A 287,214-nucleotide genomic window follows, 5' to 3' on the forward strand; every position below is an offset into this window, starting at 1 on the left:
CCTGTACCTGATCTGTATCCTCCTGGCAGATGTGAGGAGCAGATGAGGTGTAGACATGGCTGTGGCTCCCGGGGTGTCCTGTACCTGATCTGTATCCTCCTGGCAGATGTGAGGAGCCGGATGAGGTGTAGACATGGCTGTGGCTCCCGGGGTGTCCTGTACCTGATCTGTATCCTCCTGGCAGATGTGAGGAGCCGGATGAGGTGTAGACATGGCTGTGGCTCCCGGGGCTGTCCTGTACCTGATCTGTATCCTCCTGGCAGATGTGAGGAGCAGGATGAGGTGTAGACATGGCTGTGGCTTCCGGGGGTCTGTCCCCTGTACCTGATCTGTATCCTCCTGGCAGATGTGTGGAGCGGATGAGGTGTAGACATGGCTGTGGCTCCCGGGGTGTCCTGTACCTGATCTGTATCCTCCTGGCAGATGTGAGGAGCAGGATGAGGTGTAGACATGGCTGTGGCTCCCGGGCTGTCCTGTACCTGATCTGTATCCTCCTGGCAGATGTGAGGAGCCGGATGAGGTGTAGACATGGCTGTGGCTCCCGGGGTGTCCTGTACCTGATCTGTATCCTCCTGGCAGATGTGAGGAGCAGGATGAGGTGTAGACATGGCTGTGGCTTCCCGGGGTGTCCTGTACCTGATCTGTATCCTCCTGGCAGATGTGAGGAGCCGGATGAGGTGTAGACATGGCTGTGGCTCCCGGGGTGTCCTGTACCTGATCTGTATCCTCCTGGCAGATGTGAGGAGCAGGATGAGGTGTAGACATGGCTGTGGCTCCCGGGGTGTCCTGTACCTGATCTGTATCCTCCTGGCAGATGTGAGGAGCCGGATGAGGTGTAGACATGGCTGTGGCTCCCGGGGTGTCCTGTACCTGATCTGTATCCTCCTGGCAGATGTGAGGAGCCGGATGAGGTGTAGACATGGCTGTGGCTCCCGGGGTGTCCTGTACCTGATCTGTATCCTCCTGGCAGATGTGAGGAGCCGGATGAGGTGTAGACATGGCTGTGGCTCCCGGGGTGTCCTGTACCTGATCTGTATCCTCCTGGCAGATGTGAGGAGCCGGATGAGGTGTAGACATGGCTGTGGCTCCCGGGGTGTCCTGTACCTGATCTGTATCCTCCTGGCAGATGTGAGGAGCCGGATGAGGTGTAGACATGGCTGTGGCTCCCGGGGCTGTCCTGTACCTGATCTGTATCCTCCTGGCAGATGTGAGGAGCAGGATGAGGTGTAGACATGGCTGTGGCTCCCGGGGTGTCCTGTACCTGATCTGTATCCTCCTGGCAGATGTGAGGAGCCGGATGAGGTGTAGACATGGCTGTGGCTCCCGGGGTGTCCTGTACCTGATCTGTATCCTCCTGGCAGATGTGAGGAGCAGGATGAGGTGTAGACATGGCTGTGGCTCCCGGGGTGTCCTGTACCTGATCTGTATCCTCCTGGCAGATGTGAGGAGCCGGATGAGGTGTAGACATGGCTGTGGCTCCCGGGGTGTCCTGTACCTGATCTGTATCCTCCTGGCAGATGTGAGGAGCCAGGATGAGGTGTAGACATGGCTGTGGCTCCCGGGGTGTCCTGTACCTGATCTGTATCCTCCTGGCAGATGTGAGGAGCAGGATGAGGTGTAGACATGGCTGTGGCTCCCGGGGTGTCCTGTACCTGATCTGTATCCTCCTGGCAGATGTGAGGAGCCGGATGAGGTGTAGACATGGCTGTGGCTCCCGGGGTGTCCTGTACCCTGATCTGTATCCTCCTGGCAGATGTGAGGAGCCGGATGAGGTGTAGACATGGCTGTGGCTCCCGGGGTGTCCTGTACCTGATCTGTATCCTCCTGGCAGATGTGAGGAGCCGGATGAGGTGTAGACATGGCTGTGGCTCCCGGGGTGTCCTGTACCTGATCTGTATCCTCCTGGCAGATGTGAGGAGCCGGATGAGGTGTAGACATGGCTGTGGCTCCCGGGGTGTCCTGTACCTGATCTGTATCCTCCTGGCAGATGTGAGGAGCAGGATGAGGTGTAGACATGGCTGTGGCTCCCGGGGTGTCCTGTACCTGATCTGTATCCTCCTGGCAGATGTGAGGAGCCGGATGAGGTGTAGACATGGCTGTGGCTCCCGGGGTGTCCTGTACCTGATCTGTATCCTCCTGGCAGATGTGAGGAGCCGGATGAGGTGTAGACATGGCTGTGGCTCCCGGGGTGTCCTGTACCTGATCTGTATCCTCCTGGCAGATGTGAGGAGCAGGATGAGGTGTAGACATGGCTGTGGCTCCCGGGGTGTCCTGTACCTGATCTGTATCCTCCTGGCAGATGTGAGGAGCCGGATGAGGTGTAGACATGGCTGTGGCTCCCGGGGTGTCCTGTACCTGATCTGTATCCTCCTGGCAGATGTGAGGAGCCGGATGAGGTGTAGACATGGCTGTGGCTCCCGGGGTGTCCTGTACCTGATCTGTATCCTCCTGGCAGATGTGAGGAGCAGGATGAGGTGTAGACATGGCTGTGGCTCCCGGGGTGTCCTGTACCTGATCTGTATCCTCCTGGCAGATGTGAGGAGCAGGATGAGGTGTAGACATGGCTGTGGCTCCCGGGGTGTCCTGTACCTGATCTGTATCCTCCTGGCAGATGTGAGGAGCAGGATGAGGTGTAGACATGGCTGTGGCTCCCGGGGTGTCCTGTACCTGATCTGTATCCTCCTGGCAGATGTGTGGAGCAGGATGAGGTGTAGACATGGCTGTGGCTCCCGGGGTGTCCTGTACCTGATCTGTATCCTCCTGGCAGATGTGAGGAGCCGGATGAGGTGTAGACATGGCTGTGGCTCCCGGGGTGTCCTGTACCTGATCTGTATCCTCCTGGCAGATGTGTGGAGCAGGATGAGGTGTAGACATGGCTGTGGCTCCCGGGGTGTCCTGTACCTGATCTGTATCCTCCTGGCAGATGTGAGGAGCAGGATGAGGTGTAGACATGGCTGTGGCTCCCGGGGTGTCCTGTACCTGATCTGTATCCTCCTGGCAGATGTGAGGAGCCGGATGAGGTGTAGACATGGCTGTGGCTCCCGGGGTGTCCTGTACCTGATCTGTATCCTCCTGGCAGATGTGTGGAGCAGGATGAGGTGTAGACATGGCTGTGGCTCCCGGGCTGTCCTGTACCTGATCTGTATCCTCCTGGCAGATGTGAGGAGCAGGATGAGGTGTAGACATGGCTGTGGCTCCCGGGGTGTCCTGTACCTGATCTGTATCCTCCTGGCAGATGTGAGGAGCCGGATGAGGTGTAGACATGGCTGTGGCTCCCGGGGGTGTCCTGTACCTGATCTGTATCCTCCTGGCAGATGTGAGGAGCAGGATGAGGTGTAGACATGGCTGTGGCTCCCGGATGTCCTGTACACTGATCTGTATCCTCCTGGCAGATGTGAGGAGCCGGATGAGGTGTAGACATGGCTGTGGCTCCCGGGGTGTCCTGTACCTGATCTGTATCCTCCTGGCAGATGTGAGGAGCCGGATGAGGTGTAGACATGGCTGTGGCTCCCGGGGTGTCCTGTACCTGATCTGTATCCTCCTGGCAGATGTGAGGAGCCGGATGAGGTGTAGACATGGCTGTGGCTCCCGGGGTGTCCTGTACCTGATCTGTATCCTCCTGGCAGATGTGAGGAGCAGGATGAGGTGTAGACATGGCTGTGGCTCCCGGGGTGTCCTGTACCTGATCTGTATCCTCCTGGCAGATGTGAGGAGCCGGATGAGGTGTAGACATGGCTGTGGCTCCCGGGTGTCCTGTACCTGATCTGTATCCTCCTGGCAGATGTGAGGAGCAGGATGAGGTGTAGACATGGCTGTGGCTCCCGGGGTGTCCTGTACCTGATCTGTATCCTCCTGGCAGATGTGAGGAGCAGGATGAGGTGTAGACATGGCTGTGGCTCCCGGGGCTGTCCTGTACCTGATCTGTATCCTCCTGGCAGATGTGAGGAGCCGGATGAGGTGTAGACATGGCTGTGGCTCCCGGGGTGTCCTGTACCTGATCTGTATCCTCCTGGCAGATGTGAGGAGCCGGATGAGGTGTAGACATGGCTGTGGCTCCCGGGGTGTCCTGTACCTGATCTGTATCCTCCTGGCAGATGTGAGGAGCCGGATGAGGTGTAGACATGGCTGTGGCTCCCGGGGCTGTCCTGTACCTGATCTGTATCCTCCTGGCAGATGTGAGGAGCAGGATGAGGTGTAGACATGGCTGTGGCTCCCGGGGTGTCCTGTACCTGATCTGTATCCTCCTGGCAGATGTGAGGAGCCGGATGAGGTGTAGACATGGCTGTGGCTCCCGGGGTGTCCTGTACCTGATCTGTATCCTCCTGGCAGATGTGTGGAGCAGGATGAGGTGTAGACATGGCTGTGGCTCCCGGGGCTGTCCTGTACCTGATCTGTATCCTCCTGGCAGATGTGAGGAGCCGGATGAGGTGTAGACATGGCTGTGGTTCCCGGGGCTGTCCTGTACCTGATCTGTATCCTCCTGGCAGATGTGAGGAGCAGGATGAGGTGTAGACATGGCTGTGGCTCCCGGGGTGTCCTGTACCTGATCTGTATCCTCCTGGCAGATGTGAGGAGCCGGATGAGGTGTAGACATGGCTGTGGCTCCCGGGGTGTCCTGTACCTGATCTGTATCCTCCTGGCAGATGTGAGGAGCCGGATGAGGTGTAGACATGGCTGTGGCTCCCGGGGCTGTCCTGTACCTGATCTGTATCCTCCTGGCAGATGTGAGGAGCAGGATGAGGTGTAGACATGGCTGTGGCTCCCGGGGTGTCCTGTACCTGATCTGTATCCTCCTGGCAGATGTGAGGAGCAGGATGAGGTGTAGACATGGCTGTGGCTCCCGGGGTGTCCTGTACCTGGTGGCTGCCGACTGATCTGTATCCTCCTGGCAGATGTGAGGAGCCGGATGAGGTGTAGACATGGCTGTGGCTCCCGGGGTGTCCTGTACCTGATCTGTATCCTCCTGGCAGATGTGAGGAGCAGGATGAGGTGTAGACATGGCTGTGGCTCCCGGGGTGTCCTGTACCTGATCTGTATCCTCCTGGCAGATGTGAGGAGCAGGATGAGGTGTAGACATGGCTGTGGCTCCCGGGGTGTCCTGTACCTGATCTGTATCCTCCTGGCAGATGTGAGGAGCCGGATGAGGTGTAGACATGGCTGTGGCTCCCGGGGTGTCCTGTACCTGATCTGTATCCTCCTGGCAGATGTGAGGAGCAGGATGAGGTGTAGACATGGCTGTGGCTCCCGGGGCTGTCCTGTACCTGATCTGTATCCTCCTGGCAGATGTGAGGAGCCGGATGAGGTGTAGACATGGCTGTGGCTCCCGGGGTGTCCTGTACCTGATCTGTATCCTCCTGGCAGATGTGAGGAGCCGGATGAGGTGTAGACATGGCTGTGGCTCCCGGGGTGTCCTGTACCTGATCTGTATCCTCCTGGCAGATGTGAGGAGCAGGATGAGGTGTAGACATGGCTGTGGCTCCCGGGGTGTCCTGTACCTGATCTGTATCCTCCTGGCAGATGTGAGGAGCCGGATGAGGTGTAGACATGGCTGTGGCTCCCGGGGTGTCCTGTACCTGATCTGTATCCTCCTGGCAGATGTGAGGAGCCGGATGAGGTGTAGACATGGCTGTGGCTCCCGGGGTGTCCTGTACCTGATCTGTATCCTCCTGGCAGATGTGAGGAGCCGGATGAGGTGTAGACATGGCTGTGGCTCCCGGGGTGTCCTGTACCTGATCTGTATCCTCCTGGCAGATGTGAGGAGCAGGATGAGGTGTAGACATGGCTGTGGCTCCCGGGGTGTCCTGTACCTGATCTGTATCCTCCTGGCAGATGTGAGGAGCAGGATGAGGTGTAGACATGGCTGTGGCTCCCGGGGTGTCCTGTACCTGATCTGTATCCTCCTGGCAGATGTGAGGAGCAGGATGAGGTGTAGACATGGCTGTGGCTCCCGGGGTGTCCTGTACCTGATCTGTATCCTCCTGGCAGATGTGAGGAGCCGGATGAGGTGTAGACATGGCTGTGGCTCCCGGGGTGTCCTGTACCTGATCTGTATCCTCCTGGCAGATGTGAGGAGCCGGATGAGGTGTAGACATGGCTGTGGCTCCCGGGGTGTCCTGTACCTGATCTGTATCCTCCTGGCAGATGTGAGGAGCCGGATGAGGTGTAGACATGGCTGTGGCTCCCGGGGTGTCCTGTACCTGATCTGTATCCTCCTGGCAGATGTGAGGAGCCGGATGAGGTGTAGACATGGCTGTGGCTCCCGGGGGCCTGTCCTGTACCTGATCTGTATCCTCCTGGCAGATGTGAGGAGCCGGATGAGGTGTAGACATGGCTGTGGCTCCCGGGGTGTCCTGTACCTGATCTGTATCCTCCTGGCAGATGTGTGGAGCAGGATGAGGTGTAGACATGGCTGTGGCTCCCGGGGCTGTCCTGTACCTGATCTGTATCCTCCTGGCAGATGTGTGGAGCAGGATGAGGTGTAGACATGGCTGTGGCTCCCGGGGTGTCCTGTACCTGATCTGTATCCTCCTGGCAGATGTGTGGAGCAGGATGAGGTGTAGACATGGCTGTGGCTCCCGGGGCTGTCCTGTACCTGATCTGTATCCTCCTGGCAGATGTGAGGAGCCGGATGAGGTGTAGACATGGCTGTGGCTCCCGGGGTGTCCTGTACCTGATCTGTATCCTCCTGGCAGATGTGAGGAGCAGGATGAGGTGTAGACATGGCTGTGGCTCCCGGGGTGTCCTGTACCTGATCTGTATCCTCCTGGCAGATGTGAGGAGCCGGATGAGGTGTAGACATGGCTGTGGCTCCCGGGGTGTCCTGTACCTGATCTGTATCCTCCTGGCAGATGTGAGGAGCCGGATGAGGTGTAGACATGGCTGTGGCTCCCGGGGTGTCCTGTACCTGATCTGTATCCTCCTGGCAGATGTGAGGAGCAGGATGAGGTGTAGACATGGCTGTGGCTCCCGGGGTTGGCTGTGGCTCCCGGGGGTGTCCTGTACCTGATCCTGTATCCTCCTGGCAGATGTGAGGAGCCGGATGAGGTGTAGACATGGCTGTGGCTCCCGGGGTGTCCTGTACCTGATCTGTATCCTCCTGGCAGATGTGAGGAGCAGGATGAGGTGTAGACATGGCTGTGGGCTCCGGGGTGTCCTGTACCTGATCTGTATCCTCCTGGCAGATGTGAGGAGCAGGATGAGGTGTAGACATGGCTGTGGCTCCCGGGGTGTCCTGTAGCTGATCTGTATCCTCCTGGCAGATGTGAGAGCCGGATGAGGTGTAGACATGGCTGTGGCTCCCGGGGTGTCCTGTACCTGATCTGTATCCTCCTGGCAGATGTGTGGAGCAGGATGAGGTGTAGACATGGCTGTGGCTCCCGGGGTGTCCTGTACCTGATCTGTATCCTCCTGGCAGATGTGAGGAGCAGGATGAGGTGTAGACATGGCTGTGGCTCCCGGGGTGTCCTGTACCTGATCTGTATCCTCCTGGCAGATGTGTGGAGCCGGATGAGGTGTAGACATGGCTGTGGCTCCCGGGGTGTCCTGTACCTGATCTGTATCCTCCTGGCAGATGTGAGGAGCAGGATGAGGTGTAGACATGGCTGTGGCTCCCGGGGTGTCCTGTACCTGATCTGTATCCTCCTGGCAGATGTGAGGAGCAGGATGAGGTGTAGACATGGCTGTGGCTCCCGGGGTGTCCTGTACCTGATCTGTATCCTCCTGGCAGATGTGAGGAGCCGGATGAGGTGTAGACATGGCTGTGGCTCCCGGGGTGTCCTGTACCTGATCTGTATCCTCCTGGCAGATGTGAGGAGCCGATGAGGTGTAGACATGGCTGTGGCTCCCGGGGTGTCCTGTACCTGATCTGTATCCTCCTGGCAGATGTGAGGAGCAGGATGAGGTGTAGACATGGCTGTGGCTCCCGGGGTGTCCTGTACCTGATCTGTATCCTCCTGGCAGATGTGAGGAGCAGGATGAGGTGTAGACATGGCTGTGGCTCCCGGGGTGTCCTGTACCTGATCTGTATCCTCCTGGCAGATGTGAGGAGCAGGATGAGGTGTAGACATGGCTGTGGCTCCCGGGGTGTCCTGTACCTGATCTGTATCCTCCTGGCAGATGTGAGGAGCAGGATGAGGTGTAGACATGGCTGTGGCTCCCGGGGCTGTCCTGTACCTGATCTGTATCCTCCTGGCAGATGTGAGGAGCCGGATGAGGTGTAGACATGGCTGTGGCTCCCGGGGTGTCCTGTACCTGATCTGTATCCTCCTGGCAGATGTGAGGAGCAGGATGAGGTGTAGACATGGCTGTGGCTCCCGGGGTGTCCTGTACCTGATCTGTATCCTCCTGGCAGATGTGAGGAGCCGGATGAGGTGTAGACATGGCTGTGGCTCCCGGGGTGTCTGTACCTGATCTTATCCTCCTGGCAGATGTGAGGAGCCGGATGAGGTGTAGACATGGCTGTGGCTCCCGGGGTGTCCTGTACCTGATCTGTATCCTCCTGGCAGATGTGAGGAGCCGGATGAGGTGTAGACATGGCTGTGGCTCCCGGGGTGTCCTGTACCTGATCTGTATCCTCCTGGCAGATGTGAGGAGCCGGATGAGGTGTAGACATGGCTGTGGCTCCCGGGGTGTCCTGTACCTGATCTGTATCCTCCTGGCAGATGTGAGGAGCAGGATGAGGTGTAGACATGGCTGTGGCTCCCGGGGTGTCCTGTACCTGATCTGTATCCTCCTGGCAGATGTGAGGAGCCGGATGAGGTGTAGACATGGCTGTGGCTCCCGGGGTGTCCTGTACCTGATCTGTATCCTCCTGGCAGATGTGTGGAGCCGGATGAGGTGTAGACATGGCTGTGGCTCCCGGGGTGTCCTGTACCTGATCTGTATCCTCCTGGCAGATGTGAGGAGCAGGATGAGGTGTAGACATGGCTGTGGCTCCCGGGGTGTCCTGTACCTGATCTGTATCCTCCTGGCAGATGTGAGGAGCCGGATGAGGTGTAGACATGGCTGTGGCTCCCGGGGTGTCCTGTACCTGATCTGTATCCTCCTGGCAGATGTGAGGAGCCGGATGAGGTGTAGACATGGCTGTGGCTCCCGGGGTGTCCTGTACCTGATCTGTATCCTCCTGGCAGATGTGAGGAGCAGGATGAGGTGTAGACATGGCTGTGGCTCCCGGGGTGTCCTGTACCTGATCTGTATCCTCCTGGCAGATGTGAGGAGCCGGATGAGGTGTAGACATGGCTGTGGCTCCCGGGGTGTCCTGTACCTGATCTGTATCCTCCTGCAGATGTGAGGAGCAGGATGAGGTGTAGACATGGCTGTGGCTCCCGGGGTGTCCTGTACCTGATCTGTATCCTCCTGGCAGATGTGAGGAGCCGGATGAGGTGTAGACATGGCTGTGGCTCCCGGGGTGTCCTGTACCTGATCTGTATCCTCCTGGCAGATGTGAGGAGCAGGATGAGGTGTAGACATGGCTGTGGCTCCCGGGGCTGTCCTGTACCTGATCTGTATCCTCCTGGCAGATGTGAGGAGCAGGATGAGGTGTAGACATGGCTGTGGCTCCCGGGTGTCCTGTACCTGATCTGTATCCTCCTGGCAGATGTGTGGAGCAGGATGAGGTGTAGACATGGCTGTGGCTCCCGGGGCTGTCCTGTACCTGATCTGTATCCTCCTGGCAGATGTGAGGAGCCGGATGAGGTGTAGACATGGCTGTGGCTCCCGGGGTGTCCTGTACCTGATCTGTATCCTCCTGGCAGATGTGAGGAGCAGGATGAGGTGTAGACATGGCTGTGGCTCCCGGGGTGTCCTGTACCTGATCTGTATCCTCCTGGCAGATGTGAGGAGCCGGATGAGGTGTAGACATGGCTGTGGCTCCCGGGGTGTCCTGTACCTGATCTGTATCCTCCTGGCAGATGTGAGGAGCCGGATGAGGTGTAGACATGGCTGTGGCTCCCGGGGTGTCCTGTACCTGATCTGTATCCTCCTGGCAGATGTGAGGAGCCGGATGAGGTGTAGACATGGCTGTGGCTCCCGGGGTGTCCTGTACCTGATCTGTATCCTCCTGGCAGATGTGAGGAGCCGGATGAGGTGTAGACATGGCTGTGGCTCCCGGGGTGTCCTGTACCTGATCTGTATCCTCCTGGCAGATGTGAGGAGCCGGATGAGGTGTAGACATGGCTGTGGCTCCCGGGGTGTCCTGTACCTGATCTGTATCCTCCTGGCAGATGTGTGGAGCAGGATGAGGTGTAGACATGGCTGTGGCTCCCGGGGTGTCCTGTACCTGATCTGTATCCTCCTGGCAGATGTGAGGAGCCGGATGAGGTGTAGACATGGCTGTGGCTCCCGGGGTGTCCTGTACCTGATCTGTATCCTCCTGGCAGATGTGTGGAGCAGGATGAGGTGTAGACATGGCTGTGGCTCCCGGGGTGTCCTGTACCTGATCTGTATCCTCCTGGCAGATGTGAGGAGCCGGATGAGGTGTAGACATGGCTGTGGCTCCCGGGGTGTCCTGTACCTGATCTGTATCCTCCTGGCAGATGTGAGGAGCAGGATGAGGTGTAGACATGGCTGTGGCTCCCGGGGTGTCCTGTACCTGATCTGTATCCTCCTGGCAGATGTGAGGAGCAGGATGAGGTGTAGACATGGCTGTGGCTCCCGGGGTGTCCTGTACCTGATCTGTATCCTCCTGGCAGATGTGAGGAGCCGGATGAGGTGTAGACATGGCTGTGGCTCCCGGGGCTGTCCTGTACCTGATCTGTATCCTCCTGGCAGATGTGAGGAGCCGGATGAGGTGTAGACATGGCTGTGGCTCCCGGGGTGTCCTGTACCTGATCTGTATCCTCCTGGCAGATGTGAGGAGCAGGATGAGGTGTAGACATGGCTGTGGCTCCCGGGGTGTCCTGTACCTGATCTGTATCCTCCTGGCAGATGTGAGGAGCAGGATGAGGTGTAGACATGGCTGTGGCTCCCGGGGTGTCCTGTACCTGATCTGTATCCTCCTGGCAGATGTGAGGAGCCGGATGAGGTGTAGACATGGCTGTGGCTCCCGGGGTGTCCTGTACCTGATCTGTATCCTCCTGGCAGATGTGTGGAGCCGGATGAGGTGTAGACATGGCTGTGGCTCCCGGGTGTCCTGTACCTGATCTGTATCCTCCTGGCAGATGTGAGGAGCCGGATGAGGTGTAGACATGGCTGTGGCTCCCGGGGTGTCCTGTACCTGATCTGTATCCTCCTGGCAGATGTGTGGAGCAGGATGAGGTGTAGACATGGCTGTGGCTCCCGGGGTGTCCTGTACCTGATCTGTATCCTCCTGGCAGATGTGAGGAGCCGGATGAGGTGTAGACATGGCTGTGGCTCCCGGGGTGTCCTGTACCTGATCTGTATCCTCCTGGCAGATGTGTGGAGCAGGATGAGGTGTAGACATGGCTGTGGCTCCCGGGGTGTCCTGTACCTGATCTGTATCCTCCTGGCAGATGTGAGGAGCCGGATGAGGTGTAGACATGGCTGTGGCTCCCGGGGTGTCCTGTACCTGATCTGTATCCTCCTGGCAGATGTGAGGAGCAGGATGAGGTGTAGACATGGCTGTGGCTCCCGGGGTGTCCTGTACCTGATCTGTATCCTCCTGGCAGATGTGAGGAGCAGGATGAGGTGTAGACATGGCTGTGGCTCCCGGGTGTCCTGTACCTGATCTGTATCCTCCTGGCAGATGTGAGGAGCCGGATGAGGTGTAGACATGGCTGTGGCTCCCGGGGTGTCCTGTACCTGATCTGTATCCTCCTGGCAGATGTGAGGAGCCGGATGAGGTGTAGACATGGCTGTGGCTCCCGGGTGTCCTGTACCTGATCTGTATCCTCCTGGCAGATGTGAGGAGCAGGATGAGGTGTAGACATGGCTGTGGCTCCCGGGGTGTCCTGTACCTGATCTGTATCCTCCTGGCAGATGTGTGGAGCCGGATGAGGTGTAGACATGGCTGTGGCTCCGGGGTGTCCTGTACCTGATCTGTATCCTCCTGGCAGATGTGTGGAGCCGGATGAGGTGTAGACATGGCTGTGGCTCCCGGGGCTGTCCTGTACCTGATCTGTATCCTCCTGGCAGATGTGAGGAGCCGGATGAGGTGTAGACATGGCTGTGGCTCCCGGGGTGTCCTGTACCTGATCTGTATCCTCCTGGCAGATGTGAGGAGCCGGATGAGGTGTAGACATGGCTGTGGCTCCCGGGGTGTCCTGTACCTGATCTGTATCCTCCTGGCAGATGTGAGGAGCCGGATGAGGTGTAGACATGGCTGTGGCTCCCGGGCTGTCCTGTACCTGATCTGTATCCTCCTGGCAGATGTGAGGAGCCGGATGAGGTGTAGACATGGCTGTGGCTCCCGGGGTGTCCTGTACCTGATCTGTATCCTCCTGGCAGATGTGAGGAGCCGGATGAGGTGTAGACATGGCTGTGGCTCCCGGGGTGTCCTGTACCTGATCTGTATCCTCCTGGCAGATGTGAGGAGCAGGATGAGGTGTAGACATGGCTGTGGCTCCCGGGGCTGTCCTGTACCTGATCTGTATCCTCCTGGCAGATGTGAGGAGCCGGATGAGGTGTAGACATGGCTGTGGCTCCCGGGGTGTCCTGTACCTGATCTGTATCCTCCTGGCAGATGTGTGGAGCAGGATGAGGTGTAGACATGGCTGTGGCTCCCGGGGCTGTCCTGTACCTGATCTGTATCCTCCTGGCAGATGTGAGGAGCCGGATGAGGTGTAGACATGGCTGTGGCTCCCGGGGTGTCCTGTACCTGATCTGTATCCTCCTGGCAGATGTGAGGAGCCGGATGAGGTGTAGACATGGCTGTGGCTCCCGGGGTGTCCTGTACCTGATCTGTATCCTCCTGGCAGATGTGTGGAGCCGGATGAGGTGTAGACATGGCTGTGGCTCCCGGGGCTGTCCTGTACCTGATCTGTATCCTCCTGGCAGATGTGAGGAGCCGGATGAGGTGTAGACATGGCTGTGGCTCCCGGGGTGTCCTGTACCTGATCTGTATCCTCCTGGCAGATGTGTGGAGCAGGATGAGGTGTAGACATGGCTGTGGCTCCCGGGGTGTCCTGTACCTGATCTGTATCCTCCTGGCAGATGTGTGGAGCCGGATGAGGTGTACACATGGCTGTGGCTCCCGGGGTGTCCTGTACCTGATCTGTATCCTCCTGGCAGATGTGAGGAGCCGGATGAGGTGTAGACATGGCTGTGGCTCCCGGGGCTGTCCTGTACCTGATCTGTATCCTCCTGGCAGATGTGTGGAGCAGGATGAGGTGTAGACATGGCTGTGGCTCCCGGGGTGTCCTGTACCTGATCTGTATCCTCCTGGCAGATGTGAGGAGCCGGATGAGGTGTAGACATGGCTGTGGCTCCCGGGGTGTCCTGTACCTGATCTGTATCCTCCTGGCAGATGTGTGGAGCAGGATGAGGTGTAGACATGGCTGTGGCTCCCGGGGTGTCCTGTACCTGATCTGTATCCTCCTGGCAGATGTGTGGAGCAGGATGAGGTGTAGACATGGCTGTGGCTCCCGGGGCTGTCCTGTACCTGATCTGTATCCTCCTGGCAGATGTGAGGAGCCGGATGAGGTGTAGACATGGCTGTGGCTCCCGGGGTGTCCTGTACCTGATCTGTATCCTCCTGGCAGATGTGAGGAGCAGGATGAGGTGTAGACATGGCTGTGGCTCCCGGGGTGTCCTGTACCTGATCTGTATCCTCCTGGCAGATGTGAGGAGCAGGATGAGGTGTAGACATGGCTGTGGCTCCCGGGGCTGTCCTGTACCTGATCTGTATCCTCCTGGCAGATGTGAGGAGCCGGATGAGGTGTAGACATGGCTGTGGCTCCCGGGGTGTCCTGTACCTGATCTGTATCCTCCTGGCAGATGTGAGGAGCCGGATGAGGTGTAGACATGGCTGTGGCTCCCGGGGTGTCCTGTACCTGATCTGTATCCTCCTGGCAGATGTGAGGAGCCGGATGAGGTGTAGACATGGCTGTGGCTCCCGGGGTGTCCTGTACCTGATCTGTATCCTCCTGGCAGATGTGAGGAGCAGGATGAGGTGTAGACATGGCTGTGGCTCCCGGGGCTGTCCTGTACCTGATCTGTATCCTCCTGGCAGATGTGTGGAGCAGGATGAGGTGTAGACATGGCTGTGGCTCCCGGGGCTGTCCTGTACCTGATCTGTATCCTCCTGGCAGATGTGAGGAGCAGGATGAGGTGTAGACATGGCTGTGGCTCCCGGGGTGTCCTGTACCTGATCTGTATCCTCCTGGCAGATGTGAGGAGCCGGATGAGGTGTAGACATGGCTGTGGCTCCCGGGGTGTCCTGTACCTGATCTGTATCCTCCTGGCAGATGTGTGGAGCAGGATGAGGTGTAGGCATGGCTGTGGCTCCCGGGGTGTCCTGTACCTGATCTGTATCCTCCTGGCAGATGTGAGGAGCCGGATGAGGTGTAGACATGGCTGTGGCTCCCGGGGTGTCCTGTACCTGATCTGTATCCTCCTGGCAGATGTGAGGAGCAGGATGAGGTGTAGACATGGCTGTGGCTCCCGGGGTGTCCTGTACCTGATCTGTATCCTCCTGGCAGATGTGAGGAGCCGGATGAGGTGTAGACATGGCTGTGGCTCCCGGGGTGTCCTGTACCTGATCTGTATCCTCCTGGCAGATGTGAGGAGCCGGATGAGGTGTAGACATGGCTGTGGCTCCCGGGGCTGTCCTGTACCTGATCTGTATCCTCCTGGCAGATGTGAGGAGCCGGATGAGGTGTAGACATGGCTGTGGCTCCCGGGGTGTCCTGTACCTGATCTGTATCCTCCTGGCAGATGTGAGGAGCAGGATGAGGTGTAGACATGGCTGTGGCTCCCGGGGCTGTCCTGTACCTGATCTGTATCCTCCTGGCAGATGTGTGGAGCAGGATGAGGTGTAGACATGGCTGTGGCTCCCGGGGTGTCCTGTACCTGATCTGTATCCTCCTGGCAGATGTGAGGAGCCGGATGAGGTGTAGACATGGCTGTGGCTCCCGGGGTGTCCTGTACCTGATCTGTATCCTCCTGGCAGATGTGAGGAGCCGGATGAGGTGTAGACATGGCTGTGGCTCCCGGGGTGTCCTGTACCTGATCTGTATCCTCCTGGCAGATGTGTGGAGCCGGATGAGGTGTACACATGGCTGTGGCTCCCGGGGTGTCCTGTACCTGATCTGTATCCTCCTGGCAGATGTGAGGAGCAGGATGAGGTGTAGACATGGCTGTGGCTCCCGGGGCTGTCCTGTACCTGATCTGTATCCTCCTGGCAGATGTGAGGAGCCGGATGAGGTGTAGACATGGCTGTGGCTCCCGGGGTGTCCTGTACCTGATCTGTATCCTCCTGGCAGATGTGAGGAGCCGGATGAGGTGTAGACATGGCTGTGGCTCCCGGGGTGTCCTGTACCTGATCTGTATCCTCCTGGCAGATGTGTGGAGCAGGATGAGGTGTAGACATGGCTGTGGCTCCCGGGCTGTCCTGTACCTGATCTGTATCCTCCTGGCAGATGTGAGGAGCCGGATGAGGTGTAGACATGGCTGTGGCTCCCGGGGTGTCCTGTACCTGATCTGTATCCTCCTGGCAGATGTGAGGAGCCGGATGAGGTGTAGACATGGCTGTGGCTCCCGGGGTGTCCTGTACCTGATCTGTATCCTCCTGGCAGATGTGAGGAGCAGGATGAGGTGTAGACATGGCTGTGGCTCCCGGGGCTGTCCTGTACCTGATCTGTATCCTCCTGGCAGATGTGAGGAGCCGGATGAGGTGTAGACATGGCTGTGGCTCCCGGGGTGTCCTGTACCTGATCTGTATCCTCCTGGCAGATGTGAGGAGCAGGATGAGGTGTAGACATGGCTGTGGCTCCCGGGGTGTCCTGTACCTGATCTGTATCCTCCTGGCAGATGTGAGGAGCAGGATGAGGTGTAGACATGGCTGTGGCTCCCGGGGTGTCCTGTACCTGATCTGTATCCTCCTGGCAGATGTGTGGAGCCGGATGAGGTGTAGACATGGCTGTGGCTCCCGGGGTGTCCTGTACCTGATCTGTATCCTCCTGGCAGATGTGAGGAGCAGGATGAGGTGTAGACATGGCTGTGGCTCCCGGGGCTGTCCTGTACCTGATCTGTATCCTCCTGGCAGATGTGAGGAGCCGGATGAGGTGTAGACATGGCTGTGGCTCCCGGGGTGTCCTGTACCTGATCTGTATCCTCCTGGCAGATGTGAGGAGCAGGATGAGGTGTAGACATGGCTGTGGCTCCCGGGGTGTCCTGTACCTGATCTGTATCCTCCTGGCAGATGTGAGGAGCAGGATGAGGTGTAGACATGGCTGTGGCTCCCGGGGTGTCCTGTACCTGATCTGTATCCTCCTGGCAGATGTGAGGAGCCGGATGAGGTGTAGACATGGCTGTGGCTCCCGGGGTGTCCTGTACCTGATCTGTATCCTCCTGGCAGATGTGAGGAGCCGGATGAGGTGTAGACATGGCTGTGGCTCCCGGGGTGTCCTGTACCTGATCTGTATCCTCCTGGCAGATGTGTGGAGCAGGATGAGGTGTAGACATGGCTGTGGCTCCCGGGGTGTCCTGTACCTGATCTGTATCCTCCTGGCAGATGTGAGGAGCAGGATGAGGTGTAGACATGGCTGTGGCTCCCGGGGTGTCCTGTACCTGATCTGTATCCTCCTGGCAGATGTGTGGAGCAGGATGAGGTGTAGACATGGCTGTGGCTCCCGGGGTGTCCTGTACCTGATCTGTATCCTCCTGGCAGATGTGAGGAGCCGGATGAGGTGTAGACATGGCTGTGGCTCCCGGGGTGTCCTGTACCTGATCTGTATCCTCCTGGCAGATGTGAGGAGCAGGATGAGGTGTAGACATGGCCGTGGCTCCCGGGGCTGTCCTGTACCTGATCTGTATCCTCCTGGCAGATGTGAGGAGCCGGATGAGGTGTAGACATGGCTGTGGCTCCCGGGGTGTCCTGTACCTGATCTGTATCCTCCTGGCAGATGTGTGGAGCAGGATGAGGTGTAGACATGGCTGTGGCTCCCGGGGCTGTCCTGTACCTGATCTGTATCCTCCTGGCAGATGTGAGGAGCCGGATGAGGTGTAGACATGGCTGTGGCTCCCGGGGTGTCCTGTACCTGATCTGTATCCTCCTGGCAGATGTGTGGAGCCGGATGAGGTGTAGACATGGCTGTGGCTCCCGGGGTGTCCTGTACCTGATCTGTATCCTCCTGGCAGATGTGAGGAGCCGGATGAGGTGTAGACATGGCTGTGGCTCCCGGGGTGTCCTGTACCTGATCTGTATCCTCCTGGCAGATGTGAGGAGCCGGATGAGGTGTAGACATGGCTGTGGCTCCCGGGGTGTCCTGTACCTGATCTGTATCCTCCTGGCAGATGTGTGGAGCAGGATGAGGTGTAGACATGGCTGTGGCTCCCGGGGTGTCCTGTACCTGATCTGTATCCTCCTGGCAGATGTGAGGAGCAGGATGAGGTGTAGACATGGCTGTGGCTCCCGGGGTGTCCTGTACCTGATCTGTATCCTCCTGGCAGATGTGAGGAGCCGGATGAGGTGTAGACATGGCTGTGGCTCCCGGGCTGTCCTGTACCTGATCTGTATCCTCCTGGCAGATGTGAGGAGCCGGATGAGGTGTAGACATGGCTGTGGCTCCCGGGGTGTCCTGTACCTGATCTGTATCCTCCTGGCAGATGTGAGGAGCCGGATGAGGTGTAGACATGGCTGTGGCTCCCGGGGTGTCCTGTACCTGATCTGTATCCTCCTGGCAGATGTGAGGAGCAGGATGAGGTGTAGACATGGCTGTGGCTCCCGGGGCTGTCCTGTACCTGATCTGTATCCTCCTGGCAGATGTGAGGAGCCGGATGAGGTGTAGACATGGCTGTGGCTCCCGGGGTGTCCTGTACCTGATCTGTATCCTCCTGGCAGATGTGTGGAGCCGGATGAGGTGTAGACATGGCTGTGGCTCCCGGGGCTGTCCTGTACCTGATCTGTATCCTCCTGGCAGATGTGAGGAGCCGGATGAGGTGTAGACATGGCTGTGGCTCCCGGGGTGTCCTGTACCTGATCTGTATCCTCCTGGCAGATGTGTGGAGCAGGATGAGGTGTAGACATGGCTGTGGCTCCCGGGGTGTCCTGTACCTGATCTGTATCCTCCTGGCAGATGTGTGGAGCCGGATGAGGTGTACACATGGCTGTGGCTCCCGGGGTGTCCTGTACCTGATCTGTATCCTCCTGGCAGATGTGAGGAGCCGGATGAGGTGTAGACATGGCTGTGGCTCCCGGGGCTGTCCTGTACCTGATCTGTATCCTCCTGGCAGATGTGTGGAGCAGGATGAGGTGTAGACATGGCTGTGGCTCCCGGGGTGTCCTGTACCTGATCTGTATCCTCCTGGCAGATGTGAGGAGCCGGATGAGGTGTAGACATGGCTGTGGCTCCCGGGGTGTCCTGTACCTGATCTGTATCCTCCTGGCAGATGTGTGGAGCAGGATGAGGTGTAGACATGGCTGTGGCTCCCGGGGTGTCCTGTACCTGATCTGTATCCTCCTGGCAGATGTGTGGAGCAGGATGAGGTGTAGACATGGCTGTGGCTCCCGGGGCTGTCCTGTACCTGATCTGTATCCTCCTGGCAGATGTGAGGAGCCGGATGAGGTGTAGACATGGCTGTGGCTCCCGGGGTGTCCTGTACCTGATCTGTATCCTCCTGGCAGATGTGAGGAGCAGGATGAGGTGTAGACATGGCTGTGGCTCCCGGGGTGTCCTGTACCTGATCTGTATCCTCCTGGCAGATGTGAGGAGCAGGATGAGGTGTAGACATGGCTGTGGCTCCCGGGGCTGTCCTGTACCTGATCTGTATCCTCCTGGCAGATGTGAGGAGCCGGATGAGGTGTAGACATGGCTGTGGCTCCCGGGGTGTCCTGTACCTGATCTGTATCCTCCTGGCAGATGTGTGGAGCCGGATGAGGTGTAGACATGGCTGTGGCTCCCGGGGTGTCCTGTACCTGATCTGTATCCTCCTGGCAGATGTGAGGAGCCGGATGAGGTGTAGACATGGCTGTGGCTCCCGGGGTGTCCTGTACCTGATCTGTATCCTCCTGGCAGATGTGAGGAGCCGGATGAGGTGTAGACATGGCTGTGGCTCCCGGGGTGTCCTGTACCTGATCTGTATCCTCCTGGCAGATGTGAGGAGCAGGATGAGGTGTAGACATGGCTGTGGCTCCCGGGGCTGTCCTGTACCTGATCTGTATCCTCCTGGCAGATGTGTGGAGCAGGATGAGGTGTAGACATGGCTGTGGCTCCCGGGGTGTCCTGTACCTGATCTGTATCCTCCTGGCAGATGTGAGGAGCAGGATGAGGTGTAGACATGGCTGTGGCTCCCGGGGTGTCCTGTACCTGATCTGTATCCTCCTGGCAGATGTGAGGAGCAGGATGAGGTGTAGACATGGCTGTGGCTCCCGGGGTGTCCTGTACCTGATCTGTATCCTCCTGGCAGATGTGAGGAGCCGGATGAGGTGTAGACATGGCTGTGGCTCCCGGGGTGTCCTGTACCTGATCTGTATCCTCCTGGCAGATGTGAGGAGCCGGATGAGGTGTAGACATGGCTGTGGCTCCCGGGGCTGTCCTGTACCTGATCTGTATCCTCCTGGCAGATGTGAGGAGCAGGATGAGGTGTAGACATGGCTGTGGCTCCCGGGGTGTCCTGTACCTGGTGGGGGACTGATCTGTATCCTCCTGCATCCATGGATGTATCCGGATAGCGGTGCAGGATTTCTGCTGCGGCTGTAGATGACATTAGTGTCAGTGGTGCGCTGCATGGACGGGCGCCCGGTGATGTCTCCGTCGCTATAACAACATCATTTATTCCTAATTAAATAGTTGGGCTTCTCGGAGCCGGACCTGTAAACACAGAATCCACTGCTAATGGGATCGTTTTCCCTCCACGTGCTGCCAAGTGGTGTGCCGGCTCCCGCCATACGCAGCCATTACCGCAGATACTCCATGTGAGACTAATAGCGCTCAATATACCCACAGCCACATCATGCCAAGTGCCAATATACAGGCTGGCGAGTGCTCAGAACCAGAGAGAGACGGACCAGTGCAGGACCAGCGCAGAACCAGGAGGTGCCACTGTGACACCTCATCCAGGACATTCAAGGGGCAATTATAATAATCATATAAAGCGTCTTATTACATAGGAACATCCCGGGCGCTAATCCTGATACAATGTATAATGTAGTATCATCGCCCCGATCCATAGAGAACACTCAGCGGCCTGCGGGACCACTGATGTATCCCATCCCACCACCGCACTGATGTATCTCATCCCACCACCGCACTGATGTATCTCATCCCACCACCGCACTGATGTATCTCATCCCACCACCGCACTGATGTATCTCATCCCACCCGCTGATGTATCTCATCCCACCACCGCACTGATGTATCTCATCCCACCCGCTGATGTATCTCATCCCACCGCACTGATGTATCTCATCCCCTGCACTGATGTATCTCATCCCACCGCACTGATGTATCTCATCCCACCGCACTGATGTATCTCATCCCACCCGCTGATGTATCTCATCCCACCGCACTGATGTATCTCATCCCACCGCACTGATGCATCTCATCCCACTGCACTGATGTATCTCATCCCACCGCACTGATGTATCTCATCCCACCGCACTGATGTATCTCATCCCACCGCTGATGTATCTCATCCCACCGCACTGATGTATCTCATCCCACCGCACTGATGTATCTCATCCCACCGCACTGATGTATCTCATCCCACCGCACTGATGTATCTCATCCCACCGCACTGATGTATCTCATCCCACCGCACTGATGTATCTCATCCCACCGCACTGATGTATCTCATCCCACCGCACTGATGTATCTCATCCCCCTGCACTGATGTATCTCATCCCACCGCACTGATGTATCTCATCCCACCGCACTGATGTATCTCATCCCACCGCACTGATGTATCTCATCCCACCCGCTGATGTATCTCATCCCACCGCACTGATGTATCTCATCCCACCCGCTGATGTATCTCATCCCACCGCACTGATGTATCTCATCCCACCGCACTGATGTATCTCATCCCACCGCACTGATGTATCTCATCCCACCGCACTGATGTATCTCATCCCACCGCACTGATGTATCTCATCCCACCGCACTGATGTATCTCATCCCACCGCACTGATGTATCTCATCCCACCGCACTGATGTATCTCATCCCACCGCACTGATGTATCTCATCCCACCGCACTGATGTATCTCATCCCACCGCACTGATGTATCTCATCCCACCCGCTGATGTATCTCATCCCACCGCACTGATGTATCTCATCCCACCGCACTGATGTATCTCATCCCACCGCACTGATGTATCCCATCCCACCGCACTGATGTATCTCATCCCACCGCACTGATGTATCTCATCCCACCGCACTGATGTATCTCATCCCACCGCACTGATGTATCTCATCCCACCGCACTGATGTATCTCATCCCACCCGCTGATGTATCTCATCCCACCGCACTGATGTATCTCATCCCACCGCACTGATGTATCTCATCCCACCGCACTGATGTATCTCATCCCACCGCACTGATGTATCCCATCCCACCACCGCACTGATGTATCTCATCCCACCACCGCACTGATGTATCTCATCCCACCGCACTGATGTATCTCATCCCACCGCACTGATGTATCTCATCCCACCGCACTGATGTATCTCATCCCACCACCGCACTGATGTATCTCATCCCCCTGCACTGATGTATCTCATCCCACCGCACTGATGTATCTCATCCCACCCGCTGATGTATCTCATCCCACCGCACTGATGTATCTCATCCCACCGCACTGATGTATCTCATCCCACCGCACTGATGTATCTCATCCCACCGCACTGATGTATCTCATCCCACCGCACTGATGTATCTCATCCCACCGCACTGATGTATCTCATCCCACTGCACTGATGTATCTCATCCCACCGCACTGATGTATCTCATCCCACCGCACTGATGTATCTCATCCCACCGCACTGATGTATCTCATCCCACCGCACTGATGTATCTCATCCCACCGCCCTGATGTATCTCATCCCACCGCACTGATGTATCTCATCCCCCTGCACTGATGTATCTCATCCCACCGCACTGATGTATCTCATCCCACCGCACTGATGTATCTCATCCCACCGCACTGATGTATCTCATCCCACCACCGCACTGATGTATCTCATCCCACCACCGCACTGATGTATCTCATCCCACCGCACTGATGTATCTCATCCCACCGCACTGATGTATCTCATCCCACCGCACTGATGTATCTCATCCCACCGCACTGATGTATCTCATCCCACCGCACTGATGTATCTCATCCCACTGCACTGATGTATCTCATCCCACCGCACTGATGTATCTCATCCCACCGCACTGATGTATCTCATCCCACCGCACTGATGTATCTCATCCCACCGCCCTGATGTATCTCATCCCACCGCACTGATGTATCTCATCCCCCTGCACTGATGTATCTCATCCCACCGCACTGATGTATCTCATCCCACCGCGCTGATGTATCTCATCCCACCGCACTGATGTATCTCATCCCACCGCGCTGATGTATCTCATCCCACCGCGCTGATGTATCTCATCCCACCGCACTGATGTATCTCATCCCACCGCACTGATGTATCTCATCCCACCGCACTGATGTATCTCATCCCACCGCACTGATGTATCTCATCCCACCGCACTGATGTATCTCATCCCACAGCACTGATGTATCTCATCCCACCGCACTGATGTATCTCATCCCACCGCACTGATGTATCTCATCCCACCGCACTGATGTATCTCATCCCACCGCACTGATGTATCTCATCCCACCGCCCTGATGTATCTCATCCCATAGCACTGATGTATCTCATCCCACCGCACTGATGTATCTCATCCCACTGCACTGATGTATCTCATCCCACCGCACTGATGTATCTCATCCCCCTGCACTGATGTATCTCATCCCACCGCACTGATGTATCTCATCCCACCGCACTGATGTATCTCATCCCCCTGCACTGATGTATCTCATCCCACCACCGCACTGATGTATCTCATCCCACCGCACTGATGTATCTCATCCCACCGCACTGATGTATCTCATCCCACCGCACTGATGTATCTCATCCCACTGCACTGATGTATCTCATCCCACTGCACTGATGTATCTCATCCCACCGCACTGATGTATCTCATCCCACCGCACTGATGTATCTCATCCCACCGCACTGATGTATCTCATCCCACCGCCCTGATGTATCTCATCCCACCGCACTGATGTATCTCATCCCCCTGCACTGATGTATCTCATCCCACCGCACTGATGTATCTCATCCCACCGCACTGATGTATCTCATCCCACCGCACTGATGTATCTCATCCCACCGCACTGATGTATCTCATCCCACCGCACTGATGTATCTCATCCCATCGCACTGATGTATCTCATCCCACCGCACTGATGTATCTCATCCCACCGCACTGATGTATCTCATCCCACCGCCCTGATGTATCTCATCCCACCGCACTGATGTATCTCATCCCACCGCACTGATGTATCTCATCCCACCGCACTGATGTATCTCATCCCACCGCACTGATGTATCTCATCCCACCGCACTGATGTATCTCATCCCACCCGCTGATGTATCTCATCCCACCGCACTGATGTATCTCATCCCACCGCACTGATGTATCTCATCCCACCGCACTGATGTATCTCATCCCACCGCACTGATGTATCTCATCCCACCGCACTGATGTATCTCATCCCACCGCACTGATGTATCTCATCCCACCGCACTGATGTATCTCATCCCACCGCACTGATGTATCTCATCCCACCGCACTGATGTATCTCATCCCACCGCACTGATGTATCTCATCCCACCGCACTGATGTATCTCATCCCACCGCACTGATGTATCTCATCCCACCCGCTGATGTATCTCATCCCACCGCACTGATGTATCTCATCCCACCGCACTGATGTATCTCATCCCACCGCACTGATGTATCCCATCCCACCGCACTGATGTATCTCATCCCACCGCACTGATGTATCTCATCCCACCGCACTGATGTATCTCATCCCACCGCACTGATGTATCTCATCCCACCGCACTGATGTATCTCATCCCACCCGCTGATGTATCTCATCCCACCGCACTGATGTATCTCATCCCACCGCACTGATGTATCTCATCCCACCGCACTGATGTATCTCATCCCACCGCACTGATGTATCTCATCCCACCGCACTGATGTATCTCATCCCACCGCACTGATGTATCTCATCCCACCGCACTGATGTATCTCATCCCACCGCACTGATGTATCTCATCCCACCGCACTGATGTATCTCATCCCACCGCACTGATGTATCTCATCCCACCGCACTGATGTATCCCATCCCACCACCGCACTGATGTATCTCATCCCACCGCACTGATGTATCCCATCCCACCACCGCACTGATGTATCTCATCCCACCGCACTGATGTATCTCATCCCACCGCACTGATGTATCCCATCCCACCACCGCACTGATGTATCTCATCCCACCACCGCACTGATGTATCTCATCCCACCGCACTGATGTATCTCATCCCACCGCACTGATGTATCTCATCCCACCGCACTGATGTATCTCATCCCACCACCGCACTGATGTATCTCATCCCACCGCACTGATGTATCTCATCCCACCACCGCACTGATGTATCTCATCCCACTACACTGATGTATCTCATCTCACTGCACTGATGTATCTCATCTCACCGCACTGATGTATCTCATCCCACCGCACTGATGTATCTCATCCCACCTCACTGATGTATCTCATCCCACCGCACTGATGTATCTCATCCCCCCGCACTGATGTATCTCATCCCACCGCACTGATGTATCTCATCCCACCGCACTGATGTATCTCATCCCACCGCACTGATGTATCTCATCCCACCGCACTGATGTATCTCATCCCCCCGCACTGATGTATCTCATCCCACTGCACTGATGTATCTCATCCCACCGCACTGATGTATCTCATCCCACCGCACTGATGTATCTCATCCCACCGCACTGATGTATCTCATCCCACCGCCCTGATGTATCTCATCCCACCGCACTGATGTATCTCATCCCACCGCACTGATGTATCTCATCCCACCGCACTGATGTATCTCATCCCACCGCACTGATGTATCTCATCCCACTGCACTGATGTATCTCATCCCACTGCACTGATGTATCTCATCCCACCGCACTGATGTATCTCATCCCACCGCACTGATGTATCTCATCCCACCGCACTGATGTATCTCATCCCACCGCCCTGATGTATCTCATCCCACCGCACTGATGTATCTCATCCCCCTGCACTGATGTATCTCATCCCACCGCACTGATGTATCTCATCCCACCGCACTGATGTATCTCATCCCACCGCACTGATGTATCTCATCCCACCGCACTGATGTATCTCATCCCACCGCACTGATGTATCTCATCCCATCGCACTGATGTATCTCATCCCACCGCACTGATGTATCTCATCCCACCGCACTGATGTATCTCATCCCACCGCCCTGATGTATCTCATCCCACCGCACTGATGTATCTCATCCCACCGCACTGATGTATCTCATCCCACCGCACTGATGTATCTCATCCCACCGCACTGATGTATCTCATCCCACCGCACTGATGTATCTCATCCCACCCGCTGATGTATCTCATCCCACCGCACTGATGTATCTCATCCCACCGCACTGATGTATCTCATCCCACCGCACTGATGTATCTCATCCCACCGCACTGATGTATCTCATCCCACCGCACTGATGTATCTCATCCCACCGCACTGATGTATCTCATCCCACCGCACTGATGTATCTCATCCCATAGCACTGATGTATCTCATGCCACCTGCTGATGTATCTCATCCCCCTGCACTGATGTATCTCATCCCACCTGCTGATGTATCTCATCCCACCTGCTGATGTATCTCATCCCACCTGCTGATGTATCTCATCCCCTGCACTGATGTATCTCATCTCTCCATGTAAATGATGTATAGGGAGTCTCTGGCACTACACTGGTTCTCTGGCGCCCTCTACTGGTGCACTTGTCTCGCTGCAGCACTTGTATAGTCCGTAAATCTATAGACGCCATCGCTTGTCACTGAAGAGGAATCTAGGGCTCTGTGCCGACTACAATAATACGTTGTATCTTCTGAATGCAGCTGAGAAGCTCAAACTTATCCGTAGTGTCCTCCTTACCTCCACTAGGGTGGTAAGTGGTATAGTATTTTGGGAGGGATTACTTAGGAAAGTGCAAATCAGTGCAAAAAAATAGACGTTTATTACAATTTCGGTTACAGTTTCCTATAAGTACATTGCAGCTTTTACATAAAATAGTATATTTTTGGTGTCCCCTATGTGTTCCTTCTATGGGTCAGACCGTGCACTGCTATTACTTGTGGTTAGTAATGAGGGGACAGCTGCTGATATTTTTGGGGAGAGGTGTAATGCGCATGCGCAGGACCCTGATAAATTGTTTAGTATCTGTATCAGAATAGTTCGGAATACATTGTATCACATCCTGATCACGCTGTGCTACTCCGCAGGCTTGTCGTTACGGCCATTACCAGCACCTGGAGCACCTACTGTTCTACGGAGCCAACATGGGGGCGCAGAACGCATCGGGGAACACGGCGCTCCACATCTGTGCTCTGTACAACCAGGTAAGACGCATCTGATTGTCAGCTCACATGCCCAGGACAGTCTACACAGAACACAGCTGACTTATACAGACAAGTTCTGGGCTCGGCGTCTATACCCACAGGGGCTATGGGGGGAACTGCTCTAATTAAAGGCAAATGCTGTTTAATTAAAGGTCTATATTTGTTACTTGAGCCTGACGCAGACCCCTCAGGGCTGAACACAGAGGTAACATCAGCAGAATGAAAAGCTGAGACAGAGGAAAGCGTTCAATGACAGGTAGAGGAGATAGCGATGCTTCATCGGTTATAACTTATACATAATTAATGGGGTCGTCCACTTTCAGCAAATAATTGATATTGTTTGTGTAATGAAAAGTTATACAGTTTTCCAATCTACTTTCTGTATCAATTCCCCACGGTTTTTTAGATCTCTGCTTGCTGTCATTTTATAGAAAACTGTTAGGAAATGATACATAAAGTATAATGGAAAATTGTATAACTTTTCATTTCACAAACACTATCTTTTATTTCCTTAAAGTGGACAATCCCCTTAAGGGAATCCAACATTAAAACCCATCCTGATAAACCAGGGACGTTACTCATAGATCCAGGCATCGGGACTGTGGTATCTTCTTATATTTGTTATCCATGGCCTCCTCCCTTCTAAAATCAACTTTTAAAATTATGCTATTGAACTTTAAAGGTTCCTGGGGGTGTTACCAGAGCTCCTCTGTACTGTAGCTTCACAGGCTGTAACAATGTCCTCCCTTTCAGCACTTCCCCTGTTCTTATGCCGGATGTTATCTCACACAGTGGGAGGGAGAAAAGCTCCTGCACAATGTATCAGCTATCATTATAATTAACATAATTTTAATAGCTGATTTTAAAAGAGAGAAGGCCATGGATAATAAATATAGGCAGATACCACAGTCCCGGTGACTGGATCTATGAGTAATGTCCCTGGATTTTCAGGATGGATTCTCATAGGAGTTTCCTTCAGAGGGAACCTGTCAGGGCGATTTGGGAAATCAAACCACCCAAAGATCCTTATGGACCAGTGTTTTAGTGTCCCAAATCGCCCTTTAGCAAGTCCCTGCACATGCGCCATGAAGCCGACTGATTACACCCCAACCTCACTACACATGCACCGTGAATCCGTAATACTGCACCCCAACCTCACTGCACATGCGCTGTGAATCCGTAATACTACACCCCAACCTCATTGCGCATGCACCGTGAATCCGTAATACTGCACCCCAACCCCACTGCACATGCGCTGTGAATCCGTAATACTACACCCCAACCTCATTGCGCATGCACCGTGAATCCGTAATACTGCACCCCAACCCCACTGCACATGCGCTGTGAATCCGTAATACTACACCCCAACCTCACTGCGCATGCACCGTGAATCCGTAATACTACACCCCAACCTCACTGCACATGCACCGTGAATCCGTAATACTGCACCCCAACCTCACTGCACATGCGCTGTGAATCCGTAATACTACACCCCAACCTCACTGCGCATGCACCGTGAATCCGTAATACTACACCCCAACCTCACTGGACAAGCACTGTGAATCCGTAATACTACACCCCAACCTCACTGCGCATGCACCGTGAATCCGTAATACTGCACCCCAACCTCACTGCACATGCGCTGTGAATCCGTAATACTACACCCCAACCTCACTGCGCATGCACCGTGAATCCGTAATACTACACCCCAACCTCACTGCACATGCGCTGTGAATCCGTAATACTACACCCCAACCTCACTGCGCATGCACCGTGAATCCGTAATACTACACCCCAACCTCACTGCGCATGCACTGTGAATCCGTAATACTACACCCCAACCTCACTGCACATGCACCGTGAATCCGTAATACTGCACCCCAACCTCACTGCACATGCGCTGTGAATCCGTAATACTACACCCCAACCTCACTGCGCATGCACCGTGAATCCGTAATACTACACCCCAACCTCACTGCACATGCACTGTGAATCCGTAATACTACACCCCAACCTCACTGCACATGCACCGTGAATCCGTAATACTACACCCCAACCTCACTGCACATGCACCGTTAATCCGTAATACTACACCCCAACCTCACTGCACATGCACCGTGAATCCGTAATACTGCACCCCAACCTCACTGTACATGCACCGTGAATCCGTAATACTACACCCCAACCTCACTGCGCATGCACCGTGAATCTGTAATACTACACCCCAACCTCACTGCGCATGCACTGTGAATCCGTAATACTGCACCCCAACCTCACTGCACATGCGCTGTGAATCCGTAATACTACACCCCAACCTCACTGCGCATGCACCGTGAATCCGTAATACTACACCCCAACCTCACTGCACATGCACTGTGAATCCGTAATACTACACCCCAACCTCACTGCACATGCACCGTGAATCCGTAATACTACACCCCAACCTCACTGCACATGCACCGTGAATCCGTAATACTACACCCCAACCTCACTGCACATGCACCGTGAATCCGTAATACTACACCCCAACCTCACTGTACATGCACCGTGAATCCGTAATACTACACCCCAACCTCACTGCGCATGCACCGTGAATCTGTAATACTACACCCCAACCTCACTGCACATGCGCTGTGAATCCGTAATACTACACCCCAACCTCACTGCGCATGCACCGTGAATCCGTAATACTGCACCCCAACCTCACTGCACATGCGCTGTGAATCCGTAATACTACACCCCAACCTCACTGCGCATGCACCGTGAATCCGTAATACTACACCCCAACCTCACTGCACATGCACCGTGAATCCCTAATACTAAACCCCAACCTCACTGCGCATGCGCTGTGAATCCAGGGTGTGCTGCTCTGGCTTTATTAAAGAGATGGGTCCGATGTGTCTCCTCGGAACCATCTCTAGGTAAGTATAAAGGTTTTTGTGCGATTTTTTGGACACTAAACCACTTGTGGGTGGTTTAGTGTCCCAAATGCTCTGACAGGTTCCCTTTAAGTGTCTTTTATTGATGAAGTTTCTGGTTCTGTCTTTATCCAGGACAGCTGCGCACGGGTCCTTCTATTCAGAGGAGGGAACAAGGAGATCAAGAATTACAACAGCCAGACGCCTTTCCAGGTGAGAACAGAGAGATCCCCATCAGTCTGTATACAATAGTCCTGGAAGAACTTGAGATCTGACAACCCCCCCCCCCCCCCCCCCACCCCCGGCCTCTACTCCGACACCCATAGACCCCACACAGCTTACTAACTCCCACCTGTGTTCCCCATTAGTATAACGCCCCCTCATACAACGCTCTCCCCTGCTCTGTGTGATGCCACCTTGTACCCGCACTGTCATTCCCTATTAATGGCCGATCCACAAAATCCCCAAATCTCATCCCCGTGAAGAGGCTTCCAGGATTCTAAGTTGTGGGATTCAATAGCAAAAATTAAAAAAATTATGGAATATAATCCGGAGAACCTTGTGTGACGTGATGTAGGATATTAAGGTGGATTCGCTTTTAGGGTGATGCCACACATGGCATTTTTGGGCCGTTTTAAAGTTCTAGTGCGTTTTGAGATCGTAAAAAAAATGCAAGCGTTTTTGTCCGGTTTTCATAATTTGCGCAATTAAAAACGGACAAAAACGCATGTGTTTTCCAAAAATGCATGCGTTTTGTACGATCCGAAAACGCACTAACTAAAAAACAGCCCAAAAACGCCATGTGTGGCATCACCCTTAGTCTCGGAGTTGAGTTTCCTGCTATTTTGTCCTGGAATCGTTTGATACAAAGTTGAATGAAGGTGAATGTATCTAAAGTTGTATTTTTGTCTGTGACTCGATGAACATGTAGATTTCGGTAACATAACATCTGCTGGCGCGCGCACTGGATGTATTTTTAACACATTTGTGGAAGGCGGCCAAATATTTCATGGCCTCGGTTTCGGTGTTTTTTGTAAAAGAGCAATAACTTGTTGATTTACAGTAAATTCCTTCAGTATGTAAATTGTGCTCACATTGGTCTATTCGTGTGGCTTTTTAATATGTGCCCGTTTTAGGCAGTTTTTATGCAAAATTTTGCTGACCTATTCGCATATTCAATCCACATATTAGTGGGATCCAATATCCCGTAGCGGCCCCAAACTTCTGCTGTTCCTAAGCAAGTCTGAATAATAAGCAGACAGCGCCATCCTCATTGCAGTGGCGAGACCAGATTACTGCAGTTCATACTCTGTTCGTTAGTCAATTTGGCCACTACACAAAGGATGGCGCTGTCTGCTTCCGGGCCCATCTTGCTGAGCTCAACTGATTTGTGGGGGTTCTTTATATTGGGGGTGCCCATTAATCTGAACTTATACTATGCTCATCAATTTTTTCAGCCCAGAATATTCTTGTAATCGATTTTTAATATTTCCTTTTTGTTACAAAGTTGCATGAAGATCCACACGGCTGTAAAAAAAAAAAGCTTAAAGGGGTTGTCCCATTTCAGCAAGTAAATATTGTTTGTATAATGAAAAGACCTACAGTTTTCCAGTACTTTCAGTCATCAATATCAGGGTGCGTTCTCACGATGTGTTGCGTCGCGTCGTGCGTTGCAGTTTTTGACGCATTCCACTGGCTTCAGCCTTGATTACATGCTAAGGTTACATTGCGTTTTAGCAGATGCAATGGAAACACAATGTAACCTCAGCGTGTGATCAAGGCTGATGCCAGTGGAATGCGTCAAAAACGCAAAGCATCGTGTGAATGTGCCCTCAGTATCAATTCATCACAGTTTTCTAGATCTCTGCTTGCTGTCATTCTGTAGGGAGCTTCTGGGTGCGATCACCAGAATGCAAACACTTGGGCTTGGGCTCAGGCTGGTCACATATATGTTTCCTTTAAAACGCATGCAATGCGGTATTTTGCTTGTTAGCGATCCTATGCATTTCAATGGAAACGTACACTCAGCGGCCACTTTATTAGGTGCACCATGCTAGTAACGGGTTGGACCCCCTTTTGCCTTCAGAACTGCCTGAATTCTTCGTGGCATAGATACAACAAGGTGCTGGAAGCTCCTCAGAGATTTTGCTCCATAGTGACATGATGGCATCACACAGTTGCCGCAGATTTGTCGGCTGCACATCCATGATGCGAATCTCTCGTTCCACCACATCCCAAAGATGCTCTATTGGATTGAGATCTGGTGACTGTGGAGGCCATTTGTGTCCAGTGACCTCATTGTCATGTTCCAGAAACCAGTCTGAGATGATTCCAGCTTTATGACATGGCGCATTATCCTGCTGAAAGTAGCCATCAGATGTTACAGGGTACATTGTGCTCATAAAGGGATGGACATGGGCAGCAACAATACTCAGGTAGGCTGTGGCGTTACCAAGGGGCCCAAAGACACCATGACACCACCAGCACCAGCCTGAGCCGCTGATACAAGGCAGGATGGATCCATGACACCCCCACCACCAGCCTGACCCGCTGATACAAGGCAGGATGGATCCATGACACCACCACCACCAGCCTGACCCGCTGATACAAGGCAGGATGGATCCATGACACCACCACCACCAGCCTGAGCCGCTGATACAAGGCAGGATGGATCCATGACACCACCACCACCAGCCTGAGCCGCTGATACAAGGCAGGATGGATCCATGACACCACCACCACCAGCCTGAGCCGCTGATACAAGGCAGGATGGATCCATGACACCACCACCACCAGCCTGAGCCGCTGATACAAGGCAGGATGGATCCATGACACCACCACCACCAGCCTGACCCGCTGATACAAGGCAGGATGGATCCATGACACCACCACCACCAGCCTGAGCCGCTGATACAAGGCAGGATGGATCCATGACACCACCACCACCAGCCTGAGCCGCTGATACAAGGCAGGATGGATCCATGACACCACCACCACCAGCCTGACCCGCTGATACAAGGCAGGATGGATCCATGACACCACCACCACCAGCCTGACCCGCTGATACAAGGCAGGATGGATCCATGACACCACCACCACCAGCCTGAGCCGCTGATACAAGGCAGGATGGATCCATGACACCACCACCGCCAGCCTGACCCGGTGATACAAGGCAGGATGGATCCATGACACCACCACCACCAGCCTGACCCGCTGATACAAGGCAGGATGGATCCATGACACCACCACCACCAGCCTGACCGGCTGATACAAGGCAGGATGGATCCATGACACCAGCACCACCAGCCTGAGCCGCTGATACAAGGCAGGATGGATCCATGACACCAGCACCACCAGCCTGAGCCGCTGATACAAGGCAGGATGGATCCATGACACCACCACCACCAGCCTGACCCGCTGATACAAGGCAGGATGGATCCATGACACCAGCACCACCAGCCTGACCCGCTGATACAAGGCAGGATGGATCCATGACACCCCCACCACCAGCCTGACCCGCTGATACAAGGCAGGATGGATCCATGACACCACCACCAGCCTGAGCCGCTGATACAAGGCAGGATGGATCCATGACACCACCACCACCAGCCTGAGCCGCTGATACAAGGCAGGATGGATCCATGACACCCCCACCACCAGCCTGACCCGCTGATACAAGGCAGGATGGATCCATGACACCACCACCACCAGCCTGAGCCGCTGATACAAGGCAGGATGGATCCATGACACCACCACCACCAGCCTGAGCCGCTGATACAAGGCAGGATGGATCCATGACACCACCACCACCAGCCTGAGCCGCTGATACAAGGCAGGATGGATCCATGACACCACCACCACCAGCCTGACCCGCTGATACAAGGCAGGATGGATCCATGACACCACCACCACCAGCCTGAGCCGCTGATACAAGGCAGGATGGATCCATGACACCACCACCACCAGCCTGACCCGCTGATACAAGGCAGGATGGATCCATGACACCAGCACCACCAGCCTGAGCCGCTGATACAAGGCAGGATGGATCCATGACACCACCACCACCAGCCTGAGCCGCTGATACAAGGCAGGATGGATCCATGACACCAGCACCACCAGCCTGACCCGCTGATACAAGGCAGGATGGATCCATGACACCACCACCACCAGCCTGACCCGCTGATACAAGGCAGGATGGATCCATGACACCACCACCACCAGCCTGACCCGCTGATACAAGGCAGGATGGATCCATGACACCAGCACCACCAGCCTGAGCCGCTGATACAAGGCAGGATGGATCCATGACACCACCACCACCAGCCTGAGCCGCTGATACAAGGCAGGTTGGATCCATGACACCACCACCACCAGCCTGACCCGCTGATACAAGGCAGGATGGATCCATGACACCAGCACCACCAGCCTGAGCCGCTGATACAAGGCAGGTTGGATCCATGACACCACCACCACCAGCCTGAGCCGCTGATACAAGGCAGGATGGATCCATGACACCACCACCACCAGCCTGACCCGCTGATACAAGGCAGGATGGATCCATGACACCACCACCACCAGCCTGACCCGCTGATACAAGGCAGGATGGATCCATGACACCAGCACCACCAGCCTGACCCGCTGATACAAGGCAGGATGGATCCATGACACCACCACCAGCCTGAGCCGCTGATACAAGGCAGGATGGATCCATGACACCACCACCACCAGCCTGAGCCGCTGATACAAGGCAGGATGGATCCATGACACCAGCACCACCAGCCTGACCCGCTGATACAAGGCAGGATGGATCCATGACACCACCACCACCAGCCTGACCCGCTGATACAAGGCAGGATGAATCCATGACACCACCACCACCAGCCTGACCCGCTGATACAAGGCAGGATGAATCCATGACACCACCACCACCAGCCTGACCCGCTGATACAAGGCAGGATGGATCCATGACACCACCACCACCAGCCTGACCCGCTGATACAAGGCAGGATGGATCCATGACACCACCACCACCAGCCTGACCCGCTGATACAAGGCAGGATGGATCCATGACACCACCACCACCAGCCTGACCCGCTGACACAAGGCAGGATGGATCCATGACACCAGCACCACCAGCCTGAGCCGCTGATACAAGGCAGGATGGATCCATGAGACCACCACCACCAGCCTGACCCGCTGATACAAGGCAGGATGGATCCATGACACCACCACCAGCCTGAGCCGCTGATACAAGGCAGGATGGATCCATGAGACCACCACCACCAGCCTGAGCCGCTGATACAAGGCAGGATGGATCCATGACACCACCACCACCAGCCTGAGCCGCTGATACAAGGCAGGATGGATCCATGACACCACCACCACCAGCCTGAGCCGCTGATACAAGGCAGGATGGATCCATGACACCACCACCACCAGCCTGACCCGCTGATACAAGGCAGGATGGATCCATGACACCACCACCACCAGCCTGACCCGCTGATACAAGGCAGGATGGATCCATGACACCACCACCACCAGCCTGAGCCACTGATACAAGGCAGGATGGATCCATGACACCACCACCACCAGCCTGACCCGCTGATACAAGGCAGGATGGATCCATGACACCACCACCAGCCTGACCCGCTGATACAAGGCAGGAAGGATCCATGACACCACCACCACCAGCCTGACCCGCTGATACAAGGCAGGATGGATCCATGACACCACCACCACCAGCCTGACCCGCTGATACAAGGCAGGATGGATCCATGACACCACCACCACCAGCCTGACCCGCTGATACAAGGCAGGATGGATCCATGACACCACCACCACCAGCCTGACCCGCTGATACAAGGCAGGATGGATCCATGACACCACCACCACCAGCCTGACCCGCTGATACAAGGCAGGATGGATCCATGACACCAGCACCACCAGCCTGACCCGCTGATACAAGGCAGGATGGATCCATGACACCACCACCACCAGCCTGAGCCGCTGATACAAGGCAGGATGGATCCATGACACCAGCACCACCAGCCTGACCCGCTGATACAAGGCAGGATGGATCCATGACACCACCACCACCAGCCTGACCCGCTGATACAAGGCAGGATGGATCCATGACACCACCACCACCAGCCTGAGCCGCTGATACAAGGCAGGATGGATCCATGACACCAGCACCACCAGCCTGAGCCGCTGATACAAGGCAGGATGGATCCATGACACCACCACCACCAGCCTGACCCGCTGATACAAGGCAGGATGGATCCATGACACCACCACCAGCAGCCTGAGCCGCTGATACAAGGCAGGATGGATCCATGACACCACCACCACCAGCCTGAGCCACTGATACAAGGCAGGATGGATCCATGACACCACCACCACCAGCCTGACCCGCTGATACAAGGCAGGATGGATCCATGACACCACCACCACCAGCCTGACCCGCTGATACAAGGCAGGATGGATCCATGACACCAGCACCACCAGCCTGAGCCGCTGATACAAGGCAGGATGGATCCATGACACCACCACCACCAGCCTGACCCGCTGATACAAGGCAGGATGGATCCATGACACCACCACCAGCAGCCTGAGCCGCTGATACAAGGCAGGATGGATCCATGACACCACCACCACCAGCCTGAGCCGCTGATACAAGGCAGGATGGATCCATGACACCAGCACCACCAGCCTGAGCCGCTGATACAAGGCAGGATGGATCCATGACACCAGCACCACCAGCCTGAGCCGCTGATACAAGGCAGGATGGATCCATGACACCAGCACCACCAGCCTGAGCCGCTGATACAAGGCAGGATGGATCCATGACACCCCCACCACCAGCCTGAGCCGCTGATACAAGGCAGGATGGATCCATGACACCACCACCACCAGCCTGACCCGCTGATACAAGGCAGGATGGATCCATGACACCACCACCACCAGCCTGACCCGCTGATACAAGGCAGGATGGATCCATGACACCAGCACCAGCCTGAGCCGCTGATACAAGGCAGGATGGATCCATGACACCACCACCACCAGCCTGAGCCGCTGATACAAGGCAGGATGGATCCATGACACCACCACCACCAGCCTGACCCGCTGATACAAGGCAGGATGGATCCATGACACCACCACCACCAGCCTGAGCCGCTGATACAAGGCAGGATGGATCCATGACACCACCACCACCAGCCTGACCCGCTGATACAAGGCAGGATGGATCCATGACACCACCACCACCAGCCTGACCCGCTGATACAAGGCAGGATGGATCCATGACACCACCACCACCAGCCTGACCCGCTGATACAAGGCAGGATGGATCCATGACACCAGCACCACCAGCCTGAGCCGCTGATACAAGGCAGGATGGATCCATGACACCACCACCACCAGCCTGAGCCGCTGATACAAGGCAGGATGGATCCATGACACCACCACCAGCAGCCTGAGCCGCTGATACAAGGCAGGATGGATCCATGACACCACCACCACCAGCCTGAGCCGCTGATACAAGGCAGGATGGATCCATGACACCACCACCACCAGCCTGACCCGCTGATACAAGGCAGGATGGATCCATGACACCACCACCACCAGCCTGAGCCGCTGATACAAGGCAGGATGGATCCATGACACCACCACCACCAGCCTGAGCCGCTGATACAAGGCAGGATGGATCCATGACACCACCACCACCAGCCTGAGCCGCTGATACAAGGCAGGATGGATCCATGACACCAGCACCACCAGCCTGAGCCGCTGATACAAGGCAGGATGGATCCATGACACCAGCACCACCAGCCTGAGCCGCTGATACAAGGCAGGATGGATCCATGACACCAGCACCAGCCTGACCCGCTGATACAAGGCAGGATGGATCCATGACACCACCACCACCAGCCTGACCCGCTGATACAAGGCAGGATGGATCCATGACACCAGCACCAGCCTGACCCGCTGATACAAGGCAGGATGGACCCATGACACCAGCACCACCAGCCTGACCCGCTGATACAAGGCAGGATGGATCCATGACACCACCACCACCAGCCTGACCCGCTGATACAAGGCAGGATGGATCCATGACACCACCACCACCAGCCTGACCCGCTGATACAAGGCAGGATGGATCCATGACACCAGCACCACCAGCCTGACCCGCTGATACAAGGCAGGATGGATCCATGACACCACCACCACCAGCCTGAGCCGCTGATACAAGGCAGGATGGATCCATGACACCACCACCACCAGCCTGACCCGCTGATACAAGGCAGGATGGATCCATGACACCAGCACCACCAGCCTGAGCCGCTGATACAAGGCAGGATGGATCCATGACACCACCACCACCAGCCTGACCCGCTGATACAAGGCAGGATGGATCCATGACACCAGCACCACCAGCCTGACCCGCTGATACAAGGCAGGATGGATCCATGACACCAGCACCAGCCTGACCCGCTGATACAAGGCAGGATGGATCCATGACACCACCACCCCCAGCCTGACCCGCTGATACAAGGCAGGATGGATCCATGACACCAGCACCACCAGCCTGAACCGCTGATACAAGGCAGGATGGATCCATGACACCAGCACCACCAGCCTGAGCCGCTGATACAAGGCAGGATGGATCCATGACACCACCACCAGCAGCCTGACCCGCTGATACAAGGCAGGATGGATCCATGGCACCACCACCACCAGCCTGACCCGCTGATACAAGGCAGGATGGATCCATGACACCACCACCACCAGCCTGAGCCGCTGATACAAGGCAGGATGGATCCATGACACCACCACCACCAGCCTGACCCGCTGATACAAGGCAGGATGGATCCATGACACCACCACCACCAGCCTGACCCGCTGATACAAGGCAGGATGGATCCATGACACCACCACCACCAGCCTGACCCGCTGATACAAGGCAGGATGGATCCATGACACCACCACCACCAGCCTGACCCGCTGATACAAGGCAGGATGGATCCATGACACCACCACCACCAGCCTGAGCCGCTGATACAAGGCAGGATGGATCCATGACACCACCACCACCAGCCTGAGCCGCTGATACAAGGCAGGATGGATCCATGACACCACCACCACCAGCCTGAGCCGCTGATACAAGGCAGGATGGATCCATGACACCACCACCAGCCTGAGCCGCTGATACAAGGCAGGATGGATCCATGACACCACCACCACCAGCCTGACCCGCTGATACAAGGCAGGATGGATCCATGACACCACCACCACCAGCCTGACCCGCTGATACAAGGCAGGATGGATCCATGACACCCCCACCACCAGCCTGAGCCGCTGATACAAGGCAGGATGGATCCATGACACCACCACCAGCCTGAGCCGCTGATACAAGGCAGGATGGATCCATGACACCAGCACCACCAGCCTGAGCCGCTGATACAAGGCAGGATGGATCCATGACACCAGCACCACCAGCCTGAGCCGCTGATACAAGGCAGGATGGATCCATGACACCACCACCACCAGCCTGAGCCGCTGATACAAGGCAGGATGGATCCATGACACCACCACCAGCCTGACCCGCTGATACAAGGCAGGATGGATCCATGACACCAGCACCACCAGCCTGAGCCGCTGATACAAGGCAGGATGGATCCATGACACCACCACCACCAGCCTGACCCGCTGATACAAGGCAGGATGGATCCATGACACCACCACCACCAGCCTGAGCCGCTGATACAAGGCAGGATGGATCCATGACACCACCACCACCAGCCTGAGCCGCTGATACAAGGCAGGATGGATCCATGACACCAGCACCACCAGCCTGAGCCGCTGATACAAGGCAGGATGGATCCATGACACCACCACCACCAGCCTGACCCGCTGATACAAGGCAGGATGGATCCATGACACCACCACCACCAGCCTGAGCCGCTGATACAAGGCAGGATGGATCCATGACACCACCACCACCAGCCTGACCCGCTGATACAAGGCAGGATGGATCCATGACACCACCACCACCAGCCTGGGCCGCTGATACAAGGCAGGATGGATCCATGACACCCCCACCACCAGCCTGAGCCGCTGATACAAGGCAGGATGGATCCATGACACCACCACCACCAGCCTGACCCGCTGATACAAGGCAGGATGGATCCATGACACCAGCACCAGCCTGACCCGCTGATACAAGGCAGGATGGATCCATGACACCACCACCCCCAGCCTGACCCGCTGATACAAGGCAGGATGGATCCATGACACCACCACCACCAGCCTGACCCGCTGATACAAGGCAGGATGGATCCATGACACCACCACCAGCAGCCTGACCCGCTGATACAAGGCAGGATGGATCCATGACCCCACCACCACCAGCCTGAGCCGCTGATACAAGGCAGGATGGATCCATGACACCACCACCACCAGCCTGACCCGCTGATACAAGGCAGGATGGATCCATGACACCACCACCAGCAGCCTGAGCCGCTGATACAAGGCAGGATGGATCCATGACACCAGCACCACCAGCCTGAGCCGCTGATACAAGGCAGGATGGATCCATGACACCACCACCAGCAGCCTGAGCCGCTGATACAAGGCAGGATGGATCCATGACACCACCACCACCAGCCTGAGCCGCTGATACAAGGCAGGATGGATCCATGACACCAGCACCACCAGCCTGACCCGCTGATACAAGGCAGGATGGATCCATGACACCACCACCACCAGCCTGACCCGCTGATACAAGGCAGGATGGATCCATGACACCACCACCACCAGCCTGGGCCGCTGATACAAGGCAGGATGGATCCATGACACCACCACCACCAGCCTGACCCGCTGATACAAGGCAGGATGGATCCATGACACCACCACCACCAGCCTGGGCCGCTGATACAAGGCAGGATGGATCCATGACACCACCACCACCAGCCTGAGCCGCTGATACAAGGCAGGATGGATCCATGACACCACCACCACCAGCCTGACCCGCTGATACAAGGCAGGATGGATCCATGACACCACCACCACCAGCCTGAGCCGCTGATACAAGGCAGGATGGATCCATGACACCACCACCACCAGCCTGACCCGCTGATACAAGGCAGGATGGATCCATGACACCACCACCACCAGCCTGACCCGCTGATACAAGGCAGGATGGATCCATGACACCAGCACCACCAGCCTGACCCGCTGATACAAGGCAGGATGGATCCATGACACCACCACCACCAGCCTGAGCCGCTGATACAAGGCAGGATGGATCCATGACACCAGCACCACCAGCCTGAGCCGCTGATACAAGGCAGGATGGATCCATGACACCACCACCACCAGCCTGACCGCTGATACAAGGCAGGATGGATCCATGACACCAGCACCACCAGCCTGAGCCGCTGATACAAGGCAGGATGGATCCATGACACCACCACCAGCCTGACCCGCTGATACAAGGCAGGATGGATCCATGACACCACCAGCACCAGCCTGAGCCGCTGATACAAGGCAGGATGGATCCATGACACCACCACCACCAGCCTGAGCCGCTGATACAAGGCAGGATGGATCCATGACACCACCACCACCAGCCTGACCCGCTGATACAAGGCAGGATGGATCCATGACACCACCACCACCAGCCTGACCCGCTGATACAAGGCAGGATGGATCCATGACACCACCACCACCAGCCTGAGCCGCTGATACAAGGCAGGATGGATCCATGACACCAGCACCACCAGCCTGAGCCGCTGATACAAGGCAGGATGGATCCATGACACCACCACCACCAGCCTGACCCGCTGATACAAGGCAGGATGGATCCATGACACCACCACCACCAGCCTGAGCCGCTGATACAAGGCAGGATGGATCCATGACACCACCACCACCAGCCTGACCCGCTGATACAAGGCAGGATGGATCCATGACACCACCACCACCAGCCTGACCCGCTGATACAAGGCAGGATGGATCCATGACACCACCACCAGCCTGAGCCGCTGATACAAGGCAGGATGGATCCATGACACCACCACCACCAGCCTGAGCCGCTGATACAAGGCAGGATGGATCCATGACACCAGCACCACCAGCCTGAGCCGCTGATACAAGGCAGGATGGATCCATGACACCACCACCACCAGCCTGAGCCGCTGATACAAGGCAGGATGAATCCATGACACCACCACCACCAGCCTGACCCCCTGATACAAGGCAGGATGGATCCATGACACCACCAGCCTGACCCGCTGATACAAGGCAGGATGGATCCATGACACCACCACCACCAGCCTGACCCGCTGATACAAGGCAGGATGGATCCATGACACCACCACCACCAGCCTGACCCGCTGATACAAGGCAGGATGGATCCATGACACCACCACCACCAGCCTGAGCCGCTGATACAAGGCAGGATGGATCCATGACACCACCACCACCAGCCTGACCCGCTGATACAAGGCAGGATGGATCCATGACACCACCACCACCAGCCTGACCCGCTGATACAAGGCAGGATGGATCCATGACACCACCACCACCAGCCTGACCCGCTGATACAAGGCAGGATGGATCCATGACACCACCACCACCAGCCTGAGCCGCTGATACAAGGCAGGATGGATCCATGACACCCCCACCACCAGCCTGACCCGCTGATACAAGGCAGGATGGATCCATGACACCACCACCAGCAGCCTGAGCCGCTGATACAAGGCAGGATGGATCCATGACACCAGCACCACCAGCCTGACCCGCTGATACAAGGCAGGATGGATCCATGACACCACCACCACCAGCCTGACCCGCTGATACAAGGCAGGATGGATCCATGACACCAGCACCACCAGCCTGACCCGCTGATACAAGGCAGGATGGATCCATGACACCAGCACCACCAGCCTGACCCGCTGATACAAGGCAGGATGGATCCATGACACCACCACCACCAGCCTGAGCCGCTGATACAAGGCAGGATGGATCCATGACACCACCACCACCAGCCTGACCCGCTGATACAAGGCAGGATGGATCCATGACACCAGCACCACCAGCCTGACCCGCTGATACAAGGCAGGATGGATCCATGACACCAGCACCACCAGCCTGAGGCGCTGATACAAGGCAGGATGGATCCATGACACCACCAGCACCAGCCTGAGCCGCTGATACAAGGCAGGATGGATCCATGACACCAGCACCACCAGCCTGACCCGCTGATACAAGGCAGGATGGATCCATGACACCACCACCACCAGCCTGACCCGCTGATACAAGGCAGGATGGATCCATGACACCACCACCAGCCTGACCCGCTGATACAAGGCAGGATGGATCCATGACACCACCACCACCAGCCTGACCCGCTGATACAAGGCAGGATGGATCCATGACACCACCACCACCAGCCTGAGCCGCTGATACAAGGCAGGATGGATCCATGACACCACCACCACCAGCCTGACCCGCTGATACAAGGCAGGATGGATCCATGACACCAGCACCACCAGCCTGAGCCGCTGATACAAGGCAGGATGGATCCATGACACCAGCACCACCAGCCTGACCCGCTGATACAAGGCAGGATGGATCCATGACACCACCACCACCAGCCTGAGCCGCTGATACAAGGCAGGATGGATCCATGACACCACCACCACCAGCCTGACCCGCTGATACAAGGCAGGATGGATCCATGACACCACCAGCACCAGCCTGACCCGCTGATACAAGGCAGGATGGATCCATGACACCAGCACCACCAGCCTGACCCGCTGATACAAGGCAGGATGGATCCATGACACCACCACCACCAGCCTGACCCGCTGATACAAGGCAGGATGGATCCATGACACCAGCACCACCAGGCTGACCCGCTGATACAAGGCAGGATGGATCCATGACACCACCACCACCAGCCTGAGCCGCTGATACAAGGCAGGATGGATCCATGACACCACCACCACCAGCCTGACCCGCTGATACAAGGCAGGATGGATCCATGACACCACCAGCACCAGCCTGACCCGCTGATACAAGGCAGGATGGATCCATGACACCAGCACCACCAGCCTGACCCGCTGATACAAGGCAGGATGGATCCATGACACCACCACCACCAGCCTGACCCGCTGATACAAGGCAGGATGGATCCATGACACCAGCACCACCAGCCTGAGCCGCTGATACAAGGCAGGATGGATCCATGACACCACCACCACCAGCCTGAGCCGCTGATACAAGGCAGGATGGATCCATGACACCACCACCACCAGCCTGACCCGCTGATACAAGGCAGGATGGATCCATGACACCACCAGCACCAGCCTGACCCGCTGATACAAGGCAGGATGGATCCATGACACCAGCACCACCAGCCTGACCCGCTGATACAAGGCAGGATGGATCCATGACACCACCACCACCAGCCTGACCCGCTGATACAAGGCAGGATGGATCCATGACACCACCACCACCAGCCTGAGCCGCTGATACAAGGCAGGATGGATCCATGACACCAGCACCACCAGCCTGACCCGCTGATACAAGGCAGGATGGATCCATGACACCACCACCACCAGCCTGACCCGCTGATACAAGGCAGGATGGATCCATGACACCACCACCACCAGCCTGAGCCGCTGATACAAGGCAGGATGGATCCATGACACCACCACCACCAGCCTGACCCGCTGATACAAGGCAGGATGGATCCATGACACCACCACCACCAGCCTGAGCCGCTGATACAAGGCAGGATGGATCCATGACACCACCACCACCAGCCTGACCCGCTGATACAAGGCAGGATGGATCCATGACATCACCACCACCAGCCTGACCCGCTGATACAAGGCAGGATGGATCCATGACACCACCACCACCAGCCTGACCCGCTGATACAAGGCAGGATGGATCCATGCTTTCATGTTGTTGACGCCAAATTCTGACCCTACCATCCGAATGTCACAGCAGAAATCGAGACTCATCAGACCAGGCAACGTTTTTCCAATCTTCTACTGTCCAATTTCGATGAGCTTGTGCAAATTGTAGCCTCAGTTTCCTGTTCTTAGCTGAAAGGAGTGGCACCCGGTGTGGTCTTCTGCTGCTGTAGCCCATCTGCCTCAAAGTTGGACGTACTGTGCGTTCAGAGATGCTCTTCTGCCTACCTTGGTTGTAACGGGTGGCGATTTGAGTCACTGTTGCCTTTCTATCAGCTCGAACCAGTCTGCCCATTCTCCTCTGACCTCTGGCATCAACAAGGCATTTCCGCCCACAGAACTGCCGCTCACTGGATGTTTTTTCTTTTTCGGACCATTCTCTGTAAACCCTAGAGATGGTTGTGCATGAAAATCCCAGTAGATCAGCAGTTTCTGAAATACTCAGACCAGCCCTTCTGGCACCAACAACCATGCCACGTTCACAGGCCACAAATCACCTTTCTTCCCCAAACTGATGCTCGGGAGAACTGCAGGAGATTGTCCTGACCATGTCTACATGCCTAAATGCACTGCCGCCATGTGATTGGCTGATTAGAAATTAAGTGTTAACGAGCAGCTGGACAGGTGGACCTAATAAAGTGACCGGTGAGTGTATATGTGATGAGCCTAAGCCGCCCCCAGGGCGTTTGCATTGCACCCAGAAGCGTTAAATGCCCATCTATGTATCCTACATATAAACATTTAGGGGAATGCCACACGTGGCGTTTTTGGTCCGTTTTTAAGCACGCATTTTCAGTTCGTTTAAAACGCATCCGTTTATGACCGTCTGCCATGCGTTTGGCTGCTTACAACCTGTTTATCTATTAAGATAATTGGGAAAAACAGGCAAAAACGCATGCGTTTTTAAATGGACTGAAAACGCATGCTTAAAAACGGACACAAAAAATTAATATTTTGGCATCACCCTTATTCTGTGGTTATGGAATGCATGTATGATTGCTGGGGGTCTGATATGCACAATGCGGGTACACAGGACCCCCCTGACCTGCTCCACACCAGCGAGACTGATGATCCCGCAACACTATAGAAGTCAGTAGAGCTGCTCCTGGGCTCCATTCACTTCTATGGGATTTCTGAAACCACCAGTATAGAGCAGGACGGGGCCATCCTACCCGGACACAACCCCTTTAAATGTATTGTGCGTCCAACTTCTTATTTGCGTTGCCCTTTTATCCAAAAATAGACCTACTTTTGCCTTTAATATGAAAAATGACAATATGATACAAAGTGTATCAAAAGTTGCTTTTATTTTCTGAAAGAATTGGAAACTACTTGTAATATAATCAGCTGTATCTTTGGCCGCACAAGGAGCAGGAGGGGACACACTAGTAAATCACGTGACTGCTGCCGTGGATACTCTGACCACCTGGTATCACGGGGCTGAGCTGTTTTCTATGTCCACAGCAGCCACATTAGGTTATTTTTACCATAACATGGCCAACCCCCTTAAGCTTCAGTGACATAAAACCCCTTTAAATCTTCCTGTTTGAGTTAGGGTGATGACACCCGTTTGCGTTTTCAATCCGTTTTCAATGCGTTTTTAAGCAAAAAGGGGCCAAAAACGGATTGAAAACGCATACGTGTGCCATCACCCTTAGACCAATAAAGCCTAGTACAGATTTTCACAAAAGATGTGCTGTGCGGCGTTCGTGTCCCGAGGAGCCTCCTCTGCGCCGCACGTTCTGCCTCGCCGCTAACAAGACTCGGCTCTCAAACTGTCCACATGTGGATTCACCCGAGTGGAAAAACAAAGGAGCTGCTGCTGCTTCTTATATTTCTGAGCATCCGATCCGGATCTCGGAGACGCTGCGTGGAATTATCTTCTCCTGCGCAGCGATTGCCTGGATCACCTTGCAAAGCAGGAGGACGCCGGATTACAGGAGACAATGGAAGGATACAAAGTGTCACACAATATAAAAAACCTCCAAATTGCTTTAAGTGCTCGAAAAAAAAAACAGTTTGGAGACGCACAAAATCCACGGCATGTACAAACGATGGACTATAACGCCCTCAAAGCAGGAGGAGGCCGGATCAAAGGAAACATTGAGAAGTTGCCAAAACACAAAATGTTACAAAATAAATTTCATTGCTTGAAAAGATTTTTTTTTTTAAATATCACATGTGACATACAAGACGCCGCTGGTGGCCAGCCTGCTACAAGGCTCATCTCACCCACGTGCTGCAACTGAACAACACTCCTGTTCCTGCTCCATTTAACTGCACGTCTTTGCGGCCCTCCTGTCTCTATGTTGCGTTTTTAAAAAGCACACAAACTTCTAATTGCATTGCGTTTTGTGGTGCGTTTTTTCATTTGCGTTTTTTCTGGGAGGCCGTTTCCCTTAACTTTTTAATCAAAGTCCCAACTTTTATGTGTTTTTCCAGGGTGCAGAAGACGATTGCTTTCATCTGATTAGGACTATTAAACGCATTTGCAAACTGGACTTTTGCTGTGTCATAAACACAGCAAAAAACGCATCGCATTGTGTGAACGTGGTCTGAGCCTTTTGCGTGCCCAATTGCTTTCCTTGATACCTCCTTAAGGCCGCGGTCACACGTTCCGCTAGCGTCACATTATGAGCGCAACGCTAGCGGAACATGGCAGCGTGGCCTAAAGGTGATGCCACACGTAGCGATTTTGAACCCGTTTTTGGTCCATGCGTTTTTGACAGCTTTTACAAATTATCTTAGTTAAAACGGCTCAAAAACTCATGCATTTTTTAACGCATGAGTTTTTTGATGGAATGCTTGAAAACGGACCAAAACAGTGTGCAAAACGCCATGTGTGGCATCACCCTAAGGGTGCGTTGGGACGTTCCCCATTATGAACTCGACGCTAGCCACAGGGGGCGGAGTTCGGGCTGATCACAGATGCGTTTCCAGAGAAACGCATGTGATCTTGTTATCAAAGCATGCGTTTCCCGGGAAACGCATATGCGATCTGCCCGAGCCCTGCCCCCTGTGCACTATGAACGCGACGCTAGCGGAACGTGTGAACGCGGCCTCAGGGTTAAGACACGTGGCGTTTTTAGGCCGTTTTTGGGCCTTTTTTAGTTAGTGCGTTTTCAGATCGTTAAAAAACGCATGCGTTTTTGTCCGTTTTTCATTGCGCAATTTCGGAAAAATTTACAAAAACGCATGCGTTTTTGTCCGTTTTCATTGCGCAATTTCGGAAAAATTGACAAAAACGCATGCGTTTTTTAACGATTCGAAAACGCACTTAGTAAAAACGGCCCAAAAACGGCCTAAAAACGCCACGTGTCTTCACCCTCAGGGACCTGACCCTGGACCAATTTTGAACCCCACCTGGACCGTTTGGTTCTACTGATAAACCAGGTGGTTCCACTGGATCACCATCCAATCCTAACCCTGGACATTTTACAATAGGCTCTGCCCAAATTTGCTGAGACCATCTTGGTAAATGAAGGAAAGTATGCTGCAGTTTTTAACCTTCTGCGTGTCAGTTTCTGCTGCGGGATGACCTTGTGGCTTTTAACCTTTGCAATGAATGTAGCAGGAGAAGCCGCCCAATCTCGAGTGCTACAGCTTTCAGGAAAACTTCTACTGCCGGGGCACCCTGTTCTAGATGTATTTATATCTCTTGATGTCTCATTATCCAGTCCTTTATTAAAGGGTTGCGGGGCCTACGGCTCCAGCGGCAGCTCCAGAACTGGTGGCATAGGCTAGAAGCGCACATGAGCAGCTCCCAGCGGTTGGCTCATTGGTTACATGTTCACAGGGGCAGAGTAATACTGCCCTGGACCAAGGACTGTGAATATTGTAGCCCCTACATTCACTTTCTTAATATGAAACTAGAAGCAAGCGTGTTGGGCAATGGATACTTTGTCTCTTCTGCTGCTTCTGGACCTTTTTAGGACCTTCTTGTGTATTGCGAGCAAGCATAGATGTAGAAGAATTTCATAGATGAAGGGTCTTCTCAGTATAAAATTTGGTGGGTGGTTTGGGTGGCCATGGGCCCCCTAGAAGAATTGGGCCCCGGACTATCGGCCAAACTGGCTGTATTGTACTACTGTACGGTGAACATGGTGTCAGAACTTCCAGTCCAGAACCGGACAACATGTACCGCTACTAAAGTTCCTGTTGTGAAGCCTTGAACTATAGTAGAATCTGACCTCACGCAAACCATTAACCCCAGGCGTTCAGCATCCGTGGTCCAGGTCCAGTATTTCCATCCCCTGGACTAATAAAGTCGCATCCGTCGTCCACTACGTAGAATAACCGCAGATACTGACGCCAGGGTCACCAGCGACCCTGATATTACACGCGGCGCTGACCATACCTGACATGGAAGGACTATTTTAAGACTATTGTCAATGCACAGATGGAATAATGATTCATATTTGGAGGAGCTACACATTAAGATCTAAGGAATGGTTGCTAAGAGACTTTTTTTTTTAATAAGTAAGCAGGCCATTATTGGCAGATCACTCACTGGCGGCACAGAAGCAAAGCTTCCAGCATAGATTTCGGAGGAGGATACTGGAGGCAGGGAATACAGTGCGAGAAGAGATGAGCACTCTCAGCCAGGACGGGGAGAAGAGCTGAAGGTAAGTACCTGAACACCACCTGTCCTGTCCGTGTGTGTCACTTACCTGGGGACTGATTAACCCTCGCTATGCATACCATTGCAGCAGACCCCCCCCCCCATTGCATTCATTGCAGGCTGTCAAGTTATGCTGGGACTTGTAGTTTTTCCACAAGGAGAGGATCTCTATTTTGTGTCATTTGCAGTATCACCCGGGTAGTTTGTTGTGCGACCACAGTGTTGGGTTTAATGGATGAGCTGTGAAGGTTTCATCTGCTGGAAATTAATTTTAAATGGATTTTGCATTTGATAAATTTAACAAATTAAGTGGCAATTAAGTGAAACCTTGTTACGGACGATATTAACAAGCGGCGGCGGCATTGCACGGAGGTGCTGCAGCGATTTTCCATCATCCCTGGCTCTGCTTCATATACGCTGCCACTTACGCAATGTGTGGGCTGTAAGGGGTTTGCTGCATGTAGGGTGGAGGGGATCTGAGCAGAGAGGCTTCTCTGGAAAGATACAATGTAACAAGTCCAGCTATTAGATGTGCACAATGTATCTGGTCAGAGGGAGACCTCTAGCAATATTGTAACTATTCAGCAGAATCAATGATCGCAGCTCTGCAGGTTGTCAATCCACCAAATGTCAAAATTAGAAATCCGCCCACAAGATGTTCTCTGAGTGATTGTCACTGCTCCTCCCCTACAAGAGCAAATGTTCTGCTAATACCAGACAGGACCGAGGTATCGTTATACATTACATGCAGCAGTTTGGATTTCTTTTATCCCATAGTCATAAAATTTGAGAGCACTTAAAGGGAACCTGTCAGCATTCCAGAAATTTCAGTTGAATGAACAAATTAATAGCATTTCGTGTTTTGCAAATCCGTTTTCTTCTATTCCTCTTACAATAAAACTATCATCATAATCCATCCTGATAAACCAGGGACATTACTCCTAGATCCAGGCACCGGGACTGTGGAAATCTTCTAATGTGTGTTATCCATGGCCTCCTCCCTTCTAACATCAACTTTATACAAAGTGCAACCGCGACACAAAACAGACGCAAACACTTAATAACTATGTGTGAAAGCTGAAAACTCCTTTTTTGCTGCAGAATATAATATAGAAGATAATCTATCTGGGCCAATGTCTGCAGAGTCTAAGTGCAATTACGTTTACAATGTGTTAACAAACGCATTGGGCCACATTTATTAAAGCCTTTGCGCCAGTTTTTTGTTTGCACTGAAAAAAACGTGCAGACTACTTGTACCTGTATTTATAAAGTGTCTGCGCCAGTTCTGTGTCACGGCTTCTCTGTGTCTGCTGCACCACATAATTCTGCACAAAAAGGGATGTTCCTGTGCAGTGCAGGGGGCGCCAGATCATGGAGGCCCGTGCACCAGTGCCCAATAATCTGCCGCCCCCAGCACAGTAGTGACTGCACATAAAGGGGAGCTCCTGTGCAGTGCAGGGGGCGCCAGATCATGGAGGCCCGTGCACCAGTGCCCAATAATCTGCCGCCCCCAGCACAGTAGTGACTGCACATAAAGGGGAGCTCCTGTGCAGTGCAGGGGGCGCCAGATCATGGAGGCCCGTGCACCAGTGCCCAATAATCTGCCGCCCCCAGCACAGTAGTGACTGCACATAAAGGGGAGCTCCTGTGCAGTGCAGGGGGCGCCAGATCATGGAGGCCCGTGCACCAGTGCCCAATAATCTGCCGCCCCCAGCACAGTAGTGACTGCACATAAAGGGGAGCTCCAGTGCACTGCAGGGGGCACCAGATCATTGAGGACCGTGCACCAGTACCGAATAATCTGCCGCCCCCTGCCAGGTTTTGTTTGCCATTTTGGACATGGTAGATTCATTTGGAGCACGCAGCAATACTAGACTCTTTATGAATAATTGTACAAGTGGGTGTTACCATTCTCCTTGTCAGACGTTCAGCCAGAGCAGACAGATCAGACTGTGTATGGACACCCCCTGGGCACAAGCCTTCCCATTTACTTACATGGCTTCTTATGTTATGGGACTGGACTCATTGCAAAATCTCTACATCTTCTAGTAGCCACATGTAGATGCTCACCATAGAAGAGCCATCAGGTCCCTGGTTTCTAGTGATTTGGCTGTAAGGAGAAGTCTAATGAGCCTTGAGGTTTGAGGTGCAGCTTCTCCCCCAGGAACATTACCGCAACACATTTTACATTTGTTTCTACCATAATTAACTATGTGAAGGGGGGAAATACTATCCTAAATACTGTACATTCAGAACGTTGGAGATTAGTTCCAGTACCTCCGCCCTCTGTGCAAAGGGAACATCACATAGATTACATCCCAAAATATCTGTAGAGTTACAATGTCCATTATGACCTCAGACTAGAGACCTAATGGCTGAGTAGAGTGAGGATCAGCCCATCAGGATGTTATAGTGAGGACGTCAGGGGGGAGAGGCTAAACCAAGGACCTTAAACTAAGGGATTTGGAATCCATCACCCTGGACCTGTACAGAATAGTATCGATTGCACTACGAGGAATCACCAAATAATCTGTGTTCACAATATCTGGGATACCGACAGATATCAATGCATGGCTCCAAGGCAAAAGTAGTCAGACAGAAAGAGAAGGCAGCGCAGGTTAACAGTAGCAGGTCTAGGATAAGACTGGTGATATGGTAATCAGGTAGAAGGTTTGGGCAGGTAGCAGACAGGTACAGTATATGAGGTCCGGTCACAAGCCAAGGTAATGCCAGAGAATACAGGACAGGTTATTAGATCCTCACGGAAAGTATTGTCCAAGCACCGAAGCCAAAGACAGTATTGCTCAGGCACAGAATGGTGTACGGGTCCTTATGGCTGGCTCTGAAGAAGATGCATTGGTGAGCTGACAGTCAGCACTCATGGAGTAGAGTGGCTAGACAGGAGAGGGGCAAGCATGGTATAGTAAAACTGGGCACTGGGCATGGCATCCTTGAGGATTGGCAAGGAAGCAGGATCGTTGGCACTGGACATAAAGCAGGTGCAAAGGTGTTAACAGGGGGTCCACTGGACCTCAATAGCTAGAACTCAGCTGTGCCATAATGTCAGCCCTGGTTTCCCACAGACAACACTTCTAGTCACAACCTGCAGCCTACGTGCACCCTTAGGAATTGTGTAGAAAGTAATTCATTTTTTCCTTCATTTTTTCAATATTCGTGCCACAGGGCACGAGGTGTAATCAGTGCTGGACAATTCCTTTATATTAATATTGTGGGTTTTCTGCAGCCCGGCCTGGTAATTTAATTTCTGGAGACGTAATGACATGCATCTGCTAAATCTTCATGTGTACTCTGCCCCGCGCACCAGTGAAATCACCGGAGTACAGCGCTCCCCTCATAGGCAGCACATTCAGTGGGTCTAATCTTAGCTGCTTATTATGATTGTGGGATAAATGGCCCTTCTGATTGATTTGATTCGTTATATTAGAGGCATTAGTCCAGCGTTGGCAGGAATATAATGTGACCTGCGTCTGGGAGGCTGCGCACATGATGTTTCCAATTCACTGAACGGGAAGAGTATTTACACACTTATATAATATTATATGCTATCATGTGTTGTCTCGGGTCCAGGAGATGTATTATATCTGTCTACTTCCCCCTCTGGAAGCTTGGGCAAGTTCTTTACAGAATCTGTCTACCTCAGCTGACAATGTGTCCCCTTCTTACATCCCCTGACAGCTGACAATGTGTCCCCTTCTTACATCCCCTGACAGCTGACAATGTGTCCCCTTCTTACATCCCCTGACAGCTGACAATGTGTCCCCTTCTTACATCCCCTGACAGCTGACAATGTGTCCCCTTCTTACATCCCCTGACAGCTGACAATGTGTCCCCTTCTTACATGTCCTGACAGCTGACAATGTGTCCCCTTCTTACATCCCCTGACAGCTGACAATGTGTCCCCTTCTTACATGTCCTGACAGCTGACAATGTGTCCCCTTCTTACATCCCCTGACAGCTGACAATGTGTCCCCTTCTTACATCCCCTGACAGCTGACAATGTGTCCCCTTCTTACATCCCCTGACAGCTGACAATGTGTCCCCTTCTTACATGTCCTGACAGCTGACAATGTGTCCCCTTCTTACATGTCCTGACAGCTGACAATGTGTCCCCTTCTTACATGTCCTGACAGCTGACAATGTGTCCCCTTCTTACATGTCCTGACAGCTGACAATGTGTCCCCTTCTTACATGTCCTGACAGCTGACAATGTGTCCCCTTCTTACATGTCCTGACAGCTGACAATGTGTCCCCTTCTTACATGTCCTGACAGCTGACAATGTGTCCCCTTCTTACATGTCCTGACAGCTGACAATGTGTCCCCTTCTTACATCCCCTGACAGCTGACAATGTGTCCCCTTCTTACATCCCCTCACAGCTGACAATGTGTCCCCTTCTTACATCCCCTGACAGCTGACAATGTGTCCCCTTCTTACATGTCCTGACAGCTGACAATGTGTCCCCTTCTTACATCCCCTGACAGCTGACAATGTGTCCCCTTCTTACATCCCCTGACAGATGACAATGTGTCCCCTTCTTACATCCCCTGACAGCTGACAATGTGTCCCCTTCTTACATCCCCTGACAGCTGACAATGTGTCCCCTTCTTACATCCCCTCACAGCTGACAATGTGTCCCCTTCTTACATCCCCTGACAGCTGACAATGTGTCCCCTTCTTACATCCCCTGACAGCTGACAATGTGTCCCCTTCTTACATCCCCTGACAGCTGACAATGTGTCCCCTTCTTACATGTCCTGACAGCTGACAATGTGTCCCCTTCTTACATGTCCTGACAGCTGACAATGTGTCCCCTTCTTACATGTCCTGACAGCTGACAATGTGTCCCCTTCTTACATGTCCTGACAGCTGACAATGTGTCCCCCTCTTACATGTCCTGACAGCTGACAATGTGTCCCCTTCTTACATCCCCTGACAGCTGACAATGTGTCCCCCTCTTACATGTCCTGACAGCTGACAATGTGTCCCCTTCTTACATCCCCTGACAGCTGACAATGTGTCCCCTTCTTACATCCCCTGACAGCTGACAATGTGTCCCCCTCTTACATGTCCTGACAGCTGACAATGTGTCCCCTCTTACATGTCCTGACAGCTGACAATGTGTCCCCTTCTTACATCCCCTGACAGCTGACAATGTGTCCCCTTCTTACATCCCCTGACAGCTGACAATGTGTCCCCTTCTTACATCCCCTGACAGCTGACAATGTGTCCCCTTCTTACATCCCCTGACAGCTGACAATGTGTCCCCTTCTTACATCCCCTGACAGCTGACAATGTGTCCCCTTCTTACATCCCCTGACAGCTGACAATGTGTCCCCTTCTTACATCCCCTGACAGCTGACAATGTGTCCCCTTCTTACATCCCCTGACAGCTGACAATGTGTCCCCTTCTTACATGTCCTGACAGCTGACAATGTGTCCCCTTCTTACATGTCCTGACAGCTGACAATGTGTCCCCTTCTTACATGTCCTGACAGCTGACAATGTGTCCCCTTCTTACATCCCCTGACAGCTGACAATGTGTCCTCTTCTTACATCCCCTGACAGCTGACAATGTGTCCCCTTCTTACATGTCCTGACAGCTGACAATGTGTCCCCCTCTTACATGTCCTGACAGCTGACAATGTGTCCCCTTCTTACATGTACTGACAGCTGACAATGTGTCCCCTTCTTACATGTCTTGACAGCTGACAATGTGTCCCCTTCTTACATGTCCTGACAGCTGACAATGTGTCCCCTTCTTACATCCCCTGACAGCTGACAATGTGTCCCCTTCTTACATCCCCTGACAGCTGACAATGTGTCCCCTTCTTACATGTCCTGACAGCTGACAATGTGTCCCCTTCTTACATCCCCTCACAGCTGACAATGTGTCCCCTTCTTACATGTCCTGACAGCTGACAATGTGTCCCCTTCTTACATGTCCTGACAGCTGACAATGTGTCCCCTTCTTACATGTCCTGACAGCTGACAATGTGTCCCCTTCTTACATGTCCTGACAGCTGACAATGTGTCCCCTTCTTACATGTCCTGACAGCTGACAATGTGTCCCCTTCTTACATGTCCTGACAGCTGACAATGTGTCCCCTTCTTACATCTCCTGACAGCTGACAATGTGTCCCCTTCTTACATGTCCTGACAGCTGACAATGTGTCCCCTTCTTACATCCCCTGACAGCTGACAATGTGTCCCCTTCTTACATGTCCTGACAGCTGACAATGTGTCCCCTTCTTACATCCCCTGACAGCTGACAATGTGTCCCCTTCTTACATCCCCTGACAGCTGACAATGTGTCCCCTTCTTACATCCCCTGACAGCTGACAATGTGTCCCCTTCTTACATGTCCTGACAGCTGACAATGTGTCCCCTTCTTACATCCCCTGACAGCTGACAATGTGTCCCCCTCTTACATGTCCTGACAGCTGACAATGTGTCCCCTTCTTACATCCCCTGACAGCTGACAATGTGTCCCCTTCTTACATCCCCTGACAGCTGACAATGTGTCCCCCTCTTACATGTCCTGACAGCTGACAATGTGTCCCCTTCTTACATCCCCTGACAGCTGACAATGTGTCCCCTTCTTACATCCCCTGACAGCTGACAATGTGTCCCCTTCTTACATCCCCTGACAGCTGACAATGTGTCCCCTTCTTACATCCCCTCACAGCTGACAATGTGTCCCCTTCTTACATCCCCTGACAGCTGACAATGTGTCCCCTTCTTACATGTCCTGACAGCTGACAATGTGTCCCCTTCTTACATGTCCTGACAGCTGACAATGTGTCCTTTTCTTACATCCCCTGACAGCTGACAATGTGTCCCCTTCTTACATGTCCTGACAGCTGACAATGTGTCCCCTTCTTACATCCCCTGACAGCTGACAATGTGTCCCCTTCTTACATCCCCTGACAGCTGACAATGTGTCCCCCTCTTACATGTCCTGACAGCTGACAATGTGTCCCCTCTTACATGTCCTGACAGCTGACAATGTGTCCCCTTCTTACATCCCCTGACAGCTGACAATGTGTCCCCTTCTTACATCCCCTGACAGCTGACAATGTGTCCCCTTCTTACATCCCCTGACAGCTGACAATGTGTCCCCTTCTTACATCCCCTGACAGCTGACAATGTGTCCCCTTCTTACATCCCCTGACAGCTGACAATGTGTCCCCTTCTTACATCCCCTGACAGCTGACAATGTGTCCCCTTCTTACATCCCCTGACAGCTGACAATGTGTCCCCTTCTTACATGTCCTGACAGCTGACAATGTGTCCCCTTCTTACATGTCCTGACAGCTGACAATGTGTCCCCTTCTTACATGTCCTGACAGCTGACAATGTGTCCCCTTCTTACATCCCCTGACAGCTGACAATGTGTCCTCTTCTTACATCCCCTGACAGCTGACAATGTGTCCCCTTCTTACATGTCCTGACAGCTGACAATGTGTCCCCCTCTTACATGTCCTGACAGCTGACAATGTGTCCCCTTCTTACATGTACTGACAGCTGACAATGTGTCCCCTTCTTACATGTCTTGACAGCTGACAATGTGTCCCCTTCTTACATGTCCTGACAGCTGACAATGTGTCCCCTTCTTACATCCCCTGACAGCTGACAATGTGTCCCCTTCTTACATCCCCTGACAGCTGACAATGTGTCCCCTTCTTACATGTCCTGACAGCTGACAATGTGTCCCCTTCTTACATCCCCTCACAGCTGACAATGTGTCCCCTTCTTACATGTCCTGACAGCTGACAATGTGTCCCCTTCTTACATGTCCTGACAGCTGACAATGTGTCCCCTTCTTACATGTCCTGACAGCTGACAATGTGTCCCCTTCTTACATGTCCTGACAGCTGACAATGTGTCCCCTTCTTACATGTCCTGACAGCTGACAATGTGTCCCCTTCTTACATCTCCTGACAGCTGACAATGTGTCCCCTTCTTACATGTCCTGACAGCTGACAATGTGTCCCCTTCTTACATCCCCTGACAGCTGACAATGTGTCCCCTTCTTACATCCCCTGACAGCTGACAATGTGTCCCCTTCTTACATGCCCTGACAGCTGACAATGTGTCCCCTTCTTACATCCCCTGACAGCTGACAATGTGTCCCCTTCTTACATCCCCTGACAGCTGACAATGTGTCCCCTTCTTACATCCCCTGACAGCTGACAATGTGTCCCCTTCTTACATCCTCTGACAGCTGACAATGTGTCCCCTTCTTACATGTCCTGACAGCTGACAATGTGTCCCCTTCTTACATGTCCTGACAGCTGACAATGTGTCCCCTTCTTACATCCCCTGACAGCTGACAATGTGTCCCCCTCTTACATGTCCTGACAGCTGACAATGTGTCCCCTTCTTACATCCCCTGACAGCTGACAATGTGTCCCCTTCTTACATCCCCTGACAGCTGACAATGTGTCCCCCTCTTACATGTCCTGACAGCTGACAATGTGTCCCCTTCTTACATCCCCTGACAGCTGACAATGTGTCCCCTTCTTACATCCCCTGACAGCTGACAATGTGTCCCCTTCTTACATCCCCTCACAGCTGACAATGTGTCCCCTTCTTACATCCCCTGACAGCTGACAATGTGTCCCCTTCTTACATCCCCTGACAGCTGACAATGTGTCCCCTTCTTACATCCCCTGACAGCTGACAATGTGTCCCCTTCTTACATGTCCTGACAGCTGACAATAAGTCCCCTTCTTACATCCCCTGACAGCTGACAATGTGTCCCCTTCTTACATCCCCTGACAGCTGACAATGTGTCCCCTTCTTACATGTCCTGACAGCTGACAATGTGTCCCCTTCTTACATCCCCTGACAGCTGACAATGTGTCCCCCTCTTACATGTCCTGACAGCTGACAATGTGTCCCCTTCTTACATGTCCTGACAGCTGACAATGTGTCCCCTTCTTACATCCCCTGACAGCTGACAATGTGTCCCCTTCTTACATCCCCTGACAGCTGACAATGTGTCCCCCTCTTACATGTCCTGACAGCTGACAATGTGTCCCCTTCTTACATGTCCTGACAGCTGACAATGTGTCCCCTTCTTACATGTCCTGACAGCTGACAATGTGTCCCCTTCTTACATGTCCTGACAGCTGACAATGTGTCCCCTTCTTACATCCCCTGACAGCTGACAATGTGTCCTCTTCTTACATCCCCTGACAGCTGACAATGTGTCCCCTTCTTACATGTCCTGACAGCTGACAATGTGTCCCCCTCTTACATGTCCTGACAGCTGACAATGTGTCCCCTTCTTACATCCCCTGACAGCTGACAATGTGTCCCCTTCTTACATGTCTTGACAGCTGACAATGTGTCCCCTTCTTACATGTCCTGACAGCTGACAATGTGTCCCCTTCTTACATCCCCTGACAGCTGACAATGTGTCCCCTTCTTACATCCCCTGACAGCTGACAATGTGTCCCCTTCTTACATGTCCTGACAGCTGACAATGTGTCCCCTTCTTACATGTCCTGACAGCTGACAATGTGTCCCCTTCTTACATCCCCTCACAGCTGACAATGTGTCCCCTTCTTACATGTCCTGACAGCTGACAATGTGTCCCCTTCTTACATGTCCTGACAGCTGACAATGTGTCCCCTTCTTACATGTCCTGACAGCTGACAATGTGTCCCCTTCTTACATGTCCTGACAGCTGACAATGTGTCCCCTTCTTACATGTCCTGACAGCTGACAATGTGTCCCCTTCTTACATCCCCTGACAGCTGACAATGTGTCCCCTTCTTACATCTCCTGACAGCTGACAATGTGTCCCCTTCTTACATCTCCTGACAGCTGACAATGTGTCCCCTTCTTACATGTCCTGACAGCTGACAATGTGTCCCCTTCTTACATGTCCTGACAGCTGACAATGTGTCCCCTTCTTACATCCCCTGACAGCTGACAATGTGTCCCCTTCTTACATGTCCTCACAGCTGACAATGTGTCCCCTTCTTACATGCCCTGACAGCTGACAATGTGTCCCCTTCTTACATCCCCTGACAGCTGACAATGTGTCCCCTTCTTACATGTCCTGACAGCTGACAATGTGTCCCCTTCTTACATCCCCTGACAGCTGACAATGTGTCCCCTTCTTACATCCTCTGACAGCTGACAATGTGTCCCCTTCTTACATCCCCTGACAGCTGACAATGTGTCCCCTTCTTACATGTCCTGACAGCTGACAATGTGTCCCCTTCTTACATCCCCTGACAGCTGACAATGTGTCCCCCTCTTACATGTCCTGACAGCTGACAATGTGTCCCCTTCTTACATGCCCTGACAGCTGACAATGTGTCCCCTTCTTACATGCCCTGACAGCTGACAATGTGTCCCCTTCTTACATCCCCTGACAGCTGACAATGTGTCCCCTTCTTACATGTCCTCACAGCTGACAATGTGTCCCCTTCTTACATGCCCTGACAGCTGACAATGTGTCCCCTTCTTACATCCCCTGACAGCTGACAATGTGTCCCCTTCTTACATGTCCTGACAGCTGACAATGTGTCCCCTTCTTACATCCCCTGACAGCTGACAATGTGTCCCCTTCTTACATCCTCTGACAGCTGACAATGTGTCCCCTTCGTACATCCCCTGACAGCTGACAATGTGTCCCCTTCTTACATGTCCTGACAGCTGACAATGTGTCCCCTTATTACATCCCCTGACAGCTGACAATGTGTCCCCTTCTTACATGTCCTGACAGCTGACAATGTGTCCCCTTCTTACATGTCCTGACAGCTGACAATGTGTCCCCTTCTTACATCCCCTGACAGCTGACAATGTGTCCCCTTCTTACATCCCCTGACAGCTGACAATGTGTCCCCTTCTTACATCCCCTGACAGCTGACAATGTGTCCCCTTCTTACATCCCCTGACAGCTGACAATGTGTCCCCTTCTTACATCCCCTGACAGCTGACAATGTGTCCCCTTCTTACATCCCCTGACAGCTGACAATGTGTCCCCTTCTTACATGTCCTGACAGCTGACAATGTGTCCCCTTCTTACATGTCCTGACAGCTGACAATGTGTCCCCTTCTTACATGTCCTGACAGCTGACAATGTGTCCCCTTCTTACATCCCCTGACAGCTGACAATGTGTCCCCTTCTTACATGTCCTGACAGCTGACAATGTGTCCCCTTCTTACATCCCCTGACAGCTGACAATGTGTCCCCTTCTTAAATGTCCTGACAGCTGACAATGTGTCCCCTTCTTACATGTCCTGACAGCTGACAATGTGTCCCCTTCTTACATACCCTGACAGCTGACAATGTGTCCCCTTCTTACATGTCCTGACAGCTGACAATGTGTCCCCTTCTTACATCCCCTGACAGCTGACAATGTGTCCCCTTCTTACATCTCCTGGCAGCTGACAATGTGTCCCCTTCTTACATCCCCTGACAGCTGACAATGTGTCCCCTTCTTACATCCCCTGACAGCTGACAATGTGTCCCCTTCTTACATCCCCTGACAGCTGACAATGTGTCCCCTTCTTACATGTCCTGACAGCTGACAATGTGTCCCCTTCTTACATCCCCTGACAGCTGACAATGTGTCCCCTTCTTACATCCCCTGACAGCTGACAATGTGTCCCCTTCTTACATCCCCTGACAGCTGACAATGTGTCCCCTTCTTACATCCCCTTACAGCTGACAATGTGTCCCCTTCTTACATCCCCTCACCGCTGACAATGTGTCCCCTTCTTACATCCCCTGACAGCTGACAATGTGTCCCCTTCTTACATCCCCTTACAGCTGACAATGTGTCCCCTTCTTACATCCCCTCACAGCTGACAATGTGTCCCCTTCTTACATGTCCTGACAGCTGACAATGTGTCCCCTTCTTACATCCCCTGACAGCTGACAATGTGTCCCCTTCTTACATGTCCTGACAGCTGACAATGTGTCCCCCTCTTACATGTCCTGACAGCTGACAATGTGTCCCCTTCTTACATGTCCTGACAGCTGACAATGTGTCCCCTTCTTACATCCCCTGACAGCTGACAATGTGTCCCCTTCTTACCTCTCCTGACAGCTGACAATGTGTCCCCTTCTTACATCCCCTGACAGCTGACAATGTGTCCCCTTCTTACATCCCCTGACAGCTGACAATGTGTCCCCTTCTTACATCCCCTGACAGCTGACAATGTGTCCCCTTCTTACATCCCCTGACAGCTGACAATGTGTCCCCTTCTTACATCCCCTGACAGCTGACAATGTGTCCCCTTCTTACATCCCCTGACAGCTGACAATGTGTCCCCCTCTTACATGTCCTGACAGCTGACAATGTGTCCCCCTCTTACATGTCCTGACAGCTGACAATGTGTCCCCTTCTTACATCCCCTGACAGCTGACAATGTGTCCCCCTCTTACATGCCCTGACAGCTGACAATGTGTCCCCTTCTTACATCCCCTGACAGCCGACAATGTGTCCCCTTCTTACATCCCCTGACAGCTGACAATGTGTCCCCTTCTTACATCCCCTCACAGCTGACAATGTGTCCCCTTCTTACATCCCCTGACAGCTGACAATGTGTCCCCTTCTTACATCCCCTGACAGCTGACAATGTGTCCCCTTCTTACATCCCCTGACAGCTGACAATGTGTCCCCTTCTTACATGTCCTGACAGCTGACAATGTGTCCCCTTCTTACATCCCCTGACAGCTGACAATGTGTCCCCTTTTTACATGTCCTGACAGCTGACAATAAGTCCCCTTCTTACATCCCCTGACAGCTGACAATGTGTCCCCTTCTTACATCCCCTGACAGCTGACAATGTGTCCCCTTCTTACATGTCCTGACAGCTGACAATGTGTCCCCTTCTTACATCCCCTGACAGCTGACAATGTGTCCCCTTCTTACATCCCCTCACAGCTGACAATGTGTCCCCTTCTTACATCCCCTCACAGCTGACAATGTGTCCCCTTCTTACATGTCCTGACAGCTGACAATGTGTCCCATTCTTACCTCTCCTGACAGATGACAATGGGGCAGATTTACTTACCCGGCCCATTCGCGATCCAGCGGCGCGTTCTCTGCACAGGATTCGGGTCCGGCTGGGATTTAAGAAGGTAGTTCCTCCGCCGTCCACCAGGTGGCGCTGCTGCGCCGAAAATAATCTTAACGCCCCGGAATGCACCATCCCATAGCAGGTGAAGGTGAGCGCTTCCCAAGCGACACATTTCGGTTTTTAAATGCGGCGGTTTTTCCGAATACGTCGGGTTTTCGTTCGGCCACGCCCCCCCGATTTCTGTCGCGCGCATGCCGGCCCCGATGCGCCACAATCCGATCGCGTGCGCCAAAAACCCGGGGCAATTCATGTACAAGTGGCGCAAATCGGAAATATTCGGGTAACACGTCGGGAAAACACGAATCGGGCCGTTAGTAAATGACCCTTAATGTGTCCCCTTCTTACATGTCCTGACAGCTGACAATGTGTCCCCCTCTTACATCCCCTGACAGCTGACAATGTGTCCCCTTCTTACATCCCCTGACAGCTGACAATGTGTCCCCTTCTTACATCCCCTTACAGCTGACAATGGGGGTCATTTACTAACGGCCCGATTCGCGTTTTCCCGACGTGTTACCCGAATATTTCCGATTTGCGCCGCTTGTACATGAATTGCCCCGGGTTTTTGGCGCACGCGATCGGATTGTGGCGCATCGGGGGCCGGCATGCGCGCGACAGAAATCGGGGGGGCGTGGCCGAACGAAAACCCGACGTATTCGGAAAAACCGCCGCATTTAAAAACCGAAATGTGTCGCTTGTGAAGCGCTCACCTTCACCTGCTATGGGATGGTGCATTCCGGGGCGTTAAGATTATTTTCGGCGCAGCAGCGCCACCTGGTGGACGGCGGAGGAACTACCTTCTTAAATCCCAGCCGGACCCGAATCCTGTGCAGAGAACGCGCCGCTGGATCGCAAATGGGCCGGGTAAGTAAATCTGCCCCAATGTGTCCCCTTCTTACATCCCCTGACAGCTGACAATGTGTCCCCTTCTTACATCCCCTGACAGCTGACAATGTGTCCCCTTCTTACATCCCCTGACAGCTGACAATGTGTCCCCTTCTTACATCCCCTGACAGCTGACAATGTGTCCCCCTCTTACATGTCCTGACAGCTGACAATGTGTCCCATTCTTACCTCTCCTGACAGATGACAATGTGTCCCCTTCTTACATGTCCTGACAGCTGACAATGTGTCCCCTTCTTACATCCCCTGACAGCTGACAATGTGTCCCCTTCTTACATCCCCTGACAGCTGACAATGTGTCCCCTTCTTACATGTCCTGACAGCTGACAATGTGTCCCATTCTTACCTCTCCTGACAGATGACAATGTGTCCCCTTCTTACCTCTCCTGACAGATGACAATGTGTCCCCTTCTTACATGTCCTGACAGCTGACAATGTGTCCCATTCTTACATCCCCTGACAGATGACAATGTGTCCCCTTCTTACATGTCCTGACAGCTGACAATGTGTCCCCTTCTTACATCCCCTGACAGCTGACAATGTGTCCCCTTCTTACATCCCCTGACAGCTGACAATGTGTCCCCTTCTTACATGTCCTGACAGCTGACAATGTGTCCCCTTCTTACATGTCCTGACAGCTGACAATGTGTCCCCTTCTTACATGTCCAGACAGCTGACAATGTGTCCCCTTCTTACATCCCCTGACAGCTGAAAATGTGTCCCCTTCTTACATCCCCTGAGAGCTGACAATGTGTCCCCTTCTTACATGTCCTGACAGCTGACAATGTGTCCCCTTCTTACATGTCCTGACAGCTGACAATGTGTCCCCTTCTTACATCCCCTGCCAGCTGACAATGTGTCCCCTTCTTACATGTCCTGACAGTTGACAATGTGTCCCCTTCTTACATCCCCTGACAGCTGACAATGTGTCCCCTTCTTACATCCCCTGACAGCTGACAATGTGTCCCCTTCTTACATCCCCTGACAGCTGACAATGTGTCCCCTTCTTACATCCCCTGACAGCTGACAATGTGTCCCCTTCTTACATCCCCTGACAGCTGACAATGTGTCCCCTTCTTACATGTCCTGACAGCTGACAATGTGTCCCCTTCTTACATCCCCTGCCAGCTGACAATGTGTCCCCTTCTTACATGTCCTGCCAGCTGACAATGTGTCCCCTTCTTACATGTCCTGACAGATGACAATGTGTCCCCTTCTTACATGTCCTGACAGCTGACAATGTGTCCCCTTCTTACATCCCCTGACAGCTGACAATGTGTCCCCTTCTTACATCCCCTCACAGCTGACAATGTGTCCCCTTCTTACATCCCCTGACAGCTGACAATGTGTCCCCTTCTTACATCCCCTGACAGCTGACAATGTGTCCCCTTCTTACATCCCCTGACAGCTGACAATGTGTCCCCCACTTACATCCCCTGACAGCTGACAATGTGTCCCCCTCTTACATGTCCTGACAGCTGACAATGTGTCCCCTTCTTACATCCCCTGCCAGCTGACAATGTGTCCCCTTCTTACATGTCCTGACAGTTGACAATGTGTCCCCTTCTTACATGTCCTGACAGCTGACAATGTGTCCCCTTCTTACATGTCCTGACAGCTGACAATGTGTCCCCTTCTTACATGTCCTGACAGCTGACAATGTGTCCCCTTCTTACATGTCCTGACAGCTGACAATGTGTCCCCTTCTTACATCCCCTGCCAGCTGACAATGTGTCCCCTTCTTACATGTCCTGACAGTTGACAATGTGTCCCCTTCTTACATCCCCTGACAGCTGACAATGTGTCCCCTTCTTACATGTCCTGCCAGCTGACAATGTGTCCCCTTCTTACATGTCCTGACAGCTGACAATGTGTCCCCTTCTTACATGTCCTGACAGCTGACAATGTGTCCCCTTCTTACATGTCCTGCCAGCTGACAATGTGTCTCCTTCTTACATGTCCTGACAGCTGACAATGTGTCCCCTTCTTACATGTCCTGACAGCTGACAATGTGTCCCCTTCTTACATGTCCTGACAGCTGACAATGTGTCCCCTTCTTACATCCCCTGACAGCTGACAATGTGTCCCCTTCTTACATCCCCTGACAGCTGACAATGTGTCCCCTTCTTACCTCTCCTGATAGCTGACAATGTGTCCCATTCTTACCTCTCCTGACAGCTGACAATGTGTCCCCTTCTTACATCCCCTGACAGCTGACAATGTGTCCCCTTCTTACATGTCCTGACAGCTGACAATGTGTCCCCTTCTTACATCCCCTGACAGCTGACAATGTGTCCCCTTCTTACATCCCCTGACAGCTGACAATGTGTCCCCTTCTTACATGTCCTGACAGCTGACAATGTGTCCCATTCTTACCTCTCCTGACAGATGACAATGTGTCCCCTTCTTACATGTCCTGACAGCTGACAATGTGTCCCCTTCTTACATGTCCTGACAGCTGACAATGTGTCCCCTTCTTACATGTCCTGACAGCTGACAATGTGTCCCCTTCTTACCTCTCCTGACGGCTGACAATGTGTCCCCTTCTTACATCCCCTGACAGCTGACAATGTGTCCCCTTCTTACATCTTCTGACAGCTGACAATGTGTCCCCTTCTTACATCCCCTGACAGCTGACAATGTGTCCCCTTCTTACATCCCCTGACAGCTGACAATGTGTCCCCTTCTTACATCCCCTGACAGCTGACAATGTGTCCCCTTCTTACATCCCCTGACAGCTGACAATGTGTCCCCTTCTTACATCCCCTGAGAGCTGACAATGTGTCCCATTCTTACCTCTCCTAACAGATGACAATGTGTCCCCTTCTTACATGTCCTGACAGCTGACAATGTGTCCCCTTCTTACATGTCCTGACAGCTGACAATGTGTCCCCTTCTTACATCCCCTGACAGCTGACAATGTGTCCCCTTCTTACATCCCCTGACAGATGACAATGTGTCCCCTTCTTACATCCCCTGACAGCTGACAATGTGTCCCCTTCTTACATCCCCTGACAGCTGACAATGTGTCCCCTTCTTACATCTCCTGACAGCTGACAATGTGTCCCCTTCTTACATCCCCTGACAGCTGACAATGAGTCCCCTTCTTACATCCCCTAACAGCTGACAATGTGTCCCCTTCTTACATCCCCTGACAGCTGACAATGTGTCCCCTTCTTACATCCCCTGACAGCCGACAATGTGTCCCCTTCTTACATCCCCTGACAGCTGACAATGTGTCCCCTTCTTACATGTCCTGACAGCTGACAATGTGTCCCCTTCTTACATGTCCTGACAGCTGACAATGTGTCCCCTTCTTACATGTCCTGACAGCTGACAATGTGTCCCCTTCTTACATCCCCTGACAGCTGGCAATGTGTCCCCTTCTTACATGTCCTGACAGCTGACAATGTGTCCCCTTCTTACATGTACTGACAGCTGACAATGTGTCCCCTTCTTACATGTCCTGACAGCTGACAATGTGTCCCCTTCTTACATCCCCTGACAGCTGACAATGTGTCCCCTTCTTACATGTCCTGACAGCTGACAATGTGTCCCCTTCTTACATGTCCTGACAGCTGACAATGTGTCCCCTTCTTACATCCCCTGACAGCTGACAATGTGTCCCCTTCTTACATCCCCTGACAGCTGACAATGTGTCCCCTTCTTACATGTCCTGACAGCTGACAATGTGTCCCCTTCTTACATCCCCTGACAGCTGACAATGTGTCCCCTTCTTACATCCCCTGACAGCTGACAATGTGTCCCCTTCTTACATCCCCTCACAGCTGACAATGTGTCCCCTTCTTACATCCCCTGACAGCTGACAATGTGTCCCCTTCTTACATCCCCTGACAGCTGACAATGTGTCCCCTTCTTACATCCCCTGACAGCTGACAATGTGTCCCCTTCTTACATCCCCTGACAGCTGACAATGTGTCCCCTTCTTACATGTCCTGACAGCTGGCAATGTGTCCCCTTCTTACACGTCCTGACAGCCGACAATGTGTCCCCTTCTTACATCCCCTGACAGCTGACAATGTGTCCCCTTCTTACATCCCCTGACAGCTGACAATGTGTCCCCTTCTTACATGTCCTGACAGCTGACAATGTGTCCCCTTCTTACATCCCCTGACAGCTGACAATGTGTCCCCTTCTTACATCCCGACAGCTGATAATGTGTCCCCCTCTTACATCCCCTGACAGCTGACAATGTGTCCCCTTCTTACATCCCCTGACAGCTGACAATGTGTCCCCTTCTTACATGTCCTGACAGCTGACAATGTGTCCCCTTCTTACATCCCCTGACAGCTGACAATGTGTCCCCTTCTTACATCCCCTCACAGCTGACAATGTGTCCCCTTCTTCCATGCCCTGACAGCTGACAATGTGTCCCCTTCTTACATCCCCTGACAGCTGACAATGTGTCCCCTTCTTACATCCCCTGACAGCTGACAATGTGTCCCCTTCTTACATGTCCTGACAGCTGACAATGTGTCCCATTCTTACCTTTCCTGACAGATGACAATGTGTCCCCTTCTTACATCTCCTGACAGCTGACAATGTGTCCCATTCTTACCTCTCCTGACAGATGACAATGTGTCCCCCTTCTTACATTTCCTGACAGATGACAATGTGTCCCCTTCTTACATCCCCTGACAGCTGACAATGTGTCCCCCTCTTACATGTCCTGACAGCTGACAATGTGTCCCCTTCTTACATGTCCTGACAGCTGACAATGTGTCCCCTTCTTACATCCCCTGACAGCTGACAATGTGTCCCCTTCTTACATCCCCTGACAGCTGACAATGTGTCCCCTTCTTACATGTCCTGACAGCTGACAATGTGTCCCCTTCTTACATGTCCTGACAGCTGACAATGTGTCCCCTTCTTACATCCCCTGACAGCTGACAATGTGTCCCCTTCTTACATGTCCTGACAGCTGACAATGTGTCCCCTTCTTACATCCCCTGACAGCTGACAATGTGTCCCCTTCTTACATCCCCTCACAGCTGACAATGTGTCCCCTTCTTACATGTCCTGACAGCTGACAATGTGTCCCCTTCTTACATGTCCTGACAGCTGACAATGTGTCCCCTTCTTACATCCCCTGACAGCTGACAATGTGTCCCCTTCTTACATCCCCTGACAGCTGACAATGTGTCCCCTTCTTACATCCCCTGACAGCTGACAATGTGTCCCCTTCTTACATGTCCTGACAGCTGACAATGTGTCCCCTTCTTACATGTCCTGACAGTTGACAATGTGTCCCCTTCTTACATCCCCTGCCAGCTGACAATGTGTCCCCTTCTTACATGTCCTGCCAGCTGACAATGTGTCCCCTTCTTACATGTCCTGACAGCTGACAATGTGTCCCCTTCTTACATGTCCTGACAGCTGACAATGTGTCCCCTTCTTACATGTCCTGACAGCTGACAATGTGTCCCCTTCTTACATCCCCTGACAGCTGACAATGTGTCCCCTTCTTACATGTCCTGACAGCTGACAATGTGTCCCCTTCTTACATCCCCTGACAGCTGACAATGTGTCCCCTTCTTACATCCCCTGACAGCTGACAATGTGTCCCCTTCTTACATGTCCTGACAGCTGACAATGTGTCCCCTTCTTACATCCCATGACAGCTGACAATGTGTCCCCTTCTTACCTCTCCTGATAGCTGACAATGTGTCCCATTCTTACATCCCCTGACAGCTGACAATGTGTCCCCTTCTTACATCCCCTGACAGCTGACAATGTGTCCCCTTTTTACATGTCCTGACAGCTGACAATGTGTCCCCTTCTTACATCCCCTGACAGCTGACAATGTGTCCCCTTCTTACATCCCCTGACAGCTGACAATGTGTCCCCTTCTTACATGTCCTGACAGCTGACAATGTGTCCCCTTCTTACATCTCCTGACAGCTGACAATGTGTCCCCTTCTTACATCCCCTGACAGCTGACAATGTGTCCCCTTCTTACATGTCCTGACAGCTGACAATGTGTCCCCTTCTTACATGTCCTGACAGCTGACAATGTGTCCCCTTCTTACATGTCCTGACAGCTGACAATGTGTCCCCTTCTTACATCCCCTGACAGCTGACAATGTGTCCCCTTCTTACATCCCCTGACAGCTGACAATGTGTCCCCTTCTTACCTCTCCTGACAGCTGACAATTTGTCCCCTTCTTACATGTCCTGACAGCTGACAATGTGTCCCCTTCTTACATCCCCTGACAGCTGACAATGTGTCCCCTTCTTACATCCCCTGACAGCTGACAATGTGTCCTCTTCTTACATGTCCTGACAGCTGACAATGTGTCCCCTTCTTACATGTCCTGACAGCTGACAATGTGTCCCCTTCTTACATCCCCTGACAGCTGACAATGTGTCCCCTTCTTACATCCCCTGACAGCTGACAATGTGTCCTCTTCTTACATGTCCTGACAGCTGACAATGTGTCCCCTTCTTACATCCCCTGACAGCTGACAATGTGTCCCCTTCTTACATCCCCTGACAGCTGACAATGTGTCCCCTTCTTACATGTCCTGAGAGCTGACAATGTGTCCCCTTCTTACATGTCCTGACAGCTGACAATGTGTCCCCTTCTTACATCCCCTGACAGCTGACAATGTGTCCCCTTCTTACATGTCCTGACAGCTGACAATGTGTCCCCTTCTTACATGTCCTGACAGCTGACAATGCGTCCCCTTCTTACATGTCCTGACAGATGACAATGTGTCCCCTTCTTACATGTCCTGACAGCTGACAATGTGTCCCCTTCTTACATCCCCTTACAGCTGACAATGTGTCCCCTTCTTACATGTCCTGACAGCTGACAATGTGTCCCCTTCTTACATCCCCTTACAGCTGACAATGTGTCCCCTTCTTACATGTCCTGACAGCTGACAATGTGTCCCCTTCTTACATGTCCTGACAGCTAACAATGTGTCCCCTTCTTACATGTCCTGACAGCTGACAATGTGTCCCCTTCTTACCTCTCCTGAAGGCTGACAATGTGTCCCCTTCTTACATCCCCTGACAGCTGACAATGTGTCCCCCTCTTACATCCTCTGACAGCTGACAATGTGTCCCCTTCTTACATCCCCTGACAGCTGACAATGTGTCCCCTTCTTACATCCCCTGACAGCTGACAATGTGTCCCCTTCTTACATCCCCTGACAGCTGACAATGTGTCCCCTTCTTACATCCCCTGACAGCCTACAATGTGTCCCCTTCTTACATCCCCTGACAGCTGACAATGTGTCCCCTTCTTACATGTCCTGACAGCTGACAATGTGTCCCCTTCTTACATGTCCTGACAGCTGACAATGTGTCCCCTTCTTACATCCCCTGACAGCTGACAATGTGTCCCCTTCTTACCTCTCCTGACAGCTGACAATGTGTCCCCTTCTTACATCCCCTGACAGCTGACAATGTGTCCCCTTCTTACATCCCCTGACAGCTGACAATGTGTCCCCTTCTTACATCCCCTGACAGCTGACAATGTGTCCCCTTCTTACATCCCCTGACAGCCGACTATGTGTCCCCTTCTTACATCCCCTGACAGCTGACAATGTGTCCCCTTCTTACATGTCCTGACAGCTGACAATGTGTCCCCTTCTTACATGTCCTGACAGCTGACAATGTGTCCCCTTCTTACATCCCCTGACAGCTGACAATGTGTCCCCTTCTTACATCCCCTTACAGCTGACAATGTGTCCCCCTCTTACATCCCCTGACAGCTGACAATGTGTCCCCTTCTTACATGTCCTGACAGCTGACAATGCATCCCCTTCTTACATGTCCTGACAGCTGACAATGTGTCCCCTTCTTACATGTCCTGACAGCCGACAATGTGTCCCCTTCTTACATCCCCTGACAGCTGACAATGTGTCCCCTTCTTACATCCCCTGACAGCTGACAATTTGTCCCCTTCTTACATGTCCTGACAGCTGACAATGTGTCCCCTTCTTACATCCCCTGACAGCTGACAATGTGTCCCCTTCTTACATCCCCTGACAGCCGACAATGTGTCCCCTTCTTACATCCCCTGACAGCTGACAATGTGTCCCCTTCTTACATCCCCTGACAGCTGACAATGTGTCCCCTTCTTACATGTCCTGACAGCTGACAATGTGTCCCCTTCTTACATGTCCTGACAGCTGACAATGTGTCCCCTTCTTACATGTCCTGACAGATGACAATGTGTCCCCTTCTTACATCCCCTGACAGCTGACAATGTGTCCCCTTCTTACATCCCCTGACAGCTGACAATGTGTCCCCTTCTTACATCCCCTGACAGCTGACAATGTGTCCCCTTCTTACATCCCCTGACAGCTGACAATGTGTCCCCTTCTTACATCCCCTGACAGCTGACAATGTGTCCCCTTCTTACATCCCCTGACAGCTGACAATGTGTCCCCTTCTTACATCCCCTGACAGCTGACAACGTGTCCCCTTCTTACATGTCCTCACAGCTGACAATGTGTCCCCTTCTTACATCCCCTGACAGCTGACAATGTGTCCCCTTCTTACATCCCCTGACAGCTGACAATGTGTCCCCTTCTTACATCCCCTGACAGCTGACAATGTGTCCCCTTCTTACATCCCCTGACAGCTGACAACGTGTCCCCTTCTTACATGTCCTCACAGCTGACAACGTGTCCCCTTCTTACATCCCCTGACAGCTGACAATGTGTCCCCTTCTTACATGTCCTGACAGCTGACAATGCGTCCCCTTCTTACATGTCCTGACAGCTGACAATGTGTCCCCTTCTTACATGTCCTGACAGCCGACAATGTGTCCCCTTCTTACATCCCCTGACAGCTGACAATTTGTCCCCTTCTTACATGTCCTGACAGCTGACAATGTGTCCCCTTCTTACATCCCCTGACAGCTGACAATGTGTCCCCTTCTTACATCCCCTGACAGCCGACAATGTGTCCCCTTCTTACATCCCCTGACAGCTGACAATGTGTCCCCTTCTTACATCCCCTGACAGCTGACAATGTGTCCCCTTCTTACATCCCCTGACAGCTGACAATGTGTCCCCTTCTTACATCCCCTGACAGCTGACAATGTGTCCCCTTCTTACATCCCCTGACAGCTGACAATGTGTCCCCTTCTTACATGTCCTGACAGCTGACAATGTGTCCCCTTCTTACATCCCCTCACAGCTGACAATGTGTCCCCTTCTTACATCCCCTTACAGCTGACAATGTGTCCCCTTCTTACATCCCCTGACAGCTGACAATGTGTCCCCTTCTTACATCCCCTGACAGCTGACAATGTGTCCCCTTCTTACATGTCCTGACAGCTGACAATGTGTCCCCTTCTTACATCCCCTGACAGCTGACAATGTGTCCCCTTCTTACATGTCCTGACAGCTGACAATGTGTCCCCTTCTTACATCCCCTGACAGCTGACAATGTGTCCCCTTCTTACATCCCCTGACAGCTGACAATGTGTCTCCTTCTTACATGTCCTGACAGCTGACAATGTGTCCCATTCTTACCTCTCCTGACAGATGACAATGGGGCAGATTTACTTACCCGGCCCATTCGCGATCCAGCGGCGCGTTCTCTGCACAGGATTCGGGTCCGGCTGGGATTTAAGAAGGTAGTTCCTCCGCCGTCCACCAGGTGGCGCTGCTGCGCCGAAAATAATCTTAACGCCCCGGAATGCACCATCCCATAGCAGGTGAAGGTGAGCGCTTCCCAAGCGACACATTTCGGTTTTTAAATGCGGCGGTTTTTCCGAATACGTCGGGTTTTCGTTCGGCCACGCCCCCCCGATTTCTGTCGCGCGCATGCCGGCCCCGATGCGCCACAATCCGATCGCGTGCGCCAAAAACCCGGGGCAATTCATGTACAAGTGGCGCAAATCGGAAATATTCGGGTAACACGTCGGGAAAACACGAATCGGGCCGTTAGTAAATGACCCTTAATGTGTCCCCTTCTTACATGTCCTGACAGCTGACAATGTGTCCCCCTCTTACATCCCCTGACAGCTGACAATGTGTCCCCTTCTTACATCCCCTGACAGCTGACAATGTGTCCCCTTCTTACATCCCCTTACAGCTGACAATGGGGGTCATTTACTAACGGCCCGATTCGCGTTTTCCCGACGTGTTACCCGAATATTTCCGATTTGCGCCGCTTGTACATGAATTGCCCCGGGTTTTTGGCGCACGCGATCGGATTGTGGCGCATCGGGGGCCGGCATGCGCGCGACAGAAATCGGGGGGGCGTGGCCGAACGAAAACCCGACGTATTCGGAAAAACCGCCGCATTTAAAAACCGAAATGTGTCGCTTGTGAAGCGCTCACCTTCACCTGCTATGGGATGGTGCATTCCGGGGCGTTAAGATTATTTTCGGCGCAGCAGCGCCACCTGGTGGACGGCGGAGGAACTACCTTCTTAAATCCCAGCCGGACCCGAATCCTGTGCAGAGAACGCGCCGCTGGATCGCAAATGGGCCGGGTAAGTAAATCTGCCCCAATGTGTCCCCTTCTTACATCCCCTGACAGCTGACAATGTGTCCCCTTCTTACATCCCCTGACAGCTGACAATGTGTCCCCCTCTTACATGTCCTGACAGCTGACAATGTGTCCCATTCTTACCTCTCCTGACAGATGACAATGTGTCCCCTTCTTACATGTCTTGACAGCTGACAATGTGTCCCCTTCTTACATCCCCTGACAGCTGACAATGTGTCCCCTTCTTACATCCCCTGACAGCTGACAATGTGTCCCCTTCTTACATGTCCTGACAGCTGACAATGTGTCCCATTCTTACCTCTCCTGACAGATGACAATGTGTCCCCTTCTTACCTCTCCTGACAGATGACAATGTGTCCCCTTCTTACATGTCCTGACAGCTGACAATGTGTCCCATTCTTACATCCCCTGACAGATGACAATGTGTCCCCTTCTTACATGTCCTGACAGCTGACAATGTGTCCCCTTCTTACATCCCCTGACAGCTGACAATGTGTCCCCTTCTTACATCCCCTGACAGCTGACAATGTGTCCCCTTCTTACATGTCCTGACAGCTGACAATGTGTCCCCTTCTTACATGTCCTGACAGCTGACAATGTGTCCCCTTCTTACATGTCCAGACAGCTGACAATGTGTCCCCTTCTTACATCCCCTGACAGCTGAAAATGTGTCCCCTTCTTACATCCCCTGAGAGCTGACAATGTGTCCCCTTCTTACATGTCCTGACAGCTGACAATGTGTCCCCTTCTTACATGTCCTGACAGCTGACAATGTGTCCCCTTCTTACATCCCCTGCCAGCTGACAATGTGTCCCCTTCTTACATGTCCTGACAGTTGACAATGTGTCCCCTTCTTACATCCCCTGACAGCTGACAATGTGTCCCCTTCTTACATCCCCTGACAGCTGACAATGTGTCCCCTTCTTACATCCCCTGACAGCTGACAATGTGTCCCCTTCTTACATCCCCTGCCAGCTGACAATGTGTCCCCTTCTTACATGTCCTGCCAGCTGACAATGTGTCCCCTTCTTACATCCCCTGACAGCTGACAATGTGTCCCCTTCTTACATCCCCTGACAGCTGACAATGTGTCCCCTTCTTACATGTCCTGACAGCTGACAATGTGTCCCCTTCTTACATCCCCTGACAGCTGACAATGAGTCCCCTTCTTACATGTCCTGACAGCTGACAATGTGTCCCCTTCTTACATCCCCTGACAGCTGACAATGTGTCCCCTTCTTACATCCCCTGCCAGCTGACAATGTGTCCCCTTCTTACATGTCCTGACAGCTGACAATGTGTCCCCTTCTTACATGTCCTGACAGATGACAATGTGTCCCCTTCTTACATGTCCTGACAGCTGACAATGTGTCCCCTTCTTACATCCCCTGACAGCTGACAATGTGTCCCCTTCTTACATCCCCTCACAGCTGACAATGTGTCCCCTTCTTACATCCCCTGACAGCTGACAATGTGTCCCCTTCTTACATTCCCTGACAGCTGACAATGTGTCCCCTTCTTACATCCCCTGACAGCTGACAATGTGTCCCCTTCTTACATCCCCTGACAGCTGACAATGTGTCCCCTTCTTACATCCCCTGACAGCTGACAATGTGTCCCCTTCTTACATCCCCTCACAGCTGACAATGTGTCCCCTTCTTACATCCCCTGACAGCTGACAATGTGTCCCCTTCTTACATTCCCTGACAGCTGACAATGTGTCCCCTTCTTACATCCCCTGACAGCTGACAATGTGTCCCCTTCTTACATCCCCTGACAGCTGACAATGTGTCCCCTTCTTACATCCCCTGACAGCTGACAATGTGTCCCCCACTTACATCCCCTGACAGCTGACAATGTGTCCCCCTCTTACATGTCCTGACAGCTGACAATGTGTCCCCTTCTTACATCCCCTGCCAGCTGACAATGTGTCCCCTTCTTACATGTCCTGACAGTTGACAATGTGTCCCCTTCTTACATGTCCTGACAGCTGACAATGTGTCCCCTTCTTACATGTCCTGACAGCTGACAATGTGTCCCCTTCTTACATGTCCTGACAGCTGACAATGTGTCCCCTTCTTACATGTCCTGACAGCTGACAATGTGTCCCCTTCTTACATCCCCTGCCAGCTGACAATGTGTCCCCTTCTTACATGTCCTGACAGTTGACAATGTGTCCCCTTCTTACATCCCCTGACAGCTGACAATGTGTCCCCTTCTTACATGTCCTGCCAGCTGACAATGTGTCCCCTTCTTACATGTCCTGACAGCTGACAATGTGTCCCCTTCTTACATGTCCTGACAGCTGACAATGTGTCCCCTTCTTACATGTCCTGCCAGCTGACAATGTGTCTCCTTCTTACATGTCCTGACAGCTGACAATGTGTCCCCTTCTTACATGTCCTGACAGCTGACAATGTGTCCCCTTCTTACATGTCCTGACAGCTGACAATGTGTCCCCTTCTTACATCCCCTGACAGCTGACAATGTGTCCCCTTCTTACATCCCCTGACAGCTGACAATGTGTCCCCTTCTTACCTCTCCTGATAGCTGACAATGTGTCCCATTCTTACCTCTCCTGACAGCTGACAACGTGTCCCCTTCTTACATCCCCTGACAGCTGACAATGTGTCCCCTTCTTACATGCCCTGACAGCTGACAATGTGTCCCCTTCTTACATCCCCTGACAGCTGACAATGTGTCCCCTTCTTACATGTCCTGACAGCTGACAATGTGTCCCCTTCTTACATCCCCTGACAGCTGACAATGTGTCCCCTTCTTACATCCCCTGACAGCTGACAATGTGTCCCCTTCTTACATGTCCTGACAGCTGACAATGTGTCCCATTCTTACCTCTCCTGACAGATGACAATGTGTCCCCTTCTTACATGTCCTGACAGCTGACAATGTGTCCCCTTCTTACATGTCCTGACAGCTGACAATGTGTCCCCTTCTTACATGTCCTGACAGCTGACAATGTGTCCCCTTCTTACCTCTCCTGACGGCTGACAATGTGTCCCCTTCTTACATCCCCTGACAGCTGACAATGTGTCCCCTTCTTACATCTTCTGACAGCTGACAATGTGTCCCCTTCTTACATCCCCTGACAGCTGACAATGTGTCCCCTTCTTACATCCCCTGACAGCTGACAATGTGTCCCCTTCTTACATCCCCTGACAGCTGACAATGTGTCCCCTTCTTACATCCCCTGACAGCTGACAATGTGTCCCCTTCTTACATCCCCTGAGAGCTGACAATGTGTCCCATTCTTACCTCTCCTAACAGATGACAATGTGTCCCCTTCTTACATGTCCTGACAGCTGACAATGTGTCCCCTTCTTACATGTCCTGACAGCTGACAATGTGTCCCCTTCTTACATCCCCTGACAGCTGACAATGTGTCCCCTTCTTACATCCCCTGACAGATGACAATGTGTCCCCTTCTTACATCCCCTGACAGCTGACAATGTGTCCCCTTCTTACATCCCCTGACAGCTGACAATGTGTCCCCTTCTTACATCTCCTGACAGCTGACAATGTGTCCCCTTCTTACATCCCCTGACAGCTGACAATGAGTCCCCTTCTTACATCCCCTAACAGCTGACAATGTGTCCCCTTCTTACATCCCCTGACAGCTGACAATGTGTCCCCTTCTTACATCCCCTGACAGCCGACAATGTGTCCCCTTCTTACATCCCCTGACAGATGACAATGTGTCCCCTTCTTACATGTCCTGACAGCTGACAATGTGTCCCCTTCTTACATGTCCTGACAGCTGACAATGTGTCCCCTTCTTACATGTCCTGACAGCTGACAATGTGTCCCCTTCTTACATCCCCTGACAGCTGGCAATGTGTCCCCTTCTTACATGTCCTGACAGCTGACAATGTGTCCCCTTCTTACATGTACTGACAGCTGACAATGTGTCCCCTTCTTACATGTCCTGACAGCTGACAATGTGTCCCCTTCTTACATGTCCTGACAGCTGACAATGTGTCCCCTTCTTACATGTCCTGACAGCTGACAATGTGTCCCCTTCTTACATCCCCTGACAGCTGACAATGTGTCCCCTTCTTACATCCCCTGACAGCTGACAATGTGTCCCCTTCTTACATGTCCTGACAGCTGACAATGTGTCCCCTTCTTACATCCCCTGACAGCTGACAATGTGTCCCCTTCTTACATCCCCTGACAGCTGACAATGTGTCCCCTTCTTACATCCCCTCACAGCTGACAATGTGTCCCCTTCTTACATCCCCTGACAGCTGACAATGTGTCCCCTTCTTACATCCCCTGACAGCTGACAATGTGTCCCCTTCTTACATCCCCTGACAGCTGACAATGTGTCCCCTTCTTACATCCCCTCACAGCTGACAATGTGTCCCCTTCTTACATCCCCTGACAGCTGACAATGTGTCCCCTTCTTACATGTCCTGACAGCTGGCAATGTGTCCCCTTCTTACACGTCCTGACAGCCGACAATGTGTCCCCTTCTTACATCCCCTGACAGCTGACAATGTGTCCCCTTCTTACATCCCCTGACAGCTGACAATGTGTCCCCTTCTTACATGTCCTGACAGCTGACAATGTGTCCCCTTCTTACATCCCCTGACAGCTGACAATGTGTCCCCTTCTTACATCCCCTGACAGCTGACAATGTGTCCCCTTCTTACATGTCCTGACAGCTGACAATGTGTCCCCTTCTTACATCCCCTGACAGCTGACAATGTGTCCCCTTCTTACATCCCCTGACAGCTGACAATGTGTCCCCTTCTTACATGTCCTGACAGCTGACAATGTGTCCCATTCTTACCTTTCCTGACAGATGACAATGTGTCCCCTTCTTACATCTCCTGACAGCTGACAATGTGTCCCATTCTTACCTCTCCTGACAGATGACAATGTGTCCCCCTTCTTACATTTCCTGACAGATGACAATGTGTCCCCTTCTTACATCCCCTGACAGCTGACAATGTGTCCCCCTCTTACATGTCCTGACAGCTGACAATGTGTCCCCTTCTTACATGTCCTGACAGCTGACAATGTGTCCCCTTCTTACATCCCCTGACAGCTGACAATGTGTCCCCTTCTTACATCCCCTGACAGCTGACAATGTGTCCCCTTCTTACATTCCCTGACAGCTGACAATGTGTCCCCTTCTTACATCCCCTGACAGCTGACAATGTGTCCCCTTCTTACATCCCCTGACAGCTGACAATGTGTCCCCTTCTTACATGTCCTGACAGCTGACAATGTGTCCCCTTCTTACATGTCCTGACAGCTGACAATGTGTCCCCTTCTTACATGTCCTGACAGTTGACAATGTGTCCCCTTCTTACATCCCCTGCCAGCTGACAATGTGTCCCCTTCTTACATGTCCTGCCAGCTGACAATGTGTCCCCTTCTTACATGTCCTGACAGCTGACAATGTGTCCCCTTCTTACATGTCCTGACAGCTGACAATGTGTCCCCTTCTTACATGTCCTGACAGCTGACAATGTGTCCCCTTCTTACATCCCCTGACAGCTGACAATGTGTCCCCTTCTTACATGTCCTGACAGCTGACAATGTGTCCCCTTCTTACATCCCCTGACAGCTGACAATGTGTCCCCTTCTTACATCCCCTGACAGCTGACAATGTGTCCCCTTCTTACATCCCATGACAGCTGACAATGTGTCCCCTTCTTACCTCTCCTGATAGCTGACAATGTGTCCCATTCTTACATCCCCTGACAGCTGACAATGTGTCCCCTTCTTACATCCCCTGACAGCTGACAATGTGTCCCCTTTTTACATGTCCTGACAGCTGACAATGTGTCCCCTTCTTACATCTCCTGACAGCTGACAATGTGTCCCCTTCTTACATCCCCTGACAGCTGACAATGTGTCCCCTTCTTACATGTCCTGACAGCTGACAATGTGTCCCCTTCTTACATGTCCTGACAGCTGACAATGTGTCCCCTTCTTACATGTCCTGACAGCTGACAATGTGTCCCCTTCTTACATCCCCTGACAGCTGACAATGTGTCCCCTTCTTACATCCCCTGACAGCTGACAATGTGTCCCCTTCTTACCTCTCCTGACAGCTGACAATTTGTCCCCTTCTTACATGTCCTGACAGCTGACAATGTGTCCCCTTCTTACATCCCCTGACAGCTGACAATGTGTCCCCTTCTTACATGTCCTGACAGCTGACAATGTGTCCCCTTCTTACATGTCCTGACAGCTGACAATGTGTCCCCTTCTTACATGTCCTGACAGCTGACAATGTGTCCCCTTCTTACATGTCCTGACAGCTAACAATGTGTCCCCTTCTTACATGTCCTGACAGCTGACAATGTGTCCCCTTCTTACCTCTCCTGAAGGCTGACAATGTGTCCCCTTCTTACATCCCCTGACAGCTGACAATGTGTCCCCCTCTTACATCCTCTGACAGCTGACAATGTGTCCCCTTCTTACATCCCCTGACAGCTGACAATGTGTCCCCTTCTTACATCCCCTGACAGCTGACAATGTGTCCCCTTCTTACATCCCCTGACAGCTGACAATGTGTCCCCTTCTTACATCCCCTGACAGCCTACAATGTGTCCCCTTCTTACATCCCCTGACAGCTGACAATGTGTCCCCTTCTTACATGTCCTGACAGCTGACAATGTGTCCCCTTCTTACATGTCCTGACAGCTGACAATGTGTCCCCTTCTTACATCCCCTGACAGCTGACAATGTGTCCCCTTCTTACCTCTCCTGACAGCTGACAATGTGTCCCCTTCTTACATCCCCTGACAGCTGACAATGTGTCCCCTTCTTACATCCCCTGACAGCTGACAATGTGTCCCCTTCTTACATCCCCTGACAGCTGACAATGTGTCCCCTTCTTACATCCCCTGACAGCCGACTATGTGTCCCCTTCTTACATCCCCTGACAGCTGACAATGTGTCCCCTTCTTACATGTCCTGACAGCTGACAATGTGTCCCCTTCTTACATGTCCTGACAGCTGACAATGTGTCCCCTTCTTACATGTCCTGACAGCTGACAATGTGTCCCCTTCTTACATCCCCTGACAGCTGACAATGTGTCCCCTTCTTACATCCCCTTACAGCTGACAATGTGTCCCCCTCTTACATCCCCTGACAGCTGACAATGTGTCCCCTTCTTACATGTCCTGACAGCTGACAATGCATCCCCTTCTTACATGTCCTGACAGCTGACAATGTGTCCCCTTCTTACATGTCCTGACAGCCGACAATGTGTCCCCTTCTTACATCCCCTGACAGCTGACAATGTGTCCCCTTCTTACATCCCCTGACAGCTGACAATTTGTCCCCTTCTTACATGTCCTGACAGCTGACAATGTGTCCCCTTCTTACATCCCCTGACAGCTGACAATGTGTCCCCTTCTTACATCCCCTGACAGCCGACAATGTGTCCCCTTCTTACATCCCCTGACAGCTGACAATGTGTCCCCTTCTTACATCCCCTGACAGCTGACAATGTGTCCCCTTCTTACATCCCCTGACAGCTGACAATGTGTCCCCTTCTTACATCCCCTGACAGCTGACAATGTGTCCCCTTCTTACATCCCCTGACAGCTGACAATGTGTCCCCTTCTTACATCCCCTGACAGCTGACAATGTGTCCCCTTCTTACATCCCCTGACAGCTGACAACGTGTCCCCTTCTTACATGTCCTCACAGCTGACAATGTGTCCCCTTCTTACATCCCCTGACAGCTGACAATGTGTCCCCTTCTTACATCCCCTGACAGCTGACAATGTGTCCCCTTCTTACATCCCCTGACAGCTGACAATGTGTCCCCTTCTTACATCCCCTGACAGCTGACAATGTGTCCCCTTCTTACATCCCCTGACAGCTGACAACGTGTCCCCTTCTTACATGTCCTCACAGCTGACAACGTGTCCCCTTCTTACATCCCCTGACAGCTGACAATGTGTCCCCTTCTTACATGTCCTGACAGCTGACAATGCGTCCCCTTCTTACATGTCCTGACAGCTGACAATGTGTCCCCTTCTTACATGTCCTGACAGCCGACAATGTGTCCCCTTCTTACATCCCCTGACAGCTGACAATTTGTCCCCTTCTTACATGTCCTGACAGCTGACAATGTGTCCCCTTCTTACATCCCCTGACAGCTGACAATGTGTCCCCTTCTTACATCCCCTGACAGCCGACAATGTGTCCCCTTCTTACATCCCCTGACAGCCGACAATGTGTCCCCTTCTTACATCCCCTGACAGCTGACAATGTGTCCCCTTCTTACATCCCCTGACAGCTGACAATGTGTCCCCTTCTTACATCCCCTGACAGCTGACAATGTGTCCCCTTCTTACATCCCCTGACAGCTGACAATGTGTCCCCTTCTTACATCCCCTGACAGCTGACAATGTGTCCCCTTCTTACATCCCCTGACAGCTGACAATGTGTCCCCTTCTTACATGTCCTGACAGCTGACAATGTGTCTCCTTCTTACATCCCCTTACAGCTGACAATGTGTCCCCTTCTTACATCCCCTGACAGCTGACAATGTGTCCCCTTCTTACATGTCCTGACAGCTGACAATGTGTCCCCTTCTTACATCCCCTGACAGCTGACAATGTGTCTCCTTCTTACATCCCCTGACAGCTGACAATGTGTCCCCTTCTTACATCCCCTGACAGCTGACAATGTGTCCCCTTCTTACATGTCCTGACAGCTGACAATGTGTCCCCTTCTTACATCCCCTGACAGCTGACAATGTGTCCCCTTCTTACATATCCTGACAGCTGACAATGTGTCCCCTTCTTACCTCTCCTGACAGCTGACAATGTGTCCCCTTCTTACATGTCCTGACAGCTGACAATGTGTCCCCTTCTTACCTCTCCTGACAGATGACAATGTGTCCCCTTCTTACATGTCCTGACAGCTGACAATGTGTCCCCTTCTTACATGTCCTGACAGCTGACAATGTGTCCCCTTCTTACATGTCCTGACAGCTGACAATGTGTCCCCTTCTTACATCCCCTGACAGCTGACAATGTGTCCCCCTCTTACATCCCCTGACAGCTGACAATGTGTCCCCTTCTTACATCCCCTGACAGCTGACAATGTGTCCCCTTCTTACATCTCCTGACAGCTGACAATGTGTCCCCTTCTTACATCCCCTGACAGATGACAATGTGTCCCCTTCTTACATCCCCTGACAGCTGACAATGTGTCCGCTTCTTACCTCTCCTGACAGATGACAATGTGTCCGCTTCTTACATCCCCTGAAAGCTGACAATGTGTCCCCTTCTTACATCCCCTGCCAGCTGACAATGTGTCCCCTTCTTACATGTCCTGACAGCTGACAATGTGTCCCCTTCTTACATCCCCTGACAGCTGACAATGTGTCCCCTTCTTACATGTCCTGACAGCTGACAATGTGTCCCCTTCTTACATCCCCTGACAGCTGACAATGTGTCCCCTTCTTACATGTCCTGACAGCTGACAATGTGTCCCCTTCTTACATGTCCTGACAGCTGACAATGTGTCCCCCTCTTACATGTCCTGACAGCTGACAATGTGTCCCCTTCTTACATCCCCTGACAGCTGACAATGTGTCCCCTTCTTACATCCCCTGACAGCTGACAATGTGTCCCCTTCTTACCTCTCCTGACAGCTGACAATGTGTCCCCTTCTTACATGTCCTGACAGCTGACAATGTGTCCCCTTCTTACATGTCCTGACAGCTGACAATGTGTCCCCTTCTTACATCCCCTGACAGCTGACAATGTGTCCCCTTCTTACATGTCCTAACAGCTGACAATGTGTCCCCTTCTTACATCTCCTGACAGCTGACAATGTGTCCCCTTCTTACATCCCCTGACAGCTGACAATGTGTCCCCTTCTTACATCCCCTGACAGCTGACAATGTGTCCCCTTCTTACATCCCCTGACAGCTGACAATGTGTCCCCTTCTTACATCCCCTGACAGCTGACAATGTGTCCCCTTCTTACATCCCCTGACAGCTGACAACGTGTCCCCTTCTTACATGTCCTCACAGCTGACAACGTGTCCCCTTCTTACATGTCCTGACAGCTGACAATGTGTCCCCTTCTTACATCCCCTGACAGCTGACAATGTGTCCCCTTCTTACATCCCCTGACAGCTGACAATGTGTCCCCTTCTTACATCCCCTGACAGCTGACAATGTGTCCCCTTCTTACATCCCCTGACAGCTGACAATGTGTCCCCTTCTTACATCCCCTGACAGCTGACAATGTGTCCCCTTCTTACATGTCCTGACAGCTGACAATGCGTCCCCTTCTTACATGTCCTGACAGCTGACAATGTGTCCCCTTCTTACATGTCCTGACAGCCGACAATGTGTCCCCTTCTTACATCCCCTGACAGCTGACAATGTGTCCCCTTCTTACATCCCCTGACAGCTGACAATTTGTCCCCTTCTTACATGTCCTGACAGCTGACAATGTGTCCCCTCTTACATGTCCTGACAGCTGACAATGTGTCCCCTTCTTACATCCCCTGACAGCTGACAATGTGTCCCCTTCTTACATGTCCTGACAGCTGACAATGTGTCCCCTCTTACATGTCCTGACAGCTGACAATGTGTCCCCTTCTTACATCCCCTGACAGCTGACAATGTGTCCCCTTCTTACATCCCCTGACAGCTGACAATGTGTCCCCTTCTTACATCCCCTGACAGCCGACAATGTGTCCCCTTCTTACATCCCCTGACAGCTGACAATGTGTCCCCTTCTTACATCCCCTGACAGCTGACAATGTGTCCCCTTCTTACATCCCCTGACAGCTGACAATGTGTCCCCCTCTTACATGTCCTGACAGCTGACAATGTGTCCCCTTCTTACATCCCCTGACAGCTGACAATGTGTCCCCTTCTTACATCCCCTGACAGCTGACAATGTGTCCCCTTCTTACATCCCCTGACAGCTGACAATGTGTCCCCTTCTTACATCCCCTGACAGCTGACAATGTGTCCCCTTCTTACATGTCCTGACAGCTGACAATGTGTCCCCTTCTTACATGTCCTGACAGCTGACAATGTGTCCCCTTCTTACATCCCCTGACAGCTGACAATGTGTCCCCTTCTTACATGTCCTGACAGCTGACAATGTGTCCCCTTCTTACATCCCCTGACAGCTGACAATGTGTCCCCTTCTTACATCCCCTGACAGCTGACAATGTGTCCCCTTCTTACATCCCCTGACAGCTGACAATGTGTCCCCTTCTTACATGTCCTGACAGCTGACAATGTGTCCCCTTCTTACATCCCCTGACAGCTGACAATGTGTCCCCTTCTTACATATCCTGACAGCTGACAATGTGTCCCCTTCTTACCTCTCCTGACAGCTGACAATGTGTCCCCTTCTTACATGTCCTGACAGCTGACAATGTGTCCCCTTCTTACCTCTCCTGACAGATGACAATGTGTCCCCTTCTTACATGTCCTGACAGCTGACAATGTGTCCCCTTCTTACATGTCCTGACAGCTGACAATGTGTCCCCTTCTTACATGTCCTGACAGCTGACAATGTGTCCCCTTCTTACATGTCCTGACAGCTGACAATGTGTCCCCTTCTTACATCCCCTGACAGCTGACAATGTGTCCCCTTCTTACATCCCCTGACAGCTGACAATGTGTCCCCCTCTTACATCCCCTGACAGCTGACAATGTGTCCCCTTCTTACATCCCCTGACAGCTGACAATGTGTCCCCTTCTTACATCTCCTGACAGCTGACAATGTGTCCCCTTCTTACATCCCCTGACAGCTGACAATGTGTCCCCTTCTTACATCCCCTGACAGCTGACAATGTGTCCCCTTCTTACATGTCCTGACAGCTGACAATGTGTCCGCTTCTTACCTCTCCTGACAGATGACAATGTGTCCGCTTCTTACATCCCCTGAAAGCTGACAATGTGTCCCCTTCTTACATCTCCTGACAGCTGACATTGTGTCCCCTTCTTACATCCCCTGACAGCTGACAATGTGTCCCCTTCTTACATCCCCTGACAGCTGACAATGTGTCCCCTTCTTACATGTCCTGACAGCTGACAATGTGTCCCCTTCTTACATCCCCTGACAGCTGACAATGTGTCCCCTTCTTACATGTCCTGACAGCTGACAATGTGTCCCCTTCTTACATGTCCTGACAGCTGACAATGTGTCCCCCTCTTACATGTCCTGACAGCTGACAATGTGTCCCCTTCTTACATCCCCTGACAGCTGACAATGTGTCCCCTTCTTACATGTCCTGACAGCTGACAATGTGTCCCCTTCTTACATCCCCTGATAGCTGACAATGTGTCCCCTTCTTACATCTCCTGACAGCTGACAATGTGTCCCCTTCTTACATCCCCTGACAGCTGACAAGGTGTCCCCTTCTTCCATGCCCTGACAGCTGACAATGTGTCCCCTTCTTACATTCCCTGACAGCTGACAATGTGTCCCCTTCTTACATCCCCTGACAGCTGACAATGTGTCCCCCTCTTACATCCCCTGACAGCTGACAATGTGTCCCCTTCTTACATCCCCTGACAGCTGACAATGTGTCCCCTTCTTACATCCCCTGACAGCTGACAATGTGTCCCCTTCTTACATCCCCTGACAGCTGACAATGTGTCCCCTTCTTACATGTCCTGACAGCTAACAATGTGTCCCCTTCTTACATGTCCTGACGGCTGACAATGTGTCCCCTTCTTACCTCTCCTGATGGCTGACAATGTGTCCCCTTCTTACATCCCCTGACAGCTGACAATGTGTCCCCTTCTTACATCCCCTGACAGCTGACAATGTGTCCCCTTCTTACCTCTCCTGACGGCTGACAATGTGTCCCCTTCTTACCTCTCCTGATGGCTGACAATGTGTCCCCTTCTTACATGTCCTGACGGCTGACAATGTGTCCCCTTCTTACCTCTCCTGACTGCTGACAATGTGTCCCCTTCTTACCTCTCCTGACGGCTGACAATGTGTCCCCTTCTTACATGTCCTGACGGTTGACAATGTGTCCCCTTCTTACATCTCCTGACGGCTGACAATGTGCCCCCTTCTTACATGTCCTGACAGCTGACAATGTGTCCCCTTCTTACATCCCCTGACAGCTGACAATGTGTCCCCTTCTTACATCCCCTGACAGCTGACAATGTGTCCCCTTCTTACATCTCCTGACAGCTGACAATGTGTCCCCTTCTTACATGTCCTGACAGCTGACAATGTGTCCCCTTCTTACATCCCCTGACAGCTGACAATGTGTCCCCTTCTTACATGTCCTGACAGCTGACAATGTGTCCCCTTCTTACATCCCCTGACAGCTGACAATGTGTCCCCTTCTTACATGTCCTGACAGCTGACAATGTGTCCCCTTCTTACATGTCCTGACAGCTGACAATGTGTCCCCCTCTTACATCCCCTGACAGCTGACAATGTGTCCCCTTCTTACATCCCCTGACAGCTGACAATGTGTCCCCTTCTTACATCCCCTTACAGCTGACAATGGGGGTCATTTACTAACGGCCCGATTCGCGTTTTCCCGACGTGTTACCCGAATATTTCCGATTTGCGCCGCTTGTACATGAATTGCCCCGGGTTTTTGGCGCACGCGATCGGATTGTGGCGCATCGGGGGCCGGCATGCGCGCGACAGAAATCGGGGGGGCGTGGCCGAACGAAAACCCGACGTATTCGGAAAAACCGCCGCATTTAAAAACCGAAATGTGTCGCTTGTGAAGCGCTCACCTTCACCTGCTATGGGATGGTGCATTCCGGGGCGTTAAGATTATTTTCGGCGCAGCAGCGCCACCTGGTGGACGGCGGAGGAACTACCTTCTTAAATCCCAGCCGGACCCGAATCCTGTGCAGAGAACGCGCCGCTGGATCGCAAATGGGCCGGGTAAGTAAATCTGCCCCAATGTGTCCCCTTCTTACATCCCCTGACAGCTGACAATGTGTCCCCTTCTTACATCCCCTGACAGCTGACAATGTGTCCCCCTCTTACATGTCCTGACAGCTGACAATGTGTCCCATTCTTACCTCTCCTGACAGATGACAATGTGTCCCCCTCTTACATGTCCTGACAGCTGACAATGTGTCCCCTTCTTACATGTCTTGACAGCTGACAATGTGTCCCCTTCTTACATCCCCTGACAGCTGACAATGTGTCCCCTTCTTACATCCCCTGACAGCTGACAATGTGTCCCCTTCTTACATGTCCTGACAGCTGACAATGTGTCCCATTCTTACCTCTCCTGACAGATGACAATGTGTCCCCTTCTTACCTCTCCTGACAGATGACAATGTGTCCCCTTCTTACATGTCCTGACAGCTGACAATGTGTCCCATTCTTACATCCCCTGACAGATGACAATGTGTCCCCTTCTTACATGTCCTGACAGCTGACAATGTGTCCCCTTCTTACATCCCCTGACAGCTGACAATGTGTCCCCTTCTTACATCCCCTGACAGCTGACAATGTGTCCCCTTCTTACATGTCCTGACAGCTGACAATGTGTCCCCTTCTTACATGTCCTGACAGCTGACAATGTGTCCCCTTCTTACATGTCCAGACAGCTGACAATGTGTCCCCTTCTTACATCCCCTGACAGCTGAAAATGTGTCCCCTTCTTACATCCCCTGAGAGCTGACAATGTGTCCCCTTCTTACATGTCCTGACAGCTGACAATGTGTCCCCTTCTTACATGTCCTGACAGCTGACAATGTGTCCCCTTCTTACATCCCCTGCCAGCTGACAATGTGTCCCCTTCTTACATGTCCTGACAGTTGACAATGTGTCCCCTTCTTACATCCCCTGACAGCTGACAATGTGTCCCCTTCTTACATCCCCTGACAGCTGACAATGTGTCCCCTTCTTACATCCCCTGACAGCTGACAATGTGTCCCCTTCTTACATCCCCTGCCAGCTGACAATGTGTCCCCTTCTTACATGTCCTGCCAGCTGACAATGTGTCCCCTTCTTACATGTCCTGACAGATGACAATGTGTCCCCTTCTTACATGTCCTGACAGCTGACAATGTGTCCCCTTCTTACATCCCCTGACAGCTGACAATGTGTCCCCTTCTTACATCCCCTCACAGCTGACAATGTGTCCCCTTCTTACATCCCCTGACAGCTGACAATGTGTCCCCTTCTTACATTCCCTGACAGCTGACAATGTGTCCCCTTCTTACATTCCCTGACAGCTGACAATGTGTCCCCTTCTTACATCCCCTGACAGCTGACAATGTGTCCCCTTCTTACATCCCCTGACAGCTGACAATGTGTCCCCTTCTTACATCCCCTGACAGCTGACAATGTGTCCCCCACTTACATCCCCTGACAGCTGACAATGTGTCCCCCTCTTACATGTCCTGACAGCTGACAATGTGTCCCCTTCTTACATCCCCTGCCAGCTGACAATGTGTCCCCTTCTTACATGTCCTGACAGTTGACAATGTGTCCCCTTCTTACATGTCCTGACAGCTGACAATGTGTCCCCTTCTTACATGTCCTGACAGCTGACAATGTGTCCCCTTCTTACATGTCCTGACAGCTGACAATGTGTCCCCTTCTTACATGTCCTGACAGCTGACAATGTGTCCCCTTCTTACATCCCCTGCCAGCTGACAATGTGTCCCCTTCTTACATGTCCTGACAGTTGACAATGTGTCCCCTTCTTACATCCCCTGACAGCTGACAATGTGTCCCCTTCTTACATGTCCTGCCAGCTGACAATGTGTCCCCTTCTTACATGTCCTGACAGCTGACAATGTGTCCCCTTCTTACATGTCCTGACAGCTGACAATGTGTCCCCTTCTTACATGTCCTGCCAGCTGACAATGTGTCTCCTTCTTACATGTCCTGACAGCTGACAATGTGTCCCCTTCTTACATGTCCTGACAGCTGACAATGTGTCCCCTTCTTACATGTCCTGCCAGCTGACAATGTGTCTCCTTCTTACATGTCCTGACAGCTGACAATGTGTCCCCTTCTTACATGTCCTGACAGCTGACAATGTGTCCCCTTCTTACATGTCCTGACAGCTGACAATGTGTCCCCTTCTTACATCCCCTGACAGCTGACAATGTGTCCCCTTCTTACATCCCCTGACAGCTGACAATGTGTCCCCTTCTTACCTCTCCTGATAGCTGACAATGTGTCCCATTCTTACCTCTCCTGACAGCTGACAACGTGTCCCCTTCTTACATCCCCTGACAGCTGACAATGTGTCCCCTTCTTACATGCCCTGACAGCTGACAATGTGTCCCCTTCTTACATCCCCTGACAGCTGACAATGTGTCCCCTTCTTACATGTCCTGACAGCTGACAATGTGTCCCCTTCTTACATCCCCTGACAGCTGACAATGTGTCCCCTTCTTACATCCCCTGACAGCTGACAATGTGTCTCCTTCTTACATGTCCTGACAGCTGACAATGTGTCCCATTCTTACCTCTCCTGACAGATGACAATGGGGCAGATTTACTTACCCGGCCCATTCGCGATCCAGCGGCGCGTTCTCTGCACAGGATTCGGGTCCGGCTGGGATTTAAGAAGGTAGTTCCTCCGCCGTCCACCAGGTGGCGCTGCTGCGCCGAAAATAATCTTAACGCCCCGGAATGCACCATCCCATAGCAGGTGAAGGTGAGCGCTTCCCAAGCGACACATTTCGGTTTTTAAATGCGGCGGTTTTTCCGAATACGTCGGGTTTTCGTTCGGCCACGCCCCCCCGATTTCTGTCGCGCGCATGCCGGCCCCGATGCGCCACAATCCGATCGCGTGCGCCAAAAACCCGGGGCAATTCATGTACAAGTGGCGCAAATCGGAAATATTCGGGTAACACGTCGGGAAAACACGAATCGGGCCGTTAGTAAATGACCCTTAATGTGTCCCCTTCTTACATGTCCTGACAGCTGACAATGTGTCCCCCTCTTACATCCCCTGACAGCTGACAATGTGTCCCCTTCTTACATCCCCTGACAGCTGACAATGTGTCCCCTTCTTACATCCCCTTACAGCTGACAATGGGGGTCATTTACTAACGGCCCGATTCGCGTTTTCCCGACGTGTTACCCGAATATTTCCGATTTGCGCCGCTTGTACATGAATTGCCCCGGGTTTTTGGCGCACGCGATCGGATTGTGGCGCATCGGGGGCCGGCATGCGCGCGACAGAAATCGGGGGGGCGTGGCCGAACGAAAACCCGACGTATTCGGAAAAACCGCCGCATTTAAAAACCGAAATGTGTCGCTTGTGAAGCGCTCACCTTCACCTGCTATGGGATGGTGCATTCCGGGGCGTTAAGATTATTTTCGGCGCAGCAGCGCCACCTGGTGGACGGCGGAGGAACTACCTTCTTAAATCCCAGCCGGACCCGAATCCTGTGCAGAGAACGCGCCGCTGGATCGCAAATGGGCCGGGTAAGTAAATCTGCCCCAATGTGTCCCCTTCTTACATCCCCTGACAGCTGACAATGTGTCCCCTTCTTACATCCCCTGACAGCTGACAATGTGTCCCCCTCTTACATGTCCTGACAGCTGACAATGTGTCCCATTCTTACCTCTCCTGACAGATGACAATGTGTCCCCTTCTTACATGTCTTGACAGCTGACAATGTGTCCCCTTCTTACATCCCCTGACAGCTGACAATGTGTCCCCTTCTTACATCCCCTGACAGCTGACAATGTGTCCCCTTCTTACATGTCCTGACAGCTGACAATGTGTCCCATTCTTACCTCTCCTGACAGATGACAATGTGTCCCCTTCTTACCTCTCCTGACAGATGACAATGTGTCCCCTTCTTACATGTCCTGACAGCTGACAATGTGTCCCATTCTTACATCCCCTGACAGATGACAATGTGTCCCCTTCTTACATGTCCTGACAGCTGACAATGTGTCCCCTTCTTACATCCCCTGACAGCTGACAATGTGTCCCCTTCTTACATCCCCTGACAGCTGACAATGTGTCCCCTTCTTACATGTCCTGACAGCTGACAATGTGTCCCCTTCTTACATGTCCTGACAGCTGACAATGTGTCCCCTTCTTACATGTCCAGACAGCTGACAATGTGTCCCCTTCTTACATCCCCTGACAGCTGAAAATGTGTCCCCTTCTTACATCCCCTGAGAGCTGACAATGTGTCCCCTTCTTACATGTCCTGACAGCTGACAATGTGTCCCCTTCTTACATGTCCTGACAGCTGACAATGTGTCCCCTTCTTACATCCCCTGCCAGCTGACAATGTGTCCCCTTCTTACATGTCCTGACAGTTGACAATGTGTCCCCTTCTTACATCCCCTGACAGCTGACAATGTGTCCCCTTCTTACATCCCCTGACAGCTGACAATGTGTCCCCTTCTTACATCCCCTGACAGCTGACAATGTGTCCCCTTCTTACATCCCCTGCCAGCTGACAATGTGTCCCCTTCTTACATGTCCTGCCAGCTGACAATGTGTCCCCTTCTTACATCCCCTGACAGCTGACAATGTGTCCCCTTCTTACATCCCCTGACAGCTGACAATGTGTCCCCTTCTTACATGTCCTGACAGCTGACAATGTGTCCCCTTCTTACATCCCCTGACAGCTGACAATGAGTCCCCTTCTTACATGTCCTGACAGCTGACAATGTGTCCCCTTCTTACATCCCCTGACAGCTGACAATGTGTCCCCTTCTTACATCCCCTGCCAGCTGACAATGTGTCCCCTTCTTACATGTCCTGACAGCTGACAATGTGTCCCCTTCTTACATGTCCTGACAGATGACAATGTGTCCCCTTCTTACATGTCCTGACAGCTGACAATGTGTCCCCTTCTTACATCCCCTGACAGCTGACAATGTGTCCCCTTCTTACATCCCCTCACAGCTGACAATGTGTCCCCTTCTTACATCCCCTGACAGCTGACAATGTGTCCCCTTCTTACATTCCCTGACAGCTGACAATGTGTCCCCTTCTTACATCCCCTGACAGCTGACAATGTGTCCCCTTCTTACATCCCCTGACAGCTGACAATGTGTCCCCTTCTTACATCCCCTGACAGCTGACAATGTGTCCCCTTCTTACATCCCCTCACAGCTGACAATGTGTCCCCTTCTTACATCCCCTGACAGCTGACAATGTGTCCCCTTCTTACATTCCCTGACAGCTGACAATGTGTCCCCTTCTTACATCCCCTGACAGCTGACAATGTGTCCCCTTCTTACATCCCCTGACAGCTGACAATGTGTCCCCTTCTTACATCCCCTGACAGCTGACAATGTGTCCCCCACTTACATCCCCTGACAGCTGACAATGTGTCCCCCTCTTACATGTCCTGACAGCTGACAATGTGTCCCCTTCTTACATCCCCTGCCAGCTGACAATGTGTCCCCTTCTTACATGTCCTGACAGTTGACAATGTGTCCCCTTCTTACATGTCCTGACAGCTGACAATGTGTCCCCTTCTTACATGTCCTGACAGCTGACAATGTGTCCCCTTCTTACATGTCCTGACAGCTGACAATGTGTCCCCTTCTTACATGTCCTGACAGCTGACAATGTGTCCCCTTCTTACATCCCCTGCCAGCTGACAATGTGTCCCCTTCTTACATGTCCTGACAGTTGACAATGTGTCCCCTTCTTACATCCCCTGACAGCTGACAATGTGTCCCCTTCTTACATGTCCTGCCAGCTGACAATGTGTCCCCTTCTTACATGTCCTGACAGCTGACAATGTGTCCCCTTCTTACATGTCCTGACAGCTGACAATGTGTCCCCTTCTTACATGTCCTGCCAGCTGACAATGTGTCTCCTTCTTACATGTCCTGACAGCTGACAATGTGTCCCCTTCTTACATGTCCTGACAGCTGACAATGTGTCCCCTTCTTACATGTCCTGACAGCTGACAATGTGTCCCCTTCTTACATCCCCTGACAGCTGACAATGTGTCCCCTTCTTACATCCCCTGACAGCTGACAATGTGTCCCCTTCTTACCTCTCCTGATAGCTGACAATGTGTCCCATTCTTACCTCTCCTGACAGCTGACAACGTGTCCCCTTCTTACATCCCCTGACAGCTGACAATGTGTCCCCTTCTTACATGCCCTGACAGCTGACAATGTGTCCCCTTCTTACATCCCCTGACAGCTGACAATGTGTCCCCTTCTTACATGTCCTGACAGCTGACAATGTGTCCCCTTCTTACATCCCCTGACAGCTGACAATGTGTCCCCTTCTTACATCCCCTGACAGCTGACAATGTGTCCCCTTCTTACATGTCCTGACAGCTGACAATGTGTCCCATTCTTACCTCTCCTGACAGATGACAATGTGTCCCCTTCTTACATGTCCTGACAGCTGACAATGTGTCCCCTTCTTACATGTCCTGACAGCTGACAATGTGTCCCCTTCTTACATGTCCTGACAGCTGACAATGTGTCCCCTTCTTACCTCTCCTGACGGCTGACAATGTGTCCCCTTCTTACATCCCCTGACAGCTGACAATGTGTCCCCTTCTTACATCTTCTGACAGCTGACAATGTGTCCCCTTCTTACATCCCCTGACAGCTGACAATGTGTCCCCTTCTTACATCCCCTGACAGCTGACAATGTGTCCCCTTCTTACATCCCCTGACAGCTGACAATGTGTCCCCTTCTTACATCCCCTGACAGCTGACAATGTGTCCCCTTCTTACATCCCCTGAGAGCTGACAATGTGTCCCATTCTTACCTCTCCTAACAGATGACAATGTGTCCCCTTCTTACATGTCCTGACAGCTGACAATGTGTCCCCTTCTTACATGTCCTGACAGCTGACAATGTGTCCCCTTCTTACATCCCCTGACAGCTGACAATGTGTCCCCTTCTTACATCCCCTGACAGATGACAATGTGTCCCCTTCTTACATCCCCTGACAGCTGACAATGTGTCCCCTTCTTACATCCCCTGACAGCTGACAATGTGTCCCCTTCTTACATCTCCTGACAGCTGACAATGTGTCCCCTTCTTACATCCCCTGACAGCTGACAATGAGTCCCCTTCTTACATCCCCTAACAGCTGACAATGTGTCCCCTTCTTACATCCCCTGACAGCTGACAATGTGTCCCCTTCTTACATCCCCTGACAGCCGACAATGTGTCCCCTTCTTACATCCCCTGACAGATGACAATGTGTCCCCTTCTTACATGTCCTGACAGCTGACAATGTGTCCCCTTCTTACATGTCCTGACAGCTGACAATGTGTCCCCTTCTTACATGTCCTGACAGCTGACAATGTGTCCCCTTCTTACATCCCCTGACAGCTGGCAATGTGTCCCCTTCTTACATGTCCTGACAGCTGACAATGTGTCCCCTTCTTACATGTACTGACAGCTGACAATGTGTCCCCTTCTTACATGTCCTGACAGCTGACAATGTGTCCCCTTCTTACATGTCCTGACAGCTGACAATGTGTCCCCTTCTTACATGTCCTGACAGCTGACAATGTGTCCCCTTCTTACATCCCCTGACAGCTGACAATGTGTCCCCTTCTTACATCCCCTGACAGCTGACAATGTGTCCCCTTCTTACATGTCCTGACAGCTGACAATGTGTCCCCTTCTTACATCCCCTGACAGCTGACAATGTGTCCCCTTCTTACATCCCCTGACAGCTGACAATGTGTCCCCTTCTTACATCCCCTCACAGCTGACAATGTGTCCCCTTCTTACATCCCCTGACAGCTGACAATGTGTCCCCTTCTTACATCCCCTGACAGCTGACAATGTGTCCCCTTCTTACATCCCCTGACAGCTGACAATGTGTCCCCTTCTTACATCCCCTCACAGCTGACAATGTGTCCCCTTCTTACATCCCCTGACAGCTGACAATGTGTCCCCTTCTTACATGTCCTGACAGCTGGCAATGTGTCCCCTTCTTACACGTCCTGACAGCCGACAATGTGTCCCCTTCTTACATCCCCTGACAGCTGACAATGTGTCCCCTTCTTACATCCCCTGACAGCTGACAATGTGTCCCCTTCTTACATGTCCTGACAGCTGACAATGTGTCCCCTTCTTACATCCCCTGACAGCTGACAATGTGTCCCCTTCTTACATCCCCTGACAGCTGACAATGTGTCCCCTTCTTACATGTCCTGACAGCTGACAATGTGTCCCCTTCTTACATCCCCTGACAGCTGACAATGTGTCCCCTTCTTACATCCCCTGACAGCTGACAATGTGTCCCCTTCTTACATGTCCTGACAGCTGACAATGTGTCCCATTCTTACCTTTCCTGACAGATGACAATGTGTCCCCTTCTTACATCTCCTGACAGCTGACAATGTGTCCCATTCTTACCTCTCCTGACAGATGACAATGTGTCCCCCTTCTTACATTTCCTGACAGATGACAATGTGTCCCCTTCTTACATCCCCTGACAGCTGACAATGTGTCCCCCTCTTACATGTCCTGACAGCTGACAATGTGTCCCCTTCTTACATGTCCTGACAGCTGACAATGTGTCCCCTTCTTACATCCCCTGACAGCTGACAATGTGTCCCCTTCTTACATCCCCTGACAGCTGACAATGTGTCCCCTTCTTACATTCCCTGACAGCTGACAATGTGTCCCCTTCTTACATCCCCTGACAGCTGACAATGTGTCCCCTTCTTACATCCCCTGACAGCTGACAATGTGTCCCCTTCTTACATGTCCTGACAGCTGACAATGTGTCCCCTTCTTACATGTCCTGACAGCTGACAATGTGTCCCCTTCTTACATGTCCTGACAGTTGACAATGTGTCCCCTTCTTACATCCCCTGCCAGCTGACAATGTGTCCCCTTCTTACATGTCCTGCCAGCTGACAATGTGTCCCCTTCTTACATGTCCTGACAGCTGACAATGTGTCCCCTTCTTACATGTCCTGACAGCTGACAATGTGTCCCCTTCTTACATGTCCTGACAGCTGACAATGTGTCCCCTTCTTACATCCCCTGACAGCTGACAATGTGTCCCCTTCTTACATGTCCTGACAGCTGACAATGTGTCCCCTTCTTACATCCCCTGACAGCTGACAATGTGTCCCCTTCTTACATCCCCTGACAGCTGACAATGTGTCCCCTTCTTACATCCCATGACAGCTGACAATGTGTCCCCTTCTTACCTCTCCTGATAGCTGACAATGTGTCCCATTCTTACATCCCCTGACAGCTGACAATGTGTCCCCTTCTTACATCCCCTGACAGCTGACAATGTGTCCCCTTTTTACATGTCCTGACAGCTGACAATGTGTCCCCTTCTTACATCTCCTGACAGCTGACAATGTGTCCCCTTCTTACATCCCCTGACAGCTGACAATGTGTCCCCTTCTTACATGTCCTGACAGCTGACAATGTGTCCCCTTCTTACATGTCCTGACAGCTGACAATGTGTCCCCTTCTTACATGTCCTGACAGCTGACAATGTGTCCCCTTCTTACATCCCCTGACAGCTGACAATGTGTCCCCTTCTTACATCCCCTGACAGCTGACAATGTGTCCCCTTCTTACCTCTCCTGACAGCTGACAATTTGTCCCCTTCTTACATGTCCTGACAGCTGACAATGTGTCCCCTTCTTACATCCCCTGACAGCTGACAATGTGTCCCCTTCTTACATGTCCTGACAGCTGACAATGTGTCCCCTTCTTACATGTCCTGACAGCTGACAATGTGTCCCCTTCTTACATGTCCTGACAGCTGACAATGTGTCCCCTTCTTACATGTCCTGACAGCTAACAATGTGTCCCCTTCTTACATGTCCTGACAGCTGACAATGTGTCCCCTTCTTACCTCTCCTGAAGGCTGACAATGTGTCCCCTTCTTACATCCCCTGACAGCTGACAATGTGTCCCCCTCTTACATCCTCTGACAGCTGACAATGTGTCCCCTTCTTACATCCCCTGACAGCTGACAATGTGTCCCCTTCTTACATCCCCTGACAGCTGACAATGTGTCCCCTTCTTACATCCCCTGACAGCTGACAATGTGTCCCCTTCTTACATCCCCTGACAGCCTACAATGTGTCCCCTTCTTACATCCCCTGACAGCTGACAATGTGTCCCCTTCTTACATGTCCTGACAGCTGACAATGTGTCCCCTTCTTACATGTCCTGACAGCTGACAATGTGTCCCCTTCTTACATCCCCTGACAGCTGACAATGTGTCCCCTTCTTACCTCTCCTGACAGCTGACAATGTGTCCCCTTCTTACATCCCCTGACAGCTGACAATGTGTCCCCTTCTTACATCCCCTGACAGCTGACAATGTGTCCCCTTCTTACATCCCCTGACAGCTGACAATGTGTCCCCTTCTTACATCCCCTGACAGCCGACTATGTGTCCCCTTCTTACATCCCCTGACAGCTGACAATGTGTCCCCTTCTTACATGTCCTGACAGCTGACAATGTGTCCCCTTCTTACATGTCCTGACAGCTGACAATGTGTCCCCTTCTTACATGTCCTGACAGCTGACAATGTGTCCCCTTCTTACATCCCCTGACAGCTGACAATGTGTCCCCTTCTTACATCCCCTTACAGCTGACAATGTGTCCCCCTCTTACATCCCCTGACAGCTGACAATGTGTCCCCTTCTTACATGTCCTGACAGCTGACAATGCATCCCCTTCTTACATGTCCTGACAGCTGACAATGTGTCCCCTTCTTACATGTCCTGACAGCCGACAATGTGTCCCCTTCTTACATCCCCTGACAGCTGACAATGTGTCCCCTTCTTACATCCCCTGACAGCTGACAATTTGTCCCCTTCTTACATGTCCTGACAGCTGACAATGTGTCCCCTTCTTACATCCCCTGACAGCTGACAATGTGTCCCCTTCTTACATCCCCTGACAGCCGACAATGTGTCCCCTTCTTACATCCCCTGACAGCTGACAATGTGTCCCCTTCTTACATCCCCTGACAGCTGACAATGTGTCCCCTTCTTACATCCCCTGACAGCTGACAATGTGTCCCCTTCTTACATCCCCTGACAGCTGACAATGTGTCCCCTTCTTACATCCCCTGACAGCTGACAATGTGTCCCCTTCTTACATCCCCTGACAGCTGACAATGTGTCCCCTTCTTACATCCCCTGACAGCTGACAACGTGTCCCCTTCTTACATGTCCTCACAGCTGACAATGTGTCCCCTTCTTACATCCCCTGACAGCTGACAATGTGTCCCCTTCTTACATCCCCTGACAGCTGACAATGTGTCCCCTTCTTACATCCCCTGACAGCTGACAATGTGTCCCCTTCTTACATCCCCTGACAGCTGACAATGTGTCCCCTTCTTACATCCCCTGACAGCTGACAACGTGTCCCCTTCTTACATGTCCTCACAGCTGACAACGTGTCCCCTTCTTACATCCCCTGACAGCTGACAATGTGTCCCCTTCTTACATGTCCTGACAGCTGACAATGCGTCCCCTTCTTACATGTCCTGACAGCTGACAATGTGTCCCCTTCTTACATGTCCTGACAGCCGACAATGTGTCCCCTTCTTACATCCCCTGACAGCTGACAATTTGTCCCCTTCTTACATGTCCTGACAGCTGACAATGTGTCCCCTTCTTACATCCCCTGACAGCTGACAATGTGTCCCCTTCTTACATCCCCTGACAGCCGACAATGTGTCCCCTTCTTACATCCCCTGACAGCCGACAATGTGTCCCCTTCTTACATCCCCTGACAGCTGACAATGTGTCCCCTTCTTACATCCCCTGACAGCTGACAATGTGTCCCCTTCTTACATCCCCTGACAGCTGACAATGTGTCCCCTTCTTACATCCCCTGACAGCTGACAATGTGTCCCCTTCTTACATCCCCTGACAGCTGACAATGTGTCCCCTTCTTACATCCCCTGACAGCTGACAATGTGTCCCCTTCTTACATGTCCTGACAGCTGACAATGTGTCTCCTTCTTACATCCCCTTACAGCTGACAATGTGTCCCCTTCTTACATCCCCTGACAGCTGACAATGTGTCCCCTTCTTACATGTCCTGACAGCTGACAATGTGTCCCCTTCTTACATCCCCTGACAGCTGACAATGTGTCTCCTTCTTACATCCCCTGACAGCTGACAATGTGTCCCCTTCTTACATCCCCTGACAGCTGACAATGTGTCCCCTTCTTACATGTCCTGACAGCTGACAATGTGTCCCCTTCTTACATCCCCTGACAGCTGACAATGTGTCCCCTTCTTACATATCCTGACAGCTGACAATGTGTCCCCTTCTTACCTCTCCTGACAGCTGACAATGTGTCCCCTTCTTACATGTCCTGACAGCTGACAATGTGTCCCCTTCTTACCTCTCCTGACAGATGACAATGTGTCCCCTTCTTACATGTCCTGACAGCTGACAATGTGTCCCCTTCTTACATGTCCTGACAGCTGACAATGTGTCCCCTTCTTACATGTCCTGACAGCTGACAATGTGTCCCCTTCTTACATCCCCTGACAGCTGACAATGTGTCCCCCTCTTACATCCCCTGACAGCTGACAATGTGTCCCCTTCTTACATCCCCTGACAGCTGACAATGTGTCCCCTTCTTACATCTCCTGACAGCTGACAATGTGTCCCCTTCTTACATCCCCTGACAGATGACAATGTGTCCCCTTCTTACATCCCCTGACAGCTGACAATGTGTCCGCTTCTTACCTCTCCTGACAGATGACAATGTGTCCGCTTCTTACATCCCCTGAAAGCTGACAATGTGTCCCCTTCTTACATCCCCTGCCAGCTGACAATGTGTCCCCTTCTTACATGTCCTGACAGCTGACAATGTGTCCCCTTCTTACATCCCCTGACAGCTGACAATGTGTCCCCTTCTTACATGTCCTGACAGCTGACAATGTGTCCCCTTCTTACATCCCCTGACAGCTGACAATGTGTCCCCTTCTTACATGTCCTGACAGCTGACAATGTGTCCCCTTCTTACATGTCCTGACAGCTGACAATGTGTCCCCCTCTTACATGTCCTGACAGCTGACAATGTGTCCCCTTCTTACATCCCCTGACAGCTGACAATGTGTCCCCTTCTTACATCCCCTGACAGCTGACAATGTGTCCCCTTCTTACCTCTCCTGACAGCTGACAATGTGTCCCCTTCTTACATGTCCTGACAGCTGACAATGTGTCCCCTTCTTACATGTCCTGACAGCTGACAATGTGTCCCCTTCTTACATCCCCTGACAGCTGACAATGTGTCCCCTTCTTACATGTCCTAACAGCTGACAATGTGTCCCCTTCTTACATCTCCTGACAGCTGACAATGTGTCCCCTTCTTACATCCCCTGACAGCTGACAATGTGTCCCCTTCTTACATCCCCTGACAGCTGACAATGTGTCCCCTTCTTACATCCCCTGACAGCTGACAATGTGTCCCCTTCTTACATCCCCTGACAGCTGACAATGTGTCCCCTTCTTACATCCCCTGACAGCTGACAACGTGTCCCCTTCTTACATGTCCTCACAGCTGACAACGTGTCCCCTTCTTACATGTCCTGACAGCTGACAATGTGTCCCCTTCTTACATCCCCTGACAGCTGACAATGTGTCCCCTTCTTACATCCCCTGACAGCTGACAATGTGTCCCCTTCTTACATCCCCTGACAGCTGACAATGTGTCCCCTTCTTACATCCCCTGACAGCTGACAATGTGTCCCCTTCTTACATCCCCTGACAGCTGACAATGTGTCCCCTTCTTACATGTCCTGACAGCTGACAATGCGTCCCCTTCTTACATGTCCTGACAGCTGACAATGTGTCCCCTTCTTACATGTCCTGACAGCCGACAATGTGTCCCCTTCTTACATCCCCTGACAGCTGACAATGTGTCCCCTTCTTACATCCCCTGACAGCTGACAATTTGTCCCCTTCTTACATGTCCTGACAGCTGACAATGTGTCCCCTCTTACATGTCCTGACAGCTGACAATGTGTCCCCTTCTTACATCCCCTGACAGCTGACAATGTGTCCCCTTCTTACATGTCCTGACAGCTGACAATGTGTCCCCTCTTACATGTCCTGACAGCTGACAATGTGTCCCCTTCTTACATCCCCTGACAGCTGACAATGTGTCCCCTTCTTACATCCCCTGACAGCTGACAATGTGTCCCCTTCTTACATCCCCTGACAGCCGACAATGTGTCCCCTTCTTACATCCCCTGACAGCTGACAATGTGTCCCCTTCTTACATCCCCTGACAGCTGACAATGTGTCCCCTTCTTACATCCCCTGACAGCTGACAATGTGTCCCCCTCTTACATGTCCTGACAGCTGACAATGTGTCCCCTTCTTACATCCCCTGACAGCTGACAATGTGTCCCCTTCTTACATCCCCTGACAGCTGACAATGTGTCCCCTTCTTACATCCCCTGACAGCTGACAATGTGTCCCCTTCTTACATCCCCTGACAGCTGACAATGTGTCCCCTTCTTACATGTCCTGACAGCTGACAATGTGTCCCCTTCTTACATGTCCTGACAGCTGACAATGTGTCCCCTTCTTACATCCCCTGACAGCTGACAATGTGTCCCCTTCTTACATGTCCTGACAGCTGACAATGTGTCCCCTTCTTACATCCCCTGACAGCTGACAATGTGTCCCCTTCTTACATCCCCTGACAGCTGACAATGTGTCCCCTTCTTACATCCCCTGACAGCTGACAATGTGTCCCCTTCTTACATGTCCTGACAGCTGACAATGTGTCCCCTTCTTACATCCCCTGACAGCTGACAATGTGTCCCCTTCTTACATATCCTGACAGCTGACAATGTGTCCCCTTCTTACCTCTCCTGACAGCTGACAATGTGTCCCCTTCTTACATGTCCTGACAGCTGACAATGTGTCCCCTTCTTACCTCTCCTGACAGATGACAATGTGTCCCCTTCTTACATGTCCTGACAGCTGACAATGTGTCCCCTTCTTACATGTCCTGACAGCTGACAATGTGTCCCCTTCTTACATGTCCTGACAGCTGACAATGTGTCCCCTTCTTACATGTCCTGACAGCTGACAATGTGTCCCCTTCTTACATCCCCTGACAGCTGACAATGTGTCCCCTTCTTACATCCCCTGACAGCTGACAATGTGTCCCCCTCTTACATCCCCTGACAGCTGACAATGTGTCCCCTTCTTACATCCCCTGACAGCTGACAATGTGTCCCCTTCTTACATCTCCTGACAGCTGACAATGTGTCCCCTTCTTACATCCCCTGACAGCTGACAATGTGTCCCCTTCTTACATCCCCTGACAGCTGACAATGTGTCCCCTTCTTACATGTCCTGACAGCTGACAATGTGTCCGCTTCTTACCTCTCCTGACAGATGACAATGTGTCCGCTTCTTACATCCCCTGAAAGCTGACAATGTGTCCCCTTCTTACATCTCCTGACAGCTGACATTGTGTCCCCTTCTTACATCCCCTGACAGCTGACAATGTGTCCCCTTCTTACATCCCCTGACAGCTGACAATGTGTCCCCTTCTTACATGTCCTGACAGCTGACAATGTGTCCCCTTCTTACATCCCCTGACAGCTGACAATGTGTCCCCTTCTTACATGTCCTGACAGCTGACAATGTGTCCCCTTCTTACATGTCCTGACAGCTGACAATGTGTCCCCCTCTTACATGTCCTGACAGCTGACAATGTGTCCCCTTCTTACATCCCCTGACAGCTGACAATGTGTCCCCTTCTTACATGTCCTGACAGCTGACAATGTGTCCCCTTCTTACATCCCCTGATAGCTGACAATGTGTCCCCTTCTTACATCTCCTGACAGCTGACAATGTGTCCCCTTCTTACATCCCCTGACAGCTGACAAGGTGTCCCCTTCTTCCATGCCCTGACAGCTGACAATGTGTCCCCTTCTTACATTCCCTGACAGCTGACAATGTGTCCCCTTCTTACATCCCCTGACAGCTGACAATGTGTCCCCCTCTTACATCCCCTGACAGCTGACAATGTGTCCCCTTCTTACATCCCCTGACAGCTGACAATGTGTCCCCTTCTTACATCCCCTGACAGCTGACAATGTGTCCCCTTCTTACATCCCCTGACAGCTGACAATGTGTCCCCTTCTTACATGTCCTGACAGCTAACAATGTGTCCCCTTCTTACATGTCCTGACGGCTGACAATGTGTCCCCTTCTTACCTCTCCTGATGGCTGACAATGTGTCCCCTTCTTACATCCCCTGACAGCTGACAATGTGTCCCCTTCTTACATCCCCTGACAGCTGACAATGTGTCCCCTTCTTACCTCTCCTGACGGCTGACAATGTGTCCCCTTCTTACCTCTCCTGATGGCTGACAATGTGTCCCCTTCTTACATGTCCTGACGGCTGACAATGTGTCCCCTTCTTACCTCTCCTGACTGCTGACAATGTGTCCCCTTCTTACCTCTCCTGACGGCTGACAATGTGTCCCCTTCTTACATGTCCTGACGGTTGACAATGTGTCCCCTTCTTACATCTCCTGACGGCTGACAATGTGCCCCCTTCTTACATGTCCTGACAGCTGACAATGTGTCCCCTTCTTACATCCCCTGACAGCTGACAATGTGTCCCCTTCTTACATCCCCTGACAGCTGACAATGTGTCCCCTTCTTACATCTCCTGACAGCTGACAATGTGTCCCCTTCTTACATGTCCTGACAGCTGACAATGTGTCCCCTTCTTACATCCCCTGACAGCTGACAATGTGTCCCCTTCTTACATGTCCTGACAGCTGACAATGTGTCCCCTTCTTACATCCCCTGACAGCTGACAATGTGTCCCCTTCTTACATGTCCTGACAGCTGACAATGTGTCCCCTTCTTACATGTCCTGACAGCTGACAATGTGTCCCCCTCTTACATCCCCTGACAGCTGACAATGTGTCCCCTTCTTACATCCCCTGACAGCTGACAATGTGTCCCCTTCTTACATCCCCTTACAGCTGACAATGGGGGTCATTTACTAACGGCCCGATTCGCGTTTTCCCGACGTGTTACCCGAATATTTCCGATTTGCGCCGCTTGTACATGAATTGCCCCGGGTTTTTGGCGCACGCGATCGGATTGTGGCGCATCGGGGGCCGGCATGCGCGCGACAGAAATCGGGGGGGCGTGGCCGAACGAAAACCCGACGTATTCGGAAAAACCGCCGCATTTAAAAACCGAAATGTGTCGCTTGTGAAGCGCTCACCTTCACCTGCTATGGGATGGTGCATTCCGGGGCGTTAAGATTATTTTCGGCGCAGCAGCGCCACCTGGTGGACGGCGGAGGAACTACCTTCTTAAATCCCAGCCGGACCCGAATCCTGTGCAGAGAACGCGCCGCTGGATCGCAAATGGGCCGGGTAAGTAAATCTGCCCCAATGTGTCCCCTTCTTACATCCCCTGACAGCTGACAATGTGTCCCCTTCTTACATCCCCTGACAGCTGACAATGTGTCCCCCTCTTACATGTCCTGACAGCTGACAATGTGTCCCATTCTTACCTCTCCTGACAGATGACAATGTGTCCCCTTCTTACATGTCTTGACAGCTGACAATGTGTCCCCTTCTTACATCCCCTGACAGCTGACAATGTGTCCCCTTCTTACATCCCCTGACAGCTGACAATGTGTCCCCTTCTTACATGTCCTGACAGCTGACAATGTGTCCCATTCTTACCTCTCCTGACAGATGACAATGTGTCCCCTTCTTACCTCTCCTGACAGATGACAATGTGTCCCCTTCTTACATGTCCTGACAGCTGACAATGTGTCCCATTCTTACATCCCCTGACAGATGACAATGTGTCCCCTTCTTACATGTCCTGACAGCTGACAATGTGTCCCCTTCTTACATCCCCTGACAGCTGACAATGTGTCCCCTTCTTACATCCCCTGACAGCTGACAATGTGTCCCCTTCTTACATGTCCTGACAGCTGACAATGTGTCCCCTTCTTACATGTCCTGACAGCTGACAATGTGTCCCCTTCTTACATGTCCAGACAGCTGACAATGTGTCCCCTTCTTACATCCCCTGACAGCTGAAAATGTGTCCCCTTCTTACATCCCCTGAGAGCTGACAATGTGTCCCCTTCTTACATGTCCTGACAGCTGACAATGTGTCCCCTTCTTACATGTCCTGACAGCTGACAATGTGTCCCCTTCTTACATCCCCTGCCAGCTGACAATGTGTCCCCTTCTTACATGTCCTGACAGTTGACAATGTGTCCCCTTCTTACATCCCCTGACAGCTGACAATGTGTCCCCTTCTTACATCCCCTGACAGCTGACAATGTGTCCCCTTCTTACATCCCCTGACAGCTGACAATGTGTCCCCTTCTTACATCCCCTGCCAGCTGACAATGTGTCCCCTTCTTACATGTCCTGCCAGCTGACAATGTGTCCCCTTCTTACATGTCCTGACAGATGACAATGTGTCCCCTTCTTACATGTCCTGACAGCTGACAATGTGTCCCCTTCTTACATCCCCTGACAGCTGACAATGTGTCCCCTTCTTACATCCCCTCACAGCTGACAATGTGTCCCCTTCTTACATCCCCTGACAGCTGACAATGTGTCCCCTTCTTACATTCCCTGACAGCTGACAATGTGTCCCCTTCTTACATTCCCTGACAGCTGACAATGTGTCCCCTTCTTACATCCCCTGACAGCTGACAATGTGTCCCCTTCTTACATCCCCTGACAGCTGACAATGTGTCCCCTTCTTACATCCCCTGACAGCTGACAATGTGTCCCCCACTTACATCCCCTGACAGCTGACAATGTGTCCCCCTCTTACATGTCCTGACAGCTGACAATGTGTCCCCTTCTTACATCCCCTGCCAGCTGACAATGTGTCCCCTTCTTACATGTCCTGACAGTTGACAATGTGTCCCCTTCTTACATGTCCTGACAGCTGACAATGTGTCCCCTTCTTACATGTCCTGACAGCTGACAATGTGTCCCCTTCTTACATGTCCTGACAGCTGACAATGTGTCCCCTTCTTACATGTCCTGACAGCTGACAATGTGTCCCCTTCTTACATCCCCTGCCAGCTGACAATGTGTCCCCTTCTTACATGTCCTGACAGTTGACAATGTGTCCCCTTCTTACATCCCCTGACAGCTGACAATGTGTCCCCTTCTTACATGTCCTGCCAGCTGACAATGTGTCCCCTTCTTACATGTCCTGACAGCTGACAATGTGTCCCCTTCTTACATGTCCTGACAGCTGACAATGTGTCCCCTTCTTACATGTCCTGCCAGCTGACAATGTGTCTCCTTCTTACATGTCCTGACAGCTGACAATGTGTCCCCTTCTTACATGTCCTGACAGCTGACAATGTGTCCCCTTCTTACATGTCCTGACAGCTGACAATGTGTCCCCTTCTTACATCCCCTGACAGCTGACAATGTGTCCCCTTCTTACATCCCCTGACAGCTGACAATGTGTCCCCTTCTTACCTCTCCTGATAGCTGACAATGTGTCCCATTCTTACCTCTCCTGACAGCTGACAACGTGTCCCCTTCTTACATCCCCTGACAGCTGACAATGTGTCCCCTTCTTACATGCCCTGACAGCTGACAATGTGTCCCCTTCTTACATCCCCTGACAGCTGACAATGTGTCCCCTTCTTACATGTCCTGACAGCTGACAATGTGTCCCCTTCTTACATCCCCTGACAGCTGACAATGTGTCCCCTTCTTACATCCCCTGACAGCTGACAATGTGTCCCCTTCTTACATGTCCTGACAGCTGACAATGTGTCCCATTCTTACCTCTCCTGACAGATGACAATGTGTCCCCTTCTTACATGTCCTGACAGCTGACAATGTGTCCCCTTCTTACATGTCCTGACAGCTGACAATGTGTCCCCTTCTTACATGTCCTGACAGCTGACAATGTGTCCCCTTCTTACCTCTCCTGACGGCTGACAATGTGTCCCCTTCTTACATCCCCTGACAGCTGACAATGTGTCCCCTTCTTACATCTTCTGACAGCTGACAATGTGTCCCCTTCTTACATCCCCTGACAGCTGACAATGTGTCCCCTTCTTACATCCCCTGACAGCTGACAATGTGTCCCCTTCTTACATCCCCTGACAGCTGACAATGTGTCCCCTTCTTACATCCCCTGACAGCTGACAATGTGTCCCCTTCTTACATCCCCTGAGAGCTGACAATGTGTCCCATTCTTACCTCTCCTAACAGATGACAATGTGTCCCCTTCTTACATGTCCTGACAGCTGACAATGTGTCCCCTTCTTACATGTCCTGACAGCTGACAATGTGTCCCCTTCTTACATCCCCTGACAGCTGACAATGTGTCCCCTTCTTACATCCCCTGACAGATGACAATGTGTCCCCTTCTTACATCCCCTGACAGCTGACAATGTGTCCCCTTCTTACATCCCCTGACAGCTGACAATGTGTCCCCTTCTTACATCTCCTGACAGCTGACAATGTGTCCCCTTCTTACATCCCCTGACAGCTGACAATGAGTCCCCTTCTTACATCCCCTAACAGCTGACAATGTGTCCCCTTCTTACATCCCCTGACAGCTGACAATGTGTCCCCTTCTTACATCCCCTGACAGCCGACAATGTGTCCCCTTCTTACATCCCCTGACAGATGACAATGTGTCCCCTTCTTACATGTCCTGACAGCTGACAATGTGTCCCCTTCTTACATGTCCTGACAGCTGACAATGTGTCCCCTTCTTACATGTCCTGACAGCTGACAATGTGTCCCCTTCTTACATCCCCTGACAGCTGGCAATGTGTCCCCTTCTTACATGTCCTGACAGCTGACAATGTGTCCCCTTCTTACATGTACTGACAGCTGACAATGTGTCCCCTTCTTACATGTCCTGACAGCTGACAATGTGTCCCCTTCTTACATGTCCTGACAGCTGACAATGTGTCCCCTTCTTACATGTCCTGACAGCTGACAATGTGTCCCCTTCTTACATCCCCTGACAGCTGACAATGTGTCCCCTTCTTACATCCCCTGACAGCTGACAATGTGTCCCCTTCTTACATGTCCTGACAGCTGACAATGTGTCCCCTTCTTACATCCCCTGACAGCTGACAATGTGTCCCCTTCTTACATCCCCTGACAGCTGACAATGTGTCCCCTTCTTACATCCCCTCACAGCTGACAATGTGTCCCCTTCTTACATCCCCTGACAGCTGACAATGTGTCCCCTTCTTACATCCCCTGACAGCTGACAATGTGTCCCCTTCTTACATCCCCTGACAGCTGACAATGTGTCCCCTTCTTACATCCCCTCACAGCTGACAATGTGTCCCCTTCTTACATCCCCTGACAGCTGACAATGTGTCCCCTTCTTACATGTCCTGACAGCTGGCAATGTGTCCCCTTCTTACACGTCCTGACAGCCGACAATGTGTCCCCTTCTTACATCCCCTGACAGCTGACAATGTGTCCCCTTCTTACATCCCCTGACAGCTGACAATGTGTCCCCTTCTTACATGTCCTGACAGCTGACAATGTGTCCCCTTCTTACATCCCCTGACAGCTGACAATGTGTCCCCTTCTTACATCCCCTGACAGCTGACAATGTGTCCCCTTCTTACATGTCCTGACAGCTGACAATGTGTCCCCTTCTTACATCCCCTGACAGCTGACAATGTGTCCCCTTCTTACATCCCCTGACAGCTGACAATGTGTCCCCTTCTTACATGTCCTGACAGCTGACAATGTGTCCCATTCTTACCTTTCCTGACAGATGACAATGTGTCCCCTTCTTACATCTCCTGACAGCTGACAATGTGTCCCATTCTTACCTCTCCTGACAGATGACAATGTGTCCCCCTTCTTACATTTCCTGACAGATGACAATGTGTCCCCTTCTTACATCCCCTGACAGCTGACAATGTGTCCCCCTCTTACATGTCCTGACAGCTGACAATGTGTCCCCTTCTTACATGTCCTGACAGCTGACAATGTGTCCCCTTCTTACATCCCCTGACAGCTGACAATGTGTCCCCTTCTTACATCCCCTGACAGCTGACAATGTGTCCCCTTCTTACATTCCCTGACAGCTGACAATGTGTCCCCTTCTTACATCCCCTGACAGCTGACAATGTGTCCCCTTCTTACATCCCCTGACAGCTGACAATGTGTCCCCTTCTTACATGTCCTGACAGCTGACAATGTGTCCCCTTCTTACATGTCCTGACAGCTGACAATGTGTCCCCTTCTTACATGTCCTGACAGTTGACAATGTGTCCCCTTCTTACATCCCCTGCCAGCTGACAATGTGTCCCCTTCTTACATGTCCTGCCAGCTGACAATGTGTCCCCTTCTTACATGTCCTGACAGCTGACAATGTGTCCCCTTCTTACATGTCCTGACAGCTGACAATGTGTCCCCTTCTTACATGTCCTGACAGCTGACAATGTGTCCCCTTCTTACATCCCCTGACAGCTGACAATGTGTCCCCTTCTTACATGTCCTGACAGCTGACAATGTGTCCCCTTCTTACATCCCCTGACAGCTGACAATGTGTCCCCTTCTTACATCCCCTGACAGCTGACAATGTGTCCCCTTCTTACATCCCATGACAGCTGACAATGTGTCCCCTTCTTACCTCTCCTGATAGCTGACAATGTGTCCCATTCTTACATCCCCTGACAGCTGACAATGTGTCCCCTTCTTACATCCCCTGACAGCTGACAATGTGTCCCCTTTTTACATGTCCTGACAGCTGACAATGTGTCCCCTTCTTACATCTCCTGACAGCTGACAATGTGTCCCCTTCTTACATCCCCTGACAGCTGACAATGTGTCCCCTTCTTACATGTCCTGACAGCTGACAATGTGTCCCCTTCTTACATGTCCTGACAGCTGACAATGTGTCCCCTTCTTACATGTCCTGACAGCTGACAATGTGTCCCCTTCTTACATCCCCTGACAGCTGACAATGTGTCCCCTTCTTACATCCCCTGACAGCTGACAATGTGTCCCCTTCTTACCTCTCCTGACAGCTGACAATTTGTCCCCTTCTTACATGTCCTGACAGCTGACAATGTGTCCCCTTCTTACATCCCCTGACAGCTGACAATGTGTCCCCTTCTTACATGTCCTGACAGCTGACAATGTGTCCCCTTCTTACATGTCCTGACAGCTGACAATGTGTCCCCTTCTTACATGTCCTGACAGCTGACAATGTGTCCCCTTCTTACATGTCCTGACAGCTAACAATGTGTCCCCTTCTTACATGTCCTGACAGCTGACAATGTGTCCCCTTCTTACCTCTCCTGAAGGCTGACAATGTGTCCCCTTCTTACATCCCCTGACAGCTGACAATGTGTCCCCCTCTTACATCCTCTGACAGCTGACAATGTGTCCCCTTCTTACATCCCCTGACAGCTGACAATGTGTCCCCTTCTTACATCCCCTGACAGCTGACAATGTGTCCCCTTCTTACATCCCCTGACAGCTGACAATGTGTCCCCTTCTTACATCCCCTGACAGCCTACAATGTGTCCCCTTCTTACATCCCCTGACAGCTGACAATGTGTCCCCTTCTTACATGTCCTGACAGCTGACAATGTGTCCCCTTCTTACATGTCCTGACAGCTGACAATGTGTCCCCTTCTTACATCCCCTGACAGCTGACAATGTGTCCCCTTCTTACCTCTCCTGACAGCTGACAATGTGTCCCCTTCTTACATCCCCTGACAGCTGACAATGTGTCCCCTTCTTACATCCCCTGACAGCTGACAATGTGTCCCCTTCTTACATCCCCTGACAGCTGACAATGTGTCCCCTTCTTACATCCCCTGACAGCCGACTATGTGTCCCCTTCTTACATCCCCTGACAGCTGACAATGTGTCCCCTTCTTATATGTCCTGACAGCTGACAATGTGTCCCCTTCTTACATGTCCTGACAGCTGACAATGTGTCCCCTTCTTACATGTCCTGACAGCTGACAATGTGTCCCCTTCTTACATCCCCTGACAGCTGACAATGTGTCCCCTTCTTACATCCCCTTACAGCTGACAATGTGTCCCCCTCTTACATCCCCTGACAGCTGACAATGTGTCCCCTTCTTACATGTCCTGACAGCTGACAATGCATCCCCTTCTTACATGTCCTGACAGCTGACAATGTGTCCCCTTCTTACATGTCCTGACAGCCGACAATGTGTCCCCTTCTTACATCCCCTGACAGCTGACAATGTGTCCCCTTCTTACATCCCCTGACAGCTGACAATTTGTCCCCTTCTTACATGTCCTGACAGCTGACAATGTGTCCCCTTCTTACATCCCCTGACAGCTGACAATGTGTCCCCTTCTTACATCCCCTGACAGCCGACAATGTGTCCCCTTCTTACATCCCCTGACAGCTGACAATGTGTCCCCTTCTTACATCCCCTGACAGCTGACAATGTGTCCCCTTCTTACATCCCCTGACAGCTGACAATGTGTCCCCTTCTTACATCCCCTGACAGCTGACAATGTGTCCCCTTCTTACATCCCCTGACAGCTGACAATGTGTCCCCTTCTTACATCCCCTGACAGCTGACAATGTGTCCCCTTCTTACATCCCCTGACAGCTGACAACGTGTCCCCTTCTTACATGTCCTCACAGCTGACAATGTGTCCCCTTCTTACATCCCCTGACAGCTGACAATGTGTCCCCTTCTTACATCCCCTGACAGCTGACAATGTGTCCCCTTCTTACATCCCCTGACAGCTGACAATGTGTCCCCTTCTTACATCCCCTGACAGCTGACAATGTGTCCCCTTCTTACATCCCCTGACAGCTGACAACGTGTCCCCTTCTTACATGTCCTCACAGCTGACAACGTGTCCCCTTCTTACATCCCCTGACAGCTGACAATGTGTCCCCTTCTTACATGTCCTGACAGCTGACAATGCGTCCCCTTCTTACATGTCCTGACAGCTGACAATGTGTCCCCTTCTTACATGTCCTGACAGCCGACAATGTGTCCCCTTCTTACATCCCCTGACAGCTGACAATTTGTCCCCTTCTTACATGTCCTGACAGCTGACAATGTGTCCCCTTCTTACATCCCCTGACAGCTGACAATGTGTCCCCTTCTTACATCCCCTGACAGCCGACAATGTGTCCCCTTCTTACATCCCCTGACAGCCGACAATGTGTCCCCTTCTTACATCCCCTGACAGCTGACAATGTGTCCCCTTCTTACATCCCCTGACAGCTGACAATGTGTCCCCTTCTTACATCCCCTGACAGCTGACAATGTGTCCCCTTCTTACATCCCCTGACAGCTGACAATGTGTCCCCTTCTTACATCCCCTGACAGCTGACAATGTGTCCCCTTCTTACATCCCCTGACAGCTGACAATGTGTCCCCTTCTTACATGTCCTGACAGCTGACAATGTGTCTCCTTCTTACATCCCCTTACAGCTGACAATGTGTCCCCTTCTTACATCCCCTGACAGCTGACAATGTGTCCCCTTCTTACATGTCCTGACAGCTGACAATGTGTCCCCTTCTTACATCCCCTGACAGCTGACAATGTGTCTCCTTCTTACATCCCCTGACAGCTGACAATGTGTCCCCTTCTTACATCCCCTGACAGCTGACAATGTGTCCCCTTCTTACATGTCCTGACAGCTGACAATGTGTCCCCTTCTTACATCCCCTGACAGCTGACAATGTGTCCCCTTCTTACATATCCTGACAGCTGACAATGTGTCCCCTTCTTACATGTCCTGACAGCTGACAATGTGTCCCCTTCTTACATGTCCTGACAGCTGACAATGTGTCCCCTTCTTACATGTCCTGACAGCTGACAATGTGTCCCCTTCTTACCTCTCCTGACAGATGACAATGTGTCCCCTTCTTACATGTCCTGACAGCTGACAATGTGTCCCCTTCTTACATGTCCTGACAGCTGACAATGTGTCCCCTTCTTACATGTCCTGACAGCTGACAATGTGTCCCCTTCTTACATGTCCTGACAGCTGACAATGTGTCCCCTTCTTACCTCTCCTGACAGCTGACAATGTGTCCCCTTCTTACATGTCCTGACAGCTGACAATGTGTCCCCTTCTTACCTCTCCTGACAGATGACAATGTGTCCCCTTCTTACATGTCCTGACAGCTGACAATGTGTCCCCTTCTTACATGTCCTGACAGCTGACAATGTGTCCCCTTCTTACATGTCCTGACAGCTGACAATGTGTCCCCTTCTTACATCCCCTGACAGCTGACAATGTGTCCCCCTCTTACATCCCCTGACAGCTGACAATGTGTCCCCTTCTTACATCCCCTGACAGCTGACAATGTGTCCCCTTCTTACATCTCCTGACAGCTGACAATGTGTCCCCTTCTTACATCCCCTGACAGATGACAATGTGTCCCCTTCTTACATCCCCTGACAGCTGACAATGTGTCCGCTTCTTACCTCTCCTGACAGATGACAATGTGTCCGCTTCTTACATCCCCTGAAAGCTGACAATGTGTCCCCTTCTTACATCCCCTGCCAGCTGACAATGTGTCCCCTTCTTACATGTCCTGACAGCTGACAATGTGTCCCCTTCTTACATCCCCTGACAGCTGACAATGTGTCCCCTTCTTACATGTCCTGACAGCTGACAATGTGTCCCCTTCTTACATCCCCTGACAGCTGACAATGTGTCCCCTTCTTACATGTCCTGACAGCTGACAATGTGTCCCCTTCTTACATGTCCTGACAGCTGACAATGTGTCCCCCTCTTACATGTCCTGACAGCTGACAATGTGTCCCCTTCTTACATCCCCTGACAGCTGACAATGTGTCCCCTTCTTACATCCCCTGACAGCTGACAATGTGTCCCCTTCTTACCTCTCCTGACAGCTGACAATGTGTCCCCTTCTTACATGTCCTGACAGCTGACAATGTGTCCCCTTCTTACATCCCCTGACAGCTGACAATGTGTCCCCTTCTTACATGTCCTAACAGCTGACAATGTGTCCCCTTCTTACATCTCCTGACAGCTGACAATGTGTCCCCTTCTTACATCCCCTGACAGCTGACAATGTGTCCCCTTCTTACATCCCCTGACAGCTGACAATGTGTCCCCTTCTTACATCCCCTGACAGCTGACAATGTGTCCCCTTCTTACATCCCCTGACAGCTGACAATGTGTCCCCTTCTTACATCCCCTGACAGCTGACAATGTGTCCCCTTCTTACATCCCCTGACAGCTGACAATGTGTCCCCTTCTTACATCTCCTGACAGCTGACAATGTGTCCCCTTCTTACATGTCCTGACAGCTGACAATGTGTCCCCTTCTTACATCTCCTGACAGCTGACAATGTGTCCCCTTCTTACATGTCCTGACAGCTGACAATGTGTCCCCTTCTTACCTCTCCTGACAGCTGACAATGTGTCCCCTTCTTACATGTCCTCACAGCTGACAATGTGTCTCCTTCTTACATCCCCTGACAGCTGACAACGTGTCCCCTTCTTACATGTCCTCACAGCTGACAACGTGTCCCCTTCTTACATGTCCTGACAGCTGACAATGTGTCCCCTTCTTACATCCCCTGACAGCTGACAATGTGTCCCCTTCTTACATCCCCTGACAGCTGACAATGTGTCCCCTTCTTACATCCCCTGACAGCTGACAATGTGTCCCCTTCTTACATCCCCTGACAGCTGACAATGTGTCCCCTTCTTACATCCCCTGACAGCTGACAATGTGTCCCCTTCTTACATGTCCTGACAGCTGACAATGCGTCCCCTTCTTACATGTCCTGACAGCTGACAATGTGTCCCCTTCTTACATGTCCTGACAGCCGACAATGTGTCCCCTTCTTACATCCCCTGACAGCTGACAATGTGTCCCCTTCTTACATCCCCTGACAGCTGACAATTTGTCCCCTTCTTACATGTCCTGACAGCTGACAATGTGTCCCCTCTTACATGTCCTGACAGCTGACAATGTGTCCCCTTCTTACATCCCCTGACAGCTGACAATGTGTCCCCTTCTTACATGTCCTGACAGCTGACAATGTGTCCCCTCTTACATGTCCTGACAGCTGACAATGTGTCCCCTTCTTACATCCCCTGACAGCTGACAATGTGTCCCCTTCTTACATCCCCTGACAGCTGACAATGTGTCCCCTTCTTACATCCCCTGACAGCCGACAATGTGTCCCCTTCTTACATCCCCTGACAGCTGACAATGTGTCCCCTTCTTACATCCCCTGACAGCTGACAATGTGTCCCCTTCTTACATCCCCTGACAGCTGACAATGTGTCCCCCTCTTACATGTCCTGACAGCTGACAATGTGTCCCCTTCTTACATCCCCTGACAGCTGACAATGTGTCCCCTTCTTACATCCCCTGACAGCTGACAATGTGTCCCCTTCTTACATCCCCTGACAGCTGACAATGTGTCCCCTTCTTACATCCCCTGACAGCTGACAATGTGTCCCCTTCTTACATGTCCTGACAGCTGACAATGTGTCCCCTTCTTACATGTCCTGACAGCTGACAATGTGTCCCCTTCTTACATCCCCTGACAGCTGACAATGTGTCCCCTTCTTACATGTCCTGACAGCTGACAATGTGTCCCCTTCTTACATCCCCTGACAGCTGACAATGTGTCCCCTTCTTACATCCCCTGACAGCTGACAATGTGTCCCCTTCTTACATCCCCTGACAGCTGACAATGTGTCCCCTTCTTACATGTCCTGACAGCTGACAATGTGTCCCCTTCTTACATCCCCTGACAGCTGACAATGTGTCCCCTTCTTACATATCCTGACAGCTGACAATGTGTCCCCTTCTTACCTCTCCTGACAGCTGACAATGTGTCCCCTTCTTACATGTCCTGACAGCTGACAATGTGTCCCCTTCTTACCTCTCCTGACAGATGACAATGTGTCCCCTTCTTACATGTCCTGACAGCTGACAATGTGTCCCCTTCTTACATGTCCTGACAGCTGACAATGTGTCCCCTTCTTACATGTCCTGACAGCTGACAATGTGTCCCCTTCTTACATGTCCTGACAGCTGACAATGTGTCCCCTTCTTACATCCCCTGACAGCTGACAATGTGTCCCCTTCTTACATCCCCTGACAGCTGACAATGTGTCCCCCTCTTACATCCCCTGACAGCTGACAATGTGTCCCCTTCTTACATCCCCTGACAGCTGACAATGTGTCCCCTTCTTACATCTCCTGACAGCTGACAATGTGTCCCCTTCTTACATCCCCTGACAGCTGACAATGTGTCCCCTTCTTACATCCCCTGACAGCTGACAATGTGTCCCCTTCTTACATGTCCTGACAGCTGACAATGTGTCCGCTTCTTACCTCTCCTGACAGATGACAATGTGTCCGCTTCTTACATCCCCTGAAAGCTGACAATGTGTCCCCTTCTTACATCTCCTGACAGCTGACATTGTGTCCCCTTCTTACATCCCCTGACAGCTGACAATGTGTCCCCTTCTTACATCCCCTGACAGCTGACAATGTGTCCCCTTCTTACATGTCCTGACAGCTGACAATGTGTCCCCTTCTTACATCCCCTGACAGCTGACAATGTGTCCCCTTCTTACATGTCCTGACAGCTGACAATGTGTCCCCTTCTTACATGTCCTGACAGCTGACAATGTGTCCCCCTCTTACATGTCCTGACAGCTGACAATGTGTCCCCTTCTTACATCCCCTGACAGCTGACAATGTGTCCCCTTCTTACATGTCCTGACAGCTGACAATGTGTCCCCTTCTTACATCCCCTGATAGCTGACAATGTGTCCCCTTCTTACATCTCCTGACAGCTGACAATGTGTCCCCTTCTTACATCCCCTGACAGCTGACAAGGTGTCCCCTTCTTCCATGCCCTGACAGCTGACAATGTGTCCCCTTCTTACATTCCCTGACAGCTGACAATGTGTCCCCTTCTTACATCCCCTGACAGCTGACAATGTGTCCCCCTCTTACATCCCCTGACAGCTGACAATGTGTCCCCTTCTTACATCCCCTGACAGCTGACAATGTGTCCCCTTCTTACATCCCCTGACAGCTGACAATGTGTCCCCTTCTTACATCCCCTGACAGCTGACAATGTGTCCCCTTCTTACATCCCCTGACAGCTGACAATGTGTCCCCTTCTTACATGTCCTGACAGCTAACAATGTGTCCCCTTCTTACATGTCCTGACGGCTGACAATGTGTCCCCTTCTTACCTCTCCTGATGGCTGACAATGTGTCCCCTTCTTACATCCCCTGACAGCTGACAATGTGTCCCCTTCTTACATCCCCTGACAGCTGACAATGTGTCCCCTTCTTACCTCTCCTGACGGCTGACAATGTGTCCCCTTCTTACCTCTCCTGATGGCTGACAATGTGTCCCCTTCTTACATGTCCTGACGGCTGACAATGTGTCCCCTTCTTACCTCTCCTGACTGCTGACAATGTGTCCCCTTCTTACCTCTCCTGACGGCTGACAATGTGTCCCCTTCTTACATGTCCTGACGGTTGACAATGTGTCCCCTTCTTACATCTCCTGACGGCTGACAATGTGCCCCCTTCTTACATGTCCTGACAGCTGACAATGTGTCCCCTTCTTACATCCCCTGACAGCTGACAATGTGTCCCCTTCTTACATCCCCTGACAGCTGACAATGTGTCCCCTTCTTACATCTCCTGACAGCTGACAATGTGTCCCCTTCTTACATGTCCTGACAGCTGACAATGTGTCCCCTTCTTACATCCCCTGACAGCTGACAATGTGTCCCCTTCTTACATGTCCTGACAGCTGACAATGTGTCCCCTTCTTACATCCCCTGACAGCTGACAATGTGTCCCCTTCTTACATGTCCTGACAGCTGACAATGTGTCCCCTTCTTACATGTCCTGACAGCTGACAATGTGTCCCCTTCTTACATCCCCTGACAGCTGACAATGTGTCCCCTTCTTACCTCTCCTGACGGCTGACAATGTGTCCCCTTCTTACATCCCCTGACAGCTGACAATGTGTCCCCTTCTTACATCCCCTGACAGCTGACAATGTGTCCCCTTCTTACATGTCCTGACGGCTGACAATGTGTCCCCTTCTTACATGTCCTGACAGCTGACAATGTGTCCCCTTCTTACATGTCCTGACAGCTGACAATGTGTCCCCTTCTTACATGTCCTGACAGCTGACAATGTGTCCCCTTCTTACATCCCCTGACAGCTGACAATGTGTCCCCTTCTTACATCCCCTGACAGCTGACAATGTGTCCCCTTCTTACCTCTCCTGACAGCTGACAATGTGTCCCCTTCTTACATGTCCTGACAGCTGACAATGTGTCCCCTTCTTACATCCCCTGACAGCTGACAATGTGTCCCCTTCTTACATCCCCTTACAGCTGACAATGTGTCCCCTTCTTACCTCTCCTGACAGCTGACAATGTGTCCCCTTCTTACATGTCCTGACAGCTGACAATGTGTCCCCTTCTTACATCCCCTGACAGCTGACAATGTGTCCCCTTCTTACATGTCCTGACAGCTGACAATGTGTCCCCTTCTTACATCCCCTGACAGCTGACAATGTGTCCCCTTCTTACATGTCCTGACAGCTGACAATGTGTCCCCTTCTTACATCCCCTGACAGATGACAATGTGTCCCCTTCTTACATGTCCTGACAGCTGACAATGTGTCCCCTTCTTACATCCCCTGACAGATGACAATGTGTCCCCTTCTTACCTCTCCTGACAGCTGACAATGCGTCCCCTTCTTACATCCCCTGACAGCTGACAATGTGTCCCCTTCTTACATCCCCTGACAGCTGACAATGTGTCCCCCTCTTACATGTCCTGACAGCTGACAATGTGTCCCCTTCTTACATCCCCTGACAGCTGACAATGTGTCCTTTCAGTTATACTTTCATGCACGGTTCCTGTCCCGACAAGCAGGTCAAAAATATATTTCTAGTGGCTTTATACCTTTGGACTGTGTTAGATTCAGAGGGACATTTGCAGATTTTGGAGTTGGTAAAGGGAGTTGTCAGCTTGGACACTTGGAGGCCAAATTTAGTAACGTCTTTGCACCTCCAAGACAGCAGAGAGTGTAGAAGACCCGCTGCAGGGTTATGGGTCCCCATGTAGGGGCATTATAATGTTGAGGGTATGTTACCAATGAGTGGGCACTATACTGTGGTTGGGCATTATACATTGTGTGATCATAAGGGGACAAAATACTGTGTGGGGTTTAAGACGTTGCTTAATATATATGAAAATATGCATGGAAATTTGCATTTTTTCCCCCTCTTTTTCTGTTCTGTAAAATTTGGGTGCTACCCTGCAGTGCACAGATACCTGGCTGTGGGTGATCATGCATGTACCCCTCCCTGCTATACATTGTGTACACTAGGTGGCGCTGTGGTTAGTAGGTAAAAGTGATAACTAGCACCATCAGCTCTGCGGCTCTGCACCCCCTGGATGGTCTCTGCCCTCTGGATGCAACTAGTAAACTCTGCGCTGGTTGGAGATCTTTATTAAGAGCCGAGACGACTCTCCTATGAATAATTACAATGGGAGCCTCTGATTACTCATTAGTCCGGAGCATCTCATTACAGCAGGGGGTCAGTCAGTAGTTTTCCATTTATGAGATATCAGCTGTAGCTCTGTAAGTGGGTGTGATGGTGTACAGCCATTGCCGCATGGATTATGGGGTCTCCACTTCCCATCATGCATCTGTATCAGGCCATTTGCATAGGGGATAAATCCCAGTAACTCAGCAGGAGACTGGAGTTATGGAGTTGAGTAATGGCTCCTTACATCCCAGCATTGTCAGGCCATGGCAGACGCTGGTTGGTGGGAGACGTCTCATTATCCCTTGATTCAGCGCGTTCATCCTGCGCGGCGTTTCCTTGAAGTCTTGATTAGCGCTTGTAGACGGCTACAATGGATGCGTGGCATGTGAATAGCCAGCCACGTAGCGGGACTGAAAGGGAACCGGCAACCAGCCTCCATCAAGTTGACAAAACATGGCTGATCGCTGCCATGAAATGTGCAATGACAGAGAATTTACTGAAAAACAAGAAGAAAATCAGTGGTAATTAGAAGCCTGCGGGTCGCCCCCAACATCAATCCAGCTGCCATTACAGGCAAAAGGAAAACATAAAGCCATACACATTACATATAGGTCCCCTGAGCCCTCTAGGAGGGATATCGTAGCCTTCTCCACTCCCCTAGCCCACCAGGAACAATATATTTGACTCATTCACTGCCCTAGACCACCAGGAATAATTGATTTGTTGACTGTCCAGCCCACCAGGGATAATATATTTGCCTTCTTCACTGCCCTAGTCTATCAGGAATACAATAATTGATTTATTCACTGCGCTATCCCACCAGAAATGATATAATTAACATTGTCACTGCCATAGCTCACCAGGGATAATATAAATTACTTTTACACTGCTCTAGCCCTCCAGGGATAATATAGATGACTTCTTCTTTCTACCCTAACCAGTCATGCACTCATTTACAGCCCTTACCCCCCAGGGATGACAATATTGCCTGACGCTGCTTTGATTGGCACCTGTGGGGGCGCCAGTGATTGGCACCTGTGGGGGCGCCAGTGATTGGCACCTGTGGGGGCGCCAGTGATTGGCACCTGTGGGGGCTCCAGTGATTGGCACCTGTGGGGGCTCCAGTGATTGGCACCTGTGGGGGCGCCAGTGATTGGCACCAGTGGGGGCGCCAGTGATTGGCACCTGTGGGGGCGCCAGTGATTGGCACCTGTGGGGGCGCCAGTGATTGGCACCTGTGGGGGCTGCAGTGATTGGCACCTGTGGGGGCTGCAGTGATTGGCACCTGTGGGGGCTGCAGTGATTGGCACCTGTGGGTGCTGCAGTGATTGGCACCTGTGGGGGCTCCAGTGATTGGAACCTGTGGGGGCTCCAGTGATTGGCACCTGTGGGGGCTGCAGTGATTGGCACCTGTGGATGCTGCAGTGATTGGCACCTGTGGGGGCTCCAGTGATTGGCACCTGTGGGGGCTGCAGTGATTGGCACCTGTGGATGCTGCAGTGATTGGCACCTGTGGGTGCTGCAGTGATTGGCACCTGTGGGTGCTCCAGTGATTGGCACCTGTGGGGGCTGCAGTGATTGGCACCTGTGGGTGCTGCAGTGATTGGCACCTGTGGGGGCTCCAGTGATTGGCACCTGTGGGGGCTCCAGTGATTGGCACCTGGGGGGCTGCAGTGATTGGCACCTGTGGGTGCTGCAGTGATTGGCACCTGTGGGGGCTCCAGTGATTGGCACCTGTGGGGGCTCCAGTGATTGGCACCTGTGGGGGCTCCAGTGATTGGCACCTGTGGGGGCTCCACTGGTTGGCTACATTATGCAAAACTGGACCTAAGTATTACATATCTTCTAGTACCAGGTCCATGAGGTCCAGTCCGTTCAGGACGCAGCTGTGTAGTCTCTGCAGTCTCTTACAGATGTGATTTACAGTTATAATTATCTTAAGCCCACGGGTAACTTTTCTCATTTCAACAAATAAGTCAGACTCAGCACCTTCCGAGGTGGTTTATTTCATAACCAGACGTTGCAGCGCTGGGGGATCCGGGCAGAGGGAGCAGTGCAGGGGGATCCGGGCAGAGGGAGCAGTGCAGGGGGATCCGGGCAGAGGGAGCAGTGCAGGGGGATCCGGGCAGAGGGAGCAGTGCAGGGGGAGCAAAGCAGGGGGATCCTGGCAGAGGGAGCAGCGCAGGGGGATCCTGGCAGAGGGAACAGCGCAGAGGGATCCTGGCAGAGGGAGCAGCGCAGAGGGATCCTGGCAGAGGGAGCAGCGCAGGGGGATCCTGGCAGAGGGAGCAGCGCAGAGGGATCCTGGCAGAGGGAGCAGCGCAGAGGGATCCTGGCAGAGGGAGCAGCGCAGAGGGATCCTGGCAGAGGGAGCAGCGCAGAGGGATCCTGGCAGAGGGAGCAGCGCAGAGGGATCCTGGCAGAGGGAGCAGCGCAGAGGGATCCTGGCAGAGGGAGCAGCGCAGAGGGATCCTGGCAGAGGGAGCAGCGCAGGGGGATCCTGGCAGAGGGAGCAGCGCAGGGGGATCCTGGCAGAGGGAGCAGCGCAGAGGGATCCTGGCAGAGGGAGCAGCGCAGGGGGATCCTGGCAGAGGGAGCATTGCAGGGGGATCCTGGCAGAGGGAGCAGTGCAGGGGGATCCGGGCAGAGGGAGCAGTGCAGGGGGATCCTGGCAGAGGGAGCAGTGCAGGGGGATCCTGGCAGAGGGAGCAGCGCAGAGGGATCCTGGCAGAGGAGCAGTGCAGGGGGATCCTGGCAGAGGGAGCAGTGCAGGGGGATCCTGGCAGAGGGAGCAGTGCAGGGGGATCCGGGCAGGGGGAGCAGCGCAGGGGGAGCAGTGCAGGGGGAGCAGCGCAGGGGGATCCTGGCAGAGGGAGCAGCGCAGGGGGAGCAGTGCAGAGGGAGCAGCGCAGGGAGATCCTGGCAGAGGGAGCAGCGCAGGGGGATCCTGGCAGAGGGAGCAGCGCAGGGGGATCCGGGCAGAGGGAGCAGCGCAGGGGGATCCTGGCAGAGGGAGCAGCGCAGGGAGATCCTGGCAGAGGGAGCAGCGCAGGGGGATCCTGGCAGAGGGAGCAGCGCAGGGGGATCCTGGCAGAGGGAGCAGCGCAGAGGGATCCTGGCAGAGGGAGCAGCGCAGGGGGATCCTGGCAGAGGGAGCAGCGCAGGGGGATCCTGGCAGAGGGAGCAGCGCAGAGGGATCCTGGCAGAGGGAGCAGCGCAGGGGGATCCTGGCAGAGGGAGCATTGCAGGGGGATCCTGGCAGAGGGAGCAGTGCAGGGGGATCCGGGCAGAGGGAGCAGTGCAGGGGGATCCTGGCAGAGGGAGCAGTGCAGGGGGATCCTGGCAGAGGGAGCAGCGCAGAGGGATCCTGGCAGAGGAGCAGTGCAGGGGGATCCGGGCAGAGGGAGCAGTGCAGGGGGATCCTGGCAGAGGGAGCAGTGCAGGGGGATCCGGGCAGGGGGAGCAGCGCAGGGGGAGCAGTGCAGGGGGATCCGGGCAGGGGGAGCAGCGCAGGGGGAGCAGTGCAGGGGGATCCGGGCAGGGGGAGCAGCGCAGGGGGAGCAGTGCAGGGGGAGCAGCGCAGGGGGATCCTGGCAGAGGGAGCAGCGCAGGGGGATCCTGGCAGAGGGAGCAGCGCAGGGGGATCCTGGCAGAGGGAGCAGTGCAGGGGGATCCTGGCAGAGGGAGCAGCGCAGGGGGATCCTGGCAGAGGGAGCAGCGCAGGGGGAGCAGCGCAGGGGGATCCTGGCAGAGGGAACAGCGCAGGGGGATCCTGGCAGAGGGAGCAGCGCAGGGGGAGCAGCGCAGGGGGATCCGGGCAGGGGGAGCAGCGCAGGGGGAGCCGGGCAGGGGGAGCAGTGCAGGGGGAGCAAAGCAGGGGGATCCTGGCAGAGGGAGCAGCGCAGGGGGATCCTGGCAGAGGGAGCAGCGCAGGGGGATCCTGGCAGAGGGAGCAGCGCAGGGGGAGCAGCGCAGGGGGATCCTGGCAGAGGGAACAGCGCAGGGGGATCCTGGCAGAGGGAGCAGCGCAGGGGGAGCAGTGCAGGGGGAGCAGCGCAGAGGGATCCTGGCAGAGGGAGCAGCGCAGGGGGATCCTGGCAGAGGGAGCAGCGCAGGGGGATCCTGGCAGAGGGAGCAGCGCAGGGGGATCCTGGCAGAGGGAGCAGCGCAGGGGGATCCGGGCAGAGGGAGCAGCGCAGGGGGAGCAGCGCAGGGGGATCCTGGCAGAGGGAGCAGCACAGGGGGATCCTGGCAGAGGGAGCAGTGCAGGGGGAGCAGCACAGGGGGATCCCGGCAAAGGGAGCAGCGCAGGGGGATCCTGGCAGAGGGAGCAGCGCAGGGGGAGCAGCACAGGGGGATCCTGGCAGAGGGAGCAGCGCAGGGGGATCCGGGCAGAGGGAGCAGCGCAGGGGGATCCTGGCAGAGGGAGCAGCGCAGAGGGAGCAGCGCAGGGGGATCCTGGCAGAGGGAGCAGCGCAGGGGGATCCGGGCAGAGGGAGCAGCGCAGGGGGATCCTGGCAGAGGGAGCAGCGCAGGGGGAGCAGCGCAGGGGTGTGAGTGCGATCCCAGCTGCCTGACTGCTGCGGGTACAGCTGCTGTGCACACGCTCTGCTTCTCGCCTCTCGCCTCTCCTTACCTGTGATTGACCCGCTATTCTCTCTCTATTGCAGGTCGCTATTATAGCTGGGAATTTCGAGCTCGCCGAGTTTATCAAAAACCACAAAGAGACTGATATCGGTAAGTAACCAAATGCTGAAATGTCTACTTCTTTACTACATTGTATAATATCTTCTTCAGATGCTGCAACCATTCCGGTTTCTGCAGAACGGTTGCAGCAAAGTGCCCCCCTCCCCTCACCCAATGTGATGTCACACAGGTGCACGGCTCGTTATATCCCTGGTCATGTGATGTCACACAGGTGCACGGCTCGTTATATCCCTGGTCATGTGATGTCACACAGGTGCACGGCTCGTTACATCCCTGGTCATGTGATGTCACACAGGTGCATGGCTCCTGGTTTGTGTAAATAAATGTTATATGTAGAGAAAGCAAAGGACTAAAAGATTGTTTGTAGTCTGTTTCCATGGAGACACAAAGGTTTCCATAGGAGCTGTGTCCAGTATTATATATAGGATGCATAGCTGTCCGGATTCTTACAGGGCTTCCCCCTCAGTCACTCCCCTCCCTCCATGCAGAGGACTTTATTGCTTTTTACTCCCATGATTCAGAAGTTTCAATAACCCAAATGTTACGTTTAGTGCCAAGACTCTCCGGAGGAAGCCGCAGCGTCGCCACAAATGTCACGTTTTTAATGCACAACAACTAAATCCTGTATGAGAGAATAAGAGAGTGCGCGTCCGGCTTCCATACTGAGAGGTTAGGGGGCGGCTGGCTGCGGCGTTTCCGTGTTTTATTGGATGAACGCTCCATTCTGCGCAGCGAGCGCCAGGCGGCTCATGTCACAAGCAGATCTCCTCCAATGCTCCGTGTTATCCTGCTTCTGTTCCTATAACTATAACATATTGCACTGCGCTGGACACAGACTTTGTAGTTTGTAGTGTTACACTCTTATTAAGACTTGTTTCTATAAACCCTTTGCAGTGGGTGGACATGTCGCCTCCATGTACATATTGTCCTGGGTTAGAACCCACGGCCCCAGTGCACGGAGCAGAGAGGTCAGAGCTCTAGGGATTTTGTAGTTATGGGGAGCCTCTCTTGCTCAGCTCTTCCGGTATCAAGCTTTTACTACACAGTCAGCTCTGCTACATCACCTGCTATACTGTACAGTACTTTTGTAGCAATCCAGTTCTGCTCACCACTGGCCCATATGTTCTGCCACCCACTGCCAGCCCAAGTATCCTGCATCATCCTTTGCATCCTGCGGGTCCTGCTACTCCATGTGCTGTCACCTACTACCAGCCTGTGTGTCCTGCGGGTCCTGCTGCTCCATGTGCTGTCACCTACTACCAGCCTGTGTGTCCTGCGGGTCCTGCTACTCCATGTGCTGTCACCTACTACCAGCCTGTGTGTCCTGCGGGTCCTGCTACTCCATGTGCTGTCACCTACTACCAGCCTGTGTGTCCTGCGGGTCCTGCTACTCCATGTGCTGTCACCTACTACCAGCCTGTGTGTCCTGCGGGTCCTGCTACTCCATGTGCTGTCACCTACTACCAGCCTGTGTGTCCTGCGGGTCCTGCTACTCCATGTGCTGTCACCTACTACCAGCCTGTGTGTCCTGCGGGTCCTGCTACTCCATGTGCTGTCACCTACTACCAGCCTGTGTGTCCTGCGGGTCCTGCTGCTCCATGTGCTGTCACCTACTACCAGCCTGTATGTCCTGCGGGTCCTGCTACTCCATGTGCTGTCACCTACTACCAGCCTGTGTGTCCTGCGGGTCCTGCTACTCCATGTGCTGTCACCTACTACCAGCCTGTGTGTCCTGCGGGTCCTGCTACTCCATGTGCTGTCACCTACTACCAGCCTGTGTGTCCTGCGGGTCCTGCTGCTCCATGTGATGTCACCTACTACCAGCCTGTGTGTCCTGCGGGTCCTGCTACTCCATGTGCTGTCACCTACTACCAGCCTGTGTGTCCTGCGGGTCCTGCTGCTCCATGTGCTGTCACCTACTACCAGCCTGTGTGTCCTGCGGGTCCTGCTGCTCCATGTGCTGTCACCTACTACCAGCCTGTGTGTCCTGCGGGTCCTGCTACTCCATGTGCTGTCACCTACTACCAGCCTGTGTGTCCTGCGGGTCCTGCTACTCCATGTGCTGTCACCTACTACCAGCCTGTGAGTCCTGCGGGTCCTGCTACTCCATGTGCTGTCACCTACTACCAGCCTGTGTGTCCTGCGGGTCCTGCTACTCCATGTGCTGTCACCTACTACCAGCCTGTGTGTCCTGCGGGTCCTGCTGCTCCATGTGCTGTCACCTACTACCAGCCTGTGTGTCCTGTCACCCGCTATAAGTCTCCTTGCCCTGCCACCCCCGACCACACTGGCTCTACAACTCTGTGTCCTCACACCTGCTATGAGCCGCCTTGTCCTGCCACCCTCTACCAGCCTGTGTGTCCTGCCAGTCCAGGTAACTTCAGCCTGTGCATCCGGATACTCTCTTCCTGTGTGTTCTGCTACTCCAGGTGCTGCCACCTTCTACTAGCCGAGGTGCTGTCGCCTACTACTAGCCGAGGTGCTGCCACCTTCTACTAGCCGAGGTGCTGCCACCTTCTACTAGCCGAGGTGCTGTCGCCTACTACTAGCCGAGGTGCTGTCGCCTACTACTAGCCGAGGTGCTGCCACCTTCTACTAGCCGAGGTGCTGTCACCTTCTACTAGCCGAGGTGCTGTCACCTTCTACTAGCCGAGGTGCTGTCACCTTCTACTAGCCGAGGTGCTGCCACCTACTACTAGCCGAGGTGCTTCCACCTTCTACTAGCCGAGGTGCTGTCACCTTCTACTAGCCGAGGTGCTTCCACCTTCTACTAGCCGAGGTGCTGTCACCTTCTACTAGCCGAGGTGCTGCCGCCTACTACTAGCCGAGGTGCTTCCACCTTCTACTAGCCGAGGTGCTGTCACCTTCTACTAGCCGAGGTGCTTCCACCTTCTACTAGCCGAGGTGCTGCCACCTTCTACTAGCCGAGGTGCTGTCACCTTCTACTAGCCGAGGTGCTTCCACCTTCTACTAGCCGAGGTGCTGTCACCTTCTACTAGCCGAGGTGCTGTCACCTTCTACTAGCCGAGGTGCTGCCACCTACTACTAGCCGAGGTGCTGTCACCTTCTACTAGCCGAGGTGCTGCCGCCTACTACTAGCCGAGGTGCTGCCGCCTTCTACTAGCCGAGGTGCTGTCACCTTCTACTAGCCGAGGTGCTGCCACCTTCTACTAGCCGAGGTGCTGTCACCTTCTACTAGCCGAGGTGCTGCCGCCTACTACTAGCCGAGGTGCTGTCACCTTCTACTAGCCGAGGTGCTGCCGCCTACTACTAGCCGAGGTGCTGTCGCCTTCTACTAGCCGAGGTGCTGCCACCTACTACTAGCCGAGGTGCTGCCACCTACTACTAGCCGAGGTGCTGCCACCTACTACTAGCCGAGGTGCTGTCACCTTCTACTAGCCGAGGTGCTGCCGCCTTCTACTAGCCGAGGTGCTGCCACCTACTACTAGCCGAGGTGCTGCCACCTTCTACTAGCCGAGGTGCTGCCACCTACTACTAGCCGAGGTGCTGTCACCTTCTACTAGCCGAGGTGCTGCCGCCTTCTACTAGCCGAGGTGCTGCCACCTACTACTAGCCGAGGTGCTGTCGCCTACTACTAGCCGAGGTGCTGTCGCCTACTACTAGCCGAGGTGCTGCCCCCTACTACTAGCCGAGGTGCTGCCCCCTACTACTAGCCGAGGTGCTGCCACCTACTACTAGCCGAGGTGCTGCCACCTACTACTAGCCGAGGTGCTGTCGCCTACTACTACTAGGACTACAGGACAAGTAGATGGTCCATGCAGCCAGAAGGACACGGATGTAACTTTCCTGATGAAGTGGAGACATGAACAGACCTGCAGCTACAGCAGCGCAGAATACAAAGGGTCACATTGCATCCAGCCAACGCTAGAGAGGACCTCAGAATAGACTGGAAAGGATTCTGTGTAAAATGCCCAGATCAATAATTAGCGCCTCTCTACATGTATCATTAATGTATCTGTACATGTGCAGGAATTCTCCCTTAGTATGCTCCACGGCACGCCTGGATATTTTGGACGTCTCCGATTGATCGCAGGCTCGTGACGGAGCCTTATTTCATGTGCTCTGTGCCAGTGGTTTACATTTAATTGCTCTTGCTGTTCCTTTCCAATTCTCCGTGGAACGCGGATCGTAGGAGAGAACGCCAAGGATGGAAAATGTTTATCTGGCATTTAGATAATGAACACACTGTATTGAAATAGTTGCTGGATCGTCAGATTACTGGATGACGGCGGATCGCTGCCGGGAGTGGAGATGCCTGAAACCTTTGGAGGATTGGTCAGATGAGATGGACACGCGGCCACAGCTCACTACAACCGGGGCTGAAACTAAACTCTCTGTTGCCTGAGCCGAGCTTTGGATGGCGCCACCGCCCCATCCAGTAACAATGTATACATTTATATCATTTACAAGGTGGATTCTTTGCGAGGTGTCTGACATCAGATGTGAAGAGATTAGGAGTCAGGTCCTGCTTTGTAGCTGGTGACCACACCCCTCTTGCTGCCCCCCATCTTGCTGCAGGAGTTGCTGCCTGAGGCAAGAGGCTAAACTTGCCTCATGGATGGTCCATCATGGAATCTCAGTCATCCCCTAGGATAGTGAGTTTCCAAACTACAACCAAAAACCAAATTACAGTGAAGTGCCAATATGGCATTTTAGGCAGTAACTTATTTCTACCTGTTCTTCCACATCTTTCAATCGTATCGGCCCCCTGTGGGCACCAATACAGTTGAAAGAAGGAGGGGAAATTCAGACTCTGATTGTAGCTTCTCTCCAGGGTCTCTCTGTAGAGAAAGAATGTAGGGTCCATCAGGAGGACCTCCAAAGATAATGCAGTTCTGTCAACACCTTCTCACTTTTCCCTGCAGTTCCAAACAACCAATGAAGTGTCGCTTAAGTTTCCTGCAGGAAGATTTGGTCTTATTTGGTGAACTCTGTCTTGGGGTGATGGTCTGAGTGCCCACAGAAATGGCTCTGAGTGCCACCTCTGGCACCCGTGCCATAGGTTCGCCATCACTGGTCTAGAATATAATCCTTCTTAGTCCAAGCCTGGGTTGACTGGTGCTAAATCGCTTGCTCCTGCCTCGTACCAGATTGATGTAGAGGAATAAATACCAGCATGAATTATTTATCAGAGCACCGCTCTACGCCGCGCTTTTACTCCATGAACCACATTTTTGTCTCATTGTTTCAGGCAGTTTTTATGTTATAAATATTGATCATGAAACAAAACAAAAGATAAAACCGCCCGATCGCCTGCCATCCGCGCTGCACCAGCAAAATAAAAAAGGGATCATTTATTTTTTTATTTTGTGCAATGCAGAATATTTTACAGTCGGAAGAAAAAGTAACAAACTGCCAGGACTGATGATTTACTATACAGTATAGACACGGAGCAAATACCGGCCGGAGATTTCCAGTTTTACACAGAAAATGTTTAAAAAAAAAAAAAAAAAAAAAAAGAACAGAATACAGATTGCAGGTGTACAAATCAGCAAAAACTTCCCAAAAGACACAAATATTGATACAAAATTGAAAGCATGTGTTTTATGTTATGATTGGCTCCTCCTCTCTTCCTAGTCCTCGGCATGGCTCCTCCTTTCTTCATCAACATGGCTCCTCCTCTCTTCCTAGTCCTCAGCATAGCTCCTCCTTTCTTCATCAACATGGCTCCTCCTCTCTTCCTAGTCCTCAGCATGGCTCCTCCTCTCTTCCTAGTCCTCAGCATGGCTCCTCCTCTCTTCCTAGTCCTCAGCATGGCTCCTCCTCTCTTCCTAGTCCTCAGCATGGCTCCTCCTTTCTTCATCAACATGGCTCCTCTCTTCCTAGTCCTCAGCATGGCTCCTCCTCTCTTCCTAGTCCTCAGCATGGCTCCTCCTCTCTTCCTAGTCCTCAGCATGGCTCCTCCTCTCTTCCTAGTCCTCAGCATGGCTCCTCCTCTCTTCCTAGTCCTCAGCATGGCTCCTCCTCTCTTCCTAGTCCTCAGCATGGCTCCTTCTCTCTTCCTAGTCCTCAGCATGGCTCCTTCTCTCTTCCTAGTCCTCAGCATGGCTCCTCCTCTCTTCCTAGTCCTCGGCATGGCTCCTCCTTTCTTCATCAACATGGCTCCTCCTCTCTTCCTAGTCCTCAGCATGGCTCCTCCTTTCTTCATCAACATGGCTCCTCCTCTCTTCCTAGTCCTCGGCATGGCTCCTCCTCTCTTCCTAGTCCTCGGCATGACTCCTCCTCTCTTCCTAGTCCTCGGCATGGCTCCTCCTTTCTTCATCAACATGGCTCCTCCTCTCTTCCTAGTCCTCAGCATGGCTCCTCCTTTCTTCATCAACATGGCTCCTCCTCTCTTCCTAGTCCTCAGCATGGCTCCTCCTCTCTTCCTAGTCCTCCGCATGGCTCCTCCTCTCTTCCTAGTCCTCAGCATGGCTCCTCCTCTCTTCCTAGTCCTCAGCATGGCTCCTCCTTTCTTCATCAACATGGCTCCTCCTCTCTTCCTAGTCCTCAGCATGGCTCCTCCTTTCTTCATCAACATGGCTCCTCCTCTCTTCCTAGTCCTCAGCATGGCTCCTCCTCTCTTCCTAGTCCTCGGCATGGCTCCTCCTCTCTTCCTAGTCCTCAGCATGGCTCCTCCTCTCTTCCTAGTCCTCAGCATGGCTCCTCCTCTCTTCCTAGTCCTCGGCATGGCTCCTCCTCTCTTCCTAGTCCTCGGCATGGCTCCTCCTCTCTTCCTAGTCCTCGGCATGGCTCCTCCTCTCTTCCTAGTCCTCGGCATGGCTCCTCCTCTCTTCCTAGTCCTCGGCATGGCTCCTTCTCTCTTCCTAGTCCTCGGCATGGCTCCTCCTCTCTTCCTAGTCCTCGGCATGGCTCCTCCTCTCTTCCTAGTCCTTGGCATGGCTCCTCCTCTCTTCCTAGTCCTCGGCATGGCTCCTTCTCTCTTCCTAGTCCTCGGCATGGCTCCTTCTCTCTTCCTAGTCCTCAGCATGGCTCCTCCTCTCTTCCTAGTCCTTGGCATGGCTCCTCCTCTCTTCCTAGTCCTCGGCATGGCTCCTCCTCTCTTCCTAGTCCTCGGCATGGCTCCTTCTCTCTTCCTAGTCCTCAGCATGGCTCCTTCTCTCTTCCTAGTCCTCGGCATGGCTCCTTCTCTCTTCCTAGTCCTCGGCATGGCTCCTCCTCTCTTCCTAGTCCTTGGCATGGCTCCTCCTCTCTTCCTAGTCCTCGGCATGGCTCCTCCTCTCTTCCTAGTCCTTGGCATGGCTCCTCCTCTCTTCCTAGTCCTCGGCATGGCTCCTTCTCTCTTCCTAGTCCTCGGCATGGCTCCTTCTCTCTTCCTAGTCCTCGGCATGGCTCCTCCTCTCTTCCTAGTCCTTGGCATGGCTCCTCCTCTCTTCCTAGTCCTCAGCATGGCTCCTTCTCTCTTCCTAGTCCTCGGCATGGCTCCTTCTCTCTTCCTAGTCCTTGGCATGGCTCCTCCTCTCTTCCTAGTCCTCGGCATGGCTCCTTCTCTCTTCCTAGTCCTCGGCATGGCTCCTTCTCTCTTCCTAGTCCTCGGCATGGCTCCTCCTCTCTTCCTAGTCCTTGGCATGGCTCCTCCTCTCTTCCTAGTCCTCGGCATGGCTCCTCCTCTCTTCCTAGTCCTCGGCATGGCTCCTCCTCTCTTCCTAGTCCTCGGCATGGCTCCTCCTCTTTTTCTTTGATTTTTGTGTTGCTCCTTCCAATCTCATTCCTAATCTGATCCCCAGTTTGGCTGCCTTGTCCCCAGTCCTTGTCCTCCCCAGTCCTTGTCCCCAGTCCTTGTCCTCCCCAGTCCCCAGAATGGTTCATTTCATTCCTTGATCCGCAGCTCATCCATCTTGGATTAATGGCAGACAAGAAGAAAGTCAAAGTAAAACGTTAAAACCGATTCTGTGTCTGATTAACTTTTCTCTTCAGGAGTTTTTCAGAAGTTTTGATTTCCACAAGTGTCTTATTGTTCTGCAGCAGATCGGCTCTAGGATCCTTTGTGTGTTGCAAATCAAAAAGTGACATTTTTAATAAATCTTCATCAACAAGTCCATTCTTTAAACCTTTGCAAATTTAGCAAATGTAAAACCTCTGCAAAACTTTCCCAATCTCCATAGAAAACCCCATTTGACTTTTGCACCCGTTCTGCTGCTGATGATGTAGTGTGGACAGGGCCTTATAGAATTCTCCATTGTGCTACACTGCTGGATTATCAGATTTTCAGGAGTATTTGATGGGGATTAAGGGAAATGCCCTCCCTCTAGTTATCCCTCTGACCTATCTACACCGCGCTCCTAATTCTCGGCACACTTTGACCATCGTGCACCCCACCCCGTTCCTCTTACCATTAGTTGTGGCTCTCTTCAATCCATTTCATAGTTTTAGGGTAAGTAATGGAATAAAATCCAGAGGGGGTTAAAAAACAAGAAGTTAATCCCTTCCCGGATCCATCCATCCAGCTGTCTGCGAGTAAATCGGCACAGAAGGTTTAGGAAGCATGTGCTAAGCCCTGCACTCCCACTATGGCTGCTAAAAGATGGAGTAACATCACCAGGATGCCGGCCCGATCCACCAAGAGCCGGCCATCCAAAGCCCAGGCTGAACCCGATACAAGATGATCCCCCGTCTATCCCCGACTCGGGCGGCGATATTGCGGCAGGGTGAAGCAGAGCTGGACCGTGTGGATTAGGTGACATGGGCTGCTCTCCCTCCTGTACCAAAGGTTTGTCTCCTCGTAGATGCTTTGTTTCAGTGTGTCAGTGCTTGTGTGTGTGCGACTTGTGTAGTCATTTAGCAGACTCACAAATTCTTGGATACTGTTGCTAGGATTCCGGCCTGGAATTCTCTATTCCTCTATATACGGATGAGCATCTCTCTCTCTCTCTCTCTCTCTCTCCCAAAACATGTTCTCCCTCTCGTTATTTTATTTTCTTCTTAATTTCAATTAAATGATTGCAAGAAAAGACTATTCTAATGATAAGGCCTCAGTTATTAGTACAATACGGCAGGAGGAGCCGGGGGGTCGGATACTGCGTGTCATTATAGCACATTCCTATAGTCCGTATAGTCTGGATCGCTGCATTTCCAGGACTTTTACTTTGTATCATGTATAAGGGATGTGACTCGTCCTTGTTCACACTGCTGCGTGTCGGCTGCGTATTCTGCAATGTTCTTCTGAGGAGCCACTTCATTAATAGGGGGACATTTATTATTCGTGTCGCAGGGGCTTTTTTTTTGGGGGGGGGGGTCAGATTGCGATTTTAGATTGTAATTCGGCGCAGGGCGAAAAGTGTCTGCAATGACTGCACATTCATGAAGGTGTTATCGAATTTAGCAGACTTTCTTTTTTCTGGGTCTAAGGCACAAATTGCACCAGAAAAAGGTGTTGTAAACTAGTACAGTGCAAGAGTCCGTACTAGAGACGGCGGCTATTTCTAGTCCGGATCCAGAAGCCTACAATGAACATAGTGACCTCAGAGGAATATATAGTGACCGCATAGGAATATATAGTGACCTCAGAGGAATATATAGTGACCTCATAGGAATATATAGTGACCTCATAGGAATATATAGTGACCTCAGAGGAATATATAGTAACCACAGAGGAATATATAGTAACCTCAGAGGAATATATAGTGACCTCAGAGGAATATATAGTGACCTCAGAGGAATATATAGTAACCTCATAGGAATATATAGTAACATCATAGGAATATATAGTGACCTCAGAGGAACATAGTGACCTCAGAGGAACATATAGTGACCTCATAGGAATATATAGTGACCTCAGAGGAATATATAGTAACCTCATAGGAATATATAGTGACCTCAGAGGAACATAGTGACCTCAGAGGAATATATAGTAACCTCATAGGAATATATAGTAACCTCATAGGAATATATAGTAACCTCAGAGGAATATATAGTAACATCATAGGAATATATAGTGACCTCAGAGGAATATATAGTGACCTCAGAGGAATATATAGTGACCTCAGAGGAATATATAGTAACCTCATAGGAATATATAGTGACCTCAGAGGAACATAGTGACCTCAGAGGAATATATAGTAACCTCAGAGGAATATATAGTGACCTCAGAGGAACATAGTGACCTCAGAGGAATATATAGTAACCTCATAGGAATATATAGTAACCTCATAGGAATATATAGTAACCTCAGAGGAATATATAGTAACATCATAGGAATATATAGTGACCTCAGAGGAACATAGTGACCTCAGAGGAATATATAGTAACCTCAGAGGAATATATAGTAACATCATAGGAATATATAGTGACCTCAGAGGAATATATAGTAACCTCATAGGAATATATAGTGACCTCAGAGGAACATAGTGACCTCAGAGGAATATATAGTAACCTCATAGGAATATATAGTAACCTCATAGGAATATATAGTAACCTCAGAGGAATATATAGTAACATCATAGGAATATATAGTGACCGCATAGGAATATATAGTGACCTCAGAGGAATATATAGTGACCTCATAGGAATATATAGTGACCTCAGAGGAATATATAGTAACCACAGAGGAATATATAGTAACCTCAGAGGAATATATAGTGACCTCAGAGGAATATATAGTGACCTCAGAGGAATATATAGTAACCTCATAGGAATATATAGTAACATCATAGGAATATATAGTGACCTCAGAGGAACATAGTGACCTCAGAGGAACATATAGTGACCTCATAGGAATATATAGTAACATCATAGGAATATATAGTGACCTCAGAGGAATATATAGTAACCTCATAGGAATATATAGTGACCTCAGAGGAACATAGTGACCTCAGAGGAATATATAGTAACCTCATAGGAATATATAGTAACCTCATAGGAATATATAGTAACCTCAGAGGAATATATAGTAACATCATAGGAATATATAGTGACCTCAGAGGAATATATAGTGACCTCAGAGGAATATATAGTGACCTCAGAGGAATATATAGTAACCTCATAGGAATATATAGTGACCTCAGAGGAACATAGTGACCTCAGAGGAATATATAGTAACCTCAGAGGAATATATAGTAACATCATAGGAATATATAGTGACCTCAGAGGAATATATAGTAACCTCATAGGAATATATAGTGACCTCAGAGGAACATAGTGACCTCAGAGGAATATATAGTAACCTCATAGGAATATATAGTAACCTCATAGGAATATATAGTAACCTCAGAGGAATATATAGTAACATCATAGGAATATATAGTGACCTCAGAGGAATATATAGTGACCTCAGAGGAATATATAGTGACCTCAGAGGAATATATAGTAACCTCATAGGAATATATAGTGACCTCAGAGGAACATAGTGACCTCAGAGGAATATATAGTAACCTCAGAGAAATATATAGTAACCTCATAGGAATATATAGTGACCTCAGAGGAATATATAGTAACCTCAGAGGAATATATAGTAACCTCAGAGGAATATAGTGACCTCATAGGAATATATAGTAACCTCATAGGAATATATAGTGACCTCAGAGGAATATATGGTAACCTCAGAGGAATATATAGTAACCTCATAGGAATATATAGTAACCTCAGAGGAATATATAGTAACCACAGAGGAATATATAGTAACCTCAGAGGAATATATAGTGACCTCAGAGGAATATATAGTAACCTCCTATGAATATATAGTAACCTCAGAGGAATATATAGTAACCTCCTATGAATATATAGTAACCTCAGAGGAATATATAGTAACCTCCTATGAATATATAGTAACCTCAGAGGAATATATAGTAACCTCCTATGAATATATAGTAACCTCAGAGGAATATATAGTAACCTCCTATGAATATATAGTAACCTCAGAGGAATATATAGTGACCTCCTATGAATATATAGTAACCTCGGAGGAACATAGTAACCTAAAGTCCATGATTTTCATGATGGTGTAAGTTTAGCGCCTATAGGCACTGTGAATGTCATGTTTCCTATTGTGTTGACTATATTGGATTTTTTTTTTATGTTGCTTGATCAGCAAAATCATTAAGCAATAAGTGCAGCAGGGAGCCTCTACCTTCCTGACCGAACATTGCCCTAAATACTGCGGTACCAACCCCCCATGTAATGACATCATTGTGTAGGGAATGAGTTTTGCAGCCACACGTTTTCTTATTCCCAGTAATCTGTTATTTCAAAGAAAGTGTTACTATTTGATATTGTAGAAAATGAGTCTTTTTATGCATCTGTTCCCTCCTTTGGCAATGATTGTGGGAGATAGCTGAGCACGATACTCGGGGAACCTCTGGCAGTGCGATGGACTTCATTCATTTGGGAGTATGGTAGAGTCTAGTTCTTGTATTCCATGATGGCCTCAACAATCAAAAGCTTGTACTCTTAGTGTATACAGATGGATGGAAAGATGCAGGAAGCTACGTCTTTTCATCCTGCAGCCTCCACCTGAGCCTCTGTGCTGCGCTCACTCCTTCTCCCCCTGTATATATCCTCTGTGCTGTGCTCACTCCTTCTCCCCCTGTATATATCCTCTGTGCTGCGCTCACTCCTTCTCCCCCTGTATATATCCTCTGTGCTGCTCTCACTCCTTCTCCCCCTGTATATATCCTCTGTGCTGCGCTCACTCCTTCTCCCCCTGTATATATCCTCTGTGCTGTGCTCACTCCTTCTCCCCCTGTATATATCCTCTGTGCTGCGCTCACTCCTTCTCCCCCTGTATATATCCTCTGTGCTGCGCTCACTCCTTCTCCCCCTGTATATATCCTCTGTGCTGCGATCACTCCTTCCCCCCCTGTATATATCCTCTGTGCTGTGCTCACTCCTTCTCCCCCTGTATATATCCTCTGTGCTGCGCTCACTCCTTCTCCCCCTGTATATATCCTCTGTGCTGCGATCACTCCTTCTCCCCCTGTATATATCCTCTGTGCTGTGCTCACTCCTTCTCCCCCTGTATATATCCTCTGTGCTGCGCTCACTCCTTCTCCCCCTGTATATATCCTCTGTGCTGCTCTCACTCCTTCTCCCCCTGTATATATCCTCTGTGCTGCGCTCACTCCTTCTCCCCCTGTATATATCCTCTGTGCTGTGCTCACTCCTTCTCCCCCTGTATATATCCTCTGTGCTGTGCTCACTCCTTCTCCCCCTGTATATATCCTCTGTGCTGCGCTTACTCCTCTCCCCCTGTATATATCCTCTGTGCTGCTCTCACTCCTTCTCCCCCTGTATATATCCTCTGTGCTGTGCTCACTCCTTCTCCCCCTGTATATATCCTCTGTGCTGCGCTCACTCCTTCTCCCCCTGTATATATCCTCTGTGCTGCTCTCACTCCTTCTCCCCCTGTATATATCCTCTGTGCTGCGCTCACTCCTTCTCCCCCTGTATATATCCTCTGTGCTGCGCTCACTCCTTCTCCCCCTGTATATATCCTCTGTGCTGTGCTCACTCCTTCTCCCCCTGTATATATCCTCTGTGCTGCGCTCACTCCTTCTCCCCCTGTATATATCCTCTGTGCTGTGCTCACTCCTTCTCCCCCTGTATATATCGTCTGTGCTGTGCTCACTCCTTCTCCCCCTGTATATATCCTCTGTGCTGCGCTCACTCCTTCTCCCCCTGTATATATCCTCTGTGCTGCGCTCACTCCTTCTCCCCCTGTATATATCCTCTGTGCTGTGCTCACTCGTTCTCCCCCTGTATATATCCTCTGTGCTGCGCTCACTCCTCCCCCTGTATATATCCTCTGTGCTGCGCTCACTCCTTCTCCCCCTGTATATATCCTCTGTGCTGTGCTCACTCCTTCTCCCCTGTATATATCCTGTGTGCTTCTCGCACTCCTCCCCCTGTATATATCCTCTGTGCTGTGCTCACTCCTTCTCCCCCTGTATATATCCTCTGTGCTGCGCTCACTCCTTCTCCCCCTGTATATATCCTCTGTGCTGTGCTCACTCCTTCTCCCCCTGTATATATCCTCTGTGCTGCGCTCACTCCTCCCCCTGTATATATCCTCTGTGCTGTGCTCACTCCTTCTCCCCCTGTATATATCCTCTGTGCTGTGCTCACTCCTCCCCCTGTATATATCCTCTGTGCTGTGCTCACTCCTTCTCCCCCTGTATATATCCTCTGTGCTGTGCTCACTCCTCCCCCTGTATATATCCTCTGTGCTGCTCTCACTCCTTCTCCCCCTGTATATATCCTCTGTGCTGTGCTCACTCCTCCCCCTGTATATATCCTCTGTGCTGTGCTCACTCCTTCTCCCCCTGTATATATCCTCTGTGCTGTGCTCACTCCTTCTCCCCCTATATATATCCTCTGTGCTGCTCTCACTCCTTCTCCCCCTGTATATATCCTCTGTGCTGCGCTCACTCGTTCTCCCCCTGTATATATCCTCTGTGCTGTGCTCACTCCTTCTCCCCCTGTATATATCCTCTGTGCTGTGCTCACTCCTTCTCCCCTGTATATATCCTGTGTGCTTCTCTCACTCCTCCCCCTGTATATATCCTCTGTGCTGTGCTCACTCCTTCTCCCCCTGTATATATCCTCTGTGCTGCGCTCACTCCTTCTCCCCCTGTATATATCCTCTGTGCTGCGATCACTCCTTCTCCCCCTGTATATATCCTCTGTGCTATGCTCACTCCTCCCCCTGTATATATCCTCTGTGCTGTGCTCACTCCTTCTCCCCCTGTATATATCCTCTGTGCTGCTCTCACTCCTTCTCCCCCTGTATATATCCTCTGTGCTGTGCTCACTCCTCCCCCTGTATATATCCTCTGTGCTGTGCTCACTCCTTCTCCCCCTGTATATATCCTCTGTGCTATGCTCACTCCTCCCCCTGTATATATCCTCTGTGCTGTGCTCACTCCTTCTCCCCCTGTATATATCCTCTGTGCTGCTCTCACTCCTTCTCCCCCTGTATATATCCTCTGTGCTGTGCTCACTCCTCCCCCTGTATATATCCTCTGTGCTGTGCTCACTCCTTCTCCCCCTGTATATATCCTCTGTGCTATGCTCACTCCTCCCCCTGTATATATCCTCTGTGCTGTGCTCACTCCTTCTCCCCCTGTATATATCCTCTGTGCTGCTCTCACTCCTTCTCCCCCTGTATATATCCTCTGTGCTGTGCTCACTCCTTCTCCCCCTGTATATATCCTCTGTGCTGTGCTCACTCCTTCTCCCCCTGTATATATCCTCTGTGCTGTGCTCACTCCTTCTCCCCCTGTATATATCCTCTGTGCTGCTCTCACTCCTTCTCCCCCTGTATATATCCTCTGTGCTGTGCTCACTCCTCCCCCTGTATATATCCTCTGTGCTGTGCTCACTCCTTCTCCCCCTGTATATATCCTCTGTGCTATGCTCACTCCTCCCCCTGTATATATCCTCTGTGCTGTGCTCACTCCTTCTCCCCCTGTATATATCCTCTGTGCTGCTCTCACTCCTTCTCCCCCTGTATATATCCTCTGTGCTGTGCTCACTCCTCCCCCTGTATATATCCTCTGTGCTGTGCTCACACCTTCTCCCCCTGTATATATCCTCTGTGCTGCGCTCACTCCTTCTCCCCCTGTATATATCCTCTGTGCTGTGCTCACTCCTTCTCCCCCTGTATATATCCTCTGTGCTGCTCTCACTCCTTCTCCCCCTGTATATATCCTCTGTGCTGTGCTCACTCCTCCCCCTGTATATATCCTCTGTGCTGCGCTCACTCCTTCTCCCCCTATATATATCCTCTGTGCTGCGCTCACTCCTTCTCCCCCTGTATATATCCTCTGTTCTGTGCTCTCTCCTTCTCCCCTGTATATATCCTCTGTGCTGTGCTCACTCCTTCTCCCCCTGTATATATCCTCTGTGCTGCTCTCACTCCTTCTCCCCCTGTATATATCCTCTGTGCTGCGCTCACTCCTTCTCCCCCTGTATATATCCTCTGTGCTGCTCTCACTCCTTCTCCCCCTGTATATATCCTCTGTGCTGCGCTCACTCCTTCTCCCCCTATATATATCCTCTGTGCTGCGCTCACTCCTTCTCCCCCTGTATATATCCTCTGTTCTGTGCTCTCTCCTTCTCCCCTGTATATATCCTCTGTGCTGTGCTCACTCCTTCTCCCCCTGTATATATCCTCTGTGCTGCTCTCACTCCTTCTCCCCCTGTATATATCCTCTGTGCTGCGCTCACTCCTTCTCCCCCTGTATATATCCTCTGTGCTGCTCTCACTCCTTCTCCCCCTGTATATATCCTATGTGCTGCTCTCACTCCTTCTCCCCCTGTATCTATCCTCTGTGCTGCGCTCACTCCTTCTCCCCCTGTATATATCCTCTGTGCTGTGCTCACTCCTCACCCTGTATATATCCTCTGTGCTGTGCTCACTCCTTCTCCCCCTGTATATATCCTCTGTGCTGTGCTCACTCCTTCTCCCCCTATATATATCCTCTGTGCTGCTCTCACTCCTTCTCCCCCTGTATATATCCTCTGTGCTGCGCTCACTCGTTCTCCCCCTGTATATATCCTCTGTGCTGCGCTCACTCCTTCTCCCCCTGTATATATCCTCTGTGCTGTGCTCACTCCTTCTCCCCTGTATATATCCTGTGTGCTTCTCTCACTCCTCCCCCTGTATATATCCTCTGTGCTGCTCTCACTCCTTCTCCCCCTGTATATATCCTCTGTGCTGCGCTCACTCCTTCTCCCCCTGTATATATCCTCTGTGCTGTGCTCACTCCTTCTCCCCTGTATATAGCCTCTGTGCTGTGCTCACTCCTCCCCCTGTATATATCCTCTGTGCTTCTCTCACTCCTCCCCCTGTATATATCCTCTGTGCTGTGCTCACTCCTTCTCCCCCTGTGTATATCCTCTGTGCTGTGCTCACTCCTTCTCCCCCTGTGTATATCCTCTGTGCTGTGCTCACTCCTTCTCCCCCTGTATATATCCTCTGTGCTGTGCTCACTCCTTCTCCCCCTGTGTATATCCTCTGTGCTGTGCTCACTCTTTCTCCCCCTGTATATATCCTCTGTGCTGTGCTCACTCCTTCTCCCCCTGTATATATCCTCTGTGCTGTGCTCACTCCTTCTCCCCCTGTGTATATCCTCTGTGCTGTGCTCACTCCTTCTCCCCCTGTATATATCCTCTGTGCTGCGCTCACTCCTCCCCCTGTATATATCCTCTGTGCTGCGCTCACTCCTTCTCCCCCTGTATATATCCTCTGTGCTGCTCTCACTCCTTCTCCCCCTGTATATATCCTCTGTGCTGTGCTCACTCCTTCTCCCCCTGTATATATCCTCTGTGCTGTGCTCACTCCTTCTCCCCCTGTATATATCCTCTGTGCTGTGCTCACTCCTTCTCCCCCTGTATATATCCTCTGTGCTGTGCTCACTCCTTCTCCCCCTGTATATATCCTCTGTGCTGTGCTCACTCCTTCTCCCCCTGTATATATCCTCTGTGCTGTGCTCACTCCTTCTCCCCCTGTATATATCCTCTGTGCTGCGCTCACTCCTTCTCCCCCTGTATATATCGTCTGTGCTGTGCTCACTCCTTCTCCCCCTGTGTATATCCTCTGTGCTGTGCTCACTCCTTCTCCCCCTGTATATATCCTCTGTGCTGTGCTCACTCCTTCTCCCCCTGTGTATATCCTCTGTGCTGTGCTCACTCCTTCTCCCCCTGTATATATCCTCTGTGCTGCGCTCACTCCTCCCCCTGTATATATCCTCTGTGCTGCGCTCACTCCTTCTCCCCCTGTATATATCCTCTGTGCTGCTCTCACTCCTTCTCCCCCTGTATATATCCTCTGTGCTGCGCTCACTCCTTCTCCCCCTGTATATATCCTCTGTGCTGTGCTCACTCCTTCTCCCCCTGTATATATCCTCTGTGCTGTGCTCACTCCTTCTCCCCCTGTATATATCCTCTGTGCTGTGCTCACTCCTTCTCCCCCTGTATATATCCTCTGTGCTGTGCTTACTCCTCCCCCTGTATATATCCTCTGTGCTGCGCTCACTCCTTCTCCCCCTGTATATATCCTCTGTGCTGTGCTCACTCCTTCTCCCCCTGTATATATCCTCTGTGCTGTGCTCACTCCTTCTCCCCCTGTATATATCCTCTGTGCTGTGCTCACTCCTTCTCCCCCTGTATATATCCTCTGTGCTGTGCTCACTCCTTCTCCCCCTGTATATATCCTCTGTGCTGCACTCACTCCTTCTCCCCCTGTATATATCCTCTGTGCTGCGCTCACTCCTTCTCCCCCTGTATATATCCTCTGTGCTGCGCTCACTCCTTCTCCCCCTGTATATATCCTCTGTGCTGTGCTCACTCCTCTCCCCCTGTATATATCCTCTGTGCTGCTCTCACTCCTTCTCCCCCTGTATATATCCTCTGTGCTGTGCTCACTCCTTCTCCCCCTGTATATATCCTCTGTGCTGTGCTCACTCCTCTCCCCCTGTATATATCCTCTGTGCTGCGCTCACTCCTTCTCCCCCTGTATATATCCTCTGTGCTGCGCTCACTCCTCTCCCCCTGTATATATCCTCTGTGCTGCGCTCACTCTTTGGCTCTTGTCTCTCCGGGGCGCAGTCACTGCCGGCTACAAAGTCCTGCGAGGGGAAATGCGAATATCGCCTGTGTCTCCTGATGTGGCTCTGACGATGCAACATGCAAAGACACAAAACATCTGCTTCCTGAGACGCTGCGAGTCTTGTATCCGATGCAGGAGAACATGATTAACCTCCGTAAATAATGTTCCCCACTTGCCCTGCATTTCCATTAACCCCTTCCCAGCTGCATGTATCCCTTGCCCCTCTGCATAGGCGCCATGCTCTCGCCCAGTCTCTGGCTCCCGTTCAGTCCACGGCTCCTGGGCCTGCGGCAGGTCACTCCCAGCGCTGGCAGGGTTATTGCTTATAACTGGATGAATTGCTTACAGCTGGGCACACAATTTGGCGATATCTAATGTGGCAGAAAACTCTTGTGAGGATGATGTTTCCCAAGGATATGGAAGTTCTGGGTTGGCCTGAAGTTGCAATGGTTGCCATGGCATCACAAATTATCTGGTAATCGCGCTCGAAATAGTCTAAGGCTGCAACCTCATGAGATTATATGCATTTGCAGCGCAAGCTTTACTTCCGTGAGCGCTTACGGAGACGCGGCTTGTGCCGTCCGGTGTCCTGACTTGTTGTCTTCTGCTTATAGACGGATAGATGTCCAGGCCACATTGTCCATAGACCTTCCACCGAGGTGGGTATACACCAAATACTAAAGATGGTGGCCTAAGCATGCAGCACTGGCAAGGGTGCAGAACTATCTACTGGGACCATCAGGTCGCTTCCCAAGAGTCTGTAAAATCTCTTCTAAATATGTCTTGGTAAAGCAAGACAGACTGCACTTTATAGGTATGAGATTGCCGTACATAGAAACCGGGCAGGAGTCGAGTGAGAGGATACTGGAGATAGGATAAAGTTTCTATTTCACCCCATGTGCTTTATTTATTAGCAGTGCAGATCAGTACTGCTCCATAATGTCATACGTGATGCTTTTGAGTTAGCAAATAGAGAAATGGGCACCGAGAATAGTTGTTGGAGATATGAGGTTTCTATCTTACCCCAACTGCTTTGTTCCCATCAGTACAGGTCCGTACCGCTCTATAATGTCCTATATGATTCCGCTGATGGTTCTGAGTGATAGACAATGACACAGTCTTCTGGAGATGATATGAAGTTTTTATCAAACCACAACTGCTTTATCCCCATCAGTACAGGTCAATACTGCTCTATAATGTCCTATATGATTCTGCTGATGGTTCTGAGTGATAGTCATAGACACAAAGCCACAGTCTTCTGAACATAATATGAAGTTTCTATCTTACCCCAACTGCTTTATTCCATCAGTACAGGTCAATACTGCTCTATAATGTCCTATATGATTCTGCTGATGGTCCTGAGTGATGGACATATGCATAGGCAGAGTCTTCTGGAGATGATAAGAAGTTTCAGTCACCATCAGGCGACCACAATGCCCGTCGAAGTAGCCAGAGCCGTCCAGCTTAGGCTATGTGTCAGAGTCATCTTCAATCTATTTGATATGATTCTCCCACCGCCTCTGAGAACCTTCTCCCAGATCCTGCATTGCATAGTGATAATGGCCCTGCCAAGTCAGCCCGAGAAGATGTACACTTAAAGGTTAGATGAGAGGCTCAGTCTTAATTAGTTCTTAAAATAACAAAATCTGCACTGAATCGGAATAATAAGATGATAAACCGAGCACATAAGAGCCGAGACTGGCGACAATTTGTCATGCACAATATGGATGCTGCTTCATAAATGTTATTACAGGCTTACAATAGGAGACTACGGAATTATCTGCACGTCCTCATATTGTTGTGGTGTTAGGTATAAGATACAGACACAGTAACATATGGAGAGGAGACATTACAGACCAACACCCAGTGATCCTTCCACCTCCTCCGGTCATCATGTCTTCAGTTGGCTTGGCTACCTTCGGCTCATGAGGTTTGGTTCATGCGCTCTGTTCCCTTCAATTCATGTAATTACGTGAACTACATTCACCTTTCTTTGGTTCATGTGTTTGTCTCTCTTCTGTTCATGCACCTCAATGCCTTTAGTTAATGCTCTTCTCTGCCTCATGTGCTCAGTTCCCTTTGGTTCATGTGCCTGGCTCTTAGGTTCATGCGATCAGTAGTCTCAGGTTCACTCTCTTGGCTTTCTTGGTTCATGTCCTTGTCTATTTTGGGTTCACTCTCTCTTCGCTCCCTTCGGTTCATATGCTGGGCTCCCTTCGGTTCATATGCTGGGCTCCCTTCGGTTCATGTGTTTGGCTCCCTTCGGTTCATATGCTGGGCTCCCTTCGGCTCATATGCTGGGCTCCCTTCGGCTCATATGCTGGGCTCCCTTCGGCTCATATGCTGGGCTCCCTTCGGCTCATATGCTGGGCTCCCTTCGGTTCATGCGCTCGGCTTCCTGCGGTTCATGTGTTTGGCTCTCTTCGGTTCATGCGATCGGCTCTCTTCGGTTCATGCGTTTGGCTCCCTTCGGTTCATATGCTGGGCTCCCTTCGGCTCATATGCTGGGCTCCCTTCGGCTCATATGCTGGGCTCCCTTCGGCTCATATGCTGGGCTCCCTTCGGCTCATATGCTGGGCTCCCTTCGGCTCATATGCTGGGCTCCCTTCGGTTCATGCGCTCGGCTTCCTGCGGTTCATGTGTTTGGCTCTCTTCGGTTCATGCGATCGGCTCTCTTCGGTTCATGCGTTTGGCTCCCTTCGGTTCATGCACTCGGCTTCCTGCGGTTCATGCATTTGGCTCTCGTCGGTTCATGCGTTTGGCTCCCTTCGGTTCATATGCTGGGCTCCCTTCGGTTCATATGCTGGGCTCCCTTCGGTTCATGCGCTCGGCTTCCTGCGGTTCATGCGTTTGGCTCAATTCGGTTCATGCGCTCGGCTCTCTTCGGTTCATGCGCTCGGCTTCCTGCGGTTCATGCGCTCGGCTTCCTGCGGTTCATGCGTTTGGCTCTCTTCGGTTCATGCGTTTGGCTCTCTTCGGTTCATGCGTTTGGCTCTCTTCGGTTCATGCGTTTGGCTCTCTTCGGTTCATGCGCTCGGCTCCCTTCGGTTCATGCGCTCGGCTCCCTTCGGTTCATGCGCTCGGCTCTCTTCGGTTCATGCGCTTGGCTCCCTTCGGTTCATGCGCTCGGCTCTCTTCGGTTCATGCGTTTGGCTCTCTTCGGTTCATGTGTTTGGCTCCCTTCGGTTCATGTGTTTGGCTCCCTTCGGTTCATGTGTTTGGCTCCCTTCGGTTCATATGCTGGGCTCCCTTTGGTTCATATGCTGGGCTCCCTTCGGTTCATATGCTGGGCTCCCTTCGGTTCATATGCTGGGCTCCCTTCGGTTCATATGCTGGGCTCCCTTCGGTTCATATGCTGGGCTCCCTTCGGTTCATATGCTGGGCTCCCTTCGGCTCATATGCTGGGCTCCCTTCGGTTCATGCGCTCGGCTTCCTGCGGTTCATGTGTTTGGCTCTCTTCGGTTCATGCGATCGGCTCTCTTCGGTTCATGCGTTTAGCTCCCTTCGGTTCATGCGCTCGGCTTCCTGCGGTTCATGCATTTGGCTCTCGTCGGTTCATGCGTTTGGCTCCCTTCGGTTCATATGCTGGGCTCCCTTCGGTTCATATGCTGGGCTCCCTTCGGTTCATGCGCTCGGCTTCCTGCGGTTCATGCGTTTGGCTCAATTCGGTTCATGCGCTCGGCTCTCTTCGGTTCATGCGCTCGGCTTCCTGCGGTTCATGCGCTCGGCTTCCTGTGGTTCATGCGTTTGGCTCTCTTCGGTTCATGCGTTTGGCTCTCTTCGGTTCATGCGTTTGGCTCTCTTCGGTTCATGCGCTCGGCTCTCTTCGGTTCATGCGCTTGGCTCCCTTCGGTTCATGCGCTCGGCTCTCTTCGGTTCATGCGTTTGGCTCCCTTCGGTTCATGTGTTTGGCTCCCTTCGGTTCATGTGTTTGGCTCCCTTCGGTTCATGTGTTTGGCTCCCTTCGGTTCATGTGTTTGGCTCCCTTCGGTTCATGTGTTTGGCTCCCTTCGGTTCATGTGTTTGGCTCCCTTCGGTTCATATGCTGGGCTCCCTTTGGTTCATATGCTGGGCTCCCTTCGGTTCATATGCTGGGCTCCCTTCGGTTCATATGCTGGGCTCCCTTCGGTTCATATGCTGGGCTCCCTTCGGCTCATATGCTGTGCTCCTTTCGGTTCATTCGCTCGGCTCTCTTCGGTTCATGCGTTTGGCTCCCTTCGGTTCATGCGTTTGGCTCCCTTCGGTTCATATGCTGGGCTCCCTTCGGCTCATATGCTGTGCTCCTTTCGGTTCATTCGCTCGGCTCTCTTCGGTTCATGCGTTTGGCTCCCTTCGGTTCATGCGTTTGGCTCCCTTCAGCTCATGCGCTCGGCTTCCTGCGGTTCATGCGCTCGGCTTCCTGCGGTTCATGCATTTGGCTCTCGTCGGTTCATGCGTTTGGCTCCCTTCGGTTCATGCCTTCGGCTCTCTTCGGTTCATGCGTTTGGCTCTCTTCGGTTCATGCGCTTGGCTCTCTTCGGTTCATGCGTTTGGCAGCCTTCGGTTCATGCGTTTGGCTCTCTTCGGTTCATGCGTTTGGCTCTCTTCGGTTCATGCGTTTGGCTCCCTTCGGTTCATGCGTTTGGCTCCCTTCGGTTCATGCGTTTGGCTCACTTCGGTTCATGCGTTTGGCTCCCTTCGGTTCATGCGTTTGGCTCCCTTCGGTTCATGCGTTTGGCTCCCTTCGGTTCATGCGTTTGACTCTCTTCGGTTCATGCGTTTGGCTCCCTTCGGTTCATGCGTTTGGCTCCCTTCGGTTCATACGTTTGGCTCTCTTCGGCTCATGCGTTTGGCTCTCTTCGGTTCATGCGTTTGGCTCTCTTCGGTTCATGCGTTTGGCTCCCTTTGGTTCATGCGCTCGGCTCTCTTCGGTTCATGCGCTCGGCTCTCTTCGGTTCATGCGTTTGGCTCTCTTCGGTTCATACGCTCGGCTCTCTTCGGTTCATGCGCTCGGCTCTCTTCGGTTCATGCGTTTGGCTCTCTTCGGTTCATGCGCTCGGCTCTCTTCGGTTCATGCGCTCGGCTCTCTTCGGTTCATGCGCTCGGCTCTCTTCGGTTCATGCGTTTGGCTCCCTTAGGTTCATGCGCTCGGCTCTCTTCGGTTCATGCGTTTGGCTCCCTTCGGTTCATGCGTTTGGCTCTCTTCGGTTCATGCGTTTGGCTCTCTTCGGTTCATGCGTTTGGCTCCCTTCGGTTCATGCGCTCGGCTCCCTTCGGTTCATGCGCTTGGCTCTCTTCGGTTCATGCACTTGGCTCTCTTCGGTTTATGCGCTCGGCTCTCTTCGGTTCATGCGTTTGGCTCCCTTAGGTTCATGCGCTCGGCTCTCTTCGGTTCATGCGCTCGGCTCCCTTCGGTTCATGCCCTCGGCTCCCTTAGGTTCATGCGCTCGGCTCCCTTCGGTTCATGCGCTCGGCTCCCTTCGGTTCATGCGCTCGGCTCTCTTCGGTTCATGCGCTCGGCTCTCTTCGGTTCATGCGCTTGGCTCTCTTCGGTTCATGCGCTTTGCTCTCTTCGGTTTATGCGCTCGGCTCCCTTAGGTTCCTATACTGGGCTCACTTTGGTTCAGCTACTTAGCTCCTGTACACTTAGCTGTACTCAAAATGTAACCTCGGCATATGACTGCGCAATCTTTCCGTACATGTATGGGGAATAACATAGTTTTTGTGGGTGATGACATGGACTCTCCAGAACAATGTGTCTCTGCTCTACATGTCACACACATTGTGCTCCTCTTTTGTGTTGGTTCCCGGCCGTCCACCTACACACACACAAGTTTACACTCAGTGGGATTTGTTACTGGGAACAAAAACACCTCCGGATAACCTGGCGTCGCCGGCTTCCATATTTATCTCAAGGTATTTTTACCACATGATTCATTAACGTAGAGAAATGCACAAGGAGTGTGAATACCCGAGCCCCGGAAACCTGCAGCTCTAAACAATGGCAAATTAGGAGCTTAGTGTCTGCAGCAAAGGAACCTGTAATACCCCATTTATTATTACATGTATGAACTTATATTCTATCCATCTATCTCTATCTATCATCTATCTATATTCTATCTCATATACACTGGTATCTCAATCTATCTATCTATCTATCTATCTATCTATCTCCTATCTATCTATCTATCTATCTCCTATCTATCTATCTATCTATCTATCTCCTATCTATCTATCTCCTATCTATCTATCTCCTATCTATCTCATATCTATCTATCTATCTATCTCCTATCTATCTATCTATCTATCTATCTATCTATCTATCTCATATCTATCTATCTATCTATCTATCTATCTATCTATCTATCTCCTATCTATCTATCTATCTATCTATCTCATATCTATCTATCTATCTATCTATCTATCTATCTATCTATCTATCATCTATCTATCATCTATCTATCATCTATCGATCTTGTATCTATCTATCTATCTATCTGTTTCATAGATGACTGTTCTCCTAATACGGGGGCCAGTGACTGTTGTCCTAATACGGGGGCCAGTGACTGTTGTCCTAATACGGGGGCCAGTGACTGTTGTCCTAATACGGGGGCCAGTGACTGTTGTCCTAATACGGGGGCCAGTGACTGTTGTCCTAATACGGGGGCCAGTGACTGTTCTCCTAATACGGGGGCCAGTGACTGTTGTCCTAATACGGGGGCCAGTGACTGTTCTCCTAATACGGGGGCCAGTGACTGTTGTCCTAATACGGGGGCCAGTGACTGTTGTCCTAATACGGGGGCCAGTGACTGTTCTCCTAATACAGGGGCCAGTGACTGTTGTCCTAATACGGGGGCCAGTGACTGTTGTCCTAATACGGGGGCCAGTGACTGTTGTCCTAATACGGGGGCCAGTGACTGTTGTCCTAATACGGGGGCCAGTGACTGTTGTCCTAATACGGGGGCCAGTGACTGTTGTCCTAATATGGGGGCCAGTGACTGTTGTCCTAATACGGGGGCCAGTGACTGTTCTCCTAATACGGGGGCCAGTGACTGTTGTCCTAATACGGGGGCCAGTGACTGTTGTCCTAATACGGGGGCCAGTGACTGTTGTCCTAATATGGGGGCCAGTGACTGTTGTCCTAATACGGGGGCCAGTGACTGTTCTCCTAATACGGGGGCCAGTGACTGTTGTCCTAATACGGGGGCCAGTGACTGTTCTCCTAATACGGGGGCCAGTGACTGTTGTCCTAATACGGGGGCCAGTGACTGTTGTCCTAATACGGGGGCCAGTGACTGTTCTCTTAATACAGGGGCCAGTGACTGTTGTCCTAATATGGGGGCCAGTGATTGTTGTCCTAATACGGGGGCCAGTGACTGTTGTCCTAATACGGGGGCCAGTGACTGTTGTCCTAATATGGGGGCCAGTGATTGTTGTCCTAATACGGGGGCCAGTGACTGTTGTCCTAATACGGGGACCAGTCTAATGTTATTGATCGGAAATCAAAATCTTGAAATATACAGAATTTTCTGAGATCCCTCTGGTCTGTTTTTTCCGCCCCCTTCACACCCAGAAAATGGCAGCTCCAAATTCAAGGGTCATCCCTGTGACCAGCGATCGCCGGGGCAAAGATTTCCTGTACTTTGGGAGGATGTAGTAACTGTCAGGAGTCAGAAGGGGGGCAGCAGAGGGTCCTGCTGGGGGGTTATGATTTTAACCCTTTCATATCAAATCCACCTTCTTGACTTCCCCTTTAACAATAGGCAGCAGTGTTGGCGTTACTTGCACCCACCTTGCAGTTTTCCGCTCTGTAATTGCTATCTTTCCCCTTGTATCTGACCTATTTAGTGCGGCAGCCTGGGGGTGATGCACATATTTTGGTGTTTGGATGCTCGGCTCCTCCATTAGGATAGAGCGGCCGCATGCTACACGCTGGCGATGGCTTCTGTGAACGTTCCTCCTACGTACATCTGTGATCTCTTTAAGCGCCAATCATTAGAATGTGTACATCCACATTTATGGCATATATGTAAATGAGCCCGTTACCTGCTGTCCCCGAGCTGGAAAAATCAGGAAATTTACATTTGTACTCAGCAGCTTTGCAGGTTTTTGTGTAGTTCTTCATTGCCTTCCCCTAAACATTGAGACAAAATGGCCATTATTAGGCAAATTACAGCCTCGCGCTATAATTGTGGGTTCTTATTACTGCATTATGATGAATCATTGCAGTAGAACTAATGGAACTAATTACTAGCAAAAAAACCGAGTGACCCTCACGTAGGGATCTGGGGATAGACCATAGAATATGTTATAGCTGCTGTGCTACAGAAAATCATGGACAAGTCCGGTGTCCTGAGCTTCCATCTATAAGAGGAGAAGCTACTTCCATTCCGATACAATGTACACAACCCTGCTATGAGAAGAGAAGCTTCTTCAGGTCACTAACGGACAACAACATTGCAACTGCTATTACATCTTACAGATAAAATGTAGCCAAGTGGGAGGGATGTAAGGGGCAGAGAGGGACTTTCATGGGTGCAAGGACTGAGTGACAGCAAAGGTCAACCTATGATAACAACTATGGTCATCAGACAGCTTCTTCCTCTGTCCGTGTACATATGCCATGGGAGGTAGGTTGTAAGAAGCAGCATATACATATCACATATGAACGCACAATTAGAGCATGTGCAAGCAACGCCCCTGCCAATGCAAAAGCAGGCTGGTAGTTGGGAATAGCGCTCTCCTCAGGTTAGGAGCCATAAGGAAGATTGATCACCTCTCTAGGAAGGTATGATGTCATTGCAGCTGTAAATACTGCCTGGAAAGGCAACAGTTATATTGGTGTAAGTAATTATCCAATCATGTGGCTGTATTGTTCGCTGGAGTGTGATTGGAGAGGTGCTACCACCTGACCAGGGGGAGTATAAAAACCCCTGTGCAGTGAGAGCACATGGGGGGTCATTTACTAAGGGCCCGATTCGCGTTTTCCCGACGTGTTACCCGAATATTTCCGATTTGCGCCGCTTGTACATGAATTGCCCCGGGTTTTTGGCGCACGCGATCGGATTGTGGCGCATCGGGGCCGGCATGCGCGCGACAGAAATCGGGGGGGCGTGGCCGAACGAAAACCCGACGTATTCGGAAGAACCGCCGCATTTAAAATCCGAAAATGTGTCGCTTGGGGAGCGCTCACCTTCACCTTCTATGGGATGGTGCATTCCGGGGCGTTAAGATTATTTTCGGCGCTGCAGCGCCACCTGGTGGACGGCGGAGGAACTACCATCTTAAATCCCAGCCGGACCCGAATCCTGTGCAGAGAACGCGCCACTGGATCGCGAATGGGCCGGGTAAGTAAATGTGCCCCATGGTCTCAGGTCTTACCACATGGTCCAGACTGCAGAGCCAGAGTGAAGAGAGAGACAGTGGGGGTCATTTACTAAGGGCCCGAATCACGGTTTTACGGCGATATACCCAAATTTTTCAGTTTTGCGCCGATTTTCCCTGAATTGCCACGGGTTTTTGGTGCACGCGATCGGATTGTGGCGCCGGCATTCACGTGAAAGAAATCGGGGGGGGGGGGGGGCGTGGCCATACAAAAACCTGACGGATCCGGAAAAACCGCCGCATTTTAAAAAAAAAAAGGGTTGCTGGACACACGCTTACCTGCACCCGGCCCGGCTTGGTGAACTTCAGTGCACTCCGACGAACTTCAGCGCAGCAGCGACACCTGGTGGACGTCGGAGGAACTACCTTAGTGAATCCCGGCAGAACTCGAATCCTCCGCACAGAACGCGCCGCTGGATCGCAAATGGACCAGGTAAGTAAATGTGCCCCAGTTGCTGCCACAATTACTAATCCCAGGAACTGATAGAGCTGCAGCTTCCATGGTTTGGACACAGCTCCACCTCAACTATCCCAGTCTACATCTACTATCAGGCTGTGTGCACCATTCCTGCGGACAACTCTCCATGACCACTCCAGTAATTTGAATTTGCTGTGTTATCGTTTGGCCGTTGCCTGCTGTCTGAAGTTCAGTAAAGAACTGTAAGTTGATTTGCACAAAGTTGCCTATGTCTGATCTCTGGATACGGCTGTTACCACCACGGGCTCCCCATCCATTACCGAGGGACCTATCTTACAGACACTCAGGGGTTGCCCCAGGCCTCAGCCTCTCCCTCCATATTTTTTGCACACACCACCTGCTGGAGAGCTGCCAGGCTGTAGGACAGTCCTCCCCTCCCCATACCAAGCACCGTGACCACAGCGTGCCCTAGGACTCAACCCCCAGCCACTCCGGTATTCTGGGCCCCGGCTGTCTCCAGGTACCAAGAAAAGGCAATAACCCAGATGCCGCGAACCCCTGAATCTGCGGGCCCCATAGCAGCTACTATGGCTGCTACCCCTGTAGTTATGTCCCTGAATAAATGAAAGAGTCTGTAAGGTCTGTGCAGGGGATAGACCATATAGTCAGTTACTTTAGATTTTAGCTTCAAGAAACCGTCTATGAATTTGCGAATGTCTTTGTGGTCCATTTCTAAGGGCAGAAGCTTCTTCCTCTCCCTCTGACAGATACAATGTTGCAGCTTCTGTCATATCTTACAGAAACAATGTTATCAACTTTACACTGGGGGGGGATACAAAGAGCAGAGGGTTTCATGCATTATTATTAAATAAGGCAGAGTTAATATCGCTGACAGTGGTGCCGGATACATCCTAGAACTGTGGTCAGACCGAAGCAGATTATGTAAACTTTCTAGAATATTTATGGAAAGTGCTAAATTTTCCTTAAAATAGACTTAAAAAGTTGCCTATCCCCATCGTTCCCTCTGATTTGTGAGATGGTGACGGCTGGACAATGGGCAGCGCAAACACTACACACTGCAAGGTTTCAGCAAAGAAGTAAAAAATGGATTAAAAGTAGCGGAAAGTGGATGAGCAGCAGCAAAGTATGTGACCCCCTTGTACTGCAGGAGGCATATGGTGACCCGCGGATTTCCTATGTTAGAAGTAAAGCCCTGGAAACACTTGCATTTCTTTGTCGCCCCTTAAAATAATTCATTTTCCGCCATCTGGACACATGAGAAATCTTCTGTGATTAATCAGTGTGGACACCTTCATCAGGCGCTAAGGCGATGAGCCCCCCGCGTCCCCCCGGATCACTCGTGGCTTGTTTGCTTATAAATAATTTCCTGTTTCCCACCTTCTTGCTGCATTTTATCATAATTACTGTGGGGGAGATAATTGCTGCCTGATCCTTTTTATGCTGGAATGTAGGTCAAGTTGTTACATTGTGTCGTTTACTGTTACTGTATAGAGATTCCATAGCGCGGGCACACGGGCTGCCACTGGGGGGAGCTGTGGAAATGGGGCTATCCTGGATTTAGAAGCATCTATCATCCAAGTCATGTCCATAGGGGACCAGATGGGTCAGCATTGGGGACATGTCCAGTTAGGAGAACTAGGGCCCTGTCACCCCTTATATATCAAATGAGGACACAAAAGCATCTGGCAAAATATATAGGAATACCGTAATTATAAAATTATATTAAATCTCTTATTATTTTTTAATATTGGTATCTAGTTATTTGTACATTAAGAAACTAGGAGAGTGTTTCCAGGCTGTCACCTATAGAGCGCATGTCACTCCCAAGAATCATGGTGAATTTAAGGTTATCATAAAAATAATCTTAATTTATATAGCGCCATTATATTCTGTAGCTTTACAAATCATAGGGGACATATACAGATATAATATTACATTACAGAGTACAAATTGTAATTTGGAACAATAGGAGGTAGGGCCCTGATCTCAAGAGCTTACAGTCTATGAAGATGAGGGGGGGACACAAGAGCTTACAGTCTATGAAGATGAGGGGGGGGACACAAGAGCTTACAGTCTATGAGGATGAGGGGTGACACAAGAGCTTACAGTCTATGAGGATGAGGGGGTGACACAAGAGCTTACAGTCTATGAGGATGAGGGGGTGACACAGGAGCTTACAGTCTATGAGGATGAGGAGGTGACACAAGAGCTTACAGTCTATGAGGATGAGGGGGGGACACAAGAGCTTACAGTCTATGAGGATGAGAGGGACACAAGAGCTTACAGTCTATGAGGATGAGGGGGTGACACAAGAGCTTACAGTCTATGAGGATGAGGGGGTGACACAAGAGCTTACAGTCTATGAGGATGAGGGGGTGACACAGGAGCTTACAGTCTATGAGGATGAGGAGGTGACATAAGAGCTTACAGTCTATGAGGATGAGGGGGTGACACAGGAGCTTACAGTCTATGAGGATAAGGAGGTGACATAAGAGCTTACAGTCTATGAGTATGAGGAGGTGACATAAGAGCTTACAGTCTATGAGTATGAGGAGGTGACATAAGAGCTTACAGTCTATGAGGATGAGGGGGTGACACAAGAGCTTACAGTCTATGAGGATGAGGAGGTGACATAAGAGCTTACATTCTATGAGGATGAGGAGGTGACATAAGAGCTTACAGTCTATGAGTATGAGGAGGTGACACAAGAGCTTACAGTCTATGAGGATGAGGGGGTGACACAAGAGCTTACAGTCTATGAGGATGAGAGGGACACAAGAGCTTACAGTCTATGAGGATGAGGAGGACACAAGAGCTTACAGTCTATGAGGATGAGGAGGTGACACAAGAGCTTACAGTCTATGAGGATGAGCGGGTGACACAAGAGCTTACAGTCTATGAGGATGAGGAGGTGACACAAGAGCTTACAGTCTATGAGGATGAGGGGGTGACACAAGAGCTTACAGTCTATGAGGATGAGGAGGTGACACAAGAGCTTACAGTCTATGAGGATGAGGGGGTGACATAAGAGCTTACAGTCTATGAGGATGAGGGGGTGACACAAGAGCTTACAGTCTATGAGGATGAGGGGGTGACACAAGAGCTTACAGTCTATGAGGATGAGGAGGTGACACAAGAGCTTACAGTCTATGAGGATGAGGAGGTGACATAAGAGCTTATAGTCTATACTCCATGGATGTGCACAATATAAGGCGTGAATAGTAGCCATGGACCCAAGCATGGATTCATGAACTGCAAATTTGTTGCAAAAATAAACTGCAACTTTTCCTTTTCTAGAATGTAGAAATGTAACAACTCCAGGAAATCTCCCATCACAATCCATCCTGATAAACCAGGGACATTATTCCTACAGCCAGGCACCGGGACTGTGGGAATCTAATTATATTTTATAATTACTATTATAATAACACCGGGAGGTGTTACTAGAGCCTCTCTGTGCCGCAGCTTCACAGGCTGTTAGACTCTCCCCACCTCTTACTGATGTAACCTCACACTCTCCTGCACAGTGTAACAGACCGTGATCTCAACCCGGAAGGGCTCTCTTAATGCCAACCAGACCCCTTCTGGCTCATTAACATAATTGTAAAAGTTGATTTTAGAATGAAGGAGGCCTTGGATAACACATATAGGAAGATACCACAGTTCCGGTGCCTGGATCTACGAGTAATGTCCCTGGTTTATCAGGATGGATTCAGACATGACTGACTCTCAGATGTTGGTGTTGAGCATCTCATCATATTAGAAGTTGTCGTGTTCCTGTCCTGGTGGCTTGTGCCCTTCCCCCGATATATTTGGGGCGTCCAGTTTAGACATCCCTTTTGCTGCCCTTTCCTTCTGCTGCAGCTTATTTCCTTAATGCAGGAATTGATGCAACATCCTCAGAACTGCTTTTCTGTTGCAGAAATTTCTGCCGCAAATTTGTCAAATGTGAACTGACTCATAGAAAGATGATGTCATTTTGTCTCTTAATTATAGAACTAAGCTGCGGGTCCATTGAGTTCGACCCAAGATCCTACAGTGTTGCTTCAATAGAAGGCAAGTGCCAGCTACTCCATAGAGGGGAAATTCCTCGGGAGAAATCGCTGGAATCACGTCCCATCCCAAGAATCTAGATGCCATAGTGTGAGGATTTTATGAATGAGATCCACACTACGGTGTATCTGGTACAATGTATCAGCACCAGAGCTCCACAGTCTCCCTGCTCTTACAGCAGTCATGTACTATCCAGACTGGCGGACCCTTCCCCTGTGCTCCTCTTCTTCTCCCCTACGCCGTGGCGGATTCTTCATTAATACAATCCTTACAATAGCAGAGGAGCAGAGGCGAGCCGCTCACATGACTCACTCACTGTGAAAGATCGCAAGATGTTTGAGCGTCTCCAGTCTGCGCGCAGCCGTTCCCCAGCTGACAGACAGGAGATGGGGTGGGCTCTCCACCAGAGGACTGGGTTCTACATGCCCAGCAATGCTCGCTCTTCCACACTTCCCGGGAACTTGCTCCTCAGTGTAGGCTGCGGGCAGCTGAAACTGACGGGATAGTCCTCCTGACGTCTCTCTCCATCCATCACCAGCAGAGATGAAGTCTTTGTTTAGTGCATTCACTAAGAAAGAAGGTAAGTGCTGCCTGCCCGGGAATCATGGGGGGACCTGGCTCAGTAACTGCCTGCCCAGGAATCATGGGGGGACCTGGCTCAGTAACTGCCTGCCCGGGAATCATGGGGGGACCTGGCTCAGTAACTGCCTGCCCAGGAATCATGGGGGGACCCGGCTCAGTAACTGCCTGCCCGGGAATCATGGGGGGACCTGGCTCAGTAACTGCCTGCCCAGGAATCATGGGGGGACCCAGCTCAGTAACTGCCTGCCCAGGCATTGGGGGGGTCTGGTCAGTGACTGCCTGCCCGGGCATCATGGGGGGACCTGGCTCAGTAACTGCCTGCCCAGGAATCATGGGGGGACCCAGCTCAGTAACTGACAGCCCAGGCATGGGGGGGGGGTCTGGTCAGTGACTGCCTGCCCGGGCATCATGGGGGGGAATGGCTCAGTGACTGCCTGCCCAGGCAAAATGGGGGGGACCAGCTCAGTGACTGTCTGCCCAGGCATCGGGGGGTCTGGTCAGTGACTGCCTGCCCCGGAATCATGGGGGGACCCGACTCAGTGACTGCCTGCCCGGGCATCATGGGGGGGGGGGGGGCTGGCTCAGTAACTGTCTGCCAAGGCATAAAGGAGGTGACCAGCTCAGTGACTGCCTGCCCAGGCATCGGGGGGTCTGGTCAGTGACTGCCTGCCCCGGAATCATGGGGGGACCCGACTCAGTGACTGCCTGCCCGGGCATCATGGGGGGGGGACTGGCTCAGTAACTGTCTGCCAAGGCATAAAGGGGGTGACCAGCTCAGTGACTGCCTGCCCGAGGATCATGGGGGAGACCGGCTCAGGGACTGCCTGCCTGGGAATCATATGGGGCGGGGGGTTTGGGCGGCTAAGTGACTGCCTTTCCCGGAATAATGGGGGTTACCGGCACAGTGACTGCCTACCCGGGTGATCATGGGGGGTACAGGGGCGGTCAGTGAGTGTCTGCCTTGGCATAATGGGGGGCACTTGCTCAGTGACCACCTGCTATTCACGAGATGAAACTTTGAATGGACTCCTATCCTTGCACCGTCTGGATAGTTTGTAGGATGATAAATTCTAGATGGACGGATTGTAGTGCAGCCTCCTCCTTTATGAATGGATTCATGTGTGAACAGGGGGGGAAGGGGCTTCACAGGAACCTGGTGCCTGATGTGTGAAGGAGACAGATACTGAGGACTACTACCCAACTACCATCCCCATCATCATTCAGGCTCCGGATTGCAGCTCTTGGGCTTGCACTGTAGGTGCTCGGTAGCATTTGGTAATTAGGATATTTTGCTGGTCCATCACTGTTGTTTCTGATCTCCGGCAGATTTTGCAACAATGTATTTGTCATTCAGGTTTTTTCACCTTTGTGAGCAGATATATCACTTTCTTGTAACGGCTACAATGTACAGTATGTGTCTTGCTGGGGATAGTAGTCCTACAGTAGCTCGGGCATATCCTGATGACCTGATATTATGTGATTATAATGAAGCCGGATAATAGCGGCTCTCTGGGACTTGTAGTTCTGTGCTCAATAGAACCAATTCCATTGTGCATTGCTGGGACTTGTAGTCCCCTCACTGCTTTGTGCAGTTAGATATCACCCTTGCAGCAACATTTGTAAAATGGGTGAAATTCAGTCTTGATGGGACTTTCAGTTCCATGGCAAGATCATAATATCCAACGACCTAATTGCCAATATAATGAAATAGGCCAGGCTTCCTGGGATTTGTAGTTCCCTAACAGCTCTATAGCATCTGAAGAACCCATCAGTGTAACCTGTTCATAAGGTATTGCTGAAACTAGTAGTGCTGCCGCTGCTGACTTTATGGATAAATAGATTGCTGGGAATTGTAGTTCTAATTCTCGGCCTTTAATGACGGTATCTCAAGGTGTCAGCATGCTGGGACCTGTAGTTCTACACCAGCTCGGCTACCACTATAAGGATGCTTGGTGTGCTTTGTGTTGTTTGAAGCAGTAGTTTGCTGAGTCGTGTACTTTTCTCACATCTGGAGAGGTGGCTCCAATAAAATGGGTTAGTTGTGACTTGCTGGCACTTGTAGTTCACCCGCAGTGACATGTCATGGTATCTCTGAGCTGACTTGGAGGAGATCCAGCCTCTTCTGATGTCTCAAGTGACTCTTGTGTTGAGTGATTTACACGGCATCGCAGGCTCTGCACAGGAGCTAAACACCTTGGAAAAGAAATATTTTTTTTAGCTTTTATGAAGATTTTTATATTCGTTTTGTGCAAAAACTGGAATTAATCACTAAGAAGCGAAGAGCTCTTGATTAATCATCAGTCATCTCCTGCGGAGTCTCAATGTGATACGCACGTGGCTGCGAGAAATGGGGCTGTACCTCCACCTGCAGCGCTGGGTGGCAGCACCCTGTACCCACTACTCCATTAGCTTCCACCTTCCTCTTAGGTCATCTCTCTCATCCCCTCCAGACATGAAATAATGGCAGCTCTGAAGGTCACTGCATCGCGGATCCCTCAAGGTTATAAAAGTGGAGCTTGTCCTTGTCCCCATTTAATGACTTATACGTAAATGATACCTCCGCTGGACGCTCAGGGGGACGATGTAGATTTATGGTCCTCGTACAGGATTATATATAGTACAGAGAGGAGATTGATGAGCACAGATGTAGCAGAGCTGAGCACACGGCTCTTCTCTATGTGTTGGAGGGAGGGCATGCGCTGGCATTGGATTTACCCAGGGTAGAGGTTTGAGGGGGCGCCAATGAGCTTTGCCCACAAGATTTCAGTACAGGGTTAGTGGAATAGTGAAGGATAGTATGGCTGCAACTTGGTGTAGTAAAAACTAGAAAAGCAGAAACTGCACTGTGTGAACAAGGATGTGAAAGACGCAAGGATCCCCCCTAGACGTCTGTCAGTCTTCCATTATGGCCACAACAGACACAGAATCCTTGATTATCTAGATGTGACACTGCCTGTTATCCTGTCCCATGATCCTCCTGTCCCAATTTGGTGACCCATTGCTGTATCACAGGTCAATCCTGAGTTTTTGGATTTTTCCGCACAATGATATAGGGTATTAAGTGATCCCCTCCAGGATCTCTAAGGATCTGGCCTCCGTTCAGTCTTCTACAATGACATCTATGGGTCTAAGACGTGACACCCCTGGAGTCAGAATAACCAGAACTTTATACCCCTCTTGCAATCGCTGCGGGGGCCGGAGACTGCGGAGTGTAGCTGCTAGAATGGCGCCATCGCCTGTGCCTGTGGATGATGTGAATCCGTGCACAACGCCAGCGCCTACAGGCATGAGAATGGAGGGAGGGGGCGCTATCTGGTGGCCATGTGACACTGCCCCTCCAGTTACCCTGCATGGAATAGAGTGACCTGGCGGAATAGGTCATAACCCCTGGAGACATATCCTGTGTGCGGCGGATGGGTGTAAGGGTCGGGGTCCTGAGGGGGCTACGTGTGCACTGCTGGACATATACATTCTGCTTTCTACAGAATAAGAACTGATGAGGCTGCAGATTTTGTGTCCGTTCTGTAGAGTCATGTGTTTCCAGGACACAAGCGTCCTATAGTTTTATGATACTGATCCAGAGAGATGATGATTTCTAGATCTCGGACCCCACGGTTGTTACTTAATGTGGGCAGTGGAAATGTTTTATGTTGCAGAATTGTTTGCCAGTTTATAGTTGCTGGTATCAAAGAACTGAATTAAAGAGCACCTGTCCCTTCTCCCTGCTTTCTACATGAGAAGTATCACTACACTGTTCCCTTACCAATCTAAGACGTGTATCTACTTTCTAACTAGTTCCATTCAGCTCCCAAATTAACTTGTATCAGTTATCATCTTAAATTCTAATTCTGTAATTTGGCTGCTATGAAGTTTCCCATACGCTGCACATAAATCCCTCTGTCATAAGCATCAGTGGGGTCATATAGAATATCATAGAGAAGTACTGATTGGAATAAAGCAGTTGGGGGGAGATAGAAACTTAGTCAAGCAGCCTCTGTCTGTGTCTTTCTATCCTATTTGTCTCAGAAGCAGCAGCAGGATATATTACAATATAGAGAAAAACTTACCTGTACTGATGGAATAAAGCACTTGGGTCACATATAAAGTTACTATCTGTATCTTCTCTATCACTAAGGTGCATCAGTAGGGTCATATAGGATAACATAGAGAACAACTGACCTGTACAGATATGAATAAAGCAACTGGGGTAAGAAAGAAACTTACTATTATCTTCAGCAGAATCTGTCGGTGTCTGTATCTCATCTATTACTAGCATAGCATCAGCAGGATCACATAGGGACAATATAGAGAAGTACTATTGGGGATGAGATAGAAACTTACTATTATCTGCAGCAGCCTCTGTCTGTACCAGTCTAATTCCTTCATAACTCAGAAGCATTTGCTGGATCAAATAGGACATCATAGAGCAGTACTGACCTGTACTGATAGAAATAATCCACTTGCTATAAGGTTCATAAGCCTCTGACTCTTCTGCACTTGAACTGTGCATGTAGACTGTGGCTCCTGGGTGCCATACATATAATCTATTTGCCCTGAGTGTATACATATAATATATATATATATACCTATTTATGCGAGAAAACCACAAAACATGTTTTCTTATCCTATAATGCGTCTATACCCCATATAACAGTTGTATATGGAAATATATAATGTTATATGTATGCAATGTTATATATACACTACATTGTCGTCCTCTCTCAGATATCATTCCTTATACCGCGGGGTACCGCCACGCCTGTGTGTGTGCTATACCCTGGCGTGCGGGCTCTATGGAGCCGGTTGTTATTGAGAGTGTGGGATATTGCGGCGCTCCCATCTGGAGGAGCACAGGCGTCTGTCACACCATCAGGCACAGGGGTTACTGCACAACCTTCTACACGAGGGGCTTCTTCTGTCATCTGCCATACTGACTCCTCGCAAAGTGATGCCCTTAAATCTGCTGATATTATCTAGAATTGGTCTGTAATAGTAATAAGCTACATCTCAGACATCTCCCTGCAAGGATGTATACAAAGCTTGTTACATAACCCAACATTCACTCTTTAGTTAAAGGGGATGTCATTCAGCCACAGCGCCACTATACACAGAGGCTTTGTCTGGTATTGCAGCTGGCTTCTTTCTAATGGAAGATATGAACAATGGGCAGATGTTAGTCTGTTTCTGCCATGTTCATCCATGCGGTTACGTGGAGGTGCTGGTCTGGGTGCCTGGATGGCACAACAAATGCTCAAGGTTTTAATATTATGTTTCTGAGTTTTGTCCCCAAGCTGCAGATTATTACTTTTAACTGGGAACGGCTACCTCGCGGAGGTTTATTTAGATGCATCCCTCACACTGTACACTTCCTCTAGGGAGCAGCGCTCAGCGCTGGGGTCTACCCAGGAGGAGCAGAAAGGAAGAAAACCAATGCAGGACCCCTGAGCAGTCACATGGGCCTTCTCTAATGGATCTGCATTGTATCCACACACCAGAGACTGTACACTGACTACAATGTATCTACACACCAGAGACTCTACACTGACTACAATGTATCTACACACCAGAGACTGTACACTGACTACAATGTATCTACACACCAGAGACTCTACACTGACTACAATGTATCTACACACCAGAGACTACACCGACTACAATGTATCTACACACCAGAGACTCTACACTGACTACAATGTATCTACACACCAGAGACTCTACACTGACTACAATGTATCTACACACCAGAGACTACACTGACTACAATGTATCTACACACCAGAGACTCTACACTGACTACAATGTATCTACACACCAGAGACTACACTGACTACAATGTATCTACACACCAGAGACTCTACACTGACTACAATGTATCCACACACCAGAGACTGTACACTGACTACAATGTATCTACACACCAGAGACTCTACACTGACTACAATGTATCTACACACCAGAGACTACACTGACTACAATGTATCTACACACCAGAGACTGTACACTGACTACAATGTATCTACACACCAGAGACTCTACACTGACTACAATGTATCTACACACCAGAGACTCTACACTGACTACAATGTATCTACACACCAGAGACTGTACACTGACTACAATGTATCTACACACCAGAGACTCTACACTGCCTACAATGTATCTACACACCAGAGACTCTACACTGACTACAATGTATCTACACACCAGAGACTCTACACTGACTACAATGTATCTACACACCAGAGACTCTACACTGACTACAATGTATCTACACACCAGAGACTCTACACTGACTACAATGTATCTACACACCAGAGACTACACTGACTACAATGTATCTACACACCAGAGACTCTACACTGACTACAATGTATCTACACACCAGAGACTCTACACCGACTACAATGTATCTACACACCAGAGACTCTACACTGACTACAATGTATCTACACACCAGAGACTCTACACTGACTACAATGTATCTACACACCAGAGACTACACTGACTACAATGTATCTACACACCAGAGACTCTACACTGACTACAATGTATCTACACACCAGAGACTACACTGACTACAATGTATCTACACACCAGAGACTCTACACTGACTACAATGTATATACACACCAGAGACTCTACACTGACTACAATGTATCTACACACCAGAGACTCTACACTGACTACAATGTATCTACACACCAGAGACTCTACACCGACTACAATGTATCTACACACCAGAGACTACACTGACTACAATGTATCTACACACCAGAGACTACACTGACTACAATGTATCTACACACCAGAGACTCTACACTGACTACAATGTATCTACACACCAGAGACTCTACACTGACTACAATGTATCTACACACCAGAGACTCTACACTGACTACAATGTATCTACACACCAGAGAATACACTGACTACAATGTATCTACACACCAGAGACTCTACACTGACTACAATGTATCTACACACCAGAGACTACACTGACTACAATGTATCTACACACCAGAGACTACACTGACTACAATGTATCTACACACCAGAGACTACACACTGACTACAATGTATCTACACACCAGAGACTACACTGACTACAATGTATCTACACACCAGAGACTACACTGACTACAATGTATCTACACACCATAGACTACACTGACTACAATGTATCTACACACCAGAGACTCTACACTGACTACAATGTATCTACACACCAGAGACTCTAAGTTGACTACAATGTATCTACACACCAGAGACTCTACACTGACTACAATGTATCTACACACCAGAGACTCTACACTGACTACAATGTATCTACACACCAGAGACTCTACACTGACTACAATGTATCTACACACCAGAGACTACACTGACTACAATGTATCTACACACCAGAGACTCTACACTGACTACAATGTATCTACACACCAGAGACTACACTGACTACAATGTATCTACACACCAGAGACTACACTGACTACAATGTATCTACACACCAGAGACTACACTGACTACAATGTATCTACACACCAGAGACTACACACTGACTACAATGTATCTACACACCAGAGACTACACTGACTACAATGTATCTACACACCAGAGACTCTACACTGACTACAATGTATCTACACACCAGAGACTCTACACTGACTACAATGTATCTACACACCAGAGACTCTACACTGACTACAATGTATCTACACACCAGAGACTCTACACTGACTACAATGTATCTACACACCAGAGACTCTACACTGACTACAGTGTATCTATACACCAGAGACTCTACACCGACTACAATGTATCTACACACCAGAGACTCTACACTGACTACAATGTATCTACACACCAGAGACTCTACACTGACTACAATGTATCTACACACCAGAGACTACACTGACTACAATGTATCTACACACCAGAGACTCTACACTGACTACAATGTATCTACACACCAGAGACTACACTGACTACAATGTATCTACACACCAGAGACTCTACACTGACTACAATGTATCTACACACCAGAGACTCTACACTGACTACAATGTATCTACACACCAGAGACTACACTGACTACAATGTATCTACACACCAGAGACTGTACACTGACTACAATGTATCTACACATCAGAGACTCTACACTGACCACAATGTATCTACACACCAGAGACTACACTGACTACAATGTATCTACACACCAGAGACTCTACACCAGTGATGGCGAACCTTTTAGCGGTCGAGTGCCCAAACTGCAACCCAAAACCCCCCTTATTAATCGTGAGGTGCCAACCAAAAATTAAAGCAGTAACTTATTGCTCCCTGTTCAACAACTTTCAATCATATTGGTCTCCTGAGGACACCAACACAGTAGAAAGATGGAGAATTTTCATCATTTTAGCCTCTTTCCAGTGTCCCTCTGTACACAGAGAATAGTGGGGTCAGCAGAAGGTCCTCCAAAGATAATTTGGCCCTGTCTACACATTCTCCCTCTTCTTACAGTCCAAAGTAGCGAAGTAAGTATGAAAATATAACTGAAAGCAGCATCCTTTAAGTTGCTTGGAACTGCAGGAGAATTCTTTGAATCCTGTCTAGTGCGCTGGGGCGATGGCCCGGGTGCCCACAAAAAGGGCTCAGAGTGCCGCCTCTGGCACCCGTGCCGTAGGTTCGCCACCACTGCTCTACACTGACTACAATGTATGTACACACCAGAGACTCTACACTGGCTACAATGTATCTACACACCAGAGACTCTACACTGACTACAATGTATCTACACACCAGAGACTCTACACTAACTACAACGTATCTACACACCAGAGACTCTACACTGACTACAATGTATCTACACACCAGAGACTGTACACTGACTACAATGTATCTACACACCAGAGACTGTACACTGACTACAATGTATCTACACACCAGAGACTGTACACTGACTACAATGTATCTACACACCAGAGACTCTACACTGACTACAATGTATCTACACACCAGAGACTACACACTGACTACAATGTATCTACACACCAGAGACTCTATACTGACTACAATGTATCTATACACCAGAGACTACACACTGACTACAATGTATCTACACACCAGAGACTCTACACTGACTACAATGTATCTACACACCAGAGACTACACTGACTACAATGTATCTACACACCAGAGACTACACTGACTACAATGTATCTACACTCCAGAGACTCTACACTGACTACAATGTATCTACACACCAGAGACTGTACACTGACTACAATGTATCTACACACCAGAGACTCTACACTGACTACAATGTATCTACACACCAGAGACTCTACACTGACTACAATGTATCTACACACCAGAGACTACACTGACTACAATGTATCTACACACCAGAGACTCTGCACTGACTACAATGTATCTACACACCAGAGACTCTACACTGACTACAATGTATCTACACACCAGAGACTACACTGACTACAATGTATCTACACACCAGAGACTCTACACTGACTGCAATGTATCTACACACCAGAGACTGTACACTGACTACAATGTATCTACACACCAGAGACTACACTGACTACAATGTATCTACACACCAGAGACTCTACACTGGCTACAATGTATATACACACCAGAGACTACACTGACTACAATGTATCTACACACCAGAGACTGTACACTGACTACAATGTATCTACACACCAGAGACTACACTGACTACAATGTATCTACACACCAGAGACTACACTGACTACAATGTATATACACACCAGAGACTCTACACTGACTACAATGTATCTACACACCAGAGACTACACTGACTACAATGTATCTACACACCAGAGACTCTACACTGACTACAATGTATCTACACACCAGAGACTCTACACTGACTACAATGTATCTACACACCAGAGACTACACTGACTACAATGTATCTACACACCAGAGACTACACTGACTACAATGTATATACACACCAGAGACTCTACACTGACTACAATGTATCTACACACCAGAGACTACACTGACTACAATGTATCTACACACCAGAGACTCTACACTGACTACAATGTATCTACACACCAGAGACTCTACACTGACTACAATGTATCTACACACCAGAGACTACACTGACTACAATGTATCTACACACCAGAGACTCTACACCGACTACAATGTATCTACACACCAGAGACTCTACACCGACTACAATGTATCTACACACCAGAGACTCTACACTGACTACAATGTATCTACACACCAGAGACTCTACACTGACTACAATGTATCTACACACCAGAGACTACACTGACTACAATGTATCTACACACCAGAGACTCTACAGTGACTACAATGTATCTACACATCAGAGACTCCACACTGACTACAATGTATCTACACACCAGAGACTCTACACTGACTACAATGTATCTACACACCAGAGACTCTACACTGACTACAATGTATCTACACACCAGAGACTCTACACTGACTACAATGTATCTACACACCAGAGACTGTACACTGACTACAATGTATCTACACACCAGAGACTACACTGACTACAATGTATCTACACACCAGAGACTCTACACTGACTGCAATGTATCTACACACCAGAGACTCTACACTGACTACAATGTATCTACACACCAGAGACTACACTGACTACAATGTATCTACACACCAGAGACTCTACACTGACTGCAATGTATCTACACACCAGAGACTGTACACTGACTACAATGTATCTACACACCAGAGACTGTACACTGACTACAATGTATCTACACACCAGAGACTGTACACTGACTACAATGTATCTACACACCAGAGACTGTACACTGACTACAATGTATCTACACACCAGAGACTACACTGACTACAATGTATCTACACACCAGAGACTACACTGACTACAATGTATCTACACACCAGAGACTCTACACTGACTACAATGTATCTACACACCAGAGACTCTACACTGACTACAATGTATCTACACACCAGAGACTACACTGACTACAATGTATCTACACACCAGAGACTCTACACTGACTACAATGTATCTACACACCAGAGACTCTACACTGACTACAATGTATCTACACACCAGAGACTCTATACTGACTACAATGTATCTACACACCAGAGACTACACTGACTACAATGTATCTACACACCATAGACTACACTGACTACAATGTATCTACACACCAGAGACTGTACACTGACTACAATGTATCTACACACCAGAGACTCTACACTGACTACAATGTATCTACACACCAGAGACTGTACACTGACTACAATGTATCTACACACCAGAGACTACACTGACTACAATGTATCTACACACCAGAGACTGTACACTGACTACAATGTATCTACACACCAGAGACTCTACACTGACTACAATGCATCTACACACCAGAGACTCTACACTGACTACAATGCATCTACACACCAGAGACTGTACACTGACTACAATGTATCTACACACCAGAGACTACACTGACTACAATGTATCTACACACCAGAGACTCTACACTGACTACAATGTATCTACACACCAGAGACTCTACACTGACTACAATGTATCTACACACCAGAGACTACACTGACTACAATGTATCTACACACCAGAGACTACACTGACTACAATGTATCTACACACCAGAGACTCTACACTGACTACAATGTATCTACACACCAGAGACTCTACACTGACTACAATGTATCTACACACCAGAGACTCTACACTGACTACAATGTATCTACACACCAGAGACTCTACACTGACTACAATGTATCTACACACCAGAGACTCTACACCGACTACAATGTATCTATACACCAGAGACTCTACACTGACTACAATGTATCTACACACCAGCGACTCTACACCAGTGATGGCGAACCTTTTAGCGGTCGAGTGCCCAAACTGCAACCCAAAACCCCCCTTATTAATCGTGAGGTGCCAACCAAAAATTAAAGCAGTAACTTATTGCTCCCTGTTCAACAACTTTCAATCATATTGGTCTCCTGAGGACAGCAACACAGTAGAAAGATGGAGAATTTTCATCATTTTAGCCTCTTTCCAGTGTCCCTCTGTACACAGAGAATAGTGGGGTCAGAAGAAGGTCCTCCAAAGATAATTTGGCCCTGTCTACACATTCTTCCTCTTCCTACAGTCCAAAGTAGCGAAGTAAGTATGAAAATATAACTGAAAGCAGCATCCTTTAAGTTGCTTGGAACTGCAGGAGAATTCTTTGAATCCTGTCTAGTGCGCTGGGGCGATGGCCCGGGTGCCCACAAAAAGGGCTCAGAGTGCCGCCTCTGGCACCCGTGCCATAGGTTCGCCACCACTGCTCTACACTGACTACAATGTATATACACACCAGAGACTCTACACTGGCTACAATGTATCTACACACCAGAGACTCTACACTGACTACAATGTATCTACACACCAGAGACTCTACACTGACTACAATGTATCTACACACCAGAGACTCTACACTGACTACAATGTATCTACACACCAGAGACTGTACACTGACTACAATGTATCTACACACCAGAGACTCTACACTGACTACAATGTATCTACACACCAGAGACTCTACACTGACTACAATGTATCTACACACCAGAGACTACACACTGACTACAATGTATCTACACACCAGAGACTCTATACTGACTACAATGTATCTACACACCAGAGACTCTACACTGACTACAATGTATCTACACACCAGAGACTCTACACTGACTACAATGTATCTACACACCAGAGACTACACTGACTACAATGTATCTACACACCAGAGACTCTACACTGACTACAATGTATCTACACACCAGAGACTACACTGACTACAATGTATCTACACACCAGAGACTGTACACTGACTACAATGTATCTACACACCAGAGACTACACTGACTACAATGTATCTACACACCAGAGACTACACTGACTACAATGTATCTACACACCAGAGACTCTACACTGACTACAATGTATCTACACACCAGAGACTACACTGACTACAATGTATCTACACACCAGAGACTCTACACTGACTGCAATGTATCTACACACCAGAGACTGTACACTGACTACAATGTATCTACACACCAGAGACTACACTGACTACAATGTATCTACACACCAGAGACTCTACACTGGCTACAATGTATATACACACCAGAGACTACACTGACTACAATGTATCTACACACCAGAGACTGTACACTGACTACAATGTATCTACACACCAGAGACTACACTGACTACAATGTATCTACACACCAGAGACTACACTGACTACAATGTATATACACACCAGAGACTCTACACTGACTACAATGTATCTACACACCAGAGACTACACTGACTACAATGTATCTACACACCAGAGACTCTACACTGACTACAATGTATCTACACACCAGAGACTCTACACTGACTACAATGTATCTACACACCAGAGACTACACTGACTACAATGTATCTACACACCAGAGACTCTACACTGACTACAATGTATCTACACACCAGAGACTCTACACTGACTACAATGTATCTACACACCAGAGACTACACTGACTACAATGTATCTACACACCAGAGACTCTACACTGACTGCAATGTATCTACACACCAGAGACTGTACACTGACTGCAATGTATCTACACACCAGAGACTGTACACTGACTACAATGTATCTACACACCAGAGACTGTACACTGACTACAATGTATCTACACACCAGAGACTACACTGACTACAATGTATCTACACACCAGAGACTACACTGACTACAATGTATATACACACCAGAGACTCTACACTGACTACAATGTATCTACACACCAGAGACTACACTGACTACAATGTATCTACACACCAGAGACTCTACACTGACTACAATGTATCTACACACCAGAGACTCTACACTGACTACAATGTATCTACACACCAGAGACTACACTGACTACAATGTATCTACACACCAGAGACTCTACACTGACTACAATGTATCTACACACCAGAGACTCTACACTGACTACAATGTATCTACACACCAGAGACTACACTGACTACAATGTATCTACACACCAGAGACTCTACACTGACTACAATGTATCTACACACCAGAGACTCTACACTGACTACAATGTATCTACACACCAGAGACTCTATATTGACTACAATGTATCTACACACCAGAGACTACACTGACTACAATGTATCTACACACCATAGACTACACTGACTACAATGTATCTACACACCAGAGACTCTACACTGACTACAATGTATCTACACACCAGAGACTCTACACTGACTACAATGTATCTACACACCAGAGACTGTACACTGACTACAATGTATCTACACACCAGAGACTACACTGACTACAATGTATCTACACACCAGAGACTGTACACTGACTACAATGTATCTACACACCAGAGACTCTACACTGACTACAATGCATCTACACACCAGAGACTCTACACTGACTACAATGCATCTACACACCAGAGACTGTACACTGACTACAATGTATCTACACACCAGAGACTACACTGACTACAATGTATCTACACACCAGAGACTCTACACTGACTACAATGTATCTACACACCAGAGACTCTACACTGACTACAATGTATCTACACACCAGAGACTACACTGACTACAATGTATCTACACACCAGACACTACACTGACTACAATGTATCTACACACCAGAGACTCTACACTGACTACAATGTATCTACACACCAGAGACTCTACACTGACTACAATGTATCTACACACCAGAGACTCTACACTGACTACAATGTATCTACACACCAGAGACTCTACACCGACTACAATGTATCTATACACCAGAGACTCTACACTGACTACAATGTATCTACACACCAGCGACTCTACACCAGTGATGGCGAACCTTTTAGCGGTCGAGTGCCCAAACTGCAACCCAAAACCCCCCTTATTAATCGTGAGGTGCCAACCAAAAATTAAAGCAGTAACTTATTGCTCCCTGTTCAACAACTTTCAATCATATTGGTCTCCTGAGGACAGCAACACAGTAGAAAGATGGAGAATTTTCATCATTTTAGCCTCTTTCCAGTGTCCCTCTGTACACAGAGAATAGTGGGGTCAGAAGAAGGTCCTCCAAAGATAATTTGGCCCTGTCTACACATTCTTCCTCTTCCTACAGTCCAAAGTAGCGAAGTAAGTATGAAAATATAACTGAAAGCAGCATCCTTTAAGTTGCTTGGAACTGCAGGAGAATTCTTTGAATCCTGTCTAGTGCGCTGGGGCGATGGCCCGGGTGCCCACAAAAAGGGCTCAGAGTGCCGCCTCTGGCACCCGTGCCATAGGTTCGCCACCACTGCTCTACACTGACTACAATGTATATACACACCAGAGACTCTACACTGGCTACAATGTATCTACACAACAGAGACTCTACACTGACTACAATGTATCTACACACCAGAGACTCTACACTGACTACAATGTATCTACACACCAGAGACTGTACACTGACTACAATGTATCTACACACCAGAGACTCTACACTGACTACAATGTATCTACACACCAGAGACTCTACACTGACTACAATGTATCTACACACCAGAGACTACACACTGACTACAATGTATCTACACACCAGAGACTCTATACTGACTACAATGTATCTACACACCAGAGACTCTACACTGACTACAATGTATCTACACACCAGAGACTCTACACTGACTACAATGTATCTACACACCAGAGACTACACTGACTACAATGTATCTACACACCAGAGACTCTACACTGACTACAATGTATCTACACACCAGAGACTACACTGACTACAATGTATCTACACACCAGAGACTGTACACTGACTACAATGTATCTACACACCAGAGACTACACTGACTACAATGTATCTACACACCAGAGACTACACTGACTACAATGTATCTACACACCAGAGACTCTACACTGACTACAATGTATCTACACACCAGAGACTCTACACTGACTACAATGTATCTACACACCAGAGACTACACTGACTACAATGTATCTACACACCAGAGACTGTACACTGACTACAATGTATCTACACATCAGAGACTCTACACTGACTACAATGTATCTACACACCAGAGACTACACTGACTACAATGTATCTACACACCAGAGACTCTACACTGACTACAATGTATCTACACACCAGAGACTACACTGACTACAATGTATCTACACACCAGAGACTCTACACTGACTACAATGTATCTACACACCAGAGACTCTACACTGACTACAATGTATCTACACACCAGAGACTACACTGACTACAATGTATCTACACACCAGAGACTCTACACTGACTACAATGTATCTACACACCAGAGACTACACACTGACTACAATGTATCTACACACCAGAGACTCTACACTGACTACAATGTATCTACACACCAGAGACTCTACACTGACTACAATGTATCTACACACCAGAGACTCTACACTGACTACAATGTATCTACACACCAGAGACTACACTGACTACAATGTATCTACACACCAGAGACTCTACACTGACTACAATGTATCTACACACCAGAGACTCTACACTGACTACAATGTATCTACACACCAGAGACTCTACACTGACTACAATGTATCTACACACCAGAGACTACACTGACTACAATGTATCTACACACCAGAGACTCTACACTGACTACAATGTATCTACACACCAGAGACTCTACACTGACTACAATGTATCTACACACCAGAGACTCTACACTGACTACAATGTATCTACACACCAGAGACTACACTGACTACAATGTATCTACACACCAGAGACTCTACACTGACTACAATGTATCTACACACCAGAGACTACACTGACTACAATGTATCTACACACCAGAGACTCTACACTGACTACAATGTATCTACACACCAGAGACTCTACACTGACTACAATGTATCTACACACCAGAGACTCTACACTGACTACAATGTATCTACACACCAGAGACTCTACACTGACTACAATGTATCTACACACCAGAGACTACACTGACTACAATGTATCTACACACCAGAGACTACACACTGACTACAATGTATCTACACACCAGAGACTCTACACTGACTACAATGTATCTACACACCAGAGAATCTACACTGACTACAATGTATCTACACACCAGAGACTCTACACTGACTACAATGTATCTACACACCAGAGACTCTACACTGACTACAATGTATCTACACACCAGAGACTACACTGACTACAATGTATCTACACACCAGAGACTGTACACTGACTACAATGTATCTACACATCAGAGACTCTACACTGACTACAATGTATCTACACACCAGAGACTACACTGACTACAATGTATCTACACATCAGAGACTCTACACTGACTACAATGTATCTACACACCAGAGACTCTACACTGACTACAATGTATCTACACACCAGAGACTACACTGACTACAATGTATCTACACACCAGAGACTACACTGACTACAATGTATCTACACACCAGAGACTCTACACTGACTACAATGTATCTACACACCAGAGACTCTACACTGACTACAATGTATCTACACACCAGAGACTCTACACTGACTACAATGTATCTACACACCAGAGACTCTACACTGACTACAATGTATCTACACATCAGAGACTCTACACTGACTACAATGTATCTACACACCAGAGACTACACTGACTACAATGTATCTACACACCAGAGACTCTACACTGACTACAATGTATCTACACACCAGAGACTACACTGACTACAATGTATCTACACACCAGAGACTACACACTGACTACAATCTATCTATACACCAGAGACTCTACACCGACTACAATGTATCTACACACCAGAGACTCTACACTGACTACAATGTATCTTCACACCAGAGACTCTACACTGACTACAATGTATCTACACACCAGAGACTCTACACTGACTACAATGTATCTACACACCAGAGACTCTACACTGACTACAATGTATCTACACACCAGAGACTCTACACTGACTACAATGTATCTACACACCAGAGACTCTACACTGACTACAATGTATCTACACATCAGAGACTCTACACTGACTACAATGTATCTACACACCAGAGACTCTACACTGACTACAATGTATCTACACACCAGAGACTCTACACTGACTACAATGTATCTACACACCAGAGACTACACTGACTACAATGTATCTACACACCAGAGACTCTACACTGACTACAATGTATCTACACACCAGAGACTCCACACTGACTACAATGTATCTACACACCAGAGACTCTACACTGACTACAATGTATCTACACACCAGAGACTCTACACTGACTACAATGTATCTACACACCAGAGACTCTACACTGACTACAATGTATCTACACACCAGAGACTACACTGACTACAATGTATCTACACACCAGAGACTCTACAGTGACTACAATGTATCTACACATCAGAGACTGTACACTGACTACAATGTATCTACACTCCAGAGACTCTACACTGACTACAATGTATCTACACTCCAGAGACTCTACACTTACTACAATGTATCTACACACCAGAGACTACACTGACTACAATGTATCTACACACCAGAGACTCTACACTGACTACAATGTATCTACACACCAGAGACTCTACACTGACTACAATGTATCTACACACCAGAGACTACACTGACTACAATGTATCTACACACCAGAGACTCTACACTGACTACAATGTATCTACACACCAGAGACTCTACACTGACTACAATGTATCTACACACCAGAGACTGTACACTGACTACAATGTATCCACACACCAGAGACTCTACACTGACTACAATGTATCTACACACCAGAGACTCTACACTGACTACAATGTATCTACACACCAGAGACTCTACACTGACTACAATGTATCCACACACCAGAGACTCTACACTGACTACAATGTATCTACACACCAGAGACTCTACACTGACTACAATGTATCTACACACCAGAGACTCTACACTGACTACAATGTATCTACACACCAGAGACTCTACACTGACTACAATGTATCTACACACCAGAGACTACACTGACTACAATGTATCTACACACCAGAGACTCTACACTGACTACAATGTATCTACACACCAGAGACTCTACACTGACTACAATGTATCTACACACCAGAGACTCTATACTGACTACAATGTATCTACACACCAGAGACTACACTGACTACAATGTATCTACACACCATAGACTACACTGACTACAATGTATCTACACACCAGAGACTCTACACTGACTACAATGTATCTACACACCAGAGACTCTACACTGACTACAATGTATCTACACACCAGAGACTGTACACTGACTACAATGTATCTACACACCAGAGACTACACTGACTACAATGTATCTACACACCAGAGACTGTACACTGACTACAATGTATCTACACACCAGAGACTCTACACTGACTACAATGCATCTACACACCAGAGACTCTACACTGACTACAATGCATCTACACACCAGAGACTGTACACTGACTACAATGTATCTACACACCAGAGACTACACTGACTACAATGTATCTACACACCAGAGACTCTACACTGACTACAATGTATCTACACACCAGAGACTCTACACTGACTACAATGTATCTACACACCAGAGACTACACTGACTACAATGTATCTACACACCAGAGACTACATTGACTACAATGTATCTACACACCAGAGACTCTACACTGACTACAATGTATCTACACACCAGAGACTCTACACTGACTACAATGTATCTACACACCAGAGACTCTACACTGACTACAATGTATCTACACACCAGAGACTCTACACCGACTACAATGTATCTATACACCAGAGACTCTACACTGACTACAATGTATCTACACACCAGCGACTCTACACCAGTGATGGCGAACCTTTTAGCGGTCGAGTGCCCAAACTGCAACCCAAAACCCCCCTTATTAATCGTGAGGTGCCAACCAAAAATTAAAGCAGTAACTTATTGCTCCCTGTTCAACAACTTTCAATCATATTGGTCTCCTGAGGACAGCAACACAGTAGAAAGATGGAGAATTTTCATCATTTTAGCCTCTTTCCAGTGTCCCTCTGTACACAGAGAATAGTGGGGTCAGAAGAAGGTCCTCCAAAGATAATTTGGCCCTGTCTACACATTCTTCCTCTTCCTACAGTCCAAAGTAGCGAAGTAAGTATGAAAATATAACTGAAAGCAGCATCCTTTAAGTTGCTTGGAACTGCAGGAGAATTCTTTGAATCCTGTCTAGTGCGCTGGGGCGATGGCCCGGGTGCCCACAAAAAGGGCTCAGAGTGCCGCCTCTGGCACCCGTGCCGTAGGTTCGCCACCACTGCTCTACACTGACTACAATGTATGTACACACCAGAGACTCTACACTGGCTACAATGTATCTACACACCAGAGACTCTACACTGACTACAATGTATCTACACACCAGAGACTCTACACTGACTACAATGTATCTACACACCAGAGACTCTACACTGACTACAATGTATCTACACACCAGAGACTGTACACTGACTACAATGTATCTACACACCAGAGACTCTACACTGACTACAATGTATCTACACACCAGAGACTCTACACTGACTACAATGTATCTACACACCAGAGACTACACACTGACTACAATGTATCTACACACCAGAGACTCTATACTGACTACAATGTATCTACACACCAGAGACTCTACACTGACTACAATGTATCTACACACCAGAGACTCTACACTGACTACAATGTATCTACACACCAGAGACTACACTGACTACAATGTATCTACACACCAGAGACTCTACACTGACTACAATGTATCTACACACCAGAGACTACACTGACTACAATGTATCTACACACCAGAGACTGTACACTGACTACAATGTATCTACACACCAGAGACTACACTGACTACAATGTATCTACACACCAGAGACTACACTGACTACAATGTATCTACACACCAGAGACTCTACACTGACTACAATGTATCTACACACCAGAGACTACACTGACTACAATGTATCTACACACCAGAGACTCTACACTGACTACAATGTATCTACACACCAGAGACTACACTGACTACAATGTATCTACACACCAGAGACTACACTGACTACAATGTATCTACACACCAGAGACTCTACACTGGCTACAATGTATATACACACCAGAGACTACACTGACTACAATGTATCTACACACCAGAGACTGTACACTGACTACAATGTATCTACACACCAGAGACTACACTGACTACAATGTATCTACACACCAGAGACTACACTGACTACAATGTATATACACACCAGAGACTCTACACTGACTACAATGTATCTACACACCAGAGACTACACTGACTACAATGTATCTACACACCAGAGACTCTACACTGACTACAATGTATCTACACACCAGAGACTCTACACTGACTACAATGTATCTACACACCAGAGACTACACTGACTACAATGTATCTACACACCAGAGACTCTACACTGACTACAATGTATCTACACACCAGAGACTCTACACTGACTACAATGTATCTACACACCAGAGACTACACTGACTACAATGTATCTACACACCAGAGACTCTACACTGACTACAATGTATCTACACACCAGAGACTACACTGACTACAATGTATCTACACACCAGAGACTCTACACTGACTGCAATGTATCTACACACCAGAGACTGTACACTGACTACAATGTATCTACACACCAGAGACTGTACACTGACTACAATGTATCTACACACCAGAGACTACACTGACTACAATGTATCTACACACCAGAGACTGTACACTGACTACAATGTATCTACACACCAGAGACTACACTGACTACAATGTATCTACACACCAGAGACTACACTGACTACAATGTATCTACACACCAGAGACTCTACACTGACTACAATGTATCTACACACCAGAGACTCTACACTGACTACAATGTATCTACACACCAGAGACTACACTGACTACAATGTATCTACACACCAGAGACTCTACACTGACTACAATGTATCTACACACCAGAGACTCTACACTGACTACAATGTATCTACACACCAGAGACTACACTGACTACAATGTATCTACACACCAGAGACTCTACACTGACTACAATGTATCTACACACCAGAGACTCTACACTGACTACAATGTATCTACACACCAGAGACTCTATACTGACTACAATGTATCTACACACCAGAGACTACACTGACTACAATGTATCTACACACCATAGACTACACTGACTACAATGTATCTACACACCAGAGACTCTACACTGACTACAATGTATCTACACACCAGAGACTCTACACTGACTACAATGTATCTACACACCAGAGACTGTACACTGACTACAATGTATCTACACACCAGAGACTACACTGACTACAATGTATCTACACACCAGAGACTGTACACTGACTACAATGTATCTACACACCAGAGACTCTACACTGACTACAATGCATCTACACACCAGAGACTCTACACTGACTACGATGTATCTACACACCAGAGACTCTACACTGACTACAATGTATCTACACACCAGAGACTCTACACTGACTACAATGTATCTACACACCAGAGACTACACTGACTACAATGTATCTACACACCAGAGACTACACTGACTACAATGTATCTACACACCAGAGACTCTACACTGACTACAATGTATCTACACACCAGAGACTCTACACTGACTACAATGTATCTACACACCAGAGACTCTACACTGACTACAATGTATCTACACACCAGAGACTCTACACCGACTACAATGTATCTATACACCAGAGACTCTACACTGACTACAATGTATCTACACACCAGCGACTCTACACCAGTGATGGCGAACCTTTTAGCGGTCGAGTGCCCAAACTGCAACCCAAAACCCCCCTTATTAATCGTGAGGTGCCAACCAAAAATTAAAGCAGTAACTTATTGCTCCCTGTTCAACAACTTTCAATCATATTGGTCTCCTGAGGACAGCAACACAGTAGAAAGATGGAGAATTTTCATCATTTTAGCCTCTTTCCAGTGTCCCTCTGTACACAGAGAATAGTGGGGTCAGAAGAAGGTCCTCCAAAGATAATTTGGCCCTGTCTACACATTCTTCCTCTTCCTACAGTCCAAAGTAGCGAAGTAAGTATGAAAATATAACTGAAAGCAGCATCCTTTAAGTTGCTTGGAACTGCAGGAGAATTCTTTGAATCCTGTCTAGTGCGCTGGGGCGATGGCCCGGGTGCCCACAAAAAGGGCTCAGAGTGCCGCCTCTGGCACCCGTGCCATAGGTTCGCCACCACTGCTCTACACTGACTACAATGTATATACACACCAGAGACTCTACACTGGCTACAATGTATCTACACACCAGAGACTCTACACTGACTACAATGTATCTACACACCAGAGACTCTACACTGACTACAATGTATCTACACACCAGAGACTCTACACTGACTACAATGTATCTACACACCAGAGACTGTACACTGACTACAATGTATCTACACACCAGAGACTCTACACTGACTACAATGTATCTACACACCAGAGACTCTACACTGACTACAATGTATCTACACACCAGAGACTACACACTGACTACAATGTATCTACACACCAGAGACTCTATACTGACTACAATGTATCTACACACCAGAGACTCTACACTGACTACAATGTATCTACACACCAGAGACTCTACACTGACTACAATGTATCTACACACCAGAGACTACACTGACTACAATGTATCTACACACCAGAGACTCTACACTGACTACAATGTATCTACACACCAGAGACTACACTGACTACAATGTATCTACACACCAGAGACTGTACACTGACTACAATGTATCTACACACCAGAGACTACACTGACTACAATGTATCTACACACCAGAGACTACACTGACTACAATGTATCTACACACCAGAGACTCTACACTGACTACAATGTATCTACACACCAGAGACTCTACACTGACTACAATGTATCTACACACCAGAGACTACACTGACTACAATGTATCTACACACCAGAGACTGTACACTGACTACAATGTATCTACACATCAGAGACTCTACACTGACTACAATGTATCTACACACCAGAGACTACACTGACTACAATGTATCTACACACCAGAGACTCTACACTGACTACAATGTATCTACACACCAGAGACTACACTGACTACAATGTATCTACACACCAGAGACTCTACACTGACTACAATGTATCTACACACCAGAGACTCTACACTGACTACAATGTATCTACACACCAGAGACTACACTGACTACAATGTATCTACACACCAGAGACTCTACACTGACTACAATGTATCTACACACCAGAGACTCTACACTGACTACAATGTATCTACACACCAGAGACTCTACACTGACTACAATGTATCTACACACCAGAGACTACACTGACTACAATGTATCTACACACCAGAGACTCTACACTGACTACAATGTATCTACACACCAGAGACTCTACACTGACTACAATGTATCTACACACCAGAGACTCTACACTGACTACAATGTATCTACACACCAGAGACTACACTGACTACAATGTATCTACACACCAGAGACTCTACACTGACTACAATGTATCTACACACCAGAGACTCTACACTGACTACAATGTATCTACACACCAGAGACTCTACACTGACTACAATGTATCTACACACCAGAGACTACACTGACTACAATGTATCTACACACCAGAGACTCTACACTGACTACAATGTATCTACACACCAGAGACTACACTGACTACAATGTATCTACACACCAGAGACTCTACACTGACTACAATGTATCTACACACCAGAGACTCTACACTGACTACAATGTATCTACACACCAGAGACTCTACACTGACTACAATGTATCTACACACCAGAGACTCTACACTGACTACAATGTATCTACACACCAGAGACTACACTGACTACAATGTATCTACACACCAGAGACTACACACTGACTACAATGTATCTACACACCAGAGACTCTACACTGACTACAATGTATCTACACACCAGAGAATCTACACTGACTACAATGTATCTACACACCAGAGACTCTACACTGACTACAATGTATCTACACACCAGAGACTCTACACTGACTACAATGTATCTACACACCAGAGACTACACTGACTACAATGTATCTACACACCAGAGACTGTACACTGACTACAATGTATCTACACATCAGAGACTCTACACTGACTACAATGTATCTACACACCAGAGACTACACTGACTACAATGTATCTACACATCAGAGACTCTACACTGACTACAATGTATCTACACACCAGAGACTCTACACTGACTACAATGTATCTACACACCAGAGACTACACTGACTACAATGTATCTACACACCAGAGACTACACTGACTACAATGTATCTACACACCAGAGACTACACTGACTACAATGTATCTACACACCAGAGACTCTACACTGACTACAATGTATCTACACACCAGAGACTACACTGACTACAATGTATCTACACACCAGAGACTCTACACTGACTACAATGTATCTACACATCAGAGACTCTACACTGACTACAATGTATCTACACACCAGAGACTACACTGACTACAATGTATCTACACACCAGAGACTCTACACTGACTACAATGTATCTACACACCAGAGACTACACTGACTACAATGTATCTACACACCAGAGACTACACACTGACTACAATCTATCTATACACCAGAGACTCTACACCGACTACAATGTATCTACACACCAGAGACTCTACACTGACTACAATGTATCTTCACACCAGAGACTCTACACTGACTACAATGTATCTACACACCAGAGACTCTACACTGACTACAATGTATCTACACACCAGAGACTCTACACTGACTACAATGTATCTACACACCAGAGACTCTACACTGACTACAATGTATCTACACACCAGAGACTCTACACTGACTACAATGTATCTACACACCAGAGACTCTACACCGACTACAATGTATCTATACACCAGAGACTCTACACTGACTACAATGTATCTACACACCAGCGACTCTACACCAGTGATGGCGAACCTTTTAGCGGTCGAGTGCCCAAACTGCAACCCAAAACCCCCCTTATTAATCGTGAGGTGCCAACCAAAAATTAAAGCAGTAACTTATTGCTCCCTGTTCAACAACTTTCAATCATATTGGTCTCCTGAGGACAGCAACACAGTAGAAAGATGGAGAATTTTCATCATTTTAGCCTCTTTCCAGTGTCCCTCTGTACACAGAGAATAGTGGGGTCAGAAGAAGGTCCTCCAAAGATAATTTGGCCCTGTCTACACATTCTTCCTCTTCCTACAGTCCAAAGTAGCGAAGTAAGTATGAAAATATAACTGAAAGCAGCATCCTTTAAGTTGCTTGGAACTGCAGGAGAATTCTTTGAATCCTGTCTAGTGCGCTGGGGCGATGGCCCGGGTGCCCACAAAAAGGGCTCAGAGTGCCGCCTCTGGCACCCGTGCCATAGGTTCGCCACCACTGCTCTACACTGACTACAATGTATATACACACCAGAGACTCTACACTGGCTACAATGTATCTACACACCAGAGACTCTACACTGACTACAATGTATCTACACACCAGAGACTCTACACTGACTACAATGTATCTACACACCAGAGACTCTACACTGACTACAATGTATCTACACACCAGAGACTGTACACTGACTACAATGTATCTACACACCAGAGACTCTACACTGACTACAATGTATCTACACACCAGAGACTCTACACTGACTACAATGTATCTACACACCAGAGACTACACACTGACTACAATGTATCTACACACCAGAGACTCTATACTGACTACAATGTATCTACACACCAGAGACTCTACACTGACTACAATGTATCTACACACCAGAGACTCTACACTGACTACAATGTATCTACACACCAGAGACTACACTGACTACAATGTATCTACACACCAGAGACTCTACACTGACTACAATGTATCTACACACCAGAGACTACACTGACTACAATGTATCTACACACCAGAGACTGTACACTGACTACAATGTATCTACACACCAGAGACTACACTGACTACAATGTATCTACACACCAGAGACTACACTGACTACAATGTATCTACACACCAGAGACTCTACACTGACTACAATGTATCTACACACCAGAGACTCTACACTGACTACAATGTATCTACACACCAGAGACTACACTGACTACAATGTATCTACACACCAGAGACTGTACACTGACTACAATGTATCTACACATCAGAGACTCTACACTGACTACAATGTATCTACACACCAGAGACTACACTGACTACAATGTATCTACACACCAGAGACTCTACACTGACTACAATGTATCTACACACCAGAGACTACACTGACTACAATGTATCTACACACCAGAGACTCTACACTGACTACAATGTATCTACACACCAGAGACTCTACACTGACTACAATGTATCTACACACCAGAGACTACACTGACTACAATGTATCTACACACCAGAGACTCTACACTGACTACAATGTATCTACACACCAGAGACTCTACACTGACTACAATGTATCTACACACCAGAGACTCTACACTGACTACAATGTATCTACACACCAGAGACTACACTGACTACAATGTATCTACACACCAGAGACTCTACACTGACTACAATGTATCTACACACCAGAGACTCTACACTGACTACAATGTATCTACACACCAGAGACTCTACACTGACTACAATGTATCTACACACCAGAGACTACACTGACTACAATGTATCTACACACCAGAGACTCTACACTGACTACAATGTATCTACACACCAGAGACTCTACACTGACTACAATGTATCTACACACCAGAGACTCTACACTGACTACAATGTATCTACACACCAGAGACTACACTGACTACAATGTATCTACACACCAGAGACTCTACACTGACTACAATGTATCTACACACCAGAGACTACACTGACTACAATGTATCTACACACCAGAGACTCTACACTGACTACAATGTATCTACACACCAGAGACTCTACACTGACTACAATGTATCTACACACCAGAGACTCTACACTGACTACAATGTATCTACACACCAGAGACTCTACACTGACTACAATGTATCTACACACCAGAGACTACACTGACTACAATGTATCTACACACCAGAGACTACACACTGACTACAATGTATCTACACACCAGAGACTCTACACTGACTACAATGTATCTACACACCAGAGAATCTACACTGACTACAATGTATCTACACACCAGAGACTCTACACTGACTACAATGTATCTACACACCAGGGACTCTACACTGACTACAATGTATCTACACACCAGAGACTACACTGACTACAATGTATCTACACACCAGAGACTGTACACTGACTACAATGTATCTACACATCAGAGACTCTACACTGACTACAATGTATCTACACACCAGAGACTACACTGACTACAATGTATCTACACATCAGAGACTCTACACTGACTACAATGTATCTACACACCAGAGACTCTACACTGACTACAATGTATCTACACACCAGAGACTACACTGACTACAATGTATCTACACACCAGAGACTACACTGACTACAATGTATCTACACACCAGAGACTACACTGACTACAATGTATCTACACACCAGAGACTCTACACTGACTACAATGTATCTACACACCAGAGACTACACTGACTACAATGTATCTACACACCAGAGACTCTACACTGACTACAATGTATCTACACATCAGAGACTCTACACTGACTACAATGTATCTACACACCAGAGACTACACTGACTACAATGTATCTACACACCAGAGACTCTACACTGACTACAATGTATCTACACACCAGAGACTACACTGACTACAATGTATCTACACACCAGAGACTACACACTGACTACAATCTATCTATACACCAGAGACTCTACACCGACTACAATGTATCTACACACCAGAGACTCTACACTGACTACAATGTATCTTCACACCAGAGACTCTACACTGACTACAATGTATCTACACACCAGAGACTCTACACTGACTACAATGTATCTACACACCAGAGACTCTACACTGACTACAATGTATCTACACACCAGAGACTACACTGACTACAATGTATCTACACACCAGAGACTACACACTGACTACAATGTATCTACACATCAGAGACTCTACACTGACTACAATGTATCTACACACCAGAGAATCTACACTGACTACAATGTATCTACACACCAGAGACTCTACACTGACTACAATGTATCTACACACCAGGGACTCTACACTGACTACAATGTATCTACACACCAGAGACTACACTGACTACAATGTATCTACACACCAGAGACTGTACACTGACTACAATGTATCTACACATCAGAGACTCTACACTGACTACAATGTATCTACACACCAGAGACTACACTGACTACAATGTATCTACACATCAGAGACTCTACACTGACTACAATGTATCTACACACCAGAGACTCTACACTGACTACAATGTATCTACACACCAGAGACTACACTGACTACAATGTATCTACACACCAGAGACTACACTGACTACAATGTATCTACACACCAGAGACTACACTGACTACAATGTATCTACACACCAGAGACTCTACACTGACTACAATGTATCTACACACCAGAGACTACACTGACTACAATGTATCTACACACCAGAGACTCTACACTGACTACAATGTATCTACACATCAGAGACTCTACACTGACTACAATGTATCTACACACCAGAGACTACACTGACTACAATGTATCTACACACCAGAGACTCTACACTGACTACAATGTATCTACACACCAGAGACTACACTGACTACAATGTATCTACACACCAGAGACTACACACTGACTACAATCTATCTATACACCAGAGACTCTACACCGACTACAATGTATCTACACACCAGAGACTCTACACTGACTACAATGTATCTTCACACCAGAGACTCTACACTGACTACAATGTATCTACACACCAGAGACTCTACACTGACTACAATGTATCTACACACCAGAGACTCTACACTGACTACAATGTATCTACACACCAGAGACTCTACACTGACTACAATGTATCTACACACCAGAGACTCTACACTGACTACAATGTATCTACACATCAGAGACTCTACACTGACTACAATGTATCTACACACCAGAGACTCTACACTGACTACAATGTATCTACACACCAGAGACTCTACACTGACTACAATGTATCTACACACCAGAGACTACACTGACTACAATGTATCTACACACCAGAGACTCTACACTGACTACAATGTATCTACACACCAGAGACTCCACACTGACTACAATGTATCTACACACCAGAGACTCTACACTGACTACAATGTATCTACACACCAGAGACTCTACACTGACTACAATGTATCTACACACCAGAGACTCTACACTGACTACAATGTATCTACACACCAGAGACTACACTGACTACAATGTATCTACACACCAGAGACTCTACAGTGACTACAATGTATCTACACATCAGAGACTGTACACTGACTACAATGTATCTACACTCCAGAGACTCTACACTGACTACAATGTATCTACACTCCAGAGACTCTACACTTACTACAATGTATCTACACACCAGAGACTACACTGACTACAATGTATCTACACACCAGAGACTCTACACTGACTACAATGTATCTACACACCAGAGACTCTACACTGACTACAATGTATCTACACACCAGAGACTACACTGACTACAATGTATCTACACACCAGAGACTCTACACTGACTACAATGTATCTACACACCAGAGACTCTACACTGACTACAATGTATCTACACACCAGAGACTCTACACTGACTACAATGTATCTACACACCAGAGACTCTACACTGACTACAATGTATCTACACACCAGAGACTCTACACTGACTACAATGTATCTACACACCAGAGACTCTACACTGACTACAATGTATCTACACACCAGAGACTGTACACTGACTACAATGTATCTACACACCAGAGACTGTACACTGACTACAATGTATCTACACACCAGAGACTCTACACTGACTACAATGTATCTACACACCAGAGACTCTACACTGACTACAATGTGTCTACACACCAGAGACTCTACACTGACTACAATGTATCTACACACCAGAGACTGTACACTGACTACAATGTATCTACACACCAGAGACTGTACACTGACTACAATGTATCTACACACCAGAGACTGTACACTGACTACAATGTATCTACACACCAGAGACTCTACACCGACTACAATGTATCTACACACCAGAGACTCTACACTGACTACAATGTATCTACACATCAGAGACTCTACACTGACTACAATGTATCTACACACCAGAGACTGTACACTGACTACAATGTATCTACACACCAGAGACTGTACACTGACTACAATGTATCTACACATCAGAGACTCTACACTGACTACAATGTATCTACACACCAGAGACTACACTGACTACAATGTATCTACACACCAGAGACTACACTGACTACAATGTATCTACACACCAGAGACTCTACACTGACTACAATGTATCTACACACCAGAGACTCTACACTGACTACAATGTATCTACACACCAGAGACTACACTGACTACAATGTATCTACACACCAGAGACTGTACACTGACTACAATGTATCTACACATCAGAGACTCTACACTGACTACAATGTATCTACACACCAGAGACTACACTGACTACAATGTATCTACACATCAGAGACTCTACACTGACTACAATGTATCTACACACCAGAGACTCTACACTGACTACAATGTATCTACACACCAGAGACTACACTGACTACAATGTATCTACACACCAGAGACTACACTGACTACAATGTATCTACACACCAGAGACTACACTGACTACAATGTATCTACACACCAGAGACTACACTGACTACAATGTATCTACACACCAGAGACTCTACACTGACTACAATGTATCTACACACCAGAGACTCTACACTGACTACAATGTATCTACACACCAGAGACTCTACTGACTACAATGTATCTACACACCAGAGACTCTACACTGACTACAATGTATCTACACACCAGAGACTACACTGACTACAATGTATCTACACACCAGAGACTCTTCACTGACTACAATGTATCTACACATCAGAGACTCTACACTGACTACAATGTATCTACACACCAGAGACTCTACACTGACTACAATGTATCTACACATCAGAGACTCTACACTGACTACAATGTATCTACACACCAGAGACTACACTGACTACAATGTATCTACACACCAGAGACTCTACACTGACTACAATGTATCTACACATCAGAGACTCTACACTGACTACAATGTATCTACACACCAGAGACTACACTGACTACAATGTATCTACACACCAGAGACTACACACTGACTACAATGTATCTATACACCAGAGACTCTACACCGACTACAATGTATCTACACACCAGAGACTCTACACTGACTACAATGTATCTACACACCAGAGACTACACTGACTACAATGTATCTACACACCAGAGACTCTTCACTGACTACAATGTATCTACACATCAGAGACTCTACACTGACTACAATGTATCTACACACCAGAGACTCTACACTGACTACAATGTATCTACACATCAGAGACTCTACACTGACTACAATGTATCTACACACCAGAGACTACACTGACTACAATGTATCTACACACCAGAGACTCTACACTGACTACAATGTATCTACACACCAGAGACTCTACACTGACTACAATGTATCTACACACCAGAGACTCTACACTGACTACAATGTATCTACACACCAGAGACTCTACACTGACTACAATGTATCTACACATCAGAGACTCTACACTGACTACAATGTATCTACACACCAGAGACTCTACACTGACTACAATGTATCTACACACCAGAGACTCTACACTGACTACAATGTATCTACACACCAGAGACTACACTGACTACAATGTATCTACACACCAGAGACTCTACACTGACTACAATGTATCTACACACCAGAGACTCTACACTGACTACAATGTATCTACACACCAGAGACTCTACACTGACTACAATGTATCTACACACCAGAGACTACACTGACTACAATGTATCTACACACCAGAGACTCTACAGTGACTACAATGTATCTACACATCAGAGACTGTACACTGACTACAATGTATCTACACACCAGAGACTCTACAGTGACTACAATGTATCTACACATCAGAGACTGTACACTGACTACAATGTATCTACACTCCAGAGACTCTACACTGACTACAATGTATCTACACATCAGAGACTCTACACTGACTACAATGTATCTACACACCAGAGACTACACTGACTACAATGTATCTACACACCAGAGACTACACACTGACTACAATGTATCTATACACCAGAGACTCTACACCGACTACAATGTATCTACACACCAGAGACTCTACACTGACTACAATGTATCTACACACCAGAGACTCTACACTGACTACAATGTATCTACACACCAGAGACTCTACACTGACTACAATGTATCTACACACCAGAGACTCTACACTGACTACAATGTATCTACACACCAGAGACTCTACACTGACTACAATGTATCTACACACCAGAGACTCTACACTGACTACAATGTATCTACACACCAGAGACTCTACACTGACTACAATGTATCTACACATCAGAGACTCTACACTGACTACAATGTATCTACACACCAGAGACTCTACACTGACTACAATGTATCTACACACCAGAGACTACACTGACTACAATGTATCTACACACCAGAGACTCTACAGTGACTACAATGTATCTACACACCAGAGACTACACTGACTACAATGTATCTACACACCAGAGACTCTACAGTGACTACAATGTATCTACACATCAGAGACTGTACACTGACTACAATGTATCTACACTCCAGAGACTCTACACTGACTACAATGTATCTACACTCCAGAGACTCTACACTTACTACAATGTATCTACACACCAGAGACTCTACACTGACTACAATGTATCTACACACCAGAGACTACACTGACTACAATGTATCTACACACCAGAGACTCTACACTGACTACAATGTATCTACACACCAGAGACTCTACACTGACTACAATGTATCTACACACCAGAGACTCTACACTGACTACAATGTATCTACACATCAGAGACTCTACACTGACTACAATGTATCTACACACCAGAGACTACACTGACTACAATGTATCTACACACCAGAGACTACACACTGACTACAATGTATCTATACACCAGAGACTCTACACCGACTACAATGTATCTACACACCAGAGACTCTACACTGACTACAATGTATCTACACACCAGAGACTCTACACTGACTACAATGTATCTACACACCAGAGACTCTACACTGACTACAATGTATCTACACACCAGAGACTCTACACTGACTACAATGTATCTACACACCAGAGACTCTACACTGACTACAATGTATCTACACATCAGAGACTCTACACTGACTACAATGTATCTACACACCAGAGACTCTACACTGACTACAATGTATCTACACACCAGAGACTCTACACTGACTACAATGTATCTACACACCAGAGACTCTACACTGACTACAATGTATCTACACACCAGAGACTACACTGACTACAATGTATCTACACACCAGAGACTCTACAGTGACTACAATGTATCTACACATCAGAGACTGTACACTGACTACAATGTATCTACACTCCAGAGACTCTACACTGACTACAATGTATCTACACTCCAGAGACTCTACACTTACTACAATGTATCTACACACCAGAGACTACACTGACTACAATGTATCTACACACCAGAGACTCTACACTGACTACAATGTATCTACACACCAGAGACTCTACACTGACTACAATGTATCTACACACCAGAGACTACACTGACTACAATGTATCTACACACCAGAGACTCTACACTGACTACAATGTATCTACACACCAGAGACTCTACACTGACTACAATGTATCTACACACCAGAGACTCTACACTGACTACAATGTATCTACACACCAGAGACTCTACACTGACTACAATGTATCTACACACCAGAGACTCTACACTGACTACAATGTATCTATACACCAGAGACTCTACACCGACTACAATGTATCTACACACCAGAGACTGTACACTGACTACAATGTATCTACACACCAGAGACTCTACACTGACTACAATGTATCTACACACCAGAGACTCTACACTGACTACAATGTATCTACACACCAGAGACTCTACACTGACTACAATGTATCTACACACCAGAGACTGTACACTGACTACAATGTATCTACACACCAGAGACTGTACACTGACTACAATGTATCTACACACCAGAGACTCTACACTGACTACAATGTATCTACACACCAGAGACTGTACACTGACTACAATGTATCTACACACCAGAGACTGTACACTGACTACAATGTATCTACACACCAGAGACTCTACACCGACTACAATGTATCTACACACCAGAGACTCTACACTGACTACAATGTATCTACACACCAGAGACTCTACACTGACTACAATGTATCTACACACCAGAGACTCTACACCGACTACAATGTATCTACACACCAGAGACTCTACACTGACTACAATGTATCTACACACCAGAGACTGTACACTGACTACAATGTATCTACACACCAGAGACTCTACACTGACTACAATGTATCTACACACCAGAGACTACACTGACTACAATGTATCTACACACCAGAGACTCTACACTGACTACAATGTATCTACACACCAGAGACTCTACACTGACTACAATGTATCTACACACCAGAGACTCTACACTGACTACAATGTATCTACACACCAGAGACTCTACACTGACTACAATGTATCTACACACCAGAGACTCTACACTGACTACAATGTATATACACACCAGAGACTCTACACTGACTACAATGTATCTACACACCAGAGACTACACTGACTACAATGTATCTACACACCAGAGACTCTACACTGACTGCAATGTATCTACACACCAGAGACTCTACACTGACTACAATGTATCTACACACCAGAGACTACACTGACTACAATGTATCTACACACCAGAGACTCTACACTGACTACAATGTAACTACACTGACTACAATGTATCAATGAGTGGGTGGATATCTCTGATTGATCTGTATCACATCCTCTTTCCATCCCGTATCCCTGGAAGGTCTCACATGTTGTCCCCGCTGGTGTCATTGCCAGCTTCCTAGTTTTTGGACGGATAAGTCCGGCTCTGGTGACATGGAATCATCTGAAGGAAGCGTTGCTACACATCTGTGTATTTATAACAAGTGGCGCCCGTACTGAGCTGTCATTGGCAGAGGATGTGCGCGAGTCTATGTATAACTAGGTGGCACTGGTTACTGGTCGCCGGATCCAGCGCCTTTATATTCAGTAATTCACTCTGTGTTTGTCTGGTCTATTACATTACAGAATTACAGGGAAAATCCACCTAACAAGGGAGATGTTCTGCTGAATAGCCGTCAGTCCATGTACTTAGGATTTAGTGGGGTCCCAGCATTTATCTTTAGTATTTAACCCATCTGTCTTACAGGGTAGCTTCCTATAGCTGGCCCTAAAGTGACACTAATTTACATATTTTCCCAAGAATCTAAACCAACCAGATCTCCCCAAGAAGAACCGATCCTTTCCCGGATCTGTACCCAGAAAGAAATAATCATCATTGTCCCAGTATTATTATTGGGGTCTCTGATCAATCTTATGCTGTTTCTCCCCATCTTGGTTTCTCCATTCATGTATATAACATTGACGCCTGTACACACCCGCAGCCGCTGCCTCACCCCCTGTAATTAGCTTCAGCCCAGTCTTTGATCCCTTTGATTTACAGTCACAGCCCCCCACTAGGAGGAGGCTTTGCCTGTGTCACTTGTCTTGCCTTGGACTCTTTGCTCATTTACCAGTGTCACATTGAATATATCTGAGAGGTCCCCCGGTGCCTTCCATTAAGTCGTCCAATTTCATACGTCTGTCAAAGCCGCCGCCACCAGGGAGTTGTCACTTAACCTCCCTTCTTCTTGTCCTGGTTGTGTCAGCAGTACACGTGGTGCATTGCTCTACGCGGAGTGCAGGTGTTTAGCGGATACGGATCGTGTCCAGATGTAGGATGCAGTGCCGGGTCCTAGCGCACATCTTATCCGTCCACATACTTCATGCCTGTGTCTTGTCTCTGCAGTGCCGGGTCCTAGCGCACATCTTACCCGTCCACATACTTCATACCTGTGTCTTGTCTCTGCAGTGCCGGGTCCTAGCGCACATCTTACCCGTCCACATACTTCATGCCTGTGTCTTGTCTCTGCAGTGCCGGGTCCTAGCGCACATCTTATCCGTCCACATACTTCATACCTGTGTCCTGTCTCTGCAGTGCCGGGTCCTAGTGCACATCTAACCCGTCCACATACTTCATACCTGTGTCTTGTCTCTGCAGCGTCGGGTCCTAGCGCACATCTTATCCGTCCACATACTTCATACCTGTGTCCTGTCTCTGCAGTGTCGGGTCCTAGCGCACATCTTACCCGTCCACATACTTCATACCTTTGTCCTGTCTCTGCAGTGTCGGGTCCTAGCGCACATCTTACCCGTCCACATACTTCATACCTGTGTCCTGTCTCTGCAGTGTCGGGTCCTAGCGCACATCTTACCCGTCCACATACTTCATACCTGTGTCTTGTCTCTGCAGTGCCGGGTCCTAGCGCACATCTTACCCGTCCACATACTTCATACCTGTGTCTTGTCTCTGCAGCGTCGGGTCCTAGCGCACATCTTACCCGTCCACATACTTCATACCTGTGTCCTGTCTCTGCAGTGCCGGGTCCTAGCGCACATCTTACCCGTCCACATACTTCATACCTGTGTCTTGTCTCTGCAGTGCCGGGTCCTAGCGCACATCTTACCCGTCCACATACTTCATACCTGTGTCTTGTCTCTGCAGTGCCGGGTCCTAGCGCACATCTTACCCGTCCACATACTTCATACCTGTGTCCTGTCTCTGCAGCGTCGGGTCCTAGCGCACATCTTACCCGTCCACATACTTCATGCCTGTGTCCTGTCTCTGCAGTGTCGGGTCCTAGCGCACATCTTACCCGTCCACATACTTCATACCTGTGTCCTGTCTCTGCAGTGTCGGGTCCTAGCGCACATCTTACCCGTCCACATACTTCATGCCTGTGTCTCGTCTCTGCAGCGTCGGGTCCTAGCGCACATCTTATCCGTCCACATACTTCATGCCTGTGTCTTGTCTCTGCAGCGTCGGGTCCTAGCGCACATCTTACCCGTCCACATACTTCATACCTGTGTCCTGTCTCTGCAGCGTCGGGTCCTAGCGCACATCTTAGCCGTCCACATACTTCATGCCTGTGTCCTGTCTCTGCAGCGTCGGGTCCTAGCGCACATCTTACCCGTCCACATACTTCATGCCTGTGTCCTGTCTCTGCAGTGTCGGGTCCTAGCGCACATCTTACCCGTCCACATACTTCATGCCTGTGTCTTGTCTCTGCAGTGCCGGGTCCTAGCGCACATCTTATCCGTCCACATACTTCATGCCTGTGTCTTGTCTCTGCAGCGTCGGGTCCTAGCGCACATCTTACCCGTCCACATACTTCATACCTGTGTCTTGTCTCTGCAGTGCCGGGTCCTAGTGCACATCTAACCCGTCCACATACTTCATACCTGTGTCTTGTCTCTGCAGCGTCGGGTCCTAGCGCACATCTTATCCGTCCACATACTTCATACCTGTGTCCTGTCTCTGCAGTGTCGGGTCCTAGCGCACATCTTACCCGTCCACATACTTCATACCTGTGTCCTGTCTCTGCAGTGTCGGGTCCTAGCGCACATCTTACCCGTCCACATACTTCATACCTGTGTCTTGTCTCTGCAGCGTCGGGTCCTAGCGCACATCTTACCCGTCCACATACTTCATACCTGTGTCCTGTCTCTGCAGTGCCGGGTCCTAGCGCACATCTTACCCGTCCACATACTTCATACCTGTGTCTTGTCTCTGCAGTGCCGGGTCCTAGCGCACATCTTACCCGTCCACATACTTCATGCCTGTGTCCTGTCTCTGCAGTGTCGGGTCCTAGCGCACATCTTACCCGTCCACATACTTCATACCTGTGTCCTGTCTCTGCAGTGTCGGGTCCTAGCGCACATCTTACCCGTCCACATACTTCATGCCTGTGTCTCGTCTCTGCAGCGTCGGGTCCTAGCGCACATCTTACCCGTCCACATACTTCATACCTGTGTCCTGTCTCTGCAGCGTCGGGTCCTAGCGCACATCTTACCCGTCCACATACTTCATACCTGTGTCTTGTCTCTGCAGTGTCGGGTCCTAGCGCACATCTTATCCGTCCACATACTTCATGCCTGTGTCTTGTCTCTGCAGCGTCGGGTCCTAGCGCACATCTTACCCGTCCACATACTTCATGCCTGTGTCTTGTCTCTGCATTGCCGAGTCCTAGCGCGAATTGTTTCCCCTAAATCCCTTCCTCATCCAATCCCTTCCCTTCCTTGGTTGAACTTGATGGACAAGTGTCTTTTTTCAACCGTATAAACTATGAAACTATGAAACATCTTACCCGTCCACATACTTCATGCCTGTGTCCTGTCTCTGCAGCGTCGGGTCCTAGCGCACATCTTACCCGTCCACATACTTCATACCTGTGTCTTGTCTCTGCAGTGTCGGGTCCTAGCGCACATCTTACCCGTCCACATACTTCATACCTGTGTCTTGTCTCTGCAGTGTCGGGTCCTTGCGCACATCTTACCCGTCCACATACTTCATACCTGTGTCCTGTCTCTGCAGTGTCGGGTCCTAGCGCACATCTTACCCGTCCACATACTTCATACCTGTGTCCTGTCTCTGCAGTGCCGGGTCCTAGCGCACATCTTACCCGTCCACATACTTCATACCTGTGTCCTGTCTCTGCAGTGCCGGGTCCTAGCGCACATCTTACCCGTCCACATACTTCATACCTGTGTCTTGTCTCTGCAGCGTCGGGTCCTAGCGCACATCTTACCCGTCCACATACTTCATACCTGTGTCTTGTCTCTGAAGTGTCGGGTCCTAGCGCACATCTTACCCGTCCACATACTTCATACCTGTGTCCTGTCTCTGCAGTGCCGGGTCCTAGCGCACATCTTACCTGTCCACATACTTCATACCTGTGTCTTGTCTCTGCAGCGTCAGGTCCTAGCGCACATCTTACCCGTCCACATACTTCATACCTGTGTCCTGTCTCTGCAGCGTCGGGTCCTAGCGCACATCTTACCCGTCCACATACTTCATACCTGTGTCCTGTCTCTGCAGTGCCGGGTCCTAGCGCACATCTTACCCGTCCACATACTTCATACCTGTGTCCTGTCTCTGCAGTGCCGGGTCCTAGCGCACATCTTACCCGTCCACATACTTCATACCTGTGTCTTGTCTCTGCAGTGCCGGGTCCTAGCGCACATCTTACCCGTCCACATACTTCATACCTGTGTCTTGTCTCTGCAGTGCCGGGTCCTAGCGCACATCTTACCCGTCCACATACTTCATACCTGTGTCCTGTCTCTGCAGCGTCGGGTCCTAGCGCACATCTTACCCGTCCACATACTTCATACCTGTGTCTTGTCTCTGCAGCGTCGGGTCCTAGCGCACATCTTACCCGTCCACATACTTCATGCCTGTGTCTTGTCTCTGCAGTGCCGGGTCCTAGCGCACATCTTAGCCGTCCACATACTTCATACCTGTGTCTTTTCCTTGCAGTGTCGGGTCCTAGCGCACATCTTACCCGTCCACATACTTCATACCTGTGTCCTGTCTCTGCAGCGTCGGGTCCTAGCGCACATCTTACCCGTCCACATACTTCATACCTGTGTCTTGTCTCTGCAGTGCCGGGTCCTAGCGCACATCTTACCCGTCCACATACTTCATACCTGTGTCCTGTCTCTGCAGCGTCGGGTCCTAGCGCACATCTTAGCCGTCCACATACTTCATACCTGTGTCTTTTCCTTGCAGTGTCGGGTCCTAGCGCACATCTTACCCGTCCACATACTTCATACCTGTGTCCTGTCTCTGCAGCGTCGGGTCCTAGCGCACATCTTACCCGTCCACATACTTCATACCTGTGTCCTGTCTCTGCAGCGTCGGGTCCTAGCGCACATCTTATCCGTCCACATACTTCATACCTGTGTCTTTTCCTTGCAGTGTCGGGTCCTAGCGCACATCTTACCCGTCCACATACTTCATACCTGTGTCCTGTCTCTGCAGTGTCGGGTCCTAGCGCACATATTAGCCGTCCACATACTTCATACCTGTGTCTTGTCTCTGCAGTGTCAGGTCCTAGCGCACATCTTACCCGTCCACATACTTCATACCTGTGTCCTGTCTCTGCAGTGTCGGGTCCTAGCGCACATCTTACCCCTCCACATACTTCATACCTGTGTCTTGTCTCTGCAGTGTCGGGTCCTAGCGCACATCTTACCCGTCCACATACTTCATACCTGTGTCCTGTCTCTGCAGTGTCGGGTCCTAGCGCACATCTTACCCGTCCACATACTTCATACCTGTGTCCTGTCTCTGCAGTGTCGGGTCCTAGCGCACATCTTACCCGTCCACATACTTCATGCCTGTGTCTTGTCTCTGCAGTGTCGGGTCCTAGCGCACATCTTACCCGTCCACATACTTCATACCTGTGTCTTTTCCTTGCAGTGCCGTTCAGGGAAGCGCCCAGCTACTCGCACCGGAGAAGGGGGCCACAGCACACCTTGACCGCACCCAGAGTCCTCCTCCGATCCAACAGCGACAACAATCTGAACGTGAATAACCTCCCTGAGTGGTCCGCCGCCTCAGCCTCTTTACACCGCAGCCTCTCACCACAGCTACTGCAACAGATGCAGAATAATCCAAATGGAACTGTGAAGACTATTGGGAGCTATTCCCAAGTCCCTCGGAGCCGCTCGCCTTCCCTGAACCGCCTAGGAGAGGATGCAAAGAGACAGCAGCACAGGCACGTCAGGTAAGGACCCCCCACATGACAGCCAGACCCAGGCGGGACAGGGGCTTCTACTACTTGACCGCTGGTACCCAATAATATGCCAACATATGGAGAAACACCACACAAATGTGACATGTTTGTGTACAGTAGTCAGAAAAACAAATCTACATTTGATGAGAGCAAGTGCAACATCAAAGGAAATCTCAGAATCCATCCTGATAACCCAGGGACATTACTCCTAGACCCAGGCCCCGGGACAGTGAGATCTGCTCATATCTGTTATCCATGGCCTCTTTACTTCTAATATCGATTGTTATAATTTTGCTACTGATCAAGACGGCTCCAGGGGGCGTTACCAGAGCCCCTTGGTGCTGTAGCTTATGCATCTGTAATGCACACAGAAGCACCACATATCACTAATAGACTTGCTTTGTATGACGCTTCCTATAAGAGGTCTGCCCGGGCGCTGAACGCAAGATACTGTGATGGGGATCCTCGTGCTACTGTGCAGGATCCTTGCACCACCCTAAATCCAGGGCACGGGGCTCACTTACCTCCGTGGCCTCTGTTCCCTGCCCCTTTAATATTGATATTAAGCTCCTCGACCTCCAATAACCTTTCCACCCGTCAGATTTACATCCGCGCCTCTTTTTCCATCTGGTAGCGGCGGCGCTGATATCTATATGTTAATGTATTCCGTCTTTAGCCCTTTAGTAAGAGCGGAAACATTTATACAGCAAGAAAACAGACGGCAAGAAATAAAATGCCAAACGCAATCCTCCCGGGGACGTGGTCCTAAGAGGACGGCATTCCTGTGCCACGCATTCCATCTGTAATGCACACAGAGGCGCCACGCATCCATCTGTAATACACACAGAGGCGCCACGCATCCATCTGTAATACACACAGAGGCGCCACGCATTCCATCTGTAATGCACACAGAGGTGCCACACATCCATCTGTAATGCACACAGAGGTGCCACGCATCCATCTGTAATGCACGCAGAGGTGCCACGCATCCATCTGTAATGCACGCAGAGGCGCCACGCATCCATCTGTAATGCACGCAGAGGTGCCACGCATCCATCTGTAATGCACGCAGAGGTGCCACGCATCCATCTGTAATGCACGCAGAGGTGCCACGCATCCATCTGTAATGCACGCAGAGGTGCCACGCATCCATCTGTAATGCACGCAGAGGTGCCACGCATCCATCTGTAATGCACGCAGAGGTGCCACACATCCATCTGTAATGCACGCAGAGGTGCCACACATCCATCTGTAATGCACGCAGAGGTGCCACACATCCATCTGTAATGCACGCAGAGGTGCCACGCATCCATCTGTAATGCACGCAGAGGTGCCACACATCCATCTGTAATGCACGCAGAGGCGCCACGCATCCATCTGTAATGCACGCAGAGGTGCCACACATCCATCTGTAATGCACGCAGAGGTGCCACACATCCATCTGTAATGCACGCAGAGGTGCCACACATCCATCTGTAATGCACGCAGAGGTGCCACACATCCATCTGTAATGCACGCAGAGGTGCCACACATCCATCTGTAATACACACAGAGGTGCCACACATCCATCTGTAGTGCGCACAGAGGCGTCACATATCACTCATGTACACAGAGGCGTCACATATCACTCATGTACACAGAGGCGTCACATATCACTCATGCACACAGAGGCGTCACATATCACTCATGTACACAGAGGCGCCATGCTTGCCAATCCTGTTTATACATTCAGAGGAGGATAGACCTGTCTCCAATGAGAGGCAGATATTGGACAAATGAGGTTGTATTACCGAGAGAACGTTCAAGGTTAACCAGCATCTCTCACTGACAGATAACATATTCTCTGCACATCTGTTACTGAATTACATCTCCCACCGTGCCAAGATCTTAGTGTGCACACACCTGGAGCACCGCTCCAATCATAGAAAGAAGAATAGGCACAGCATGGACCTCACTGTGATGTCTGATACATGGTACAGGGTCAGGAGGGGCCGGGATGTCTGCAGTGTAATAATATCACATGTTATGGATGATACATGGTACAGGGTCAGGAGGGCCCAGGATGTCTGCAGTGTAATAATATCACATGTTATGGATGATACATGGTACAGGGTCAGGAGGGGCCGGGATGTCTGCAGTGTAATAATATCACATGTTATGGATGATACATGGTACAGGGTCAGGAGGGGCCGGAATGTCTGCAGTGTAATAATATCACATGTTATGGATGATACATGGTACAGGGTCAGGAGGGGCCGGGATGTCTGCAGTGTAATAATATCACATGTTATGGATGATACATGGTACAGGGTCAGGAGGAGGAGGGATGTCTGCAGTGTAATAGTATCACATGTTATGGATGATACATGGTGCAGGGTCAGGAGGGGCTGGGATGTCTGCAGTGTAATAATATCACATGTTATGGATGATACATGGTACAGGGTCAGGAGGGGCCGGGATGTCTGCAGTGTAATAATATCACATGTTATGGATGATACATGGTACAGGGTCAGGAGGGGCTGGGATGTCTGCAGTGTAATAATATCACATGTTATGGATGATACATGGTACAGGGTCAGGAGGGGCCGGGATGTCTGCAGTGTAATAATATCACATGTTATGGATGATACATGGTACAGGGTCAGGAGGGGCCGGGATGTCTGCAGTGTAATAATATCACATGTTATGGATGATACATGGTACAGGGTCAGGAGGGGCCGGGATGTCTGCAGTGTAATAATATCACATGTTATGGATGATACATGGTACAGGGTCAGGAGGGGCCGGGATGTCTGCAGTGTAATAATATCACATGTTATGGATGATACATGGTACAGGGTCAGGAGGGCCCGGGATGTCTGCAGTGTAATAATATCACATGTTATGGATGATACATGGTACAGGGTCAGGAGGAGGAGGGATGTCTGCAGTGTAATAGTATCACATGTTATGGATGATACATGGTGCAGGGTCAGGAGGGGCTGGGATGTCTGCAGTGTAATAATATCACATGTTATGGATGATACATGGTACAGGGTCAGGAGGGGCCGGGATGTCTGCAGTGTAATAATATCACATGTTATGGATGATACATGGTACAGGGTCAGGAGGGGCTGGGATGTCTGCAGTGTAATAATATCACATGTTATGGATGATACATGGTACAGGGTGAGGAGGGGCCGGGATGTCTGCAGTGTAATAATATCACATGTTATGGATGATACATGGTACAGGGTCAGGAGGGGATGTCTGCAGTGTAATAATATCACATGTTATGGAGGATACATGGTACAGGGTCAGGAGGGGCCGGGATGTCTGCAGTGTAATAATATCACATGTTATGGATGATACATGGTACAGGGTCAGGAGGGGCCGGGATGTCTGCAGTGTAATAATATCACATGTTATGGATCATACATGGTACAGGGTCAGGAGGGGCCGGGATGTCTGCAGTGTAATAATATCACATGTTATGGATGATACATGGTACAGGGTCAGGAGGGGCCGGGATGTCTGCAGTGTAATAATATCACATGTTATGGATGATACATGGTACAGGGTCAGGAGGGGCCGGGATGTCTGCAGTGTAATAATATCACATGTTATGGATGATACATGGTACAGGGTCAGGAGGGGCTGGGATGTCTGCAGTGTAATAATATCACATGTTATAGATGATACATGGTACAGGGTCAGGAGGGGTCGGGATGTCTGCAGTGTAATAATATCACATGTTATGCATGATACATGGTACAGGGTCAGGAGGGGCCGGGATGTCTGCAGTGTAATAATATCACATGTTATGGATGATACATGGTACAGGGTCAGGAGGGGCCGGGATGTCTGCAGTGTAATAATATCACATGTTATGGATGATACATGGTACAGGGTCAGGAGGGGCCGGGATGTCTGCAGTGTAATAATATCACATGTTATGGATGATACATGGTACAGGGTCAGGAGGGGCTGGGATGTCTGCAGTGTAATAATATCACATGTTATGGATGATACATGGTACAGGGTCAGGAGGGGCTGGGATGTCTGCAGTGTAATAATATCACATGTTATGGATGATACATGGTACAGGGTCAGGAGGGGCCGGGATATCCGCAGTGTAATAATATCACATGTTATGGATGATACATGGTACAGGGTCAGGAGGGGCTGGGATGTCTGCAGTGTAATAATATCACATGTTATGGATGATACATGGTACAGGGTCAGGAGGGGCTGGGATGTCTGCAGTGTAATAATATCACATGTTATGGATGATACATGGTACAGGGTCAGGAGGGGCCGGGATATCCGCAGTGTAATAATATCACATGTTATGGATAATACATGGTACAGGGTCAGGAGGGGCCAGGATGTCTGCAGTGTAATAATATCACATTTTATGGACGATACATGGTACAGGGTCAGGAGGGGCCGGGATGTCTGCAGTGTAATAATATCACATGTTATGGATGATACATGGTACAGGGTCAGGAGGGGCCGGGATGTCTGCAGTGTAATAATATCACATGTTATGGATGATACATGGTACAGGGTCAGGAGGAGGAGGGATGTCTGCAGTGTAATAATATCACATGTTATGGATGATACATGGTACAGGGTCAGGAGGGGCCGGGATGTCTGCAGTGTAATAATATCACATGTTATGGATGATACATGGTACAGGGTCAGGTGGGGCCGGGATGTCTGCAGTGTAATAATATCACATGTTATGGATGATACATGGTACAGGGTCAGGAGGGGCCGGGATGTCTGCAGTGTAATAATATCACATGTTATGGATTATACATGGTACAGGGTCAGGAGGGACCGGGATGTCTGCAGTGTAATAATATCACATGTTATGGATGATACATGGTACAGGGTCAGGAGGGGCCGGGATGTCTGCAGTGTAATAATATCACATGTTATGGATGATACATGGTACAGGGTCAGGAGGGGCTGGGATGTCTGCAGTGTAATAATATCACTTGTTATGGATGATACATGGTACAGGGTCAGGAGGGGTCGGGATGTCTGCAGTGTAATAATATCACATGTTATGGATGATACATGGTACAGGATCAGGAGGGGCCGGGATGTCTGCAGTGTATTAATATTACATGTTATGGATGATACATGGTACAGGGTCAGGAGGGGCCGGGATGTCTGCAGTGTAATAATATCACATGTTATGGATGATACATGGTACAGGGTCAGGAGGGGCTGGGATGTCTGCAGTGTAATAATAGCACATGTTATGGATGATACATGGTACAGGGTCAGGAGGGGCCGCGATGTCTGCAGTGTAATAATATCACATGTTATGGATGATACATGGTGCAGGGTCAGGAGGGGCCGGGATGTCTGCAGTGTAATAATATCACATGTTATGGATGATACATGGTACAGGGTCAGGAGGAGGAGGGATGTCTGCAGTGTAATAATAGCACATGTTATGGATGATACATGGTACAGGGTCAAGAGGGGCCGGGATGTCTGCAGTGTAATAATATCACATGTTATGGATGATACATGGTACAGGGTCAGGAGGGGCTGGGATGTCTGCAGTGTAATAATATCACTTGTTATGGATGATACATGGTAAAGGGTCAGGAGGGGATGGGATGTCTGCAGTGTAATAATATCACATGTTATGGATGATACATGGTACAGGATCAGAGGGGCCGGGATGTCTGCAGTGTATTAATATTACATGTTATGGATGATACATGGTACAGGGTCAGGAGGGGCCGGGATGTCTGCAGTGTAATAATATCACATGTTATGGATGATACATGGTACAGGGTCAGGAGGGTCTGGGATGTCTGCAGTGTAATAATATCACATGTTATGGATGATACATGGTACAGGGTCAGGAGGGGCCGGGATGTCTGCAGTGTAATAATATCACATGTTATGGATGATACATGGTACAGGGTCAGGAGGGGCCGGGATGTCTGCAGTGTAATAATATCACATGTTATGGATGATACATGGTACAGGGTCAGGAGGGGTCGGGATGTCTGCAGTGTAATAATATCACATGTTATGGATGATACATGGTACAGGGTCAGGAGGGGCCGGGATGTCTGCAGTGTAATAATATCACATGTTATGGATGATGCATGGTACAGGGTCAGGAGGGGCAGGGATGTCTGCAGTGTAATAATATCACATGTTATGGATGATACATGGTACAGGGTCAGGAGGAGCCGGGATGTCTGCAGTGTAATAATATCACATGTTATGGATTATACATGGTACAGGGTAAGGAGGGGCCGGGATGTCTGCAGTGTAATAATATCACATGTTATGGATGATACATGGTACAGGGTCAGGAGGGGCCGGGATGTCTGCAGTGTAATAATATCAAATGTTATGGAGGATACATGGTGCAGGGTCAGGAGGGGCCGGGATGTCTGCAGTGTAATAATATCACATGTTATGGATGATACATGGTGCAGGGTCAGGAGGTGCCGGGATGTCTGCAGTGTAATAATATCACATGTTATGGATGATACATGGTGCAGGGTCAGGAGGTGCCGGGATGTCTGCAGTGTAATAATATCACATGTTATGGATGATACATGGTACAGGGTCAGGAGGGGCCGGGATGTCTGCAGTCTAATAATATCACATGTTATGGATGATACATGGTACAGGGTCAGGAGGGGTTGGAATGTCTGCAGTGTAATAATATCACATGTTATGGATGATACATGGTACAGGGTCAGGAGGGGCCGGGATGTCTGCAGTGTAATAATATCACATGTTATGGATGATACATGGTACAGGGTCAGGAGGGGCCGGGATGTCTGAAGTGTAATAATATCACATGTTATGGATGGTACATGGTACAGGGTCAGGAGGGGCCGTGATGTCTGCAGTGTAATAATATCACATGTTATGGATGATACATGGTACAGGGTCAGGAGGGGATGTCTGCAGTGTAATAATATCACATGTTATGGATGAAACATGGTACAGGGTCAGGGGGGGCGGGATGTCTGAAGTGTAATAATATCACATGTTATGGATGATACATGGTACAGGGTCAGGAGGAGTTGGGATGTCTGCAGTGTAATAATATCACATGTTATGGATGATACATGGTACAGGGTCAGGAGGGGCCGGGATGTCTGCAGTGTAATAATATCACATGTTATGGATGATACATGGTACAGGGTCAGGAGGGGCCGGGATGTCTGCAGTGTAATAATATCACATGTTATGGATGATACATGGTACAGGGTCAGGAGGGGCTGGGATGTCTGCAGTGTAATAATATCACATGTTATGAATGATACATGGTACAGGGTCTGGAGGGGCTGGGATGTCTGCAGTGTGATAATATCACATGTTATGGATGATACATGGTACAGGGTCAGGAGGGGTCAGGATGTCTGCAGTGTAATAATATCACATGTTATGGATGATACATGGCACAGGGTCAGGAGGGGCTGGGATGTCTGCAGTGTAATAATATCACATGTTATAGATGATACATGGTGCAGGGTCAGGAGGTGCCGGGATGTCTGCAGTGTAATAATATCACATGTTATGGATGATACATGGTGCAGGGTCAGGAGGTGCCGGGATGTCTGCAGTGTAATAATATCACATGTTATGGATGATACATGGTACAGGGTCAGGAGGGGCCGGGATGTCTGCAGTGTAATAATATCACATGTTATGGATGATACATGGTACAGGGTCAGGAGGGGTTGGAATGTCTGCAGTGTAATAATATCACATGTTATGGATGATACATGGTACAGGGTCAGGAGGGGCCGGGATGTCTGCAGTGTAATAATATCATATGTTATGGATGATACATGGTACAGGGTCAGGAGGGGCCGGGATGTCTGAAGTGTAATAATATCACATGTTATGGATGGTACAGGGTCAGGAGGGGCAGGGATGTCTGCAGTGTAATAATATCACATGTTATGGATGATACATGGTACAGGGTCAGGAGGGGCCGGGATGTCTGCAGTGTAATAATATCACATGTTATGGATGAAACATGGTACTGGGTCAGGAGGGGATGGGATGTCTGAAGTGTAATAATATCACATGTTATGGATGATACATGGTACAGGGTCAGGAGGAGTTGGGATGTCTGCAGTGTAATAATATCACATGTTATGGATGATACATGGTACAGGGTCAGGAGGGGCCGGGATGTCTGCAGTGTAATAATATCACATGTTATGGATGATACATGGTACAGGGTCAGGAGGAGGGGTTGGGATGTCTGCAGTGTAATAATATCACATGTTATGGATGATACATGGTACAGGGTCAGGAGGGGCCGGGATGTCTGCAGTGTAATAATATCACATGTTATGGATGATACATGGTACAGGGTCAGGAGGGGCTGGGATGTCTGCAGTGTAATAATATCACATGTTATGGATGATACATGGTACAGGGTCTGGAGGGGCTGGGATGTCTGCAGTGTGATAATATCACATGATATGGATGATACATGGTACAGGGTCAGGAGGGGTCAGGATGTCTGCAGTGTAATAATATCACATGTTATGGATGATACATGGCACAGGGTCAGGAGGGGCTGGGATGTCTGCAGTGTAATAATATCACATGTTATAGATGATACATGGTACAGGGTCAGGAGGGGTCGGGATGTCTGCAGTGTAATAATATCACATGTTATGGATGATACATGGTACAGGGTCAGGAGGGGGCGGGATGTCTGCAGTGTAATAATATCACATGTTATGGATGATACATGGTACAGGGTCAGGAGGTGCCGCGATGTCTGCAGTGTAATAATATCACATCTTATGGATGATACATGGTACAGGGTCAGGAGGGGCCGGGATGTCTGCAGTGTAATAATATCACATGTTATGGATGATACATGGTACAGGGTCAGGAGGGGCCGGGATGTCTGCAGTGTAATAATATCACATGTTATGGATGATACATGGTACAGGGTCAGGAAGGGCCGGATGTCTGCAGTGTAATAATATCACATGTTATGGATGATACATGGTACAGGGTCAGGAGGGGCCGGGATGTCTGCAGTGTAATAATATCACATGTTATGGATGATCCATGGTACAGGGTCAGGAGGGGCCGGGATGTCTGCAGTGTAATAATATCACATGTTATGGATGATACATGGTACAGGGTCAGGAGGGGCCGGGATGTCTGCAGTGTAGTAATATCACATGTTATGGATGATACATGGTACAGGGTCAGGAGGGGCCGGGATGTCTGCAGTGTAATAATATCACATGTTATGGATGATACATGGTACAGGGTCAGGAGTGGCCGGGATGTCTGCAGTGTAATAATATCACATGTTATGGATGATACATGGTACAGGGTCAGGAGGGGCAGGGATGTCTGCAGTGTAATAATATCACATGTTATGGATGATACATGGTACAGGGTCAGGAGGGGCCGGGATGTCTGCAGTGTAATAATATCACATGTTATGGAGGATACATGGTACAGGGTCAGGAGTGGCCGGGATGTCTGCAGTGTAATAATATCACATGTTATGGATGATACATGGTACAGGGTCAGGAGGGGCAGGGATTTCTGCAGTGTAATAATATCACATGTTATGGATGATACATGGTACAGGGTCAGGAGGGGCCGGGATGTCTGCAGTGTAATAATATCACATGTTATGGATGATACATGGTACAGGGTCAGGAGGGGCCGGGATGTCTGCAGTGTAATAATATCACATGTTATGGATGATACATGGTACAGGGTCAGGAGGGGCCGGGATATCCGCAGTGTAATAATATCACATGTTATGGATGATACATGGTACAGGGTCAGGAGGGCCGGGATGTCTGCAGTGTAATAATATCACATGTTATGGATGATACATGGTACAGGGTCAGGAGGGGCCGGGATGTCTGCAGTGTAATAATATCACATGTTATGGATGATACATGGTACAGGGTCAGGAGGGGCCGGGATGTCTGCAGTGTAATAATATCACATGTTATGGATGATACATGGTACAGGGTCAGGAGGGGCCGGGATGTCTGCAGTGTAATAATATCACATGTTATGGATGATACATGGTACAGGGTCAGGAGGGGCCTAGATGTCTGTATTGTAATAATATCACATGTTATGTATGATACATGGTACAGGGTCAGGAGGGGCCGGGATGTCTGCAGTGTAATAATATCACATGTTACGGATGATACATGGTACAGGGTCAGGAGGGGCCGGGATGTCTGCAGTGTAATAATATCACATGTTATGGATGATACATGGTACAGGGTCAGGAGGGGCCGGGATGTCTGCAGTGTAAGAATATCACATGTTATGGATGATCCATGGTACAGGGTCAGGAGGGGCCGGGATGTCTGCAGTGTAATAATATCACATGTTATGGAGGATACATGGTGCAGGGTCAGGAGGGGCTGGGATGTCTGCAGTGTAATAATATCACATGTTATGGATGATACATGGTACAGGGTCAGGAGGGGCTGGGATGTCTGCAGTGTAATAATATCACATGTTATGGATGATACATGGTGCAGGGTCAGGAGGATGGGATGTCTGCAGTGTAATAATATCACATGTTATGGATGATACATGGTACAGGGTCAGGAGGGGCCGGGATGTCTGCAGTGTAATAATATCACATGTTATGGATGATACAGGGTACAGGGTCAGGAGGGGCCGGGATGTCTGCAGTGTAATAATATCACATGTTATGGATGATACATGGTACAGGGTCAGGAGGGGCAGGGATGTCTGCAGTGTAATAATATCACATGTTATGGATGATACATGGTACAGGGTCAGGAGGTCCCGGGATGTCTGCAGTGTAATAATATCACATGTTATGGAGGATACATGGTACAGGGTCAGGAGGGGCTGGGATGTCTGCAGTGTAATAATATCACATGTTATGGATGATACATGGTACAGGGTCAGGAGGGGCCAGGATGTCTGCAGTGTAATAATATCACATGTTATGGATGATACATGGTACAGGGTCAGGAGGAGCCGGGATGTCTGCAGTGTAATAATATCACATGTTATGGATGATACATGGTACAGGGTCAGGAGGGGCCGGGATGTCTGCAGTGTAATAATATCACATGTTATGGATGATACATGGTACAGGGTCAGGAGGGGTCGGGATGTCTGCAGTGTAATAATATCACATGTTATGGATGATACATGGTACAGGGTCAGGAGGGGCCGGGATGTCTGCAGTGTAATAATATCACATGTTATGGATGATACATGGTACAGGGTCAGGAGGGGCTGGGATGTCTGCAGTGTCATAATATCACATGTTATGGATGATACATGGTACAGGGTCAGGAGGGGCCGGGATGTCTGCAGTGTAATAATATCACATGTTATGGATGATACATGGTACAGGGTCAGGAGGGGCAGGGATGTCTGCAGTGTAATAATATCACATGTTATGGATGATACATGGTACAGGGTCAGGAGGGGTTGGGATGTCTGCAGTGTAATAATATCACATGTTATGGATGATACATGGTACAGGGTCAGGAGGGGCCGGGATGTCTGCAGTGTAATAATATCACATGTTATGGATGATACATGGTACAGGGTCAGGAGGGGTCTGGATGTCTGCAGTGTAATAATATCACATGTTATGGATGATACATGGTACAGGGTCAGGAGGGGCCGGGATGTCTGCAGTGTAATAATATCACATGTTATGGATGATACATGGTACAGGGTCAGGAGGGGCTGGGATGTCTGCAGTGTCATAATATCACATGTTATGGATGATACATGGTACAGGGTCAGGAGGGGTCGGGATGTCTGCAGTGTAATAATATCACATGTTATGGATGATACATGGTACAGGGTCAGGATGGGCTGGGATGTCTCCAGTGTAATAATATCACATGTTATGGATGATACATGGTACAGGGTCAGGAGGGGCCGGGATGTCTGCAGTGTAATAATATCATATGTTTTGGATGATACATGGTACAGGGTCAGGAGGGGCCGGGATGTCTGCAGTGTAATAATATCACATGTTATGGATGATACATGGTACAGGGTCAGGAGGGGCCGGGATGTCTGCAGTGTAATAATATCACATGTTATGGATGATACATGGTACAGGATCAGAGGGGCCGGGATGTCTGCAGTGTATTAATATTACATGTTATGGATGATACATGGTACAGGGTCAGGAGGAGGAGGGATGTCTGCAGTGTAATAGTATCACATGTTATGGATGATACATGGTACAGGGTCAGGAGGGGCCGGGATGTCTGCAGTGTAATAATATCACATGTTATGGATGATACATGGTACAGGGTCAGGGGGGATCGGGATGTCTGCAGTGTAATAATATCACATGTTATGGATGATACATGGTACAGGGTCAGGAGGGGTCGGGATGTCTGCAGTGTAATAATATCACATGTTATGGATGATACATGGTACAGGGTCAGGAGGGCCCGGGATGTCTGCAGTGTAATAATATCACATGTTATGGATGATACATGGTACAGGGTCAGGAGGGGCCGGGATGTCTGCAGTGTAATAATATCACATGTTATGGATGATACATGGTACAGGGTCAGGAGGGCCCGGGATGTCTGCAGTGTAATAATATCACATGTTATGGATGATACATGGTACAGGGTCAGGGGGGGCCGGGATGTCTGCAGTGTAATAATATCACATGTTATGGATGATACATGGTACAGGGTCAGGGGGGGGCCGGGATGTCTGCAGTGTAATAATATCACATGTTATGGATGATACATGGTACAGGGTCAGGAGGGGCCGGGATGTCTGCAGTGTAATAATATCACATATTATGGATGATACATGGTACAGGGTCAGGAGGGGCCGGGATGTCTGCAGTGTAATAATATCACATGTTATGGATGATACATGGTACAGGGTCAGGAGGGGCCGGGATGTCGGCTGTGTAATAATTTCACATGTTATGGAGGATACATGGTACAGGGTCAGGAGGGGCCGGGATGTCGGCTGTGTAATAATATCACATGTTATGGAGGATACATGGTACAGGGTCAGGAGGGGCCGGGATGTCTGCAGTGTAATAATATCACATGTTATGGATGATACATGGTACAGGGTCAGGAGGGGCCGGGATGTCGGCTGTGTAATAATATCACATGTTATGGATGATACATGGTACAGGGTCAGGAGGGGCCGGGATGTCTGCAGTGTAATAATATCACATGTTATGGATGATACATGGTACAGGGTCAGGAGGGGCAGGGATGTCTGCAGTGTAATAATATCACATGTTATGGATGATACATGGTACAGGGTCAGGAGGGGTTGGGATGTCTGCAGTGTAATAATATCACATGTTATGGATGATACATGGTACAGGGTCAGGAGGGGCCGGGATGTCGGCTGTGTAATAATATCACATGTTATGGATGATACATGGTACAGGGTCAGGAGGGGTTGGGATGTCTGCAGTGTAATAATATCACATGTTATGGATGATACATGGTACAGGGTCAGGAGGGGATGGGATGTCTGCAGTGTAATAATATCACATGTTATAGATGATACATGGTACAGGGTCAGGAGGGGCCGGGATGTCGGCTGTGTAATAATATCACATGTTAGGGATGATACATGGTACAGGGTCAGGAGGGGCCGGGATGTCGGCTGTGTAATAATATCACATGTTATGGATGATACATGGTACAGGGTGGGTAGTTCTGACCCGGAGTCCATATCTGCAGAACTATATATAAATGAAGGGTGGTGACGCCTCTCTATTAGGTGTGATGATGTTGTGACAGACGCTCATCATTCTCCATGACATTTGTCATTGTCACCGTGTTCCCTCAGATTGTTCTATTTTTGTCTCATAATAAAAGACTCTGAAGATGATAAGGTACATATCCACGAGCGCAGCGCATGCCCCGTACACTCTGGGTGTATTTAGAGGACTTATGTCCTAACCGAGGTGTCTGATCATTTGTCTCAGACCATTGCGATCCCCAGGAGGTCCCATTTGGATGGAGCGGCCCCCGTCTATATTAATCTCTATTGGGCTGTGTGATATCGGTGCGTATCATCGGACACCCCCTAAATTCAATTGGATCTTACTGACTTTGTAGGAAAAGAGGGATATTTCTCATAGGAAGAGGGTCATCGCATCCTCTGGCATGTTTATCCACAGACACCTGCTGAACAACCACCTGAAGACTCTGCTGATGAGGGTTGGCTCTGCTGATGGGCTCTGCTGACTGGACAGGTCTCTGCTGACTGGGACAGGTCTCTGCTGACTGGGACAGGTCTCTGCTGACTGGGACAGGGCTCTGCTGACTGGGACAGGGCTCTGCTGACTGGGACAGGTCTCTGCTGACTGGGACAGGGCTCTGCTGACTGGGACAGGTCTCTGCTGACTGGGACAGGGCTCTGCTGACTGGGACAGGTCTCTGCTGACTGGGACAGGTCTCTGCTGACTGGGACAGGTCTCTGCTGACTGGGACAGGTCTCTGCTGACTGGGACAGGGCTCTGCTGACTGGGACAGGTCTCTGCTGACTGGGACAGGGCTCTGCTGACTGGAACAGGTCTCTGCTGACTGGGACAGGTCTCTGCTGACTGGGACAGGTCTCTGCTGACTTGGGCAGGGCTCTGCTGACTGGGACAGGGCTCTGCTGACTGGAACGGGGCTCTGCTGACTGGAACGGGGCTCTGCTGACTGGGAAAGGGCTCTGCTGACTGGGAAAGGGCTCTGCTGACTGGAACAGGGCTCTGCTGACTGGAACAGGGCTCTGCTGACTGGGAAAGGGCTCTGCTGACTGGGAAAGGGTTCTGCTGACTGGGAAAGGGTTCTGCTGACTGGGAAAGGGCTCTGCTGACTGTGACGGGGCTCTGCTGACTGGGACGGGGCTCTGCTGACTGGAACGGGGCTCTGCTGACTGGAACGGGGCTCTGCTGATTGGGACGGGGCTCTGCTGACTGGGCCAGGGCTCTGCTGACTGGGCCAGGGCTCTGCTGACTGGGACAGGGCCCTGCTGACTGGGACAGGGCTCTGCTGACTGGGACAGGGCTCTGCTGACTGGAACAGGGCCCTGCTGACTGGGACAGGGCTCTGCTGACTGGGACGGGGCTCTGCTGACTGGGACGGGGCTCTGCTGACTGGGACGGGGCTCTGCTGACTGGGACGGGGCTCTGCTGACTGGGACGGGGCTCTGCTGACTGGGACAGGTCTCTGCTGACTGGGACGGGGCTCTGCTGACTGGGACAGGTCTCTGCTGACTGGGACAGGTCTCTGCTGACTGGGACAGGGCTCTGCTGACTTGGACAGGGCTCTGCTGACTGGGGCAGGACTCTGCTGCCTGGGACAGGGCTCTGCTGACTGGAACAGGGCCCTGTTGACTGGGACAGGGCTCTGCTGACTGGGACAGGGCTCTGCTGACTGGGACAGTGCTCTGCTGACTGGTACAGGGCTCTGCTGACTGGGACGGGGCTCTGCTGACTGGGACGGGGCTCTGCTGACTGGGACGGGGCTCTGCTGACTGGAACGGGGCTCTGCTGACTGGGGTGGGGCTCTGCTGACTGGGGTGGGGCTCTGCTGACTGGGGTGGGGCTCTGCTGACTGGGGTGGGGCTCTGCTGACTGGGACGGGGCTCTGCTGACTGGGGCGGGGCTCTGTTGATGGGCTCTGCTGACTGGGAAAGGGCTCTGCTGACTGGAACAGGGCTCTGCTGACTGGGAAAGGGCTCTGCTGACTCGTTAAGGGCTCTGCTGACTGGGACGGGGCTCTGCTGACTGGAACGGGGCTCTGCTGACTGGGACAGGGCTCTGCTGACTGGGCCAGGGCTCTGCTGACTGGGCCAGGGCTCTGCTGACTGGGCCAGGGCCCTGCTGACTGGGACAGGGCCCTGCTGACTGGGACAGGGCTCTGCTGACTGGGACAGGGCTCTGCTGACTGGGACAGGGCTCTGTTGACTTAGACAGGGCTCTGCTGACTGGAACAGGGCTCTGCTGACTGGGACAGGGCTCTGCTGACTGGGACAGGGCTCTGCTGACTGGGACAGGTCTCTGCTGACTGGGACAGGGCTCTGCTGACTTGGGCAGGGCTCTGCTGACTGGAACGGGGCTCTGCTGACTGGGGCGGGGCTCTGCTGACTGGAACGGGGCTCTGCTGACTGGGAAAGGGCTCTGCTGACTGGGAAAGGGCTCTGCTGACTGGAACAGGGCTCTGCTGACTGGAACAGGGCTCTGCTGACTGGGAAAGGGCTCTGCTGACTGGGAAATGGTTCTGCTGACTGGGAAAGGGTTCTGCTGACTGGGAAAGGGCTCTGCTGACTGTGACGGGGCTCTGCTGACTGGGACGGGGCTCTGCTGACTGGAACGGGGCTCTGCTGACTGGAACGGGGCTCTGCTGACTGGGACGGGGCTCTGCTGACTGGGCCAGGGCTCTGCTGACTGGGCCAGGGCTCTGCTGACTGGGACAGGGCCCTGCTGACTGGGACAGGGCTCTGCTGACTGGGACAGGGCTCTGCTGACTGGGACAGGGCTCTGCTGACTGGAACAGGGCCCTGCTGACTGGGACAGGGCTCTGCTGACTGGGACGGGGCTCTGCTGACTGGGACGGGGCTCTGCTGACTGGGACGGGGCTCTGCTGACTGGGACGGGGCTCTGCTGACTGGGACGGGGCTCTGCTGACTGGGACGGGGCTCTGCTGACTGGGACGGGGCTCTGCTGACTGGGACAGGTCTCTGCTGACTGGGACGGGGCTCTGCTGACTGGGACAGGTCTCTGCTGACTGGGACAGGTCTCTGCTGACTGGGACAGGGCTCTGCTGACTTGGACAGGGCTCTGCTGACTGGGGCAGGACTCTGCTGCCTGGGACAGGGCTCTGCTGACTGGAACAGGGCCCTGCTGACTGGGACAGGGCTCTGCTGACTGGGACAGGGCTCTGCTGACTGGGACAGGGCTCTGCTGACTGGTACAGGGCTCTGCTGACTGGGACGGGGCTCTGCTGACTGGGACGGGGCTCTGCTGACTGGGACGGGGCTCTGCTGACTGGAACGGGGCTCTGCTGACTGGGGTGGGGCTCTGCTGACTGGGGTGGGGCTCTGCTGACTGGGGTGGGGCTCTGCTGACTGGGGTGGGGCTCTGCTGACTGGGACGGGGCTCTGTTGATGGGCTCTGCTGACTGGGAAAGGGCTCTGCTGACTGGAACAGGGCTCTGCTGACTGGGAAAGGGCTCTGCTGACTCGGAAAGGGCTCTGCTGACTGGGACGGGGCTCTGCTGACTGGGACGGGGCTCTGCTGACTGGAACGGGGCTCTGCTGACTGGGACAGGGCTCTGCTGACTGGGCCAGGGCTCTGCTGACTGGGACAGGGCTCTGCTGACTGGGACAGGGCTCTGTTGACTTAGACAGGGCTCTGCTGACTGGAACAGGGCTCTGCTGACTGGGACAGGGCTCTGCTGACTGGGACAGGGCTCTGCTGACTGGGACAGGGCTCTGCTGACTGGGACAGGGCTCTGCTGACTGGGACAGGGCTCTGCTGACTGGAACGGGGCTCTGCTGACTGGAACGGGGCTCTGCTGACTGGGGCGGGGCTCTGCTGACTGGGGCGGGGCTGTGTTGATGGGCTCTGCTGACTGGGACAGGGCTCTGCTGACTGGGACAGGGCTCTGCTGACTGGGACAGGGCTCTGCTGACTGGGCCAGGGCTCTGCTGACTGGGACAGGGCCCTGCTGACTGGGACAAGACTGAATTGAGAGATTTCTTATGCCACTTATCAATGATCTGTACAATACAAACCCATCATATATATATGTACAATAATCCATCTGATAAGGTCTATGTCCTGCCCTGTTTAAGGTCTGACGGATTCCCTCATCACCTGTGCGCAGCCTCTTGTGGGGTGATATATAGGACATGTGATGTCTCGGGGCAGAGCCCTCCGGGCACAGTGCCATCTAATGAAGCGTTGCTAGCGGATACGGACATCAGACGTCCTGCCCTTTAATTGGCGCTCACATTTTCCGCTCTCTAGACATTCGGACACTTTCTAATAAAGTCGGGTTCTTGTTATTGCAGTTTTCTGGTAAGAAGGAAGAATGAATATGGAGGTCACAGCCGGCGCTGTTCTTAGAGGAGAAGCCCCCCTCCCTCCCCCCAGAGACTTCTGGGAAATAAACTACTCAGAATATGCAGATCGGCTCATTGTAGCACAGCGCATACACACGTTGTGAATCCTCGGGGGCTTGAGATTTCCTGGTATTTCTCTGGGCAATCTGCTCGCTGCGCTGAATCACTGGAAGACATTCAGGGTATTTTTTGTTGATTTTGTCCTTTTCGGTGGAGAATGAGATTCAGGCTCGGGCGGGGGTGAGGCTGTCCTCACCGGGAGAAGCACAACCTTTATTAGTCTCTTTTCAGCCTTTATATTCCCTACTTACCTCTGAGCTGCCTCGTGCCTCAGAATTAATTCCAGATTGTAGGGAATAGTCCAAGGTGTGAGGTATTCAGAGCTGTGACCTCTGTCCTGTCCTTACATGTGACATTTCAGTCTTTCTAAATTCTAGAATGGGTAGACTGTTCCTGGTAACTTTGTAGCAAATCTACTCTTTGCAGCTTCCCCTCCCCTCTCAGTAGACTTCATTTGTCCTGTTACTAGCAAGACAGAATTCAGCAGAGATATAGGTGTGTAGCAGGGGGTCTGCGCTACTCCACCTGGGGGCGCTCAATGTTTCGTGCTCCTGCCTCAAATTATATGAATTCATTAAGTTGCAGATTTAGATATGTAGCAGAGAAAAACGTGAAACATTGTGGCGGTCTATCTGGCGATGGCGACTAATCTTCCGTCTGTGATGCGGATTCTGTGGTCTCACCCTCATCCGCACCAGGATTCTCACCCGATGATCCCCTTCCTTCCAGCGTCGTCCTTTTATAGACCCAGGACGCCGCCTGGAGGCCTCAGGCTCAACGTGCAGCAGCCGCGCTCTGGCTGTCACTAATCCGTCATCTTCATCTCCATTTTTATTATAATTATTAATCAGTTTTTTCTTCCTCGCTGGCGCACGCTTCACTGGATATTTATTAGGAAAATAAATTGAAAATAAACCCTTTTCCGGATATTCCGCGGATCTGCCGGTAAATTACAAGGCACTTCACATATTACGCATCTGGCAGTAGTAAGTGACTGTCAGGATTAGCGCCAGTAAATATATGCAAATTAGATTTCAAGTAAAGTGCAGAACAGTCTTTATGAGGAGCGTAATCTGCCGCTATGGTTCCTCCCAGATGATCCGTTACAGGGTCCAGATTTGCCGTACAGAACCCGGTACACACATCCGCAGCAAGTTACTGCACAGCACAAGTGGATTGGGTTTGCAAAACCACCTCCTCATATACTAAAAGATTGGAGAATGCAGCAAATTTTCAGATCCGCAGCTCATACTGTTGCACTTTCATACTTCGATGGATGCTAACACCCTCCCAAAGTGCTCTCTGATTCCACCAGGGTCCATTAGGTTTTCTGTAGGGACTCCTACATAGATTCAGGGGCACTTTGAATGTTCTTTCTACCCCCTACGGTTGTTGAAATATCAGTCCCAGTATCTGACCACTGACATTCTCTCCACTATCAGATAATGATAATGATAGCACACGCCCCCTCCTCGGCTCTAGCTCCTCCTCTCTGATAGTAGAGAGGATAACAACGGTCAGATACTGGGGCTGATATCTCAGCAACTGTAGGGGGTAGAAAGAAAATTCTAAATGCCCTAGAATCTGTATATGAGCCCTTACATGGTGATATGTTTATCTCCATGTGTGTGAGAGGTGCTGAAAAGTCCTAGCCAGAGAACTTCACAGAGCATTAAATTACTTTCTCGATGTTCTCCAAGAGGTACAAGACCTTATGTAATCTAGTTTATCCCTTTGTGTTTTTCAGTCCTGGTCCCAACAAGGAGGTGGCCACTGCTGTGGATTATCAAGGTCCAAAACGCAAGCTGTACAGTGCCCTACCCGGGAGGCATTTTATTGTGGTAAAACCGTATCAACCTCAAGGAGAAGGCGAGATCCCACTCCACAAGGGCGACCGGATAAGGGGTAAGGCATAGAAGGAGTTACATCTGCTCATTTTTGTATGGTTCCTCATCGGTGCTCGGTTTGGTTTTTATTATTTGGGTTGGAGAGATGGGTCTAGTTTGGAAAGCTTTGGTCCTCCTTGTAAAGATCCAACTGGTGTGGACAAGACTTTCGAGAATGAGTAGACCTTGTGTTTGGACATGACTAGTGATGTCACCCAGAGCAGAGCCAGTTTGGGTGTTTTTGCTCCTCATTTTCACAGTGTAGGGTTTTGGATGGCTGGATGGGAATCTACGGATGTTCCTTGTGGAGATCCAGCCAGTGTAGGGAGGGGCGAATGAGCCCATTATACATAACGGATGGCGCTATAGTCGGCAGAGCTGCTGTTCCTTGGAAAGGAAATGAGAGAAGACGGAGCAGGATGTGTTTTCTTCTTCTCCGAGCAGATGGCTTTGGCAGATTAGGGCTTCATTAATGAATGAGTGCCGCGTTTGATGAAGAGACCTTCAGCTGTACTGTAAGATGACGACATCTCAGAAACTTGACCTTCTTTGGGACATTGGGGCGACCCACAGCGTACAGGATCAACACAGGAGTCCTAAATGTGCCCAGCCTACAGTCAGGACTACCTGAGGTCAAGCCCCGCCTACAGTCAGGACTACCTGAGGTCAAGCCCCGCCTACAGTAAGGACTACCTGAGGTCAAGCCCCGCCTACAGTCAGGACTACCTGGGGTCAAGCCCCGCCTACAGTCAGGACTACCTGGGGTCAAGCCCCGCCTACAGTCAGGACTACCTGGGGTCAAGCTCCGCCTACAGTCAGGACTACCTGGGGTCAAGCTCCGCCTACAGCCAGGACTACCTGGGGTCAAGCCCCGCCTACAGCCAGGACTACCTGAGGTCAAGCCCCGCCTACAGCCAGGACTACCTGAGGTCAGGCACAGCAGTATTGGCATCAGATCCAGGTTAGCATTACTTACAGACTGACAAATGGGTGTTACCCTTCTGCTAAAGGGGCGTGCCTATGATTGTACCCTGATTTGCTAACCACATCTAATAAGACATTTATAGTAAATCCAATGGAGCCCAGTATGGACGTCTTATCTTATAATACAGCCCTATAGGAAGAACCTGCAGAATGATGAATCGCACCTCCAGAATTTTCTAATAACTTCTCCTACTGCGCAGAGTCCTCCAAATCTTTCCATTGTTTGAATTGGAAAACATGGCGGAACTAATTGGATATGCGCTGAGCGTACAGAGGGTTAACGGCTTGTTACATACTTAATTGTCTTGTATCACCTGCACTGAACATCTGGAAGATGAGGGCAACCCCATAATGCACCGGGCTCATTAGTCCTGGATACAATTGTTACAACATATGTTCAGTGCTAGGGGCTCCTTGCATCCCCCGCTACACAGTAACTATAAGGCCTCCTCCAGTAATAAGGGAGATGCCCTTCAGCAGTACAAGTATCCGATTAAAAAGAGCACCGATCCCTGAGCAGAATTACTAATAAGCCAAAATCAAGGACCAGCCAGGGGGACAGCCTAAAAATGGGCATTTTGGGGCATGGTTTGCATAAACTTTGTCTCTTGTATGAAGTTGTTTGTGGGAAGATCCGAACAAACTTGGGACAAAGCTGTGGATTTGCTAGGGTGAGCCCACGCTATACTCTTCCGCTTACCAACAAATATGGCTTTTTGGCCTGCTTGTCAGGACAGGAGCAGAGCCCTCTGGAGTACATGGCGATAGAGCTGAGGAAACACAGTCTGTAGGGATTATATTGTTTGCCAGGCAAGGAAGTAGACAGATTCAATGCAGAAGCTTTACACCGGAGCTGCCAGATGGGGAAGGAGACTGATCTGTGCAGATTCTGACCTCAATAGTTGCCTGAGGGAGAAGGAGACTGACCCTACACATGTCCTTTACCCAGTCGCAGCAAGTGGGGTAGCACAGGGAGGAAAAAGGAATGATAAAGTTATTTTTATCCTATAAACTCTGCAGATTACCCCTTTAATTATCTTGCTTTAGGTTTTGCATATGTCCAAGCTGCTAATTTATATGGGAAGGATCGGCCTATGGATGTGTTTACCATGACATGTACTGCGGAGATTCCCATAGATGCTGCTGGTAATTAGTGTGAAGCCTGGATGTGTAGTAAACACCAGTTCCTGTATAATTGCCAGCAGAGCTTTTGGTACAGTGTATCAGTGACTTATAATTAGCTTGCAGTTTGGATGAGATCTAGTACTGAGCGCTAAAGTGTGTGCAGCCTGCAGATGCCAGAGCGGAGCTCCTCATCGGGGGTCTCATCCCGTCCAGTGATTGGATATGGATTATTATATCTCACCAATAATCAAGGCATTTTGCATCATCTTTATCTACACCAGCGCTGGCCTCTGCTATGGGAAATGTAAAATCCTATTCCAGTGATGGCACAGACATGAAATCCCCACTCACATGCTCCAGTTCTCATCATTATAATACTCAATAGGTCTGTGAGCAAGGGGTTAATCAATTCAGCCAGAAATGACACTATAGACTACTGCGGTTTAGGTTGTAATATATGTCTGTTATTAATATTCAGTATATCATGCTAATAGATAGTGGTGGCTCAGTGGTTAGCAGTGTTGGTGACTCAGTGGTTAGCAGTTTTGGAGGACCAATGATTAGCAGTGTTGGTAGCTCAATGGTTAGCAGTGCTACTGGGTCAGTGGTTAGCAGTGTTAATGGCTCAGTGATTAGCAGCGTTGGAGGCTCAGTGGTTAGCAGTGTTGGAGGCTCAGTGATTAGCAGCGTTGGTGATGGATCAGTGGTTAGCAGTGTTGGAGACTCAGTGATTAGCAGCGTTGGTGATGGATCAGTGGTTAGCAGTGTTGGAGGCTCAGTGATTAGCAGCGTTGGTGATGGATCAGTGGTTAGCAGTGTTGGAGGCTCAGTGATTAGCAGCGTTGGTGATGGATCAGTGGTTAGCAGTGTTGGAGACTCAGTGATTAGCAGCGTTGGTGATGGATCAGTGGTTAGCAGTGTTGGAGACTCAGTGATTAGCAGCGTTGGTGATGGATCAGTGGTTAGCAGTGTTGGAGGCTCAGTGATTAGCAGCGTTGGTGATGGATCAGTGGTTAGCAGTGTTGGAGGCTCAGTGATTAGCAGCGTTGGTGATGGATCAGTGGTTAGCAGTGTTGGAGGCTCAGTGGTTAGCAGCGTTGGTGATGGATCAGTGGTTAGCAGTGTTGGAGGCTCAGTGGTTAGCAGCGTTGGTGATGGATCAGTGGTTAGCTATGTTGCATATCATTGTTGAAGGCTCAGTGGTTAGTGGTGAAGGTTATGCAGCTGCTGGATGGTGAATAATGACCTGGATTTCTGGACAGATCCTCTGTATATGTTGGTGCTATAAGAACAGACCATCAGTAACCTGAATTTCTCCTCTCTCTGCAGTTTTAAGCATCGGAGAAGGAGGATTCTGGGAAGGAAATGCCCGGGGACATGTTGGATGGTTTCCGGCAGAATGTGTGGAAGAAGTTCAGCCCAAACCAAATGAAGGACGACAAGGTAAGAACATCCCGGGACCCTCCTTACACGGCGTCCGGGCCCTTCCTCTTGTGTTTCTCTGTGTCTGGTTCTGAGAAATCTGGACAGAATCTTCTTGCTTTGAGTTTGGACCTTGTGGTCAGCGCCATCAGAGCTGGACCTGTGTCTCGTCAGATGTTCTGTAATGTCTCCCCTCGGAGCAGCTGAGATTCTCCCCCGACTCGTGAGGATGTGCATCCGCCGTGTATTTTTAGACGATGGTTTTCTGTGCCATTGTCATGTGAGGGAGGTGTTTGATGAGGTGCGGAGGAATCTGATGTATGTTACCTAATGTGTGACATGAATAATGGGGGGCAAAGAGAGACAAGAAGGCAGAGATCCCAGGATCAGACATCTGAGAACCTGCTGACACCTCTAGTCCCCAGGAACCAGCGAGACATCAATACAATATCATACATAACATAACAATGTATGGAGAAGAACAGGATTCTGGAGGGGTCTGGAGGAGGAGGACAGAGGAGTATGGAGGAGGAGGAGGACAGAGGAGTCTGGAGGAGGAGGACAGAGGAGTCTGGAGGAGGAGGACAAAGGGGTCTGGAGGAGGAGGAGGAGGACAGAGGAGTCTGGAGGAGGAGGAGGACAGAGGAGTCTGGAGGAGGAGGAGGACAGAGGGGTCTGGAGGAGGAGGAGGACAGAGGAGTCTGGAGGAGGAGGAGGACAGAGGGGTCTGGAGGAGGAGGAGGACAGAGGAGTCTGGAGGAGGAGGACAGAGGAGTCTGGAGGAGGAGGAGGACAGAGGAGTCTGGAGGAGGAGGAGGACAGAGGAGTCTGGAGGAGGAGGAGGACAGAGGAGTCTGGAGGAGGAGGAGGACAGAGGAGTCTGGAGGAGGAGGACAGAGGGGTCTGGAGGAGGAGGAGGACAGAGGAGTCTGGAGGAGGAGGACAGAGGAGTCTGGAGGAGGAGGACAGAGGGGTCTGGAGGAGATGGAGGACAGAGGAGTCTGGAGGAGGAGGACAGAGGAGTCTGGAGGAGGAGGACAGAGGGGTCTGGAGGAGATGGAGGACAGAGGAGTCTGGAGGAGGAGGAGGACAGAGGGGTCTGGAGGAGGAGGAGGACAGAGGAGTCTGGAGGAGGAGGAGGACAGAGGAGTCTGGAGGAGGAGGACAGAGGAGTCTGGAGGAGGAGGACAGAGGAGTCTGGAGGAGGAGGAGGACAGAGGAGTCTGGAGGAGGAGGACAGAGGAGTATGGAGGAGGAGGAGGACAGAGGAGTCTGGAGGAGGAGGACAGAGGAGTCTGGAGGAGGAGGACAGAGGAGTCTGGAGGAGGAGGAGGACAGAGGAGTCTGGAGGAGGAGGACAGAGGAGTCTGGAGGAGGAGGAGGACAGAGGAGTCTGGAGGAGGAGGAGGACAGAGGAGTCTGGAGGAGGAGGAGGACAGAGGAGTCTGGAGGAGGAGGAGGACAGAGGAGTCTGGAGGAGGAGGACAGAGGGGTCTGGAGGAGGAGGAGGACAGAGGAGTCTGGAGGAGGAGGACAGAGGAGTCTGGAGGAGGAGGACAGAGGAGTCTGGAGGAGGAGGAGGACAGAGGGGTCTGGAGGAGATGGAGGACAGAGGAGTCTGGAGGAGGAGGACAGAGGAGTCTGGAGGATGAGGACAGAGGAGTCTGGAGGAGGAGGAGGACAGAGGGGTCTGGAGGAGATGGAGGACAGAGGAGTCTGGAGGAGGAGGACAGAGGAGTCTGGAGGAGGAGGACAGAGGGGTCTGGAGGAGATGGAGGACAGAGGAGTCTGGAGGAGGAGGAGGACAGAGGGGTCTGGAGGAGGAGGAGGACAGAGGAGTCTGGAGGAGGAGGAGGACAGAGGAGTCTGGAGGAGGAGGAGGACAGAGGGGTCTGGAGGAGATGGAGGACAGAGGAGTCTGGAGGAGGAGGACAGAGGAGTCTGGAGGAGGAGGACAGAGGGGTCTGGAGGAGATGGAGGACAGAGGAGTCTGGAGGAGGAGGAGGACAGAGGGGTCTGGAGGAGGAGGAGGACAGAGGAGTCTGGAGGAGGAGGAGGACAGAGGAGTCTGGAGGAGGAGGAGGACAGAGGGGTCTGGAGGAGGAGGAGGACAGAGGAGTCTGGAGGAGGAGGAGGACAGAGGAGTCTGGAGGAGGAGGAGGACAGAGGAGTCTGGAGGAGGAGGAGGACAGAGGAGTCTGGAGGAGGAGGAGGACAGAGGAGTCTGGAGGAGTCAATGATGTGTCTAATAGGACAGAGGAGCCTGATTTGGATCAGGGGTGTCTGAGGGGGACAGGGGAGTGTGGGAATGAGAGGACGCAGGAGGTGAGGGGTCTTCCTCTCTGGGGTCTTTCCCCCTGGGGTTCCCTTGTGTTTGATCTGTGGATAGACTTGAGGTTATAGAGCAGTTATAGGGATTTCTATTCTCGCTTGTGGGATCCTCATTGCGGTTTCTTTGATGGGAAAACCCCTTTAATTAACCCTTCACAATAAACCTTCGTTCCCAGCAGTGTAGATGTGGATCCTCAGGGAGTAGTACAAGAGACTGTGAGTGTAGGGGCCTGTACACACTGCACGCAGAGGACCCTACATCGCATGTTACCAGCTGTAATACAAGGCACTGCCTCCAGGGGCAGACCAGGGGCAGAGCCAATAACATAGAAAGGCACTGGGATTTATTTTTCTTTTTTTTGGTCGGATTTTCAGTATTCCAGAATGTTTGGTAATGATAACTTACTGCATAATATATATAATATATAATAGTATATATGCTACTCTCAATTTCAGATTATAAACCTCTTCTTAGTTGACACAGACATTGCAGTAAATGACACCCCTCCCCTCTGACTCCAGTCACCGCTGTGGAGATTTATAAGCAATCCATCTAATGTGTGAGTGCTGAGAGGAGACTGGGAGTGACACAAGAGCTTACAGTCTATGAGGATGAGGGGGAGACACAAGAGCTTACAGTCTATGAGGATGAGGGGGACACAATAGCTTACAGTCTATGAGGATGAGGGGGACACAATAGCTTACAGTCTATGAGGATGAGGAGGTGACACAAGAGCTTACAGTCTATGAGGATGAGGGGTGACACAAGAGCTTACAGTCTATGAGGATGAGGGGGTGACACAAGAGCTTACAGTCTATGAGGATGAGGGGGTGACACAAGAGCTTACAGTCTATGAAGATGAGGGGGTGACACAAGAGCTTACAGTCTATGAGGATGAGGAGGTGACATAAGAGCTTACAGTCTATGAGGATGAGGGGGTGACACAAGAGCTTACAGTCTATGAGGATGAGGGGGTGACACAAGAGCTTACAGTCTATGAGGGGGTGACACAAGAGCTTACAGTCTATGAGGATGAGGGGGGGGCACAAGATCTTACAGTCTATGAGGGGGTGACACAAGAGCTTACAGTCTATGAGGATGAGGGGGGGGCACAAGATCTTACAGTCTATGAGAATGAGGGGGTGACACAAGAGCTTACAGTCTATGAGGATGAGGGGGTGACACAAGAGCTTACAGTCTATGAGGGGGTGACACAAGAGCTTACAGTCTATGAGGATGAGGGGGGGGCACAAGATCTTACAGTCTATGAGAATGAGGGGGTGACACAAGAGCTTACAGTCTATGAGGATGAGGGGGTGACACAAGAGCTTACAGTCTATGAGGGGGTGACACAAGATCTTACAGTCTATGAGGATGAGAGGTATAAGGGCTTGCATAATGATCCATCCATTATTATAAGGGAATGGAATAAAAATAATTTAATAAATAAAAATGCTTGAACCACCAATCAGCCGCCATCTTATATACAAAGTCCAAGGTGAATGGGACTGCAGGGAAGCTTGGTAACACACAGGGGGAGTACACACAATTGGTTAATAAAGAGTTAAAGTAGCATACAGTTACCAAGTGTGATAGATCTGCCTAAATAAATGGGTTTTAAGAGAAAGTTTGCAGCATTGGGGGTTGGTTATTAGTCTGATAGGCCGGGGTAGGGGATTCCAGAGAATTGGTGCAGCTCAGAGGAAGTCCTGGAGAGTGAGAGGTTCGTATTAAGAAAGAGAATAATCGATGATTGAAGAGAATGGGTTGGGCAAAGGACCAGACAACCCCTTTAATCTGATGATGCAAGATGTCCTGCTAGCAGATCACCCCTCCCCTGGTACTTCGCTCCTCGGGCTGAGGATTAGGAAAGTGAAGACCTTGGCTCCTTGTCTCATTACAAGTAATTAGTCACTTTTTCCTCTCCTTCCTTCCGGCCAGGAATGCTGAGGACAATCCCTGTGACGCAGGGTCACCCCTCTGTCCGCCCTTCTCCTTGCTTGCGCTGCGCATGTCAATAACCTACATAGACTGTGCGTTTCCGCAGGCGCCCTGCATTATTTAGATGATGTGAGTTGGATGAGAGTTGAAAGCGTTGGGGGGGTAACGGGACCTTGTGACTCAGGAATCTGCAGCGCGCTCGCAGCTTGTTATCTGACGCTAATAGGCTCTCACATGTCCTGGGGGCTCCTGTGCACCCACAGTCCTGCACATGAAACACATCATAGTCAGAGAACAGAGCGGGTGCAGCCAGATCTGCTGATACAGCATCTGCTAAGTGGGGCCCCGGGGTCAGAGGCACATGAAATGTTACAGATTATACATAAAATAACATGAGCTACTACAGCGCACTGCATGCTTACACTAACAGGCCTGCAATCACAAGGGAACCTGTCAGCAGGAATCGCCATCTAGACTGCAGCCAGTGTTATGTATTGTCCCTCTAGAAATGTGTATGTTGTTAGTAGCAGCAAGACTGTGATATATGGATTTATATTCCAGGATTGTAGCTTCTCCAAGTGCACTGAGGGGGGGGGGGGGGGGGGGGGGTCCTCACACTGCTGTGCTCTGTACTCTCTGCAGCCAGAGTTATGTATTGTCCCTGGAGAGATGTGTAATCAGACCTCACACTGCTGTGCTCTGTACTCTCTGCAGTCAGTGTTATGTATTGTCCCTGGAGATATGTGTAATCAGACCTCACACTGCTGTGCTCTGTGCTCTCTGCAGCCAGTGTTATGTATTGTCCCTGGAGACATGTGTAATCAGACCTCACACTGCTGTGCTCTGTGCTCTCTGCAGCCAGTGAAATGTATTGTCCCTGGAGAGATGTGTAATCAGACCTCACACTGCTGTGCTCTGTGCTCTCTGCAGCGAGTGTTATGTATTGTCCCTGGAGAGATGTGTAATCAGACCTCACACTGCTGTGCTCTGTGCTCTCTGCAGCCAGTGTTATGTATTGTCCCTGGAGAGATGTGTAATCAGACCTCACACTGCTGTGCTCTGTGCTCTCTGCAGCCAGTGTTATGTATTGTCCCTGGAGAGATGTGTAATCAGACCTCACACTGCTGTGCTCTGTGCTCCCTGCAGCCAGTGTTAGGTATTGTCCCTGGAGAGATGTGTAATCAGACCTCACACTGCTGTGCTCTGTGCTCTCTGCAGCCAGTGTTATGTATTGTCCCTGGAGAGATGTGTAATCAGACCTCACACTGCTGTGCTCTGTGCTCTCTGCAGCCAGTGTTATGTATTGTCCCTGGAGAGATGTGTAATCAGACCTCACACTGCTGTGCTCTGTGCTCGCTGCAGCCAGTGTTATGTATTATCCCTGGAGAGATGTGTAATCAGACCTCACACTGCTGTGCTCTGTGCTCTCTGCAGCCAGTGTTAGGTATTGTCCCTGGAGAGATGTGTAATCAGACCTTACACTGCTGTGCTCTGTGCTCTCTGCAGCCAGTGTTATGTATTGTCTCTGGAGAGATGTGTAATCAGACCTCACACTGCTGTGCTCTGTGCTCTCTGCAGCCAGTGTTATGTATTGTCCCTGGAGAGATGTGTAATCAGACCTCACACTGCTGTGCTCTGTGCTCTCTGCAGCCAGTGTTCTGTATTGTCCCTGGAGAGATGTGTAATCAGACCTTACACTGCTGTGCTCTGTGCAGCCAGTGTTATGTATTGTCCCTGTAGAGATGTGTAATCAGACCTCACACTGCTGTGCTCTGTGCTCTCTGCAGCCAGTGTTATGTATTGTCCCTGGAGAGATGTGTAATCAGACCTCACACTGCTGTGCTCTGTGCTCTCTGCAGCCAGTGTTATGTATTGTCCCTGGAGAGATGTGTAATGAGACCTCACACTGCTGTGCTCTCTGCAGTCAGTCTTATGTATTATCCCTGGAGAGATTTGTAATCAGACCTTTGTTGTTAGTAGCAGCAGAGCTGTGATATATGGATTAATATTCCAGAACCAAAGCTGGTCTTAGTGCTCTGAGGGATGTTTCTCCAATGCTGTTTTCTGTACTGAATTGCTCTACAGCCCATCTGTAGTGATGGATGTAGTTTCCAACCAGGAGCCTGCTGCAGATTTTATTGAAGCAGAAGAACTGTGGAGTTGTTTGATGCAGAGAGCACAGAGCACAGCAGTGTGAGGACATGCTTTCAGTGCACTTGGAGAAGCTACGATCCTGGAGTATAAATCCATTTAACACAGTCCTGCTGCTACTAATAACATACAAAAAAAATTTCTAATTACACATCTCTCCAGGGACAGTACATAACACTGGCTGCAGAGAGCACAGAGCACAGCAGTGTGAGGTCTGATTACACATCTCTCCAGGGACAATACATAACACTGGCTGCAGAGAGCACAGAGCACAGCAGTGTGAGGTCTGATTACACATCTCTCCAGGGACAATACATAACACTGGCTGCAGAGAGCACAGAGCACAGCAGTGTGAGGTCTGATTACACATCTCTCCAGGGACAATACATAACACTGGCTGCAGAGAGCACAGAGCACAGCAGTGTGAGGTCTGATTACACATCTCTCCAGGGACAATACATAACACTGGCTGCAGAGAGCACAGAGCACAGCAGTGTGAGGTCTGATTACACATCTCTCCAGGGACAATACATAACACTGGCTGCAGAGAGCACAGAGCACAGCAGTGTGAGGTCTGATTACACATCTCTCCAGGGACAATACATAACACTGGCTGCAGAGAGTACAGAGCACAGCAGTGTGAGGTCTGATTACACATCTCTCCAGGGACAATACATAACACTGGCTGCAGAGAGCACAGAGCACAGCAGTGTGAGGTCTGATTACACATCTCTCCAGGGACAATACATAACACTGGCTGCAGAGAGCACAGAGCACAGCAGTGTGAGGTCTGATTACACATCTCTCCAGGGACAATATATAACACTGGCTGCAGAGAGCACAGAGCACAGCAGTGTGAGGTCTGATTACACATCTCTCCAGGACAATACATAACACTGGCTGCAGAGTGCACAGAGCACAGCAGTGTGAGGTCTGATTACACATCTCTCCAGGGACAATACATAACACTGGCTGCAGAGAGCACAGAGCACAGCAGTGTGAGGTCTGATTACACATCTCTCCAGGGACAGTACATAACACTGGCTGCAGAGAGCACAGAGCACAGCAGTGTGAGGTCTGATTACACATCTCTCCAGGGACAATGCATAACACTGGCTGCAGAGAGCACAGAGCACAGCAGTGTGAGGTCTGATTACACATCTCTCCAGGGACAATACATAACACTGGCTGCAGAGAGCACAGAGCACAGCAGTGTGAGGTCTGATTACACATCTCTCCAGGGACAATGCATAACACTGGCTGCAGAGAGCACAGAGCACAGCAGTGTGAGGTCTGATTACACATCTCTCCAGGGACAATACATAACACTGGCTGCAGAGAGCACAGAGCACAGCAGTGTGAGGTCTGATTACACATCTCTCCAGGGACAATACATAACGCTGGCTGCAGAGAGCACAGAGCACAGCAGTGTGAGGTCTGATTACACATCTCTCCAGGGACAATACATAACACTGGCTGCAGAGAGCACAGAGCACAGCAGTGTGAGGTCTGATTACACATCTCTCCAGGGACAATACATAACGCTGGCTGCAGAGAGCACAGAGCACAGCAGTGTGAGGTCTGATTACACATCTCTCCAGGGACAATACATAACACTGGCTGCAGAGAGCACAGAGCACAGCAGTGTGAGGTCTGATTACACATCTCTCCAGGGACAATACATAACACTGGCTGCAGAGAGCACAGAGCACAGCAGTGTGAGGTCTGATTACACATCTCTCCAGGGACAATACATAACACTGTCTGCAGAGAGCACAGAGCACAGCAATGTAAGGATAGCCGGTAGTTTAGATGGAGAAGATACAATTCTGGAATTCACACTTTATTTTATGTTTTCCCAAGAACCTACTGACAGGTTCTCTGTGGTAGTGCAACTTAATCCCATTCAGTTTAAAGATGAGAGCTGTAGTTCCAGATGTATCCTGTGGACAGGGGTGGCGCTGTAACAGTAGCACATCAGAACTTGCACTATAGAGAATTTCCAGCAACATCCGGAGAAGTTAGCAGGACCCCGACTGCTGCTGATCCAGCACATGTGACCACATATGACAAGTGCCATTGCTGCTTCTTTGTAGCGGTGATGCCCCGCAGCGGACACGTGGGGAGTAGTCGCTGACTGGTATTCGGACCTGCATGTTCCTGTCTGTTTTGTGAACATGAATGATGATCGCTGAGTTAATAGTAGAGCTGCAGCGCCCTCTCCTGGTGCAGTGTCCTCCCTCTGCCTTCTATGTCACACAATGATCTACATTGTTGCACATCATCTTCCTCTTGTTTCCCTTATTGCTGGGGGTTCCTTCTCCTGAAGGTCACAGAGGCTTTCTGGGGTTGGACACTTCTTACATAAATTACTAGAATACGGAGGCCGGTTCTTCAGAACAGAATTGGTGTAAGTTACTGGTGGCCAATGAGAAGTGTTCACTGCAGGCCAGCCAATAGGAAAGGCTTTCTGTCCTGCTTGTCAGGATAGGAGCAGGAGCTCTGCAGCAAGTAATGGAGAAGATTCCTGTAGAGCAGTTTTAAAGGGACTGTATTTTCAGTTGCTATTCAAGGAATGAGCTTAATTTTGTGCTGAGCCTGTTTAGGTAATGTCAGAGGGGGAGGAAGACTGACTCTGTGAGAGTAACTAGAAACTAGGAGAAAAGACTATTTGTAGAGCCTGAAACAAACACCTGCAAGGGAAAGGAAACAAATTCTGTGCATTCAGCCATAACAGCTGACGGAGGGGGAAGGAGACAGATAATGTAGAGAGCCTGTCTGTATCAGCTGGTAAAGGGGGATTGAGACTGATTTTGTGCATAGCGCTCCCAGCAGCTGTAGAAGAGGAATGAGACTGATTCTGTCCAGAACCTGTCCCAGCAGCTGTAGAGGGGGAAGGAGACTGATTTTATGCAGAGCACCCCAGCAGCTGTAGAAGAGGAAGGAGACTGATTCTGTCCAGAATCTGCCCCCAGCAGCTCTAGAGGGGGAAGGAGACTGATTTTATGCAGAGCGCCCCCAGCAGCTGTAGAGGGGGAAGGAGATTGAGTTTGTGCAGAGCCTGTCCCCAGCAGCTGTACAGGGGGAAGGAGACTGATTCTGTGCAGAGCGCCCCCAGCAGCTGTAGAGGGGGTAGGTGAATGATTCTGTGCAGAGCCTGTCCCCAGCAGCTGTAGAGGAGGAAGGAGACTGATTCTGTGCAGAGCCTGTCCCCGCAGCTGTACAGGGGGAAGGAGACTGATTCTGTGCAGAGCCTGTCCCCCAGCAGCTGTAGAGGGGGTAGGTGAATGATTCTGTGCAGAGCCTGTCCCCGCAGCTGTACAGGGGGAAGGAGACTGATTCTGTGCAGAGCCTGTCCCAGCAGCTGTACAGGGGGAAGTAGACTGATTCTGTGCAGAGCCTGTTCCAGCAGCTGTACAGGGGGTAGGTGAATGATTCTGTGCAGAGCACTGTAGAGACGACTTGTTCCTTGTAGTGCCTTCTCCGTTATCTTAATTGTGATAATTTGAAAACTGGCAAAAACGGTCAAAAAACGGATGCGTTTTTTAGCGGACTGCTTAAAAATGGTCAAAAAACTGATTCAAAACACCACGTGTGCCACCCCCCTAGCAGAGGAATGTGATGGGTTTGATCCCGGTGTAATTACATTATTCGGCGGTAGAGTGATTGTGTTTGCCGCAGGAATAATCCGCTTTGCTCTTGTAGTAATTAGTGCACGGAGGGAATTATTGCCTTATTTATACAAAGTGAATCAATATGCGATCAATAGACGAATAACCGCGGCCTCTCATGTCCCTCAGGTTCTCCAGACTGTAATCCTGGCGGCTCAGATATGACGTTTTATCATTAAAGGGACCGTCCAGGATTCCTATTATTGATAATCGATCTTTGTGATCATGTAGGCAGCTACCAATAGCGGTGCAGTATAGTGGCTGGTCTAGGTACTGCAGGTGAAGCCCATTGACTCTCTCAGTGAGCTGCTCCATAATAGCTAACAAAGTGCATTTATATGTTGTCTGTGCTTCCTGTCTTGTATCTGGTGCTATTCAATGAATGAAGGGTGTAGAAATTTAGATTAAGTTGCTCAGCATCTAATGCCTTATAAATTACAATTCACAATGAAATGTTACATTTTATAATATGTAATAGGTGTATTCTGCTCTCTGGCCACTAGGTGTCAGTGTATAAATGCAAGTCAACATAGAACACAATAGAACAGGACATGATGAGACATCCCTATACCATAGTGTACACCTATACATTCCTTATACACAGCTGTGTCATGCACCGCTTCTCATATACATTGATTTTTTATGCTGGATGTAAAGGGACTTCAGAATGACTTCCTCCTACAAAAAATCTTTGCTTGCTGCTCAACCTAAGGGAGTAGGAAAGCAGTGATGTAAGATGTTATAGGTTATCTGCAGCTATAAAAGTCCTAACATCACACTGCCTGTATATACTATCTGTGTGCTGTGTGCAGAGTCTCCAGTGTATCCTATGAGATGTAACATCACACTGCCTGTCTATACTATCTGTGTGTGCTGTGTGCAGAGTCTCCAGTGTATCCTATGAGATGTAACATCACACTGCCTGTCTATACTATCTGTGTGCTGTGTGCAGAGCCTCCAGTGTATCCTATGAGATGTGACATCACACTGCCTGTCTATACTATCTGTGTGCTGTGTGCAGAGTCTCCAGTGTATCCTATGAGATGTAACATCACACTGCCTGTCTATACTATCTGTGTGCTGTGTGCAGAGCCTCCAGTGTATCCTATGAGATGTGACATCACACTGCCTGTCTATACTATCTGTGTGCTGTGTGCAGAGTCTCCAGTGTATCCTATGAGATGTAACATCACACTGCCTGTCTATGCTATCTGTGTGCTGTGTGCAGAGTCTCCAGTGTATCCTATGAGATGTAACATCACACTGCCTGTCTATACTATCTGTGTGCTGTGTGCAGGGTCTCCAGTGTATCCTATGAGATGTGACATCACACTGCCTGTCTATACTATCTGTGTGCTGTGTGCAGGGTCTCCAGTGTATCCTATGAGATGTGACATCACACTGCCTGCCTATACTATCTGTGTGCTGTGTGCAGGGTCTCCAGTGTATCCTATGAGATGTGACATCACACTGCCTGTCTATACTATCTGTGTGCTGTGTGCAGAGTCTCCAGTGTATCCTATGAGATGTGACATCACACTGCCTGTCTATACTATCTGTGTGCTGTGTGCAGAGTCTCCAGTGTATCCTATGAGATGTGACATCACACTGCCTGTCTATATTATCTGTGTGCTGTGTGCAGGGTCTCCAGTGTATCCTATGAGATGTGACATCACACTGCCTGTCTATACTATCTGTGTGCTGTGTGCAGAGCCTCCAGTGTATCCTATGAGATGTGACATCACACTGCCTGTCTATACTATCTGTGTGCTGTGTGCAGAGTCTCCAGTGTATCCTATGAGATGTGACATCACACTGCCTGTCTATACTATCTGTGTGCTGTGTGCAGGGTCTCCAGTGTATCCTATGAGATGTGACATCACACTGCCTGTCTATACTATCTGTGTGCTGTGTGCAGAGCCTCCAGTGTATCCTATGAGATGTGACATCACACTGCCTGTCTATACTATCTGTGTGCTGTGTGCAGAGTCTCCAGTGTATCCTATGAGATGTGACATCACACTGCCTGTCTATACTATCTGTGTGCTGTGTGCAGAGTCTCCAGTGTATCCTATGAGATGTGACATCACACTGCCTGTCTATACTATCTGTGTGTGCTGTGTGCAGGGTCTCCAGTGTATCCTATGAGATGTGACATCACACTGCCTGTCTATACTCTCGGTGTGCTGTGTGCAGAGTCTCCAGTGTATCCTATGAGATGTGACATCACACTGCCTGTCTATACTATCTGTGTGCTGTGTGCAGAGTCTCCTGTGTATCCTATGAGATGTAACATCACACTGCCTGTCTATACTATCTGTGTGTGTGCTGTGTGCAGGGTCTCCAGTGTATCCTATGAGATGTGACATCACACTGCCTGTCTATACTATCTGTGTGTGCTGTGTGCAGGGTCTCCAGTGTATCCTATGAGATGTAACATCACACTGCCTGTCTATACTATCTCTGTGTGTGCTGTGTGCAGGGTCTCCAGTGTATCCTATGAGATGTGACATCACACTGCCTGTCTATACTATCTGTGTGTGCTGTGTGCAGTCTCTCCAGTGTATCCTATGAGATGTGACATCACACTGCCTGTCTATACTATCTGTGTGCTGTGTGCAGGGTCTCCAGTGTATCCTATGAGATGTGACATCACACTGCCTGTCTATACTATCTGTGTGCTGTGTGCAGGGTCTCCAGTGTATCCTATGAGATGTGACATCACACTGCCTGTCTATACTATCTGTGTGCTGTGTGCAGGGTCTCCAGTGTATCCTATGAGATGTGACATCACACTGCCTGTCTATACTATCTGTGTGCTGTGTGCAGGGTCTCCAGTGTATCCTATGAGATGTGACATCACACTGCCTGTCTATACTATCTGTGTGCTGTGTGCAGGGTCTCCAGTGTATCCTATGAGATGTAACATCACACTCCCTGTCTATACTATCTGTGTGCTGTGTGCAGAGCCTCCAGTGTATCCTATGAGATGTGACATCACACTGCCTGTCTATACTATCTGTGTGCTGTGTGCAGGGTCTCCAGTGTATCCTATGAGATGTGACATCACACTGCCTGTCTATACTATCTGTGTGCTGTGTGCAGAGTCTCCAGTGTATCCTATGAGATGTGACATCACACTGCCTGTCTATACTATCTGTGTGCTGTGTGCAGAGCCTCCAGTGTATCCTATGAGATGTGACATCACACTGCCTGTCTATACTATCTGAGTGTGCTGTGTGCAGGGTCTCCAGTGTATCCTATGAGATGTAACATCACACTGCCTGTCTATACTATCTGTGTGCTGTGTGCAGAGTCTCCAGTGTATCCTATGAGATGTAACATCACACTGCCTGTCTATAAAATCTGTGTGCTGTGTGCAGAGCCTCCAGTGTATCCTATGAGATGTGACATCACACTGCCTGTCTATACTATCTGTGTGTGCTGTGTGCAGGGTCTCCAGTGTATCCTATGAGATGTAACATCACACTGCCTGTCTATACTATCTGTGTGTGCTGTGTGCAGGGTCTCCAGTGTATCCTATGAGATGTAACATCACACTGCCTGTCTATACTATCTGAGTGTGCTGTGTGCAGGGTCTCCAGTGTATCCTATGAGATGTAACATCACACTGCCTGTCTATACTATCTGTGTGCTGTGTGCAGAGTCTCCAGTGTATCCTATGATATGTAACATCACACTGCCTGTCTATACTATCTGTGTGCTGTGTGCAGGGTCTCCAGTGTATCCTATGAGATGTGACATCACACTGCCTGTCTATACTATCTGTGTGTGCTGTGTGCAGAGTCTCCAGTGTATCCTATGAGATGTGACATCACACTGCCTGTCTATACTATCTGTGTGCTGTGTGCAGAGTCTCCAGTGTATCCTATGATATGTAACATCACACTGCCTGTCTATACTATCTGTGTGCTGTGTGCAGAGCCTCCAGTGTATCCTATGAGATGTAACATCACACTGCCTGTCTATACTATCTGTGTGCTGTGTGCAGAGTCTCCAGTGTATCCTATGAGATGTAACATCACACTGCCTGTCTATACTATCTGTGTGCTGTGTGCAGGGTCTCCAGTGTATCCTATGAGATGTAACATCACACTGCCTGTCTATACTATCTCTGTGTGCTGTGTGCAGAGTCTCCAGTGTATCCTATGAGATGTGACATCACACTGCCTGTCTATACTATCTGTGTGCTGTGTGCAGAGTCTCCAGTGTATCCTATGAGATGTAACATCACACTGCCTGTCTATACTATCTGTGTGCTGTGTGCAGGGTCTCCAGTGTATCCTATGAGATGTAACATCACACTGCCTGTCTATACTATCTGTGTGCTGTGTGCAGAGTCTCCAGTGTATCCTATGAGATGTGACATCACACTGCCTGTCTATACTATCTGTGTGCTGTGTGCAGGGTCTCCAGTGTATCCTATGAGATGTGACATCACACTGCCTGTCTATACTATCTGTGTCCTGTGTGCAGAGTCTCCAGTGTATCCTATGAGATGTAACATCACACTGCCTGTCTATACTATCTGTGTGCTGTGTGCAGAGTCTCCAGTGTATCCTATGAGATGTGACATCACACTGCCTGTCTATACTATCTGTGTGCTGTGTGCAGGGTCTCCAGTGTATCCTATGAGATGTGACATCACACTGCCTGTCTATACTATCTGTGTGTGCTGTGTGCAGAGTCTCCAGTGTATCCTATGAGATGTAACATCACACTGCCTGTCTATACTATCTGTGTGCTGTGTGCAAGGTCTCCAGTGTATCCTATGAGATGTGACATCACACTGCCTGTCTATACTATCTGTGTGCTGTGTGCAGAGTCTCCAGTGTATCCTATGAGATGTGACATCACACTGCCTGTCTATACTATCTGTGTGTGCTGTGTGCAGGGTCTCCAGTGTATCCTATGAGATGTGACATCACACTGCCTGTCTATACTATGTGTGTGCTGTGTGCAGTCTCCAGTGTATCCTATGAGATGTAACATCACACTGCCTGTCTATACTATCTGTGTGCTGTGTGCAGAGTCTCCAGTGTATCCTATGAGATGTAACATCACACTGCCTGTCTATACTATCTGTGTGCTGTGTGCAGAGTCTCCAGTGTATCCTATGAGATGTGACATCACACTGCCTGTCTATACTATCTGTGTGCTGTGTGCAGAGTCTCCAGTGTATCCTATGAGATGTGACATCACACTGCCTGTCTATACTATCTGTGTGCTGTGTGCAGAGTCTCCAGTGTATCCTATGAGATGTAACATCACACTGCCTGTCTATACTATCAGTGTGCTGTGTGCAGGGTCTCCAGTGTATCCTATGAGATGTGACATCACACTGCCTGTCTATACTATCAGTGTGCTGTGTGCAGGGTCTCCAGTGTATCCTATGAGATGTTACATCACACTGCCTGTCTATACTATCTGTGTGCTGTGTGCAGGGTCTCCAGTGTATCCTATGAGATGTGACATCACACTGCCTGTCTATACTATCTGTGTGCTGTGTGCAGGGTCTCCAGTGTATCCTATGAGATGTAACATCACACTGCCTGTCTATACTATCTGTGTGTGCTGTGTGCAGGGTCTCCAGTGTATCCTATGAGATGTGACATCACACTGCCTGTCTATACTATCTGTGTGCTGTGTGCAGGGTCTCCAGTGTATCCTATGAGATGTGACATCACACTGCCTGTCTATACTATCTGTGTGCTGTGTGCAGAGTCTCCAGTGTATCCTATGAGATGTAACATCACACTGCCTGTCTATACTATCTGTGTGCTGTGTGCAGGGTCTCCAGTGTATCCTATGAGATGTAACATCACACTGCCTGTCTATACTATCTGTGTGCTGTGTGCAGGGTCTCCAGTGTATCCTATGAGATATAACATCACACTGCCTGTCTATACTATCTGTGTGCTGTGTGCAGAGTCTCCAGTGTATCCTATGAGATGTAACATCACACTGCCTGTCTATACTATCTGTGTGCTGTGTGCAGGGTCTCCAGTGTATCCTATGAGATGTGACATCACACTGCCTGTCTATACTATCTGTGTGTGCTGTGTGCAGAGTCCCCAGTGTATCCTATGAGATGTAACATCACACTGCCTGTCTATACTATCTGTGTGCTGTGTGCAGAGTCTCCAGTGTATCCTATGAGATGTAACATCACACTGCCTGTCTATACTATCTGTGTGCTGTGTGCAGGGTCTCCAGTGTATCCTATGAGATGTAACATCACACTGCCTGTCTATACTATCTGTGTGCTGTGTGCAGGGTCTCCAGTGTATCCTATGAGATGTGACATCACACTGCCTGTCTATACTATCTGTGTGCTGTGTGCAGGGTCTCCAGTGTATCCTATGAGATGTAACATCACACTGCCTGTCTATACTATCTGTGTGTGCTGTGTGCAGGGTCTCCAGTGTATCCTATGAGATGTAACATCACACTGCCTGTCTATACTATCTGTGTGTGCTGTGTGCAGGGTCTCCAGTGTATCCTATGAGATGTGACATCACACTGCCTGTCTATACTATCTGTGTGTGCTGTTTGCAGAGTCTCCAGTGTATCCTATGAGATGTTACATCACACTGCCTGTCTATACTATCTGTGTGCTGTATGCAGAGTCTCCAGTGTATCCTATGAGATGTAACATCACACTGCCTGTCTATACTATCTGTGTGTGCTGTGTGCAGAGTCTCCAGTGTATCCTATGAGATGTGACATCGCACTGCCTGTCTATACTATCTGTGTGTGCTGTGTGCAGATCCTCCAGTGTATCCTATGAGATGTTACATCACACTGCCTGTCTATACTATCTGTGTGTGCTGTGTGCAGGGTCTCCAGTGTATCCTATGAGATGTGACATCACACTGCCTGTCTATACTATCTGTGTGTGCTGTTTGCAGAGTCTCCAGTGTATCCTATGAGATGTTACATCACACTGCCTGTCTATACTATCTGTGTGTGCTGTGTGCAGAGTCTCCAGTGTATCCTATGAGATGTAACATCACACTGCCTGTCTATACTATCTGTGTGCTGTGTGCAGAGTCTCCAGTGTATCCTATGAGATGTGACATCACACTGCCTGTCTATACTATCTGTGTGCTGTGTGCAGAGTCTCCAGTGTATCCTATGAGATGTAACATCACACTGCCTGTCTATACTATCTGTGTGCTGTGTGCAGAGTCTCCAGTGTATCCTATGAGATGTGACATCACACTGCCTGTGTATACTATCTGTGTGTGCTGTGTGCAGGGTCTCCAGTGTATCCTATGAGATGTGACATCACACTGCCTGTCTATACTATCTGTGTGCTGTGTGCAGGGTCTCCAGTGTATCCTATGAGATGTGACATCACACTGCCTGTCTATACTATCTGTGTGTGCTGTGTGCAGGGTCTCCAGTGTATCCTATGAGATGTAACATCACACTGCCTGTCTATGCTATCAGTGTGCTGTGTGCAGAGCCTCCAGTGTATCCTATGAGATGTAACATCACACTGCCTGTCTATACTATCTGTGTGTGCTGTGTGCAGATCCTCCAGTGTATCCTATGAGATGTGACATCACACTGCCTGTATATACTATCTGTGTGCTGTGTGCAGGGTCTCCAGTGTATCCTATGAGATGTAACATCACACTGCCTGTCTATACTATCTGTGTGCTGTGTGCAGAGTCTCCAGTGTATCCTATGAGATGTAACATTACACTGCCTGTCTATACTATCTGTGTGCTGTGTGCAGAGTCTCCAGTGTATCCTATGAGATGTGACATCACACTGCCTGTCTATACTATCTGTGTGTGCTGTGTGCAGTCTCCAGTGTATCCTATGAGATGTAACATCACACTGCCTGTCTATACTATCTGTGTGCTGTGTGCAGGGTCTCCAGTGTATCCTATGAGATGTAACATCACACTGCCTGTCTATACTATCTGTGTGTGCTGTGTGCAGTCTCCAGTGTATCCTATGAGATGTGACATCACACTGCCTGTCTATACTATCTGTGTGTGCTGTGTGCAGTCTCCAGTGTATCCTATGAGATGTAACATCACACTGCCTGTCTATACTATCTGTGTGTGCTGTGTGCAGGGTCTCCAGTGTATCCTATGAGATGTGACATCACACTGCCTGTCTATACTATCTGTGTGTGCTGTGTGCAGTCTCCAGTGTATCCTATGAGATGTAACATCACACTGCCTGTCTATACTATCTGTTGTGCTGTGTGCAGGGTCTCCAGTGTATCCTATGAGATGTAACATCACACTGCCTGTCTATACTATCTGTGTGCTGTGTGCAGGGTCTCCAGTGTATCCTATGAGATGTAACATCACACTGCCTGTCTATACTATCTGTGTGCTGTGTGCAGGGTCTCCAGTGTATCCTATGAGATGTGACATCACACTGCCTGTCTATACTATCTGTGTGTGCTGTGTGCAGAGTCTCCAGTGTATCCTATGAGATGTGACATCACACTGCCTGTCTATACTATCTGTGTGTGCTGTGTGCAGAGTCTCCAGTGTATCCTATGAGATGTGACATCACACTGCCTGTCTATACTATCTGTGTGTGCTGTGTGCAGAGTCTCCAGTGTATCCTATGAGATGTGACATCACACTGCCTGTATGTATATACTATCTGTGTGTCTGTGTGCAGAGTCTCCAGTGTATCCTATGAGATGTGACATCACACTGCCTGTCTATACTATCTGTGTGCTGTGTGCAGAGTCTCCAGTGTATCCTATGAGATGTGACATCACACTGCCTGTCTATACTATCTGTGTGTGCTGTGTGCAGAGTCTCCAGTGTATCCTATGAGATGTGACATCACACTGCCTGTCTATACTATCTGTGTGCTGTGTGCAGAGTCTCCAGTGTATCCTATGAGATGTGACATCACACTGCCTGTCTATACTATCTGTGTGCTGTGTGCAGAGTCTCCAGTGTATCCTATGAGATGTGACATCACACTGCCTGTCTATACTATCTGTGTGCTGTGTGCAGGGTCTCCAGTGTATCCTATGAGATGTGACATCACACTGCCTGTCTATACTATCTGTGTGCTGTGTGCAGAGTCTCCAGTGTATCCTATGAGATGTGACATCACACTGCCTGTCTATACTATCTGTGTGCTGTGTGCAGAGTCTCCAGTGTATCCTATGAGATGTGACATCACACTGCCTGTCTATACTATCTGTGTGTGCTGTGTGCAGGGTCTCCAGTGTATCCTATGAGATGTGACATCACACTGCCTGTCTATACTATCTGTGTGCTGTGTGCAGAGTCTCCAGTGTATCCTATGAGATGTGACATCACACTGCCTGTCTATACTATCTGTGTGCTGTGTGCAGAGTCTCCAGTGTATCCTATGAGATGTGACATCACACTGCCTGTCTATACTATCTGTGTGCTGTGTGCAGAGTCTCCAGTGTATCCTATGAGATGTGACATCACACTGCCTGTCTATACTATCTGTGTGCTGTGTGCAGAGTCTCCAGTGTATCCTATGAGATGTGACATCACACTGCCTGTCTATACTATCTGTGTGCTGTGTGCAGGGTCTCCAGTGTATCCTATGAGATGTACATCACACTGCCTGTCTATACTATCTGTGTGCTGTGTGCAGAGTTCCAGTGTATCCTATGAGATGTGACATCACACTGGCCTGTCTATACTATCTGTGTGCTGTGTGCAGAGTCTCCAGTGTATCCTATGAGATGTAACATCACACTGCCTGTCTATACTATCTGTGTGTGCTGTGTGCAGGGTCTCCAGTGTATCCTATGAGATGTAACATCACACTGCCTGTCTATACTATCTGTGTGCTGTGTGCAGAGTCTCCAGTGTATCCTATGAGATGTAACATCACACTGCCTGTCTATACTATCTGTGTGCTGTGTGCAGGGTCTCCAGTGTATCCTATGAGATGTAACATCACACTGCCTGTCTATACTATCTGTGTGTGCTGTGTGCAGAGTCTCCAGTGTATCCTATGAGATGTGACATCACACTGCCTGTCTATACTATCTGTGTGCTGTGTGCAGGGTCTCCAGTGTATCCTATGAGATGTAACATCACACTGCCTGTCTATACTATCTGTGTGCTGTGTGCAGGGTCTCCAGTGTATCCTATGAGATGTAACATCACACTGCCTGTCTATACTATCTGTGTGTGCTGTGTGCAGGGTCTCCAGTGTATCCTATGAGATGTGACATCACATTGCCTGTCTATACTATCTGTGTGTGCTGTGTGCAGGGTCTCCAGTGTATCCTATGAGATGTAACATCACACTGCCTGTCTATACTATGTGTGTGCTGTGTGCAGTCTCCAGTGTATCCTATGAGATGTAACATCACACTGCCTGTATATACTATCTGTGTGTGCTGTGTGCAGAGTCTCCAGTGTATCCTATGAGATGTAACATCACACTGCCTGTCTATACTATCTGTGTGCTGTGTGCAGAGTCTCCAGTGTATCCTATGAGATGTAACATCACACTGCCTGTCTATACTATCTGTGTGCTGTGTGCAGAGTCTCCAGTGTATCCTATGAGATGTGACATCACACTGCCTGTCTATACTATCTGTGTGCTGTGTGCAGAGTCTCCAGTGTATCCTATGAGATGTGACATCACACTGCCTGTCTATACTATCTGTGTGCTGTGTGCAGGGTCTCCAGTGTATCCTATGAGATGTGACATCACACTGCCTGTCTATACTATCTGTGTGTGCTGTGTGCAGTCTCCAGTGTATCCTATGAGATGTGACATCACACTGCCTGTCTATACTATCTGTGTGTGCTGTGTGCAGGGTCTCCAGTGTATCCTATGAGATGTAACATCACACTGCCTGTCTATACTATCTGTGTGCTGTGTGCAGAGTCTCCAGTGTATCCTATGAGATGTGACATCACACTGCCTGTCTATACTATCTGTGTGTGCTGTGTGCAGAGTCTCCAGTGTATCCTATGAGATGTGACATCACACTGCCTGTCTATACTATCTGTGTGCTGTGTGCAGGGTCTCCAGTGTATCCTATGACATGTAACATCACACTGCCTGTCTATACTATCTGTGTGCTGTGTGCAGGGTCTCCAGTGTATCCTATGAGATGTGACATCACACTGCCTGTCTATACTATCTGTGTGTGCTGTGTGCAGAGACTCCAGTGTATCCTATGAGATGTGACATCACACTGCCTGTCTATACTATCTGTGTGCGGTGTGCAGGGTCTCCAGTGTATCCTATGAGATGTGACATCACACTGCCTGTCTATACTATCTGTGTGTGCTGTGTGCAGAGTCTCCAGTGTATCCTATGAGATGTAACATCACACTGCCTGTCTATACTATCTGTGTGCTGTGTGCAGGGTCTCCAGTGTATCCTATGAGATGTAACATCACACTGCCTGTGTATACTATCTGTGTGTGCTGTGTGCAGGGTCTCCAGTGTATCCTATGAGATGTAACATCACACTGCCTGTCTATACTATCTGTGTGTGCTGTGTGCAGGGTCTCCAGTGTATCCTATGAGATGTGACATCACACTGCCTGTCTATACTATCTGTGTGCTGTGTGCAGGGTCTCCAGTGTATCCTATGAGATGTAACATCACACTGCCTGTCTATACTATCTGTGTGTGCTGTGTGCAGGGTCTCCAGTGTATCCTATGAGATGTGACATCACACTGCCTGTCTATACTATCTGTGTGTGCTGTGTGCAGGGTCTCCAGTGTATCCTATGAGATGTAACATCACACTGCCTGTCTATACTATCTGTGTGCTGTGTGCAGAGCCTCCAGTGTATCCTATGAGATGTAACATCACACTGCCTGTCTATACTATCTGTGTGCTGTGTGCAGAGTCTCCAGTGTATCCTATGAGATGTGACATCACACTGCCTGTCTATACTATCTGTGTGCTGTGTGCAGGGTCTCCAGTGTATCCTATGAGATGTAACATCACACTGCCTGCCTATACTATCTGTGTGTGCTGTGTGCAGAGCCTCCAGTGTATCCTATGAGATGTAACATCACACTGCCTGTCTATACTATCTGTGTGCTGTGTGCAGGGTCTCCAGTGTATCCTATGAGATGTAACATCACACTGCCTGTCTATACTATCTGTGTGTGCTGTGTGCAGGGTCTCCAGTGTATCCTATGAGATGTGACATCACATTGCCTGTCTATACTATCTGTGTGCTGTGTGCAGAGTCTCCAGTGTATCCTATGAGATGTGACATCACACTGCCTGTCTATACTATCTGTGTGTGCTGTGTGCAGGGTCTCCAGTGTATCCTATGAGATGTAACATCACACTCCCTGTCTATACTATCTGTGTGCTGTGTGCAGGGTCTCCAGTGTATCCTATGAGATGTAACATCACACTGCCTGTCTATACTATCTGTGTGTGCTGTATGCAGAGTCTCCAGTGTATCCTATGAGATGTGACATCACACTGCCTGTCTATACTATCTGTGTGCTGTGTGCAGGGTCTCCAGTGTATCCTATGAGATGTAACATCACACTGCCTGTCTATACTATCTGTGTGTGCTGTGTGCAGGGTCTCCAGTGTATCCTATGAGATGTGACATCACACTGCCTGTCTATACTATCTGTGTGCTGTGTGCAGGGTCTCCAGTGTATCCTATGAGATGTAACATCACACTGCCTGTCTATACTATCTGTGTGTGCTGTGTGCAGGGTCTCCAGTGTATCCTATGAGATGTGACATCACACTGCCTGTCTATACTATCTGTGTGCTGTGTGCAGAGCCTCCAGTGTATCCTATGAGATGTGACATCACACTGCCTGTCTATACTATCTGTGTGTGCTGTGTGCAGAGTCTCCAGTGTATCCTATGAGATGTGACATCACACTGCCTGTCTATACTATCTGTGTGCTGTGTGCAGAGTCTCCAGTGTATCCTATGAGATGTGACATCACACTGCCTGTCTATACTATCTGTGTGCTGTGTGCAGAGTCTCCAGTGTATCCTATGAGATGTGACATCACACTGCCTGTCTATACTATCTGTGTGCTGTGTGCAGGGTCTCCAGTGTATCCTATGAGATGTAACATCACACTGCCTGTCTATACTATCTGTGTGCTGTGTGCAGAGTCTCCAGTGTATCCTATGAGATGTAACATCACACTGCCTGTCTATACTATCTGTGTGCTGTGTGCAGGGTCTCCAGTGTATCCTATGAGATGTAACATCACACTGCCTGTCTATACTATCTGTGTGCTGTGTGCAGAGTCTCCAGTGTATCCTATGAGATGTAACATCACACTGCCTGTCTATACTATCTGTGTGCTGTGTGCAGGGTCTCCAGTGTATCCTATGAGATGTAACATCACACTGCCTGTCTATACTATCTGTGTGTGCTGTGTGCAGAGTCTCCAGTGTATCCTATGGGATGTAACATCACACTGCCTGTCTATACTATCTGTGTGTGCTGTGTGCAGTCTCCAGTGTATCCTATGAGATGTGACATCACACTGCCTGTCTATACTATCTGTGTGCTGTGTGCAGAGTCTCCAGTGTATCCTATGAGATGTAACATCACACTGCCTGTCTATACTATCTGTGTGCTGTGTGCAGGGTCTCCAGTGTATCCTATGAGATGTAACATCACACTGCCTGTCTATACTATCTGTGTGCTGTGTGCAGGGTCTCCAGTGTATCCTATGAGATGTAACATCACACTGCCTGTCTATACTATCTGTGTGCTGTGTGCAAGGTCTCCAGTGTATCCTATGAGATGTAACATCACACTGCCTGTCTATACTATCTGTGTGCTGTGTGCAGGGTCTCCAGTGTATCCTATGAGATGTAACATCACACTGCCTGTCTATACTATCTGTGTGTGCTGTGTGCAGGGTCTCCAGTGTATCCTATGAGATGTGACATCACATTGCCTGTCTATACTATCTGTGTGTGCTGTGTGCAGGGTCTCCAGTGTATCCTATGAGATGTAACATCACACTGCCTGTCTATACTATGTGTGTGCTGTGTGCAGTCTCCAGTGTATCCTATGAGATGTAACATCACACTGCCTGTATATACTATCTGTGTGTGCTGTGTGCAGAGTCTCCAGTGTATCCTATGAGATGTAACATCACACTGCCTGTCTATACTATCTGTGTGCTGTGTGCAGAGTCTCCAGTGTATCCTATGAGATGTAACATCACACTGCCTGTCTATACTATCTGTGTGCTGTGTGCAGAGTCTCCAGTGTATCCTATGAGATGTGACATCACACTGCCTGTCTATACTATCTGTGTGCTGTGTGCAGAGTCTCCAGTGTATCCTATGAGATGTGACATCACACTGCCTGTCTATACTATCTGTGTGCTGTGTGCAGGGTCTCCAGTGTATCCTATGAGATGTGACATCACACTGCCTGTCTATACTATCTGTGTGTGCTGTGTGCAGTCTCCAGTGTATCCTATGAGATGTGACATCACACTGCCTGTCTATACTATCTGTGTGTGCTGTGTGCAGGGTCTCCAGTGTATCCTATGAGATGTAACATCACACTGCCTGTCTATACTATCTGTGTGCTGTGTGCAGAGTCTCCAGTGTATCCTATGAGATGTAACATCACACTGCCTGTCTATACTATCTGTGTGCTGTGTGCAGGGTCTCCAGTGTATCCTATGAGATGTGACATCACACTGCCTGTCTATACTATCTGTGTGTGCTGTGTGCAGAGTCTCCAGTGTATCCTATGAGATGTGACATCACACTGCCTGTCTATACTATCTGTGTGCTGTGTGCAGGGTCTCCAGTGTATCCTATGACATGTAACATCACACTGCCTGTCTATACTATCTGTGTGCTGTGTGCAGGGTCTCCAGTGTATCCTATGAGATGTGACATCACACTGCCTGTCTATACTATCTGTGTGTGCTGTGTGCAGAGACTCCAGTGTATCCTATGAGATGTGACATCACACTGCCTGTCTATACTATCTGTGTGCGGTGTGCAGGGTCTCCAGTGTATCCTATGAGATGTGACATCACACTGCCTGTCTATACTATCTGTGTGTGCTGTGTGCAGAGTCTCCAGTGTATCCTATGAGATGTAACATCACACTGCCTGTCTATACTATCTGTGTGCTGTGTGCAGGGTCTCCAGTGTATCCTATGAGATGTAACATCACACTGCCTGTCTATACTATCTGTGTGTGCTGTGTGCAGGGTCTCCAGTGTATCCTATGAGATGTAACATCACACTGCCTGTCTATACTATCTGTGTGCTGTGTGCAGGGTCTCCAGTGTATCCTATGAGATGTAACATCACACTGCCTGTCTATACTATCTGTGTGTGCTGTGTGCAGGGTCTCCAGTGTATCCTATGAGATGTAACATCACACTGCCTGTCTATACTATCTGTGTGCTGTGTGCAGAGCCTCCAGTGTATCCTATGAGATGTAACATCACACTGCCTGTCTATACTATCTGTGTGCTGTGTGCAGAGTCTCCAGTGTATCCTATGAGATGTGACATCACACTGCCTGTCTATACTATCTGTGTGCTGTGTGCAGGGTCTCCAGTGTATCCTATGAGATGTAACATCACACTGCCTGTCTATACTATCTGTGTGCTGTGTGCAGGGTCTCCAGTGTATCCTATGAGATGTGACATCACACTGCCTGTCTATACTATCTGTGTGCTGTGTGCAGTCCCTCCAGTGTATCCTATGAGATGTGACATCACACTGCCTGTCTATACTATCTGTGTGCTGTGTGCAGAGTCTCCAGTGTATCCTATGAGATGTGACATCACACTGCCTGTCTATACTATCTGTGTGCTGTGTGCAGAGTCTCCAGTGTATCCTATGAGATGTAACATCACACTGCCTGTATATACTATCTGTGTGTGCTGTGTGCAGAGCCTCCAGTGTATCCTATGAGATGTAACATCACACTGCCTGTCTATACTATCTGTGTGCTGTGTGCAGGGTCTCCAGTGTATCCTATGAGATGTAACATCACACTGCCTGTCTATACTATCTGTGTGTGCTGTGTGCAGGGTCTCCAGTGTATCCTATGAGATGTGACATCACATTGCCTGTCTATACTATCTGTGTGCTGTGTGCAGAGTCTCCAGTGTATCCTATGAGATGTGACATCACACTGCCTGTCTATACTATCTGTGTGTGCTGTGTGCAGGGTCTCCAGTGTATCCTATGAGATGTAACATCACACTCCCTGTCTATACTATCTGTGTGCTGTGTGCAGGGTCTCCAGTGTATCCTATGAGATGTAACATCACACTGCCTGTCTATACTATCTGTGTGTGCTGTATGCAGAGTCTCCAGTGTATCCTATGAGATGTGACATCACACTGCCTGTCTATACTATCTGTGTGCTGTGTGCAGGGTCTCCAGTGTATCCTATGAGATGTAACATCACACTGCCTGTCTATACTATCTGTGTGTGCTGTGTGCAGGGTCTCCAGTGTATCCTATGAGATGTGACATCACACTGCCTGTCTATACTATCTGTGTGCAGAGTCTCCAGTGTATCCTATGAGATGTGACATCACACTGCCTGTCTATACTATCTGTGTACTGTGTGCAGAGTCTCCAGTGTATCCTATGAGATGTGACATCACACTGCCTGTCTATACTGTCTGTGTGCTGTGTGCAGGGTCTCCAGTGTATCCTATGAGATGTGACATCACACTGCCTGTCTATACTATCTGTGTGCTGTGTGCAGAGCCTCCAGTGTATCCTATGAGATGTGACATCACACTGCCTGTCTATACTATCTGTGTGTGCTGTGTGCAGAGCCTCCAGTGTATCCTATGAGATGTAACATCACACTGCCTGTCTATACTATCTGTGTGCTGTGTGCAGAGCCTCCAGTGTATCCTATGAGGTGTAACATCACGCTGCCTGTCTATACTATCTGTGTGCTGTGTGCAGAGTCTCCAGTGTATCCTATGAGATGTGACATCACACTGCCTGTCTATACTATCTGTGTGCTGTGTGCAGAGTCTCCAGTGTATCCTATGAGATGTGACATCACACTGCCTGTCTATACTATCTGTGTGCTGTGTGCAGGGTCTCCAGTGTATCCTATGAGATGTAACATCACACTGCCTGTATATACTATCTGTGTGCTGTGTGCAGGGTCTCCAGTGTATCCTATGAGATGTGACATCACACTGCCTGTCTATACTATCTGTGTGCTGTGTGCAGAGTCTCCAGTGTATCCTATGAGATGTGACATCACACTGCCTGTCTATACTATCTGTGTGCTGTGTGCAGAGCCTCCAGTGTATCCTATGAGATGTGACATCACACTGCCTGTCTATACTATCTGTGTGCTGTGTGCAGAGTCTCCAGTGTATCCTATGAGATGTGACATCACACTGCCTGTCTATACTATCTGTGTGCTGTGTGCAGGGTCTCCAGTGTATCCTATGAGATGTGACATCACACTGCCTGTCTATACTATCTGTGTGCTGTGTGCAGAGTCTCCAGTGTATCCTATGAGATGTGACATCACACTGCCTGTCTATACTATCTGTGTGCTGTGTGCCGGGTCTCCAGTGTATCCTATGAGATGTAACATCACACTGCCTGTATATACTATCTGTGTGCTGTGTGCAGGGTCTCCAGTGTATCCTATGAGATGTAACATCACACTGCCTGTCTATACTATCTGTGTGCTGTGTGCAGAGTCTCCAGTGTTTCCTATGAGATGTGACATCACACTGCCTGTCTATACTATCTGTGTGCTGTGTGCAGAGTCTCCAGTGTATCCTATGAGATGTGACATCACACTGCCTGTCTATACTATCTGTGTGCTGTGTGCAGAGTCTCCAGTGTATCCTATGAGATGTGACATCACACTGCCTGTCTATACTATCTGTGTGCTGTGTGCAGAGTCTCCAGTGTATCCTATGAGATGTGACATCACACTGCCTGTCTATACTATCTGTGTGCTGTGTGCAGAGTCTCCAGTGTATCCTATGAGATGTGACATCACACTGCCTGTCTATACTATCTGTGTGCTGTGTGCCGGGTCTCCAGTGTATCCTATGAGATGTAACATCACACTGCCTGTCTATACTATCTGTGTGCTGTGTGCAGGGTCTCCAGTGTATCCTATGAGATGTGACATCACACTGCCTGTCTATACTATCTGTGTGCTGTGTGCAGGGTCTCCAGTGTATCCTATGAGATGTAACATCACACTGCCTGTCTATACTATCTGTGTGCTGTGTGCAGGGTCTCCAGTGTATCCTATGAGATGTGACATCACACTGCCTGTCTATACTATCTGTGTGTGCTGTGTGCAGTCTCCAGTGTATCCTATGAGATGTGACATCACACTGCCTGTCTATACTATCTGTGTGCTGTGTGCAGAGTCTCCAGTGTATCCTATGAGATGTGACATCACACTGCCTGTCTATACTATCTGTGTGCTGTGTGCAGGGTCTCCAGTGTATCCTATGAGATGTAACATCACACTGCCTGTCTATACTATCTGTGTGCTGTGTGCAGAGTCTCCAGTGTATCCTATGAGATGTGACATCACACTGCCTGTCTATACTATCTGTGTGCTGTGTGCAGGGTCTCCAGTGTATCCTATGAGATGTGACATCACACTGCCTGTCTATACTATCTGTGTGCTGTGTGCAGGGTCTCCAGTGTATCCTATGAGATGTGACATCACACTGCCTGTCTATACTATCTGTGTGCTGTGTGCAGAGTCTCCAGTGTATCCTATGAGATGTGACATCACACTGCCTGTATATACTATCTGTGTGTGCTGTGTGCAGGGTCTCCAGTGTATCCTATGAGAGGTAACATCACACTGCCTGTCTATACTATCTGTGTGCTGTGTGCAGAGTCTCCAGTGTATCCTATGAGATGTGACATCACACTGCCTGTCTATACTATCTGTGTGCTGTGTGCAGAGTCTCCAGTGTATCCTATGAGATGTAACATCACACTGCCTGTCTATACTATCTGTGTGCTGTGTGCAGAGTCTCCAGTGTATCCTATGAGATGTGACATCACACTGCCTGTCTATACTATCTGTGTGCTGTGTGCAGAGTCTCCAGTGTATCCTATGAGATGTGACATCACACTGCCTGTCTATACTATCTGTGTGTGCTGTGTGCAGGGTCTCCAGTGTATCCTATGAGATGTGACATCACACTGCCTGTCTATACTATCTGTGTGCTGTGTGCAGGGTCTCCAGTGTATCCTATGAGATGTGACATCACACTGCCTGTCTATACTATCTGTGTGTGCTGTGTGCAGAGTCTCCAGTGTATCCTATGAGATGTGACATCACACTGCCTGTCTATACTATCTGTGTGTGCTGTGTGCAGGGTCTCCAGTGTATCCTATGAGATATGACATCACACTGCCTGTCTATACTATCTGTGTGCTGTGTGCAGGGTCTCCAGTGTATCCTATGAGATATGACATCACACTGCCTGTCTATACTATCTGTGTGCTGTGTGCAGGGTCTCCAGTGTATCCTATGAGATGTGACATCACACTGCCTGTCTATACTATCTGTGTGTGCTGTGTGCAGAGTCTCCAGTGTATCCTATGAGATGTGACATCACACTGCCTGTCTATACTATCTGTGTGTGCTGTGTGCAGGGTCTCCAGTGTATCCTATGAGATGTGACATCACACTGCCTGTCTATACTATCTGTGTGTGCTGTGTGCAGAGTCTCCAGTGTATCCTATGAGATGTGACATCACACTGCCTGTCTATACTATCTGTGTGTGCTGTGTGCAGGGTCTCCAGTGTATCCTATGAGATATGACATCACACTGCCTGTCTATACTATCTGTGTGCTGTGTGCAGGGTCTCCAGTGTATCCTATGAGATATGACATCACACTGCCTGTCTATACTATCTGTGTGCTGTGTGCAGGGTCTCCAGTGTATCCTATGAGATGTGACATCACACTGCCTGTCTATACTATCTGTGTGTGCTGTGTGCAGAGTCTCCAGTGTATCCTATGAGATGTGACATCACACTGCCTGTCTATACTATCTGTGTGTGCTGTGTGCAGGGTCTCCAGTGTATCCTATGAGATATGACATCACACTGCCTGTCTATACTATCTGTGTGCTGTGTGCAGGGTCTCCAGTGTATCCTATGAGATATGACATCACACTGCCTGTCTATACTATCTGTGTGCTGTGTGCAGGGTCTCCAGTGTATCCTATGAGATGTGACATCACACTGCCTGTCTATACTATCTGTGTGCTGTGTGCAGGGTCTCTAGTGTATCCTATGAGATGTGACATCACACTGCCTGTCTATACTATCTGTGTGCTGTGTGCAGGGTCTCCAGTGTATCCTATGAGATGTAACATCACACTGCCTGTCTATACTATCTGTGTGCTGTGTGCAGAGCCTCCAGTGTATCCTATGAGATGTGACATCACACTGCCTGTCTATACTATCTGTGTGCTGTGTGCAGTATCCAGTGTATCCTATGAGATGTAACATCACACTGCCTGTCTATACTATCTGTGTGCTGTGTGCAGGGTCTCCAGTGTATCCTATGAGATGTAACATCACACTGCCTGTCTATACTATCTGTGTGCTGTGTGCAGAGTCTCCAGTGTATCCTATGAGATGTGACATCACACTGCCTGTCTATACTATCTGTGTGCTGTGTGCAGGGTCTCCAGTGTATCCTATGAGATGTAACATCACACTGCCTGTATATACTATCTGTGTGCGGTGTGCAGAGTCTCCAGTGTATCCTATGAGATGTGACATCACACTGCCTGTATATACTATCTGTGTGCTGTGTGCAAAGTCTCCAGTGTATCCTATGAGATGTAACATCACACTGCCTGTCTATACTATCTGTGTGCTGTGTGCAGAGTCTCCAGTGTATCCTATGAGATGTGACATCACACTGCCTGTCTATACTATCTGTGTGTGCTGTGTGCAGAGTCTCCAGTGTATCCTATGAGATGTGACATCACACTGCCTGTCTATACTATCTGTGTGCTGTGTGCAGAGTCTCCAGTGTATCCTATGAGATGTAACATCACACTGTCTGTCTATACTATCTGTGTGTGCTGTGTGCAGGGTCTCCAGTGTATCCTATGAGATGTAACATCACACTGCCTGTCTATACTATCTGTGTGCTGTGTGCAGAGCCTCCAGTGTATCCTATGAGATGTAACATCACACTGCCTGTCTATACTATCTGTGTGCTGTGTGCAGGGTCTCCAGTGTATCCTATGAGATGTGACATCACACTGCCTGTCTATACTATCTGTGTGCTGTGTGCAGAGTCTCCAGTGTATCCTATGAGATGTAACATCACACTGCCTGTCTATACTATCTGTGTGCTGTGTGCAGAGTCTCCAGTGTATCCTATGAGATGTAACATCACACTGCCTGTCTATACTATCTGTGTGTGCTGTGTGCAGAGTCTCCAGTGTATCCTATGAGATGTAACATCACACTGCCTGTCTATACTATCTGTGTGCTGTGTGCAGAGTCTCCAGTGTATCCTATGAGATGTGACATCACACTGCCTGTCTATACTATCTGTGTGTGCTGTGTGCAGAGTCTCCAGTGTATCCTATGAGATGTGACATCACACTGCCTGTCTATACTATCTGTGTGCTGTGTGCAGGGTCTCCAGTGTATCCTATGAGATGTAACATCACACTGCCTGTCTATACTATCTGTGTGCTGTGTGCAGAGTCTCCAGTGTATCCTATGAGATGTGACATCACACTGCCTGTCTATACTATCTGTGTGCTGTGTGCAGAGTCTCCAGTGTATCCTATGAGATGTAACATCACACTGCCTGTATATACTATCTGTGTGCTGTGTGCAGGGTCTCCAGTGTATCCTATGAGATGTAACATCACACTGCCTGTCTATACTATCTGTGTGCTGTGTGCAGGGTCTCCAGTGTATCCTATGAGATGTGACATCACACTGCCTGTCTATACTATCTGTGTGCTGTGTGCAGAGTCTCCAGTGTATCCTATGAGATGTGACATCACACTGCCTGTCTATACTATCTGTGTGCTGTGTGCAGTGTCTCCAGTGTATCCTATGAGATGTAACATCACACTGCCTGTCTATACTATCTGTGTGTGCTGTGTGCAGAGTCTCCAGTGTATCCTATGAGATGTGACATCACACTGCCTGTCTATACTATCTGTGTGCTGTGTGCTGAGTCTCCAGTGTATCCTATGAGATGTAACATCACACTGCCTGTCTATACTATCTGTGTGCTGTGTGCAGAGCCTCCAGTGTATCCTATGAGATGTAACATCACACTGCCTGTCTATACTATCTGTGTGCTGTGTGCAGTCTCCAGTGTATCCTATGAGATGTGACATCACACTGCCTGTCTATACTATCTGTGTGTGCTGTGTGCAGAGTCTCCAGTGTATCCTATGAGATGTGACATCACACTGCCTGTCTATACTATCTGTGTGCTGTGTGCAGGGTCTCCAGTGTATCCTATGAGATGTGACATCACTCTGCCTGTCTATACTATCTGTGTGCTGTGTGCAGGGTCTCCAGTGTATCCTATGAGATGTGACATCACACTGCCTGTCTATACTATCTGTGTGCTGTGTGCAGGGTCTCCAGTGTATCCTATGAGATGTGACATCACACTGCCTGTCTATACTATCTGTGTGCTGTGTGCAGGGTCTCCAGTGTATCCTATGAAATGTGACATCACATTGCCTGTCTATACTATCTGTGTGCTGTGTGCAGGGTCTCCAGTGTATCCTATGAGATGTGACATCACACTGCCTGTCTATACTATCTGTGTGCTGTGTGCAGGGTCTCCAGTGTATCCTATGAGATGTGACATCACTCTGCCTGTCTATACTATCTGTGTGCTGTGTGCAGGGTCTCCAGTGTATCCTATGAGATGTGACATCACACTGCCTGTCTATACTATCTGTGTGCTGTGTGCAGGGTCTCCAGTGTATCCTATGAGATGTGACATCACACTGCCTGTCTATACTATCTGTGTGCTGTGTGCAGGGTCTCCAGTGTATCCTATGAAATGTGACATCACACTGCCTGTATATACTATCTGTGTGCTGTGTGCAGGGTCTCCAGTGTATCCTATGAGATGTGACATCACACTGCCTGTCTATACTATCTGTGTGCTGTGTGCAGGGTCTCCAGTGTATCCTATGAGATGTGACATCACACTGCCTGTCTATACTATCTGTGTGCTGTGTGCAGGGTCTCCAGTGTATCCTATGAGATGTGACATCACTCTGCCTGTCTATACTATCTGTGTGCTGTGTGCAGGGTCTCCAGTGTATCCTATGAGATGTAACATCACACTGCCTGTCTATACTATCTGTGTGCTGTGTGCAGGGTCTCCAGTGTATCCTATGAGATGTGACATCACACTGCCTGTCTATACTATCTGTGTGCTGTGTGCAGAGTCTCCAGTGTATCCTATGAGATGTGACATCACACTGCCTGTCTATACTATCTGTGTGCTGTGTGCAGGGTCTCCAGTGTATCCTATGAGATGTAACATCACACTGCCTGTCTATACTATCTGTGTGTGCTGTGTGCAGGGTCTCCAGTGTATCCTATGAGATGTAACATGTTGGAGGATGTGTTGCTCTATGTATAGAGTGTAATGTGGTCCTGTTAGTTATCGGGCTCCTCTGGGGGTTGTAGTTCTCCGCATGCAGGGTGTAATGGTGACGTCCTGTGGTCAGGTCTTGCCGGGAGCTTTGTTCGGCGCCTGGATACTTTCATGATGAAATAGCTTCAGCTGCACAGCGGAAAATATTCTTGTAAATTACATTTCAATATTGGCAGCAATTCCGAGTGAATGTAGTTGCTGCGTCCGCGCTTCATCTGTAGTTTAGATGGATAATTTTAGTGAAATGACCAATGATTTGGAAAATTATCCCTGCGTTGTATCAGAAAATGGCAGGTTACACAATGCGGAACCCATCAGCGCCTGCACCAGTCTCATGGACACAACTGGGGGTCACAAGACAATTGTCTTCCCTTTATGATCCCGGGAATCAGCCATGGCGGGTCCCATCTCCCTGCACGTGTCTCCAGGGGCATCATGGCCGGAATATTTCCTAACAGGATATTATGGGAAGTTGTTAGTTGTGGATGCGGCTGCGGGGAGCTGTCCAGCATTTCAGGACTCTGATTACACGGATGTCTGTACCAGAGAAGCTACAGCCGGGGTTTGTTATGTCATCCTAAAAAGGGGGAGGTTTTATGTAAAAAATTGGGGATGTTTGGGGAGAGGTGGGACGGATATATTTTCTGCCGCGGCCATGTAAGACGCATTCCTGATTTCATCATCAGAGAAAGGAAAGGGATATTTGAAAGGAGTAAAAGATTTCTTGGTGGTCAAACAAATTCAAGCTCAGCAATAATACATCCATTTACATCATATAGCCCTGCTGCATCCATACATTTATAAACAAAGATCTCCTACATCCATTTACACACACATCCATTCATCCTCTCACACATCTCTTCTACATCCATCCTCTCACACACATCTCTTCTACATCCATCCTCTCACACACATCTCTTCTACATCCATCCTCTTACACACATCTCTTCTACATCCATTCATCCTCTCACACATCTCTTCTACATCCATCCTCTCACACACATCTCTTCTACATCCATCCTCTCACACACATCTCTTCTACATCCATCCTCTTACACACATCTCTTTTACATCCATCCATCCTCTCACACACATCTCTTCTACATCCATCCATCCTCTCACACACATCTCTTCTACATCCATCCTCTTACACACATCTCTTCTACATCCATCCATCCTCTCACACACATCTCTTCTACATCCATCCATCCTCTCACACACATCTCTTCTACATCCATCCTCTTACACACATCTCTTCTACATCCATCCTCTTACACACATCTCTTCTACATCCATCCATCCTCTCACACACATCTCTTCTACATCCATCCATCCTCTCACACACATCTTTTCTACATCCATCCTCTCACACACATCTCTTCTACATCCATCCATCCTCTCACACACATCTCTTCTACATCCATCCTCTCACACACATCTCTTCTACATCCATCCATCCTCTCACACACATCTCTTCTACATCCATCCTCTCACACACATCTCTTCTACATCCATCCTCTCACCCACGTCTCTTCTACATCCATCCATCCTCTCACACACATCTCTTCTACATCCATCCTCTCACACACATCTCTTCTACATCCATCCATCCTCTCACACACATCTCTTCTACATCCATCCATCCTCTCACACACATCTCTTCTACATCCATCCTCTCACCCACATCTCTTCTACATCCATCCATCCTCTCACACACATCTTTTCTACATGCATCCTCACACACATCTCTTCTACATCCATCCATCCTCTCACACACATCTCTTCTACATCCATCCATCCTCTCACACACATCTCTTCTACATCCATCCATCCTCACACACACACATCTCTTCTACATCCATCCATCCTCTCACACACATCTCTTCTACATCCATCCTCTCACACACATCTCTTCTACATCCACCCATCCTCTCACACACATCTCTTCTACATCCATCCGTCATGTCACACACATCTCTTCTACATCCATCCATCCTCTCACACACATCTTTTCTACATCCATCCTCTCACACACATCTCTTCTACATCCATCCATCCTCTCACACACATCTCTTCTACATCCATCCTCTCACACACATCTCTTCTACATCCATCCTCTCACACACATCTCTTCTACATCCATCCTCTCACACACATCTCTTCTACATCCATCCTCTCACACACATCTCTTCTACATCCATCCTCTCACACACATCTCTTCTACATCCATCCATCCTCTCACACACATCTCTTCTACATCCATCCATCCTCTCACACACATCTCTTCTACATCCATCCATCCTCGCACACACATCTCTTCTACATCCATCTATCCTCTCACACACATCTCTTCTACATCCATCCATCCTCTCACACACATCTCTTCTACATCCATCCATCCGCTCAAACACATCTCTTCTGCATCCATCCTCTCACACACATCTCTTTTACATCCATCCATCCTCTCACACACATCTCTCCTACATCCATCCATCCTTTCACACACATCTCTTCTACATCCATCCATCCGCTCAAACACATCTCTCCTACATCCATCCTCTCACACACATCTCTTCTACATCCATCCTCTCACACACACCTCTGCTACATCCATCCTCACACATACATAGATTGGTTCAGTGTGAATATTTTCTCTTCTATGTAACAATGTAACGGTGACAGGACAGCAGGGGATTTCTGGATTCTTATGTTCTATAAGGTTTAGGGCCCCATCATCAGGTGTAATTAGAGGGATTTCAGATATAATTGGGGAATGGGCTCAGCAGGTGTGAAGCCATGAAATAGATACTCCTCCCACGTTGGCGCTCAGGTCTGCGAACGCGTTGTCAGCCCTGTGCGAGGCGCGAATTCTGTCCCACGAGGATTAATCCTGTTCAGGAGACGTCTGCAAGTGGCTTTCAATGGGTCTTAAATGCACCTCTTGATCACACTCCCTCCGACACTGTCTAGATCTTAAATCCTAATCCGTGCTCCACGCATCTTGTTATGTTGTGGACAGCACCTCTTATCATTGACAATGCTGTTTGAATATTTACAAAAAAAGATAAAGTTCCTTCAATTTTGTATGTTATAATTACTTCTCTGCTCTTAGTTCTGTAGAGTTTGTATGTATATGAACTGCACCACTAACAGAATAGTGAGTGCAGCTCTGGGGTATAATACAGGATGTAACTCAGGATCAGTACAGGATAAGTAATGTCATGTATGTACACAGTGACTGCACCAGCAGCAGAATAGTGAGTGCAGCTCTGGGGTATAATACAGGATGTAACTCAGGATCAGTACAGGATAAGTAATGTCATGTATGTACACAGTGACTGCACCAGCAGCAGAATAGTGAGTGCAGCTCTGGGGTATAATACAGGATGTAACTCAGGATCAGTACAGGATAAGTAATGTCATGTATGTACACAGTGACTGCACCAGCAGCAGAATAGTGAGTGCAGCTCTGGGGTATAATACAGGATGTAACTCAGGATCAGTACAGGATAAGTAATGTCATGTATGTACACAGTGACTGCACCAGCAGCAGAATAGTGAGTGCAGCTCTGGGGTATAATACAGGATGTAACTCAGGATCAGTACAGGATAAGTAATGTCATGTATGTACACAGTGACTGCTCCAGCAGCAGAATAGTGAGTGCAGCTCTGGGGAATAATACAGGATGTAACTCAGGATCAGTACAGGATAAGTAATGTCATGTATGTACATAGTGACTGCACCAGCAGCAGAATAGTGAGTGCAGCTCTGGGGTATAATACAGGATGTAACTCAGGGTCAGTACAGGATAAGTAATGTCATGAATGTACACAGTGACTGCACCAGCAGCAGAATAGTGAGTGCAGCTCTGGAGTATAATACAGGATGTAACTCAGGATCAGTACAGGATAAGTAATGTCATGTATGTACACAGTGTCTGCACCAGCAGCAGAATAGTGAGTGCAGCTCTGGGGTATAATACAGGATGTAACTCTGGATCAGTACAGGATAAGTAATGTCATGTATGTACACAGTGACTGCACCAGCGGCAGAATAGTGAGTGCAGCTCTGGGGTATAATACAGGATGTAACTCAGGATCAGTACATGATAAGTAATGTCATGTATGTACACAGTGACTGCACCAGCAGCAGAATAGTGAGTGCAGCTCTGGAATATAATACAGGATAAGTAATGTCATGTATGTACAGTGACTGCACCAGCAGCAGAATAGTGAGTGCAGCTCTGGAGTATAATACAGGATGTAACTCAGGATCAGTACAGGATAAGTAATGGCATGTATGTGCACAGTGACTGCACCAGCAGCAGAATAGTGAGTGCAGCTCTGGAGTATAATACAGGATGTAACTCAGGATCAGTACAGGATAAGTAATGTCATGTATGTACACAGTGACTGCACCAGCAGCAGAATAGTGAGTGCAGCTCTGGGGTATAATACAGGATGTAACTCAGGATCAGTACAGGATAAGTAATGTCATGTATGTACACAGTGACTGCACCAGCAGCAGAATAGTGAGTGCAGCTCTGGAGTATAATACAGGATGTAACTCAGGATCAGTACAGGATAAGTAATGTCATGTATGTACACAGTGACTGCACCAGCAGCAGAATAGTGAGTGCAGCTCTGGGGTATAATACAGGATGTAACTCAGGATCAGTACAGGATAAGTAATGTCATGTATGTATAGTGACTGCACCAGCAGCAGAATAGTGAGTGCAGCTCTGGGGTATAATACAGGATGTAACTCAGGATCAGTACAGGATAAGTAATGTCATGTATGTACACAGTGACTGCACCAGCAGCAGAATAGTGAGTGCAGCTCTGGAATATAATACAGGATAAGTAATGTCATGTATGTACAGTGACTGCACCAGCAGCAGAATAGTGAGTGCAGCTCTGGAGTATAATACAGGATGTAACTCAGGATCAGTACAGGATAAGTAATGTCATGTATGTACACAGTGACTGCACCAGCAGCAGAATAGTGAGTGCAGCTCTGGGGTATAATACAGGATGTAACTCAGGATCAGTACAGGATAAGTAATGTCATGTATGTACACAGTGACTGCACCAGCAGCAGAATAGTGAGTGCAGCTCTGGAGTATAATACAGGATGTAACTCAGGATCAGTACAGGATAAGTAATGTCATGTATGTACACAGTGACTGCACCAGCAGCAGAATAGTGAGTGCAGCTCTGGAGTATAATACAGGATGTAACTCAGGATCAGTACAGGATAAGTAATGTCATGTATGTACACAGTGACTGCACCAGCAGCAGAATAGTGAGTGCAGCTCTGGAGTATAATACAGGATGTAACTCAGGATCAGTACAGGATAAGTAATGTCATGTATGTACACAGTGACTGCACCAGCAGCAGAATAGTGAGTGCAGCTCTGGAGTATAATACAGGATGTAACTCAGGATCAGTACAGGATAAGTAATGTCATGTATGTACACAGTGACTGCACCAGCAGCAGAATAGTGAGTGCAGCTCTGGGGTATAATACAGGATGTAACTCAGGATCAGTACAGGATAAGTAATGTCATGTATGTATAGTGACTGCACCAGCAGCAGAATAGTGAGTGCAGCTCTGGGGTATAATACAGGATGTAACTCAGGATCAGTACAGGATAAGTAATGTCATGTATGTACACAGTGACTGCACCAGCAGCAGAATAGTGAGTGCAGCTCTGGAATATAATACAGGATAAGTAATGTCATGTATGTACAGTGACTGCACCAGCAGCAGAATAGTGAGTGCAGCTCTGGAGTATAATACAGGATGTAACTCAGGATCAGTACAGGATAAGTAATGTCATGTATGTACACAGTGACTGCACCAGCAGCAGAATAGTGAGTGCAGCTCTGGGGTATAATACAGGATGTAACTCAGGATCAGTACAGGATAAGTAATGTCATGTATGTACACAGTGACTGCACCAGCAGCAGAATAGTGAGTGCAGCTCTGGAGTATAATACAGGATGTAACTCAGGATCAGTACAGGATAAGTAATGTCATGTATGTACACAGTGACTGCACCAGCAGCAGAATAGTGAGTGCAGCTCTGGAGTATAATACAGGATGTAACTCAGGATCAGTACAGGATAAGTAATGTCATGTATGTACACAGTGACTGCACCAGCAGCAGAATAGTGAGTGCAGCTCTGGAGTATAATACAGGATGTAACTCAGGATCAGTACAGGATAAGTAATGTCATGTATGTACACAGTGACTGCACCAGCAGCAGAATAGTGAGTGCAGCTCTGGAGTATAATACAGGATGTAACTCAGGATCAGTACAGGATAAGTAATGTCATGTATGTACACAGTGACTGCACCAGCAGCAGAATAGTGAGTGCAGCTCTGGAGTATAATACAGAATGTATCAGCACAGGAGGATGGTTAGAGATGTTACTGTACATGGTTACATAGGTTATACCTGCAGCTGCTTGTTGTGTGATATGAATTACCTCCTCCTCACAGGATTTCTGCTCACTAGAGCCGGTGCTTTAGTAAATTCGCTTATAGAGGGAAGAAAAACATGTATTTTATGAAATTACACTAATTATCTATAGAGATGTATTGATGTGCGTCGATTCCCCGGTAAATTCTACTCTGATAATTTCAGAGAGGAGCCATTAGACTACAATTTATAGCAGGAAACGAGGCAGCGATTATTCCTGGATGGGTTTCTGTTTTATGTGTCACACAAAGAATCTATAAATTCTTGGGAAAAAAAATTACATAATTGTAAAATTTGGTGTTTTCCCATACAAAAGGGTTAATTATTGGAGGGTTAGTAACAAATGTGCTGGGGGATTCTCCCAATCCTCACCGTGTCCTCTATTATTAAAGGTTATTTTATATTTCCATTACATTAAATATGTGGAATCTAAAACATGGTTATTACAGTCTGCACCCCAACATCCGTCCATAGTAAGGTGGGGATCCCTAAATTATCTGCAGGTTTCTAGAAGATGCAAGGTTTAGTCTCTTGCTTAGTTAGACAGCTCCCTATTGCTGTTCTTTCTCACTTTACTGCATGCTGCAATCTAAATAAGCCACACCCACATCACAATTAGGCCACGCCTTTAATTCATAATTAAATTACCAGTTAACCTCTTGATAATTACGTGCAAACTCCGACGCTCGGCTTATCTGGATTCTGCTGCTTCTCTTAGTGTGAAAAAATAAGGCCCTTAGACCCTTGACCATCATGTAATGTTGAAGCCACTCCCATTTCACCATTAAACCACACCCCTTTGTGCATAATTTCATTCGGATCATTTTTCTAAGTCATATGTAGTGGATACTTCCTTGCTTAATTAGATTTTGCTCTTCATAGGACACCTTATAATATTCCCTCCCATTCTATGTCAGATGTATAAATATATATGATTAAACCACACCCACTTCCTGTTTAATCCACTCCCTTCATACACAAATGGTAAAAGTAATTTTACTAATAATCTTGTGCGAACTGTAATTGTTTTTTATGTTATATTTTGCTTTTTTCTTTCCTGTTGCAAAAGCTGCCCTCCATCCGTCCCTCCCTCTATTCTTTATCACTTTACTGCATGCTGCAAAACAGTAAAGCCACACCCCCTCATGTGTAATTAAATTACCAGCACTTTTTCTAAGCAAACTGTAGTTACAGGAGCTTCTGCTAAATCCCTTACTGTGGAAAAGACATTCCCTCCCACCATTCAATGTTGCTTTACTCCATGCTGCAATACAATTAAGCCACACCCCCTTGTGTTTAATTAAATTAGCAGCACTTAACTTTAGTCTTATTCTTGGCTTGATCCTGACTAATCCCTTAATGTAACAACGACAAACCCTTTACCTTCATTTCTACTATTCTGCATAACTTTACTGCATGCTGTTATTTGATTAGGCTACACCCACTTTACAGTGAAGCCACACCCCCATTCACATACAATTTTCATAGTAATCCAGTGCTCACCCTATTCCCTGGCTTTGTTACACTCTGAACCATTGTCACTTTACTGTCACTGTCACTTTGGTTTGAACCACGCCCACTTCCTGATTGTGTCTCACTTTACAGCACGTTGCTGTGATATCACTTCATTCATTTTAAAAGGGAAACTCCTGGCAAAGTTTTGATTATTAGTAAAATGTATACACTGAGACCATATAAGAGCTGTCATTCTATATTCCCGTCCCTTAATGTCCTGCTCTGTATATGAAATGTCACAAAGGCCACGCCCACCAACAGACACCTCACAGCTATTGGCTGAAGTTTCATTTCATGGACTTCCTGTTTTGCCCACCCCCATCACAGGAAGCCTGTCAGATGAAACAGCCAATGGCTGCAGAGCAGGAAGTGATATCAGAAATGTAGAATCGTATTGGCGACTTTTCTTAATCAGCTGAATGACTCGCAGTCGTCTTTACCTGTCCAGCAGCGTCAGAACCACCTGCCTTATGCAGGTCCATATCCCCTGAATGGTGCTGTGCCCCTGTACAGTAAGTGGTTAGGTGCCCCAACACATTTAGAGGTGGGATCTATGGTCCAAAAAGGATCGCTAGAGCATCGGGGGCTATGGAATTCTCATGGGTAATTGCAACATTTCTGACACTTTTCCCCTTGACACCGTATAGAAGATGGTTCTGAACATCCTGTGACCCCTGTATGTCCCTGGTGTGGAGCATTGTCCCCTCCGGCCCGGTATCTGGTGGCTCTGGGTCGTGTTATGACATTGAGGTGACCTTGATCAGACACACATGGCGGTGGCCTGAACATTTCCCGTTATACAATGTTACTTGTTCGGTAAACATTCTCCAGATGTCAAGGATGAAAATGTGTGAACATAAATGTTACCTAGTGACAAGTCTCCTCCCGAGCCGGACCATTAGTACATCTCTGTTGTCATGGGGATGTTTATGCTGAGGATGTGATTGTGATGTGAATCATAGTTTCTCAGAATAGACGACTGTTACCTCACTGCAGCAATGGGAGAAGATCTGCAAGATGCCACATGTACCCGCCCGGGGGACAAGCCCTTCTCTTCTCATCTGTCACCCTGATCGGCACATTCAGGGATTTACAACTCAATCTTTGTAGCTTTTATCTGTAGGGACATCACAGGTATCCATGGGAAGGGGAAAGATTTGATATAAAAGTGTATCTATAGGGACCCTGACCATCAAACACCAAGAAGACTATGACAAACCCATGTGAGAAATGTAACCATCAAGATCTGACGCTAAGAGAATGTAACAAATCCTGTGACTCTCATGACCATGAAATAACCAAAATATGACCCAAAAACAAAGCTTAGGCATGGGACTATTGTGACCATCCCATACCAAGAGGACCACGACCAAGCTTAGCCACGTGACTATCATGACCGTCAGACTCTAAGAAGACTATGACAAAGGCCGGTCGTTTAACGCTCGTGATCTGATGCTAAGAGAATGTTACAAAGCTTCACCAAATGACTAAAATGACCATAAGACCCTAAGAGAACGTGACAAAGCTTAGCAATGTGACTATGGTGACAATCACACACCAAGATGACCAAGACCAAGCTTTATCTCATGACTATCATGACCATCAGACACTACGAAGACCATGATGAAGCTGAGCCATGTGACTGTCATGACCATCAGACACTATGAAGACCATGATGAAGCTGAGCCATGTGACTATCATGACCATCAGACACTATGAAGACCATGATGAAGCTGAGCCATGTGACTATCATGACCATCAGACACTATGATGACCATGATGAAGCTGAGCCATGTGACTATCATGACCATCAGACGCTATGAAGACCATGATGAAGCTGAGCCATGTGACTATCATGACCATCAGACACTATGAAGACCATGATGAAGCTTAGCCATGTGACTATCATGACCATCAGACACTATGAAGGCCATGATGAAGCTGAGCCATGTGACTATCATGACCATCAGACACTATGAAGACCATGATGAAGCTGAGCCATGTGACTATCATGACCATCAGACACTATGAAGACCATGATGAAGCTGAGCCATGTGACTGTCATGACCATCAGACACTATGATGACCATGATGAAGCTGAGCCATGTGACTGTCATGACCATCAGACACTATGATGACCATGATGAAGCTTAGCCATGTGACTATCATGACCATCAGACACTATGAAGACCATGATGAAGCTGAGCCATGTGACTATCATGACCATCAGACACTATGAAGACCATGATGAAGCTGAGCCATGTGACTGTCATGTCCATCAGACACTATGAAGACCATGATTTAGCTTAGCCATGTGACTATCATGACCATCAGACGCTATGAAGACCATGATGAAGCTGAGCCATGTGACTATCATGACCATCAGACACTATGAAGACCATGATGAAGCTGAGCCATGTGACTATCATGACCATCAGACACTATGAAGACCATGATGAAGCTATCATGACCATCAGACACTATGAAGACCATGATGAAGCTTAGCCATGTGACTGTCATGACCATCAGACGCTATGAAGACCATGATGAAGCTTAGCCATGTGACTATCATGACCATCAGACACTATGAAGACCATGATGAAGCTGAGCCATGTGACTGTCATGACCATCAGACACTATGAAGACCATGATGAAGCTGAGCCATGTGACTGTCATGTCCATCAGACACTATGAAGACCATGATGAAGCTGAGCCATGTGACTGTCATGACCATCAGACACTATGATGACCATGATGAAGCTGAGCCATGTGACTGTCATGACCATCAGACACTATGAAGACCATGATGAAGCTGAGCCACGTGACTGTCATGTCCATCAGACACTATGAAGAACATGATGAAGCTTAGCCATGTGACTATCATGACCATCAGACACTATGAAGACCATGATGAAGCTGAGCCATATGACTATCATGTCCATCAGACACTATGAAGACCATGATGAAGCTGAGCCATGTGACTATCATGACCATCAGACACTATGAAGACCATGATGAAGCTGAGCCATGTGACTGTCATGACCATCAGACACTATGAAGACCATGATGAAGCTGAGCCATGTGACTATCATGACCATCAGACACTATGAAGACCATGATGAAGCTGAGTCTTGTGACTATCATGACCATCAGACACTATGAAGACCATGATGAAGCTGAGCCATGTGACTGTCATGTCCATCAGACACTATGAAGACCATGATGAAGCTGAGCCATGTGACTGTCATGTCCATCAGACACTATGAAGACCATGATGAAGCTGAGCCATGTGACTATCATGACCATCAGACACTATGAAGACCATGATGAAGCTGAGCCATGTGACTGTCATGTCCATCAGACACTATGAAGACCATGATGAAGCTGAGCCATGTGACTGTCATGACCATCAGACACTATGAAGACCATGATGAAGCTGAGCCATGTGACTGTCATGTCCATCAGACACTATGAAGACCATGATGAGGCTGAGCCATGTGACTGTCATGACCATCAGACACTATGAAGACCATGATGAGGCTGAGCCATGTGACTATCATGACCATCAGACACTATGAAGACCATGATGAAGCTTAGCCATGTGACTATCATGACCATCAGACACTATGAAGGCCATGATGAAGCTGAGCCATGTGACTATCATGACCATCAGACACTATGAAGACCATGATGAAGCTGAGCCATGTGACTATCATGACCATCAGACACTATGAAGACCATGATGAAGCTGAGCCATGTGACTGTCATGACCATCAGACACTATGATGACCATGATGAAGCTGAGCCATGTGACTGTCATGACCATCAGACACTATGATGACCATGATGAAGCTTAGCCATGTGACTATCATGACCATCAGACACTATGAAGACCATGATGAAGCTGAGCCATGTGACTATCATGACCATCAGACACTATGAAGACCATGATGAAGCTGAGCCATGTGACTGTCATGTCCATCAGACACTATGAAGACCATGATTTAGCTTAGCCATGTGACTATCATGACCATCAGACGCTATGAAGACCATGATGAAGCTGAGCCATGTGACTATCATGACCATCAGACACTATGAAGACCATGATGAAGCTGAGCCATGTGACTATCATGACCATCAGACACTATGAAGACCATGATGAAGCTATCATGACCATCAGACACTATGAAGACCATGATGAAGCTTAGCCATGTGACTGTCATGACCATCAGACGCTATGAAGACCATGATGAAGCTTAGCCATGTGACTATCATGACCATCAGACACTATGAAGACCATGATGAAGCTGAGCCATGTGACTGTCATGACCATCAGACACTATGAAGACCATGATGAAGCTGAGCCATGTGACTGTCATGTCCATCAGACACTATGAAGACCATGATGAAGCTGAGCCATGTGACTGTCATGACCATCAGACACTATGATGACCATGATGAAGCTGAGCCATGTGACTGTCATGACCATCAGACACTATGAAGACCATGATGAAGCTGAGCCACGTGACTGTCATGTCCATCAGACACTATGAAGAACATGATGAAGCTTAGCCATGTGACTATCATGACCATCAGACACTATGAAGACCATGATGAAGCTGAGCCATATGACTATCATGTCCATCAGACACTATGAAGACCATGATGAAGCTGAGCCATGTGACTATCATGACCATCAGACACTATGAAGACCATGATGAAGCTGAGCCATGTGACTGTCATGACCATCAGACACTATGAAGACCATGATGAAGCTGAGCCATGTGACTATCATGACCATCAGACACTATGAAGACCATGATGAAGCTGAGTCTTGTGACTATCATGACCATCAGACACTATGAAGACCATGATGAAGCTGAGCCATGTGACTGTCATGTCCATCAGACACTATGAAGACCATGATGAAGCTGAGCCATGTGACTGTCATGTCCATCAGACACTATGAAGACCATGATGAAGCTGAGCCATGTGACTATCATGACCATCAGACACTATGAAGACCATGATGAAGCTGAGCCATGTGACTGTCATGTCCATCAGACACTATGAAGACCATGATGAAGCTGAGCCATGTGACTGTCATGACCATCAGACACTATGAAGACCATGATGAAGCTGAGCCATGTGACTGTCATGTCCATCAGACACTATGAAGACCATGATGAGGCTGAGCCATGTGACTGTCATGACCATCAGACACTATGAAGACCATGATGAGGCTGAGCCATGTGACTATCATGACCATCAGACACTATGAAGACCATGATGAAGCTGAGCCATGTGACTGTCATGACCATCAGACACTATGATGACCATGATGAAGCTGAGCCATGTGACTGTCATGACCATCAGACACTATGATGACCATGATGAAGCTGAGCCATGTGACTATCATGACCATCAGACACTATGAAGACCATGATGAAGCTGAGCCATGTGACTGTCATGACCATCAGACACTATGAAGACCATGATGAAGCTGAGCCATGTGACTGTCATGACCATCAGACACTATGAAGACCATGATGAAGCTGAGCCATGTGACTGTCATGACCATCAGACACTATGAAGACCATGATGAAGCTGAGCCACGTGACTGTCATGTCCATCAGACACTATGAAGACCATGATGAAGCTTAGCCATGTGACTATCATGACCATCAGACACTATGAAGACCATGATGAAGCTGAGCCATGTGACTATCATGTCCATCAGACACTATGAAGACCATGATGAAGCTGAGCCATGTGACTATCATGTCCATCAGACACTATGATGACCATGATGAAGCTTAGCCATGTGACTATCATGACCATCAGACACTATGAAGACCATGATGAAGCTGAGCCATGTGACTGTCATGTCCATCAGACACTATGAAGACCATGATGAAGCTGAGCCATGTGACTATCATGACCATCAGACACTATGAAGACCATGATGAAGCTGAGCCATGTGACTGTCATGACCATCAGACACTATGAAGACCATGATGAAGCTGAGCCATGTGACTGTCATGACCATCAGACACTATGAAGACCATGATGAAGCTGAGCCATGTGACTATCATGACCATCAGACACTATGAAGACCATGATGAAGCTGAGCCATGTGACTATCATGACCATCAGACACTATGAAGACCATGATGAAGCTGAGCCATGTGACTATCATGACCATCAGACACTATGAAGACCATGATGAAGCTGAGCCATGTGACTGTCATGACCATCAGACACTATGAAGACCATGATGAAGCTGAGCCATGTGACTATCATGACCATCAGACGCTATGAAGACCATGATGAAGCTGAGCCATGTGACTATCATGACCATCAGACGCTATGAAGACCATGATGAAGCTAAGCCATGTGACTATCATGACCATCAGACACTATGAAGACCATGATGAAGCTATTATGACCATCAGACACTATGAAGACCATGATGAAGCTTAGCCATGTGACTGTCATGTCCATCAGACACTATGAAGACCATGATGAAGCTGAGCCATGTGACTGTCATGACCATCAGACACTATGAAGACCATAATGAAGCTGAGCCATGTGACTATCACGACCATCAGACACTATGAAGACCATGATGAAGCTGAGCCATGTGACTGTCATGACCATCAGACGCTATGAAGACCATGATGAAGCTGAGCCATGTGACTGTCATGACCATCAGACACTATGAAGACCATGATGAAGCTGAGCCATGTGACTGTCATGACCATCAGACACTATGAAGACCATGATGAAGCTGAGCCATGTGACTGTCATGTCCATCAGACACTATGAAGACCATGATGAAGCTGAGCCATGTGACTGTCATGTCCATCAGACACTATGAAGACCATGATGAAGCTGAGCCATGTGACTATCATGACCATCAGACACTATGATGACCATGATGAAGCTGAGCCATGTGACTATCATGACCATCAGACACTATGAAGACCATGATGAAGCTTAGCCATGTGACTATCACGACCATCAGACACTATGAAGACCATGATGAAGCTGAGCCATGTGACTGTCATGACCATCAGACACTATGATGACCATGATGAAGCTGAGCCATGTGACTATCATGACCATCAGACACTATGAAGACCATGATGAAACTTAGCCATGTGACTATCATGACCATCAGACACTATGAAGACCATGATGAAGCTGAGCCATGTGACTATCATGACCATCAGACACTATGAAGACCATGATGAAGCTGAGCCACGTGACTATCATGTCCATCAGACGCTATGAAGACCATGATGAAGCTGAGCCATGTGACTATCATGACCATCAGACGCTATGAAGACCATGATGAAGCTGAGCCATGTGACTGTCATGACCATCAGACACTATGAAGACCATGATGAAGCTGAGCCATGTGACTATCATGACCATCAGACACTATGAAGACCATGATGAAGCTGAGCCATGTGACTATCATGACCATCAGACACTATGAAGACCATGATGAAGCTGAGCCATGTGACTATCATGACCATCAGACACTATGAAGACCATGATGAAGCTGAGCCATGTGACTGTCATGACCATCAGACACTATGATGACCATGATGAAGCTGAGCCATGTGACTATCATGACCATCAGACACTATGATGACCATGATGAAGCTGAGCCATGTGACTGTCATGACCATCAGACACTATGAAGACCATGATGAAGCCTTTATATCCTTGGGATCAGTTTCCTATGTTGTCTGATCACATTGCCTCGGTAGTTCATCATCTCTTAGTGAATGGGGCAGAGTTGTAATACCAGACGCCACCACTATACATTGTGCGCAGTGACAGGTGTTGATATGGCGGGATGCGGATCGCTGGTCCCCATCATCCGAGACTGATGACCTATGACCTATGACCTATGGATAAGACCTCAGTCACCTGATGTGTAATAAGGTATCAGCACATGTAGCGCCCCCTGCTGGAGGTGAGCCACAATATGCTACTCCAATACATGTTGAATATTTATCAAAATCAACAAAAAAAACCTGAGCGATCAGTAGGTAATTAGCATAAAATATGGTGCTCCCACATTCCCTCCCACGGGGCTTCTGTTGGTTTCCACTTGTCTTCGCAGCCAAATCTACAGAAGATGTTTCCCGGCTCGGCACATCACACGCTATGTGTGCGCTCCGCTCTGGAGTCACCGGCAGCAGCTTCACCGTCACTTCTCACTTGTCTTATCTTAAAGGGCAACTCCACCTCAGGATCAGCGCTCACTGACAGCAGGGGGCGCATGTAGATAAGTCTAGTACAGTGCCACACACCCGACCATCTCCAATAATAGTGAACCAGGATTAACCAGGTTAAAACCATTGCACACTGCTTGGGTGTCCTCACACTGCTGTGCTCTGTGCTCTCTGTAGGCTTCGCTATGTATCATCACTGGAGAGCTGTGTATTCAAACCTTTGTGTGTGTTGTTAGTAGCAGCAGGACTGTGAAATATGGATTTATATTCCATGATTGTAGATTCCATGATTGTAGACTGGAGATGTGTCCTTACACTGCTGTGCTCTGTGCTCTCTGCAGTCAGTGTTATGTATTGTACCTGGAGAGATGTGTAATCAGACCTCACACTGCTGTGCTCTGTGCTCTCTGCAGCCAGTGTTATGTATTGTCCCTGGAGAGATGTGTAATCAGACCTCACACTGCTGTGCTCTGTGCTCTCTGCAGCCAGTGTTATGTATTGTCCCTGGAGAGAGGTGTAATCAGACCTCACACTGCTGTGCTCTGTGCTCTCTGCAGCCAGTGTTATGTATTGTCCCTGGAGAGATGTGTAATCAGACCTCACACTGCTGTGCTCTGTGCTCTCTGCAGCCAGTGTTATGTATTGTCCCTGGAGTGATGTATAATTAGACCTCACACTGCTGTGCTCTGTGCTCTCTGCAGCCAGTGTTATGTATTGTCCCTGGAGAGATGTGTAATCAGACCTCACACTGCTGTGCTCTGTGCTCTCTGCAGCCAGTGTTATGTACTGTCCCTGGAGAGATGTGTAATCAGACCTCACAATGCTGTGCTCTGTGCTCTCTGCAGCCAGTGTTATGTATTGTCCCTGGAGAGATGTGTAATCAGACCTCACACTGCTGTGCTCTGTGCTCTCTGCAGCCAGTGTTATGTATTGTCCCTGGAGAGATGTGTAATCAGACCTCACACTGCTGTGCTCTGTGCTCTCTGCAGCCACTGTTATGTATTGTCCCTGGAGAGATGTGTAATCAGACCTCACACTGATGTGCTCTGTGCTCTCTGCAGCCAGTGCTATGTATTGTCCCTGGAGAGATGTGTAATCAGACCTCACACTGCTGTGCTCTGTGCTCTCTGCAGCCAGTGTTATGTATTGTCCCTGGAGAGATGTGTGATCAGACCTCACACTGCTGTGCTCTGTGCTCTGTGCAGCCAGTGTTATGTATTGTCCCTGGAGAGATGTGTAATCAGACCTCAGACTGCTGTGCTCTGTGCTCTCTGCAGCCAGTGTTATGTACTGTCCCTGGAGAGATGTGTAATCAGACCTCACACTGCTGTGCTCTGTGCTCTCTGCAGCCACTGTTATGTATTGTCCCTGGAGAGATGTGTAATCAGACCTCACACTGATGTGCTCTGTGCTCTCTGCAGCCAGTGTTATGTATTGTCTCTGGAGAGATGTGTAAAGAACTACAGAGCACAGCAGTGTGAGGACATGTACCTGGGCATTTTCATAAACTACAGTCCTGGAATATGAATCTGTTTGGGGTCTTTAGCTTCAGTTGGGTAATGTAATGTCATGGTGACCCGAGTTCTTTCTGCACATACCAGAAGCATAATGACACTGTCCTCCCAGCAGGCAGAGAGTGTTTATTCTCTAGCTGTGTATGTGACGAGGCAGCATGGGATTGATGATAGTCTGCACAGAGATAAAGCAATTTAACACTGAAAACGGCATCTGATAAGAGCAGAGTCTGCAGGGGGGTAATGAGGGTCTCTCCTCTGCTATGTACACCACAATCCAGGGGAGGGGGATAGTGGAAAGCTCCTTTACATGTGCAACACCCTCGCCGATGCAATGGCGAGGTAGTGCTTGCGAATGAGCCCCACAGGAGGTCATCACATAACACAGGGGACATTGCAGTGGTTAATCCTGCCTGGCAAGGCAGAAGTTAAATGTAATGTGTGATGTAAGAGTCTAATAACCAATCACATGTATTGCAGTATGTATTCTGTAAGCTGAGAGGTAACTGGAGGAGCAGCCACCACCTGACCAAGGGGAGATGATAAAACCCCTGGCCCAGAATGTTCTGGAGTCTTTGGACTTAGGACTTAGGAATGTGAGGAGTTAGTAGTGAGCTGAGCTGTAGCTCAGGGGGAGACTGGAGTCTCTCCAGTACAGGCTCTTAGGAGTCTGTACCCTTAGCACACCAGACCAGAGCAGGAAGAGCCTAGCCCCTGCCTCTGAAGAGTGGAACTAGGAGTTAGTGTAGTGAGGAAAGGGGTATCATCCTACCTTTAAGGGTGATACCTGAAGCCCCTGAGAACAAGCTGAAGCATCCTACTAGGACACAGCTACCGCCCAGCCTGCCATCTGCATCCAGGCTGGTGCTCTACTCCTGTGGCTCCCTCCAAGTACCTCTCCAGCACTCCATCACTTTGTTCACGGCATGTTGCTGAAGTTCCTGCGGTTCCAATAAAGAACTGTAAGTTGTTTTCTTCAACCTTTGCCTCCGTCTGGTCCCTGCTACTACAACCTCCATCATCACCGGCACCCTGTCCACCACACAGAGACTCACCTCTAGACACCAAAGGGTTGCCCCAGGGAGATCCGCTATAGCAGCCTCTCCCTCATCATTTCTTGCCAACACCACCCTGCTGGAGAGCTGCCAGGCTGTAGGACAGCCCTCCGGTTCCCCATACCAAGCACCGTGACACTAGCGTGCCTAGGCCGCAACCGCCAGCCACTCAGGTACTGCGGGCCCAGGCTGTCTCCAGGCCCCAAGAAAAGGCTAGGCCCCGGTGGGGGTTGTTGCACATGTCTTTCAGAGAATATTACAAATTATCTCAGTTTCTTCTCTTAGATGCAAAAATTGAGTCAATTTGCCAGGTGTCCTCTTTGCGCGGTGCCCCCTGTACTTATGGGAGGACACCGCCGGCTCTTTAATCATCCAGTTTTTTACAAATGTGATTTAAGACACATATTCCAGGGCCGCGCTCCATCAAGTAGATCATTAATACGGATAATTATCCATCTGATTACAAGATGCTAAAATTAACAGGAATGAGATAATAATTACAAGAACAGGAGGGGCTGGTGCAGCGCGGGGCTCCATCCTACTGCCTGATAGATAGGGAGAGCCAGGCTGTGATACAAGGGGTTACCCTCTACACTCTGCAGGGGCTATAGACCCTCCACATGGCCGCAGAGAAGACCTCAGTGACTGCAGATACATCAGTATTTGGGAGACACAATATAAAAGACACAAATCCTGGAGATTTCCCATCATTTCCCATACCATCCCCTGAGCTCAGAGACAACAGGTTTCATAGTGAAGCACCTAGAAGACGCAGCAGCAAAATCATCCATAGATCACAGTCCTGCTGCTCAATACCTGCTGTATATAAAGCGCTGGCCCATCCTGAGGACTTCCGTCTTACCTCCACATGTGAATGAGCAGCATTGGAGTCTTCATATCATGCAAGAAATGCACAAAAAAATATCTATGGTGCTCAATTTATAGAAATTGATATTTTATTTAGTACAAGTTCTATGAAAAAACCTAAATGTATTTACACCGAGGCAGAAGAGAGAACAAGAGACTTCACTTCTCATTCAATCCATTTCTAGAGATCCACGTACAGACCCGACAGCGAGGCAGGAGAGACACACAATATGATAAAGGGAACCTGTCAGCAGCTGTGACCATACAGACTGCAGCCAGTGTTATGTATTGTCCCTGGAGAGATGTGTAATCAGACCTCACACTGCTGTGCTCTGTGCTCTCTGCAGCCAGTGTTATGTATTGTCCCTGGAGAGATGTGTAATCAGACCTCACACTGCTGTGCTCTGTGCTCTCTGCAGCCAGTGCTATGTACTGTCCCTGGAGAGATGTGTAATCAGACCTCACACTGCTGTGCTCTGTGCGCTCTGCAGCCAGTGTTATGTATTGTCCCTGGAGAGATGTGTAATCAGACCTCACACTGCTGTGCTCTGTGCTCCCTGCAGCCAGTGTTATGTACTGTCCCTGGAGAGATGTGTAATCAGACCTCACACTGCTGTGCTCTGTGCTCTCTGCAGCCAGTGTTATGTATTGTCCCTGGAGAGATGTGTAATCAGACCTCACACTGCTGTGCTCTCTGCAGCCAGTGTTATGTATTGTCCCTGGAGAGATGTGTAATCAGACCTCACACTGCTGTGCTCTGTGCTCTCTGCAACCAGTGTTATGTATTGTCCCTGGAGAGATGTGTAATCAGACCTCACACTGCTGTGCTCTGTGCTCTCTGCAGCCAGTGTTATGTATTGTCCCTGGAGAGATGTGTAATCAGACCTCACACTGCTGTGCTCTGTGCTCTCTGCAGCCAGTGTTATGTACTGTCCCTGGAGAGATGTGTAATCAGACCTCACACTGCTGTGCTCTGTGCTCTCTGCAGCCAGTGTTATATATTGTCCCTGAAGAGATGTGTAATCAGACCTCACACTGCTGTGCTCTTTGCTCTCTGCAGCCAGTGTTATGTATTGTCCCTGGAGAGATGTGTAATCAGACCTCACACTGCTGTGCTCTGTGCTCTCTGCAGCCAGTGCTATGTATTGTCCCTGGAGAGATGTGTAATCAGACCTCACACTGCTGTGCTCTGTGCTCTCTGCAGCCAGTGTTGGGTATGGTCCCTGGAGAGATGTGTAATCAGACCTCACACTGCTGTGCTCTGTGCTCTCTGCAGCCAGTGTTATGTATTGTCCCTGGAGAGATGTGTAATCAGACCTCACACTGCTGTGCTCTGTGCTCTCTGCAGCCAGTGTTATGTATTGTCCCTGGAGAGATGTGTAATCAGACCTCACACTGCTGTGCTCTGTGCTCTCTGCAGCCAGTGTTATGTATTGTCCCTGGAGAGATCATAGTATATAAGGCTGGAAGGAGACGCAAGTCCATCAAGTCCAACCTTTAAAGGGAACCTACCACCACGAATCTACCTATAAAGGTAGATCGGGTGGTAGGTGGATGTATGGGACGTGAGGATAGCCCTTTTTAGAGCTAATCCTCACGTCCCCGCTAGCGTAGCATAAACTTTATTGCCCTAATATGTTAATTTAATTAAGCGGCTACCGGGGCGTGGAGTAGCCGGACACGAGGCTACACGGCGCGGCTACTCCACGCCCCAGTAGCTGCTTTCCCCCGCCTACCCTGTGATCTTCGGCGCGCAGCTCCTGGCAGCTGCGCGCCCTCGTCCGAGAAGCCGGAGTTCTGCGCATGCGCAGTAACTCCGGCCTTGTTCCCGAGATCGCGCATCTTGGCCGGAGTTACTGCGCATGCGCAGAACTCCGGCTTCTCGGACGAGGGCGCGCAGCTGCCAGGAGCTGCGCGCCGAAGATCACAGGGTAGGCGGGGGAAAGCAGCTACTGGGGCGTGGAGTAGCCGCGCCGTGTAGCCTCGTGTCCGGCTACTCCACGCCCCGGTAGGGGCGTGGCACAGGGGCACAGAGCACAGAGGGGGCACAGAGCACAGAGCACAGCAGTGTAAGGTCTGATTACACATCTCTGCAGGGATTGTTCATAACACTGGCTGCACAGAGCACAGAGCACAGCAGTGTGAGGTCTGATTACACATCTCTCCAGGGACAATACATAACACTGGCTGCAGAGAGCACAGAGCACAGCAGTGTGAGGTCTGATTACACATCTCTCCAGGGACAATACATAATACTGGCTGCAGAGAGCACAGAGCACAGCAGTGTGAGGTCTGATTACACAGCTCTCCAGGGATAATACATAACACTGGCTGCAGAGAGCACAGAGCACAGCAGTGTGAGGTCTGATTACACATCTCTCCAGGGACAATACATAACACTGGCTGCAGAGAGCACAGAGCACAGCAGTGTGAGGTCTGATTGCACATCTCTTCAGGGACTATACATAATACTGGCTGCAGAGTGCACAGAGCACAGCAGTGTGAGGTCTGATTACACATCTCTCCAGGGACAATACATAACACTGGCTGCACAGAGCACAGAGCACAGCAGTGTGAGGTCTGATTACACATCTCTCCAGGGATAATACATAACACTGGCTGCAGAGAGCACAGAGCACAGCAGTGTGAGGTCTGATTACACATCTCTCCAGGGGCAATACATAACACTGGCTGCAGAGAGCACAGAGCACAGCAGTGTGAGGTCTGATTACACATCTCTCCAGGGACAATAAATAACACTGGCTGCAGAGAGCACAGAGCACAGCAGTGTGAGGTCTGATTACACATCTCTCCAGGGACAATACATAACACTGGCTGCAGAGAGCACAGAGCACAGCAGTGTGAGGTCTGATCACACATCTCTCCAGGGACAATACATAACACTGGCTGCAGAGAGCACAGAGCACAGCAGTGTGAGGTCTGATTACACATCTCTCCAGGGACAATACATAACACTGGCTGCAGAGAGCACAGAGCACAGTAGTGTGAGGTCTGATTACACATCTCTCCAGGGACAATACATAACACTGGCTGCAGAGAGCACAGAGCACAGCAGTGTGAGGTCTGATTACACATCTCTCCAGGGACAATAAATAACACTGGCTGCAGAGAGCACAGAGCACAGCAGTGTGAGGTCTGATTACACATCTCTCCAGGGACAATACATAACACTGGCTGCAGAGAGCACAGAGCACAGCAGTGTGAGGTCTGATCACACATCTCTCCAGGGACAATACATAACACTGGCTGCAGAGAGCACAGAGCACAGCAGTGTGAGGTCTGATTACACATCTCTCTAGGGACAATACATAACACTGGCTGCAGAGAGCACAGAGCACAGTAGTGTGAGGTCTGATTACACATCTCTCCAGGGACAATACATAACACTGGCTGCAGAGAGTACAGAGCACAGCAGTGTGAGGTCTGATTACACATCTCTCCAGGGACAATACATAACACTGGCTGCAGAGAGCACAGAGCACAGCAGTGTCAGGTCTGATTACACATCTCTCCAGGGACAATACATAACACTGGCTGCAGAGAGCACATAGCACAGCAGTGTGAGGTCTGATTACACATCTCTCCAGGGACAATACATAACACTGGCTGCAGAGAGCACATAGCACAGCAGTGTGAGGTCTGACTACACATCTCTCCAGGGACAATACATAACACTGGCTGCAATGTCCTGGGTTGTCTATGATGAGTGACTGTAATCCCTGGATGCTCTGGGTCCTCCATAGTGATAGCCGTTCTGTGTATCAGAGGGGGGCTGATAGAAAGCCTCCCCCTCCCTGTATACATCTTACACCTTGTACGTCCACCGTGTCCAGAGCTGGAATCACAGATAAGAAGCGATGCCCCTTTTATTTCTGGACTAACCAGAATGTCTGAGATCGACGTCAAACTCCGCGTAAAGCTCAGAGGAACATCTATAAATAGACGGAGAGATGGAGAAACGTAGAACAATCGCAGCTGCGGCGCTGTCCTCGACTCCCTGCGTCCTTGGAGATCACTAACCCGTGTTACCAGGAGCTGCGCTCCGCCATCATGTAATACAGCGATGCAATGTGTCACAGCGCAGAGCGGAGCCTGGACCACGCGCGGGATAATCCTCTCCCAAATATGCAGGAATTAACCCTTGCTGCATGTCTGAGTCATGAGTGGCCAGTACATCTATAGTCTGTGCCCTGAGGGTAAGGTGTATCTGCGCATATTTTTGAAACTCCTACAAACTTTTTTGTCCTTGAACCGTTACACGACTGCCGAAAGCCTAAAAACGTCCTGATTGCACATAGTACGTGTATAGACATCATGACAGTGGGTCACTACTTCTGAACTGTGGCATCTAGAAACACAGTTCTGATGTCCTTTTAAAGAGCAGAATCTGTCCTTTAAAATGACACAAGAACTTCTGAAGATATAACCACTTGGGATCCCTTCTAGTCAGCTGCAGCAGTCAGTGTGTGCAGTGAGTCTCCTCCACGCTCATCCAGCTCCCTCCCTACTTCTTGTTACAGAGGATGGTGCTGAGGAGAGGAACAATGTATGAGACACAGGCTACTGCTGCCCCTCCCTGGGACTCACCATACACTGCTGGCAGGGAGCCAGGTAATGTGAAATAAAGTTTTAATAAAATATTGGCAGTATTCAGAAAGCTGCATTTTTTAAATCAGCAAATCATAGGCCGATGGAACCTGTCAGCAGCTACAAATGACATTTCTGGTGACTGGTTCCCTTCAAAAGGGTGATTGAAAATCATAGCAGCTCCTCCCCTGACCATGGATAGTGCGTGGTATTGCATCTCAGTTCCATAGGGATCAGGGATCAGCGCTGTTTTTTTGTAAGAAAGTAGCCATGTATTTCCACCTCCAAACAACCCCTTTAAGTGTGCAACAGGGAATCCACCATCACAATCCACCCTGATAAACCAGGGACATTACTCCTAGATCCAGGCACCGGGACTGTGTTATCTTCTTATATGTGTTATCCTTGACCTCCTACCTTCTAAAATCAACTGTTATAATTATGCTAATTTATGCTCCAGAGCTTCTCTGTGTTGTAGCTTCACAGGCTGTTACACTGTGCAGGAGCATTCCATCAGGCAGAGGGAGGGGGGAGTACTGAAGGAGCAGAAGAGGAGACAGTGTAACAGCCTGTGAATACACAGCACAGAGGGGCTCGGGAGCGCCATTTAGGCTTATTAGCATAACTATAAAAGGTGATTTTGACCTTAAAGCAACAGGAAATCTCCTTTCTTAAAGGGGATGTTTTTGACGATGTATTGTTATCCTCTGTCTGCGGTGCAGGGGATATGATGCTGATCCCTTTGGATCTGACTGCTTTGGACCTGGACCCCATCATCCATAACATGTCAAGCGACAGGTTGTATCTGCTGCCTATAGCGCTGCCATAGATAGTAGAGTTGTGTGCCCATTACCTCTGGTGGTAGCCCCTCACTATGACCCCCCATGTCGGCTGGATGCTCCCCCCGTGCGTCTCGTATCTATTATTAATAATGATTCTCCCTCCATTTGCCTGTAAATGAATTGCGTCCCTCCCCCGGCTCAGAGCATCATCTCCTTACTCCAAGGTCAGAGGAGAGAAAGTCCTGAAAGCTGTCATTAAGTTATTATGTAACGTCTGATACATTGTTACAGACCTGCAGCTCTGATCCGGTGTACAGTATGGGGGGGGGTCGCAGAGAGACCCCCGAGGCGGCGGCTCCGTCACTTGCTGAGATGTCAGGTGATTCACGCGGGGCTCGTTGTCCTGACACTTTTAGGTCTTCATTCACACACAAGCAATTAATTATCTCTGCCGTATCCACCATCAGGATGTAATTGATTAATTGCATGTAAATTAAATGTGGAGCGGGACATCCCGGGACATCCCCACAGCCGCCCTGTCTGACATTATATGATCTGTACTACAACCCCCAACATAACTGAAGCAGCCGTTATCAAATTCTAATATACTCCATACATAGAGAACTACAACCCCCAACACTGGACACCAACGCAAGAGACTACAACCCCCATCAGTTCCCAACCACTGCACTTGGCATAATACAATCTATTATACTCTATACATAAATCACTACAACTCCCATCATTACACAATTTTATTATATACTTTACATGGTGGACTACAACCCCCAACATGACCAACCACTGGAGATGGCCACAGTATTATAGTGAGTGTAGTAGTAAAAATGATGTAATTGTATACGGCGTCTCCCTCCTCCGTGTATACGGCGTCTCCCTCCTCCGTGTATACGGCGTCTCCCTCCTCCGTGTATACGGCGTCTCCCTCCTCCGTGTATACGGCGTCTCCCTCCTCCGTGTATACGGCGTCTCCCTCCTCCGTGTATACGGCGTCTCCCTCCTCCGCGTATACGCCCCCCCCCCCTGTGTATACGGCGTCTCCCTCCTCCGTGTATACGGCGTCTCCCTCCTCCGTGTATACGGCGTCTCCCTCCTCCGTGTATACGGCGTCTCCCTCCTCCGTGTATACGGCGTCTCCCTCCCCCGTGTATACGCCCCCCCTGTGTATACGGCGTCTCCCTCCCCCGTGTATACGGCGTCTCCCTCCCCCGTGTATACGGCGTCTCCCTCCCCCGTGTATACGGCGTCTCCCTCCCCCGTGTATACGGCGTCTCCCTCCTCCGCGTATACGCCCCCCCCCCCTGTGTATACGGCATCTCCCTCCTCCGTGTATACGGCGTCTCCCTCCTCCGTGTATACGGCGTCTCCCTCCTCCGTGTATACGGCGTCTCCCTCCTCCGTGTATACGGCGTCTCCCTCCCCCGTGTATACGCCCCCCCTGTGTATACGGCGTCTCCCTCCCCCGTGTATACGGCGTCTCCCTCCCCCGTGTATACGGCGTCTCCCTCCCCCGTGTATACGGCGTCTCCCTCCTCCGCGTATACGCCCCCCCCCCCTGTGTATACGGCGTCTCCCTCCTCCGTGTATACGGCGTCTCCCTCCTCCGTGTATACGCCCCCCCCCCCTGTGTATACGGCGTCTCCCTCCCCCGTGTATACGGCGTCTCCCTCCCCCGTGTATACGGCGTCTCCCTCCCCCGTGGATACGGCGTCTCCCTCCCCGTGGATACGGCGTCTCCCTCCCCCGTGGATACGGCGTCTCCCTTCCCCGTGGATACGGCGTCTCCCTCCCCCGTGTATACGGCGTCTCCCTCCCCCGTGTATACGGCGTCTCCCTCCCCCGTGTATACGGCGTCTCCCTCCCCCGTGTATACGGCGTCTCTCTCCCCCGTGTATACGGCGTCTCCCTCCCCCGTGTATACGGCGTCTCCCTCCTCCGCGTATACGCCCCCCCCCCTGTGTATACGGCGTCTCCCTCCCCCGTGTATACGGCGTCTCCCTCCCCCGTGGATACGGCGTCTCCCTCCCCCGTGTATACGGCGTCTCCCTCCCCCGTGTATACGGCGTCTCCCTCCCCCGTGTATACGGCGTCTCCCTCCCCGTGTATACGGCGTCTCCCTCCCCCGTGTATACGGCGTCTCCCTCCCCCGTGTATACGGCGTCTCCCTCCCCCGTGTATACGGCGTCTCCCTCCCCCGTGGATACGGCGTCTCCCTCCCCCGTGTATACGACGTCTCCCTCCCCCTGTGTATACGGCGTCTCCCTCCCCCGTGGATACGGCGTCTCCCTCCCCCGTGTATACGGCGTCTCCCTCCCCCGTGTATACGGCGTCTCCTCCCCCGTGTATACGGCGTCTCCTCCCCCGTGTATACGGCGTCTCCTCCCCCGTGTATACGGCGTCTCCCTCCCCCGTGTATACGGCGTCTCCCTCCCCCGTGTATACGGCGTCTCCCTCCCCCGTGTATACGGCGTCTCCCTCCTCCGCGTATACGCCCCCCCCCCCTGTGTATACGGCATCTCCCTCCTCCGTGTATACGGCGTCTCCCTCCTCCGTGTATACGGCGTCTCCCTCCTCCGCGTATACGCCCCCCCCCTGTGTATACGGCGTCTCCCTCCCCCGTGTATACGGCGTCTCCCTCCCCGTGTATACGGCGTCTCCCTCCTCCGTGTATACGGCGTCTCCCTCCCCCGCGTATACGGCGTCTCCCTCCTCCGCGTATACGCGTCTCCCTCCCCGCGTATACGGCGTCTCCCTCCTCCGCGTATACGCCCCCCCCCCCCCCCGTGTATACGGCGTCTCCCTCCCCCGTGTATACGGCGTCTCCCTCCTCCGTGTATACGGCGCCTCCTCCTCCGCGTATACGGCGCCTCCCTCCTCCGCGTATTCCCCCCGTGTATACGGCGTCTCCCTCCTCCGCGTATACGGCGTCTCCCTCCTCTCCGTGTATACGACACCTCCCTCCTCCGTGTATACGGCACCTCCCTCCTCCGTGTATACGGCGCCTCCCTCCTCTGTGTATACGGCGCCTCCCTCCCTCCGCGTATACGTCCCCCCCCCCCCCTGTGTATATACATCCTGAGCCTTTCTTTAGAGATTCTCTCCCTCTCTTTTGCGGCTTCTGTGGATGTGGCGGAATATTTAGCTCTATGTTTGTATCACACGTGACGCCTTCGTATGGGGCTGCTATGGTTACAGGCGCCTTGTATGTACATTCAGGAACCTGACACAGATTTAACCATTTGGCTGCTGGTTTATAGAAGTGTATAACATATACACAGCGAGGTATACAGCACCCCCGCAGTGCATCAGGTGTCCCCATCCTGGGATATCATCCGTCCTATAAGGGTGATGCCACACATGGCGTTTTGAAACCGTTTTTGGTCCGTTTTAAGCATCCGTTAAAAACGCATCCGTTTTTGTCCGTTTTTAATTGCGCAATATTGGACCAAAAACGGTTTCAAAATGCCATGTGTGGCATCACCCTAACATGAGCCACCAGCATAGGAACAGGAGGACGCTTATCCTTCTTAAAGGGGCTCTCCCAGATCTTGTCATGGGGGGTATCTGCCCTCTACAAGATGTACAGAAGTTCCCAAACCTTGTACCTCCAGTCCCTCCATCACCACTTACTATCATTCTTATTGTGCTGCTCTGGCACCTGCACATATGACTTTTTTGCATGTTCTGGGGGGTGCAAAGAGCTCAGCAGTGTGAGGACAACCTTTCCCCTCCCCTCCTTTCCCATGCACTCAGAGAAGTTATAATCCTGGAATATAAATCCATATATCACAGTCCTGCTGCTACTAACAACATACACAAAGGTCTGATAACCATGTATAGGATGATTGTGCACGTGTAGGATTGTGTATGTATAGGATGATTGTGCACGTGTAGGATTGTGTATGTATAGGATGATTGTGCACGTGCAGGATTGTGTATGTATAGGATGATTGTGCACGTGTAGGGG

At 49.6% G+C, this 287,214-nt stretch overlaps 1 protein-coding gene across 2 annotated transcripts; it reads left to right on the plus strand.

Moving 5' to 3' along the window:
* Positions 1-26,751: 26,751 nt before the first annotated feature.
* LOC140108561 (SH3 and multiple ankyrin repeat domains protein 2-like) lies at positions 26,752-224,479 on the plus strand. 2 transcript variants are annotated; one of them, XM_072131823.1, is made up of 6 exons: positions 26,752-26,865; positions 29,919-29,996; positions 125,123-125,189; positions 200,454-200,760; positions 220,700-220,857; positions 224,277-224,479. In XM_072131823.1, exons 1-6 carry the CDS (start codon positions 26,806-26,808, stop codon positions 224,462-224,464), a joined length of 858 nt encoding a protein of 285 aa, XP_071987924.1. In that variant the 5' UTR covers positions 26,752-26,805; the 3' UTR covers positions 224,465-224,479. The 2 variants fall into 2 exon arrangements, with proteins under 2 accessions (XP_071987924.1, XP_071987925.1); XM_072131824.1 differs by lacking the exons at positions 26,752-26,865; positions 29,919-29,996; positions 125,123-125,189 and adding an exon at positions 157,882-158,159.
* The last annotated feature ends 62,735 nt before the right edge of the window (positions 224,480-287,214 follow it).

The sequence above is a fragment of the Engystomops pustulosus genome, unplaced genomic scaffold (assembly GCF_040894005.1).
Source record: "Engystomops pustulosus unplaced genomic scaffold, aEngPut4.maternal MAT_SCAFFOLD_148, whole genome shotgun sequence".
In the NCBI taxonomy this organism is placed as follows: Eukaryota; Metazoa; Chordata; class Amphibia; order Anura; family Leptodactylidae; genus Engystomops; species Engystomops pustulosus.

What these genes read in the sequence shown, in the direction of transcription:
- LOC140108561 (XM_072131823.1), top strand. Translation starts at nt 26,806, where the DNA reads ATGGGGGCGCAGAACGCATCGGGGAACACGGCGCTCCACATCTGTGCT. An exon ending in ACAGCCAGACGCCTTTCCAG is followed by an intron (nt 29,997 to 125,122) that starts GTGAGAACAGAG and finishes TCTCTATTGCAG; the next exon opens with GTCGCTATTATAGCTGGGAA. An exon ending in CAAGGGCGACCGGATAAGGG is followed by an intron (nt 220,858 to 224,276) that starts GTAAGGCATAGA and finishes CTCTCTCTGCAG; the next exon opens with TTTTAAGCATCGGAGAAGGA.